At 42.4% G+C, this 288,358-nt stretch overlaps 1 protein-coding gene and 2 long non-coding RNA genes across 5 annotated transcripts; 2 read left to right on the top strand and 1 right to left on the bottom strand.

The window, feature by feature from the left end:
• The first annotated feature begins 3,494 nt into the window (after positions 1-3,494).
• Positions 3,495-11,411, top strand: KCNA4 (potassium voltage-gated channel subfamily A member 4). 2 transcript variants are annotated; one of them, XM_080981170.1, is made up of 2 exons: positions 3,495-4,117; positions 5,189-11,411. In XM_080981170.1, exon 2 carries the CDS (start codon positions 5,971-5,973, stop codon positions 7,954-7,956), a length of 1,986 nt encoding a protein of 661 aa, XP_080837296.1. In that variant the 5' UTR covers positions 3,495-4,117; positions 5,189-5,970; the 3' UTR covers positions 7,957-11,411. The 2 variants fall into 2 exon arrangements, with proteins under 2 accessions (XP_080837296.1, XP_080837297.1); XM_080981171.1 differs by lacking the exon at positions 3,495-4,117 and adding an exon at positions 4,305-4,475.
• Positions 11,412-71,732: 60,321 nt separating this feature from the next.
• Positions 71,733-263,924, top strand: LOC308464896. Of its 2 annotated transcripts, XR_013980177.1 has the most exons (5): positions 71,733-71,866; positions 105,992-106,050; positions 242,964-243,000; positions 244,692-244,839; positions 263,863-263,924. It is a non-coding gene; the product is annotated as an uncharacterized lncRNA (long non-coding RNA). The 2 variants fall into 2 exon arrangements; XR_013980178.1 differs by lacking the exons at positions 105,992-106,050; positions 242,964-243,000; positions 244,692-244,839; positions 263,863-263,924 and adding an exon at positions 81,398-81,869.
• LOC308464997 lies at positions 185,027-205,037 on the bottom strand. Its single transcript, XR_013980213.1, has 3 exons — positions 204,819-205,037; positions 202,087-202,183; positions 185,027-185,240 (listed from the first exon to the last, which is right to left on the bottom strand). It is a non-coding gene; the product is annotated as an uncharacterized lncRNA (long non-coding RNA).
• Positions 263,925-288,358: the final 24,434 nt, after the last annotated feature.

Genomic DNA, 288,358 nt, shown 5'->3' with positions numbered 1-288,358 from the left:
TTAACCTGAAACTGTTCTTAACCTGAGGTACCACTTTAGCTAATGGGGCCTCCTGCTGCTGCTGCGCCGCCAGAGCACAATTTCTGTTCTCATCCTGAAGCAAAGTTCTTAACCTGAAGCACTATTTCTGGGTTAGCAGAGTCTGTAACCTGAAGCGTATGTAACCTGAAGTGTATGTAACCCGAGGTACCACTGTATCTATATCTATCTCAGTGGGTGGTTTATAAATGTTCTTATAAATAAATGAATAAACATATCCATGGTACAAGCTGGCTATATGCAAAAGATTGATGAGAGGAACAGAGGAGTCTGCTGTACACTGAGTTGAAACTGCTTTATGCTCAGTCGGATCATTGGTCCCTTTAGCCCAGTATTGTCCACACTGGCTAGCAGTAGCTCTCCAGGGCTTCATGCAGAAGTATTTCTTAGCCTGGGATTGAGCCTGAGACAGAACAGATGATCTCGCATACGATCTTTCCCTGTTCCCGAGGAGCTAGCATGTGCAATGCTTAGAGGCTTTATTACAGCTGAGTGGTATATAAATGTTGTTACATAAAAACAAATCAATAAAAGATGGTGTAGGATCTGCCACTCCATCTCAGGCCCATGGAATTACCCTGTTGTTCACAGAACCACAAATAGTCAAAGAATGGTAAAAGACAAGATTCTGGGTTCAAGCTGCAAAGCAAGAAATCAGAGCTACATTCCTGATTCTTTCTTTGAAGCGGTCCCAACCAAGCTGCCAAAGGCAGGGGTGTTTTGGATCCAGTCTGCAGCTCAGATCCAGTTCTCCACTGATGCCTTTTAGTCAGTCACAGAATCTCAGAAGGAGCAAGTACTGGCAAGGCACACAACCTTTTCTTCACGTGAAAATATAGCAGTTGGTTTGGAGGCTACTGCTTGGATGCTTTCCTGCTACGTGAAGCCATGGTCATCTTCAACAACAATGGCCAATAAGGCAGATGATGGTGACAAATTTAGGGCACACTCAAAGCCAAATTTAAGTACATTAAAGTGCGACTGAGTTTCACTGCAGACATTTCAAGCCCAGGCTTAAGCACTTTCAATCAAATGCCCTCTTCTACTGAAATCAATGGGAGTTAAAAGTGAAGTATGGCTGGATCAGGCCCAGCATGACTAACCCTGTCTGGGATATTTCGGCACTCATCCACTTGGATGCATCAGGAGCACAAGGGTTTCCGAGAAGTAAAAACCGCTGTTTCCCCCCTGCCATTTGTAATGTAATTTGTGGATAGCAAAAGCCAAAAATGGAGAGTCCCGGCAATATTTGTATGCCATTCTTGGTTTTTACAGCTGCCATCAGTCAGGACTTGTCACAATCTCGATTATTTTTAAGGCACATTAGGCATGGTCAGGTATTCTGTCTTTTGGCATTGGACCTTGTTGGTGGGAGGCCAAGATTTAATGGAATGACTTTCTAATTATGGGCCTGCTTATAGAAATTCATCTCCAACACCTGTTTCCTGGGAAGCATCAAGGAAAGGATGATGCTGATAAATGGGCCAGGGGGGGCTTTTGTACAGCACCTAGAGCGATTGAGTATACACACTCCTTTGTGTAGTGTGCAGTATACACAACATATAGCCAATGGTGTGCGTGCACACACACACACACACACACAAAAAAACGTACACACAATGCACACACATATATCCATAGTAATATAAAGCATTCATATTGCTCTATATCTGTCATGATTCCCATTGATTTTAATGGGGCATCCATGTGCATAGCTGTGTATTCTGGTCATAGTATCTTATTCCTGCTCCCAGTAAAGCAAGAAGATAGAAGTCATATGGGAGGGGAAGGATCAGAAGGGAAGAACCATCCCAGCACCAGCCTCTAGGTGGCCGAAGGGGGAGCAGTATTAGATGCTTCTCCCCATGTGATCTTGTCCCTCCTGTATGGTCTCTATTCACTTATGTTCCCAGGAGCATTGTGGCGTGTACCCATGGGGGAGTGGCAGTCATCCTGCTCCCCCGACTTAAGGATCAGGACTTGGAACAAACGCTTCACTGGTTCATCTCTGAGGCTGGTTCAAGCTGCTTATTCTGACTTTTCAAGTCCTGCATGGCTTAAGGAATCCCTGCACCACACATCAGCCTGCCTGGATGGTGAGGCCACTCTGTTATATCGTGCTGTGTGGTGTAGTGGTTAAGAGCGGTAGTCTCGTAATCTGGGGAACCCGGTTCGCGTCTCCGCTCTTCCACATGCAGCTGCTGGGTGACCTTGGGCCAGTCACGCTTCTCTGAAGTCTCTCAGCCCCACTCACCTCACAGAGTGTTTGTTGTGGGGGAGGAAGGGAAAGGAGAATGTTAGCCACTTTGAGACTCCTTAGGGTAGTGATAAAGCGGGATATCAAATCCAAACTCTTCTTCTTCTTCTTCTTCTTCACTTATGACAAAATGTAGTAAGCCAATAGCCAACTCTACTGCTTGGGGTGGGGGGCATCCTGCTCATTCTGCTGAATGGGGCCATGCCCTAAAGTCCAGTGACTTTTCCTTGTCCAACTGTGCAGAGTGGGTGATACCCAGTTGTGGCCAGCCGCAACCACAACAGCCTTCTGCTTGCATAACAGAACTTCCCGTGTCTCGTCTTCTCCTTGGTGCCTTCCTCCTGCCCCCAGATCTGGAGAACTCCCTTTGCTTCCACCCACGCAACGTGGTCTCACCCACTAATCCAGTTTCACTTCGACCTTTTCCCCTTTGAAACTTTTTGTTTGTTTCCTTGCCCTTTCCTGAAACCCGGATACTGCAGCCACATCAGCTGCGCAGAGTTTATCATCACCATCACTATAAAGAAAACATGACCCTCTTGGGTTCCTCCCTTGAGTGGAAAGTTTGATTATTAGTTAAGATCATTGAATTTGAGGATATTTCTTTCCAAAGATTTAACACCGAAAGGGGACGCGAAAAAGAAAGGAGAGATGGGGGTGGGGGTGAGAAGGGGGGCCGGAGAAGGAAACAAATGGGGGAGAAGGTGTTAATGGGAGTATCGACCGCTAGGGGCCGATCGCGAGCTGGAAAACCTGGGGAACAAATCAGACCTAGCCCCGCCGTTTGTCCGTCAGTGGATAGATACGTAAACACAATTGAGAATTGGGCAGGCGACTTCTGCAACGGGGGACCGGGCAAGAGAGCGCAGCGCGCGCGCCGCAGCAGACTTGTTCCCAGAAGAATGTTGAACTAACTGATGCGCAGCGGGCGCTTGGATGGGGTCGGAGAATTCCGGGAGGGGATAAAAAAACACCACCCTCTATCGATTAGCATATAGATCGTTTTCTGTCGGGGTTAGGGAGAGGGGAGGAAACGGTGCCCAGGAAGAGCAACAACAACAACAAGTGGACGCCGCCAGCCGAGCGACTGACTTTGCACGCCGAAATTGGGAGGTGGTGGTGGGGAAAGGCGAAGGGGCTGCAGCTTGGAGCGCGCAAGCCGGGAGGAGGGGGGGGGAAAGCGCCCCCAGGCAGCAGCAGCAGCAGCGCATCTCCTTTGTCAATCCTTGCGAGAGCAACAGCCTGTCTGGGCGCGAGGAGGGATTGTTGGGAACGGGTGATTTACAACAATTGCTCAGCTCCAAAAGAGAGAAAAGCGGGGAGAGGCTGCGCTTGGAAAAGAACAGCGAGCTGTACACGCAACATCCATAATCCGAGACCATTGCAGACAAGCCCCGGCGCTCACCCCCCACCCCCGCCCCATTCTTCGTCCCCAAAGCGCCCCCCTCCTTTTTGTCAACTTCTGGGGTTTCTGCACATCCTCCTCGATTTGGTCAAGATCAAAGCTGAAAGGAGTGGCAGCCGGGTTTATTTTTTATTTTTTTTTGCGCCCGGAATTTGCAGCGCCCAAAGCCTCCAGGAGTCTTTTTGTTGTTGTTGTTGCCTCGGCTCGCCCAGAAGAGAGGAGAAGGCGATTCGCCGTCGCCCCTCCGCTTTATGCGACCCCCACCCCTCCCGCGCCGCGCACCTTCCTCCTTCGGAGCGCGGCACCTGCGAAAACAGGTTGCCCAGAAAAGCCTCCCCGCCCCCGCCGACCAAGATCTCTTGCTCTCTCTCTCTCGTTTTGCAGATCCTGAGTGCTGCTTTTCTCAGCCCGTCGCGGTAAGTAGACAGCAATGCCTCCCCACGGCCCCCTCCCCGCATGATGCTTAGGGGTTATATGCGCTATCTTTAAGAAGATTGTCTCGGGAGCATGTTTTTAAATGCTAAGTGTGTGCGCGCGCGCGTACGCGTGTTAGAGCTTCATTGCCCCTGCTGTTTGACTATTCCTCATGCAGTACAGCCACCCTCTTATAATATTTCCCAACGCTCGCCTTTTGGGTGACAATTGCCAGCATCCACTTCCAAGAACGAAATTTGATTTTTAGCGAGAGCTGGGATGTTCTTTATACCTAATGAGTTCCAAAGATGTAGCATGCAAGCTGGCGGACCTGGATTAATTATGTATTCTGCTATATAGGTATTGTTACAGAGGCTGGGTGGAATTTATGTGTGGTGCTCTCATGATCCAATTATTCATAATACGTCTGCATCCATGCATTTGTAGCCATGGTGGGTACCTGGAAATATTTCCTACCTAGATTTATGCAACCCACAATTTCTCTATTGCATGGACAATAGATGTGGGTGTATGAGAGAGAGTGAATACCTTTGTTATCCAGAGATAAAAAATGTCAGTCTAAATGCACATTGCAATATAGATTTGCAGTCAGATGTTCTGTGTGAAATAGTGTATGGAGACACAAACCATACATAGCTATGCACCTTGCTGTGTTGTGTGCAGGAATACCTAGTCTGCATTCATACCTATGCTATGCACAGGTATATTTCTACATATATATGCAATACAGAGCTACATCTCTGTTGCAATAGAGATTTGCATTTGAAATCCTCTCTCTGGAGATAAAAGAACACTGTGTGAGATGTGGGTGTGTATATGCCTTCATATTCCTCAACTATATCTATATATAGACAGATGTACACAGACACAGAAAAACTGTGCATGCAGTGTGGGTGGGTGTACAATGGTAGAGAACGATGAGGAGTGAAAGTAGGCAAATCTGAACCCTTTAATATGAAATACCGTCACTTGCATCTATAGAATATGACCCATCCTTTTCTTTTGTCCTCCCCACCTTTTTTTTTTGGTCTGTGTGCATGTATGTGTTTCAGGATAGACATTTCTACTGCATGAGAGTAACCAAAGGGTGATCCACTCCTTCCTCTCCGATGGGGAACTCAGAGGCAGCTTTTCAGCCTTCTTGTTGTTGTCCTTCTCTGGCCGCAGTCCCTCCTGCTGCTGACTTGGGCGATGCTTTCTCAAGCTTAAGACGTTGCTGACAGAATGGCGAAAGCAAGAGTGTGTTCAGACCTCCGCACTGTGTAAACAAAGTGAAGACTGGAAGTTCCTTCAACTTTCTAAACAGCTGTGTTCACCAGCAATTTCATTGCTAGGCCAAAGCATCATGTGGAGGCAATTCTGGGGATGTTGGCTATTTTGCACTTGATTGTCCCGAGGAACTCAAGACCAGTGTTTGTTCTTGAAGACTTCTTACTTTGCTTAGGTGCACTCCTCGCTTGATTCAAAGTGTCCACAGAAAATCATGAACTTGGACCTGTGGATTTTGTGTGACCCACTGAAGAATAGCAGTGGGATCTCAAGTGTAAAAGGACATGGTCCAGGATTATCTCTTGACGACACCAGAGGACTTTTACAAACACACCTCCATAATTTGTATCGCACCTTCTGGGCAGTAAGATGTGGAACACTTCTCCTTGAGAAGTAATGCAGAGTGAAAACCCAGGTTATGCTAACAAGGAGAGACAATGCTTCCGAGATACTGTTTTCCAAACCTCGGTGGTCACGCTCTTCTCACTCAAAACACCTAGTGATGACTATTGAGAAACGGGACATTTTCTTCCCCTCTTGAGTGTCCTAAACAAAGAAATCCAACATGGAGGTTGCAATGGTAAGTGCAGACAGCTCTGGGTGCAACAGCCACATGCCCTATGGATATGCAGCCCAAGCAAGAGCCAGAGAAAGAGAGCGACTGGCACAGTCCAGGGCGGCGGCGGCGGCAGCTGTAGCGGCTGCAACGGCTGCCGTAGAAACGGGGGTCTCTGGAGGAGGAGGACCTCAGCACCACTATCACCAGGAACAGAGTCGTGGGGCCTCCTCTTCCTCCTGTGGTGGGAACACATCACGTAGCAGTTATCGTCAGAGCAGGAGTAGGAAGCAAAGGAGGAAAAAAGCCTACTGTCTTGGCAGCAGGGAGTTTGGTGCCTCTTTCCCTTGCTCAGAGTTGCTGCCCCTGAGTGGCTCAGAGGAGAAGATCCTGAAGGACTTGAGCGAGGAGGACGAAGAGGAAGAAGAGGAGGAAGATGACGGGGAGGATGAAGAAGACGAGGAAAGGAAGATCTACTGCAGTGATGGAGAAGGTGAAGATGAGTATTCGTTTTCTGATCAGCTTCCTGATGACGGCGCTGGGCCCGGTGGCTACACTTCTGTCCGCTACAGCGAGTACGAATGCTGTGAACGAGTTGTCATCAATGTTTCTGGCCTGCGATTTGAGACTCAGCTGAAGACCTTGGCTCAGTTTCCCGAAACACTGCTTGGTGACCCGGCAAAGCGGGGTAGGTACTTTGACCCTCTCCGGAATGAGTATTTCTTTGACAGGAACCGCCCCAGCTTTGATGCAATTTTATATTACTATCAGTCTGGAGGGCGTCTGAAAAGGCCAGTCAATGTCCCCTTTGACATTTTCAGCGAGGAGGTGAAATTCTACGAACTCGGGGAGGAGGCCATGCTGAAGTTCAGAGAGGATGAAGGCTTCGTCAAGGAAGAAGATGACAAGGTACTGCCTGAAAACGAATTCAAGAAGCAGGTGTGGCTGCTCTTCGAGTACCCTGAGAGCTCCAGCCCTGCCCGAATTATTGCCATCGTCTCGGTTTTGGTCATTTTGATCTCCATCGTCATTTTCTGCCTGGAGACACTGCCAGAGTTCAGAGATGAGAAGGAGCTGATTTTGACCTACAACGTGGAGAATGTGAATGAGACGTTGCAGATGCCGGGCGGGGGACACACGATTTTCAACGACCCCTTCTTCATTGTTGAGACCGTTTGCATCATTTGGTTCTCGTTTGAGTTTACAGTGCGCTTCTTTGCTTGCCCCAGCAAAGCAGTCTTCTTCAAGAACATCATGAACATCATAGACATTGTTTCCATTTTGCCTTACTTCATCACCCTGGGTACAGACTTGGCGCAGCAGCAGGGCAGCAACGGCCAGCAGGCCATGTCTTTCGCCATCCTGAGGATCATCCGCCTCGTCCGGGTGTTTCGCATCTTCAAGCTCTCCAGACACTCCAAGGGTTTGCAGATCCTGGGCCACACTCTCAGGGCCAGCATGAGGGAACTGGGCCTCCTGATCTTCTTCCTTTTTATTGGCGTCATTTTGTTTTCCAGTGCTGTTTATTTTGCAGAAGCTGATGAATCTCTCACTCATTTTCACAGCATCCCAGATGCCTTTTGGTGGGCTGTTGTGACCATGACTACAGTTGGTTATGGGGACATGAAGCCCGTCACTGTTGGTGGGAAAATAGTCGGGTCCCTATGTGCCATTGCAGGTGTGTTAACCATTGCTTTACCAGTGCCAGTGATTGTCTCCAACTTTAACTATTTTTATCACAGAGAGACCGAAAATGAGGAAAATACCCAGCTGACACAAAACGCAGTCAGCTGTCCGTACCTTCCGACGATACTCAAGAAAATCAGAAGTTCGTCATCTTCGTCCATGGAGGAGAAATCAGAGTATTTGGAGATGGAGGAAGGGGTTAAAGAGTCTCTTTGTGTGAAGGAGAAAAAGTGTCAGGTCACAGGAAACGGCAGTGAGACAGCAAAACAGAACTGTGTTAATGCAAAATCTGTGGAAACGGATGTTTAACTTTGACTGTTTCCAAACCTATTTATGCATTAAAGTGCACATTGGTTTTTAAAAAAATGAAATATGCAAACAGGAGTTTAAACAAGCATATAGAAATATGCCATTTACTTGTTAAACATGAATTACAAAGCATTAGTAAACTTGTATTGCATATCAAGTCAATGATATACCTTGTGGAGGGGGTTTTACCTGAAATAGTTTCAAAGTTTATATTTTTACTAGAATGCAGGTGTTTTGCACATGAGGGAAACAATTTTACTTTTAAGGAGGATGTGTTTATCCACCTCACTCACTGCCCAGTGGTAAAAGTTAGCATTCCAAGGTATTTACTATGTAAGAAACAATGAGGTTCAGTAGCCATGCATTCATTTGTTAACGCTTTAAGAACAGCTACCATGATTCAGTGGATTCCATAATCTTTGATTTTAAAATGCTAAAGATGGTTGTGGGGAAAAAATTATTGTATCGAAACTTCAAATTTGATCCTAAAATATTTAAAGAAACATTGTTTTTTAAAAACAACAACAAACCAACCAACCTGGATATGTAATTGTTGAAGATACTACCAAACCCCCAGAAAATGTTTATTTTTATAATGCTTTTTTGGAGACCTTGTGGCATTTGTTGAGTAATACATGGAAGAATTGAAGTTAGAAAATGATTTAACATGGTCTGGATGCAGTGGAAAAGTGACTGGATTGCTTTTTTTGCACTACTTTATATGCTGGAGATATTCTGACAGAGACTTCATACTGTGAATGTTTACTAATGTTCAATGACAATCATTGGAAGGGTGAATCCTGCATATTTATTTTCTTGTATTATTTTTTTGCGCGATGCTGATTGGCTAAGCAGCTGACTTTACATGAATTCCATAGTCTTTTAATTATGAATATCTGTTATCTGAACAAAAAAGGATTGTGAAGTAAAATTTTATAATCATTCCCCCCCTAAATCAATCTTCTTCAAACCATCATACCAAGTAGTAATAACAAGCTCACTCATAAAAGTTGCTTAAAGGATAGAAAATGTATTCTGAATAGGGGTTGTGTGTGTGTGTGTGTGTGTGTGTGTGCGCGCGCGCACGTACATGCATGTATGTACATGTGTTTGAACTGGAGAAGCAGGGAATGGGAATCAAATATAGCAATAGCCATAGATAAGCAAACCCAGGGCAGAAAAGATTTCACAGGATCAGGTAAATGAGGTTGCAATGTGTTGTATGTTGTGTTTTTTTTTTTACTACAATCAAAGTCTATGAGTAACAGAATGCACTTTGATATTGGTTAAATATTTCTGTGGACCAGACATAGCAATATACCGTTGAACTGGCAAATTGGGATCAGCAATCTTTAACTTGCAAATGTGCTATTAGGGGGTCAGAATTTCTCCTCCCACCCACCTTTACGTGCAGCATGCACCCTTCTCCGCGTGTTTTGAAACAGCTTTAAAGATAAAAAAGTGTGAGACTTGTAATAAACATGGTTAAGCCTAGGTATTAAAACAGCTAAGTATATATTCACCCCATCTGGTTCCTGTTTGGGCCAATGCAACAACCTTTTCATACCCAAATGCCTCATATAGACAGTGGGAGCTGTGGTCTTGCTGTAGTTCCACCACGAGACTCACTCTGCTTTCAGGAGCTGAGAAGGTCTTCATAAACCTAACACATACTTGTAGAGGCAAAGAACAGGAGGGATGATGAATCCAGAGTTACTGATGATGGACTATATGAGTTGGGAGAAGTCTTGTGGCATTTCCACAGTTAATACAGTTGACTTCATGCTATTTATAAAAAGAATGTTGAGGCTAGGACTCGGAATTCTAAAAAGCAAAATCCATTTACAAAGCATGCATGTATATCAATGCAATTGTGGGGCAGAAAATAAATGTGTGCTTTAGGCAGAAGAAATGCTTGAAAATACTAGTAATGAAAGAAGATATTTCCTTGGGATCGAGAAAAAATATAGATTACCCAAACTGGTACTGTACATTCTCAGTCACACTTTGTCATAGTGGCTGATCTTTTTTCTATAATTGAGGTTTCAACCTGTAATTAATTAGTTAGTTAATTAATTGGTTTTTTTGATTCAAGCATTTACCATGGGTACAGGTGCCACCTTAGAAGTGAAATTATTTGGTTTTTTTCCTCATATAGGAGCGAATTGCATCTTTTAAGATGGTGCCTACTGTCATGGTCTAAAAGCATATGCTCCTCTCCATGGAACCACTGTCTTAGTTATATGTAAGTTATAAGTGATCACTTAAAACTCTGCAGTTAGTCAAGTAAAGTTTATTCAAGATGATGATGATAATGGATTTCATTCAGATCCTCTGCTTTGAATCTTTGCAGATTTGTTCATTAATCCTAAAAAGAACTGAAATAAAGATTTAGTGCATTTTCCCATATCCCATTCTGCATTATGCAAATCTGGAACAATTTTTAGTACTAGTGCATTGTGTCTAATGCTAAGACATGGTGGCATGAAGAACTAAAATAAATATTCATAAAATCTGAACTCATATTCTCATATTCTGAATATGAAATGTTACTGCAAAATTTAAAGTTTGAGTACTCTAGATATAGCATCTCTGGTCCAAGTATATTTTTGCCCATATCAAATGTGGAATGCCATAAGTTGCCACTCATCAGTTACTAAACATCATTGCATGTTATCTATCAAATCATATCTGATACTAATCACCACTTTATGTCATCTAACAGATACTGTCGAATACTAAATGCCACTGCATGTCAGCTATCACTTACTACAAACTACGAAATGCCATGTATATGCCAGCTATCAAATTCTGCCAGATACAAACTATTGCATGTCCACTGTTCAGTACTGTCAGATATCAAATGCAGAGATCAAATAGCAGTAGATGTTGAATATGAATATCAAATAATCAATGTTTGGCAAATATTAAAAGAATATCCAGGTAGGGTACAAACCTGTAGTCCTTAAGAGATGGTAGACTGGATCTATTCCTCTGATGTCAGAGACTGAGATCTGACATTGGAACTTATTTATTTGTTTAGAGGAGCTGTCCAATTGCTGTACAAATTAAATTGTTAATCAAACGCAGATAAAATTCACTATATACACATAAAACCACCATAATTAAAAATAAAGATTAAACATTCCAAACAAATATAGGTAACTAAATTATGTGTCTGCATAGCCTTGAAGGGGGGGGGAACCACCCCTTCTTTTTGCTGCCATCAGCTCCTCAGCCATTCTAGTCCAGCTGATCTTGAAGTTCTGACTTTGAGATGATAAAAAGGGGGAGTGCTGCAGTGGAGTACTAGGAAGCAGACTGGGCCCAATGGACTCAAAGCCACCCCAGTCCCCCGACAAGCCCCCAAACAAGGAAGAAATCTAGACAAGCTTCTGAGCTTGACTACACCTCTCCTTTCCTTTCCCCTCTGGAAAATCTGGAAAAGTTTTTTTTTTTTTTTTTTTTTAAATGACCAGGAAATGAATAGCATTCCTCTTACCTTCCAGCTTAGGAGGGTATAGGATATATCCATTTGTTTCATCCCCGCCTTAGAATTGCACTGTACATGCATTACTTCAACATTCACCAAGGAGAATTCTGAGGAGAAATTGTGGGAGCAAGTGGAGTGGCCAGTGCTCCCAAAATTAAAACACGAGAGTTCTGCTCATGCAGCAAAATCTGCTCCAGGGTTCCACAACCCTTCGGAGGAGATTGTTAGGGTGGGAGTCAGGCTACAGATAAGGAGGAAGTTCCATGATGCAAGCAGAAATCTGTCGCTTAAGCAGAAAGATAGCATTAGCTACGACCCATAGGTCTACTTCCTGTTTCAGCCACATGGATGCTGCCTGAAACATCTGAGTGTTGCATGTTGCCAACTGAATGTTCGTTCATCTCATAGACTGCCCTCTGCATCGTGTTGAGAATTTCTGTGTCACTGGCAACTACTGGGGACGGTGTGCAAACTCCCTTTGCAATGCAAAGCATCTCCACGGCAGGCTGCTCAACAGATTGTTCCTCTATCACGAAATATAAACTGTTTCAGCAAGCATCCAGTTAGCTGGTAGAACCTGTAGGTTGGCTTTGCAGCATGTGCTGGTGAAGCTAAGCTCTTTCTCCCAATGCAACGTTTTCACCATGTGAAACAAGTGTTAGAAAGAGCAGCAAGCATTTCCTGGGCACTCAGGTGGGACTCCTTTTTGAAGTTGCTTTAGTCCTTGCGGTCCTGATTTTGTGACATCTCATCCATGTCTTGAAGCAAGCAGAAAACAAGATTGCTCTTCTTTTTGATGGCTCATTTGCTTATACTATTTTGACCCCACCTTTCCTCGAAAGAGCTCATGCAGAGTGGTGTACTTAATAACATTTAGCAGTGGCTTGCTGAGTCAAGGCAACAGGTAGGTCAGTGTAGTGCAAATGCTCTGGCATAGCCAATTCGCCACTCCTGCCGACGCACTTGCACCTTTCTGACCTCCCTGTCACCTCCCTCTCCTTCCTAGTAAGGGACAGTGACCCACCTGCTGAGAAGGTAGTGTGATGTGTTGCCCCCCCCGGGTGAGGCACTTATGATAGCATTTAATTTTATCCTTACAAAGTCTCTTGGAGGCAGGTTAGCCTGGGAGATGGTGACTGGATCCAACTCTCTAGTTGAAGTCTTATACCCAATTCAGTTTCATCACCCTAGTTCAGAATCAGACAATTATTCCACAAAAGCGGCAGTCATAATTTTGAGCATTGTTGTATAGATAGGGAGGATAAAAGGTGTGTATGGATTGAGTTTTCTAGTAGCTTTCGGAAACAGAATTTTAAAACTACCCATGCCATGTTTTATATTGCTTTTATAGATAAATGCTGCATGATAGCTCCTTAATGTGCAGACTTTCTTGGGTTTCAGGGTTTACTGATTCCTGTCAACAATGCCCAACTGAGGGATTTGCAAGGCTGTCATGGATGATGTAGTACAAGTGAAGTACAGTCTGCTGCAGAATTGTTGTGGAAAATTCTATACAATCTTGTAACTTTTGTTTTCTTAAAAATGGTATTGCTTCTCATGCTTGCAGTTTTAGTGCTAAATCATGAAACAATGAATCAAGAAAGTGTCAATCTGGGCACAAGTAGTGCATGCTAGGTATATGGAAGATAACATACACAGTGAGACACTCTGGGAAGTGATCAGTAAAGATAGATTTAGCATTTGCAGGAAATTGAGAGAGTTTATTGGCCTCTGAAGTCAGTGGATGTTGTAGGTTGAATGTAGAGAGAGGTGGAAAATAAATGTCGAAAGAAATTATATCGTGAAAAGTAGGGTGTGAGATCTAATTGAAAGTTTGGATGTAAAACCCCAAAGGAGGAAATCAACAAAAATCCCCACTACCTTCATAATGTCCAAGGACAGAGTTGTAGTCAATTAATTTCCACACAGAGTAGACTTATTGAAGGTAAAGGAGGTGAGTTAGTAATGTCCATTAATTTCAGTGGGTCTGCTCTTGAGTATGAGTAACATTGAGATACAACTTGCAGTCAGAAATCTGTTAACCTTTCAGGATAAGGAAGCAGACAACTGAGAACTTATTTAAAAAGTTGGACTTGTCAATGAACGTGTGATAATTGGATTCATATAATTGTTGTGTGGCTAGAAGGGATGTGAAGCTTAACTATTCATCCATACCCCTTCCCTGAAAAAGAAAACTGAATGGTTATGGGGCATAAGAAGAGCAAGTGCAACGCACCATGCTGTGGGTACCTGTAGGACAAGTTCAGCTAAACACAGTCTTCAATTGGCGTGTTGCAACTGAAAATTCAGTGGAAAACAAAACAATATGCTTTTGGTGTGACAAATAATCAAGAACCATACATGTGTTTCCTGAACTAAGCATCCCTCACTGATGCAAACAGCACAGGAGCTGATTCATGCCTGCATGTGGTACCACTTGATAGCTCATCACTAGTTAACTTACTATAACTGAGAGCTGGCTACACATCCAGAAAAAAAATCAGGTAAAACCTTCCTGGGACAGCACTACTTCAGAACACAGGGGAGAGACTTCGTGTTTGAATACTCAGTTATGTTAAAAACCCCCTGAGTGCAGAGAACAGGCACATAAACTAAACTTTACCAAATTTGTGAGCTCTATCTGCATTCTGAAGAGGCATCGTCCCAAGGATGGCAGGACTGTTTCTGACTATGTACATCAGCTCTCACTGACTTGCAGCTGAAAGGTGTGGGTTGCTTTCTTTGAAAAGTATTGTGATTTGAGGTGATGTGAAGTGATATGAAAGCTGTGCCTACAGTGTTTGATCTGTGATAGCTGTTTCAAAGAGACAAATGTTGCAATCACCCGTATGAATCTGCTTGGGACCTAAGATTGTTCTCAGAGGCCCTGTTCTTTGGTCCACCACTTAGGCTGATCGATTTGCTAGGTAACAGGACAGGGCCTTTTCAGTGGTGATTCTACACCCGTGGAATTCTATTTCCTGAAAACTCTCCTTGGGGCCCCTCTCTTGTGGCCTTTAAGAAACCCATAAGCACCTCAATTCCACCAGTCTTTTTAATGATATTTTTACTGGACCCCTATATATAATTTTACTAAAAGGTTTTTTGTTTCAATTATAGGTGTGTTCAGCTGTTTTAACATCATTATTATAAGAGATTGCATTTTAAGTGTTGGCCTTGATAGGGATTGCCATACGCACACACATTTAGATGTTTGATCAGGACTCAGTTAACACTTGGGAGGGGGGGAATCAGCTGAGTATGCAGCTGAATGTGAGTCGCTCCCTGCAAACATTAGAATGAACATGCATAGAGAGTGAGAAGAGCCTGCTATTCTAATGCCACTCCTTCAAACCCACATTCACTGAGTCCTGTCTGAATGTCTGAAAAGGGCTGTTCAGTGATATACAAATCAGGGATGGGGAGCCTATGGCACTTCAGATGTAGTTGGGCTACTGTTCCCATCAGCCTTCAGCATTGGCTGTCTGGATGAAGCTGATAGGAATTGGAACCTAAACATCTGGGGGCCCATAGGTTCTCCATCCCTGGTGTAAACCACTCCTAAGTCACTCATTGGTATGGGGAGGAGTTCTGATGCTCAGCTGACCCAAGACTGTACAACAACTCTGATGACATGCTTCACTCATGATGTGTGACCAAAAATCAGTACGGGTGGGGCTATGATCTGGCCAACCACCTGATTGCTTTCTTTATCTCTCAAAAATAGTATACATTTAGCTGCTGAGTAGCAAGGTGTTTTTCCTATGACTATTTCCTGCATACAAATAAATGACTTTATGTGGAATTATTTTGGTTGTCAGGGTAACAGGGGATGAAGCCTCCCTTGCTTCCCTTGGCCCAAACTGTTCAGAAATACCAATTTAGGTCGTCTTCATTAAAACTGTTATGCTGTTATTAAAACATTCTTTCTCAATGTTATTTAACACGGGTGATGGCATGCATTCCTGCTATGGGGGACAGAAAGTGTCATGGTTTAATGAACGGGTGGTGTAAACTGAGAGTTGTTCCACTACAAAAGCACGATCCTCTGCCAATATAAAATGACATTTATTTATTTTTTGGTTAACATTCTAGTCAAAGTTAAGCACTTCTTAAAGACCTCATGAATGGATGACAATTCAGCACATGCTTAACTTGGACACTGATATCCCAGGGGTTGAAAAGTACTGAATTTTGGCTGGATTGTCTCATGTTCTGTAGCCAGGATAGCCAACATGGTGCCCTCCAGATATTGTTAGATTACAAATCCCACCAACCCTGACCACTGGCACCATGTTGGCCACCTGGTCCTACAGGGCTCGATTTATGGGGGAAAGATACAGGGAGCCTTAATGAAACCCACAAGCAATTTCCCCACTAAACTGCCCATCCCAGTAGCCTTATCACACAAAAGCAAAGGGGGCCATACAAAATGTACAACCAGAGTGTCCCACATCTGGATCCACATACGTTAATTTGAGCACCAATCTTTTGATTTCAACAGAAGTGCATTCAGTAAATAGTATCTTTGGAAGGCAATAGTTTCCTGTACGTTTGGTTACCAGTGTTTTACAAATGGGCTGAAAGGACAGGTTCTCCAGTTCCTTATCGAGAAAGTTCCCCCCTTTTCTTTGTAACAATTATGCTGGAATTCAACATTTGTTGGTTTATGGAAATAAATATCTAAGTTTCCTTCCCTCAACAACCCGCCCCATCCCAATTTTTTTATACTGAAATGAATGTTGTGTTTATGAGAGCTTGCATTTAGATCTGTTGCCTTTGAATGATTCAACACATAAAGCCTACTAGCTGCAGAAAAGCATTACTTGTGCTTTGCTTTTATTTGAAGTTTTAAAGAAAGAATGGGAAAAGGGTGCCTCCAATCTATATTCTTCTGTGGAGAAGAATGCCTATTACATTTTAGCCAGCAAACCTGTTAGCCATACCATTTTTTACCTCATTCTTGCTATTCTTGATGTATTGAAGTAACGGGTTGTTAATGTCGCACTCGAACTCACATTGGGAATGTAAACAAAGTCCAGAATCCTCTTCTCACTGGGGCCAACCAGATACCTATGGGGAGCATCACTAGAGCACAACTGCACTTTCCTCACCTGCAATTCCCAGCAACTAGCATTCAGAGGCCTACTTCCTCCAACAATGAAGGTGGAACATAGCCATCATGGTTAGTGGCCATTGATAGCCTTATCCTCCATCACAGGAAACATGTAGTTTCTAAGGATTATTGGATTAGAGAGCAGCTTTAATACTTTCCACTCTTGCGCAGCCGTTACTTGTGACTATATGCCTAAAATGACTACTTCTTCATGTACACAAATCAGCTGATAATGATACTACATTATTATTACTACAGGGAACGGTAATTAAAATGTTTGTAGTTCGGTCTTTGTGGTATCAGGAGCAAATACAAAGTCTTACATTTTCCTTGCTATGCTTACTGTGCTTTCTGATCAGACGTTCGTTGCTTTTTTATTTTTTTAAAGGTAATTAAAGCGCTGTTTATTTTGATGCTTGCATTAACTATTATTTGTAACTCTTTTCTTCTGAAATTAGAACACAGCCCGGGGGCTTTATCTGCAGATTCTTGGCTAGAAACTGCTACATAAAACTTACTGGAAAAGAAACCTGTTGAGTTTCTGTTTAGAATCTGGTAAAGCGTTCTGGTTGAAGAAAAGTAGGTAAGTATGATTTTTCTTTTGTCCCCCTTTCTCATTGTACTTATGCTTGAAAGTTGCAAAGGTACATTAGGGTTAAGAGCTCCAAGTGAAATGAATGGGAAGTTAAAAGTTTATACTTAGTGGGATAGTTCCTTTGGGCTATAGCCAATGTTAGTCATGCTGAGAGCATGACTAGCAGTGGAGATCACCCATAGATTTTAATTTAGTTATTTTATCTTGTACTAATTTATTGCAGATTAGGGTGTTGCTGAATGTTGAATGGGATTTGCTTTTAATGACTTTTTATCTACGGTATATCACAAGGCAAGAGAACAGCCCTATTAAAGTGAATGGAAATGCCCTGTATTTGTAAGTTACAATGCGAAATGAGCTGGAAAAGCCTTCCATTTAGCATTTTGGATTTTAAAAAAACATGTCCAATAGCTAATATTTTATCATTAATGAATCTATACAATATTTTGTATTTAAAGTGGCAAAATGAAGTTTGGGATGAAGATAAATCTGTGCATGTTGATTTTCCTGACCATGCTGTTTTTGGCGCTTGGATCCTGCCATTTGACTTATTAAAATGGATGCTATTCTATACTGATTAGAATTAGTTTGCTTTTTAATTGGATTTTTTAAATATACATTGTTTAGATTGTTTTTGTATATTCATTTTTATTTTGCTGTGACTGTGGTGCGTGTCTGTTTGCCCATAGTGGTGGGATACAATTTCAATAAATACATTGCCATGTGGCAGTCATAACTGCTTGTTGCCTTTATATTATGATGATATATCAGTGCCTAATAGAATGCTCTTAGTAATGTTTAGTGCAGAGTGTGCTCTAATAGCCAGCGAACAGCTGCAGCAAGAAATATGCAATCGCGTTATGGCTGGAAAGTTGTGAGTGATGTCTAGAGGAGATGAGGATGATGAGGGTGACATAGCAGCAACAATGGAAGAGCAGCACATATTTTGAAGAACTGAATAATTCTGTGACTGGATGTAATTGGGTTGCAATATTTTCAACCATTTAAACTGCATTATTTGCAGAACAAGCTATTCTGTAGCATTAAAAATAGAGAAAATGTTGCAACTATGACTTGCTTTCTTTTAGCTTTATGAGGTGGGTGCCTTGGGAATTTCTTCCATGTGTATTGTGAGGACTCATTTGACTTGGAGGATTAAAAATCTAGAAGAGTGTTCTCAGGTTGTGCATGTATTTTTAAAGGAAGGCGTGCTATAGTTTTGCTACTAAGCTTTATATACAGGAATGGTCTTCTGTTCACGGAAGCCTTTTTGATCCAGTGGAGGGAAAGAAGTGGTGTACTGCAGAAAAAATGGGGAATGTGCAAAAATGGCCTTTCCCCTCCTCCATTGGATCAAAGAGCTTACCGTTAATGGAGAAACAGCAGTGGGTGTTACCCTATAGCTTCACTATATTTTAGACACAGGTGGGTTTCTTAGGAATGAACTCTTGAATTTCAAATATAATGGTTTGTATTCAATGAAGTCATCCTGTTAGTGCCAGGACATATGCCTGTGCAGTGGTACGTCCTCTCCTTCTCCTCTTCCCATGTCCCCAACACCCCCAAAGTCTCTTTTGGGTCTCTTCCTCTCTTTCAAAGCAGATTTGGGTGGACAGGGTGCAGCCCCATGCACTTGTCCCTGATTGGCATTTTGGGCAAGACCAGCCCCAAATGAAAAGGTCATTACGGCCAGAGGTGGGTGGCAACAAGTGGCCATCTCTCCCACCACACAGGAAGATGATGGCCTCCCAGGACCAGCTGTGCCATGTGGCAAATGCCACCCCCAACTGGAGCTCCAGATGAATGGATTCCCCTCCTACCCTCCAAAGCAGATTTTGGGAAGGTGTGGGAGCAGGCGGGAAGAGGAGAGGGAGTCTCACTATGCAGGCGGAAGTCCTTGCATTAATTGCATTGGATAAAACCAGTATGAGAAGTCGCCCTTTATTTGGCCACAGTTTCTCTGGATCCAAGAGGAAGAAAGTGGATTGAACTGCCACACTCCTCATTAGCTTCAAAGAGGCTGAGATTCCACATTGCAGAATATGAGGAAGAAACTGTTTTGTTATGATTCATATTGGTAAGGATTCTGAAAACGCCACTGTTCTAAAACATCACTTCAAATTAAAGCTATATGGGAGCGAGCATGTGAAAGTGAGAGTGTAACTGCATTCATAGAGTTACACCAATATCAAAAGTGAGATGCGTATCACTTTGTGTTGTGCCTCCCATTGTTAGGCAGTTACCTGCTGTGATAAGCAAAAAACCAATAAACTGTGACATCTCTGTGAAAGCAGTGTAGCATGGTCAGATTATCAAAATGGCAGCTGTGAAGCCCGTTTGAAAGATGCTGTGTGTGCATTTACCATCGGTGCCAGAGGGATTCTTCCTTGGGATATAGCAGGACCAGCATGCATGAAGTTTAATCCCCTCCATTTGTTGTTTTCTTCATGTTAATACAGCTTCTAGTGAAATCAGAATGTCAACCAGTGGCAGTTCTCCACCAATATAGAGAAGCATGCATTAAAGATACCCACAAAGGACAAGTGATTTGAACGAGGTACTTTTCATTTTGCTGGTCAAAGAAAGGATATTCTTGTCAGAAGGAAAGGTTCCAGAAGGGTAGCGTGGTTCAGAGATGTGTAGCTGCAGATTAAATAATAAGCTCTAGAAATGAGATCTGAGTTTCTAGTGAGTTCAGTGAACCAGGGCTTCATTTTATGCTTTTTATGGTCTTCATCCTGAATGGTGCTGTGACATTTTGCTCCAAACTGAAAAGCAAAGGAGTTTAAGATTATAAGAATTTTGCAGCAGAAGATCTGGGCATTCTCTGAGATTACTGTATCTGTTCTGCATAAGAAGGCTGAATTTTGCATATTTTATAGCTAAGGGTTGAAATGAGCTGAAAAGTATAATCTATTTGTTCTTTTTGCATTCATGACATATGAACTGCACATCTCTATCGTCAGAAAATGTGCAGGATAACCTGGATTGATGCAAAAAAAGATGGCTGATAGCCTATTTAAGGAGTGTGTGCCATATTTTATTATGTCCCAAATAAGAAAAAATGATGCTTCTGACAAATATTATTATGGCAATAATCCTTCTGTCTCATTTCAAGTTGTATGGTTTAGGTATTATGGAGCAATTTAAGATTTAATTCTGCATCCATTTACTTCCATTAGCTGTTTCTAGGCATTATTATGATATATGGCTCAGAGGCCACTAAAGACTAAAAGCCACAAAAATTGCAACTAAATAGAGGCCATTCACGATTTAAGGCTGGGACACGGCATTCCTCTTCTGCATGTACAAACAGTTTCTGTATGTGGAATAGCTATTTCCCCCATGCAATCACCTCAGTCAAAGGAGGCTTTCCTGCGGAAAATCAAAACATGGAAGGCAGACAACACTGCTGATTGTGCACATAGCTAGGATCTTGGGCTTTGGTTCCCTGAGCAGAAATGGCAGGATCAGATTTTATTTCTCCTAATCGCAGCGCTCTAGGGTGGATTTCAACATTGCGCTGTGATGAATGTTCCGTCTGTGCCAGCATTCCAGGTTGCCAGAGTGAATGACGCCCCCGCCTCTTCCTACCGTGTGCTGTTCCAGAATTTCACCCACACACCCCAGAGCAATTTTGGGGTTCATTGGGGTGTGTGCAGGGAGAGGCGGGGAAGCCCTGTGGTGCAAATGGAAGTCTTTCCATGAATCCCACTCTTAATCTTTTAAATTCATAGGATCATTGTAGAATATTGAATGCCAGGCCCAATGAATGAATGAACATTGGAAGTGAAAGAATGCCACCCAGCAGAAGGTGAGCATTTTATGTTGGTCTTCATCCTAAGACCACAAGAATGCATCACAAGGGCCTGCTGGATCAGGCCAGTGGCCCATCTAGTCCAACATCCTGTTCTCACAGTGGTCAGCCAGATGCCTATGGGAATGCATTGAAAAAGTGCTCCACAAAAGCTTATGACACAAATAGAACAATGATTGGCCTTTAAGATGCCACAGGACTCTTGGTTGTTTTTCCTGTGGTGTGGCTAACACTATCGCATTTTGTAGGTCCGATTAATATCAAATGCAGCTGTGCTGCATTTGTTTCCCCCCAAAATAAACAAGTGAGCAAATATGTTGAAAAAAATGTAAGATGAGAAAACGAAACCAGTAAATAAAGACACTCACAGGACTGAAATAAAACTCATAACGTTTATTGTAAACATTTGGTTAGACCCCAAGATGTAATGCTGTGATATAATAAGGTATGCATGTCTAAAGTATAATACAAAAATTTATTACGGAATTATAGACATTTGTAGAATGTATATAGAGTAATCACGCTTAAGTAAGAGCAATGTAGAGAAGCCAGAAGAGGGGTGGAGGGAAGTTAACTCGGATAAGATATCGATTGAAAGGAGAATAATATTGTTAAGCTGTATTGTGTTTAAGATATTTGGAAAAAAATAATAAGACTTATCGGAAAAAAGAAAGAAAGAAAGAAAGAAAGAAAGAAAGAAAGAAAGAAAGAAAGAAAGAAAACGAAACCAGAAGTCTCCAAGCTGTTTTAACTGCAGAAGCTTACATAGGTGGAGGGAACCCTTGATTGAATGATAGAATCCTAGAGATGGAAGGCACCCCATGGATCATCTAGTCCACCTTCCTGCAATGCAGGGAAATGTACCCATACGAGGCTCAACCCGTGACCTTGGCGTTATCAGCACCATGCTCTAACCAACTGAGCCAACCTGCAATATATTACTGAACTACAGTAATATCCATTAGCCGTGCTTGCTGATTGAAAACCTTAAAGCTACAGAAATAGTCTTTAGGCCTTGGTGCCAGATTCAGAGACCTTGAAGAAGGCCGTCCAGTTCTTGGCCTCATGTCTGAGTTTTCAGCATTCTTGGAACTAACTTGGCAACTTTGGCTTTTGTCCTAATGTTCAAATAATGGGATTTAACAGTGTTGACTAGACGGCCCAAATAGAAACAAGGGAACAAAATTCATGCCAACACTGTATAATGTGTCCATTGTTCTCTAATGCCTGGCTTAAATAACTTTCATCTTGGGCCAGCTGAGAATTGCTTGGCCTTGTATGCGTTAGCCCTATTCACATATTATGCAACATGTACAGGGATATTTGCGCCAGCCCCGACTCCTGTGTCCTGTAAGGTCTCACTTCAGACCACATGAAGATCTGAAGTGGGTTCACCTATGGATGTGTAAGTGGAATACCACATGCTTTTGAAACTATTGCTACATTCTAATACTGTGGAATGCTAGACAGAGCCTTCCTTAGTAGTGCTTTGAAATTTCCGTGTACCCGTCCAAAGTTCTGATGAAAATTTTCACATGTATGAGGTTAAGTCTATCCTTGATTAACGTTTTAAAACTGCATTGATATTTTCTATCGATGCAGCTTTGGGGAGTCTAAAGGGTCACATTCACACTATACATTTGTGCTGTGATTCCACTTAAAACAAATTCTTCCAAACAATTCTGGGAGATGTCATTTGTTAAGGGTGCTGGGTGACCCCCTATTCCTCTCAGAGATCTACAGTTCCCTGTGAAGAGGAATTGATTTGGCAAATTGTAGCTCTGTGAGGGAAACAGGGGTATTCCAACAACTCTCAGCACGTTTAACAAGCTATGTTTTACAGGGGGGCGAGAAAGCCAATGACTGTTTCATAGTGCTTTAAATGTATGGTGGGATTGCAGCCAGTGTCTCCTGGATAATATTTTATTTGAGCCTTTCTTTGTTCCCCTGGTGGTACCCATTTATCTTTGGATAAGCCTGTTTGTGTCAAGGATTGTGTAGTCATGAAAGTTCTTCATGATTTGTTGCAGTTTGTTTGGAACACTGTAATGATATGCCACAAGGCAAAACAGGTTTCTGTTGCTTAGAGATTAAGATCATTGATTCACAAATGCTACAATTTGTACTTGGAAATCTTGCAAACAATGAATGACAAAAGGCTGGAAGAAGAGAGGTGGTTAGGAACGATATCTTGAACATCCCACCAAATTGCTCAAGGTTCAGTTCTCTCCCTGCTGGGTTATAGCAGTTGATCATGCAGTGTATTGCAGAACATATGGATATATATATTCACTACTTTCCCAGTCGTCTTCGTTCATCTAATGAAGTAGGCTGTTACTTATGAAATAAACCCATTATGCAGTTCAACCCTAATTATATTTACTCAGAGGTAATCTCATTGATTGCCATAGTAGTTTACCTCCAAATATTTTTTTCCTTACAGTAGTTGCCTTACAGAAAACGGGAATGCACATAATTGGCATCCACTCACTGTGTTTAGTCTAAATGTACCATCTTTTCTCTGAGACCAGGCTCAGAGAAACCAGTTCTGAATGTTGGCAGCAAAGCAGGCTATGCACAGATTTGCTTGGCTTGAACCCATCTGCCCCCTTCCCCAGAATAGTTTTTCAACTGTTTGAAACCTAATTGAGCTTTTTAAAAAATAAATTAAGTGGATGAATGAATGTAAGCATACATGCAGCAAATTAAAAAATAAAAAGGCAGACAGCCCACCTCAAGTGTGCTGGGGGGAGGGGAGGGAAGGAGAGGAAAGACAATCAGCTGAATTAGCATTTGATTTGCTCATTAATTCAGCTGTTATTTGCATGCAAAACACAGAAGGAGTAGAGGCTGCAGGGAGAAATGCAGTGTCACTCTTATAAATATAAATCTTCATGGTCTGCAGAGTGCCATTTTTTGAATGCTAGCAATTAACAAGGCTATTCTTTGAAAATGTGTGAATTAGTGTTGTGAGACAGTAACATGTGGTGCAAAGATAATTTTTATGAGCCAGGAATTCGTATGGCAATTGATATATATGAAATATAGGTTTCGAAGGCTGTTGCTGAGCTGTGTATTTGAAGGCCAGGCTAGCCTTGATGGCACCATCTCACCCGATGGTGAGAATTTCATGTGCCATGTATGGGGGATTTATAATACATTAGTGATAGTCTTCAACTGCTCTTGCTCCCTCACCCCAGAGACCACTTCTCCCTGCCTCCATTTATTCCCCACAAGAGGAAAGACAGTTGTGTGGTGGCCACCTCTCTCATTCTGGCGGATCTGGAGTTTGGACTGGACTGTCAGGCCCCTCTTCTTTTATAGGGATTTGGCTGAGATATGGTTCTGACCTTCAGGCCTGTGGCTATCATATCTTGTTTGGCCCTCTGTCAATGATTGGGATTTGGAAATGTGGAGCTGTTTCCATTGGAAGATTATTTTTTTGTTCTTTTGTCTAGGTGACATTTATCCTATAGAGGGGAAATGATTTTGTTTTAGAAAATTCATTGGGAAAACTTAATTTCAGAAGTGGTCTCTCACATTCTCTGACTGTGTGTCATTGACTTAGTTTAGTCCTAAATACTTAAGTTAAGAGGCCTAAGGTCTCATATATTAGCAAGTGTGCCCATGTCAAATCTAATAGCCAAAACGTGAAAGCAGATGGAGGTGGTAGAATTTTGAGGGGAAGAGCAATTAATCTGTGTTAGTGTCTGTCATAGTAGCAGGTTGGGCTAGGGGGCTGTCAGCAAAGGCATGGATCAGAACTTTCCCCTCCATTTTTTCAAGTTCAGCTTGTTTTCTTGTTCTCCTGAACTCCATGAAATGTGACAGCCTGGGACTTTACATTTTGAAGGGCTGATCTTTTATTTTGAAGGGCTGATCTTTTATAACGTAAAGAACTCAGACCTCTTTGTTTTGATTACATACACTCTTTCATCAAGGAGGTGGCTCAGCTCACGTGTTTGCTTGTCATTAATGCGACACTGCATGATGCATTGGTGCTCAAAAACACATGCCTGCAGTCCTATTTAAGAGTCAAAGGATGCAATACAGCAAAGGAGTATAGCTTGTTGATACTGTTCGCAGCTTGCAGCTTGTTTTTGCAGATGCCATTGCCTAGTTCAGACACATCACAGAGGGTTGTGGCTCTTGCATTGCTCAGCTCTATGCAACATCTGTTAGCTAGGAATTTCTGCCAGGTATTTTGTGAATGGCAGTTGAGAACACCTTGGGGTTGATTTCTGTAGCTGCACAAGATCAGGCCAAATGATAACCTGCCTGCTATTGCTGCTATGTTTTACACACCTGGGAGTTAAGGAAGGATTATGCTGGAACTCTTTTTTAATGACCAATTTCCATGGTGTTAAATAAGAGATCAAATATAGAGAACCAACTCTCTTTTTGTGATATTCTATACTTTACTTAGCAGAAATTGTTGTTGTTTACTAGATTGTTTACCTGTCCTTTACCATAAGATCCCAGGCAGGTTATAGCAATTTAAAAATGCAATATTAAAACAGCTAAAACAGATTACAATAAAAGAAGAGCAGGGTGGGTCCTAAAATACATATCTCAGGTGTCAAAGGCAAAGAGGTGCATCTTTGGCTTATGATAAAAATCACATAATGGAAGCACCGGATGCAGCTCTGTGAGAAGGGAATTCCACAACTTAGGGACTACCACAGAGAAGCCACCGCCCACTAAACTTCTGAAGGTGGTGGAACTGCCAAGAGGGGCTTCTCTGCTGATCTTAGCACCTGGGAAGGTCTGTAGGGAAGGATGCTGTCTCAGATATTTGAGGCATAAGCGCTTTAAACACTAATGTGAGCACCTTGAACTGGGCCTGGCAATATGCTGGCTAAAATTATTTAACAGAAAACAAATAACCCATATATCTGAGACAATGCTGCTCAGAGTGGGTGAGGTATAAATATCATCATCATCATCATCATCATCTAATGCATTGTGCTATTATGAAAACCAAACTGTTCCTAAGATATTACCCTCTGATTATTACCCTCTGATTATACTTTTCTACCTTTTAGACTTATCTATCTATCATCTATCTATCATCTATTTATCCATCAGCAACTTAATTCTTTTGGTAACTTGAGAGCTTTCTTACTGCACCTGCTGTGAAACTAGATTTGTGCCCCCACAAAAAACACATCCCTGAACTGCAACTTAATTCTTTTGGTAACTTGAGAGCTTTCTTACTGCACCTGCTGTGAAACTAGATTTGTGCCCCCACAAAAAACACATCCCTGAACTGAAGGGATTTTCAGTTGAGGAACAAAACTGAGCAAGGGGAGGAAGATTTTAGCAAGAGGAATACTGCATATATAATTGGGAAGACCACAGATTTGAATGGAGAGTGTGGTGACACTGTAGGCTAAAATTTGCAATGGTCTCAGAGAAGATACATTTATTTAGTCTTACTAGTATGGTTTCTTCGGCTGAAGTCGTGATGTTCACTAAACTGTGTCCCATTCCTCTGCTTTGAGACTGCCTTGTTCTCCTTGATAAGTATTTGTGCGAGAGTGAAAGATGTGACCTGCTTTAGCAATTTGGGTAGCTTTTAGGAATTAGTAAAAATGTAAGCTGTTCCCACCCTCAGGCCTCTTCTGCTTTTGCAAGCTTTGTAGCCACATCTGACCTGTAGCCAGAATGGCACCCACTACAACTGACCTTTGTGGCTTTTCCCCTAACCACAAACTCTGCAAACCAAGTCCTTACATCTCTGGTTGCGACAGCAGAAAAGGTAGGCAGACAGAATGCTGGCTATTAGCACCCATGCAGTGAGTTTTCCTGTGTTCTGGGTAGAGCTCAGTAGAGCTCAGTAGAGTGTGGATTAGATCTCTTTGCAGCTGTTTGCAGCCAGCAGGAGGTATTCTCTACAATATCTTTTAGCAGTCACAGCTATCTGAGCTGCTTTTCCCCTTAGAAAAACACACTTTGTGCCTGCCAGCTTCCTGTGTCTCTCTCTCTGTGGGTATGAGAGAGAGAGAGAGAGAGAGAGAGAGAGAGAGTGTGTGTGTGTGTGTGTGTGTGTGAAAGAATGGGGTGGCTGGACCTTTTTCTTTTGCTTGAGGGCTGCATTCACATTTGGCCACCCCCCCCTCCAAGGGGATGCATGCCAGTGGCTTGTGTGGCCTTGTGTGCCAGAATCTGGGGTGGCTACACTAACTTTTGGCCCCTGGCAAGCAGTTCAAGATTTTCCAAGGATGAATGGGACTAATAAAACATGTTAAGTCACAAAGTCTCCACACCTTCAGCTTGTCTATGCCAATCAGCCGAGAAGATGCGATATCATCCCTTCTTCACTCATCAAATGATTGAAGTGATGACTGGAGAAGGATCACTTTGCTTTTCCTCATCAGGGCTCTGGGCCTTGCCCATCCTGGCATTGTGTTTTTCTTTATACAGTCGTACCTCAGAAGTCGAATGGAATCCAAAGTGCAGCTTCTGATTGGCTGCAGGAAGCTTCTGCAGCCAATCGGAAGCCCCATTGGATGTTCGGGTTCCAAAGAACGTTCGCAAACCAGAATACTCACTTCCGGGTTGGGTGTGTTTGGGAGCCAAAATGTCTGAGTACCAAGGTGTTTAAGATCTAAGGTACGACTATACTGCTTTCTCTTTTTGCTGCTCCCATCAAAACCAGTGGGGGTCTTTGGGGGCCAGAAAAATTTGTTTGTGGGGGATGGGCCAGGCCCCTGAACTGGGGTGTAGCCACATTCACTCTCAGTTTTAGCATCTTGTATTTAAATTGTTTTTGAACTATTGGTGTGTTCCCCCCCCCCCCCAATTTAGTATAAGCTAAATTCATGAGGGTTCTTCATGAAAGTTGGGATATAAATATATTGTGACATCCCACCACAATCTCTGAGCTGTGTGAGATTCCAGGGGTCACAGGCAATCACCCAGAGTCCTATTTCCTTGGAATGAGGGACAGCAGAGACTGTGGTGTTTTTTTGATAAATGGTTTATTTACGCATATATACAACCTAAGTCTTAGATGGATGGGCACACAGCATTAACACCCCCACAAGGTCTTGCTTTTCCCATTGTCACAGCCTTTGATTCAAGTAGAAATCAAGCATGGCTGTCTTTCTAGTTTCAGCCTGTTTCCAGACCAGCTCACACACGCAACTCTACTCTAGCTATTGTCTTTCTCACTACCAACCAGATGAGGGAAGCCCCCTCCCCATTTGTTGTCTGGCACAAGACCACTTCCTTTGTTATAGTTATGACCCCATACTTAGTGCTGTTACAAATTAGCTGGCCTGGCAAGTTCAACAAGGTGAAGGATGTTTTATCAGAATGTTTCATATGCAAAACATCAAAAACAACTCCCTGAAAAACTCATTGCAAATAGAAAACTAATATGTCTCGAGGCAGCTTCTGGCACAGTGGTTGCTTGATGTTTTGGTTTTCAAATTCCACAGAGCTTTTAACAGAGGGAAGTGTTAAAAAGCTGTGTGGTCCATCTAGTGCCACAACATACTACTCTTTCATTCTAGGCCCTAGGACAGAAAGACATATGGATATGGAAGGTTAAGGGACCTGAATAGATCTTATCAGACTGAGCTGCTGACAAGTGGCAGTGGAGACAGTGAAACAGATGCTAAGGTGACCCTGTCACAGTGTGGAGGAGAACCAGGACTGATGCCTCCTTCTTGCTCAGACTGTGAAGCAAGACTAACCAAAATGGTTTTTTTAATATATAGTGGTATGCCCCATGGAGGACCTTACGGCCCGCAAATAATAACATATTGGGGGTCCCAGGCCTCAAGGAGATTAGACTGGCCTTGACCAGAGCCAAGGCCTTTTTGGCTGTGGCCCCTACCTGGTGGAACATTCTGCCACAAGAGACCCGGGCCCTGCGGGGTCGGACATCTTTCCGCAGGGCCTGCAAGATGGAGCTGTTCCACCAGGCCTTTGGCCGGCGTCCAGTATGACTCCCCCCCTCTCCTTATAAGAACTTGTATGGAAGTGGCTCCCCAACTTTTCTCACAGGCTCATATAAGATCAGTACAAACAGTTAGGCCGGTGAGCATTTAAGGTCCCCAGCCCTAATCTGTGGGTTGCCATCTGACTGGATTTCACTTTGATTCTAATTTGATTTTAGGATGTATTTTGATTGATTGCCTGATTTTATGTTAATATGTTATATATTTGATGTTAGCTGCTCTGAGCCTGGTTTTGGCTGGGGAAGGCGGGGTATAAATATAATTTATTTTTATCATCTTCATCATCTTCATCATCCTATTTACAACCCCAGGTTAGTATTGTGAAGAGTCTGCCTTTCTGAACTTGTTAGTCTCCCTGTATTTATTTTCTTGGGCTAGAACTTGATGGTGGTACACAAGATCATTTGCCGCTTAACATCTGTCACGTCACAGCTTCAGAAGTTGCTGAGGCCATCGGTCCTGACATTTAGGTGGCCGTGTGCATTGTGGGTGTGCTGTAAGTCTCCATGCCTGAGGAGCTGTGCACAAACCTTGAAAAGGGAAGGTTTTTTAGATGGACTGTTTCGTTTTTTCGCAGATATGATTTTATGCAACTGTCTCATTGCTTTCCCAGCAATATCGCCAGTGCACATTTTCAGGGTCATGGGGAGCCATCCCTCCTTTTGTCTGATAAAAGAAGTGGGGGCTATAGGCAGTAGCTCCATTGTAGGCTGAAGAAATGAGCTATCTGGCATGTTCTATTTGGTAAGCTAATGTAGGTGTCTGCAATTAGCACGAACAGTATAAGTGTTCTGCATCACCAGAGGAAAATACAAAGATTTCTGGTTTCATGAGTCTTTGCTGCGTGGAAGTGTTCTCTTTTGGAGGTAATTTTAGTCACGGAAAGGACTGTTCGTATGGCAAACACAACATTCTGTTAAAATGAGCCAAGCCTTTGGCAAGTGGGTCAGTGCTACATTTTCTTGCTCAAGGGAAAGTTTCTATACAAAACGGCTTTTACCTGCATTTAATGCTTGCTCCTGGCAAAGCAAGACGAAGGAACACATATCCTGCAGCTCACGGGGAATTTCTGTGCCTAATTGCACGCTTCTAAAGTTACTTGATATTGGTAGCATTGTGACATTTCTGCCTCCCCAGGGTTTTGTCGCAATCTTTTGTAGAATTTGGGGGGAAAGGACCCACCAAGAATCTTACTCTCTTGACATTTGTTTAATTCTACAAATATTGATGCGTGTTTTGTGCTAAACACGGTTTCTTCTCGCAGCTGCCGTGCAGAGAAGCCAGTTATGTGGGCAGAACCTCAGTAAGAGTAGCAGATTGCATGAGATCCCAGAAATATGAATTAATAATATTAATTGCTTCACTGTGGATGCTTCATTTAATTGAATAAACGTGGCAATTACCCTTTCCAAACCACATACAGCAATGTCAGCTTTGAGGTTTCGATGGTATATATTGCATTTTATATGTTAGATTTTATTTACGCTGCCTGGGTTGGGAAGCTTTGCAGCACTGGGTTTTTTATCCAGTGTTGCTGTTCCTCCTGCACAGCAGACCTCTGCTTGCACAAAGGGAACTCTTCCTCCTCAGTTCCCCCACACCCTAAAAACCAGGATTGGGGGACCCTCTGGAGCAGATTTGTGGGGTGGGCAGGGAGAGAAGTGGAAGATCCCAGTGCATAATCAGAACCCTGCTTGTGCATGGATGGAAGCAGCCCTTGGTTCCTTTTGCCTTCTAGGCTACTTTGTATTTTGAGGGAGGAAGGCCACAGCTCAGTGGTAGAGCATCTGCTTTGCATGAATACATATCCTGGCAAGACAGGGAAGCTTCGAAAATGCCAGTAGCATTTGCAAACTTTTTAAATAATTCCTATGAAATGATTCCTCTGGAGGAGCCACATGCATATTCATTCTCCCACTGTAGCTGTGGTTATTTGGGTTGGGATCATTGACAGGCAACACAATCCCATGCATGCTTACTTGGAAGTAAGTCTCATGGTGTTAAATGGGGCTTGCTACCTAATAAATGCCTAATTATTGCTTGATGTCCCATGATAGCTTTGTATGGTAAATATGATCTGATAGGTTTGCAAAATTCTGTCACCTAATTACAAATGCTGCTGCTGCTAGTTTCTTTTTTGGAAAACGTAAGAACCATTCATGAGAAATTGGTTTTCTAATGTTTGTTGGTAATTAACACCATGTGCCAGGCAGTGATGTGTGGGTTTTTTTTTGGGGGGGGGGTGTTGAGAGGGAACTGATTTGGAACATTTTTCTGGAAAATTTACCAAGGAGGAAAAAGTTCCATGCAAATTAATTCGCACTGGGAAATATATATATATGATGCCCTAGACAGAGATCTAATTTAGTGTGCTTATTTTACTTTTATTTAGTTAACAAAGGTAAAAACTAACCTTGCCTCATACTGCATCTGCAGTTGGCGTCTATTCAATGTTACTAATGAATTTACAAGAAGAACATTTCTCACAGAAAAATAAAGCATTGGAGAAAGTTCCAGAAAATTGTCTGTTTTGGAAAAAAATTGTCTGCTTCACTTCTCTGGTGCCAAATTCCTTCCTGCTTTTTTGAGATGCCTATGGAAAGACTTTAGGACAGTGTTTACCTCATTTTCAAGCCATTTCTCCTTGCATTGTTGGGCAAAGTATGAGCCAGATGGTCCAGCACTGAGAGAATTCTTGTTCAAGGACTTATTCAACAACAACCCCATGTGACTTAATTACAAATCTGAATGCTATTAACATTGGGATTTTATTCCCTTTTTAGATTTCTCATGCATAAGGCATACAATCTGAGTAAAGGTTGGTGTTGGGCCTATGCTTGTTTGAGTGTTTAATTATTACTGTTTCAAAACACATAAGCAAGCCCCATTCAGGCATTGTGTGAGATGCTAATCCTACCCCCACTGTTGGAAGAGTGAGGCCAACTTAATATGCATAGCCTGGATTCTTCCCTTCAGACATTTCCCCAACACATGGGCAGCATTGAGAAGGGGCTGGGAGGAACTGGGCAACAAGGGGGGGGGGGGGAGGAAACTAATGTTAAAACCTCACAGCCACTTTCAAGGTGCTTTGCCCTTAAAGGTGAGGAATGCATGAGGAGGGTTACAAATACTGCTTCAGTTCAAGACAACAAGGAGTGGAAAAGTAAAATCCATACAGCTCATAACAGGCTTTCAAATTATTTATTATGATTATTTATTCATATTCTGGCTTGATGCCTTGACTTCTTGTGGTTTGTACAAACCACCATTTCCCAAGTCTGGCCATAACAGGGGAACTGTGGTTTAGAACAAATCAGGAGTGGAAGCTTTAGATCTCACCTTCTTGTGTGTGAAAAGGAGAGGGGGGTACGGGAGCCCGAGGCTCATGTTTGTGAGAGTAAATAATGTTTTTTGTTAGTACATCTGACCCGAGCCTTTGTAATTTATAAGGGGGCTGTATTCAGCATCAGTCCTACTCAGAGTAGCCCACTGAAATAAGCGGACATGGCTCCCTTATTACTTTCATTGGGTCTGCTCTGAGTTGAGCTGAATTGGATGCAACCCAAAAACACTGCTTTACTTCACAAGCTTTAATTAAATTTGTACATATGATGTTTACTTGGATGCAGTCAGACTCTCGATCCATTTGGTCCAGCTCGGTTTACCCTGTCCGGGAGCAGTGCAGAATTTACCCATTCTTGCTACTTGAGAGCCTTCTCTCTTTGGGTGCCAAGTGACAAAGAATGAGCTCATCGGCTGAGCTGTGAATCCTCCCCATAGTATGTCAGTCATATAGCGTGCCAGAGTATTGAGATGACTAGTAAAGGTAAAGGGACCCCTGACCATTAGGTCCAGTCGTGGCCGACTCTGGGGTTGCGGCGCTCATCTCGCTTTATTGGCTGAGGGAGCCGGCATACAGCTTCCGGGTCATGTGGCCAGCATGACTAAGCCGCTTCTGGTGAACCAGAGCAGCACACAGAAACGCCGTTTACCTTCCTGCCAGAGTGCTACCTATATATCTACTTGAACTTTGATGTGCTTTCGAACTGCTAGGTTGGGGGGTTTCAAACTGCCAACCTTCTGATCAGCAAGCCCAAGGCTCAGTGGTTTAGACCACAGTGCCAGCCGCGTCCCTTTTGAGATGGCTACTTGGGTGCAAATTGTATTTCGACAATGTAAAGACAAAGATGGGTGGAATTCAACATCACACCGTGGAGCATTTAAGCACTGCAGCTTGCCAGACAGAAGAACCCCCCATTTCCTCCCTCACATGCTGTTCTGAGTGCTCTTCCAACCCCTTCACTGAATCAATTTTTGGGATGCCGGGGGATGCAGCGGGGAGGAGAAGCACAAGCAGAAGCCCTAGCACTGATGGGACTCTTTAGGTGAATCCTGCCCATCAAATCTACACTGGAGTCGATCACTTATAGAACTTATAGATCACTTAAGCCCACAATGCCTACAAATGCCACAGGGTCTGTGGATGACTCATATCCTTATATTAAATGGATTAAAATTTAAGCCCCCCCCCCCAGAAGGCGTTCTATTAATTTAACTCTGAGAAACAATGTTGAGTAGGGGTGGGGAAGGATGATGTGGGTTCTTCCTTTCAACATTATCTTTTCTTTCTCGGGCCCTATGTTTTCCTTGGCCTATCTTCTTTGAAATGAACAGACATTTCATACAGCTCAGATCCATTTGTGGAACTTTGGGAATTGCAAGTGACTTACACACCATGCATTTCAAAACACACCCCTTCCTGAATCCTGGAAACTGTAGTTCATAGCTCTGTGAGGAGTAAACTACAGCTCCCAGGATTCTCCAGGTGACAAATGTGCTTGAAATGTGCTTGAAATGAATGGTGTGTACATAGCCTTATTTAACTTTTTTTTTTAAAGTGTAAACTTGAAACATAGAACTGCATTTCTTTCACCACTGCACAACTGTATTTAAGATTATAACCTTTAAGGATGAGTAACATTTCCTTAATTTAGAAAACAAATTGCTACAGCACTTTAAAATGTAAGTACCTTTTATTCAGAATCATTCATTATGCAGATATCCTTTGTGTGTTAAGAGTCACAGCTGCTAGCTGTTACTGGAGGAGGGGAGGAACGATTCCCATGTGCCCCAAGGAAACTACAGCAGAGATTGTTTTAAGGAACTGATAAAGAAAGAGCAGGATAATCTGAGCTATAAGTAATCCAGTGATGCTGTTGGTATTATGAGGTACATACCATATATTTAAAACACAACTCCACCAAGAATCCTGGGGAATAGCCTAAGTTTTGGGGCAGGCTGTGGGTTAAACCACAGAGCCTAGGGCTTGCCAATCAGAAGGTTGGCGGTTCGAATCCCTGTGATGGGGTGAGCTCCCGTTGCTCGGTCCCTACTCCTGCCAACCTAGCAGTTCGAAAGCACATCAAAGTGCAAGTAGATAAATAGGTACCGCTCCGGCGGGAAGGTAAACGGCATTTCCGTGTGCTGCTCTGGTTCGCCAGAAATGTCTTAGCCATGCTGGCCACATGACCTGGAAGCTGCACGCCGGCTCCCTTGGCCAGTAAAGCGAGATGAGCGCCGCAACCCCAGAGTCGTCCGCAACTGGACTTAATGGTCAGGGGTCCCTTTACCTTTACCTTTACTACATTAATATCCTTCCTTTCCTTCAGGGAGCTCAAGGCTGTGTAGATGGTTCTTTCTTCCCAAGATGGTTCTTTCTTTTATTCTCACTAACCATATGATGTAGGGTAGGCTGCGACTGGTCCAGGGTTACCCAGTGAGCTTCATGGCTGAATGGGGATTTGAACACTCTAGTCCAACACTGTAACCACTGCAACACCATGAGTCCCATTACTCTTTGTCATCACATTCTTTCCCCACATTATGTCCCTAGGGCAACACCATTCTCAGCAACAAATCTGATATCTGATGAGTCCAACCCCCTGCATTACAGCGAGTTGGACTATATGACCCTGGGGGAACCTTCCAACTCTAAAATTCTGTAATTCTATGAACCGTCAACGCCTCTCCAACCTGCATGCATTTCCATGGCCAACCATTGGCTGCCTTCATCCTAGCAAGTGGCATCAGAATGCCAAGCATGATGCAAGAAGCTGAGTTCACCACAATAGGAAGCAGTACACAAGGCAAATGTCCAAGTGATGGAATGTGTATCAGGTCATTGCCCTTCTTTGTCATCAGAATCCATAGGCTGGTTGATGGAATTCTGTGTTGACTCTTAATACAGCCAATTTCTAGGAAAATTGGGAAAAACGTGTTTTAGCCTATTCTTAAAGCTCTCCATATTGCTTGTGTTTGGAGTTGCCCGTAGGTAATGATTTATTTACTACTGTGCTCAAATGTAGTTGCATGTTCCAATGCATAATGAAACTAGGCAAGGGAGATGTCTAATGAGCGATTTTCCATTTCCTTCAAATCACATTACAGCCAGCTAGCTGTAGGCTCCAGATTCTCAAAGGAGCCAATCTTAAGCCAACTGTGACTCATCTAGAATTAGAAGAATCATGAATTGGCTAGATTAGACTATCATTCTCATGTTCCATATTAGGTTTGCTACAACTCTCAACTTGTAGTGATGACATAGTTCTTTGACTGGTTACATCAATCACTGAAACTCTGGTCAGGGAGCATCATTTGGAATTGTAGCTACAGGTCTCTTTTCTTTAATGAATGCTAAGTAATACAATTTTTATTTTTTATTTTTTTAAAAAATGATATTTATTGAAAAAAATTTTAGAATTACAAAAAAAAACAAAGTAGAAAAAGAGAAAGAAAAAACAAAGAAAAAATAAACCACATCAAACAATACAAATTAATAAAAATCAAAATAAAAAAATATACCACAAACATTTAAAAACAAATCCAATATTCTTAAATCCTTAACTGTCATTACCTTCTTTCTTTGACCTCCTCCTCCTCCCTTTTTTTGTATCCTAGTTGTTAATTGTCGCAGCAAATCCTTTCCATATTTCATAATATTCTGTCATTACATTACCTTAATCTATTTTAATCTTATCTTACTATAAAAAAACCTTAAAACTTAAAACTTAAATCTTATTTTTACCAATTTCTCATAACCATAATATTCTTACATAATTCTTTAAATATTTTTGCTAAAGCCAAATAATTTCGTTCCAACATTTTTCTAACATTCATCAATTTTATAAAAGAATCCTAATAAAAAAACAAAAAAAATTCCAATCTTCATCCAGCGTCTCTTCCTCCTGGTCCCGGGTTTTGTCAGTCCTCTCTATCTCATCAGTCTAGCGCATTAACCTGGTAATCTTATATCCAAGGCCCTTAAGTCCCTTCCATGTCCCTTCCGCGGCTCTTCTTCATATTTATAGCTGTATTTTCCTTTGTCTCCTGCTCCTTTCACTCGTGGGAACTCCATCTTAACAATGTTTTTGACCCTTCTCGACAAATCAGCCCCTTTTCCATAGTCCACACTAAACTCCATGTGGTATTTAAGAACATGTTTCAAAGTCCCTCCAAAATTAAGAGCCCCCACAACCCCAAACATCTCACGGCCCATTACCAGACTTGAAAAGTCCAAACATCCCTGCGTAGGGGGGTCTATCCAACCCCCCATTTCCAAACCAAGCCAAACTTTATCTTTCCAAATCTGGCTTTTTCCAAGTTCATTTGTCAAATCCAAGAACTCATGTTCCTGCTGGGCCACAGCTCCCTCCATCTCTGGCGCCCGAGGTTCAGCAACATCCTCTTCCCTCATCTGTTCTGTCAGGGCACACTCCTGATTTGATTCCTGGGTGGGCTCCATATAATTTCCCACTGCCTGTTCAAAATTTCTGATCGCATCACTCATCAAGTCCGTCTTCTCATGTAGCTGCTCCAGTAGGGCACTTGTTTTACAGAGAGCACACAGCAGAGCTTCTGAATACATTGTCCTGCAAGGTCAGAAGTCTATTCCCACGATCGTAATCTGTAGCAGCTGCAAGCTCCCCGATTCAGAATTGGTTACAGTTTCACAGGCTCCCTCTAGGGAAAAAACTTCTATTTGTTCTTTTCTTTTAAAGACAGATCTAACAACAAAGTTTCCTTTTTCGGATATTTTGTCAATATTTGTTCCTTTAAAATGCGAAAGGGAGCAATGGAATCACTATGTTTCTCTTCTTTTAGCTATCTGTCAAAAACGTTTGTCTCTGGTCAATGAGCTTCAAAAAACGTCAGTCCTGACACCCCGCTCCAGGATCAAGACGGTGGAAAGTTACTTTGCTTTACACTCACTTCTGCAGGTTTAAACAGTCCGAAAAAAAAATCCCCCCTCTTCTCCTGCTTCCGAAGGGGGTTCAACAATTTTAAATGGTGAAAGTTAATCCTTTACAAGCGATTTTCTGAACTCTAGTTTGCCATGTCTTTGCTTTAATCTATCTACAAAGAAACGGAAGGCTGACTTCCTGTTTAGACCTTACCGTTCCAGTACCAAATTGAAATAAACTTTTAAGTCCAATTTTCCTTTCTACTCGCAATTCCTTATTTAGAGTCCAATTGTCCGAAATTTAAGTACTCACGGTGATTGTTTTAAAAGCCAAATTGTCCCAGGAAAAAGGCAGCGCTCTCTGGCAACGGCTGTGCGGCTTCGCTCCACGGAAGAAGCAGTTGACTCTCAGCACCGCGCCACTTCCCCCTCTTCGCTCTGGAGCCCGTTAGTGGGTTCCTTTGCGGGTTGGGGGGGCGCTAAAGGTGCCCGCCGAGTCCCATGGTCACAGGCTTCATCCGCCTGTGGTTTTTAAAAGGGTCCCCGCTTCGCTGTAGCGGAAAAGACCCGTTTCCCGTGGAGCTGGTCCCTCCAGATCAGAGGGAATCTGCCATTACCGATGGCGCCATCCCGGAAGTAGTCATACAATTTTTAAACACAGCTTATACTTTTCTATTGTCTTCTAAAACTTCATGTCTGTAAGACATAATCCACCTAGTTTATGGCCTGGTTTATATGTAATGGGAAACCTTAGCTTCCCAAAAAGTGAAACATGAGCTGAGGCTTATGGGTCCCCCTCTGTTTTCTTTTAGTGCCAGAGGAAGAGCTAAAAGGTGGAAGATTTCACTTTTAAACTAACCACAGTTCCTTGTGACAGATGAACTTGAAAAAACTGTGGTTTGTTTAAACTCTGGATAGCAAAAACAAACCAGGATCTATAAGGAAAAGAAATTTGCTTTAAAAATAATGGTGGCAACAACAAAGTGGTATCTGGATCTTGAAAGGATGTTGAATTTTGTGCTGGCGGCTTCTTCTTCTTCTTCTTCTTCTTCTTCTTCTTCTTCTTTACTTGTACCCCACCCATCTGACTGGGTTGGTTGCTCCAGTCACTCTGGGTATAGTTATAGTTTTGATTTTATGTCAGATGAGTTTGTTAACAGAGGACGTAACTCTCAGGAATACATATTGGGTAAGACCCATTGGAACGAAATGGTATTACCAAGAGCCATTGAGTGATGCCTGTTCACTTCATTGAGAATTGCACAGGAAATGTTTCATGACAGCAACAGGAACATGTACTAGCCGCCCAGTTATAAAGCTATTTGTTGAGAGGTAAGCCATAGTGAGATTCACTGAGTTCAGAAGAGATAAAAGCTTAAAACTGCATTGCCATGCACACTCACCAATGAACTCAGTGGATTTACTTTTGAGTAAACAGGCATAGGCTCAGGCTGGACATGTACTAAATAACATGAACCCTATTGGGGTGTAATTCTCTATAGCCATTAGCCCTGCCCTTGCCATTACATCCCCATCAGTTCTGCCTCCCCACTGACTGTGTGTTTGGTGTAGGGTGCAGCCTCTCTATGCATTTTGGCTCCCCCTGTGATTTAGAATATGTTGCACTCAGGTTCTCAATTTTTGACGAAACCTATGTGTACAGAGCAGGCTCCCCATTACAGGTATACCCCATTACTGTGGGCCCATGATAAGGACAGCCAGGGCCAGAGAGTGTAGCCCCACCCCTCCCACTTCACCTGGTAACTGGCAGTGCTTCTCAAGTTTTCTCTGGAGCAATACTAAACATGGCTTAGATATTATTATGGGTGGGTTGGATGGGTTGGGGTCTAAAGTTCAGTACAGTCATGCCTCAGGTTGAAGTAGCTTCGGGATAAGTATTTTCAGGTTGCGATCTGGAAGTAAGGGAACGTGTTACCAGTGGCATAGCGTGGGTTGTCAGCACCCGGGGCAAGGCAAGTAATTTGCGCCCCCTAACCCGTGGATTTGCGCCCCCTAACTCATGGATTTGCGCCCCCTAACCCGTGGATTTGCGCCCCCTAACCCTAACCCCCAGATGTTGCGCCCGCTGCGGCCGGCCCCCCTACACCCCCACGCTACGCCACTGCGTGTTACTTCCGGGTTTCGCCGCTTGTGCATGCGCAGATGGTCAAAATGACGTCGCGCATGTGCTGAAGTGGCAAATTGCGACTTGTGCATGTGCAGATGCATGGACATGGGTTGCGTTCGCTTCTGGATGCGAACGGGGCTCTGGAACGGATCCCGTTCACATCCAGAGGTACCACTGTAGTAATAAGGCTCCACCCACCAAGCCCATTTTCATTTTTCACCTGTACAGCTAGTCCATAAATCCCCTGCAGCACTTAACTGTCATAATGTAATAAGTGCTGAATTTTATATGATTTTTGGTAATGTTTAATAGTTTGTCCTTTGCTGAAAAATTGCTACAATAAATCAGTATGAGTTCCAGTCTAGATTTCAATCTTTTAAGCCATCGAGTTTTCATTATTTCTCTAGACACAGAAATGTGCAGTCTAATGGATGCATGTGACGGAGGTGGTCTGATCCTACATTCAATCAGCAATGGTTTATATACACAAAACCATTTTACATTAAAAGCACCCTTGTTCTGGTTAGATAAGACAGCAGAGTCACTACTGACTTCATCTTGAGTCTTAGGAACATTTCATGAAGCACTTTTTCATATATGAATAATTCTAGGATAATCCTGCCAGCCCCTGTTGAAATAATAACAACAACAACAACATACTAGAAAATGTGTCTCTCCTCCCCAAGAAGTAGTCCATAGTCTCAGGTTCTTTCCATGTTTCCCTCTTGCCATTCTGCATGACGTACTTCTAACAGCTGTCACTTAACCTTAACCTGTGGGAAGGGCTGTGGCTCAGTGTAAGAGCACATGCTTTAGATGCAAAGGTCCCAAATTCAATCTAATCCTCCACATCCCCAAGTAGGGCTGGGAAGGACCAAAACCCCGGACAGATACTGTCAGTCACTATAGACAATACTGAGCTAGATGACCCCTAAGCCTGACTTGGTATTGAGGTATCTTCCTATGACCATCTTCAGAATGGGATGAAACGAGATGTGTTGCCATATTTCACACATGACAGGATCCAAAACACACATATGCATCTATCTGTATGCTGGTTACTGCTTTTAATAAGAAAAAAACAATTGAGGGGGATGATTTTTCAATAGACAAGTATTGAGCGGGATGCTTAGCCCCTTCACCAATTTTCAAGTCCCCTCTCAAATTTCTTTCCTCTTTGGTGTTCTACATATGTATTTGGAAAGTTAAAAAGCGTGTCCGAAACCCTGTCGTGGGAAGGGAAATGCAATGGAAAAATGGCAAGCAGGGAAATGCTTAAGTACCTCCCTGCTTCCACTTCGCAACCGACAATCACTCTCCTGTGAAGTTACCTTTTCCAATGAAAGGAAGGTGTGGGGATATAAAGCATATGCATGTAACATCTATTTAAATCTAAACATAGTCTTAACTTCCTATGCATTGCGTTCATTACTCGGAAGCATTACCTGGATTTCAGTATAGCTTCCTTTCAACCCTTTGGAGTTAGCATCACATATAGTTTAAAAGTATTTTCCAGATTGCCAAGAGAAGCCTGGGCTTTGCTCAGGAGCTGAGATGAAGCGAATCAAACGGATGTTACTTATCTTTGAATTAATATGGAACATGAACTAAGAGTTAACCATGTTAGATTATTTCCATTTTCTCCATATTCAACCCTACCCCCTGATCAGAACATCCCAAAACAAATCCCATTCTTCTTTTTGCTAATGTGCATCTGTGTGGACCTCGCATTACAGGCAACAACAATTTTGCATGCGTTCAAAGCACGTGTGACTGTGCACACGTGCATCACTGCGAACCCAGAAGTAGCAGGAAAAGGGGGCAGGATGGGGCAGGACAAGCTTATACCTGCTTTACTATTGTTGCACGATTACCCCCCAGGAAATCAGGAGGTGCCCGTATAATGAAAATGCAGATTTTGTAGGGAGCCATTACTAGCCATAAATATTCTGCAAGAAACACTAATCCACATTTAAGACACAAAAGTTAACCTGGCAGACTGCTGATTGGCCATAGTCTAGGAGCATTGCTATCAATTTGTAATGCAAATAATAGCAATACCATCCTGGATCAAAAACACTTTGCAGACCACAACAGCAAGCATGCTTTGAAAGCGGAGAAATCTTATTCACTAACTGGTGTGTGTGTGTCTATATTGTTGTTAGTATATCAGCTGTTAATCAACTAGCTATAGATCACCCATCAGGAATATGCAATACAGTGGTACCTCGGGTTACATATACTTCAGGTTGCATATGTTTCAGGTTACAGACTCCGCTAACCCTTAAATAGTGCTTCAGGTTAAGAACTTTGCTTCAGGATGAGAACAGAAATTGTGCTCCGGCAGCGCGGCAGCAGCAGCAGGAGGCCCCATTAGCTAAAGTGGTGCTTCAGGTTAAGAACAGTTTCAGGTTAAGAACAGAGCTCCGGAACGAATTAAGTACTTAACCTGAGGTACCACTGTATAGCCAATTTTTTTGTTTGTGGCTGTTTTCCCTACCTGGTATTGTGAAAAATTGCCAAGCACCCTATAGGGCACAATAGGTGGCCGGTGAGTTGCGTTTGACAAGGCAAGCTGTGTAAGCTTAAACCAGTTGTACAGACCTGCACTGGATTTGGGCCTAGCTTTTGCAGTTATCAGAATTCCTTGAAGATGGCAGCAATTCATCTCTTCTAGGAGAAGTGGTATATGGTGGTTCCTCCTGTTCTTTGATTTACGTTTTCCTATTCTTCCTTTCTCGTCCAGCCTCAATTATCTCAGTTGCTGAGAGGCTAGGGGGTAGGTAGGGGCTGCACAAGCCTTCAAATCTGAATTGCAAACTGTGGACATTATTTGATTATGTCATTACATATGTATATTTTTAGATGATGGCTGCCAGGCTCTGCCACACCAGATATACTCCCCCCCCCATCCTCTAATCATGCAGAATACAGAATGACAGATACCCTGCTCAGAAAGCTTTCGGTCCCTGTTCAAAGAGTTTAAATATCAGAATGGCAGTTCTTTAGGAGAGATGCTCAATAATCAGATATGGCTACTAGCTCAGCTAACTCCAACCTGCCTCAGTTTTGTGAATGCACAGGGCTCAAATTCTGTTGCAGAAAGTGGAGTGCCCGAGTGCCTGGTTTTGGGACCTGTGCTTTTTAACTTGTTCATAAATGATCTAGAAACAGGGGTGCGCACTCTGGTGGCAAAGTTTGCCGACGAAGCCAATCAGCTCAGGGTCATTGAAACAAAAAGAGATTGTAATGAGCTCTGAAAGGACCCCTCCCAACTACATTTGCAATATGTGTACAGCTATGGTTTCCTTACCTCCAAAAGGATATTGTAAAATTGGAAAAAGTTCAGGAAAACATAAACAAAATGTTCAAGGGGGTGAAATGCCTCCCTCATAAGGAGAAGGGTACAGCATTTGGGCATTTTTAGTTTAGAGAAAAGGCAAGTAAGAGGCAACATGACCAACGTGTATAAAATTACAGAGGACAAGGAGTGAGTGGATGGGGAAAAGTTTTTCTCCCTCTCTCATAAACTGGAACTTGGGGAGATCCAGTGAAGCTGAATGTTGGAAGATTCGGGACAGATAAAAGAAAGTACTTCTTCCAACAGTGCTTAATTAAACAATGTCATTCTCTCCCACAAGAGGCAGTAATGGCCACCTTGAATGGCTTCAAAAGAGGATTGGCAGATTAATAGAGGATAAGTCTATCAATGGTTATATTTTGAAAGTTGCTGGAAACTGTAAGAGGGGAGCTTGCTGTTTCACGCAGTTCCTGCTTGCAGGCTTCCTACAGGTATCTGACCGGCCGCTGTGAGAAGAGGACGCTGGACTAGATGGGCCACTTTCCTGACCCAGTCAAGGTATTTTATGTTCTTATGACCAGATGCCTATGGAAAGCCAAAGTAAGACCTGAAAGCAACAGCCCTCTCCTTACCTGTGCTCTCTAGCAACCAGTATTCAAACATACTGCCTGTGGTGTTGGAGGTGGAACCTAGCCAGCCTCTTATTGGCTTATTGTCCCATTTAAAGTATCTTTCTGCAATGTAGCCAGTATTATTTATTTATTTCAACAATTCATTTACTGCTTAATCACCACCATGCCTAAGCAGTGGTAAAGCCAAATAGCATGTGACTGCACAGTCATGTGACCACCTCTACTTTTCTTCAATGCTGGGTCATGGTGGACTGTTTGATATGGCTGCGAGCAACATTTCAAATGCAAACTGGAGCAGGCTGAAAAGCTTTGTGGAACTCAGAGACAGGCATGTTTGCAAAGCATTTAGTGATTTTCTAAAAAAAATAAATTCATTACACAAAAGACATTATAGGTATTCATCGTACTGAATGTGTGTCTTTACATTTGTCTTGGGTAGCTTGTCTACCTTTGGTCCCCACTCTGCACGCACTTCTCATTTGTGGCTGCTAGAAGCTGTCAACAAGTGACAGCGGTCACATACTGGGAACAGCTTTGACTGGCCAGCTAGGGCCGGTAAGGGTAGCTGATGCATCTCAAACCATAGGTGAGTTAAGGGCTGCATACGAAGACAGGCTCCAGTGGATTGAGCAGTGGGTCCAGTGGTCAAGAAGGTGGTTTCTGCATGTGCTGTATAGGTAAGGGAGGGGCAGGTGGGGCTCATCGACCTGGGAAGGTAGCCCATCTAGGAGATGGAAAACTCTGATCCTAAATCTCCACTGCTTTGTGGGATATCTTTGGGAGAAGAAATGACTAAGCAATAAACCCCACAAAAATCTGGAGTAGAGTCCCTTTCAGAAACTCCTGCAGCCAAGCTGGTGCCAAATGCATTGCTCTGCTTTCCTTTGGACCACATCACTGCTCAGGCTTCCACCCTGGGGAGGTCACTTCAGTGCTGCTAAAGCAGTGGTTTGACTCTCCCCACCAGGGGGCACACTGCATTTTCTCTTGAGACAGACGCATGCCAACATATCTGTCTGAAGTCATGTTCCCATGGGCAGTTTCTTCAACTTAACACAGTCTTAATGCACAACTTCTGACAGTTCTGATTTTTCTGGCATAGTCCATCTTTTCTGGTATCCACCCAGTAAAATATGGGTGGCACTAGGTATATGGTATAGGCACTGAGCTTGTAGCAGGGCCACCAACTAATGGAATTAGTTGACCAGGGAGAGAAGGGAAGGGAAGAAACTGCTTCTGTATTCTCCTTCTCTGGGTTTGGCAGATTGTGTTTGTTTTCGAACCCATCCTCCTCTATGGGTGAGTGTGGTTGTTATCTCTGGATGTCTTGTTCTCTTTTCCTCCCCCTCTGGGGGTGATTGTGTTTGTTTTTCCCCTCCTCTTTGGTGGATGGTTGTTTCTTTTGCTTTCCCTCCTCTTCTCTCTCTGTGGAGTCTGTTTGTTCATTTTCTCCCTCCTCCAGGCCAGCCTCCCTCTCAGCACCCGAGAAATACATACACACAGGCTGTGTACACAGTCCTGTTTACTCTGCATCCAGTCTACCACTGGTTTGGGAAGCAGTATACGCACATGGTAGCCACAATCCATATCTGAGGATATGTACACAGCAGCTTAAAATGCCTTGAGGTCATTTCTCCCTTGCTATGTTTCAAGTTTATTATTATTATTATTATTATTATTATTATTACTTTGATCTGCACATCAGAGAGGGGGAGACAATGTCTTCACCTGATGCACATTACCAGATTTGTTTTCCTCTACCAAACTCCTATTCAGTGAATCTGTCATCTGCACAAGTTCCACGGCTGCCTGAACTGTACACACCTTAACTTAATTGTGACATTCTTTTTCAAATCAGGTGGAAGGTGGTTTCAGAGAAATCACATCAAACATCAGTATTACCCAAGGAACCACAAGTTGTGTATGAATTATGGCTAGTGTCATGTGCACTCACCTTCAAACCCCAGCAGTGTGTGTGTACTGGGTCTGGAGTAAATGGTAATGTGTACACAGACTATTATGTAACTTCCCTGTACAGTGGTACCTCGGGTTACTTACGCTTCAGGTTACATACGCTTCAGGTTACAGACTCTGCTAACCCATAAATAATACCTCGGGTTAAGAACTTTGCTTCAGGATGAGAACAGAAATCGTGCTCTGGTGGTGCGGCAGCAGCAGGAGGCCCCATTAGCTAAAGTGGTGCTTCAGGTTAAGAACAGTTTCAGGTTAAGTACAGACCTTAAGCACTTAACCCGAGGTACCACTGTAGTTTCATATGAAATACAGTATTCTGATGCTTTGCCCCCCAAACCAGCTTCAGTTGAGTAAAACAATGGCCAAGATGCGTTTTAAGCCAGTAATGTGTACACAGCCTTTGTGTGAGCATATAATTTGCAACAGGGCATGCTTCCTACAGTGCCCATCTTGTGACTGGTAGAGACTCCCTAGGGCAGCAATACTGTGGTCATGCACACAGCACTTTTTGAGAGTTCCAAATGTGCCCATAGTTCCAGAAACAATGAGGACTTCTGGTCCAGAGAGTATTAATCTAGATGGGTCCAAGCCAAGTCAATTAGTCCAAGCCAACTTCCAATGTGTCCAGCTTTTGTTGCACAAATATTAGTTTTACAACACTTAAATAGCAGTATACTGTAATGTCATTGATGTTTAAACTAGAAGTGACAGGGAGAGGTATGCATCCTTTCCTCATTTTCTTTAAACCAAAAAGCAGCCTTTGAACATAGGGGTGACTGAGAAGGGGCACTGCTTTAACTCTACTTTTTCTGGCCATTTTCCACCTCAAAATGCCCCATGCTCCTTTTCTTTCCATGGGGGAAAGGTAGGTATTGTCTCCTCCACAGGGACAAAAGGTGAGAGAGTTAGGTGTCCATGTGAGGGAGAAAGAGAACCTCACAGAGCTACAATTCCCAGCATTGTTAACAAACTACAGTTCCCAGGATACTATGTGGGGTGGGGAATATGCTTCAAATGTATGGCATCTACACAACCAGAGATAAATAATTATGAGTGGGAAAATGGCCAGAGGGAAAAAGACTCGGCTCTTCTGCTGCTCCCTCCAGTGCTCAAACTCCCAAGGCTGGTCTCTTAATTTAAAAAAATGTCAGGGGAAAGACTCACACAACTTCATGTCATGTCTAGTTTCTCCATATAAACTGTGATTCTTCCTCCAGCCACTGTGTCTATTCCAATTTGGAGTGCTGTGTGGAATGTAGCTTTGGTGGACCTAAGAGTGGACAGCATCTGTGATATCACTAAAGACAGGAAATGCCAGTGAGCACTTTTCAGTCGCTTGCCTCTTGTGAGCATTTAGTTATTAAGAGCTTCAAATTCAATGAATACAGATGAACAAGCCTCACATAAATCAGTATAAAGTGCTGGAATGCAAATTGGTACAGATAAATATTAACAGTGTACTGCTCATACCAAACGATGATATACAGGAACCTATTTTCTAAAAAGGGGTCATCATTGTCTCCTTTTGCATTCTGATACAGTTCGTGAGTTCGGACATATTTAAATTTATTATAAGAATTATTTATAAACCACCAACTTTCAACACCATAAAAGAAAAAAATAATAAAATATAGAACAACTGACCATTGAGGAATCAAATTAGTTCTTCAAAAATACATGACAAAACAAATACATTTTCAGCAGGCAACGAAATATCAACAATGTAGGCGACTGTTTGATTCCAATGGGAACAGTGCTGCAAATTATTGGTGCCACTATGCTAAAAACCTTGGATGATGTAGAAACTAAACAAATATGAGATAACTGTGGAACAGACAGGAGGACTTCTCTGGAAGATTGCAGTGATCTGTGTTTAAGTGACAAGACAGTCTATCAGGTAACCTGGTGCTAAGCCATTTAGGGCTTCATACACAAAACCTCAATACTTTGACCCTAGGCAGTCAATGCAGAGAATAATATGGAATAATATGCTCATGCAGAGCTGATCCAACTGAAAGCCAGGCCTCAGCAGTCTGTACTATCTGCAAATTTATGAACTTACCTCAAGGGCAGCCCCACCTAAAGCATGTTGCAGTAACCAGTGTAGAGGTTACCAAGGTCCGCACCACTGGGACCAAGCTACCCCTGTTGAGAAATGGCTGTAGGTGATGTACAAGCCAAAGCTGGGGATGGGGACTGTTAGCCACTGGGGACACCTGTGCCTCCAGTGACTGGGATGGTCTAAGGTTACTTCCAAGCTATGTACCTGCTTCTTCAGTTAGAGTGCAACCCCATTAAAACAGGCAACCTGCAAACTTGGAAACCACTCACGCATAGGGCTTCTGTCTTACCAAGATTCAGATTGAGTGCATTGGCCCTCATCCAGTCCATCACTGATTCCAGACTCTGGTCCAGGACTTTCACAGCCTCACTTGATTCAGGTGTTACAGAGAAGTAGAGCCGAGTGCTGTCAGCTTCCTGGCTATACCTTGTTCTAAGTCTTCTATGACTAAAAATGTCTGGAGACAAGATGGTACAAATGCCAGAAGGCCAGCAGATAGTCACCCAAAGCCAAAGTCTCTGAATGGTCCTGCAGGTAAGAAGTGAAGTACAGTGCCGCCATTTCCCATCCCACAGCGCTGGTCCAGGAGGATACAATGGTTGATGGTATCAAACACCATTGAGCAGTCAAGTAACAGCAGGGTTACACTCTCTGTCCTTTTCCTGATAAAGGACTACCAAGGCTCATTTGGTCCCAGAACCAGACTTAGACTGAACTGGGTCAAGTATCTTCCAAGGATGCCTGTAGTTGTGCTACAATTACTCCCTCAGTCACTTTGTTCAGCAAAGGTGTATTCGTAGGTGACTGATAATTGATAAGCAGTTTGATCCAAAACAGTCCTTTGGAGCAGTTGTATAATAGCTTCTTTGAAAGCCGGAAGCATAATTCTTCATAATAAGATATTCACTATGCCCTGAACCCATGGTCAAACCTCCCCAGCTAGCTTTAATCAGCCAAGATGGCCAGTGGCGAAGAGACTATGTGAATAGACAAATGCTAGCAAGCACCTTGTCAATGGGCCACATCAACCCAAACAAACTCTGTTAGACTACTGCCTGAATACTGACACCTTATCTGCACTTGCTAGAATAGCAGCACCAGGGTCATTACAAAGTTGAGCAATTTTACTCACAAAGTGCATTGCAAAGCTCTCACCGTGGGCAACCAAAAGATCTAGTGCTTCATTGACTGATCAGATGTCAAAAAACCTGAGACAATCTTAAAAAGCTAGGCTGGACAGCTACATGAGGATCCAAAGATGGCTGTACAGGCTCCACCATGTCAGGGTGCTCTGGAGCTATCAAGTCAGTAGTCTGCTTCATCTCACCATTCCATAACAAGACTAGAGCTTCAACAGGATCACCAGCTCTATCCACCAAAAATACCCCCCCCCCCCGAGCTTCAGGAATCCACCTGATTTCATCAGTGGCTGAGGGAGGGCCATCCAAATAGGCTCCCATTCTTCCAAGGGGTTGGGGATAGAGGGTTAAAATCTGTAATTCTAAGTTCCACATGAAATGGTTTGACCATGACAATCCCCATATTCAGATCACTTTCAGTACCTTGGACAGAGACCACATTGAGGGCATAACCTGCTCTGTGGGTGATATATAACTCCCTTGCCATGTTAGTGCAAGGATTTCCACCTGCGCAAGGGACTTCATGCTTCCTCTTCCTCTTTCTGCATCCTGTGTCCTCCCCAAATCTGCTCCAGAGGGTTGGGGGGGGACTCAGAACAAAAGGGGGGAAAAACCACCATGGAAGTGGAAATCCTTGCACTAACAGGAGGCTTACTTAGCACTACATTGGATACAATCCATTGATCCTGCTGCTGTTCTTGCAATGGACTGATTGACCCATTACCTTACCCTTCACTGGCACTGACCCACTGATCACTATTGGCAACAATAAGGCTTCTTACTTTTTCCATGCAATGCACTCACCATTTTATGGATGTTTTTTCCTCTCTCCACCTCAGTGACCCTTTGTTTATGTAATCCTTTCTAGGGCATGTCCTTCCTATATTAGCATTAGAGAGATTTTTTTTTTAAAGTAGATAAGATATTGTTTATCCTGTCTCCTCCTAAAGGTACCCCTTCATGCACTGGTGTGGGGATGGATTATTTCGTCACTGGTGGAAGAACAGAGCTGGTGCTAGTAAAACATCAAATACCAAATCCTTTTGTTTTTCATCATCTGGAAAGGCTCAAATATCTCTCACATTCCCTACCCCTAGGGCCTTGCGATGACTTTTAAAGTGTTTTAGTTAGCCATTTGAGAGATCTCTGCAGATTTGTGCCAAAAATAAATAAAAAGCAAAGCCTCAGGAATAAACATGACGAAGAAAAGTAGAACTATGTAGGCTGTCACAACACACAGCTCACTTCAATCTTCCACTCGCCAAGTTGTCACCCTCATCTGCCTTTAGGTTCTTTCCTTCTCAAGAGGGAATATTTCACTTATCCTGACAGCAGCCCCTGAAGTTTGGCATTCCGTTTCTCCACATGATGTTCGGACTGTGGCCTTTCACAGAGAAAGCTACCATACATTCGCCGATGTACATAGACTGCTTTCATCTAACTGTTTTGTTGTTATATAAATACCGATAACACTCAGGGTAAGAAGGTGGCCTACACGGGAATGAACTACTAAGTAGAACATTCCAGAATGTTTTAAGTCTGACCAGGAAGCAGCTCCAGATGCTCATGACCACAGAAGTGCAGGTGACATCACATGTACAGTGAACACTTTGAAAGGAGGAGTTTGGGACTGCAACCGCTGACACCATTCCTGAATTCCATTCCTGAAGAACTTTTGAACAGCATGGGACACTTCCACACACACACCAACACACAACAATTCTTGCTGTTACAACAAGTATAGAAGAGACTGAAAGAATGTGAAAGTTGTATTCATTCAGTAAAGAAGAAGAAGACGAAGACAAGATGGTAATGATGTGTGTGTGAAGAGATGATAAATAAATAAATAAATATTCAGAGTGGGCCAAACAACAAGTGCAATGGATTTTTGTTCTGTTCACTAACAATTCATAATGTTAAAGTATTCAAACATTGTGTGTTTATGACACAATGGTGGTATTCCATTCAAAAAGAAAAAGAAAAAAGACTCCTGTCATTGAGTCAGTCCTGTCCTGGGACTCACCTGTAGGGCAACCACTTATGCCAGTGATGGCCAAACTTGGCCCGCCAGCTGTTTTTGGACTACAACTCTCATCATCCCTAGCTAACAGGACCAGTGGTCAGGGAGGATGGGAATCGTAGTCCCAAAACACCTGGCAGGCGGGCTGAGTTTGGCCATCACTGACTTCTGCATCACCTTTCCCATGGGAAATCATACACACACACACACACACACACAGACACACACACACACACACACACACACACACACATTAAGTTTGATGGATGTACTCTGAATAAAACATAATTGAATACCACCTACTATGTATAGATGCAAATTAAGAAATAATTGTTACAATTAAAATAGAAATAGAATGTACATCTCACAAAAGTGGGGAAGTCTGTCACCAGGTGACCTGTGTGCCTTCTCAGTCTAGCCGGGTGTTAAAAGTATTGATGGGTAACCCAAGTGTCCTACTCTCCTTTCTTATCAGCCCAGATGTGGACCAGACGATCCTTAAAGAAAGGGCTCATTCAAATATAGAGCTATCATCAGTTGAAGGAATACAGCAGCATTCAGTGGGACCCGAAAAGTCTTTTTTGGAAGGTTTGGGGGGACCTCTAAAACAAATTTTCAGGGGTGCATGAAGGTCTGCAGGGACAAGAGAAAAATGATAAAAGACACCCCCCATCCCTGTTAGTGGACTCTTTCCACTATATCAAATGCCCTAGTGCTAATGTCAGGGAACTAACTAGATGCAACCTTAAGAGGCTTACATTGATCTTTTGAGCCAGTTCTTGCTCAAAAAGCTAGCTAGAGGTTGTGTTAGAGAGACATTTCTGGCCATAGGTCAGCCAGTTCTTGTGCAGATACCACATGTACACATAGGAAGCACAGAATTCAGAAGCCCTTTACCCTGTGAGCACATCCCAGAGCACACATCAGTTGCACTTCAATTCTGTTGCCAGCAGGTGCACACACAACTGGCATGCCAATGCTCTGATGCACAACAGTGCACACAGCACACACAATATTTAAAACATTAAGCTCCCCACATGTAGAATTGACATGAGTAAGGCCTTTCCCAAGTCCTGTGGCACATGGATTGAGGAATAACCAACTATCCCTGAAGTCACTCTGTGAGATCAGAGCAAAGCACTTTGCCACACATTGGTTTGCAAAGGAGCTGAGCTGTGTGGCAAAATGGTTTTTCATCTGACCTAGGAAATTCTGCACTTGGATAGTTTAATTGCTGAGGGTATTGTTTAGGGAAATCCAGCGGTGATCAAAACACAGGCAAAGTCAGAAGATCAGAGTATGTACATGTTTGCGTGCTTAGAGTAAAATACCTTGTTAATCCAGAGCCCTGGGGAGATGAGCAATTCAAATAGTTCAGAAATTGGCTAATGCTGCTTTAGTTTAGGGATTTATCTGCTGCTGTCTTTTGAAATAATTTGAAATGATTAGGGGCTTCACCCCTGGTTGTCTTGCTCACCAAACCCACTCACTTACCAGCCCTGCTAGCCCCACCAGCCTCTACTCCCTTGCCAACCCCCTTCCCTTTACAGCTTACATCCCAAAAAACCATTCCCCTCACAGCTTGTCCCAAATACCCCTCTCTTTACATCTCACCAGCCCCTCTCTTTCCCTTCACATCTTGCCACTTGGATGGGGAATAAATGGAAGAAAATATTTTCTCTTCTTCATCATCCCCCCACCCACAACTGCTGCTGTGGGAAGGAGAGAGAGAGAGAGAGAGAGAGAGAGAGAGAGAAATCTTACTTTTAAAAATACAGGCTTCCTTCTCTTTTCTGAGGTTGCAGCAGAGGCAGATTGAGGGTGGCACGGCTAGTTCCACCTCACAGAGACTTGGGGGTGCCACAAGACATTACAACTATGACATAGTGAAATGAGCAGAAAGGAAGGTGTGCGGGAGGCACCAAATTTTGGGCTTGAACAGGTGCCACTGAAATTTGAAAGTCCAAAGTCTATCCCTGGCTGCAGTAGCTATTCCAGATGGTGTGGATCACATTCCAGAAGAATACGGATAGTTCTAAACCCCAGAAGCAAACATTTTAGCCATGAAGGGCCGTAGCTCAGTGGCAGTACAGTTGTACCTTGGTTGTCGAACGCCTTGGTACTCGTATGTTTCAGCTCCTGATTGATCAAAACCCGGAGGTGAGTTTTCTGGTTCTCAAACTTTTTTTGGAAGCTGAACATCCAATGAGGCTTCTGCTATTGTTTCTGGCACGCCTGCACAATCAGAAGCTGCATCTTCGTTTCCGAACATTTCAGAAGTTGAACGGATTTCCGGAATACATTCTGTTCAAAAACCAAGGCACGACTATATCTGCTTTATATGTAGATTCAATCTCTGGCATCTCCAAGGAGGTCTGGAAAAGTCCCATCTGAAACCAGTTAGTGCAGCCCTTTTCTTTTTTTAAAAAAACAAACCATTCGATCGAGTTTGACTCTTATGATACCTCCTTGGTTGGTTGACAAAAGCAATTTTGTAACAGAAAACAAATTAGCGTCACTGTGTTTTATTTTATCCCATTGTCTTGTTCTCCAAGATTAAAACAAGACAGCCTCCTGCATTTGTGGAGAAAAGATAAGAAAAGAAATCTGGACTGGACTATTGGAGGTTAGTAATTGATAAAGAACTTGGAAGACAAAGCAATTCATGGGTCAGCAGTATTTATGGTTAGTGAAAATTTGGAGGCTGGGCACAGTTTTAAATGGATACAATGATACTGAATATTATGCTAATTTACACCAGCCCCATGACTTCAAAAATCAAGCGCCAAGTCTTTCATCAGTTGCCAGAGGTACTGATACCAAGACCCTGCTTTCAAATGATGAGTTGTCTGCTTTTATCATTTGGAAAGACTCGTGTAATGACTCATTTAATGAGCTCCCAGCTTCTTGATATTCAGGTGCTGGTTTATAAATCTGCAGATAGCCACCCTGTTGCTGGCCTATCACTTTTTACAATTCCTGGGATGTTACAGACGTTGCCGAAATAATTTGGCAAACTGTTTCTTCCCCAATGTTGAAGTCTGTCATTTTGAAGCATTTGCATTTCATGCAGATCTTTTGACAGTGTCACCCATGTCCATGTGCTCTACAAGCAACATTTCCAGCTTTTGAGAGGAGCAGGAAATAACTCTCCGGTTAGAGAATTTTTGGGGGGAACTGGATTCATAGAACAGATATGCCTTGTGGGGGTGTGAATGTCATGTGCCCCTTTTAAAAATGGTTCATCCCTTATTTTTAGGACATTGCAGCCTCATAAACATAAAGATTACATACTGTGTTATTTCACAGTCCTTAGCTTCTGCTAAACATTATGAAACAGCTACCAGTAGCTGTTATTATTATTATTTTTTACACTTCCCTTGCAATTTCTGCAGTGCCATATAAAGTACTTGCAAGAGCTGTCACATGGAGGATGGAGCAAGCTCCTTTTTTCATGCTCCACAGGCTAGAACCTGAACCAATGGATTCAGGTTACAAGAAAGAAAATCCCAACTAAACATAGCAAAAACCTTCTGAGAGTCAGAGCTGTTCAACAGTGGACCAGACTCCCACAAGAGGTGGTGGACTCTCCTTCATTGCAGGTTTTTAAGCAGAGGTTGGATGGCGACCTGTCATGTATGATCTAGTTGAGATTTCTGCATTGCAGAGGGTTGATTTGGATGACCCTCAAGGTCCCTTCCGATTCTACAATTCTATGATTATATATATGATGTGGGTGGCACTGTGGTCTAAACCGCTGAGCCTCTTGGGCTTGCCGATCAGAAGGTTGGCAGTTCGAATCCCCGTGATGGAGTGAGCTTCCGTTGCTGTGTCCCAGCTCCTGCCAACCTAGCAGTTTGAAAGCATGCCAGTGCAAGTAGATAAATAGGTACCACTGCAGAGGGAAGGTAAATGGCATTTCCATGCGCTCTGGCTTCCGTCACGGTGTCCCATTGCACCAGAAGTGGTTTAGTCATGCTGGCCACATGACCCAGAAAGCTGTCTGGGGACAAACACCGGCTCCCTCAGCCTAAAAGCAAGATGAGTGCCGCAACCCCATAGTCGCCTTTGACTGGACGTAACCATCCAGGGGTTCATTGACAGTCCAAGGGTATTTATTTAAAATAATTTCATACTCCTTCTGTTGGAAAAAACCTTCAGGTGGCTATCATTTATAATAAAAGCAAATTAATAATGCAGCATGCCTTAAAAAGAATTAAAATACAGAAAAAAATAGAAAAAACATAAAATTAAAAGATCTCTGAATATATTTTTGACTTGCACTTCATGGTCCAAATGCTATTAGCATGGTGTGCTAGGAGAAGCCAGCACAAGGGCTCCCACTAGTGCAATGGGGGTTTTCTTTCCTCTATTAAAACTAGCTGCTTCAGCTGAGTTACATTGAAATTCTTAAAGATGAGATGGTTTAAGAGAAGTTCATATTACGATTTTTGGAGACAGGTGCATTTAATTCATTTCTACACGAAAACTGCATTCCTCAACTAAGCGCATTCCTTATTTAAGCATATAATAGCACAGTCCAGGGGTCCTGAACAGTGGCATAGCAAGGGGTCCCAGTGCCCAGGGCAGGCAAGCTACTGTCACCACCGGAGCCCCCCCCCCGCCGAGCCAAGCAGGACCACACTGCACTGTCTGCCTGCCTGCCTGTCCACGCAGTGGGGAGCCCGCCTGACCAACATGGCCCTTGGTAGGTTAACCCTCCCTGAATGCCCACAGAGAGGAGTACTGGTTGCCCCTTGCCCAATTCCCTCCCTCTGCACCTGCTCACTGTGGGCCTGAGCTGCTCTGCCACCTTCACTAGGGTGGAGTGGGGATCCCCGTGGAAGCCGGGTGTTTTCCTCTTACCCTTCATTTTGGCCTTTGTGGCCTTTTAATTCACATATTGATTGCAATGGAGCCACATTACTGCATTACATTTTAAAAGGTAAAGGACCCCTGACAGTTAAGTCCAATCACGAACGACTCTGGGGTTGTGCACTTATCTCGCTTTATTGGTCGAGAGAGCCGGCGTACAGCTTCCGGGTCATGTGGCCAGTATGACTAAGCCGCTTCTGGTGAAACCAGAGCAGGGCACGGAAATGCTGTTTACCTTTCCACAGGAGCGGTACCTATTTATCTACAGTGGTACCTCTGGTTGTGAACGGGATCCGTTCTGGAGACCCATTCACAACATGAAAAGAGCGCAACCCGCAGTGGCATGTCTACGCATGCGTGGGTTGCGATTTGCCACTTCTGCGCATGTGTGTGACATCATTTTGTGCGTCTGCGCATGCGCGAGTGGCGAAACCCAGAAGTAACCCTTCCGGGTACTTCCGGGTCGCCGCAGGACGTATCCTGAAAGAACGTAACATGAAGCGGACGTAACATGAGGTATGACTGTACTTGCACTTTGACGTGCTTTCGAACGCTAGGTTGGCAGGAGCTGGGACCGAGCAACGGGAGCTCATCTGTCATGGGGATTCAAACCACCAACCTCCTGATCGGCAAGCCCAAGGCTCAGTGGTATACACCACAGCGCCACCTGCGCCCCTCCATTACATTTAAAAGGAGATAAATTAAGATACCGAGAGGTGAGACATTTTCCTGTGTCTTGGAATTGCTCAGAAAAATGTTCCCAAATCTTGTCATGGGACAGATTTTGGATCATTTCTGAATCAAGGTGATATGAACCTGGAGAGTTTACCCATCTTTACTTGAACGGAGCATCACTGACTTCTGCACCTTGAATCCGTTTCATAATCTGGTGCTTCTGAACTCGACTCCTCAGATTTCCAAGTTACCCTTTTGCTGCAATTTACAGATAACGGTAAGGTGAGGGAACTGTCTTTTTGAGCATATACAGTACCTATCCCATTACCACCAAGTCAGACTCAAGCTGTGCACAAGACTTTTAAAGCTCATTTGAAGGAATTTCTTTCACTCAAAGAATTCTGGGCACTGTACTTTACCCCTCACAGAGTTGTAATTCCCAGCAACCTTTAAGAAACTACAGTTCCCAGAGTGCTTTGAGGGAGAGAATCTGCTTCAAATGTGCTTTAAAGGTACAGTGAATACAGAGACTTATTGCCACCAGGACACTTAGGGCTTCAAGTGCTGTTTCCAAGCAGACTGCATACCCTGCCTCCTTTTCTGTTTCTGAATTAAGTATGGCCTTCGTGCTTGGATCTCAATAGCAGCCGGGTTTTTATTTCCTCCTTTTATACTGGCTGTTTGGGATTCTGCCAGAACAGCTTGCCTGCCTGCAGCTTTCCATTTGCTTTTTTGAATGGCTGCCTTTTAATGGCTGAGCCCTTCACACATGCTCAGTAGCACATCCAGGACATCCGCCTCTTAATTGTAAAGGAACATCTGCTTAATGCATTGGGAGAGGAAGCATGTGACTGGTTGTAAAGGCAGAAAATGTGCCGTTGAGGGGTCTGGATCCATTCCACACTCTCCCTAGCATATTAAACAGTTCCGGTTCTATTAATCTCACAACACAGCTTTAATAAATGGCATTATGCTTATGGTCATCAGCAACAAGGTCATCTGCCAAGTGCAAGGACTTCATGATGAACAATATATACCTTTTCCAATACCTGGCCCATTTAAGCACCATTATAATTTATCTAAATCCATTTTAAATGGAAAGGTTATAACGCCTGGAGGGTGTACGTTTTAACAACTGGCAGCTAACTCCAAAGTTTTAATATAGTTTGGGAAATTATATTAGTTCCATTATTTTATATAAAAATATATGCTCATTTCCAGGAGAGCCCTAAAGCATATTTATTATTTTCAACTGTTAACATTTAGGATAGATCTTGCTATGGGTTTTCATAGAAATAATTATTGCATTTACTGACTAAAAATGCCATCCGGTTTTGGTAGGTTTCATTACACTGTATTGATGATTACATTATTTTCTGTATTTACTGGCAGACCTCTGCAGAGGAGAGTTTTTGAACACAGAAAAAAAAATCAGATTCCTATTAAAAGTTTGGAAAGAAGGATTATTTTTGGGGGGAGACACTTTTCAGGCAAGGTGGGTCTTGTTCAGAATGGTATGTCTGCAGGGGAACTGTTACCAAAAAAAAGCGAAGTGGTCAGTTGGGGAAAGATCAACATATTTTGGGTGCAGTGGTACAGCTAAGTAATTTGGGACTCTGGACTTAATGGAGTAATGGAGGGCTCCTTTAGAGGACAGGTAATATTTCAGTTATTACAATTAACCATTTCTCTTCTGTCCCCCATGCTTTCCAATTGCTTCTACATTCCCGATATATTAAAATAAAGGAAATGCTCTGAGCGTGTGCAGTTGTTTAAAACTCCCTTAATTTTTAGCCCATTGAAACTACAGAAATAAGATGAGGTTTGCTAATGCAGTCCTGGTAATAAACAATAAACAACGAATAAGCAATGTTTTGCAGTAGAAAAAGATAATATATCTGTAAAAACAATAAAATAAAATGAACATCTGTAGTCATGAAAACGTACTGGTTGGCTACCCCCCAAATTTTCCCCCTTCAATGAAGAAGAAGAAGAAGAAGAAGAAGAAGAAGAAGAAGAAGAAGAATTATAAAAGTGACTAGCACCAGGGCTACTGGTCACTGTCCCCATCAGCTGCTACTCTGTGGGTAGTCATTTGGAAGCCCCCTGAGCTGCAGGGCCATGGACTTCTGCACTGAAACCTGGATGTTGTCATCACGCTTTACCGATGTCACACAGGGTTCAGAGAATTGGGGAGAGTGGGTTGAATAGCAGCTGAATCCGCTGTTGGCCAGTCTATGATGCTGCTTAAGTCTCCTTTGTCGTCCAGCAATGCTGAGATGCCAGCGTGGTATAGTGGTTAAGAGTGGTGGACTCGTAATCTGGTGAACTGGGATCACTTCCCCGCTCCCCCACATGCAGCTGCTGGGTAGTCACACTTCTCCAAAGTCTCTCAGTCTCACTCACCTCACAGAGTGTTTGTTGTGGGGAAGGAAGGGAAAGGAGATTGTTAGTCACTTTGAGACTCCTTAAAGGGAGTGAAAGGTGGGATATCAAGTCCAAACTCTTCTTCTTCTGAGGAAAATCAGCTAAACATTTTGTATGTGGGAGATCTGTGAATTTCAGCACCAAGGTGACACGTCAAGCAACTCCTGAAAAAGCCATATTCCCCATTGGACTTGTTCTTTAGAACATCCCAGGTGAGCATGGCAACCAGCGACCCCTGGGGAGCATGATAGGAGGGTGACTGAAGCCAAGAACAAGCCAGCTGGCAATGTCATCATAAGGTGGCACTGGCAAGAGGGGGAAACCAGTTTGCTGAGGGTTCTAAAAACAGCATTTGGAATGCTGAGAAGAAATCCATGGGTGAACGGAACCCTTTCTTGGCTGTTGTTGGGTGTGGTGGGCAATGGGACTCAGAATAGCCTGTCGCCATCCTGGAGGCTGATGGTGCTATTCTGGGAGCAGAGCCACCTGAGCTCATTTCGGATCGTTCTGGACTTTTCTTCTTACATAGAAAGACAGTAGAACAGCTCTGATGTTTTTGGTGGCATTCGTGGCCAAAGCTTCCGTCTCAAATCAATCATACTCAAAGTCCCACCTTCTTACAAGCAGAATCATAGGCCAAACCAACAATGCAATCAAATACTTAACTTTATATATCCTTCTGGCACTGAACACCAAGCATTAGCACATTCATCACTCTACTTGTGCTATCAAGTGTAATTAAAGAATCTCTAAGGTAACAACTCGTTGTTGCTCTCAGCTACAATAGGATTACTCAGTAGGATGACTATTTTTTAAACTCAATAGGATATAAACATTTTTCACTTGTTCTGTTCTCAGCATGGTTTTCTTGAAGCCCAAGAGATTTAAGGTTGATCAAATATTACTCAGAGTACTGACATTTCTTAGTTCCAATTTGCACGTACAGAAAATAACTGAAACATGCATTATGTGGGACCACTGCAGTGCTTTCTCCCACAACATAACCAATTTGGCACTGGCATGTACATGTCTTATTGAAATTGTCATAGATTATGTGTTTGTTGTAACTGCTGCAGATATTACACATTCAAACCCACAACTTTGCAAGATCACAACACAGTAGTCACTTTTTTAAAAAGTGTCTCTTCTCTCGGACTAGAGATGCATTATTAAAATATAGCCTGAAACATCTCAGAAGATATATGCTATAACTACAAACTTCCATTTTAACTGTTATATATGTTCTTCAAGGGGATTTTGCATTCAACGCAAGTAGTTGTTAATCTAACCAGAATAATCACATAAAACTGACAATTAATTTCCATGGTGAAGTTTCTCTGTCCAAAGCAGGTATGGTGTGGTAAATTTTCGATCTTTTAACTCTTAACCTAAAAGCCTCCAGGTGTTAGATAGAATTCCTTGGAATAAATTCAGGACTGCCACTCTCAATTGCTGAAATGTCACACTAAAGAATCTCTAGGATGGTAATCAAGCCAAAATGTTTCATTCTTAAAATACAGCATGCAACATTAGCCACAACTCTGTTTCAAACAGCTCAGGAAATTCAACTGCAACATACACTCAATTTAGTTACCTCAATACTCATCCTTGGTAAGAGGAGAGAGCTATCCCACCTTGTAAAATGGCAGGGTTTATGTGTTAGACAAGTCTTCTAATCAAATACCTGGTATTTGATTTTGTGGTTGTGTGGCTATTTCCATGGTTTGTCACTGGGGAGGTCTGTCTGAAACATCCCACCCCTAAGGTTCCTGTACTACAGAGGTGGAGAATCTGTGGCCCTCCAGATGTCATCATCATCATCAATTAATTTTGTATACCATCCTTCATCTGAGGATCACAGGACAGTTTACAATATAAAAACACATAAACACATAGCATAATAATAAATGAGGAAATACCCCACCTGGTTTAAAAGGATATGGATTGTTTAATTAGCCATTTAGACATGTTTAATTAGCCATTTAGACATGTTTAATGATGTTCAGCATTATGCAATAAGTATAGGTCCTTTGAGGGGAAGTGCAGGATACACATTTAATACATAAATTAATAAATCACACAAGTGAGACACATATGACACCTGGGGTCAACGGAGACTATGTGTCTGGAAGAGAAACTTGTGCCATAGAATCCTAGAATTGTAGAGCTGGAAGAGACCCTGGGGGCCATCTAGTCCAACCTCCTGCAGTCAACAAAAGCATCCATGACAGAGGGCAATCCAACTTCTGCTTGAAAACCTCCAAGGAAGGAGAGTCCACCACCTCTCGTGGGAGTTTGTTACACTGTGGAACAGCTCTTACTGTCAAAAAGTTCTTCCTGATGTTTAGTTGGAATCTCCTTTCTTGTGACTTGGTTCGGATCCCAGCTTCCAAAGCAGGAGAAAACAAGCTTGCTCCATCCTCCATGTGACAGCCCTTGAGATATATCATATCTCCTCTATCTCTCCTCTTTTCCAGGCCAAACATACCCTACTTCCTCATAAGGTTTGGTTTCCACACCCTTGACCATCTTGGTTGCCCTTCTCTGCACATCTTCCACCTTGTCAAGATCCTTCTTAAATTCAGGCACCCAGAACTGGGCACAGTATTCTAGCTGTGGTCTGACCAAGGCAGAATAGAGCCGGACAACATCCATTCTGTTCACTACTTGGGTGGCTGCAGATTAAGCCCATCATAGAAATATATAGATAAAATTACAAATAAAAACCATTGGCCACTATCCCTAAATTACTAAACTCAGGTCTTCAATATCCCTTCCCTTTGATGGGACATTATATAGCCAGTAATTTAAAAATGAATGGAAGACTAATAAAAATATCTATTTGTTAACAGCCTTTGTTTTCCACCCTTACATATCACATTTATTGCACTCATAAAACTTGATGGTGTTCGTGTGTGTGTGTGTGTGTGTGTGTGTGTGTCTGCATGTGTGCGTGTTTGGAAGTTTTTCAAGTAAACAATTTACTTGCACTTCAACTTGATTATGGGAGGAAAGGCATCTATTCAACAGGGCTTACCACATCTGTGGTCTGAAATCTCTTCCGAGATAGAGTGTCAGCTCTGTTAGGATAAATAAAATTCAGGATTCTGAGAAGCATTCTGGGCAAAGAGCCAAGGAGAAAATTTCTATGAATTAACAGAATAGACATCTCTCATTTCTGAGATAATAAATGAAACCCTTTGTTAAGGAAACTTTTATTCACTTCAAATAGATTGACTAATAATTCGTGGGCCAACAATTGCAAACAACATAAAAGACAAGGGAGAGAAGAAAAATCCTCCACTACGTTCTATGTTTTGGATCCAGTGTTCACCCACAAGCTGCGGGTTTCACAGAAATAACAATATACATCTCTTATGCATCTGGTTGTGGCAAAAGCAGAGGTCTTTCCTGGCAGTAATTTTCAACCAATTCAATTAGTGTTGCGCCAGAGTATTGGCTCAGGCTTTTTTTTTTTGGTGTGTGTGTGTATTTTGGGGGTGGGGCAAAAAGGCCCTGAAAGGTTGTTGTTTTATGATCTGAAGAGTTGGGAGAAATTCTCTTGTTTTTGGGGGTGGGGTGGCCTACCATCATAGAGCTAACCAATGCCACAGCATTGTATATATTAGCACTGTATATATTAGAAGAACTAATACCTATATTAGAGTATATCCCTGACCAATTGGCCATGGAATAGGGGCTGATGAGTATGTAGTCCAACAACACCTGGAGGCTACCCTTGTTTTATAGTATCATTTGTCACTGAACAATACTCAATAAGAAATGCTCTCAGGCTGCTCCTTATTATAACTTCACTACAGTTTACAACAGGGGTAAAGCTTTCTTTACAGGGGTAAGTGTGTAACCCTCTGCCTTGTGTCTTATCCTCAAAAAAAGAAAAGAAGAAGTTCTCTGAACGTTCCCTAAAGTTGAAGAAGGGCCTTCTCGGTTGTGAAGACTATCAGATGGAGTGATCTCCCTCAGGCAGGCACCAACTGTGGTGGGTTTCTGCCATCAAATATATATTTGTTTACCCACTGTTTGCTTATCCACTAGTTTTTATTGAGTCAGGTGTGCTAACTTGAATAAAATACTTGGGGTGTGGGGACAGGTTAGTGACAAGACACGACACACACACTCCATTTGAAAGGCAATGCCCATCAACTTTGGGGGAGCCCAGGCCCCCTCAAATATTTTATTTGGGGGATTATAGGCACCTTGATCCCTAGAGTTGGCTCCTATGTATTGAGTAAAGTTTCCTGTTTATGGTATGAAATGATTTGGTATTTTCTTTGCAAAGGATCAGTGGTAAAGAAATCTTTTAAATCAATCAATCAATCAGTCAATTGCTTCCAAAGTGCCCCCTCCTTTTGTGGGAGGTAAGCAGTCATGTGAAAGAGTGGGGGGGTGCAGGGAGGGGGAAAGGATCTGCAGACCAGCACTAATTTCAATACAAAATTTCTGCATAACCTCTTAATGGTGTTGATACAATGCCAGACCCAGGGGTAGTCCTGGTAACATTTTAGATGCAAGCAAAACCATATTTCTTCTAAATCACTTTGAAAATGGCCATACTGCATTACACATGTCTTAACATCTTTGAAAAGGAAGGACCAGGATATAAAATATTTGCAAAGTACCTAGGTTATGTATGGCAAGAAAGTGCCCTCATTTAGGATATGGACCCTGATTTAGCAAGGATGAGCTGTGCAGGGAAAGCTGCGAAGATTGCTGCCCTTCATCTGTGTGAATCTAACTCTGCTTCAGGGCAAAGCTATATGTTTGACAACAAATGCAGTGATAGCTTCTGACATGCAAATCAAGGGTATTTACAGGAGAGAAGAAGCAGATGGAATTAGCGATGGGGGAGAAATTTGCTTCAGTTTGCATTTAAAGGTGAACCTACCCAGTTCACACATTCTGAAACAAAGCACAGCCCTCCTGCAAAATTCACACTTCTCAAAATTTTACACTGCAGTTCTCCAGTCAAATGATGTATAGAAAAATACATGCACTAGGATGACGTGTGTATAAAGTCTCATATATATGTTTTTAAAAAACCAGCCAAGATGGGCAAAATTGCATACAAATATGTTTATATAAGGATACATTTGTACTAAAATATTGATGGATATTCATGAGGACTTAGAAATAATTCCAAACTGATATGGAAATGTAAGCTAAAATTAAACCCCATTGGATTCTTCTGGAGTAAGATGCCCGGAAGGTAACTTTAAGAACACAGAATTTGAGGTGATGCAAGTCTTGTGGTGCTCTATTTGTGATGGCCCATTTGCACATGCAAGTCATCACTTGATGGCACAGTGATCAAGTGATGAATCTACGTGCATTAATGTCAGGGGCTGGTCAGAGGAGGAGGAGGAGTGGAGACCATCTCCCCATCCTGACCCTTCCAGGGAGGGGAAAGAGGAAGACAGTACAGATTTACGAAAGTGGTTCATGGGAGGACAGCTCAGAGGCAGATGAGGGGGAAAGCTGGGAAATAATGGGAGAGGAGGAGCAGGTAGAACTGGAGCAGCAGCTGACTGACACATTGTCATTGGAAAGCATTCCAGACTCACCAACTTCCAGAACCCGGCGAACCTTAAAAGTGGGAGAGCAAAGAGCTTGAAGACAGAGGGCACTTAGTGGCACCCATAGAGGACGTGATGAGGACGAGAAATGAGGAAGTGGGAGAGAAGGAGGTGGTGGAGATTCACTAGGGGCAATGCCATTATCCAAGAGGCTGGGTTCTATGGCTTCTCTCTGTAAAGTTTGAAATAAAAAGGACTATAAGAATTTTTTTATTGTCTTTAGACTTCCCTGGGCAACCAACTGGGAGCCACTGACAGCACCCTGATAATTAACCATGGTCGGATGACACATGGGACAGCCACCTTGATGAAGCGAATAATCAGGACTCCGGGGCTGGTCATTCTCTGAGTAGGAGGCCACTTGGGTACCCTCATGTACCATGATGGAAGAAAGGGTGGGCTCTCAATGTACTAAATAACATGATAAATCATAAGAAACTAGCCTGAAGAGCAGCTATCAAACTGGGTAGCATCGCTTTATGAATTCTTCCTCTCAACTTGTGCATTGTGTTGATCAAGTTATCTTTTGTATTTCAAGCACTAACTCTCCTAGAAAATAACACTCCCTCTCCCCCCCCCCCATTTAATTTGTCTGGCAATAAGTGTCGGAGCTATTGTGGGAAGAAGATGTGCATTTAAATTGACAATGTGAATGATTTGCAAGAGAGCTATGCTTTAATAATGCCGAGATTGAAGAACATTATTAATTAGGAAACTAATCTGGAATGTTAAGTATAATTAAAATGAAGTGATTTGCTGCAGAGTTGTTTAGAAAATGGTGATTGATGTCTTTGCCGTGGTTCACGAAGCTAAATAACAAGAGTTTATGTTTTATCTAGAAAAAACGAAGAGGCCAGGTGGAAAACCCATCCCACCAGCTTTGTGTTCTGATGAATATTCGATTATGTCCTCCCATACTTCCCACTTCCAAGATTGTCCTTTCTAGTGCTGTTTGTTGTGTTGCAATTGAAAATGTTCCATAATCAAATTTTGTGGCAATCATATTTGTGGCTGCTTGGTTAAATACATGCCTAAATGCGACTGAAATAGGTTGTGTCTGTGTGTAAAGACACCCACCCACCCAACCAACCCCAAGTGGAATTGCTTTAACATTTGTTTTGCTTCCTAAGACTGTCAATAACTAGCTACATATGTTAAGATCTCCTATCATCTTTGCATCCCAGCGTTCACTTTCCAGGGATAGCACTTCATCTGTCCAATACAAAGGGCGTTGGGCGAAGGCGGCATTGCATTTGGCCCTAGAAAAAGGGTAGATATTCAGGCATTAGGATGCAGATGCAAATACAAATGCCAGCTTGGGGAACGAGACAGCAGTGGGCTGCTCTGCTGCACCTGGATTCACTCTTTTCTTTCCTCATTAATTGATGGGAAAGGGTTGAAAGAAATCAGGGGATAATTTTGGCACAGCGCTACTCTGAACGTTCAGTGTGTGGGGACTTTCAGTGGTGAAGGAAATGCACTTTACACTTGTTCAAGGATATACTTGTTTAATATGTCCCTGGGTAAGCCTTGGCACTTGAACATAGAAGCTGAGTCCCGGGGAACCCCAGTGCAAATTAAGCCTTGTATATTCTTCAGACAAGAGATACTTCTGGAGTGCTTCTTTTGGCAGGCAATTGACTCTTGCTTAGCTCCATAGTCACACACTTCAGAAATGGAAATAAAAGTGCAGAATGAGATGGTGCCTTATAACTCAACAGGACACTGCAAGTGCCATTTTTGGATCACAGGCACAGAAGGCAGGGGAAAAAAAAATACCAACAGGCCCAGTGGAATGATTAATAGTGTTATAAGTATTCTGCCCTTAAGTATAAACATAGTTTTATGAATGATGGTGTCTTCTCCTCTTTTAATCTTTTAATGACATTCCCAGCAGGGATATGAGATTCTGTAGCAGGACAATAGATCAAAATATTAATTCCCTTCCATGTGGTACCCGGCATTTGTCACTATACACTTTTCTCATAAGTCATACTAAGCAAGTCCTGAGCGCTGTTTAAAATACAGCTAGTCTGGAGGGTGGCTTTTTGTTTTTTTGTTTTTGGAGTGGGGAGTATTATAGAAGAACTTAACACCATAAGAAGAGCCTGCTGGATCAGGCCAATGGCCCACATCCTGTTCTCACAGTGGCTAACCACATGTCTAGGGGAAGCCTGGAAGAAGGACATGGGCACAGCAGCACTCTCCTCGCTTGTGATTCTTAGCAATTGCCATTCAGAAGCACAAGGCTTCAGGCAGTGGAGGCAGAACACAGCCATCGTGACACCGATAGCCTTATCCTCCAGGAATTGTAGCTTCTTCTGTCTGTCCTACCTCCCATTGTTTGGCTTCGTTGGATGCCCAGGCACTCTTGTGACAGTCTTGTAGCACTAGGGATAGTAGACCGGGGGGATTTGAGTTTAGGCAAAGCCAGAAGTTAAACGTCCTGCGCCAGATCTATAATTCTACCAAGGGGAGATTAGCCTCTAGGCATTTGGGACACAGGGTGGTACAGAAAAATTATGAAACGAAGAAATACATTCTGCCTTATGCACATCTTCCAATGACAATTTCTTTCTTTCTAAAAGCTTACAGAACTTCCTTGGCTCTCTCTTTATGTTGATACTCCTTTATCATCATCTGTTTAAGTAATGCCAGGCTCTTGTTGTGCCCTCCAAGAGCAACTGTGATGCTTTTGAACTTGGGAGAGGCATCTGTACTCTAAGCAAAGTTTGTTATCATGGGGGTTTCTTGCTTGCTGGATTTCAGACCTGTACAAAACAGCTTTCCTTTGTTAATGCTGTTCAAGCCATTTGGTAAAGCACATCTTCAGACTGTTCACACTGTAAAGCAATAATATGCAATATATTGTCAATTATCTGCATACAAGGAGTCATCCCCTGCTTTACTGCACAATTTGATTTCTTTCTGTTGCTTGGTAACTTTATTATATTATATTTTAGCTATTTTAAAAATGTATATCCTGAGTTGTGCAAATTGTTTACAACACACTTCTCTACGTGTTTCAGATTTCCCCCCCTTTCATGAAATTGGATGTAATATTCTCCCCTTTAGGTTTCATCTCTGATATTTAAATGTGTCAAATATAAATGACATGTTCTATCTTAGAGCAAATACAGATTGAGAGCTGTTAAATTTTGAGTCTCATGCATTATCACACCATTATGTTCCTTTTGGAGAAAAGGTGGGGTATAAATTTAATAAATAAATTCTGCTGAATGCCTGGGTTTAATGAGAATTTATAATCTGCAGGTTAGGCTCTGTAGAAATAAATAACACTCTGTATTTGTGTGGGGCGGGGGGGGGGGGGAACTGACTTTTTGACCTTGGTCGACCAACACATAATGGATGCTGGGGGCATTGCCAGTGGTTTAATATGGCCAAACATTTATCCTTCCTCCTACTTTATGCATGATCAAGTAGCCCTTTCAAGGACATTCATCTTTCTCTCTCTCCACAACATATATAGCCAAGCTGTGGAAAGCAAAACAGCTGAACGGATGTCTGTCAAATGTGAGTGCCATTTGTATCTCATGTTTGGAGTTATCCAATATGAATCTGTATGTAAAATTTAGCAGTTATGATGAATTTTTGCGTCCTTCCTCTGTTTGAAGCTGCTTTTGAAATTGGCCACAAATCACCATACAATTTGATAGCAGCTGAATCATCTATCTAAGCATTTGGGTTATCTTTTATCTCATTCTTTTAACCTCCACCCCACACAGCTAGATAAGAAGCTCACACTGCTGCCAATTACTTTTTCAATAGCCGTCACCCTCAGAACAAGACTAAGGGCACTTTTTATGGAACCAAGAGCTTTCGTGCATGATTATTATTTGTTACTTAGGATATTTATAGCTCTGTCCTGTCTTTGCTCCAGTTTTCCCACATGCGTGTCTGTCCTTGCAGAAGCACATCTGAATCCTGCACGAACATTTCGGACCAGGCATGTAAACTGTCTCCCTCTATATATTCCAACTACCCAAAGCTCCTCTCACTTAAAAAAGGGGGTGGGGGAGGGTTAAAGCATAGAGAGTAATTCAGAAAATGTGTGTTGGGAGGAAGGGACAGACATAGAGGGACAAACTGCCTCTCCCTGTGCCCTCCTGGGCTCATGTTAGCAATGTAAAATGGTGCTTGTTACTTTCTGATTTAGTTTTTCTTCTTCTTCTTCTGTATACAGTTTCTTTCCCAATGGAATCATTGACAGGGAAAGAAAGGGCACCATATCCATGGCCGGTATTGTTTCTTCCTCATGCCACCCCAGAGAGGGAGAGCTAATGGATCTTATGGCCCCTGGAATTGGACAGATCTGACAGATCATATGACCTTTGTTTTTGTGTCCCCCCCATGAACTATACTATACACCTAAAATGTGTTTTATTAGTTGCAATTCTTTAACTACTTCTACTTCACAGAAGTCAGTGAGACTACTCCAGATTTCATTTATTCATATTTTAAACATAAAAACCATTTCTCCATTTAAAACATGTTCACAGCATTTCATATGACCTTTCCAGGGACCACAGGATTGCAGCCAGAAGGCATTAATGGATACTGCATAAAGTGTTCAGTCTGTAATGACTATACATCTCCTCTCTCTCTCTCTCTCTCTCTCTCTCACACACACACACACACACACACACACACACGTGTGAGGAATGGAAATTCCCTTCATAGAGATAGGATGAGTATTACAAACAAGGGCTCTAGCTTAGTTTCCTCCCTGAAATGTGAGCCCATACCTCTTGGCCAAAGTAGTATAGCTGAGGCTGTAGTTCCGTCAGAAGTAGGTTTAAGACAGGGCTTCAAAGAAGCAGCCCCTTACTATGAAAATACAGGATCATAGGCCTCCCTGCACCTTTGACTCTGTCCTTCAAGCTAATATTGCATAGCTGATTACCTGCCTTGTTAACCAAATGGTAATTTGAACTTGTATAAACAAATCAATTGATTCAAAGCATGCTTACCCTCTCTTTCCTTGTTTTGTTTGCCTCTAGTTCTGATTTGGTTTGTTGGGTCTGTGAAACAGACAACTATGCTAAAAGTCCAAACCCACAATCACACATGGAGCTTTAAGTCTTTCCGTAAACTCTCTGGGGAGAAGTTGCCAGAACACTTCATTTGTTTGACCTGACAAAACTGCTTTCTAATCTTCCATGCAGGTTAAAAAATAGGATGCAAAAGCTCACTTCTGCGCATCTGGCATGAAAGATCACAGTGAAATCTGGGTACAGCATGCATGCATCAATCCTCCAAACCTGGAACTATTAATCTCCAAACCAATATGAAGAATGCCAAGTCCATTAGGAATATTCAAGGAATATTACTTTGTGGAGTTTAATAATATCCACATAATTACGCAATGATTAATAATACTTATTTTAGATTATTATTATTCATTAATAGTTAACATAAATATTCTTAATATACCCTTCTGGAAATTATGATGTGAGGTGCAAAATAGAGGAAAACAGCTGGAGGCGCAGGGTGACATTTTGTTGGTGAATTAATACCTGCTTACCTATATACATACCTATATAGAAAAAGAAGGCAGAAAAATAAAATCAGAAACTTCACTTTTAAAAAGATTTTTTAAAAATCCATGCCCAGGTGGTGGCTAAGTTCAACAGGCATCAATACATGTAGATTATTTAGGTGCATAAGGCATCGTTGCTTGGACTAAAAAATGTCCATAAGAGACTAGAGTTCCTAAAAATAATAATACTTGCATTAAATTAAGCAGAATCTCAGACTCTTTATTTTAAAAGAACAAGTTATATCCTGAGATACATTATGCCCATTTGACTTAAACAGTGAGCTATCAGCAGTTTCAGTTTTGCAAGACTTGTTTTGCCTAAATGGAAATAAATAAAAACTGTTGTAGTCACAGCCTTTCATATGTGGGCTGGACTTGGAAAGATAAAATTAAACTGTATTTTATTTCTTCTATATGACTGCCTGTAGGTGGAGGGTGGTGCTCATTTTATACCAGGATCATGACTGTCAGCTTTTCCTGCTTACAATTACTTAGGCTATTTATAATGCTGCTCCATAGGTTGGAATGAAATAGAAAATGAAGGCGTGTTCACTCTGCAGCTCCATCTTTGCTATGATTTCGTGACACAGTAGTGGAAATTACTGCAAATCAGCACCTCCTACAGCTCGAATTCTCCCCCAAACAAAAGTCACGGCTACCTCAAATGCCCCGCAGTTGGCTTTTCTTTTCTTTTCTTCATGCCCAGAAAGTCAACTTTTTCAACACTGGGACTGAATCAGCCTAGGTTGCTCTGATGGATGACCTGTATTGAGAGTGGGATGGGTGACTCTGCTCCCGAACTTCTCGGCAGCCTTTGGTCCATTGACTATGATATGCTCCTTGACCAACTCTGTGGGATGAGTATTGGGACCCCTCTAGGGGCATGGACAGAAAATAGCACTGGGAGATTTTGTTTTAGCCCATGGTCCTTGCACTATGGTCTTGACCCCAATAACGTTTAACATCTATATGCTGCCATTAGGCGCTAGAGGGCAAAATGTCATCAATACACTGATGACTTGCAACTCTTAATTCTCCATTAACATCTGAGAGGATGTGTAAGATCTGAACCATTGTCTGGACACAGTGGTAGATTGGATGAGGGCCATTAAACTGAGTTCAAACCCATGGAAAGATGGAGTCAGTGAGGGTGGGTGGTTCCTGTGCATGGGAGATTGGCTAGCTGCCTGTATAGGCAGAGGGTTCATCAACACTTCTGCTTGTGCCATACCTAGAAAGCATGGGTCAAAGCTGTTTCCCACTTGGCCCACACTTCCTAGGCACAGGTCTAAACGGCTTCCCCTTTGTCTCGCTCCTTTCCAAGGGAAAACCTGGTGAGAGCCAGTGTGGTGTAGTGGTTAAGAGCGGTAGGCCCGTAATCTGGTGAACCGGGTTCACGTCTTTGCTCCTCCACATGCAGCTGCTGGGTGACCTTGGGCCAGTCACACTTCTCTGAAGTCTCTCGGCCCCACTCACCTCACAGAGTGTTTGTTGTGGGGGAGGAAGGGAAAGGAGAATGTTAGCTGCTTTGAGACTCCTTCGGGTAGTGATAAAGCGGGATATCAAATCCAAACTCTTCTTCTTTAGTGACAGTACTAAGACCTGGGAGACCCTGGTTGAAATACCCACTCAGCCATGAAGTTCACTGGGTGACATTGGGCCAGTTGCTTGCTTTCAGCCTAACCTCTCCCCCACAGGGTTGTTGTGAGGATAAAATGGGAAGGAAGAGAGCTGTGAACACCACTTTGAGCTTCTTGGATAGGGATGTAAAAATAAAATAAATGCTAAAAATAAAACACGCCTTTAAGCATGACTGGAGACTACCTCACCATATTTGAGGTATATGCCCTTTCAGAACATGGATGGCAGGGCTCAAGTGTGCTAGGGCAACTGTTTCCCCATTGTGACCCAGGCTGTGTCCTGCCATGGCTGTTTGCCCAGTAGAGCTAGCATGCAAACAGGCACCCACACGGCAAGTGTTTAGCCAAGGTCGCAGAATGTCCTGTTGCTTCAGCAGCTGAGTTACAGGAGAGATATACGTACAGGGAGCAACAGAGACAAGAGCTCTTCCAGGAAATTGAGTTTTATTTAGAAAGCATAACGAAAGAGCAAATGAATAGTGGACCGTTGAAAGCTTTCCAGGAGAGAGGGGAAGCTGTGCTGTGCAACTTCAGCTTCAGAGGCGGCAGAGGGAAGAATGAGACTGCAGTGAGAAAAGAAAAGTTCTAAAAGACTGTGTTCTTTATGCTCTGTTCAAACACAGGCAAAGGAAACGGCAATCAAGGTCATCAAGGTAAATCTAATGGTGTAGAAAGCCAATAAGTTTCCTCAGTCACAGCAAGATTTTCCAGATACAGTGCTTGGAGTTCCAAAGGCTAATTAAGCAGACCGGTTCTGACAGCAAAACTAACAAAGGGTACTATCGGGAGATGGCTCTGGGCAATTCTGGTGTTCTACCAGGTGTTCCAGACCTGTGGCAACAACAACAACAACAACAACAACAACAACAACAACAATAATAATAATAATAATAGGCCTTTACAGACTCCAGAACTGGAAATATGTATCCCTATGCTGAAAAGCAGGAGACAGGACCATTATATGTGTCGATAATCAAGGGACGGGCACACTGTAGTAGAGCAGGATCTTGCACTAGCACTGTTCTCTGAATGTGCTTTCTGCAGGAGCCACATTACTACTGCTGCAATTTGATTGCTTTAGGTGTTTATAATTGTTTAATTTACTGATGATGTTCTCCAGTTTAATTACTGAGTGCAAGAGAGGTGGAATGTAAATGTTTTCAATATGTTGATACATTTGTTCTCATCAAATATCATGCTGGAGTACTGTCTGGATTCTCTAGGGAAGCTCAGCGATAGAGCACCAAAAAAATCAGATGATATGCAAACAATTCACAACTCAAGAACTAAAATGCAGTCCTTTAAAACAAAAAGTGAAAATATCCATGAGCAAGTCACAAAAAACAGTAAAAAGTAGATTGAAATAAAAACCACGAATGAAGACTCTAAATGGAGGGTTGTACTCTATAAATATTGGGGCATATTTAGAATAACAGTGATAACTAGGTATGGATGGCTTTAATCTTCTGCTCTGTTTTGAAATTTGTGTTATAATGTGCTGCACAGTACATTTTATTGCCTTCACATTCTGCTTTTATTGTGTGAATGATTTAGTAGTTTTGGTTTTAAGCTATTGTTAGACACCTTGAGTTTTGAGTATTATCTCTATTGGGGAACCTTCTTTAAGATATATCAACTGAAATGTGATAGACTATCTGTTACAAGAAAATGTTGGCATGTGGCAGTGCCCTTCTATTAGGCTGATGACCACGGTATCAACAAGTGCATGTAAAAGAAATGAGACACCAAAGATATAACACCATTGAACTTACATATCACTTTACACCATCTGTTGCATAATAATTTTCAGCAGAATCAGTTCACACCTTCAGTTGCCAGCAAACAAGTGCAAATAAATGAAGCCATGCGCAAGCACATGCAAATCACCCCTTAGTATGAATTACAGTGTAATATTTTCTATGTCTGCTCAACAAGTGAGTCCCATTGAGCTCAGCAAGAATACAGCCTGACACATACATGTGCTATGTGACTTCAAAATTGGCATGGCCCATATCCAATGGTTTGCAACCCAAGATTGCATTCCTACAGTGTTCTCGGATCCACAACAGGAAGAACCATTTAAGCTGTTGGATGGCATCAATGTAAATCCATAACTAGGGTGTGGGTAGGTGTTCTAATGTTTGCATTCATGCTTTTGAGTCTTTATGACTCTCATATTTTTTGGCACTTTTCAGTAAAAGCCACATTGAGAAAGGAGAGCAATAAATCTCAGGTGGGAGATTCTTTGAAGTTCCTGAACCAAGAAAGAAAAATAAAAAATAAAATAAAATAAATTGTCCAGTAGCAGCTTAGAGACCAACTAAGTTTGTTCTTGGTATAAGCTTTTGTGTGCATGCACACTTCTTCAGATACACTTATTTATTTATTTATTATTATTTTTTATTTTATATATGTTTTGACTGCATCAGACCAACATGGCTATCTACCTGAATCAAGAAAGAAAAAGATGCTCTGGATGGAATTCAGTGTCACACTTTCCCAATAGTTCCACTACTGCAAGTATTTTAGCTTGCCAAACAGAATGATACCCCTCCTCTCCTCCTGAGTGCTGTTCTGGGGGTTCTCCTGACCCCCCCCCCAGCCCATTTCAGAGTGCACAGGGGGAGGAGACAGGGGAAACCCCATTGCACAAGGGAAGTTCTTGCCCAGGGCTTCCACTGACAAGGCTAGTTAGGTGAATTCTGCCTCCTGCCTCTCAAGACTTTCTCAGTCTCAAGCAAGCAAGCAAGCAAGCAAACCTAGCAGGAACCATAAAGCAGGCATACCTTGCACACTGGAGCGTATGTATGCTTCACCAAAATATTTCATTTTCCAGCAAGCTGTTGCTTTATTCAGCAGTGTAATCTTCTGAAAGGATTTGAGATGTGAACCTGGGTGAAATGCACAGCGGTAGCTCGGTCTAGAAGTTGCAAGAGCATAAATCACAGTGGCAAAGTCAGCATTAGCGAACAAAGGTCGAAACCTCCTGGGAAAAAACACACCCTGGCATCAGAAACATATTTCTTGTCTGAAGAGATGTGATCTACAGCCAGGCTTTCAAAGAAATATGCTTCCAATAGTTTCTATGTAGGCAGCTATACAAAAAGAATGACTGGGCTCTTACAAAACCATCTTGCTGTTTGAGAAAAGGTGGGAAAGCAATGGGTGCTTATCTAAATAAGGACCTCCACTTGTCCTCGTATAAACTCTTGAGCTGCTTGTAATGAACTCTGAAGACACTCTGTGTGCAGCACCTATACATGAAGATCAACAGATCCACAAATGATATTTAATTGATGGTGTCCCCTCCCACCATCTGCATTCTGTTTGCTTTGAATTGAAATGAATGGGGTGGGATAACATAATGACAATGTAACTATGCAATTTACATCAAGGCAACATAGCGATGCTATTTATGTGATTTATTACATAAGTTACATAATTTTGCCACAGCAGACAGCAAAACGAATAAGGTAGGTTTCGGTGCAAGACAAACCACAGCAGAATGCAAACAATGCTGTATGGGATGAATACAGGGCAGAGTGGAAGACGATGCCTTCTTACCTCCTAAGTGATGGACCTCCTAAGTGATGGGTGGCCTTCGCAAATTCCCTGAGCTAGCCAACAAAAGAGGTGGCTGTTCTGGTATGATTCAACCACCAATCTGACCAGCTTCTGTATGTGGAATGGGGGAAGCACAATGTCACCTCATCCTTTGTATCAGACGGAAAAATGTTTAGGGCTGGCCCTGCAGAGATGTGAATAAAATGTAATGTCTGTCTAGTGCGCATTGTTGGGGTTGTGGGGAATAGAAGAGCAGGCTCCTTGAGATGACTTCTAATCTAATCACTGTTGTTTCATTGCCAGACTAAGCCCCTTTCTCTTTTTATTAGAAAGTCCAAATACAGAAATTAATAATAGTCATCTGCAATGAGATTAAGCAGCTCACAAACTTAGGCAAAAAATGTTTTACTTCCACCATGCAATGTTAATGAAAACAAACAAATATCAAAGATTGACAGCATGAAAGATTAATTTTTTCCACATTAATAAAGTGAAAGCAGTCTACTGACTCAAAGGCACTCCTGTCATAGATAATTGCTCATTACATTATTATTTTTAGAGTAAATTCACATTATGTCAATTAACAAAAGTGTCTAAATTTAAAACTAGAGTACTGCCAGGGTGCAAAACAAGTTTCGAAAGTGGATTGAAAATAGGACCTTTCACTTTTAAATCAACCAGCTATGAATACTCTTAATTTCAATGGGATTTAAATGCAATCATGGATTTGTTCACACAGCAATTTTTATTACTTGTTTTCTCCATACCTGATTACAGTATACTAGATGGCTAGCAGCTAAAATGTCTGAATTCAGTGTGTGAATTGAAAAGCTTTTCATCTGAATTGATGTGAATGGATATAAACGTCCAACAGCGAAATGACTGCGTTGCATTTGTGAATATGTGTACCTGAACCAACCTCATGTGACTCAATTGTGTGAAACAAAACTGCAACTTTCAGATTTGTGTGTCCCTATCCAGAACCCCACAACTGAGAATATTTGGATGTGAGATGTTGATATAGTCAAGAACCTGATTAAGACGAGCAGCTTTTGTTCTTTGAAGCTTTTGTGTTACACTATTTAATGGTTTAATTTAGCGTAACTTGAACTTTATACCCCAGTTTCTGTAAAAACTCATAGTAAAAACACAGTAGGACAAAATATAATAGGTCAAAAATTAAAAGCAAATTTTAAAACAACAAATCAAGAATAACAATCAAATAGCAGCCTTTGAAGTATTAATAAACAGCAGCACAAAACTAAAAACTCTAGCAGGTAGCATAAAGAGTTGAAAACAGCAAATTTTGGGTCACTGGAATAAAAAGGTAAACTGTTTTAAGTTGGGCAAAGTGTGGTACTCACCCAGTAGGGAATTTGATAATCTTGGCATCGCTACTATTATACCTGTCCTTCTGATATCACAATTGGATGGAGCAGAGAACAGGGTCTCCAGGGCTGATCATAGAGGACAGAAATGCTTATCAACATTTCCAGCTGATTCTCTGAACCCCCCTCAAAAAACAAAACAAAACCAAATCCACGTGTGCACATGCATCTTCCATCATTGTGCAGGCACTGACTTTGGTATCTTGATAGTCAAGACAAATTCCAGAGTCCAACACTCCACACTCCCCTCCAATGCCTATTCCTGGTACAGTCATACCTTGGATCCAGAACACCCTGGAACTCGGACATTTTGGCTCCCGAACGCCGCAAACCCAAAGTGATTGTTCTGGTTTGCAAACGTTCTTTTGGAACCGAATGTCCGACGGGGTTCTTGCGGCTTCTGATTGGCTGCAGGAGCTTCCTACAGCCAATGAGAAGCTACGATTTGGTTTTTGAATGTTTTGGAAGTTGAACGGACTTCCGGAATGCATTCCGTTTGACTTCCAAGGTACGACTGTATAGCTGGAGGGAGAGAGATAAAAGATTAGAGACACATGACAGTTCTATTGGGGTTGAATCAAGTTGTGAGAGAATGGTCCCACTTCCCCTGCAACAGCCATTTTATTATTTCCATGTTCCATCATGCTAGAACTCAAAACGTGAAAAAGAGGCAGAAGGGGAGAACTATAACGAGAGCATTGGGGCAGTGTTCAGGGGAGCTAGCTATACCTTTATTCATCATACTCCATCATACTTTATTCATTTTCCTCCCCCCCCCCGGTCTCTCTCTCTCTCTCTCTCTTTCTTACACCCCCCACAAGCAGACTCTCAACAATCTGTGACCACAGATCATTAGGCTATTTTGGGGTGGGTTTTTTTGAGAGGGCTCTTTAGGGTTTTTGCCTAAATATTCTTATTCTTTTGCAAACTCAGGTGTTCCCCTGTCTTGTTTCTACTATCCCCCTTTGCTGCAGAGCAGTCACAAACCCAGCACCTGAGTTCACAATTAGTATATATGGTGATAGTTTCTTACAACATGATTCCTTCTTTTTAAAAAAGCAGCACAGACCTGAATTTCTTTATGGTGGAATCTTCTCCCCAAGAACTCTGATTAATAACATTTTCTTTCCTGAGTCACGTAGCTGCTTGAAGCTTATAATGTAAGTGCCACCCACTAATTTATTTGTTGAGTCAAGTGAAATGATTTCATATTTCAGCAATCACAAAGGCCAAGGATGTGCAATCAGTTCTGAAGCAGAACACCCTACTGATTTTCGTTAAGTAGCTCTTCAAGACAAAAAGAGTAGAAATGACACATTCTATCCCTGTACTGGGAATACTAAGCTCAATGGTCTCTTCCTCATTTACTCTTACATTGGCTGCTGGCACTCTGTGGGCTGGATTGGGTAGGGAGGGGAAAGAGGTAGCCAAACAGGCAAGGTGATACTAACAGCAGAAATACAAAAAGTCTTTGGATTTGATTAATTTGGTTTGGATTTAATGACCTCTCTGTGCCTTGCCAACAAAGGTCCGTATAGTTAAAGCTATGGTTTTCCCAGTAGTGATGTATGGAAAGAAGGCTGATCGCTGAAGAATTGATGCTTTTGAATTATGGTGCTGGAGGAGACTCTTGAGAGTCCCATGGACTGCAAGAAGATCAAACCTATCCATTCTGAAGGAAATCAGCCCTGAGTGCTCACTGGAAGGACAGATCCTGAAGCTGAGGCTCCAGTACTTTGGCCACCTCATGAGAAGAGAAGACTCCCTGGAAAAGACCCTGATGTTGGGAAAGATGGAGGGCGCAAGGAGAAGGGGACGACAGAGGATGAGATGGTTGGATAGTGTTCTTGAAACTACCAGCATGAGTTTTGACTAAACTGCAGGAGGCAGTGGAAGACAGAAGTGCCTGGCGTGCTCTGGTCCATGGGGTCATGAAGAGTCGGACACGACTAAACAACTAAACAACAACAACAACAACTGTGCATTCCAGCCCCATTCTAGCTCTCCTCTGTGTCTCTCTCTCAGTCTCTGGTTTGTTTTGCTACAATATCATACAATGTCTGACTCTTCCAGGAGGAGGTAGTGTTAATTAACTTTCTGAGCTTTATACTGAACTTCTAAAGGGAAGTGGGGCTGCTTGTACACATGATCCGCCACTCAGGCTATGAAGAGAGTGCTGTGGTTGGGAAATGATTCTAACCAATGCTTTCATTTATAAAATACTTTGATAAACAGAAACCCTTAAAAATCAGGCCTGCACAAACTTGAGATCAACCAAGGCAAAAGCAGCCCACCACCAATATATTTGCAACTTCGCAAAGAGGAAGCAAAATCAAGAGCTTTGTTGACACCCTAGCAAGCCACCACATAGGGCTGGAAGTCTACAATCAGGTTAGGGGTTCATAAGTTGTATACATCTATTAAAGAGAATCATTTTATGCATAAAATGGCTATGAGCTAGTTCGCACATGAAGCCAAAGCTAACCATAGCTTAGTGTGAATGCATAAGAGTGAAGTTTCCTGCAGAGGAAATCACAGTCAGCCATGTTGTGTGAACCTGGGATCATGGTTTGTCTTGCTCCAGACAAACAATGAGTCATAAACCCAAGCATAAGCTTTGGTAGCAGCTTGCGGTTTGGAAAAATGTAAACCACAAGCTTAAGCTTGGACAGTATGCTAAACCAAACCATGTCTTAGCTCACAGCAATGCAGCAGCAGGACCAGAGTAGCCCTCACATTATGAGATCCACACACTCATTTTCACACTCACACTTTTTTAGGGGGTGATTTAGTGTTACATGCACTGTAACACTAAGGAAGATTTTGGACATTACATGGCAGGAAAGAGTTTCAAACAAAGATGGGCTCTCCCAAGCCCACATTCCCAGCATTCTTGCATTATTATTATTATTATTATTATTATTATTATTATTAGTTTCATATGGCCTGAAATAAGTTTCAGTTTGTCCTACCACATCCAGTTTCTTATTGCCATCAGACAATAAGAAACTTATTTCAGGAACTTGTAACTAGTTTCCTAGGATGAGTTGATAATGAGAACTAGAGCTGGGTTTCCTTAGCATTTTGATGCCTCTTCACCCAAAGCCTTTCACCCAGTACAGTGGTACCTCGGGTTAAGTACTTAATTCGTTCTGGAGGTCCGTTCTTAACCTGAAACTGTTCTTAACCTGAAGCACCACTTTAGCTAATGGGGCCTCCTGCTGCCGCTGCACCGCTACCGCACGATTTCTGTTCTCATCCTGAAGCAAAGTTCTTAACCCGAGGTAATATTTCTGGGTTAGCGGATTCTGTAACCTGAAGTGAATGTAACCTGAAGCGTATGTAACCTGAGGTACCACTGTAGTTTAATAGAGATGTTTAAAAGTATGGTGGGGGCAGGGGAATATGAAACTCTGCAGCACCCCATAGGCCAATTGCTGAGGAACTGAACATTATTTCCCCCAGTCATATCTTCTGAGACTTGCCCTCAGTGAACTCACAAGAGCTCCCCAAAACATGGCATGGCCCAGTTCTGCAAAGCAGTAGACCATGGCTTCTGCGAGGTCTATGATGCTCCAGCTTTTTTACTCTGCCCCCCCCTAATTTCTTTTTGAAATGTAAACTACATCTCAAACAGTTCCATTGAATGAACATTATTATTTTTCTGGGAAGCCAGAGAATGAGAATTAATTATGATAGGATTTCTTTGATTTTACAATTACTAACATAAACTAAAATTCATATTACCATTACATTTAAAAGGACACAGCTCTACCCGTTAATTTGGAAAACCCATTAAACCAGTGTTTAATAAATAAGAGGATGGAATCTTGAATGGGATTAGACAGTTTCTTTTAATGGGAGGCATTCAGATGTAACACATTGATAGGTAACAGATAAAGACTAATCCTCTGACATAAACTGACAGCGCTCTATTGGATTAAATTGTGCTACTTCAGTGGAGCTTTGCTAATATATAGCAGCTGGGAAATTAGACCATAATACATGTATTATCTTTGAAGCACAGGCTCTCAAACTTAGCCAAACTTATTACTACCATCCATTCTTGTAATTGTCCAGCCCCTACTAACCCTCCCAAAGGGGTTTTTGCATGTTTCCATACTTTGATATAAGGCTTGGGTTCACAGATATCTTATGTGAGTGGAAAGAAACTAATCCAGAATGCGGCAGCTAGACTGGTGACTGGAAGTGGCTGCCGAGACCATATAACACTGGTCCTGAAAGACCTACATTGGCTCCCAGTACATTTCTGAGCACAATTCAAAGTGATAGTCATTGTTTGTATGTGGGTCTTTTATCCATTTCCTCATCACACAATCAATCACTCACTCACTCAATCAATCAATCAATCAATCAATCAATCAATAGCTGAACTGGGTTCCACACAGCCAGAAAAACAAATTAACTGAAAAAGTCTCAAAAACAAAAATGCAAAATAAATAGCAAAAACAAAAATGCCAAACTTAATCCATTCCGGAAGTTCGTTTGACTCCTGAAATTTTCGAAAACCAAGGCTCAGCTTTTAATTGGTGCAGATGCCCCAGAAACAATAGCCAAAAGCCGCATCAGACATTAGAAAACTGGAACACTTACTTCCGGGTTTTTAGCGTTTGAGAACCAAGGTGTTTGAGAACATAGATACCACTGTATATTTATTATTTGTAATCCAATGTATGTTGATGCTTTAAAGCCTGGAGGGGTAGTCTATGGCCCTCCAGATGTTGCTGAGCTACAACACTCATTATCCCTTGGTGACTGGGGCTGATAGAAGTTGTGGTCCAACAACATCTGAAGGACCCCATTCCTGCTTTAGAATCAAATTCTGCATATCTTCATCAAAGCTGAACCAATGCATGGAGATCAGAAATATTTTATAATTTGTTTTCTTTGAAACTGTCTGACTTTTAAACATGATTAGGATTGTGCTATCTTGTGTGATTAAAATCAGTGGGACAATAGTTAATAATGACTAACATGCTGTTGATATTAATGGAATTTAAACTGAGCAGAGTTTTTCTGCGTTGTTGCCCAAGAATCTAGATTCTGGTGGCTTTATTTTGAGTATGTTCTCTGAGGCAAAGAAATGACTTTGCATTCCTGTTTGCATTACAAGTCAAAATTCAGGGTAAACTGTCATAAAGTAGAAGTCTCTTAATTATCTGATGAATGAGCTGATTCTTGAGAGTTTATTTTGTGTTTGCTGGTTTACAGAGCGATGGAATGATGCCTATCAGAATGCCATTTGATTTGGAATAAGAGGGTCTTATCCTCCTTGGATTGGTTGGAACTTGTCTCAGATATACGTGAACAACGCATTTCTCATTATAACAAAAACAAAAGACTTGACAATGAGATTATTGGAAATCCATTAATTACAACCATTATAAGAGTTAATACAGCGTCCTAGAAAACGTATCTTTGTACTTTTTGGCAGATTTTACCTTGTGTCCTGTAAAACCAATAAGAACAAAACAGCTAAGTTAATCAGTTTAATTAAGCTCTTTGCATCCCAATTTATTGTTTCCATGTGATTACAAGAAAGAATAGTAAAACTAATTATCCCATTGTTACACTCTGTTCAGCAGAATGTATCTAATCAAATATTTTTTTTATATAAAAAAACACACATGCTGCACAATTAATTTTAAATCAAACACAATTCTTACACAAAGTGCTGTATTTTTCACCCTCCCCCAGGAACACTGTTCTTCTAACATCATTTAATTATTAGGACACAATTAAAGTTTTTAAAATTATTTCACAGTTTGGCTCACTTGGGGGATGGAATGGAGGGAGGTGCTGACGTCGATGCGATGCAAAGTCCACCATTCTTACATGGGAATCTTGCTAAGAGCTTTGGCAAAATTATTCTCTGTGTACTTTGTGGTCTCATTCCAATTATAGCTAATCAAATGACTTGCTGCTGTGAGCTCCTGAATGCCAGCTTTCATGACATCAGATCAGCTAGAGTATACATTAAACAGTAATTTACAGCTGCTTGTGCAGGAAAGCACACACACAGAGTCCACCTCCCCAAATAAAACTCCATCCCAGAAGACACAATCTTATTAGGGAATATACAACAAATCTATTTGCTACTGGGCTGAAATGAAGGTCTCACTCTGGTGTATAAAGCTCTTCTTAGAATTCTTCCTGTCCTTGGAGATGAGGATCCTGAGTTTCCCAGGTGTCCTCTTCATTTCAGAGAGAACCTGCTGGGATCCTTACTCTGAGAACTTAGACACCTGTGTCATCAAAGAACCCACTATATTGTTGTGTTATTTGATTTCTTCCTTTCACTATCCTTCAGCCCCCCCCCCCCCCCCAGTTCTCTCTCATCACTAGGATATAAAATCCCAGATTCCTTATTAGGTCCTCTTTTTGTGTATCTCTTTCCTTGTTTTCTCTGAGGCAATACATTTATTTATTTATTGCATTTATATTCTAGCTTTTTATCTGAGGAGATCAAGGTGATGTACATGGTTCACACCTTCAAGAGTATGAAACTGCATTTAGCAGTGAAACGAAATGTCCCTCTTATCAAATTAACACATGCCTGTCTTCAGAAATTTGGTGGTGATAGCGGACTCTAGAAGTACTACGTATGTTGGGAGGACTGTGAAGTGAAAGTGAAGCATTTACATAGAAGTCGTGCAATGTTTTTGATGGTTTTTGAATGTCATAGATAATTTAAATAAGAGACAGTGTTACGAAAATTAGAAAATGAAAAGTTAAGCGGCTGCCAATCAGTTCACAAGCCAGGTTAATATTGAGATCAATGGAAGCATAACGATCGCTAGAACTGACGAGGGGAGGAAGTTCGGGGATGTTGCTCCCACCTTCTTTGGTCGGAACAAAGAACAGAAGAAACAAAACATGACATCAGTGCTTCCCTTCCTTATCAATCATCCCAGTGATGTTGCACTTAATTGCCAGAATACTGGAAGCACAGAGCAGCTTTACATTTTATGGAGCTCTTGAGCAGAATACTGCCACGACCCTGGTGTACAACAGTGACTTGGACACAGAGTCTGAGGCTGCAGAGCTACCTGCTGAGAGACTAGGCCTACCTGGTTCAGGGCTCTGAGCCAGCTGCTGGTCAGAAGACTACTTAGCCTGAGGTTGGCATACAGGGGCCACAGAAAACCTCCCATAGCACTGGGGTATACAGGATCAGGACCGTCTCCTGAGCCTGAGGAACCAAATGCCTTCCACATTTGGTGGTCCAGTGATGCAGAGAAACCACCAAACAGAAGGCCATAGATCAGAGGAGTACCTTTCTTCAGGCCAGAGACAAGCTAAGTTCTCCACAAGGGATGGAGCCTGGGAGAAGTGATCTGGGGACAGAGGGTTAAGGCTCAGCTTGCTTTTGACCTTTGTTGGAGCAAGCTATACACTTGGAGCTGTCCATGGTCCTGTAGCTATGGATCTCTCTTGCCCTGTGGGCTTTTCTGCAGAACCAGAGCAACACGAATGACCTTCCCCTATATATCTTAATTATAATGGTAACATTTACTTATAAAAAATGGGATAATTTGGAGGAGGGAGAGCCCTCTGCTCATACACCCCAGATTTTCCTTAGATTGATTTGTACATCTTATTGACTTTCTGTAGCTATATTCTAAAAAACTAATAAAAGGTAAAGGTAAAGGGACCCCTGACCATTAGGTCCAGTCGTGACCGATTCTGGGGTTGCGGTGCTCATCTTGCTTTATTGGCCGAGGGAGCCGGCGTACAGCTTCCGGGTCATGTGACCAGCATGACTAAGCCGCTTCTGGCGAACCAGAGCAGCCCACGGAAATGCCGTTTACCTTCCCGCTGGAGCGGTACCTATTTATCTACTTGCACTTTGACGTGCTTTCGAACTGCTAGGTTGGCAGGAGCAGGGACCGAGCAACTGGAGCTCACCCTGTCACGGGGATTTGAACCACCGACCTTCTGATCAGCAAGTCCTAGGCTCTGTGGTTTAACACACAGTGCCATAATCATATATTAAACATGCACACATCTCAAATGTCTATAGTCCTAATTGGGGCACTGTACTTTGAAATGCTTATGATTCTTTCCTCCAGAGGTTGATATAGGGCATCTATGTACTTTAAAGTGTGAAGAACCCCACTAACTGATCTGTAAACAATTTCTAAGCCCAAGACGTGATGTTACAGATATTACCACAGATGCTGTAAGTGTAGTTCCATCCTACACCATTATTAGAGATCTAGGGTGAATGTGTCCTGGAGTTGTCAGTATGAAGGAGAGAGAAAAAGAGACATAGTATGAGAAAAAGAAAAGAAAATGAAAACATGAAATTATGGGGGAAATTCTAGTCTCTTTAAAGTCATAAAGTCAAATTAGCATGTGATCAGGATTTTACATGCATTAGAAATGGCAATTTTAAATGTCCACCTCTCAGCAAAATAAGCTAAAATTTGATTGTACAAAGGTGATTAGTAATTTAAATGTTCTGTGGTAAAATACACCCACCTACTATTAATGGGGAACTATCAGGTGAATTGTCCTTCAGTGGGTATATGTATGATTTCCAGTATGGATTACGTATTTTAAAAAGTAACATTAGCATTTTTTACTTGATAATATATTTTATTTAATATATCAAGTGATGTTTTTTTAAAATAAAAATCAGAATTTTATGTAACTGCAAAAACTTTGGCGAGTTGAAACCATATTTTCAGAATTTGGTAAGTGAACGCTGAATTCTATTCTGTCCTTGGCTTTCACTGCTGCACACACGCTTGCTATTAGATATGCCATTTGCTCAGCCGTTTGGAGTGCTGAAATCAATAATTACGATCACACACAGGGCTGCTAGATGACTGCCTGACCCAAATAATAATTTTTGAGATAAAAATATACCCATCAGCTTGACCGATTTCCAATTGTGTAATTTCAGTACAGCTATATTTGGGGAAATTGTTGATGCAAACTGGTCATTTGAAAAACAACAACAAATTTTTGGCTTCTTGGTTACACATCAGCTTGCTAAAATAACTTGGTTTTCACAAAGGCAAAAGTTCAAAGGGGTAGCGGCAAATTTTGAAGTGCAGGAGTTTAGCATCACAGCTCCTCAGAATGCCCCCCCCCGAGAGTTCTGGTTACAAAGATGGCAATGAAACATTGGGAGAAGCTCCAAAAATGGCAGAGAAATGGGAGAGATCCTGTTTGTAAGGTTGTCCTGCATAGAACCTCTCCCCATGTTTACAAAATTAGCAGTTTTATAGAGAAAAGCAACCTTGTTTCTATCTTCGAGGTTCAAGTAAGTAGTATTGGGTTAGTGAAGGAGAATGAGCATGCATTTACAATGAGTGAATTATGTTCTACCATCTTGTACTCATTCATGCCCAAGATACCTAAGGGAGTCATCCAGACAGCGACATTCTTGGGATGGGGATAGAAATTTACTGGGTGGTAGCTGACTAAATTATACTCAGAGTAGACCGATTGACATGAACATACGCTGGACTAATTTAAGTCCATTTATGTCAGTGGGTCTACTCTGAATACAATTTAACCAGATACGACCCATTGCCACAACTATTGCTATTGAACATGTTTATTCTTAATGGCATACAAAAGAGTCATGCAGCTAGAATCAGGTGAAACAACAAGCTGTCTTTTGCAGCTAATGAGTGCAGGGATCACCATGGACTTTGGAAAGACTTCATCACAAACATAGAGCTTTGTCTGAGCTGCAAAACCTAGCTGGTTGAAAGCATAGTAGTGATGGGATGTATTACACATTAGAGACTTTCAGATAAATTGGTTCTATGAGAATCCCACTTCAGAATGACTGGCAAGCTACTCACCTACCCCTTGCTATTGTGGGGCTTCCCTTAACGTTGGTCCAGAAAGCACAGCTTGTGCAAGGCTGTTGAAGGGAGGCAACTTATTGACAGAGCATATCACAAATGTTGAAAGAGTAACACTGGTTGTCAGTATGCTACTGGGCCAAGGTCAAAGACATGCTATTGGAATAGCCCTGACCTACTTACCTTGGGGAACACTTTATGTTGTACATACTGTCCTGAACCCCTGGCTACAAGTCATTTTGTCAAGTCCCCAGTCCAGGGTCAATCCACATGTCCAAAGTCTCACAGAGATCCTGAAGTATTCAAGTTGAAGTCCTTCAACACGAGCAGTTGAGCAGACACAGCACCTCACCTCTGCTGCCCTTTTGTACTTTGAATGCTGACTGCAGCCTCTGGGCTTGATGAGGCATGTGACCCTCACCTGTCCTGAGCCTACTCCAGCTGAAGAATCACACACCTCCTTCCAGAGCTAGTGAGCCCCACCTGGCCAGCTAGGGAGCTGGGCGGTGAGCCCTTACCTGCCTCAGCCTCCTGGAGCACCCTGCCTGGTGCTCCCTATGCCTCAGAGCCCACTATGTTCATGGAGATAGGACACCTCTGGCTCTGGTGATGGGTCCTGCTGCTCTGGTTCCTGTGCACTGATCACCATCCCCTCATCATCCTCTGAGTACTTCTTACACCAATCTCTCCTTCCCCATCCCCAGCTTGCTCTGGTGTGTCCCAGTCCTGGTGACACCCTTTTCCAGGATCTTCTTCCTCCTCTTCCTCTTCCCTGTTGTCTTGCCAGTTCATGACATATATGCCTGCCTGGTCACTTTGATCCTAGGGAGAGACATATTTATCAGTGCCATATGCTCTCAAGATCTGTCCTATGTCCACTAAGAATAGGGATTTTGGAATGTTGCTTCCAATGAACATCAGGCAAGTATCAACATTTAGGCACCTGAGACTTTCTCTGTAGGGTGGGCCAGTTGTGTTGCTATACTACATTAATCTACTGATTTGTGGCACATTTTGTGGTTGTTTTATGAATGTAACTTTACCAGTGATTTTATGCTACTCATTGTCATGATATTTTTTCTTAATGTATAGAAAGTTGTGCCTTACAAACAATAAATAATATTGTGGGAGGGGAAAAATAATGGTCAAGGTGAAACAATGGTAACCCAAATCTGCTCTTCCTAAATCTGGAAGGAAAGAAACACCACCACATGTTCCTGATGAATGGAATTTTCTGTCTTTTGTGAAGCTACTGAGGCTTCTCTCAGAGGTGGGAAATTCCCTCACCCACCCCAAGTTTCACTTGTTTGGTTACAAGAATAATTTGACCTGTGTCATCAGAATTCTGGGGGAGGGGATGCATTAGCAAAATGTCTTTTGATCCTAATTAAAACATCAATGACAGCTATTTCTATTTCAGCTTTGTGGACTGTCAGCAACTCGTTGCAGTTCAAGGGGTCGTCATCCACTTATGTCACACTCTCTAATTAACTGTGATGCTCAGATGCCCTTCCAAAAGAAAATGATATGGCGATTTGAGGTCCCAATTTTCAGTTAAAGGATGCGTGCAGATCATCTAGTTAATCCTGGAGATTTTTTTTAAAAAAAATGCTGTTCTAAAACAGTATGTAGAAAAAACAGAAGCAACTAGGATGGCTTCTTCCCATCTCACACAAATCACAGCTGTATTTTCTTTCTCAAATTGCTATTTGATATACCCTGGAAGTCACACACCTTCCCAGATGGAAAACTAGTTTTAGATCTCGCTCTGACAGGTAGATGTGACTTGCATTCAAGATACTTTGAGGAGCAGATGGTCAGTTTAATAAGCTATCAATGACCATTATGAATGATCAAGCCATGTCCGAGTCTACTGGGAGAACTGCTTTGCATAAGACAGCATGCCTGCAAAAATATGATGATCAACCAGCAATGCAAGACCTTTCAGCTAGCATTTGGTTACTGGAATAAGCATGATCAGACAGTTTCAACCTAGTACATTTTTAAAATTTCAGTAAGAAGCTATTTTATATGCTTACATTTTATCTGATGCTAAACTTTAAAGTTTAAAACATTCCATTCCATTGTTTGGGGACATGTTTATGAAGGTTCATCTCTTCCCACGTGTACCAACTCCAAGCCTTAGAACTTTCCTGGAGGTTTTTTTCCGGGTCCCTCACCCAGGTGTGTCATGTTTTTTAGATGGGAAGCCTGCAGTTAGGGACTGTCTTGTTTTGTACGTAAGCTGTTCTGGAAGCTCTTTTGCCTGAAAAGCAGGGTACAAATGCTCCAAATAACCAAGCACTCTTCTCTGATGGCATCCCATTATCAAATGCCCTCCTTTGAATGGCTTGCCTAGTGCCTAATTTAATGTCCTTTCAGAGCCAATAGAAACCCTATTTATTTTCCAAGGGCTTTTAAATTTGGTGTTCTGTTCAACATTCTTTGATATTGATTTAGTTTTTTAAAGCTTGTTTCTATGCTGCATCACATTTATTGTATTGCTATGGCAGTGTTACTGATTTTTAACTTCCTGTAATTCTGACATGAGAAGTTTTGTAATCAGTTGACTTATAAATACCACAAATAAATGAATAAATGAAAATTGAGCATTTGGGAAGCACCGATTATAACACGCTTATATAACTACAATATCAGTCTGATGTTACGTTCTACTGTATAGTAGTAGCAGAGCTTAGGATTCTGTCCAGTGCTAGCCTTAATCAGCATAGACCCATTGAAATTAATAGACACAAGTAACTTAGGCCCATTAATTTCAGTGGGTCTGCTTTGAGTAGGGCTAGCATTGGCATTGGGATGCGGGTGGCGCTGTGGGTAAACCCTCAGTGCCTAGGACTTGCCGATCGTATGGTCAGCGGTTCGAATCCCCGTGGCGGGGTGAGCTCCCATCGTCCGGTCCCAGCTCCTGCCCACCTAGCAGTTCGAAAGCACTCTTAAGTGCAAGTAGATATATAGGTACCGCTTTATAGCGGGAAGGTAAACGGCGTTTCCGTGTGCTGCGCTGGTGCTGGCTCACCAGCTGCAGCTTCGTCACGCTGGCCATGTGACCCAGAAGTGTCTTCGGACGGCGCCGGCTCACGGCCTCTAGAGCGAGATGAGCACGCAACCCTAGATTCGGACACGACTGGCCCGTACGGGCAGGGGTACCTTTACCTTTACCTTTAGCATTGGCTACACCCACAGGGCCTGGTGATGGGTTTCAGTATATGCAGCAGCAAATAGGCTTGCCATGTCACACTCCTGCATAAGGGACAAAAAGCTCACACATACAGATAAGACTTTTGTCTGACAAAAGGCTTTTTCAGTGGAATCAGTTTACATGTTCAGCAAACTCCTAAACATGTTTAACCAGAAATAGATCTCATGGAGTTGGAGCTTACTCCCTTGTGGCAAGTGTGCTTAGGATTGCAGCCTAAATATCTCTGAACTTAATAGTTATTTTAAGGTGTGGTACATTTAAAATTGCTCATATACTGTTATACTACCTCCACTTGTAGTCTGAAATATCTGGATGTAATGGAGCAAAATCCAGGTGCTGATTTAAAACCAAGCTGTTCCTTCTGTAAAAGTTTTGTTTTAATCAAGACCGAGGAAAGTGTTGCTTACTACCTCCCCTAGCTCTGAAATACTTTATTGCTATTTTCTGGTACATTAAGGAAATCCCAAAATGAGGTGTTTGGAACAAATTGCAGCTCTCTCATTGAAGCCAAGCAAGTAATTCCAGATGGTAGTTTGGAACTCACTATACAACCATGAATTTATATGCTTGTGAATAGCTATTCATGACTGCAACTTAATTCCATGTTCTTTTTTTGGCACTGCTGTTCACCTTTAACTCCACCATGGTGTAAAACTTGGTTTTTTGTAAAGCACTGAATCATTCATTCTATTCCCCCCCCCCCTTAAATGAGCTCAGAGTTCCCATAAATGTAAATATTTCAGGAAGGCCCAATGCCAGCCTACTTTTGACAAAAGACTACTGTAGCAAGTACTCAATATAACTAACCAATCTACCGCTGGAAAAGTCCATAACAGATGCATTTGGAAATGCCCTTTTCTAGTATGACAGAATTTTCTCAGTATGACAGAATTTTCTCAGTTCTCTCACAAAACTGACTGCATGTTTTAAACAAATGGCTATCTTTCATCTGAGCCACATTGCAAGGATTCTTTAGATTGCAAAAGCAAAGGCAAGCAAAATGAATAGTACAGATATTTCAGCCCACAGTTACAATACTATCAATTCAGGGCTTTTTTCCCAGCCAGAACTTGCCAGAACTCAGTTCCAGCACCTTTCAGGTGGGCTCCATTGCCATTCAAAGAGAACGAGGGGGGCATTCATAGTGAGTTCTGGCACCTCATTTTCTAGAAAAATAGCACTATCATCATAAGAGATTTCGCAGTGTCACTATTTCCTATATTAACCAAGTAACCCATGAGAACATAGTCACTTGGGAACAAAAAAGACACTCTTCATCTCCTAGGAACTATCTTCTTGAGATTTGTCTGTTGGGAGTGCAGTTGCACATGTGTTTGATTATGACACACTGCTCTCATTCATATGTCATGTTAAACATTTTATGTTTTGAAAATCAGAAACAATTCATCTTGAACTCATATGTTCTCCCTTCCCCTTTTGATGCACCACGAGGAAAAGTTCAGAAATTCTCACTGCTATTTATATTAACTGCCATTTAATTTAAACTTAAATAAACCATGTTTGGCTGAAACAGCTCCCCCTTCCAACCATAATTGATGGAGTCAGATTGTTTTAACCAGGCATACTTAACATGAACCCTGTTTTGGTTTGGATGACACACTCAACTGCTGTTGATCTAAATGAGAAGCTTTAGATCCTTCTCATGGCCACATCATAGAAAGAAAGTGAGCCTTGCTGACTCTTGTTCTCCTAAAACTAAACAGTTGTTTAGCATTATGCCCAAACATAACGATTGTGCCAGTTGATCAGGGAGCAAAGGATTGCACTAGTATGATTTCACTAGCCATTGTGCATGCACAACATTTATGGTGAAGGCATTGTAACCAGTCCCATGTAGAGCAACAGGGCATCAGGGAGCAGGCCCGTGGCATGCAGCCCCTCATTGCAGATCGCAGACAGAACCAGTCTGCTCATGTGCCACAAACATCTGCATGGCGGTGCCCTGTGTGCAGCAGTGCATGTGAATGCCTGCAGGTGGGGTTAGTTGGCACATACAGTGTCAGGAGTGGGGCTACACATTGGGACATATGCACAAATAGGTTTACTCTTGAAAAGAAAAACCTCATGAGACAAACAACTGCATCTGCAATTGTTAAGCTATAACAAGCCTCAAAGCTGAATTCTGATGGATCAAACCATTATTTCTGACAATACAGTGATGTGTAGTGCAGTGTGACACCCTTTATAGAACAGATTTTCTGCTTTGGCTGCCAAACATCGGAATTTAAGCATGGGTATTATGTTAGCTAGACCTGACTGGTGACGACTGCTTTGTGTTGCAAGGCAGCACTGAACCAGTCCTAGCAGTGCAAACCTATGGGGATTAGAGAGGAATGTGCCAGGGGAGTTCCCTAGCAACAGCTCTTATTAAGACGAAATGTTAAAATGGGGATGGAACTGTTATGAATTAACCAATGTTTAGATTGTATGATCACACATTCCTTTTATTTTGGTTGCTTGTGATATTACAGTATCGCTGTTCAAGGGGGAGTGCGTAATGCAAAGCTTCTCTATGAATTAATTTTGGCTGACAGTGTTCTTAACAAGTGACAGTTCTAAATATAGCCTGATGAGCAAAACAGACATTGCCCTTAGGTTGGGCAAACCACATTGCAGTCACTTCCCCCACCCCTTTTGATATGGGAAACATAACAATAAAAGATCAGGAATGAAAATAGAGAACCAGTGCCCCTTCCCCCTTGCCCCGTGTATCTCCCCCTCTCTCAATGTTAAAAATGAATTTTAAAAGGCTTATGTGAGCATGACATAATTTTGCTCCAGATTATTTTTGTTCTCTTGCTCTGTTGAACAGTATGTGACAGTGTGCAAGTCAGTCACCATATGCTCTTTGGAAGAACTATGAACATCAATTGTGGGTGCATGGTTCGAGATATATGGATGCCCATGTCTTCCTTCCTTCCTTCCTTCCTTCCTTCCTTCCTTCCTTCCTTCCTTCCTTTCTTCTGGATCAGGTCAATGGCTCATCTCGCCCAGCATCTTGTTCTCACAGTGGCCAACCAGATGACCACGTGAAACCCACAAGCAGGACCTGAGCACAAAAGTACTCTCCATCCCTGTGGTTTCCAGCCAGTGCTGGATTTATGTATAAGCTAAACAAGCTATAGCTTAGGGCCCCACTCTCTTGGGGCCCCCAAGAAATTTAAAGGTAAAAAAACACCTGGATGTACATTTCCAAAATATAAGATAAAAAACAAATAAAATAAAACCTACATACAGCAACATTGTTTGTTAGGTCCATAAATTGCCACATAGCATATGTTCAACACAAAAACAGTGACAATTTGTTGTTGGCAAAGGACAACTGGACATATAAAGGGCCAGATTACCTTCACTAGCTTAGAGCCTCATCAAACTTAAATCCAGCCCTGTTTCCAGCAATTGGTATTTGGAAGCATTGCTGCCTGGGCAGGTAGTTCCAGAATCTGCAGACTATGGCTACTTTTCTCAAATTTAAATTTCCAAGGTAACTCCACACTTGCTGTGGCAAATGTGATTGCATGTTGCACACCTTCTTCCCAACAGCAAACATGCACATGTATTTTAAAATACCGTATTTTTTGCACCATAACACTCACTTTTTTCCTCCTAGAAAGTAAGGGGAAATGTCTGTGCGTGTTACGGAGCAAATGCCTACGGGTTGCAGGGGGGATCTGCTGCAGTTGTGAGCAGAGGATCCATGGTTCCCCTTCCTTCCCTCCTCCATGGCTCGCTTTGAAACAGCAAAGCAGGAGAAGAGCCACTGAGTGGGGAGGAGAGAGGGACAGAGAGCCTGCTTGCTTTAAAGGAGCAAAGCGGGAGAGGAGAGGAGCCGGTTTAAAGCAAGCAGGCTCTCTGTCCCTCTCTCCTCCCCACTCAGCTCGCTAAATAGCATGATTAGCAGCATCCTTCTCCACACACCCCACACGTGCTCCTTGTCCCTTGAGTGCTTTTCCTTCCCTCCCCACTTAAAACGTGGTTACAAAGCACGGATCCACATGGATCCTCAGGATTTTTGCACTGGGTCACCCCAAATTCACCATCAGATCACATAGCATGTCCATGGCTACATCTTGCACCAAAAAAATCATGCACCCACTGTTGCCTGGGGTCGCAGTGGTGCAAAAACGTGGTTACAAAGCATGGATCCACATGGATCCTCAGGATTTTTGCATTGAGCTACTCCAAACTCACTGTCAGATCACATGTCTGTGGCCACAGCATGAACCACAAAAAATCATACATCCACTGTTTCGTTTAGAATATTTGTTTTTCTTGTTTTCCTCCTCTAAAAACTACGTGCGTGTTATGGTCTGGTGCGTGTTATAGAGCGAAAAATACAGTACCTATGGGCATCCATTTGGGGACGCTAGAGGTTTGGTTCCATCATCAGACAGAATGAGATGGTAGTTCAGGTAGTGACCACAGAGGTGTTAGAGGACAGAGCAGTGTGGGTTGCATGGGCTGGCATACCCCAAGCTACTTGCTGCGCCAGGGGCAGTGACAGATATTGCCAAGGGCTCTCCCCTCCCGTCTGACAGAAATAGCAGCAGCAAATGCAGAGCAGGGAGACATGGCAAAGCTTGGGAGTTCTTCTGGCTGCTCACCCTTTCCTGTCACTGATGGGGTTCCAGAAAACAGCCCCACTTGCCTGAGAAGGCCAGCTGTTGAAAACCAGTGGGTAGTGAGTCCTCCCCCAGGAATGACCCAGTTACTCTCCCCTCTTGCAAAGATGGCAGAAAATGTGGCAGAAAATGTATGCTGTTGTTCAACAATCATGTGTGCCAGATAGAGCCTTCAGCCCAGTTAAAGGCTGGGAGCAAAGGAGGAACAAAGTCACCTCAACTAAAGCTGACATTTGTCCTATTGCTGAAGAAGATCACAGTCAATGGGAAGAATTACGGCACTACCAGCAACTCCAGAGATGGTGCAAGGAAAATTCAAGAGGTCTAATCAATCTACTGCAGTTCCGAATAAAAATTACCCTCCAGATTCAGCAGACTGGACAGTCCCAGAAGAAGAGGATTTGTTGAGTAGAAGAAGAAGAAGAAGAAGAGTTTGGATTTGATATCCCACCTTTCACTCCCTTTAAGGAGTCTCAAAGCAGCTAACATTCTCCTTTCCCTTCCTCCCCCACAACAAACACTCTGTGAGGTGAGTGGGGCTGAGAGACTTCAAAGAAGTGTGACTGGCCCAAGGTCACCCAGCAGCTGCATGTGGAGGAGCGGAGACACAAACCCGGTTCCCCAGATTACGAGACTACCGCTCTTAACCACTACACCACACTATTAACCTACCAGATAAAAAGCAAAGTGATAGTCTCACCAAACTAGCTAAGTTACAGTCCAGGTTGACCCAAATACAACAACATGGACAACAAAACGTTGGTGAAACAATTGACAATCAAGCCTTTCACCCACAAGCTGTTTCTCCTAAATGTATGGTTAAAAAGAAGGTGGCCAGAGGAACGTTTAAGTGCATAGATGCAGAGCTGCAAACTCAACCCCCCTTGGAATATGATATGGTGAGGGACAATCCTGATTGTGTGACTATGAATTCCTGGCTAAGCTGCTGGAAATTAGCTCCAAATGAAATACGCAGTCCTCTCCAGAGAATCAGAAAGGATACTAACACCATTGATCAGATGAAATTAGGGACCTGGACAAAGTGGAAATGACAAGCACAGAGCCTTAAAGGAATTGGGGCTAAAACTGATGTCGTGGAACATAGCAAGCTGGTGTTCAAAGCAAAATAATAAACAGCTGATGAACTATTTTGAGCAATGTGATATTATTCTGCTGTAAGAAACATGGCACAATGACTGTGTAATGCTTAACGGATACAAGTGTCACTCATTGACAGCCACTCCCTCAATGAAAGGTGGTAGGGCTGGGGGGGGGGGGTCCTAGCATGTTTCATCTCCAGAAAGTTAAATGCAAACTACAACAGCCATGATGCCATGGAAGCGGGAACAAGATCATTTCCCCACTCCTCTTTTTAAAGAAATTCAAAAATTGTGAGTCTCAGCTGAGGAAAGGATACATGGATGCTTTTCTATATTGATCTAGCATACAAGATGTGACACACATGAAGGCTAAAATTCAGACAAGAAGATGGAATTATTATTTTTATCACGTTGGTGGGAGGTGGATAGAGGAAATCTGGGAAAGGAAGTTGTCTGAACCAAATCACAGTGCAATCTGTTGCTGCTATGGTGGCATTCTCCTGACAGACCTGAAGTAGTATTGCTGTTGGTTTAGGAAGGCCCACCATCCTACAGACAGGTGACATGATGACAGTGAAGTAAAAGCCCCCCCCCCCCTTTGGTGCTTCTGTTTCAACACGAAAGAATATAGCTGACACAATGTCTTGACTGTAATGTGAACAAAAGAATGATCAAAGAGCAGTTAAACAGGATTCCACCGGCTTTGCTTTGCTGAAGCAGAGAGATCTGCGGCCTCATTTGCCACCACATACATGTACTCACGTCCACATCAAACATTTCCTTCTGGGAAATATACTGCAAGAGGATAATTAAGAAGGAATATAATTGCTGTTGGTTGGGAACTTAGAGTCTGTACGTTTTGCAAATGGGGTATATCATAATCTGTTCTAATTGCATTACTCTTCATTCATGCATGAGCCGAATGAAAACACATCCATTTCCCTTAGCATATGCACCGACTGCTGCAAGTTCAAGGAGAAATGCATTAAAACAAACAAATGCTACCCAATTCAGTCAAAACTTTCTTCTATCGAACAGGGACAATGTAAGGCAACAGGCATGCATACTATAGGTTCAGTTAACTATTCAGAAATTAACACCACTTTCTATTGCCAATATTATGCTCACCATGACGACCTTGAAATGTCCACTTCACAACACAGAGAATGCTTTTGGCACTGCTTAAGGGGAAATGGGCTAAAAGTCACTTTAATTGTATTCTACCTCCAGCATTAGAGGCAGGGCGCCTTCAAATATTAGTTATTGTTGCACTATGGTCCCACTTGTGGGGTCCCCTTGAGCATCTGGCTTAGAATTGTGAGAACAGCATAATGGACTGAATTGGCCTTTGGTCTGATCCAGCAGGGCCCTCCTTGTTAGCAATTCAAATCCATAATATTACCCATATTTTTGTTTCTAAATTCGTCATAGTTAAACTATCGGAGGAAAGCCCTGTTTTCACCATGTCCATTCTCTTATGTATATAAAAGCTGTGTCCATATATCCTAGCACACAACAAAATCCAAGATAGGACTATACCATTAGCAGCAGGCTTGATTCTCTCAATTTTTTGTGTTATACTTGTACATAAATCAAAGTGAGAATAATAGGCTTGGGAACATGGCAGAAGATACAGGGCACGTGGAAGTCTACAAAATGATGGCAACTAAAAGAGACAAATAGGGTGTGAAAAAATACGCCATATAGTAGCCTTCCAAACCAGTTGCCCTCTATATGTTTTGAACCAAAAACTAATAGACCTGGGAAAAAATGTTGGCTGGGGCTGAGGTGTTGTCATCCAAAAAAACTGGAGGACACCAGATTGGAGACTGCTTCAGCTTTTTTTTTCTTTTGGTGACAGAATAAGTTGTTAGTATGCAAGGGAGCCCTGAGTGCTCATTGGAAGGACAGATCCTGAAGCTGAGGCTCCAGTACTTTGGCCACCTCATGAGAAGAGAAGACTCCCTGGAAAAGACCCTGATGTTGGGAAAGATTGAGGGAACAAGGAGAAGGAGACGACAGAGGACGAGATGGTTGGACAGTGTTCTCGAAGCTACAAACATGAGTCTGACCAAACTGCAGGAGGCAGTGGAAGACAGGAGTGCCTGGCGTGCTCTGGTCCATGGGGTCATGAAGAGTCGGACATGACTAAACGACTAAACAACAAATGCAAGGGAGGAAATTCTTCCAGGAGTTTAAAAAAGAGAGAAAAGGGTATTGTTGCCTGTAATCAAATAGCCTGAGGATTTCTTTGTTCATTTATATATTTCAGATCAAACTAACAATCAAGATGTACAACCTTTCTTTTAGAATTCTAACTTGCCTAAATCAATTGAACAAGATAAAAATAATTCAGCATCCTGTTTTCAGGAGCCAATCAGGTGCCTGTGGGAATCCCAAAGCCAGCAAATGTGTGCAGTGCCTCTCATAATGGAGATAGTACCCAGCCTTCATGGCTAACAGCCATTGACATACACCAGTTTATGCACTGCTTGATTGTAAAACAAAACAAAACCTTAAAGCGGTCAACAAAAAGTTAAAAAATCACAGGCCCCAATATAGATGATTGGTTACATCTCTCCATTGTGAGCAGTGTCCATTTATTCCTACTCTCTCCTTCCTGTTGTTTAGCCAGTTACTGATCCATAAGAGAAACTTTCCTCTCATCTCCTGATTGCTAAACTTACTCGGAAGCTTCTGGTGAGCGACTGCATCCAAAGCTTTTTGAAAGTCTATGTACACAGCGTCAACTGGGTCACCTCTAGCTATATGCTTGTTGGCACTATAAAAAGGTTAGTGAAACAGGACTTGAGTTTTACAGAAGCCATGCTGGTTCTGCTTCAACAAGGGTTGCCATGAAGACTTTAAGTGGAGTAGCCTGGAATTTCCTGGATCCTCCCTGGATCCTTTCCCCTAAAATTGGTTTTAAACTGGCTACTTTCAAATCCTTATGTATAGAAGCTGATCCTTGGAACAAGTTACATATTTCTCTTAGCAGATAAGCAATTTCACATTTGAGTTCTTTAAGAACTCGAGAGTGGATGCCATGCAGATCTGATGAATTGCCAGTTTTTGATTTGTCAAAAAGGGAACTTTTTCTCTTGTCGCCTCTAAATGCCTCAGTTTCTCACACTCCCTTTCTCTGAAAGTTAGCTCAGGCAGAGTCTTGGATCTTCCACCATGGAGACAGATGCAAAGATTTCACTCAGCTGCACTGCAATCGTCTTTCCCTCCTTTAGTGCACCTTTGACTCCCTTGTTGTCCGAAAATTGAACTGCCTGCCTAGCCAGTTTCCCATTTCAAATATATTTAATGTTATTTTCACTGCTGTGGCGTTAATGTTTTAGTGATATGCTCCTCAATTATGATTATTTTTGCATCCTTTATTGCCCACCTGCATTTCTTTTGCCACAGTTTTTGTTCCGTTTCATTCTCATTTGGGCAGGAGTTGGAGGAAGCTTTCCAGGCTCTAATAATTTCCTGTACTCTTCTCGATGTTACCTGTCCTGGCCATAGCTGTCAACTTTTCCCTTTTCCTGCGAGGAATCCTATTCAGAATAAGGGAATTTCGCTTAAAAAATGGGAAACGTTGACAGCTATGGTCCTGACATTCTCTTCACCTCAGTGGTTTTTTTCCTGATCTGCAGTACGCGTTATAGCTTCTATTATTGTGATGTTGAATAACATCTGAACATTTTAGAGAGATTTGACCCATATGACTTCCCCTTTCAGTTTCCTTTTTTAAAAAAAAAACAAACCCCAAACCCTCCTTTTAAAAAAGATCCCTCTTTTGAAGTCAAAGAAAGTGGTGTGGTCGGATTTTATAATATTTTCTAATATGGACAAAGAGCATGGACGATCCTCATGAACAGTATATAGTAGGCTTTGGTTGATGTAGGTTCTCCTTTCCTTTTCACGTGATAAAAGGATTTTTATTTTTATGTATAAATTTTGTAATATATTTGCACTCAGTCAACTCTGAGAGAAATTAATACCTGCTTGATGTTTTGGATAAGGTATACAGTGCAGTAGTATTGTTTAATTGGTTTGGGTCCTTTCCCCTATAATTATTGTCAGTTTTGTTTCATGTCCCCACCCCACCTCCTGTGTGAGTGTCTGAGGGCCCTGCTCCTTCCTGCCACTTACCACCTGGCCCAGGGCGGGGCCTGAAGCCTCATAAGGACTGCTGTGCTCTGCTGCCCAGGAGGACTGTCCTGTGTGAGTGTCTGAGGGCCCTGCTCCTTCCTGCCACTCACCATCTGGCCCACGGCAGAGCCTGACAGGCCTCACAGGGACGGTTGCTGTCACTGCTGCTGCGGCCCAGGGGGATCCAGAGGGGCGCAGAGTTCTTTTTAAAATGTTTTTAAATTTTCCTTTTCCTTTTTATTTATTTATTATTATTTTTTGTATATGCGGGGATGGGGGTGGGATGGATGTTTAGTTGGGAATTTGTTTGATTTTGATGGATTTGTAATTTTTAGTTTTTTATTTGTATTGTTTTTTGTTTTCTGGGGTTTCTTTTCTTTTGTTTTGTTTTTATTGTTTTAAGGTCTTATTTTGTTCTTAAGGGGAGGGGTCAGGGCTGCCGGGGAGTGGGTCCCAGCCAACAAAATGGCTGGGGCATGTTCCACAGAGGTGGATGCCCCTGAATGGGACAACTGATCTCAGTGATCACGGGTAGGAGGAGGAGTTACGCTAAGACCAGATCATGTCATTACAGAGGAGGCAGGTTTAGTCGTTGTCTGAGGACTCTCCCTGCCTCCGGGTCTGGTCCTGACCGGACGGATACTAGAATCATCAAGGGATACCCACATGACCTGAAGGTGCTGCTGTGCAATGCCAGGTCAATGATTCATAAGACCACTGCCATCCATGATTTGATCATGGATGGAGGATTTGACCTGGCATGTGTAACAGAGACTTGGCTGGATGAAGCAGATGGGCCTGTCCTTGCCGCTGCTTGTCCACCAGGTTTCTCTTACGCACAGCAACCCAGGCCTTGTGGGCGGGGAGGGGGGTTACAGTGATTTTAGGTGCATTAGTTTGCACCAGGCGTCCTATTGGGAAGACAGTTCTCTGAGTGCATGTTCTGGAAGTTGGGCAATAGGGGCAGTACAGGATTCCTTTTGGTGTACCGACCTCCCCGCTGCACCAAGGATTCCCTGCCCGAGGTGCTTCAGGTCGTGGCGGATGTTGTCCTGGAGACACCTAGTTTGGTTGTCCTAGGGGATTTTAATATCCATGCCGACACGACCTTACAAGGGGCCGCTCGGGACTTCGTGGAAAGCATGGCCTCCATGGGGCTGTCCCTGAATAAGTTTGGCCCAACCCATAGCCGTGGACATGCCTTGGACCTGGTGTTTACCTCTATGGATGTTGGTGATCTGACACTAAGTAAAAGCAAAACGAAAGAAGTGCCATGGTCAGACCACTTCCTGGTGCAACTTGACTTCTCCGCAACCCTTCCCCTCTGCAGGGAGGTGGGACCGATTCGGATGGTCCGCCCCCGCCACTTAATGGATCCAAATGGTTTCCAGAGAGTGGTAGGGGATGCTTTATCCCATGTTGATGGCCTTTCAGCTGATTCCCTGGTGGCCCGCTGGAATGTGGAGTTAACCAGGGCTATTGACTGTTTGGCTCCGAAGCGCCCTCTCCAATTGCATGGAGCCCGGACAGCCCCGTGGTTTTCCACGGATCTGAGGGCAATGAAACAATCGTTGAGAAGGCTAGAGCGCCGGTGGCGGATGACCCATTCTGAAGCTGACCGGACACAGGTTAGAGTTCAGTGTCGAGCCTACCAAGTGGTGGTAGCGACAGCGAAGAAGACTTTCTTCACCGCCTCTATTGCATCTGCAGAAAACAGCAGCAGGAGACTTTTTCAGGTGGTTCGCAATTTAGCGGAACCACCTGCTACATCGGGGCCCAGTACGGGCCACATGATCTCCTGCAATGATTTTGCAAAGTTTTTTGCAGATAAAGTCGCTCAGATTCGGGAAGTGGTAGATGCCACCGTGGGAGCAGGGCCAGGGCGGGAGAGTGCTAGAGTCCTGTCTAGTCAAATTATGTGGGATCAATTCCAATCTGTTACCTCCGAGGATGTGGACAGGCTGCTTGGACGAGTGAAACCAAACACCTGTCTCCTTGATCCTTGCCCATCCTGGCTTATAAAAGCTAGCCGGGAAGGGCTGGGTGATGGGCTTCGTGAGGTGGTGAATGCTTCCCTCCGTGAGGGAGCCTTCCCAGACCCCCTGAAAGAGGCGGTTATTAAACCGCTTCTTAAAAAAAATCTTTAGATGCGGCCACGATGGCCAACTATCGCCCAGTCTCAAATCTTCCATTCTTGGGCAAGGTGATTGAGCGAGTGGTTGCTGAACAACTCCAGGCACGCCTGGAAAAAGCAGACGATTTGGATCCCTTCCAGTCGGGATTCAGGCCTCATCACGGGACTGAAACTGCCTTGGTTGCACTGGTTGATGATCTCCGGCGGGCTAGGGACAAAGGTGAGAGCTGTTTCCTAGTTCTGCTGGATCTCTCAGCGGCGTTTGATACCATCGACCATAAAATCCTTCTGGACCGTCTTGAGGGGCTGGGAGCTGGGGGCACTGTCATACAGTGGTTCCGCTCCTTCCTCCTGGGCCGTGTTCAGAAAGTGGTGGTGGGGGATGAGTGTTCAGACCCCTGGGCTCTCACTTGTGGGGTGCCTCAGGGTTCTGTCCTCTCCCCCATGCTTTTCAACATCTACATGCAGCCGCTGGGAGAGATCATCAGGGGGTTTGGGCTGGGTGTTCATCAGTATGCGGATGATACCCAGCTCTACCTCTCTTTCAAATCAGAACCAGTGAAGGTGGTGACGGTCCTGTGTGAGTGTCTGGAGGCGGTTGGAGGATGGATGGCGGCTAACAGATTGAGATTGAATCCTGACAAGACAGAAGTACTGTTTCTGGGGGACAGGAGGTGGGCAGGTGTGGAGGATTTCCTGGTCCTGAATGGGGTAACTGTGCCCCTGAAGGACCAGGTGCACAGCCTGGGAGTCATTTTGGACTCACAGCTGTCCATGGAGGCACAGGTTAAATCTGTGTCCAGGGCAGCTGTGTACCAGCTCCATCTGGTACGCAGGCTGAGACCCTATCTGCCTGCGGACTGCCTTGCCAGAGTGGTGCATGCTCTGGTTATCTCCAGCTTGGACTACTGCAATGCACTCTACGTGGGGCTACCTTTGAAGGTGACCCGGAAACTACAACTAATCCAGAACGCAGCAGCCAGACTGGTGACTGGGAGCAGCCGCCGAGACCATATAACACCGGTCTTGAAAGACCTACATTGGATCCCAGTACGTTTCTGAGCACAATTCAAAGTGTTGGTGCTGACCTTTAAAGCCCTAAACGGCCTCGGTCCAGTATACCTGAAGGAGCGTCTCCACCCCCATCGTTCTACCCGGACGCTGAGGTCCAGCACCGAGGGCCTTCTGGCGGTTCCCTCACTGCGAGAAGCCAAGTTACAGGGAACCAGGCAGAGGGCCTTCTCGGTAGTGGTGCCCTCCCTGTGGAACCCCCTCCCACCAGATGTCAAAGAGAACAACAACTACCAGACTTTTAGAAGACATCTGAAGGCAGCCCTGTTTAGGGAAGCTTTTAATGTTTGATGTATCACAGTATTTTAATATTCTTTTGGAAGCTGCCCAGAGTGGCTGGGGAAGCCCAGCCAGATGGGCGGGGTATAAATAATAAATTATTATTATTATTATTATTATTATTATTATTATTATTTCTTTTCATGGATGGCTGACAATCTGATATTGTTCTGTTTGTATGAAGATTGTTTTGACAGCTGTAATAATTTTTCTTGCTTATTAGAAATTTAATGAAGATTATTTAGAAAGCAAAAATATAACCAAAGTAGTCATTCTCATCCCTTAGGTATGATCAGTGCTTTTTCAGGGGGTACGCAGGGGTATGCATACCCCTAAACATTTTGTGAATCTAAGTTTGGTCTCATTGAGGGTCAGTATTTCAATATGAGTAGGAAAATGAGAGCACCCCGAAACATTTTTTTTAGAAAAAAAGAGCACTGTGTATGATTCATCCTGAATCACATGCTCCTCAACTCCCATCAGCTCTCCTCCAGCAATCAGTTTAAAAGCGGCGTTGCTACCTATTTGATTTTGAGCACCAACAGTCTGCTGATTAAGGCTTCCTCGGATTGAGTGTCAGCTATAATTTCATTATTGACATTGGTGTGCCTTGAGTTAAATGAGATTCCTTGTATACCCAATTGCTCACTTGCCCAAATGAGGATTCCAAATATGATCAATTGTACTATCTGAGAAAAATGTTAAATAACCGTTCCCATCAAAATGCCGCTCTTAAAGAACTTTTCACGCCATCTCTACTTGCCCCTCTTTCTCCCCAACGTGATGTTGCTAAAGGGCAAAACACATCTTCTCAAGAGCCTTAGATTTAAATGCATCTTGGCTGACAAGCCACATCTCTCCATGTCAGGTCCTGTTCTGTCAAACTGTCCTCCAGTTATCAAACGTACCGCAACATTATTCGTGCTGGCCAGCATGAATCACCTGTTGTGACTGCTTTACAATTTCAAAAGAAAGGTGGCTTTTACAATATATCCTGTCCTCTTTCCTAAAGTTCAACCTTTTTACTATTCAATCATTTTTTAAAAAAAACAACAAAGAGCAGTGGTGATTTTACAAGGAGCAATATTTAGGAATGGATTTTTTTTTTTAAAATCTCAATGTCAGTCTTATCCGGGTAGATTTCCCCCCTCTAATTCCTGTCCCTTTCCTTGTTCTCAATGAGAAGCGAGTAATTCCTTGGTTCCACCAAAACAATCCTTATATAATATATGCATTGGTTTAACATTTATAGAATCATCGAGTTGAAAGGGTCCAACCCCCTGCTATGCAGGAATCTTTTGCCTAACATGGGGCTTGAACCTACAACCATGAGATGAAGAATCTCATGCTCTAAGGAGTGAGCTATCTGCTAAAATCAACCCCTCTTCCCAGGGAACTCTGAGAATTGTAGCTCTGTGAAGGAAATAGGAGTCTCCTAACAATTCTCAGGGCCTTTAACAAAGTAAAGCCAACAGTTTAAAGAGGTATCACAGAGCTTTCAGTGTATGGCGTGAACGTGGCCATTGTTCCATGGAGAACAGGAGTGGGTAAGAGGTCTTACCAGTATAGACAGATGATGGCAGGGGAGGAGGAAAGCTACTCTACTTAGCACTTGTAGTTTCTGAGAATGCTCTGGGCTGACTTATTGTCACTACAAGATATTGTGAAGTCTTACAGCAGCAGCTGCCTGTAGCTTACTGGAATGCCAGAAGAAGCAGCCCAGGGCAGTGGTGTCAGTAGCAGAGGGTCTTCACCAGCTGCTACCTCCTGCCACCAGGCCTCAGTCCCAGCTGAAATTACCGTAAGTCCCACTGATATAACTCTAGACTTGAATTCTGTTGAATTCTGGTGCACTTTGGCCTTTAAAGTGCTTAACGTTTTGACTGAATTGCATCCAATGTTCTTCTAAAATAAAATGCCCTATGTGAACTTGAAGGAAAGTGCTTTCAAGAAAAAATCAGCTGAACATTAAAATGCGGCCAAATCCTATATTAAATAGGTAATAGCCACTCTCTGACTTGAGAAAAGTTCTTTACAAGCTGCAATAAAGAGCATGAAATCACTACAGGACTCCGAGTATATTTCAAAAATAAAAGTTCTTTCCTAGATTTTTCTCACTGAATCCAACAGAAATCAATTGTGTTTAGAGAATTTTCTGTAAGCCATTTGAAGGTATGTGTGGGTTGCAAATGCTGGGTATCTGCATATTCTCATTGACAGCTTTTGTGGTTTCACTGGGTATTTTGATGGGATGGATCTGATAGTTTGAATAGTTTAAAGGTATTTTATCATTTAACCTAAGTTTCTATGGGGATCCTAATGAATTCACTTGTGCAGTGGAAATTTGCCAAAGCACCGAAACACTGAAGGGCACATCAGTTAAGAATGAAAAGGTATGAAGGCACAAAATGGATTGCTGGCAATCTTAGCATATTTGTTTCTTCCACCAGTCACTGAAGTTCTGCTTCACCAAGTTCAATGAGTTTCAAACCTCTTGCCCTTCTAGAAAAAAAAGAGGTGGGATTTGGTTCAGTACTAATAGGAAAAAAAGGATGAGCATATTTCCAGTATGGCAAAGCAATATCCATTCAGAAAGGATGAGCAGAAAAAAGGAACAGCTGCTGCAGATGACACTGGCAGCTGGCTGCCCTGGATAATGGCAGAGGTCTCTGCCATTAAAAAAACAAACAGATCACAAAGTCTCAAGATTGAGAGACTCAATGAGCAGAGGATGCTTTATACTAGAATTGTGCAGTAGTGACCTAAAACATTCATAGCTGAAGAGAATGAATGGATTCATACACATATATGCATTTAACTGTGAAGATGAAAAACTGGTACATAAAGATATTATTTCAGGTCAGAATTAAAATAATATAATAAGAGAGGTTTGGAGGTGTCAGAACTGAAGGAATCATTTTTAGGCTGACCCAGAAATAGGGATTCAGAGACCATAGTAAGGTACATTTATTATTTTAAATTATATTCAATTACGTTTCCATCTTTAATTGTTTAAACAAAATGAAAACTGAAGTGATGGACCGTGCCATGGAACACGGAACCAACCAAAAATTCCCAAAAGATTCACACTAACATATAGCACCTCAGTAAGCATGCATCCCACAGCAAGGGTGTTCCCCTGTTCCAAAACAGATAACACAAAATCCAGCTGTAATTCAGATATCAGAGGGCACCAGGTTGAGGAAGGGTGCCTTTTCCTGGAGAGTCTAGGGACTGAGTTTGGGATTCTTTCTGGGCAAAGTCTGTGGATGATCACTGAGCTACGACCTTCTAACTGTAACTAGAATAAGATAAACTGATATTTATTTTTTGCAAGCAATTTTTAGTTATGAAATGTGCTTGACTATTCCCCCCTCTCCTTCAGATGTAACTGCATTCCTTCATCTGAATCTAAGTGATTCTGCCTTGAACGAAGACAGCTTGGTAAGTAGGTTTTTAAGACAGATGGTATCATTGATCTGTCTCAAGGAGGACCGTTAATGAAAAACATATTGCTAAAACAAACACTTGAGATGAAATTAAATGCAAATAGACACAAAATATTTGCATCACACTAAGTGTGTTTTGTTATATCATTAATTGTCTGTTGCGCAAATGTTTATAATGAACTTTCCAGTTCATTTACCCAAGACCAGCAATCTGTTGTGGATTGAGCAAATTAAAAATATATTGTTCTGCTTTGCTTCAGTTTGAGATCCAGAGGTTTTGATCTTAGTACCTCAGATGAAATCAGGCCAGGCCATTTTAAAATCTGCCTTGTTCAAGGTGAACCTACTTGAGACTTATAAGGAGGTGTCAACGTGGCACCTGTGGGTGGCAGTGGTCCCTCAAGTACCTCCTATGGCACTTGTGAGCAGTCTCAGTAAATATCCCCTCAAAAATCCACAATGTATGTAAGGATGCTTGCTCTTCCTGCTCAGCTCCTGTTTGAACCGGCTCAACCTCTGCTACATGGAACATACCCCCTTAAACATGTCCAAATTTCTTTGGAATTAATGACTGGACACCCCCCCCCCCCCCGCAAAGAATTTGTCTCTATAAGCAGGCAAGGCAGTTGTCAGCAAAGCTCAGATGGTGACAGGAGAAGAAGAAGCAGGCATAGAGAGAGAACAGTTAACAGTGGAAGGCAGAGAGGATGGGGAGAGCAGCTGTAATCTGAGCTCTGAACAAAGGGGAGACGAAAGACAGGGCCATAGTGACAGGCGGCTGTGTGAGAGCTCCAATAGTGAGTCAGATGTTGGAATGCAGGAAGCATTCTCTTCCAAATCTCGTAGGATCTCAAAAGTGGCCGAGGTGCATGAAAGATATCGGAAAAGAAGGTGGGGGCTTCCGTGCTGGGGAAGGGGGAGGAGCTCAGTCTGGGCAACTCCATCTTCTGGGGAGGATGATGAGTAGAGGAGGTCCATCCTAGTTTGTTATTTTAGCAGTAAATCTGAAATAAATAACAGCCAGAGGTGTCTCGTGTTTGTGGGAGAGACCAAGCCATAACAGCAGTGGCTGATGTAGTTAGTTCCCCTCCACATTGTTTGCAGGGGGGGGGGGGTGAGGAGTGATGGAAGGTGAAGTCTGCACCATTTTGTGGTCCTTCTCCTGTTCTTGTAAACATGGCAGCAATTTTGTGTTATGCCATCCACCCATAGCAGCTATTTCCTGTTATGCCAACCCATCATGGCAGTCATTATATAAATAGCACCGACAATACTTTCTCAAAATGGAAAATGTGCACCTTGTTTCCATGCCAATATTTTCCTGGCTTTCATGGGTAACAATGCTATGCTGGGGAAGAGTTACCTTGTGAGCATCCATTTATGCTATTTCTGTGGTTCAGGAAGGAGTTGCACTGCAGCAGTTCCCATGCTGTGGAGATAAGGAGGGACGCAAATTGTGATTGTGTAATGTGCAAAAAAGGAACTTATTACTCCCAATTCCTCTGTTAAAATGTATGTGCATGCATGTGTGCACCTCTGTCAGGGCACATGCATGCACACACATGCACTCTCTCTCTCTCACACACACGTTCGGCTTCTGGGAAGTCAATTTGTTTCAATATATATATCACAATAATAAAGCCTTTGTGTGTGTGTGTGTGTGTGTGTGTGTGTGTGTGTTGGGAGAAGGGTGTGTAGCTTTTCTGTGAACAGAAATAAAATGCTTGCTTAATGAATGACTTGCTATGAAACACTCAAGCGGTAAGGTACAAAGCCATGTAAATGAAGGAAGGATATATAAAAACTAAGTGTGATTGAAGATTTTGCTGAATAAAATGTTCAATGACTTAGCATCTTGTTTAGTTTTCCTAGGTATTCAGCAAAACCTAATTAGAAGGAAAGGTGTTAATGGGAAACAGGCAAGAAACAGAACTCGTGATCAGAAGTTATGCTTCCATTCTATGTTCTTTATCAGAAAACCGTTTTTTTTTACCTGCTTAAAAAAACCTCACCATCCCTTCCTAAAGCTGCCCTCTTCTTCCCAGAAGAAAAATAAATGCTACATTAATAGCATTCTTCCTTCTCATGCAGAAGCAGGACCATTTTATGCTATAGTATTTATAAATGCACATAATAACCTCTTTGCGTTAGCAGCTCCCCTTCACTTTTTTTATAGGTCATCTGAACAGTAAGAGGTTCTGAGCTTACACTTTCAAAATATAGATTAGAGGTAGAGAAGAGGTGACTGAAAAACTGAGGGCTTCTGAAGAGGACTTCAGATGACCCAATTTCCCAAGTTTGCAATCACTGCATGGTAGGAGCCCTGTAAAAGTGGAGAAGAAGGTTGCTCCAAAAGGGATAAGCACTTTGACAGGTATTCAATTCAAAATATAGCTCCTTTCACAGAACAAACCATGACTCAAAAGCAAGTCCCACTGAATTCCAGGTAAGTGAGTCTAGGTAAGTGAGTCATTTGGGTGTGTCAAATGAATACGTGCAGGCAAAGTCCTGGTGGCACTGCAGCGGAAGGCTCCTCACCCCCAACCTAGAAATTGGCTTCAGTGTAAATAGGCTTGTTTCAGACATTCACAATAATATGCGTAGGTTGGGAGGGTGGAGCCTGCTATGGTGCTGCTACCATCCCTGCCTACACACAGTTGTTCTTCATAGCTGAAGAACTGAAAAGGTCTTAGACTTTCCATAATCAGTGTTATGGGTTTTGCTTTAGAAAAGCACAGATTTCCCTCCTCCTTCTCTAAAGAGCATATGGGTAGGAGTGAAAAATAGCTGCGTTCAATTGCGAAGGTTTGTTGTAAAATGAAAAAGAGAGGTTGTTGAAGCAGCACAGCAGATTGCAAAATGAGAGCTGCCTGCATATTGCAGAACTGAAAAGTGTAAGTTGTACTTTCACTAGCTGGGTAAATGCTCTACATACAAACATATGCACACACACACACACACACACACACACACTTACTCCATGCCAAAGAAATGGAATCATTCTTAGATGCTCACTTGGGATCATAGGATATGAAACTCTGCTTCTGATGGGCAAGGGATGATCTGAGTGTTCAAAACCCCCAGAATTTAGGAAGTTTGGTAACAAGCCTGCAGAGACAATGGGAGACCTGTCAGGTAAGTCAAATGTATCATAGGAAGAGGCTCATGCAATGAAGATATACAGAGAAGGACAAATTATATATGCATTTGTATGATAATGCTAGAAGCATGTTGATTGGAAGGAGGCATGCTCAAGGCTATGACCCATAAACGTAAAACCTTATCTAAGGGTAAGTAATTTTGTTGGGTTTTGAGTACTAGGAGTGAATGAATAAGCCTATCCATTGGGGTATAGTCAACTTTGTGCCCTCCAGATGTTGGTAAAGTACAACTCCCATCAATCTCAGCCAGCATGGTCAATGGTCAATGATGATGGGAATTGTGATGCATCTGGAGGGGCGCTGTTGACTACCATACGTGATGAAGAGCCACAACCATGTTACTCCATCCCTCAAAGGGACGGATTGGCAGGAATCAAGCAGAAACACAGTAGCCAGTCGATGGATACTCTGAGTCCCCAGTTTTCTCTAATCTTGTGAATTTGTGTGGCATGCTAACAGACATACACTCTGGTATTTAGTGGGTTAAACATTACTGAGAATATCTTAACTAGAAGAACCATTTAGCAATGGAATGCACACTGCCTCATTTTAGAATACTGTGACCATCAGATGTTTATCTTTTTTTTCAAAAAGAAAATGCTGCTCTAGGCAATCCTTGCAGGATTTTTGTCTAAAAATTGAGACTGATTCACAAGTCACCACTTACATGCCCAGGAAATTGCCTGTGGGTATGTTTAAGCATTCTCCACAAAAAAGTATAATGTGAAGAATACGTACAGCTGCTTAAAAGTACTTTCCGCTTGCCAATAACAGCAACGCATCTTAGATGTAAAAGAGTTGTAATGAAATATAACGTATATGAAATATATACATTAATGTATGAATACAATGAATGAATGAAGTAGAAATTAAATCAGGAATTTGCTAGGGCAGAACCCTAAAATTCATGAATCTCTACTTATTCTTCATTGACAACTATGACTATTCTCTTTCTTCCTGGGGTTAAAATATAACCAGGAGCTGTGTTTCTAATTATGGTTCATGCTCCAATTTTACAGTTATCCATTGCTGATAAACAGTAGAGAAATTTATAACATGGAATGGATAGAGCATTCATGGGTTTTGTATTTACTGCTCTATTCACGTTTTAAAATATGCACCGCTTCTTTCAGCAGTAGAGAAAGGGAGAGAAAATATAATGAGCTATGAGCAGACACAGGAACAGTTGCCCATGCTTCTTTTAAAATATTAACACCTCCTTCCCTTCAGTAGGACTGAAAAGCTCTTTGAAGGGTGTTCTGGAAAGTGTGAATGTACTCTTTCACCACTTCATCAATGTCAACTGCATTCTTTCTCCCTTTTGAATTACCCCACAAGAGAGCTCTAGGATAACTTTCATTCTGTTCACACATTACTTTTTTCACTGTTTATCTTAGCTTCCCAATGCTTGGGGACCACAAGCCTGACCAAAATCTCACCTTTAGCTCTGCTCTTTCACTTCTCCGGGAGACTTCCACAATGCCCTTCTGCAGTCTGCATTGGTGGAAACAATCCAGCTTCCACATCAATGAATAAATGGGCATAAACTAGACACCCGAAAGGGCAATATTCATAAAACAGTAGAAGGGTGTTTTGGCCCTACACAACACACTCATTGGTCACCTTGAAATAGCCACTCTGGAATGAAGGAACTTCAAAGGGAAGCACAAGCATGAAGTTGCCCAATTATAATTGTTACAGAAATTCAATTGTATCACCTGGAGCTCAGATGACATGACAGGTTTTTATCCTGCTACATGTGTCAATAAGTTCACCAATGTCAGACGCTTTCTGCTATCACCAACAATACTTTGTTAACGGTCATTGCTAACTGTAACCATTTTCCATTTACATAATTGTTATTATGTGTTGAATGTGCATGTAATTTCTCTCTGACTCCTCTGCATCCTGCCTCCCCAGAACCTTATGTACGGTATATATAGTTGCCAGTTTAGGATTACACTTCATGAATCTGATGAAGTGGGCTCTACACTGCTAAATCTTATGCCATAATAATTGTGTTAGTCTTAAAGGTGCTACAAGACACGTTGTCTTTTTTGCTGCAACAGGTCAACTTATATGTCTTGTGGAAATTGCAATTCTTTCATTACTGGAACATTTTGAAAAGGGCTAACTATTTCGACCCAGCTGAGCAGGGTTTAAGGATTTTAAAAAAACAACACCTCTTTTAAATTAAATTGAAAGCCTGATTTTAGAAGACTTCTAAATATACCTACTCTAAACATGCCAGAGGGTACAAATGGCTGAATCTGCCAATTTCAGTCTCTTTAAGTTTTCCACTCTTATGTTCAGTTCTCCCCATCTCCACATCAGTTTGCAATAAAGAAAGAAAGAAAGAAAGAAAGAAAGAAAGAAAGAAAGAAAGAAAGAAAGAAACCATCAGGAAAAATTGCCAGCATTTTAATGCATATCTAATAGCTACATTTTTGTATGAAATCTAGCCCAATAGACACATATTGACAAGCAATTATTATTTGTTTGGGAACTACCTCAAAATTGGGGGAAGTATGACACAAACAAACTCGGAAACTCCTCTGTCCAAATCTAGCTAGTACACTTTTGGTATAGCAGTGGCCTGGCTTCAGAACCTAGCTTAGCTTTATCTAACTTGGTGACCTCCAGATGTTCTGCCTTCTTTCTTACAGTACTCAGGGATGATGGTGGTTGCAGTCCAAAAGCATTTCAAGGGCACCAGGCTGGGGAAGGCTGATGTAGCTCAACATTTCACAGCTTAGGGCTCACAGAAACGGTGATGTTTGCAATTTTGTAAGAGTGAGTTACTAGCACATGTCTTACAATTGTCTGGCTCCTTTATGGACTGAATATATTAATCTGCTTTAAGATCCGCTGCTGGAGTGAAATCCGGATGTCTTTCTTGCTAGTATATTTAGCTCCATTTGTGTTTTCTCTCAGGCATTTCCAATCTGAAGACTCCTGTTCTTTCCCTTTCTAACTTCCAACTGCCCGACTCAAGCTGCATTGCATTATGGAGCTGCCTGTCTTTCTTGCTTTATTAATCATTCCTTTTATTTTGTGAAAGCTTTTTGGGAGTACCACAAATGCCATCTGCTGAAGCAAGAGTGTGTAAGTGCGCCATCTTTTTCCAGTGCTGTGTGAAACCCTGGTATCTCTCTAGTGACTCCAGTGCATGTTTGACTGTGAAAGTGACACTAGAAGAGAAGGTAGCCTAATGACATGATCCTATACATGTACATTTCCAGTCAAGTGAACATAGTGCCATGTGGACTAGCTATGCTAGCTTGCAAAAGGAGATCACCGGACAATCCAGGAGATCCAGAATATGCTATGCATCCACAGGAAATTTCATGTGAGATTGTAAACCTGTGGTTGCTTACCTGGGAGTAAGCCCCAGTGGACTTGATGGGGCTTGCTTCTGGGTAGATACTTATAGAATTATACTGTTAAGCTGTGCACAGAAACCTTATTGAACAGAGTGACACTGACTTCTGAGTCAATGCTTTTAGGACTGTACTGCTAAGGATTTTCTTCTTCATTCCAGAGCTGATCAACTAGCAAAGAGTCATTGAAAAGGGAAATGATGTACAGGTGTGTCCTCTTTTTCTTCGTGGGTCTATAGAAACGGATATATCAGGGGTGGGGACACTGTGGTTCTCCAGGTATTGTTGGACTTCAACTCTGGTCAGTCCCAGCCAGCCTGAACGATGGTCAGGGATGGTGAGAGTTGGGGTCCAATAATACCTAGAGGAACACAGGTTGCCTACCTCAGCTGATATATCACCGCCAGATATTTCTATCTTTCATGGCCCTCCTTGAAAAACACTCTGTCTTGAAGCTCGATTTGATACATGTCACTGTTATTCATCTATAACTTTTGATCCATAGAACTGAGCAGTTGGGTCTGATCCTTGGTATTTCTTCTGTTTCTCAGTTTCAAGGATTTGGTATATATTCTTTTTTAATTTCTCCCACCCTCTCTTCAGAGTTGTGAACACGGATATTACATATTATCCAGTGGACACACTGCATATCACCAGGGAAAGATTGTTTGAAGCAGTGCTTTTTCCTGGGGAGACACAGGGGTATGCATACCCCTAAACATTTTGTGAATCTAAGTCTGGCCTCTTGGAGGGGCAGTATTTCAATATGAGTAGGAAAATGAGAGTACCCCCAAACATTTTTTTAAGAACAAAAGCACTGGTTTGAACATATTGCAGCAATCTTGGTCCGACTGCACTGGCTGCTAACTAGTTTCTGGCCCCAATTCAAAGTGCTGGGTTTGACTTAAAAATCCTTAAGTGGCTCAGGACCACAGTACCTAAAGGGCTGTCTCTCCCCATGTGAACTGACCTGGACCCAGCGATCATCATCTGAGGTCTTCCTTTATGTGCCCCATCCACAAGAGATCCAGAGGGTAGCAACACAAGAAGGGGCCTTTTCTGCAGTGGCTCCCCATTTGTGGAATGCTCTCCCCAGGAAAGAACACCTGGCACCCTCATTACATATCTTTAGGTGGCAGGTGAAAAATGTTCCTCTTCCACCAGGCCTTAGGCTGATTAATATCCTATACCCTTTTAAATGTGTCTGGGAGAGATGGGCTGGGGTAGGGTTATTAGTTTGTGCTTTTTTTGTTCTTGTTTTTATTATGTGGTTTGTATTTGTATCTCTTATTTTTATGTTGTGAACCACTCTGAGATCTATGAATGAAGGGTGGTATATAAATTCAATAAATAAAATAAATATCCAATTCAGATTTGTTTTTCTTTCAGCACATATCTTATCCTGCTTAATGTGTCACTCTTTTCAGTCATGTTTCTTAGGCTTTTTCAGGGATCTGTGCTCCTTTTTATATATTAAAAATATCATAGTTTTCTCTATAGAAAAATGGCAAGCTCAGTCTGCGCACAGAAACACACACAAACACACACACACACACACACACACACACCAGTTACTTCTCTCCTGCCTCCCAAATATATTGCTTGCATTAAATCAAATTGGATTTCTTTCTGAGTCTCTAGATCTCCTCTTAATGGGAAGGCTAGAGATATTAATTTTAAAACACAACAAATTGTGTAATTATTATATAACTAACACCTCCAGGCAATAGGTGGTGCTGTTCCAAAAGACTTTGTTTTTCTGTTAGAACTTAATGAGGCACACTTTTTCAGACAAGCAAGACAAAAATTCAGGAAAACAGACAAGGATCAAGCAAAAATGTAAAGAGACTGCATATTATAATAAAAAAGTGATAAGATGATGCAGAAAAAACTCACACCTTCTTCCTTTAAGCTATAAATGTGAGAACTCGCATACAAAGCTTGTGGAGAGATATGTGTAAGTTCCACATATATTTGAAACTTGCACAATATGATTATCTTTCCAGTTTTTCTTCTCTCTTACACCTTACCCCCTCAAAAAGGGGGGGCTGCTATCATATGTCTACTTACCTGGGAGTAAATCCCACCGAACTGCATGGAACTTAATTTTGCACTGTTGCAAAATTGCACTGCTGGCGAACAGAAGACTCATTTTCTCCTGAATCTGCACAATTCCCCTATCTTGTCTTTCTGATCAGGCATTTAAATCTGCAATCATGCAATCGCTTACCAAGGAGTTAGCCCCATTGAATTCAAGGGGAAATACTACTAAGTAGACTTGCGAAGACTTGCACTGTCTAGCAGCTTTCTCTACTTCCCTGCCCTGCCAATGCGCCCCTGTTGGCTTCCCTAGATGTTGGAGCCCTGAGCAACAAAGTTCCCCCCCTCAGATTTGCATGGTGAAGGCACGCCCCAGAGAAGCCTCATTCCCTTTTTACACACTTTACCTCCTTCACAGGAGCAACAAGTGAAGGAAACTTCTGTCTCAGCCAAAACTACCGTAATTTTCGCTCCAAAACACGCACTTTTTTGCTCCTAGAAAGTAAGGGAAAATGCCTGTGCGTGTTACGGAGCGAATGCACTCGACCAGAGCCATGGCTGCCGTCAGTCAAGCAAAGCGGGAGCTGCTTGCAGGGCTTTGCACAGCTCTAGCTTTGCTTGCTTTACAGCCAGGAGGAGGGGGAGGAGCCGAGGAGGAGGGAGGGAAGGAGAGCCATGGCAGCAAAGCGGGCAGCAGCCGCTTACACGGGAGAAGGGACATACGGGAGCCATAGCGAGCCGGAAAAAGTGCCGCGTAGCCAGCAACAGCTGCTGCAGCCTCAGCTAGCAAAGGTCCGTGCGCTCTCTAAACGGAGCAATGAGGCTGCAGAGGGACGGCAGGGCACAGGAGGGCTCTGAGCCACGAGCGCAGTGAAAACCAGTAAAAAAGTTTTTAAAAAGGCTGCTGGGGACAGGAGGGCACGGGATGAGGGAGAGGGGGAAATTACGATTCTCCCAGCGTCTCAGCTGATCCGCTGACCAGGACCTGGGTTGCAGGGGATTCGCCATTAGCTGCGTAAAGCAGCAAAGAGGGAGAGAAGGAGCAAAGCGGGAGAGGAAAGGAGCTGCTTACACTGGTGTAAGTGGCTGTTGTCCGGTTGGCTCCTTTAAAGCAACAGTGCTCTTTGCTCTTTCCCTCCTCCCTCCCCGCTCAGCTCGCTGAAAAGCTCCTTTTCCACACACCCCAAGCGAGCTCCTTCTCCCCTTAAACCCCTCTCCTGCATCATTAGCAGCATCCTTCTCCACACACCCCATGCATGTTCCTTCTCTCCATAGACCCGTTGCCTGCATTATTAGCCGCATCCTTCTCCACACACCCCACGTGTGTTCCTTCTCCCCCTTAAACCCCTCTCCTGCATCATTAGCAGCATCCTTCTCTACACACCCCATGCATGTTCCTTCTCCCCTTAGACCCCTCGCCTGTATTATTAGCAGCATTGTTCTCTACACACCCCACGTGTGTTCCTTCTCCCCTTAAACCCCTCTCCTACATTATTAGCAGCATCCTTCTCTGCACACCCCATGCGTGTTCCTTTTCCCCTTAGACCCCTTGCCTGCATTATTAGCCGCATCCTTCTCCACACACCCCACGCGTGTTCCTTCTCCCCTTAAACTCCTCTCCTGCATCATTAGCAGCATCCTTCTCCACACACCCCACGCGTGTTCCTTCTCCCCTTATACCCTCTTCTGCATCATAGGCAGCATCCTTCTCCACACACCCCACGCGTGTTCCTTCTCCCCTTAGACCCCTCGCCTGCATTATTAGCCGCATCCTTCTCCACACACCCCACGTGTGTTCCTTCTCCCCTTAAACCCCTCTCCTGCATTATTAGCAGCATCCTTCTCTACACACCCCATGCGTGTTCCTTTTCCCCTTAGACCCCTCGCCTGCATTATTAGCCGCATCCTTCTCCACACACCCCACGTGTGTTCCTTCTCCCCTTAAACCCCTTGCCTGCATTATTAGCCGCATCCTTCTCCACACACCCCACGCGTGTTCCTTCTTCCCTTAAACCCCTCTTCTGCATCATTAGCAGCATCCTTCTCCACACACCCCATGCATGTTCCTTCTCCCCTTAGACCCCTCGCCTGCATTATTAGCCGCATCCTTCTCCACACACCCCACGTGTGTTCCTTCTCCCCTTAAACCCCTTGCCTGCATTATTAGCCGCATCCTTCTCCACACACCCCACGTGTGTTCCTTCTCCCCTTAAACCCCTCTTCTGCATCATTAGCAGCATCCTTCTCCACACACCCCATGCATGTTCCTTCTCCCCTTAAACCCCTCGCCTGCATTATTAGCCGCATCCTTCTCCACACACCCCACGCGTGTTCCTTCTCTCCTTAAACCCCTCTTCTGCATCATTAGCAGCATCCTTCTCCACACACCCCACGCGTGTTCCTTCTCCCCTTAAACCCCTCGCCTGCATTATTAGCCGCATCCTTCTCCACACACCCCACGCGTGTTCCTTCTTCCCTTAAACCCCTCTTCTGCATTATTAGCAGCATCCTTCTCCACACACCCCATGCGTGTTCCTTGTCCCTTGAATGCTTTTCCTTCCCTCCGCACTTAAAACGTGGTTACAAAGCACGGATCCACATGGATCCTCAGGATTTTTGCACTGGGTCACCCCAAGTTCACCATCAGATCACATAGCATATCCATGGCTACAGCCTGCACCAAAAAAAACACACGCACCCACTGTTTCATGGGGCTGCAATGGCGCAAAAACGTGGTTACAAAGCATGGATCCACATGGATCCTCGGGATTTTTGCATTGGGCTACCCCAAACTCACCATCAGGTCACGTCTGTGGCCACAGCATGAACCACAAAAATCATACATCCACTGTTTCGTTTAGAATATTTTTTTCTTGTTTTCCTCCTCTAAAAACTACGTGCGTGTTATGGTCAGGTGCGTGTTATAGAGCGAAAAATACGTACCTCATAGCATTGTTTGAAAGAAAAAAATGGCACAGCAACTCCACCAATGGAACAATTTCCTCCCCGTGTAAATAGTATCTTCAGAAGAAGGGTTATCCTCAGGGCTGAAGTACATAAGTAGACTACAGGGTGCTCCTCACATAAATGTAGCCTGTACAATGTACCCAGATTTCAGTCAATTACTACAGTGTAGTTACCATTTTCCTCCTGGAAACAAATCTTTTTACCTTTGGCCTAAAATGTCCCAGAAAAGCATTGAGTTTTGCCATTGGGGTGCATTTGCTACCCCAGCCAATGTTAGTGAATTGGGATAGCAACAACACCCTATCGTTTTTTCATAGGAAAGTGGTCAGGGTACGGTTAAGAAAGGTTTGGGGTGTCAATAGGTTGGCACAAGCCATGTGATGTTGTCTTGGGACATTTCTCTAACCTTAGGACAGGTTTCTTAATGGGGTTAGAAAAACTTCCATTTGTTACTATGTTATTTTTTGTACACGCGCGCGCACACACACACACACACACACACATTGTAAACCTTCCTGTGATCCTCGATGAACAACAGTTTGGAAATTTAATAAATAATAATGATAAAGGAAAGAAAGGGTTACGTTCCCACTCCATGTCTGCTGTAAACTGGTAATTATAAGCCACCCCCACCCCCGATTATAACTGCATTGAAGCAATTTGTATGCTAAAATCAGACACATATTTCATATCACTGTTTAGTTCTGCCCTGGAGGAAGATTGCCACCATTTAGTTTCTTGGAGGAAGGATAAGATCAGAAAAGTGGTTAATAAAGCATCCATCATCCATACACATCTTTTTCACAAATGCCAAGTGACATGTGCCGGTGACTCTAAGAAATAGGCTACATTAATGTTTAAATAGTGGGCACTGGGAAACCACAGCTCAGGAGTGGATTATGCATAGAAGTAACACAGTAAGTCTGTCAAAAATGGCAGCCCTATGTCAAGTGTTGGACCGCTTACCTCAGCTCCTGACATCAGAAGGCTGAGCATTTCTATGCCTCCACCCACTAATAAAGTGGAAAGATATTGCATGTTTTTTTGCGGGATTTCCCCCCTCAGTCTTAGCAAAAGGCCTACATTTTCACCAGCAACCAATATTTCCTTTAACGTAGTTCTGCCCAAGAATTAACAGCTGAGGGCCAGAACTAAATATAGTAGTAAGAAAATGAAAAGAAGGCAGGCCTGGCCCGATACATTTTGCTGCCTGAAGTGAAGGACAATATTCTTTCTGCCGCCACACACACAAAATCCACATACAGAAGCTGACCAGACTGGCAACTGAATAAGACTTCATGCTAGCTGGCACTGGGGTAGACAGCTCTGTCCTCCAACGTTGTGCAAGTATTACTTGCTCTCACACTGCATTGGCTATCTGGGGTAGCTGCCTTACTCTGTCAAATGAAAGGGCTGGCCCTCTCTAAAGATGAAGGCAAGGAGGAGTGAAAAAGGAACATTGCAAGGGCAGAAAGCTAGGACTAGCAGAGATGCTGACAAGCCTGAGTGGGAAGATAACATCTGATTATATCTCATATCCTTACAGAGTGCATGAAGGACATTTTTCACACACAAACAATCTTGATAAGAGCTGTTTGTGCCATGTGTGAGTGCTGGCAATGTGAGATGGGAAGCAGGAGAGATCCCTTTAAAACACACACACACACACAACAAAACTGAATGTAGCTAAATTCCAGTCAATGCAGGCTTTGCATTTATAATACAAAGAGATTTCAACACAGACAGGTTTAAGCCTCACATGCAACAAATGTCCCTAAGCAGGCTCATCTCTTTGTCCTAAATGTCTGAGGCACACTTGGCTGTGAGAGATGGCTGTCTCTGTGGCTGTGGAACTTCCTATCAAGAGCAGGCCTGATTTGCCTCTTCCTAAATGGTTTTGCATCAAATAAATACCTTTATTTGCAGAAGCATTTGGCTTGTGTTCAGCTTAGTATAAATGATAGTTTACGCTAGAATGGTCACACTGTGTTCATTAGTGTTCCCTACCTTTTTTGGCATGAATCGTACAGAAAATTCCTACATTAGTTCCACGCTGGTTTTGGTCAAGAGACAAATCCATGGGCATGCCAGCTTTGGGTGCCGCACAGCTAAGGCTGACAGGGCCAGCTTGCCCATGAGGTGGACTGAAGCAGCAGGATCCTGCGGGCAGCAGGATCCTGCAGAGCAGCACCCCCAAGGGCACCTTGCCCACCCCTGACACTACCACACGACCCCAGTAAGCAAAGCTTTGGCGAGGGGCTGGTACAACCCCATTTCTCCTCAGGTGGCAAAATGGGACGGGCTGCTTTTGAAGACTCAGCACTCTGCTTTGGTTGCTAATGCCAGTGGGAACACTGATGGCAGTAGATCTCTACCTGTGGAGCTTTAGGGTGGCACTGGGGTGGATTGCTGTATCCAGCATTCAGTAGAGGTTCAAAGGCAGACAGGTTCTACCATTAAGTTGAGCGAGGCAACCTCAGGTAGCAGTTGATAGGGGCAGACTCCCCCTCTGTTGGAGAACACAGCATCCTCCTGAACTTTCTAAACTAGTATGTTGCCCTCAGGTGGCATGGAGAACCCTATCTCATTGCTAATGTGGAAATAAGATTCAACTGCCAATCTAGTTGGCTTCTGTATGCGGATGGATGGGGGAGACATCTTGCCCTTTGGCTCAGGCAGCAAAATGTCTTGGGCCAGCCCTGGCTACAATTACTCTGTAAGAAGCCATTCCACCCCCACCCACCCCCGCTTTCTGGCTAGGGTGTGGGGAGAGTGATGTGGAGGCTTTATTTCTGCATATGATTGGGAGGCTGAGCATCAGAAATTGCATCCTGCTAGAATTTTTGCAATAATGGCATAGTTAAATCTTATTAGTGAATTATTATTTGCATAGTTCACACCTATGTATATCAACATGGGTATTATATTCTCCTCCATAAATGGTCTCAAATACACCTGAGTGGTCAGTTTAATGGTTCGGCATTAGTGCCGCCATTGCTATTTCATTGCTAAGGAAATGGAGGGAGCAGAAGCTGGGGCAGATTTAGCATGATAAGCTATAAATGTAGTAACAAAAAATATGATTAACAAAACAATAATACATTTTTATCATGAGGTAAAGTAAGATCACTTTTAACTTAATAATAATCCAACCTTAAACATGTTTATTCCCATGAGATTGTATGCTTCAAATTGTAATTTGGTAGTCTACTTTGGTTTTGTGATTCTTTTGGAAGCTCTTTGACACAGGGATTAGAGAATCTCATTTATTGATGCAGTGTACATTGTTCTTTTGAAGCTTATGCAAGACCCTAATCTTTATCTTTTTAGTTCTCTGACATTTATACCGGCTTCTATCCAACAGTGTCTCTCAACTGACAGTATGGCTTCCATCGGCAGAATGAGAAGATAAATAATCTTCAGATAAGTAATTTCCAGAAACTACAGCCGTACAGGCCACCCCTAAATCTGCTCCAGAGCTTTGAGGGATCGCCAAGAGCAAATTTAGGGGTGCAGTGGGGCAGCAGAGTAGAGAGGGAAATAGCTGAAAATTGCTCCCATTCTGTTGACAGAAACCTTACTGTCTACTGAGCAAAACTGTTGGATATACAACCCACTGAATTTACAACCAGCTCCCAAGGCAACAGTCTGACTAGAGGTTAATAGACTAGCATTGTGACTGTCCTTGCTTCTGTTCTCCTGCTTTGAGCATAAGAGGGATGAATAAAAAATGGAATGATTGGAACATTGACCTAAAACACAATGAGGGGCTTTATTCTGATCTCCTTTACTTCATGTGACCCCTAAAATCAGAACCAATTCTAAAATAATGTTCTCCTTCTGCAGAAGCATACCTGTGGACTTCTGTCGATGCCTGATTGTGGAGCCTACTTACAAAACCCACGGGGATTCTGTACTTTGATTTAATGTTTCTCCCCACATGTTTTACTTCAAATAATACTCTGCCATTATGTAAAGGCTTAATGTGAACCACAGGCCAGTGAAACTGAAGTCACAACAAAGGGTGGTATCATAATAAAGGTGCAGAGTGTTATTTAGTTGGGAGATAAATCTGTAGTCCACGGGATATGTCCTTCACAGGCAAGCCTTAATCTCCATACCTTTATTTTGGGGCAATACTGATCATAGGGATGCCATGCCCTTCAACATTTCTTTGATAATAATTAGGGTGTCCCATTCCATAATGATAATTTTACTATTTATACCCCACACATCTTACTGGGTTGCCCCAGCCACTCTGAGCAGCTTCCGACATATATAAAAACATAAGAAAACGTTAAACATTTTTTAAAAAAGCTTCCCTATACAGGATTGTCTTCAGGTAGCTCAGGGATTGGTTAACTCCATACACTCCAACATTTCTCCAGTGAAAATAGGGACATCCTAAGGAAAAGCGGGAAATTCTGGGATCAAATCAGAAAGAAGGACAACTTCTCTGAATCAGGGACATTCCAGGAAAATAGGAACACTTGCAGGGTCTGGGATGTAAATTCAGAACACCTTTACTTACATGCACAATTACATCACTCACGAATGTCCTTATGAAGCTACAATCATAGCAACATTTTTTCCTACTATGACAACGATTATTCTTACATGACTACTATCGCTCTTCAACTTCCAGGCAGGTGCTTGCTTCTCTTAAATCAGCATTGAAAAAGCTTTCACAGCTATTCTAGCACACATTGTCAGTTTGGTCTCACTGATAACGGGAGGTGAGCAAATGTGACAAGGGAGAAGAAAGGACAAGATCAGTCATGACAGTTCCTCCCTCTGTGCAAAAGCAGGCCATCTTGCCATAATAACCCAAGGAAGGAAGGAAGAGGTGGCCAAAGATAGCTTGGTGATAGAACAAGGTTTCCCATGTCCGGCAGAGCCCTTAGTTAATACTAATTGGGGGCCACAGCGTTTTCCAGGTAAAACTGTTTCAGGAACAGTTGAGCAAAATTATGACAAATCAGTTTCTTTCTGTGAGATTCCATGTTGCTGCCTTTTCCTGGAGTAGCTGTGCAGCTGTCTTAAGGGATCAGCACAGCACTGTGTTTCTGAGGGCCAAATCTGACATGACATTAGTTGAATGAATGCAATTAAGGTGCGTTAAAAAAACCGTGAGTCTGACCAAACATGAGTCTGACCAAACTGCGGGAGACAGTGGAAGACAGAAGTGCCTGGCGTGCTCTGGTCCATGGGGTCACGAAGAGTCGGACACGACTAAACAACTAAACAACAACAACAAAAAAACGTAAATAGCAGCCACAGATAATCATCAGCAATCTCAGAACTTGGTGTGTGTGTGTGTGTGTGCGTGCGCGCACACACATATACGTGTGGGCAAGGGAAGCATAATTCTTTGGCTTCCGGCCAGGGTCTTATATGAACATGCTGTTCCCATTTTTAAGGAGTCCCCCATTTGCAACAATGGCATGCTAATAGCAACTAACAAGAGACAATTTTTGTCAGGACCGTGGCAGGGAAACAAAGAGTTGAACCTTCCTTCCCCACTCACATCCCCTACCTTACAGTCCAGCCCACTTCCCAGGCTTTCCTGTGGCTAGTACTTGCATACAAAAAAAGTGTACATTAATTGCATCCAGTCAATTAACATCATGTCTAGTTTGACCTTGAGAGGCAATCGCAGAGAGCTGCTCTCTGCAGTGAGAGATTGCAACCGTCAGTGATTTACTGTATCCCCCCCAAAAACCCCCCACCCCTAAACAACCCCTGGAAATCCCCCCCCAAAAGGTCAGAAACTTTGGGTCAGCCTCCCCCCCCAAAGCTCCACAACTCTGGGTCATTTTCTTAAACTGTAGTCCCTCCCAAATAGGGGGTGACTTATATACGGAAAAGTACGGTAATATCTGTCTCCATTTCTGGATACAATAATATTATGTAGACAAATATATGATTTGACAACTAAATAGTGGCCAGAGCATTGGATTGAAATATGTAAAATCTAGGTATGGATCCATGGACTGCCATGAAGTTCCTTGGGTGAACCTGAGCACGCCACTGTCTCTCAACTCAACCTACTTCGCAGTTTTGTCGTCAGGCTAAAATTTCACTCTGAGTTTTTTGGTGAAAGAATAGAAGACAAATTTAATAATTGATCCATGCACAAATAGACTTGCATTTTTTAAAAAAATTATGTGAACCTGAGTGCAAGTTTTGAAGAGGGAAGGATGTTTGAAGGGCAATCATATATATATATATATATATATATATATATATATATATATATATGCTACTTCACTATGGAGGAAAACAAAATCCAGTTTGCTAGCGGTAAGAATACTATTCTCTGACTTCTTGGATTGCAAGAGATTGTAGATACTAAAACTGTGTGCTGACTGTAAAGTAGAGATGGTGCATGTATAAAAGCACGCGGAGAAGCATCAAGGTTAACAATTAGCAATCTTCTATTTTTTAATGTGTAACACAATGCAATCTGTGCTAAAATTCTAAGGATGTGTTTTCGAGTCAAGATGTTGCTATCTTAGTATTTACTTACCAAACACCCAGATGAAAGGAAAGATGCCACTCAAATTCAGGGAACAGAAGTGTACCAGTAAAACTAGTTCATTTGCAAGTTGTTACTTAAGATGCAGGAAAGAAAATTGCTATGCCACAAGCAAGATACTTCAGAGCTGTTGCTGCTTTAAAAAAAATAAGGATTATGCAATTAGCCGCCAATTAATTCTACAGCAGAAAGAAATCGTTTTTGTTCCCAAGGCTTGTGTATTAAAATGCAGATACATTGGTTTGGTAAAAATGGGACCGCAATATGTCTCTCTTTTATCCACAGTTCTTCTTTGGAATCTAACAGTAGGAAGACATATCTATCTCCAGCCCCAGAACCTTAGGCCTATAGTGTGCTGCACATGATGTGCTTAAATCCAGTTGCACCTAAATCATATAGAAGGCAGGGGTTAGGGTTCACTTCAAAGGTGAACATGTGAAGAACACTGCAATCCTATGCACACTTCTGGTTCTGCAATCCTATGCACACTTCTGACACATCTGGTCCAGGGGGAAGTGTCAGTGAGACTTCTGGTTAAATAAGACAAAGACCGTGGACTTAGTTCAGTATGGAAGTACAAATTACAATTCCCAAAACATTCTTTATTGGTAGGAATGAGGGATACATTCAATTTGGTTAACATTTTAATGTCAACCTGCCCAATTTGCACTTTCTAAAACAATATATGAAATGAAATTCAGCCATCTTTTGGAAGCCACACACTTCTCTGAATTTCGCAATGCAGTTCTCCATTCAAAAGAAGTGTACAAAATGTGTATATTAGAGGAGAGTGCATAAAATGTATATATTCATGAAAATAACATACAAAATGTGTAGAATTAGGGGTCATTGCTTGCAAAAATGTGTATATTGGGCTACGTTTTATACAAATAGGAGAAATGTGAATTTTCGTGAGGACACTTGAAAAACAATGACAAGCTGATGTGGAAATGTGGCAGACTGAATTTAAGAATGAACAAATAATAAATCAAAATTTGGCCATCCCTGATAATGGCACACCATGGTTACAGATGTTCCTAATCTGCAGGGTACTTCAGATACAGTCTGGCTATAGTAAGGTTACCAGATTTTTTTCAGTGAATTCAGGGACACCTTTCAGCTTCAATGGATTTTGTATGGGGACTGATTTGTAAATCTGGGGACTGTCCCCGGGAAACAGGGACGTCTGGTAACCTTAGGCTATAGGGAGCAACACCTCAAATCTGCATCCATTTCTTCCCTTTCGTTATGTCTCTGCATACATTTCTCCTCTTCCAGATGCAGCCATGACATTGCTCTCAGCTCCTCCATCCTTTATCAATTTTAACTATAGCCTGTGTCAATAGGATCTTGGATAAAAGGAGTGAATGGCAGTTTGAGCATATCCCGATTTGTTAGTTGCAGTGCTTCCTTTTCAAGACTAGAGCAATGGATGGCAGAATGTGCTTCTCGTGAATACTTTTGTACACTCTGGTAGTGGCACATTCTAAGGTGAATCATCTGAGCAAGGCACATGGAAGTTAAATATGGAGGATCTGAGCTCACTGCAGTATCCTTGGCTAAAGGATATTCAGGTCCATGCAAAATTTTGTATGGGCATTCTACAATTTTCCACTGCAGGAAAGAACACCCTATGGTGTCAGTAGGTCAAATTTAAATGCTATAAATATTTGAAACTGGTGAGCTTGTAAGCAGCCTACCTTGTCATTAAGGCTAAGCCATGAAACCAACCTGTATTCCTGCTGAAGTCTTGATTCTTCAGATTGTTCAAAGCCCAGTGACATGTTCAACTCATGAACTGAACTCTCATAAGACTGGTTGTTTTGATAGTCATTAATAACACATGTTGCAAAAGTGTCATGTTCTTAACTCTAATCCAGCAAAAGGCCTGCTCTAAAAATACCTTTTTGACAAGTTTTAATTTCAGGTATGGCTTTAGCTCCCCCTGGAATCATCACACATTCTAAAACTGTTTTGAAGGAAATGGCAGTGACAGCCGAGTAAATGCAACAACATTAGTACATCATAAATGCACTGCAGACCTCTTTTTCATCCATGGTGAAATTGTAGAGTGCATGTGTGCACGTTAGCCTACTTGGCTTACCTTTGACTCTGTCTCCATGAATAGGTTTCATGTCTTATTATTGTAACTTAACACTATCATCAGGAGACAATATCCCAACTCCCATTTCACTTCAGACAGGTTGAACTGTTTGTACTGCCAATAAGGCTGGATATCCCACAACAATATCCCAGAGGGATCCTAGGGTATCTTGTTAATTTGCTGAATAAAGCTGTGAGAAGACAGGTGTAAGATGTCCCTGTGGAAATTATGAAATTCAAGAACACAACCCGTCCCCTGGGTTGCAGCCATTTTTAAATATGACACTCTTTTTACTGGCAACTCTGTTGGAGAGTAAACAGGATCTTAACACATTTTTCTTTGCCCTGTGTACTAAATTAATTGGGCAGTTTTAGAACGTTCAGTGATCTCATTTGATCTTGGCTCTATGTTTTTACAGCTCTCAGTTTTGTTTTGTTTTACGACCATTGATATTTATCCTGGCATTTATATTGCAATACATTATTTATTGTCAGAAAACTTGGAGGCTGATTTGGGCTGAAAGGCAGTGTACACTTTTTGTTTTTAAGATAAATAAACAATTACAAAATAAATATAATGAGCTTCTAAATACCTGTTCATAATATTTATGTGCTGCAAGGTCAAATGAATACTTTTTTGGGTGTGTGTGAGAGAATATATTTATAAAAAAAATTTTTTTTTAAATGTCAGAAGCATTTCAGAAAGGAAAACAAAGGATTGGAACCAGAGTTCCCATGTTGAAAAATCTGCTTATGGATGAAGGAGTGTCATTAGCGGACTTGGGTACTCTGGTCCCCTGTGCAAGGCCAAAATTTGGTACCCATTCCAGCCCTCACACTGCCTTCCCAAAGGCAAATGAGGAGACTCCCGGCCTTGGGAAGGAGGTGGGAGGACTCAAGGTACGGTGAGAGGCTCTTGCCTCCTTCACAAAGCCCAGACCTTGCTTACTGGTCTTTGAGCCAGCACCACCTCGACGCACCACTCACCGTGTACACAACACTCACACAGCCTTAAATCTGCCCCTGGAAGGGTAGGCAATTTTTTGCTGATTCGTCCTTTTCCCTGAAGTCTCCTGGGATCACTGAAAACCTGCTCTGGAAGGTAGTGGAACTCAAAAGAATTTTCAAAATAAACGTATAACATCTAAGGAGGAATTATTTTGGAACTACATTCCACAATAAGTAAATGAATCATAACTGCAAATATTAGTCAAGTTAAAATGTGATTGTTAATCTGCCTATTGCTTCACAGAAATATATAATAAATCACCACTCACTATAGCCATCAACGATATCAGAATTTCGAAGAGAAAAAGTAGCTGAATGAAATGCAAATTGTGCTGGTATTCTAATAGGATCTTGCAATTTTGCTATATAACCAAATGGAGTAAAATTTGCCATTTTGGATTGGTCCCCTAAATAATCTCACTTAGTGGTCAACTTTTTTGAAACTGCCCTTCAAATATTTCCAGTATCCAGAGATTAATTGCCTTGTAGACATCAACAAAGATCCAACTAACATTTTACTTCCCCCAACTTTGTTTTGGTTGTCCCAAATACTCAGCAGTGCCAGTGGCAACAAGTCCTGTGATGTTATTTTGTTAATTTCAATAAACACAGATTGACAAAAGGAAGCTGCCTTAGGACATTCCACCAAAGTGGAAATACATTCCTTTATGCTGCCCACATCACAACATTTTAGGAAAGAGATTCTGAATATATGAGCTAATTCACTGGGGATATAATGCCACCAAAATGCTATTTTGAGCATAGCTTCTTTAGATTGTGCTGAGAACTCTCTATAACAGTCTAGGAAGTGGTGCTACAGACAAGTGGTCCTCTCATGAATTTCAGAGGACAGTTGCTTTATCTTCTCTGGAATTGCTGGGAAGAGCTACTGAGGATGATGCTAATTTATCTCCAAAACAAGGAACATAGTATATCTTAGTGTGAAAAGAACACAGGAACATAAGAGGTCAGGCCATTGGTCTATCTAGCTCAGTATGATTTACTCTGTCTGGCAGTGGCTCTTCAGTGTTTCAGACAGGAGACATTCCCAGTCCTACCTGGAGATGCCAGGGATTGTTACTGGGTCTTCTGCATGTAACACTATGGCCCTTCCCCATCAGCAAGCCATCAGCAAGCCACTGTCCAAAGGGAATGGTTTGTGAGAAATAGTCAAGAATTTGGAAGTGTGAATAAGTAAAAAGTACTGATTGTACTAAGGGAAGAAATGCAGACATGAAGCAAGTTCAAAATGAATCCCTAGCAACTTATATACAGTGGTACCTTGGTTCTCAAACAGCTTGGCTCCCGAACAAATTAGCTCTGAAACAGTAAATGTTCCAGTTTGGGAATGTTTTTCGGAAGCCGAATGTCCGACGCAGCTTCCACTTGAGTGCAGGAAGCTCCTGCAGCCAATAGGAAGCTGCACCTTGGTTTTTGAATGGTTTCGGGAGTTGAACTGACTTCTGGAACAGATTAAGTTCGAGAACCAAGGTACCACTGTACATTTAATTCACAAGCTGGTCTAGATGATTTCTATAAACAATCAAAGAATGTTGAATTAAAACACTATCACTCAGGGTCAAACGCCTATTTGATGAATGTTGAGGTATAAAGTTTAAGGACAGAGCATCTGAAGTTAGTTGGATGGTCAGTCTATAACGCAAAGTCAAAGGTATGCTTAAAGGTTTGTTTTAATGGTGAATAAATAATGGCAAAAAGTTTTGAGCAAGGATGAAAAAGTTGATATATTCATGTATTCGTTTATATATATGTTATGTTTAAAAAGCTTGCATTAACCTTCATATCTATAATATGTTGATGATAATATTAGCTGTCTTGTAGGGCTATCACATAGATACTTAACTTACATGAACACTCTTTGAAATGCAAATTACTGCTACGACTACCATGTCTACCATGACTACTATACTACTATCGCTGGTTCTGTTGCAATCATTAGTTCTTTTTTGAGCTGCAAATAGATTCAAATTGAAAGTCCTCTGAAACAGGTTAAAAGGTAAAGGGGCCCCTGACCATTAGGTCCAGTCGTGACCGACTCTGGGGTTGTGGCGCTCATCTCACTTTATTGGCCGAGGGAGCCGGCGTACGGCTTCTGGGTCATGTGGCCAGCATGGCTAAGCCGCTTCTGGCGAACCAGAGCCGTTTACCTTCCCGCTGGAGCGGTACCTATTTATCTACTTGCACTTTGACGTGCTTTCGAACTGCTAGGTTGACAAGTCGGCAAGTCCTGGGCTCTGTGGTTTAACCCACAGCGCCACCCGCGTCCCTTCTGAAACAGGTTAGGCCTGGCCAAATCACACTTAGAAGAGCTTTGCAGGCAACACTGTGCGCACCGCCACCACTGAAAATTAGCATGTAAATGAATATGATAGCTAAAAGGCACACAAATCATGACACAAATCATGATACAACTAACAGAGGTAACAAGCTACTGTAATGCAAATTCAAGGCAGAAAAACCATTAGGGTTAAAAAGAATCTTGTTGACAGGATATAATGACAGTCCCTTGAGTTACGAGAGACACAAGCCATGGGAAGAATTCACATGACACTCAGCAGAAAGCCACCAGTTGGCAGTTGTAATCGTGCATTTCCATGTGCTGTGCTCATTTTTGGATGATAGTAAGGGCTGATAGTAAGGGATGATAGTAAGGACGCGGGTGGCGCTGTGGGTAAAACCTCAGTGCCTAGGACTTGCCGATCGTATGGTCGGCGGTTCGAATCCCCGCGGCGGGGTGAGCTCCCATCTTTCGGTCCCAGCTCCTGCCCACTTAGCAGTTCGAAAGCACCCCTAAGTGCAAGTAGATAAATAGGTACCGCTTTATAGCAGGAAGGTAAATGGCGTTTCCGTGTGCTGCGTTGGTGCTGGCTCGCCAGAGCAGCTTCGTCACGCTGGCCACGTGACCCGGAAGTGTCTCCGGACAGCGCTGGCTCCCGGCCTCTTAAGTGAGATGGGCGCACAACCCTAGAGTCGGACACGACTGGCCCACACGGGCAGGGGTACCTTTACCTTTAAGGGCACTCTGGGGAGGATCCCACTGCAGTCAATGTGAACACGTCTAAGAACCCATCTCCCATTCATAGGAAGAATACTGCAGTGGCTATGTGAGGTGTAAATGACATACATTAGCAACATTAGCAACAGCCAGGGGGTGGGAAGCAACATCGTGGAAATTAACACCATGTCAGCTGGCCAACCTATGTGTTTGCTTGGTGCAGATGTTACCAGAGCAGCATCAGTAACTGCCATGCAAAAGTGACTAAAGCAGTACTCAGGTGACATTGGAATTGGATAGTTTTCACCTTGCTTTGCCCATCTCCCTAGAAGGGCATGTCTTTCCACAGAGTACGTTAAGCCAAGGGTGGAGCCATCACTCTTTGTGTACATTATAAAGCTTTATAAATATGTACACTTGTGCTTGGTCTTTATAGAGTTGGACATGAGGCAGCTCCCTACACTTGTCCGTCTTTCATGATTTTGAGTGATGGAGCGCGTGGGGACAGACTCTCCCTATAGCCAATTGTCTGATTGGCTATCTGGCCGCTATGAAGGACAGGTCTAATGGTGTGTTTATCATTAGAATCTACCAGAGCTCTGGGGGACCTGGCTGTAAATGTCCTTGTTGTGCTCCCTCTGTATTTCATGTTGATATCCTTCTCCTATACATTGTTTTGTATGTTTTGTGGTATTTTATGCATTGTGATTTGCTTTTACTTTTATTGATTGTAGATTGGTAATTCTTTATTGTGGTTGAACTGTTTAATTATTATGTGCTGATGTTTAATTTTACTGTTTACTATTAGAGTCTGATGGATTGTTGAATGTTGCTTTGTTTGATATAAGTTGTTTATTTTTAAGTTATTGTGACTTTTATATTGGATCAGATTGTTACTATTAATGTTTGCTGTTTTATTATGTGTTTATGTCTTGGAAGCCACCCAGAGTGGCTTGGGCAACCCAGCCAGATGAGCAAGAGATAAATGAATTCTTCTTCTTCTTCTTCTTCTTCTTCTTCTTCTTCTTCTTCTTCTTCTTCCTTGAATCCTAGCTTCAGATGCCTGTATACTGTTCATTTCAAAATTATATTTCATTAATATTATAAACTTGTAAAACAATGCAAAGTTGTTTGAAACAGGTTTGTATACATAATCTTGTGAAGATTATCTGATGCTTTGGAAACATCAGGCAGCCGCGTTTAAGAACAAATAATTAGGCACCTGATTACTTATATTGCATATGAGTTTGGTCTCCTGAATTTGCAGACATGACACATATTTATTACTTAGTTTCCAGAGATAGAATACACGCCTCTTTAAATAATCTCCATTATCCTCTATAAAGTCAATTGCTACTTGCGTTGGCCTTGCACTTTTAAGACCCTTTTGCTGCTGCCTTGTCTTACTGACCTGGATTTCATACGGCTATTGTACTCTTGGGCTGCTGATGCTAATCCTCACCAGTTTTGAGCATGCTGTAGATTATATTCTCTTATGCCTGTGTCTGACCCAATTTAGATGCAAATCTGCCAGCAAATAACTTGTGCCCTTTATACCAAGAAAGACAGATTATTTTGTCTTACAGTGTTTGTTAAAAGCAAAAGGAGTGATATCTCTAGTTGACTTCTTAATTGAGCAGAGTGCCTAAAAATATCTAAATTGTTTTATGGGATGTCTGTCATGGAAGGTTTAGAGGAAGCTGGTATAATCTCTGACTGTGGGGTTAGCAGGAATAAAAACCTACAAAGATGTAAAGTGAACAACACCCCCCCCCCACTGGAATCACAATTACACAGAACATTACAGCAATTGCCCACATAGGGAGAAATGTATAAGGCAGTGGGTCTCATACAAATGTTTCACTTTAAACAAAACTTTGGTGGACCCTTACAGTCAAATTTTTAAAATTATTTTTCTGAAGAATTGGAGGGGGTTGATTATTGGAAGACTGTTCAAGAGAGAGATAAAAATGGTTGTTGATCTCCTGATCTCCTCTGATGGGAGAAATCTTTCTTTGTCATTCTTAAGCTTTTGGCTCTTACCAGAGAAAGTTATTATCCTTCCATCAGTGATAAAGGAGCAGCACATTTAACCCTTGCCATCAGGCTGTAGCTCAGTGGAATGTGCTAAGAGGGAAAACAAGTACTTGAACAGCACATTAAACCCAGTAGTGGTGCTGTGTGGGCAGAGTGGTCGTGTTGCTCATCTGGCTGCCCAAAACAGCATGTTACTGCTGGTTACTAACAGAGAAGGCCTGTGGGTGGCAGTGGCTAGTGGCAGGAATTACAGATTGCTTCTGCTTCTGTGCCGGCACTGCACACCAAACTTGTTACTGCCTTACCCCTCGCTGCCTTGGCAACTGATAGCAAGGCACAGAATTGGCAAGCCAGGCCCTTCCTGCAGCACTGCCCTTCCTGTGCCACCCCACAGCTGCTACTTATTTAACCCTTAGAAAGTGTGGGGAAGGAATGGGGGGAAAGGGAAAGGGATTCCCAGAACAATGGCCTGATGAGCGCATTGAATTTCCATGGTGGTGTCTTAATGCGCATCCCACATCGTGTGTGTGTGTCTGTCACTACAACTTTTTTCTTTGTGGAACCCCCTTGGACTGCTTTGCAGTTTCTGTGGCACGCACTTTGAGAAACACTAGTACAAGGAACCGGTTGAGCAAGAGCAATGCAACCAATTGGAAAGAGAAAATTAGACAATCCTCACATGCAAACTTTGTAGTCGGCCAATTTAAATGGTCCCTCGAGAACCATTGTCAAGAAGTTGGGCAATTCAGAGCTGCTTCTCAATAAGTGGCTTCAGCACCAACCGCATCAAATGTAAGGTTACAGTTTAAAGGGCATAGCTCTGCAAATGTAATGTAATTATATATAAAAATACTATACAGTGGTACCTTGGTTTAAGAACAGTCCTGCTTATGAACAATTCGGTTTACGAACTCCACAAAACCAGAAGTAGTGTCCTGGTTTGCAAACTTTACCTCGGTCTAAGAACAGAATCTGAATGGTGGAAGGGCACCGGCGGTGGGAGGCCTCATTAGGGAAAGCGCGCCTCAGTTTAAGAATGGTTTTGGTTTAAGAATGGACTTCCAGAACTGATTAAGTTCATAAACCAAGGTACCACTGTATATGTATTCCTCATCCCATTGCTAATTAACCATTAATATACATCAGCTCAATCTACTTTATTCAAGGTAGTAAAGCCTAGAAACCTTAAGCAGCTCTTGGAAACATCTGACTCTCCACAGAGTGACTCTGACCGCACAGGGCTAAACCAGCCCATTTATGGGCTTTACAATAGGCATGAACATATTGTCTTTTAAAAACAAAAGAGCAAGAGCAAACTCCCATGTCCCCTGAAATACACCTAAGCCCAGTGCCAACAAGTGACAAAGCACTAAATAACACCATCAATACAATATGTAAGGACAAAACTCCCAGTTTTTTTTACCATGAGCTTGTAAGTAGCAACTACTCAGTGAGGACTAGATTATCATCAGTGGTGGCACAATAATATTGGACTTTGGGGTCGCAGGACAAAAATTGTACAATTCCCAGGATCCAGTCATAGACCTGCTGTTGTGAGCAGCAATAGGTAAAAAATGCTGTTCTGCACTGCATGCTCAACTACTTGAAACAGTTTTCCTGGTGCAGTAGACAAATACTATGCTTTCGGCTGGGAGACGGGCAGAGTCAAGGATTGCCAATTACAGATAACACACTAAAAATTTTGGGTGTAAGAATGGGTCAGTGGAAAAGAACTAGATACTCTTTTCTCATTCAACTATGGATTGTTGTTTTCTTCAGAGTCAACAAGTGGATTTTTCTCTGGGACTTAAAACCTGCATGTTAACTATTTTTGGAAGAAATGGAAGAAAACAAAGGAAAGATCTTACAAAATGCATTATATCTATATCTATATCATCTATATCTATATCTATATCTATCTGCTTTTTTAAAAATGTTAGAGTGAACAATTAATTTAAAAGCAGTGTCTGGCATTCTCAAAAATCCAGACACTAAACAGCTTGAAAAATGTAAATTAACCTCAGTAGCCTACCAAAGAGCAGAATGTTCTCAGTGAAAGAAAAGCAGAAAAAGATACTTAGGTGAAAAATAAGATATGCATGCAGTAGCATTTACCTAAAGTACTTCAACCGTTTAACATTTTCTCTAGACAAAGCTATCTTGACAGGGAAGCAGGGACAACAGAGAAGGATGCCACCATATCTGAAAAGACAAAGACAAGACAAAAGACAATGCCAATACTTTGGAAAAATTGTGGGATCTAAATTTCACATGCAACTAAAAGTGGCTATCTTTATGAGAAATATATGTAAAATAAATGACAGCATGTGTAACAGTTTAGTGTTCTAATATTTACAAGACCCTGTCTTTCTCACTTCTGTCCCCTCTCCAAATCCCATACCAAGTGAAAAGAGATTCATTTGTACATAACATCTATGGCTCACCACTGCTCACCAGGTATTTAAAGGACACGAATTTCCCATTCACACTTTGCCCTAGGCCTAGCAGTAGTTCAACAAGCAAAGCTTTAATCTGATCACACTGAAACTGGGGAATTTGTATCTGCTGTTGGTTACTTGACTCAGGCTTAGCGTTACACTGGTCTGCGTTTGATTGTACCAACAGTTGTTGGAACAGTTTGAATTGCTCAAGGAGTATAGCTGCTACTCTTTTAATCCTAGTTCAATGGCATCAGCTCACAGTTTTTCTCCAAGAAAACAAGCCCACTAATGAAACCAATATAACACACACCTCATGTCTCCAAAAGGTCAGAAGTCCCAAGTGTAGCCCTCATCTGCATTTGGAGGAAAAGACTGCAGGGCATTGCATTACTGAAGCATTTGAGGTCTTTGTTTGTAGTCTATATCTCATGAGATGTATTTAATGTTTTGGGAATTGGAACAGAAGATATGGAACTGGGTGACAGTTGCTGAATACATAATAAGTAAAGGATTATGGAATATTATTTCAATATATATATGATCACAGAGGAGAGACTCTTGTGTGGACAAAGACAGAAATACTTATTATTGTTTAATATGGAGGAATGGTTGTTTAAGTTGTTGGAGACAAAGCTGATATGTTTGGTACAGAAAAGCTATTGCTGGCATTTATTATTAATATGCTTGTTTACAAAGCTATTGTACTACCAACCTTACTATATGCTTGTGAAACATGGACCACTTATAAATGCCATCTCCAACTCCATGAAAGATTCCATCAGTGGTGTCTCTGAAATTTTTTACACAACGCTTGGGAGGACAGGCGAACTAATACCAATGTACTAGAAGAAGCAAAGATCACCAGTGTTGAAGCAATGATTCTTCAACATCAACTTCGTTGGATTGGTCATGTTGTGTGAATGCCTGGTGATCGTCTTCCAAAGCAACTACTCTATTCCGAACTTAAAAATGGAAAGCATAATGCTGGTGGTCAACAAAAGAGGTTTAAAGACTGTCTCAAGGCAATTTTTAAAAAAATGTAGTATAAACACCAACTTTTGGGAAACACTTGCCTGCGAGTGCTGCAATTGGAGAACAGCCTTTACCAAAGGTGTCATGGGCTTTGAAGACACTTGAGCTCAGGATGCAAGGGAGAAACGTGCTAAGAGGAAGGCACGCTTGGCAAATCCACACTGTGATCAACTTCTGCCAGGAAACCAATGTCCCCACTGTGGAAGGATGTGTGGATCCAGAATTGGCCTCCACAGTCACTTACAGATTCATTGTTAAAACTGTGTTTATGGAAGACAATCTTACTTGGCTACGAGTGATCACCAAAGAAGAAGATTAATAATAATTAGAGAATCCCATTTGGACTGTATTTCCTTTTACTTCTCTTCTCTTCTCTTATTTGGTTTTCTTTTGGTGTTTTCCTTTCTCTTTCTTTCTCTATTTTTGTTTTTATTTTGTTTCATTTATTTTTTCTTATAGTATTATGAAAAAGCTTCAATCTTATTTTTAAAAAGGAAAATTTGTCATGGAATCTTTCATAATATACACACTTTTGCATACAATTTTGCCTTATATATGCAAAGCAATATCCCTATTATCCTTAAAGCATGCATTTTCATATGTTACTTTCACTAATACGTTGGCATTTTGTACAGATTACTTGGCCAGAGATCTGCATTGCGAAATTAAAAGAAGGGATAATGCTGAAGGATTCCTCTGTTTAAGTTGGGATATTCTTTTGGAACATGTATGTTTGTCTTTAAATGCAAGATGAACCGAATTTCTCCCTTATTCTGAGTCGTTCTGACCTTTTAGTCCTCTTTTGTCCAGTCTGCCACCACCCCACTCTTCCACAACTCAAAACAATACATTTCCTCATATTAAAATGCCAGCATATCTACAATGAAGCTGCTTTCAGAATCACTGGCCTGTAGCTGGCTCTAAAGCTGCTTCTTATTTGTTTACCCAGCCAGCTCCTCCTCTCTCGACATGCTGGCAACAGCAATGGAAAGCAACACCATGTGGACATGCCAAGGCTTTGTACAGAATAGAAGGTGGGTTTCCAACCATGGCAGTAAATTTGAAAGCGAGCCAGTTCACCTTTGGCAAAGCGGCTGAGAGCCAAAGGTCTTGACAGAAAAATATTGATGGGCACTCACTTCACGATTATGAACTTTTAAATGATCAGAGGGAACATGTAGCTTTTTAGTCCATCTACATTTTCTTTTTTCTTTTTTTAACTTTTTATTTTCATAGTTTCAAAAAGAAAAAGAAAGACAGTTTTACAAACACACACACACACAAATTTTCATAAAACCGTAGTCATAACAATACCTTGATGGGGTTCTCTGAACCCCTGGACTTCCCTTCGCCCCTCCCTTGTTTCATCTTTCTTTTTACCTGCATATAATTACATTTATCCAAATTGTTATATTTCATTTTTATCCTTTGTTGATTTTAAGTTACAAGTGTTATATAAGTCCTGCTAATGTTTTTAAACTTTTACAGTGTTCTTTCATAAAGTTATGCCTTTGTCTATTAAATTTGTTGTCTTCTTGGTGCCTGATCTTCCCGGTCAGCCTTGCCATCATCTTCATTTTCTTAATGTTTTGCGGAGCACAAAATATTGTTCTCATTTGTGTACTGTCATTTCAAACTCTTTCAAGGCTAAGGAGGTTCCAAAGCTTTTTCCATCTTTCCATTTCTGGAACCTGCAATGGGGATCCTTGTGCAGCTCGTACAGGCATAGGTTTGGATCCCAATGATGATACACACCTGCCCAGATGTGCCCGTCCAGGCCCCATTGCAATGCAAGGGTGTCATTCCACCTGGGTCAGTACTGGTATGAAATGCAGAAAGTTAAAATTGGATCTAGACCAACGATTAGCCGTGCACTGCTTTGAAATGCAGAAATTTAAGCCATATATAACTGTCTCAAATATATAAATTGTTTAAAAGTACTTTTGTTAAGAAACCAGAAGTCTTTTTATTGGGTATAGTGGGTGAAGAGATACAAAGAGAAGATAAAAGGCTGTTTATGTAGGCAACAACAGTAGTAAGAATTCTTTTAGCCCCGAAATGGAAACAACAAGAAGTACCAACGAAAGAAGAGTGGCAGATGAAAATGATGGACTTTACGGAATTGGCAAAGATGACGGGGAAATTTGAAACCAGCATGATCAAGTATTCCAAAAGGATTGGAGTAAATTTATACGATATTTGAAAGATTATTGTAAGCAATTGAAACCATCAGCAGGGTTGTCTGAAGACTTGTAAGGAGAATTTTTCTCCCTTTCTATATTTATTTAAGTTTTGAGGTATTTCGTAATGAGTATATTTAGAATTGGAAAATGTATAAAATGCTATGATATAAAGGTTAATTTTGAAAGTCATGAGGCGGGCGGGCGGGCGGGAAGTCGATAGGCTCTAATGAGCCAGAGAGGTAAAGTGGATAATAATGATGTAATTATATATTGTTAAATTAAAAAAGTAAAAATTATATATATATATATATATAAAACAAATATATAAATTGACTAATCAGTCCTTTCAGCCTACTCAATATATTTGCATTCAATAAATGCTTTTGGACTTCTCTTTGCACTTTAATGCATCACAGTTTTAGGTCACGCCACAGAGTCTGAAAATTGAATGGCTAGAGAGGTGTTTAAAAACCTCTTCTTGTGTATTTCCCAAATATGTTTCTATGGGGGCCATGGAATATCTGTGGAGCACCCCTCTTGACACCACCCTCACTACATGGATGGGATTGGGATAGGGCAGTGTACGGATAAATGTGACTACACCTTTAGAGTCACCTTCCATATCTAGTTTAGGAGGTTAGGCCCAAGCAGGAGGCAGATATAGCAGAGTGATAAAATAGAACTGGGTGAGCACCCAGAACCCCAGGAATTGTGGGCAGAGATTGGGGTGGCGTATGAGGCTCCTCCATGCAAAGGGGAACTATGGGCCAAAAAAAAGCCTTACATAAATATCTTTTCAAACCAGTGGCAAGCACATGACTGCTAGAAGGTGTGTCCAGTGCTCCTGCCAGGACAGGTGTTGGGTACCATTCTGTTCTCCTTTCAACATATGAGGGGTGTTTAAGTTTTGGATTTCAGCTGCACTTATTAATCAAGTTAATAGAAATAACTTTATTAAGCACTACTATTAGTGGTGAGAGCTGGACCAAAAAGAAGGCTGATTGCTGAAGAATTGATGCTTTTGAATGATGGTGCTGGAGGAGACTCTTGAGAGTCCCATGGACTACAAGAAGGTCAAACCTATCCATTCTTAAGGAAATCAGCCCTGAGTGCTCACTGGAAAGACAGATCCTGAAGCTGAGGCTCCAATACTTTGGCCACCTCATGAGAAGAGAAGACTCCCTGGAAAAGACCCTGATGTTGGGGAAGATGGAGGGCACAAGGAGAAGGGGACGACAGAGGATGAGATGGTTGGATGGTGTTCTCGAAGCTACCAGCATGAGTTTGACCAAACTGCGGGAGGCAGTGGAAGACAGGAGTGCCTGGCGTGCTCTGGTCCATGGGGTCACGAAGAGTCGGACACGATTAAACAACTAAACAACAACAACTATTGGTGGAGGGTTATTGTTTTTGCTTGTTATTATGGTATGTATTTTTGTATTTTTATGTTGTAAACCATGGTGGTGATGATGATGATGATGATGATGATGATGATATAGCATACAGCTATACTGTATTGTGTGATTAAGGCCAATTTGCTGAATGGGACTTTCCAGGGGGTTGGCTATGTTTGAGTAGCTTGATCCTCACTAGGGGCCTGTTCACATACCTTTGGATGCTCGAAGGCATCATGTGAGGATGTAATTATTGCATCTCCTCCTGTTGTTTCTCCTCCTCCTGCTGCTGCCTTGACCCTGTCATCCACACATCTCTCCTGCCTGCTATGCAGCAAAATTGGAGTCCTGCTGGCCGCAGCAGTCAGAGGAGGATGGCTGATGAAACAGGACAAGAAGTACAGCAGCTTCAACTTCACTTGTTATTTAAGAGCATTTTAAACTGTAGGCACTTTTTCTGGGTGAGGATTTAACAACCCTGGGGATTGTTGACACCCAGGATTAGGGTTCCACTGAATGTTCATCTCTGCACATTTTCAAGGTAAAGGGGTGGTTTTCAGGGCTATGTGAATACTTCCCAAAACCCTCATAAAAGTGATTTTTTTTTTTGGCAGCTGTTTACAGCTTCTGAAGCTCTGTTTCCGCCTTCCATTGCTACTTCAATGGCGTCTTTTTGTGTGTTTCCATGTTTCCCAAGTGTTCCCAACCTATTAGGGACCACTTGAGGATGCTATGATGTCAAGGCATCACATAGCCCATCGCAGGTGGAAGAGTGATGATATCTCCAAGGACAAATGAAGCCAAGGTTTTGCCCTCATTCTAATGGGACTTGACTGAGGAAGGGGGTGCATGCTGAATACCTTGGGAACTATGGAGAAAATGGAGAGCTTTGGCAATGATAGCACCCCTGCATTATTTTTGCTCACATAAAACTAAAAACTAAAAATCCCCTGCCTCTCTATTTTAAAATTTGGATTACCCTATAGAGTTAATTTAGCATAAGCATTTGGGCCAAAGTGTGACTGACATTGTATTTCATGCTTCCCTAGCCCCTGAACTGGACACAGAAACAGTTCTTTCTTTTTTATATACCCAGTCTCCAAAAGCATCTTTTCCTAAGGGGGTGCTAAATACAGCATCTCTAAGATGCTGCATGGCTATTTGCAGAAAAAGAAGTTTGCCAATAGTTTGTACGACCTCCTGAAACACTTGGATAACAGGGCAACCTGACCTGGACATGTGAAAAATTCACTCGAATTACCCCTATTCATCTCGTAATTCCTACTGTCCACATAGCCAGTGCGCCCCTCCACAAACATGACAAACCACAGTGCAGGTTTCTTTTGATTCCATTTTTAGGGGGTTTGCCCCATGCAGAACAATTCTTTATGCATGAGAAGCAGTCCACTGAAGTTTATATTTTCAGATAAATGATCCTTGCAGGATCAAGGGGTGTTACCTCAACCACTTACCCCTGCGCCTCCCATTTGTGTGTCCTTCTGATGCTACTGCATCTTTGTGGATGATTTATTATTATTATTATTATTGTGTGGAAATGTGACACAGGGCAAAGGCACTGCATCTGGACACAGATTTCCCCTGTAATTCAAGAGGTAGTCACCCCTGCTTTCCCTTGGTTTCATTATCAGACCATAATTTCTCTATTTGAGCAGGCATCCTTATTTCATTTGGAATACCCATCCACTCCAACCAGATCTATTTCAAATACATGTTGGTTTTTATTGCATTATTTTCAGTGTCACTCTTATTGTTCCCTCAAACCCCCACACATGCAGATGTTGGTTCTGCTTTTTCAGTTTAGCTGCCTGTGGTCGTGACACCTTCCCACAGTAGCATAAACTGCAAAAGCAAACTGCAAAACATTTCTGCCTACCCAGAGACATACTTAACTATAGGTGAGTAATATATACAATAATTACATAAAAAGTCACCAGTGATCCCTCTATCCTAGGGATCTACCTGCCTTTATAGGGGTTTTCTGTTTCAAGCCCAGTATTTTCTGCCCTCTAAGGGCCTAAATGCACATTACACTAGTTGAGTTACTTGTAAACTCATCAGAGTTTTACAGAAGTTAAACCTACGCGCCAATGGGAGCTTTTTTCTATTGCTAATTAAAGGGCTGTGTATGTGTATTTACATCATGACAGTAGTTGGTAATGAAGGGTTAAACTTTGTGTCCTGATGGAAATTGTATGGTGTCCTGATGGAAATTGCTCCCTTGCAGCATTATTATTATTATTTATTATTATTATTATTATTATTATTATTATTATTATTAATCTATTACCCCATCTTTCCCCCCTGACAGGGACTCAAGACAGATATAAACAAGAACAGTAACTCATTCAAAACAATTAAACATTGTTAGAATTATAACTATATACATATATAAAATCAATTAAACCATTCAGATAATTACAGCTCCATCTTCTGCGTGGCAGCCTTTTAGATATTTGAAGATGGCTATCATATTTCCTTTCAGTTTCCTCTTTCCAGGCTATATACCTAACTCTGTCAACAGTTCCTCATAAGGCTTGGTTTCCAGACTTCCTCTTCAGCTCTGAAGCTCACTGCATGACCTTGAGCCCTCTCTTTATCTCAACCAAACCTATCTTGCAAAGTACATGAAAAGGGAATAGATAAATAATCGTTTACACTTCTGAAAGCTTAAGCAAATGATGTAACATTTGCTCCTGTTATAGGGACAAGGAAATGTACAAGAATCCTCATATGCCAATTTTGTTTTAAATAAAAGCTTATGAATATTTTAATTACTGTCTTTTGGTTTCTGGTTTTAAATTTGTCTGTTTACTCCGATAGGAAAACACATAATACACACTGCCAGGGGTATTGTGGTTATTATGCTGATTCTTCTCCTTCTGCTGTAGTTTGTAAGCTTACATATTGAATTACCTTCTCACTTCAGGAAAATGTGCTATGAATTTTAAACACAGGATAATCTAAGATGTCTAATCCAGTCTTCATAATGCATAGTAAAGTGCACTGATGTAAGCTTTTATTTCAAGATCAGCATTTCCAAAATGGTTACCTCACATACGTTTTCCATCACAGATTGCTCACGAGATTCAGTTGCTCCTTATAAATGTCTACGTTCAGGGCAGCATGATTACTTTTGTCTTTGAAGAGGAAGAAGAAACTATTCCTCTTTGGTTGATCCTGGACCTTATCCTTTAATTCTGGTTGATGAAGGGTCACCTCAGGATAAGTTGTGTCTCTGTTGCCATGTTAGATGACTGCTTTGGGAAGATATATGCAGTATACTTGTGTTTGGTCCAGGGGAAGCTACCTGATACTCTCCAGGTGTGCTGGCCTACAGTTCCCCTCATCCCTGATCAATGGCCATGCCTGCTGGGGCTGAGTTGTGGTCCAAAAGTTCTGGAGGGCACCAGGTTGCATAATTCAAGGCCATTAACTCACTCTCTGGGAGACTTCTTGGCATAGTCAGAGATGCACAGTTCCCACTGAAAAGACCAACTTACTGGTTTTAAAATTCAAGCGGGTGAAAGCTTGTGGGGCAGGCTTGCTAGTTGTGTCATTCCTACCGGGCCACTGTGCCAAAAATGTGGGTCATTGAGGTGGCAAGCAGTCCTCAGGTTTATTTGTTCCTTTCACCTGATATTATCAGTTGTACATAATCTCCTTTGTGAAAGAGTCCCATAAGTGCATGAAAGAGGAGAATTTCCTATTATAGTTTCCATACCACACCATATTTTCCTACATGTACAATAAATGTTTTATGGCTTGGTCACCACCCACCAATAGTACAAAAAGAACTGGTGGCAAGATAAAATATTCAGGGTGGTTTTTGGCCTGGTCTATTTCCAGTTCTAAACTCCAACCATATGTAGGAGGGAAGGGAGAGCTCCATTGGTACCACAGTGTAAAAGCAACTGCCATATCTGGGTTGGCAACAAGAGGAAAGAGAGGATTAGCATATATTTAGAAGCTGACAGCTTATATGTATATAACACCAGCTATTCTGTAGAGGAAATCTTCCAGAACTTTAAGGAATCCACCAATTTCTATTAGCCTCTAGGGGCAGAACTTCTTAACTTGTCCCCCACCCCTACAGCGAGGCTCAGTAAGAGCAGGTCCAAATTTCACCAGAGAGAGATCTATCCATGATAATAGGGCAATAGTCACCCCCCCTGCCCTCCAAACCACCAGATCACTCACACTGATCTTTGTAATGAATACCTGCAATACATGGCTGTGTATGTGCTTTGATAGCCCCATGGCTGTCATATTGGCCGTGAAGGCCTGAGCAGGCCCAGACTGGGCAGAATCAATACAGACACTGAAGTCCTCTTGAGACTAATGTCCTGCAGTTCTCCAGTGCCATGTCAGTAAATTGCCTCCACCAGTTTAGTCTGTGAGGTTCTTGGGCAGCAAGGTGAATGATACACCACCGAGATCCCTGTCCTACATCTGCAGCCTATGTAAAATATACAGCAAATCTGTTGGATTTGTTTCCTGGTGAGAATGATGGGATTTCTGTAGACATCTGCCCTGCCTTCCTGCTAACTATTCAACCTGGACTGTTGCTGTACAAAACAGCCAGGCAAATATAAGAAATGTTAGGGACCCTCAGTTCATCTGCCCAGATCTAATGTACATCCAGTGAGCCACCTCATCTAATCATAGCTGTCAACTTTCCCCCTTTTTAAGGGAAATCCTATTCGGAATAATAGGATTTCCCTTAAAAAAAGGGAAAAGTTGACAGCTATGCATCTAATTGTTTTAATGTCGACTGATCAGGTGTTGAGTAACACCACCACCACCAGATGGAAGGGGAAATCAACATGACTGCCTAAGGTTTCACTAGGTAGCAGCTGATCAGGGGAGAGAGATGCAAAATGCCTCCTGTGATTACATTGCCTGCCTCCCATTCCATACCTTCCCCTCCCCAGGACCCTAGCAAGAGCATCCCCCTGAACCTTCCACTCCTGTCCTCTTTCACCCATACACATGATTTTAAATACCCTCTCCCCAAGCCAACCACTCATTTGCACACAGGAGAGCCCAAAATACACCCACCTATCCCATATTCATGGATAAATGTGAGAGAGTCCCACTTAGCAGGAGTATAAAGTGCTTGGAGAGCAAAACCCCAAGGGAAACGCCTCATTTAAAGTGCAAGGACTACAAATTAACAATAATGTTATTCATAATGCTTCATTAGTGAGCCTAATTAAGGACTGATTGCACTATCACGGCATATGCATTTATTTTGTGATTTCTGTCCTGCCACAGGTACAGGGGCTGATTCCCAGAACTGGGGTGCAGAACTGTCATCATTGAATGCTGCGATGGAATGCATCACAGTACCCACTGACATGCCCCTGCGAAAGAAGGATGGAAACAAGTCAGAGCTGGAATCTGCTGTGTCTGTTGCAGAAATTAGTTAAAGAACTCATGAAGCAATTTTCAGTCCTGACCTTTGAGGAGATGAAAAGGCTAGTGAATGTCACCAGCCATTCTCCATAAACATCAGTGATGATTCTCAGAAAGATCTTCATTGTGCTATTATCGCAACACCTGCTTGGCCATCCTTTCCAATCTAATTAATTGATTTGCTCCTTTATTTAAGCTAATAAACTAGCTGTCAGCCATTGGAACTGTGGATGAGGTAACTCTTCACAGGAAATATCAAGAGCTGTGGCATTATGTCATGTCTGCTTGATGTCCTTATGAAGGACATTTCAGGAGAGGGGTGCTGAGAACTGGAACAGTAATGGGAAGGCCAGCAATCTCAGAGGCCTAGGCGGTCACTCCTGGTCTCAGCAGTATTTCCAAGCACTGCACAGGGCTATTTGCAAGCCCTGTGGAGTATTCTGAAGTTCCCATGTGTTGCAGATCTATATTTTCCTGACGTAAATGTGACAGGTGGGTGACATTAGGCGTATTCCGGTGGAGTCTCGTGAGAGGGCTACACCACATCATATCAAGAATCTTTGAATTGGTACTTAGATATACATTTCACTGGATAAAACTTACTTGGTGGGAGAGTGATTAGGATCTGCATTCCAAAGAATCTTTCATGGAGCAGACTGGAATTAAAGTCAAGTACTTTGCAAACATTTTGCCCATTACTTAAGAGACTGTTTAGGCAAAAACCCCAGGTCACTCACTAGTATGGCCCACTGGTGGCTGAGAACAGCAATTCTGTGTTTTGGTTTGTAAATAAAATAAGTTGTTGGAAGAGTGCCTTGCTGCGGTGCCCAGATGAGAGTGAAGACAGCTTGTGGATGGTGCCACTTGACTAACTGATGCTGGTGCCCATTGGTGCAATATTTCGGTAACTCTCCCCTCGTGGTCTGTATCCTATATTGAAAAAGATAAGCAGAGAGTGACTGCTTATCTCAGAGCCAAGTTGGCTCCAGAGCTTCTCTTCAGCCCAACTCAGTGACTCAGAAGCAGTTGTTGCTCTCTTTGCCCCAAAGAGATGAAAGCATGCACTGAGATACCTGAAAAGATGCCATGCTATTGATCCAACAAACTGAAGAAAATGCCCTGTGGTGATTAGAGCGGCATGAATTTTTCATGATGGTGTCAGACTTCTTTGTTTGAAAGTGTCAGATTCAGCCCAAGGATTGCTCAGCTCTCCAGACACACCAGTATGCCTAAGGAAAATCAGTGGGTTAGCTTTTGAGTGAGAAAATAAACCCAGAGACTCAAAGAGTTCTCCAGACAGGGACTGGACTTCCTAACGAGGCACTAGCAAGATACAAGTTCCTCCCCAGTTATTCTCCCATCATAGTTTGTGTACATGTTGATTGGATACAAAGGTTGTTTGTCTTGTGCCGATGGATTGTACTGGAGTCAAATGGATGCCACCTCTCTCTTTTTTGCTTCCTTGGCTACCCTTTCTGGGTGTCAGAGAATGGTGCGAGCCCCAATGGACCTGACCTCTGCCTCACATTCAGGCAGCTTTCCTCCAGAGCTGGCATGTGATTGCAAGTCCTGCTGGCTTCCTCCATTATCTGTGTATGTATGAGTCTCTCCCACCTCTCACTGCTGCTGCCTACATCTGGATCAGAGAGGCTTCATATGATGAGTCCCTGAAACCGGGGAAAAGACGCCTGCTGGAGTTGCATCCCATATGAAAACAGAAAGCTGACTCATACTGAGTCATACCACTGGTCTATGTGGTTCAGCATTGTAAGATTGGCAGCAGCTCTGCAGTCTCTTGGGCATGTTTTTCCTATTGTATGCTATCTAATCTTTAAGTTCTGCCTTGGACTATGTGTATTGGTTCAACCAAGTATACTAGTCAGAATCTCTCCTAAGTATATGTTCACAGATCAGACCCGTTTCTTGCTGAGTGATGTATGAAATGGCCCACATAAAACCTTTGCCAGAATTGCATGGTTCTTCTGGGCGAAGATTCTTAACATTGCATGCATCATGAGCCCAAGTGCCTTGCAGTGTAAGCCAACATTTAAACGTGTGTGTGTGTTTTAATGATTTTATATGTTATGGATTGCATTGTATTCATGTTTGCAAGCTACTTGGCGAGGAATATTCTTGAAGAGCAGTTTATGCATCCATATTATTAACAAGAACCTTTAAAGGCCATGCAAACTGATGCTTTTCAAAGATCTCAATCCCCAGTGTCCCTGGCTGGCTTTGATGGGACAGTTTGAGGTCAGTAAAATTATGAATTTTATACAAGCTGCGAAACCAGACCACTTGGGACACTTCTACTCCCCTATCCAATTGTTTGAATAACTCATTCTGATACAATTTCACCGTGACACTGTTATCCTGGCCTTCAGAATTCTGAATTGACATCAGTTTGCCTCATCCCACCTTGACAGGCGTAATGGTGCTGCCACAGTATTGAATTAGCATCATTTTTGTTTTGACATTGTATTATGGTCTCCGCAGGCTGGAGTTGACAGCTTGAGAATGGTGCATAGAAATGTGATTATTTTTCTCCCTCCATGAGAGTGACACACAAAAAGTTCTGTGACAGAGGAGTGACTCAGGATGGAATGCACTTTGGGGTGTGTGTGTGTGTGTGTGTGTGTGATTTATGATTTTTACAGCATCATCCTAGATTTGTTTACTCTGATGCTGGTGCCTGCTCAGCTGCCTGTCTGTGTACTAACCTGGGCAAGTTCAAGTCACCTGGTCTCCCTTCATATGGCCCTTTATCCAGACTTGAACTAGATTTAAGCCAGATGGCCCTTCAAACAGAGGACTCATTCAGGAAAGAAGCAGACATGGTCACTCTAGGCAAGAGCAGAAGGCAAGGCACTTAGCACTTATAGACCAAGTTCATAGTAGTTCACTAAGTCCTGTGCAAGCTTCATGCTCAAACTGTATGGAAAGCTCAATTAAACCAGAGGGTTCAGACTTATTAATTGCAGGGACCCTGTTGCTGCTTTTATCCTCTTCCCCTTAAAGAGGGCTAGGATGCTGCAGCTCACAAAATCCAAGTTAGCTCGTTAGATTGGATCCAAGCCTTGGGCTCAAACTATATGAGGTGTTTCATTGCATAATTTCCAAACCCACCCCATGGTTTTTTAAAAAGTTGAAGTGGCCTCTGAGAGTAGGGACTCAGCTACATTAGTATAGATATAAATGTGTTATAACACTGACACCAGATGGTGCTATAGAGCTGAAATAAAAGCTCTATGAAATTTTCCATTGTGAGCTTTAAAATGGGGTTCCCCTCCCCCTGAGCATTTTCAGAGCATTTTTTAATAGCTGAGTAGATGCAGCCCAGGTGCAAATGGCTCCCACACCTGCCTTCTAGGCCTGACACCTACACAAATTTTCAATGTAGAGGCTGGGCCCCCTCAATATTTCACAGCCAGGCAAACTCTGTCAGGCCCTCCCCTGGCTGTGGCGGGCTCCGTTGGGCCCTCCCTATGCAACAGCGGACTCTGTCTGAGCTCATCACAGCAGTGGAAGGGCCCGTCAGAGCCCATGGCAGCTGCAGCAGGCCTCAGTGGGCCTTTCAGAGGGCATGCTGGGGGTCTTCCCACTATGTGATGTCACGTCCAGCATGCATGACATCATGCATGCATGCTGGGCACACACAATGTTGGGCAGAACTTTGCGCACATGCTGGTATGTGACTGAATGTCACCTGGAAATGGCAACAGTCTAGAACTGCCTTGAGTTCTGTGGGACTCTTTCTTTTTGACTGTAGGCACCCCCTTTAGTCCCATTCCCCAATCCCTCTTTGGAAGCCTCCGACCTGATCCCAGTCTAGATATAAGTTAAACACTCCCAGTTTTCTTATTCCTCTTTAAATCTCACTCACGCAAAGCAGCTACGTTTTGTCACTGTAGGTTGAGAGAACTTATTTTGCCCTCTGCTTATTCCTGTCATCTTTGCTGATCTCATAGGAGGAGAGTTTCATACCAATTTAATTGGTATGAAAACACTTGAAATATCATCCGTTGGGGTGCTCTCCCTTTGCAAAAGTGCACGGCACTTCCACAGATTCAAAAATAGAATGTTTACGTTGAAACAGTTAGTCGAAATAGCAGCATATGGAAGTGTGCATTTTATTTTTTGCTAAGAGTACAGTGAAGATCATTCATTTTCTGGTTGAGGAACTGGAGGGGTAGCGGAGCCACAAGAGCCTGACAGCCAGCATACGATTGCCAATATTGTTGTCAGGACTGGTGAGGCAGATCTAGGAGGGGATAATTAATCTTACTCTTGTTGTGGTGTCATCACAGACACAGATGAACCTGAAAGTGATCACAGAAGCACCCGTAGTGTATCTAAAAGTAAAGCTCTTGGACCTAGCCAAACCCCAAAATCTTTGTGACTGTTCTCACCTTTGAGATTGTGGTAATCACATATCTGTCTCTGTCTCATTGGATAGAGCCATGTGAAAGCGGGTCACACACACAGTTCTGTATTTGTGTGTGTTGGGGGCGGTAGAGGGGGAAAATGCAGGGGCACTTGTGGAATCATCCTTTCCAATAGTGAATGTGGCCAGTTTAGTCCCTATCAGTGAAAATAGGGGCGACCTAAAAACAAGACTGCGACGCGGGTGGCGCTGTGGGTTAAACCACAGAGCCTAGGACTTGCCGATCAGAAGGTCGGTGGTTCAAATCCCTGCGACGGGTTGAGTTCCCGTTGCTCAGTCCCTGCTCCTGCTAACCTAGCAGTTCGAAAGCACGTCAAAGTGCAAATAGATAAATAGGTACTGCTCCGACGGGAAGGTAAACAGCGTTTCTGTGAGCTGCTTAGTCATGCTGGCCACATGACCCGGAAGCTGTACGCCGGCTCCCTCGGCCAATAAAGCGAGATGAGTGCCGCAACCCCAGAGTCGGCCACAACTGGACCTAATGGTCAGGGGTCCCTTTACCTTTACCTTTAAAAACAAGACTGTGGTTTCTATACACTGTGGGGATTCTCTAAGCATGCAGAGGAATATAGGCTTAAGATAAGACCCTCAAACCTCCTCAAATGGACCTAGGAACTTCCAAGACTTACAGAATATTGATGGAAGATGAGCTTATCTATAGTAACTGTCAGGTGCTCCCAATTAAGGATTCCCCCCACTTCCCCTCCCCATGTCACTTCCGTGTCTTTCAACCTGACCTCCAACCACTGTGCTTTCTGTGCTGCCACCTTATCTGCTCTCCTTGACCTTGGGCTGAGCAGATCGACACTTTCCAGCGGCACTGAGTCTGTTAACTCTCTTTCTCTCCCAGCTCTTCTCCTAATGTTCACCCCCCCAGTTTTTCCCAACTTCTGTCTTCGGAACTATGTCCCTCTGCAAACCATTGTTCCTAATCTATACTGTCCCACTGCTCCTGGGAAGAGTCAGGATCCTGATTAGGAGCAGGGGGAGGCTCCCCCCCCATTCCTCTTCAGTGCCGCCCTCCTTTGCACGGTCCCTGACACCATCCCATTGCTTTCGGCATCACACTGATTGCAAAATACATGCTGTTAGCCAATCACAGCCATGATGAAATCCTGGATTTCTCAATTGTTTCCCATGGCCAGCTCAACACTGAGAACCCATGGTTGGGAGGATATGTTAACCTCTCCTCTCAACACTATACAGGGTTGTTTCAGGGAGGAAAAGAAAACTGACACTTTCCCTCTTGCCCACTCCCCTGACACTCTCCTCCCTTTATATAGCTGTATAGGAGATGTTCCCCTTGCTTCACAAAGCACTTCCTGCAAATTCCAGTTCAGAAGTCAAACAATGGAGAGGATGTGGGTAGAAGTCACACACAAAGGTGCCCTTGGAGTGGCTTCCCAAAAATCAATGAAGTAAAGGTTCATGTGTTTGCATGTTGCTCAATAGTTGCACTTCTCTGAAAGTTGTGATGACAATCTCCAACCACAAAAAGTGTCCATATTAAGGGAAAGTGTGCATAAAAATGCACATAGTAGTGAATATAATAGTCGTTATTGCACATGGTTGTGAAAATAATATTCAACCTTTTTGCAAAACATGTTAAACAAAATTGCTTAAAAATGTGTATAGATTAGAAGAAAGGTTCACAAAAATAAGACTGATGCAGAAATGTGGCAAACTGAATTTAAATTGATTTTAAATTGAATTTAAATTTGAATGATAAATTGAGAGAAACCAACATTGACAGATCAGTCCATCCCTAATGTGAACTCATCTGTAGCTCTTTGGAAGGAAGTCAGAAATCCCAGGCCTAAGCTGAAGTCCTTTGCACACTTCCCGGGACACTGTTAGATGAATTATTCAGAAAAATGCTGAAACTTGCACAGTAAGAGTTTCTGCAGTGTGTGGGTATGCTTTTTACACATTACAATATTAACTTTCGTTACAACCTTGCAAATGTGCACATTTTCACTTTGCAAATAAGAGAACTAATAAGAAGTGACACCAAAGACATTAATCAACTTAATATTTGAATGGATCATGAACCTAGGTCTTAGTCCAAAAGTCCTGTCCACTGAATACATTGGCTCTGAGCTTTTAACACTGCAAATCTTTCTACGGGTATTGATGTCTGGCTGGAAGACCATGCCGTTTCATAAATTTGTGACCTCTTTTTCATCTGCTATGTTCAGTTCACTGGAGAAATGGAACTGGGAGATGATTTCCCCAAAAATCCTTTTTGCAGGCAATCACATTGTCAGTTGGCTTTCTTTTCTGCTTTTCTTTTCTTCAGATGCATATACTGGAGAAACTGAAAGCTATTCAGGTTTATCAATGCTATCACCCAGCAGATGAGGTGTCCATCTTTATCCTCACTTGACCTACTGTCTCCTTCCTAAAAAGAAGAAAAGAAAGAAGTTAACCTTCTGAGGTATTAAAAGATTGTGTTGCTTTATTAAACTTTACAGATTTTTCTGTTGGTATCATGAGAACACCATATATATATATATATATATATATATATATATATATATAGTATTTCCCAAACTTTTTTCAGGGATATATCCCTGAAAAAAGTTTGGGAAACAGATTTAGAACAAGGCATAGACGAGACACAATGGAGAATAAAAGCCTACAAGCCCTGGAAAAACCTGCCTCTGCGTATATTAGAGAAAATACCTTTGGGTGGTACCAGATTCTGGTTCAGCTTGCCGATATATTGCCTACATTCCAACTATGGTGCTGGAGGCTATGTGGCATGAAGGGGACTTATCACTTATAGTGGAGTTGCCCACTAATGCAAGCATTTTGGGGACTAGTATCCTCGGAAACATCCAAAATAATTTAGAAGCCTATGGATTTCTCACCCCAGATTTGTTTATGCTACCATCTTTGAACACCCAAATGCTGTTGTTAAGACTAAGGATTTTTTGGCTATTAAAAAAAGTGACTTCTCAACTATCTACAGTTCAAATCTGGAAGGCTTTACAAGGACTAACCCTGGACTTATGGCTCAAAAAAGTTTGGCAATTGGCCACCACTGAGAAATTATTCACAAATCAAAAGTGATAAAAGAAACAGAAAAATCAGACAAATTGCACGTGCAATATGGTGGCCATTCATTCACTCTACAAATGAAAGATAAACTCTCCAAATCTTCTTTGCAGATGTGGCTACCCTGAACAGCATGATTTGAACTAGAGTTTTCCTTCGGAATGTTCCCTGGTGGTGTCCTTTGGGGGACTCCCATTGGGGGAGGTTCTACATTTGGCTATTTTGCTGGTGTGATATAAGCCCTAGTTCATGAATAGGAGCTTCAATGTTGAATGGTTTGGGGGTTCCCCTATTCCTGAGGACTGCAGGACGGACTTTAACAATTCCCATCTGGCTAAGCTAATGTAAAAGAAGAAGAAACCCATAGGACCCTAAGTATGACAGTTGATCAATAAAATGAAGATTCCCAGGAGCCCAAAATATCCATGCACAAAGAAGGCTGTCTTCAGTGTCCTTGGCGTGATTCATTTGCCCTGCCCCATTCTTATCAGTCTCTGTCAAGGGTAAGTATCTCCATCACATCCCTGCATCTGTGCATTTGGATCATTCAGGCAGTTGTAGAGATACAGCATAATAATGTTGGGAAAGTGGTGTGAGGGCACCTTCTCAGGAATTGGGATTCATGCACTGCTTCCACTATTTCCCAATAATCTGTGCTTGCAAATGATGGGAGTCCTCTTTGGGGCAATTTAAAGCTCATCTGAACACTTTAAAAACCTCAACATTTCTGAGCACTTAGTTGGAAAATCTGAATCAACCCAATTTGTTTGAGGGAAGGCAAAGTGTATTACTACCTTTGCGTTTCTGTGTAAATCACTGCTCCAAGCTATTTCTAATCAATAAAAGTACCCAGAACAGTAACTCACACAGAAACACAGGGGAAAGGTTTCACTGTGGTTGAGTACATCTTACTCTTATTTATTTATTGGAATCTATAGACCACTTAATTAAAAAAAACACCCCTGAAGTAATTTACGTAAAACAGTATAAAATATTTATAAGGAAATAGCAATAAAACCAGCAGACTTTAAAAACAAGTTGACAAAATAAAATTATCAAAATATAGATAAAATCAACAGAGTTTAAGAACAGATATATGCAATATATTTACAAGTCTCTTTAGGCTTACCTAAAATTTTTCAAAACTGCTAACAGAGTAGCCCGTTAAGCAAAAGGATTTTTGTTAATTCATTTCATTTACATGCCCAAAGGGCCAAGAAACCTCTTTGCATCAGGGCAAGACTGTAATCACAAAAGAAGATTTTTATTTTATTACAAAAAATGAATATTAAGTGTGAAGGTCTATAGCTTGGCCAGGAATAAGAAAATATTGATTGTACTTGTACCAGGTGCTACAGCAGTGGTCTTTGGCACAATGCAAAGCATTGGATTGGCAGTTGTTGCTTTCTCCAAACCTAATCAGAAGTGGGTGCGTTGGATTAAAAATCTACATTGCTAATTAATTCACATCTTATATTAAGAGAGGCAGAGTCAAAAGGAGGAAATTCAGTAACGGCAGAAGTAGGCTTAGCATTCACTGGTTACATGTGCACCCGTTTATGGAAAACAATGGAGCAGCTGTTTGGCAGCATACTCTGACTTGCCAACAGAACTGAAATGAATGAGACTTTTGAATGAGATTCTGCAATGCATGAATAAAAAGCTCACGTGAGTTTTTTTGGGGCATGTCTTGGTTCATATTTGTTCTCCATGGATCTCCTTTTTGTGATTGTTTAGACTGTTTAGGCAGCCTGTATTCATTCACCATAGTTCAGTACATAGTTATGCACACTTTGAAATTACCGTATTGCCCTGAATATAAGCCACACTTTCCCCTCAAATTCTGACCGTGTAAAGTTAAAGTGTGGCTTATACTTGTGACCTTACGGTATGCAGCCAGGAGCACAGGACAAACAGCGCCAGGAGCACAGCGAAGCGGCGCCCACCCTGTGCGTAGTCCCCCATCCTCTCCTCCAAGGCCAGGAAAGGAGAGAGCAAGGAAGGGGATAGGCCGCCGGCAACGCAGCGCGGCCCCCCCCCCCAGTATGCAGCCAGGAGCAGCGGAGAAGGGAGGGTCTTATATTCAGATATTTATTCATTTTTTTCTTTCCCCTCCTCCAATTTTAAAGGTGCGGCTTATTTTCGGGCCAATACGGTAATAGGATTTCATCACACCTAATGATGTGATGTGGGACACGGGTGGCACTGTGGGTTAAACCACAGAGCCTAGGACTTGCCGATCAGAAGGTCGCTGGTTCGAATCCTCACAACGGGGTGAGCTCCCGTTGCCCGGTCCCTGCTCCTGCCAACCTAGCAGTTCGAAAGCACGTCAAAGTGCAAGTAGATAAATAGGTACCACTCTGGCGGGAAGGTAAACAGCGGTTCCGTGTGCTGCTCTGGGTCGCCAGAAGTGGCTTAGTCATGCTGGTCACATGACCCGGAAGCTGTACGCCGGCTCCCTCGGCCAATAAAGCGAGATGAGCGCCGCAACCCCAGAGTCGTCCGCGACTGGACCTAACGGTCAGGGGTCCCTTTACCTTTAATGATGTGATACGTTGTGGTTTGTTGCTTATCCTTGAAAGCAAGATTACATTTTAGTGGTATCAGTATATAAAGAGAAGATGTACAGCAAAGAACATTTCCTTCATATCAAATAGGACTGAATTTCAGCAATTCTACATCTGCTTAGAAATTACTTATAACCCATTTCATGATCGTAATGTGGTAAAAAAAAACCACATTCATGCAAAAAAGAAAGACCCCTTCCAACTGCCAATTAACTTTTTCTTTTTAGTGATCTTACGTTTCTTTTGCTAGAAGCGTAATGTAAGCTTTTTAATCATAGTTACAAAACAAATCTTGGTGTGTGCCCTAAGAGATGTTTTGCATAGGGCCACCAGGGACTCATACCTGGATGAAGATTAGTCAACAAGAACTTTCATTCTTTTTAGCAAATCCTTTTCGGGCAGAGGGGGCACAGAGTGAAGGACATAGAGATCAAAATCAAAAGTAGCCGAGGATTATGGATGCCTGGAGCTAGCAAAAGGAGCAGGCAACGCTGGATAATTATTCTAATGAGATTTCAAAATTGTAATTTCCCTTCCTTGAGACAACCTCAGTGCTTAAGCCTTGTGGCTATTGTAACCGCAGCCTCCAAAAAGGGTAATTTGATCTTCAAAAGGAATTTTTGCTCTTGATTAGAAAAGGCTTCAGCTTAATAATTTAGGATTGGCCTTGGTTATTAGCCCTCTCCACCTGCTACTCATGTGTAGAGGAAAAGCATGTTGAAAGGACCCGGTGTTTTCCTTCACTCTCCAAAGTCAGGCTCCTGCTCACCACTGTTACACTGAGTATTATGTTTACCACGGGCAAGCTTCTTTATGAAAAGAGCTTCCGTGTATCATTCAATGTTTTTTATGCATTTAATGTAATACGTTGTTGGACTCTCAGTATTGCTAATGATGGCAAAACCAAATGCTGTGAAGCTAAGAGAATGGTTCTGGTTGTCAGCTGTTGCATCTTTGCCACATCAGACAGCCCTTCCCTGAGTTAAAACAAATTGTCTTCATTCTCACCTCTGCGATAGAAATTTAGGAGGCATTCATCATAAGATCCAGAGGGTGAGATCCATGTGGAGTGTGCCTTCCTTAGTTCAGTACACATTGTTCTCCCTTGCCACCACGTCCTTAGGAGCCAGATCTATGAGATTTGTTGGTCTCATTCACAAGATAAGATCACAGAAGTCACTTCACAGACAAGCCAAATATGTCTTTTTGAATAGGCATGAACACTCACAGCTGGCTCAGTTCTTGACTCACAGATGCTGCATTTTGTTCCTTCTGCTGTTTCTCTGTGACACATGTGTATACTCGTTCACACTAACACACCTTCACACCCATAAATGTCTGAGTTAAATGGCCAAAAAGCAAGGAATATATCACTACTGGTCATGTTACCAGATTTCACTTTGGAGCACCTCACAGCGTATGAAGAATGGGAGGGCAAAATCTCATTACAAATACACCTTAACAGCACAGATTAGCAGAAAACCAGAGAGATCTCAATTCCTTGAATTTTCCTTCTCTCGGCATACGGCTCAACGGCAATCAGATGCAACATGTGTCCCTACGATGTTTGTGATAAGTCTGGCAAGTTCCAGTGTATGATCCCAGGAAGAAAGGGCAGGCAGGGGATGCACTGAACAGAAATCATTGTACATCTACTTGTCCAAAAGGGTGTAGAAGTTCAGGAGTCACTGTATGTACTTTAAAACTTGTCTTGACTCCCATATGCATAATGTTGTGGATGTATAAGGTTACAAAACACATGACACAGGGCACAGAATGATTGGCAGGTATGAGACTTCCTGATTTTATTTTATCTTTAAAAAGCTGGCTTGAAAGGATATTCTGTTACTTGTGAATTAATGAAATGGGCTGCATTCTCAAAGGCACAGGCTCTTCTCTGCCTTGGGTTTCTATGCTGTTTGAGTTTACCTCTCCCTCTTTGTTTCTTTCCTCCCCCTCTTCCTTAATTTAATTGGTTCATGAATTGTGCCCAGGCCCCTGAGGCAAGAACAAATCTGCTAAATACAATGTTATGTGGCTGGAAATAATAATAAAAAGGAGTCTGTTTTCAAAACTGCCACAGAGGATACATTCACGTGATCAGGCACATTATCAAATTACTGCACAGTGAAGGAGCCTAGGAATCTGCCTTATACTGAATCAAACCAATGGTTCATCTAGCTCAGGACTGTCTACACTGACTGCCAGCAGCTCTCCAGGGTTTCAGACCTACCTAGAGTATTGGAGATTGAACCTCGCACCTTCTGCGTCCATAGCAGATGCTCCACCCTTAAGCTACAACCCTTTCCCTACATAAAACTATGGTTTTGGGAGTGTCAATACTCTATAATTTTATAGATGCTGTGGGATTCCAAAATCAAATTTGGTCAAAATTGACAGGGTTGCACCTCTTCACTCATCCCAACTTATTATGAGAACTGTGATACTGCTGTAAGCAGGGGCTAGGCTTTTCCCAGGACAGATCACCCCAGCTTTGACCTAACATGGTGATAGCCCCTGCCCTTGTTACTTATTTACTTCCAGTCTTACTACACTCTGAGTTGTGTAGGCAGGTAATTTCAGACTTTGGACTTAATGGCTTCACAGCCCTCCCTTGGGTGGAAATGTAGATTGCTTCACTTCCTTCAAAAGGAGGTAAGCCAGACCTGCTGCATTAGGGGGCTCTCATCCTGATGAGTAGGGCCCTAGACTTTTGCTCTAAATTCCTGCCCTGATAGCATCCGTAAGCCTGTCATACTGACAGGCAGCCTTCTGTAAAATGGGGGTAGGGAACCTTTATTCGTCCAATGGCGGCATTTCCTCCAGGGTCACATGCCCATGGTGGGCATGACCAGAGGCAAAAGTGGGAGGAGCAATGGTTGTTACTGATTTGTAGAGGGGGCTACATCATACCTCTCAACTGTCCCAATTAAAGTGGGGCATCCTGTTTTGGGGTGCATTGCTCTCACATGAGAGCACGGCACCCCAAAACACACGGTTTGGGTCTCTGTACTCTTGTGCGGGTCACGTGACTTACTTGGCAGCACGGCCTGGAATATGTGCAGCCTGGTTTTTGCTGTGATATGTTGGAGGGTGTGCAAGTCAGAAGTTTCTTTTGCCGCACACATCTTCTATGAAGGCTAGCAAGAGACGTTCATTATCACATTCCCAGGGTGTATTTTAACCCTATGCACCAGACTTAGTAATTTTTAAAAACATTAATAAGGACATTTGGAATTCCCAGACAGTACAATGACTGGGTGGGAGGAATTCATAGGCAAATACCTGCACCATAAAAGTTGCAAATATGATCAACTGCATTAGAGAATACAAGCATATATATTCTTAGACGTCTCATTTTTCTACAATGACTGCATATGATAGAAAATATGACTATGAAGCATCTTAAAGTCTTCTGAGGTGAAGTGCAAGCAGACAAGATTTAGGTCTTTTAATAACTCCTGATTTGGAGAGGAGTTGAATCATGACTTTTCAAAAAGGAATTAGCTTCTTGCATCAACACTATCTGGGCACTCAGTCACTCAGGTGCTCAGAATCATGTGAGGTGGACATCAGAGTTGTATTCAATGACCTCTCTTCATCTGTTGCACCCCCAGCAGCACTTTCCATGAATTAGAGGAAAGGGTCTGAAGTGGGGATACTCTCTGTCCATGAATTAAGACCCTGGATATGCAGGATTTGAACTCATTGCCCTGGGCCCCTCAGCTCCATCAGAATCTGGTGGACAAGGAACAGCAGAAGAAAGGAGGAGATGGAGGTTGGAAAGGCTGGCACTCAGGGATGGAGGAAAGAGGTCGTTCCCTGGTGAATCTAGATGTCAGATAGGGAGACTCTCTCTTCTACCCCTTAGGTAGAGCACAGAGCCTCATCAGGGATGGGGACTTCAACCAGCCAGAGGGAAAGAAAGGAGCTGGCAGAGGAGACAGAGGCAGAAGGGCAAGACACCACCTTGTTGACAGGACCAAGCACAACATTGTTGGTGAGATCAAACATACATGCATGCATAATTTCATTTGTATGCCGCCTTTCCATAGTTCAAATCATGCCCAAGGTGGCTTGCAACATGAAAAAAAATCACACAATTACAAACATAACGAAAGTAATCACAAAACAATAAATAAAGCATGGGAAAATACAGGACCAAATTGCACAATTTCCACATAAATCAGAAGATCTAAAATAAAGCTACAAAAGATTAATAACAACAAAAGCAACAACACCCTCCCCCAACAAAAAACCATAAACAAGACCCCAACCCAAGGGTCTGTTCAGCAGCCTCAGCTTTTGTAGCTAGAGACAGACAGGTGGAAAAGGCCTGCAAGTCAGGGAGCACATCTTCCAGGACTCACAGCCAAGATGGTCTCTACCCACATGCAGCAGATTCACAGGGCTAGAGAGTCCCATGATTGAGCTCATCCCATCTTACCTTTGAATGCTGGGTGAGAGGGGTGTGTCAACCATTGATACATCTTCATAGTTTCCATTTAGTGATGAACCCCTTGCCTTGCTTACGTACCTTGAAATCTTGACTTCTGGAGCTTGGTGCTTACTGCTGAGCTTGTACCGCTATTGCCGTGACTAAATGCCTCTTCCTTACTTTCTACATTTGCTGCTTGAAGGCCACATTCCCATGTGATAAGCGTCTGGGGTCATATGTCAGTCGGCAAGGCCAGAGGCAAATATGGGAAGAGTTGAATTTTACCTTTGTACTGCAGGCTGGTGTCTACACATCTTCTCCATCTTCTGTCCAGGCAACCAAGAGGTATTAACAGGTTCCCAAGGTCACATTCCAGCCAGGCACAAAACACTTAAGGAGGATGCATGGTAGATAAGGCAAGGGTGCGGCCTGATAAGAGATTATGACTTGGTGAGCTCCCAATGACCAGGTGTCTGAGATTCCCCATCGCTGGCTTATGTCCACCCTTAAATAGTTCTCAAGGCCACCCTGAGAATTTATTTCCTTTATTTGTCATCCTTAGGGTTCCTCAGGTACTTTTCTCATTTTGTTCAAATATCAGCCATCGTGTTTGCGACCTTCATTTCAGTTGGGGACTGAATTAATCACAATATTGTGGTTGATGCAATAGTGATGCTGTTGTCCTGTTAGCTCTGTTCTGGTGATTTGTTGCCTTCCCTCGTGTGTTATTTAGAACTCAGTTCAGCCTCTCCATATACCAGCACTAGTTTTTCTGAGAACCACAGTAAAAAAAAAAAAAGTGCCACTTGAAGTGTTGAGCAATTGCTTCTGTAAATCATCTCCTGCTGTGTTTCATGATCAGTTTACATGCGGAGAGTTAAGGTTTCCCATTACCAGTTTGTGACTAAGAGTGTTCAGGACTGTTCTGTTCCAGCAACGAAAAGTCTCTCTGACTTTTAAAGAAGTATTACAAACAGGGAAACAGGTTGCCTAAGGGGTGCAATGAGGCTCTCAAAGTTGCTGCATACAGTAATTTATTTAGTGCTAGTTATATGACCTCCAATATTGGAATAGCAGGGGTGTGGTTAATCCAGCCCAAAGCCTGAATTCAAGGCTGTTTTTTTTTAAAAAAACCAAATGGGAATGCTATGAATGTGGTTCAATGACTGTGCCATGTAGTTAAGGCATCATGCGCCTACTTCATGTTGCATGTAGCTTGTAACAGGATCCCACACTTGCTGCAACTGTTTCCCCCATACAGAGGTACTCTAAGATTTTTCTCTGTGTGGGAAACTTCTGATAGGAGAAGAAAAATTCCCAGCAAAATCCAAGATGGCCATTAGATATATACAACAAAGCTGCAAGCCTGTGCACTCTTATGTCAGGGAAAAACTAGAAACACCATCTTTCTCACAATTAGCAAATTCATGAATTGCCTATTAAAAGTAAATTGTAGGCTCAGAGAGCTTGATTCCAAGTGGGACCCTGGTGTGGGGGACACTGGTTATTGTCTGCCACCCAAGAAGCAGTGGTGGCAGGACTGAGTTCTGCCCTAGTGGTCCTGCTCTTGGGGGGGGGTTGTTGGGGGCATCATTGGCACCAGTGCCAAGTGCTGCCCTCTTCCAGAAGACTGGCACTGATCCTAAACATTGGGACTTTTACTTGCACACGTATTTCCTCCATACTTTGTTCTTTGTCTTTGGTGGTGGTGGGGAGCCATTAAAAACCTCGAGAGCATTTAGGTACCCAGTTTAGATCATCTGCTGCTAGGATGGGAATAAGCAAATGTTGAAACATGAGTAAATTTTAAGATGACAGCAATGAAACTGGTGATGTTACAAGAGCAAAGGAAATGAACTGAAAAAAAATGTCTTGCTCTGACAAGAGTGCTTGAAAGCCAAACGATTATTTGCACTCGGTTGTTCCAAACAAGAGCATTACCGTCACATTGTGATTTACAGTAATTTGGTACATCCCCTCCGCTCTCTAATTAAATCCATAGCCACACAAATCTAAAGCTAATTGAAGGCATTCTGACTGACAGATTTGTCTGTAACAGGTTTTCAAAGTGGGCCTTTGATATGCAAGCTGTCCACAATGGCCTTAACAAATAAGACTATTCTAAGAGTTGCCTCAATATCAGAGGAAATGTAATAACCACTAGTTCCTATTTCAATTACATGCTGCGGCTCCAATGTTTAAATCACTAAAATGGTTTGAGATCTTGTTCAGGTTACTACTTTATTCAATTCTTTTTCATTCTTTTCCTTTTTCTTTTTCTGCCGAGTAACACTCCATTTTCCCTCGATCCTCACAAACTTTAAAAAATATAAACACACAAAACCTTATAGAAACATATATTTGTCATTAGTCACATGAGCACTATGCAACTGTTACAAACTTTAGTTAGCAAGTATGTTTCTACATTTTACTATTTTTAATGCTTCTGTATTTTAAATACTGTATTATTGTAAATCACTTTGGGACTTTTGGTTACAAGAAGCAATCTCATAATCTCAGTGATATATGAAACCCTTTAATTTATAGTCCTTTTACTACTTAGCACCCTTTTACCTCCAACCCCCCACCCCTCAACATAGACTATCTTGTCATTTCACTTGACTCTTTTTAGGAAAACCAACATTTTTTTTTAATTTTACACTATGCTCAATATTTGCAGATGTTGTGTTGTTATGGGACTTGAAATTGGCTCTGTGCCACTTAGGCACAGTACCCTTGCAAGTTAATGCTGTTTACAACATGTTTCCATTTCAATTGCCTCATTCTTAATTCTGTTTCCTGTGGGAGTGAGTATGGGCTGCTCCTGTGAACTGTTAAATGTACGGCAGATGCTGTGATGTAAACTGTCTCACAGTATCATTTCATGAGGTGATGTGCTGGATGTAGGATTGGGTTTTTTGATTTGGAACCTGAGGACTTGGGTTTTTTAGGGATTCAAGTGAGGAAATGTTTTATCACTGCAATTTGAGTGTTTACAAAAAGCTCACAGCACACACTATCCCAGCTCCCTCTTTCTCTGCCCAATCCAGAAATCTTGCTTTAAACCCAGGGGAAGATTCAAGTAGAAATGGCTATGGGCATTTAGAAGGCCCTTGTCGCTCACTGGTGGTCCTTCTGCCTGAGAAATATTTGCATAAGCCCATAAAAGGGCACCCCCATATTATGCCACATGGCAAAGGACCATCTTCATGCTGGCCCCCCATTTATGGATCACCCCCCCCTTCTGAGTTATGGCTGACAGCCAAGACTCTTATTAGATTTTACCAGTGCTAGGAAAATTATTTTTGCAAAGGAATTACTTCAAGTTCAACCTGTCCAAAAAGGAATTAGTTCCAATTCCAGTTTGCCATTTTACAAAACAAACTCGTTCAATTAAAGTTTATCTTCAGCAGCAGTGCCCCCCCCCCATATTTCAGCAGCATAGGGTTCAAAAGTAAATCAAAGACCACACACTGGTAATATGATGTTAGGCAGAAGGTCAGCCGGTGAAGCTTTCCTCATATTTGTATTTCCATTATAGAAACGGCTTACTCTGTTTAGTTTGTGCCAGCCACAAAGCTGTTAAAGGCACAAGGCACCATCCCCACACCCTGCTTCTTGCTGCAAGTTGCTCCTGTTAGAAGACAGTGTTATTTCTTCAGCAGGGAAGATATAGGAAATGCCTCATTTTCTTCCTTCTGATTGCTTAGCAGCAGCAATTAAATGACTAAGCTTCTGTATCTGCCCAATAAACCTTAGACTCTTCCCTCCACATTTTGCTTCCTAACTCTCTCTCTCTCTCTCTGCAATTGACTTCCCCAACCCCCCAATGAAAGCTGAGTCCAGGGGCCTTGCTCAGGGCAGGGAGGAAATTAACATGAAGATGAAATAGAAATCATTAAAATTTTGACACCCCCCCCCCCCGCAAATGAACTTTATTTCCATTTAGTTCACCTAACAATTATGGAAACTACTTTCAGGTGCAGTTCAGAGATCTTTGACTTAGTTCAATGAACTTTGTTCAAATGAATAAGTTCATTCCAAGCACTTTTTTTTTTTTGCCACTATGTATTCATACATAGCGAATTCATTCATTCATTGGGAAAGGAGTACGACAAGGCTGTCTCCCTGCTTCTTTAACTTATATGCAGACTACATCATGTGAAAAGCTGGAATGGATGAATCCCAAGCTGGAATTAAGGTTGCCAGAAGAAATATCAACAAACTCAGATATGCAGATGACACAACTTTGATGGCAGAAAGTGAGGAGGAATTAAAGAACCTCTTAATGAGGGTGAAAGAGGAGAGTGTAAAATATGATCTGAAGCTCAACATAAAAAAAACAAAGATCATGGCCACTGGCCCCATCACCTCCTGGCAAATAGAAGGGGAAGAAATGGAGGCAGTGAGAGATTTTACTTTCTTGGGCTCCACGATCACTGCTGATGGTGACAACAGTGACAAAATTAAAAGACGCCTGCTTCTTGGGAGAAAAGCGATGATAAACCTAGATAGCGTCTTAAAAAGCGGAGACACCACCTTGCCGACAAAGGTCCGTATGGTCAAAGCTATGGTTTTCCCAGTAGTAATGTATGGAAGTGAGAGCTGGACCATAAAGAAGGCTGATCGCCGAAGAATTGATGCTTGAGAGTCCCATGGACTGCAAGAATACCAAACCTATCCATTCTGAAGGAACTCAGCCCTGAGTGCTCACTGGAAGGACAGATCGTGAAGCTGAGGCTCCAATACTTTGGCCACCTCATGAGAAGAGAAGACTCCCTGGAAAAGACCCTGATGTTGGGGAAAATGGAGGGCACAAGGAGAAAGGGACAACAGAGGACGAGATGGTTGGACAGTGTTCTCGAAGCTACCAGCATGAGTTTGACCAAACTGCGGGAGGCAGCGGAAGACAGGAGTGTCTGGCGTGCTCTGGTCCATGGGGTCACGAAGAGTTGGACACGACTAAACGACTAAACAACAACAACATTCATACAGATAATTTTTAATGTACTAGTTTTGGTACCTGGTTAATTGTTGCTGTTGTTGCTGTACTGGCTTGCTATTTTCATTTATTATATGCCCTTGTTTTATAGGATTATTAGATATTGCCCTGTTTGTTTGATTTTATGGTGTTTTATTGTACCCCATCCCAGATTCATCTGTGAAACATGAGTAAAACTATTTAAAACAAACATACAAACACTAGTTATTCAAATGTGAGGGTTTGTTTTGGGTTTTTGGCATATCTGTTATGAACAGGCAGTAGCAACTATTTTATTTCCAATGCTTTGCTGTTCTATAACATAATTAGCTTCTCTCTGCCATGCTCTGATATTCAAAATGCCACTGTGTTGAAGCTCAATATTTCATAGTTTCATAATTCCTAGCAGCCAAAATCAATTTCTACCCTAGTTTTGCTGGGAGTTAAAGAAACATCTAAATGTCTAAAATTTATAGCATGACTTTAGAAACAGCAGAAAATCTTGACACTTCGTTGCAGAAACATAAGGAGAAAATGCAAATTGTTTGATTAAATGCAAGAACACATCAAAACATGTTAGCCAAAATATGCATGGTGTGATATAATGTGATTTGTATATTTCAGATTTCAGGGCCTTACACCTTACCAAGATGTTGTTACTGCTTCTCAGTACTCACTGCAAGTAATTATTCCATGCATATTTTTCTGACTGGCTTCATACATTATTTGCATCAATTTCTACTGATATTTTCACAAGTGAGTTTTGTCTTCAGCAGTGTATGTTTGTGACAGTAAAATTATGTATGTGACTTTGCATCTCCTTTCTATCTCTTTGGCTCTGGAAATCGGGAGAGTAGGTAGAACCTTGATATTGCATTTTGGCAAATCCGCTCCACTTGCCAGTGGGGAGGAATTGCGGTGGACCACATGGCCACCCACTCTTTTCCTGAGGGCAGGGGACAGAGTCCCGCGTCACCTGGAGATCCCAGCCACGTCCTTGTTCCAGCCAGCCAATCCACTGGCTGGGGGGGGGGGCATGGCCGGGCCCCATTTAAACCAAGGCGTGAGCCTGGGAATGTCCTCTTGACTCGCTTCCTCGATCTCCTGCCCTCTCTCCCTATTTTCAGGATTTGACATTTGCCTTGCTATGGACCTCGGTTGGTCGCCATTGAGGGGCCTGGTAGGATTTTTTCCACTTGGAAAATTGGCATCGGCCATTTGGTTTTCGCCTACCTCATAGCAATTGACACAACTTTGTAAGGTTTGGCGGTTAGGCATTGGTTGATCTTGTGATGGGGGAGGGGTGGCCATCACCTGCCCCTCCATACTTAAGGGTATTCCGTTAAAGGAATCTGGGGGTGTGGATCTTGTCCGAAGCCCGGGGAGGGGCTAGGGCCATGCCATGACCCCATCAGGAACCAGTGGGAGCTCGAGTTGGTTTGCATCGATGTGGCTCCCCCTACTCAGCCACCCTGAGCCCGGCCTTGGCTGGGGAGGGCGGGGTATAAATAAAAATTATTATTATTATTATTACTGGTGGTTGACCCTTACCGGACTCCCTGCATGACGGGCAGGAGTCAGATATAGTCGGGTCAATTCCAATGCCTAAGCCAATACCGCTCACTTCTTGTAACCAATAAAGTTTGGCCTAAATTTGCCCAATAACCATTAACCTAATATCTATATCCTTGTGTCTTATTCATCAATGAGGGGGTGGCTTTGGGGTCTCAACACGCAATGCATTCTCTGTTATCTCTTATCATGGTGTCAGAGATGCTTGCAGATGTAAAATATCAAGGAGACCCTTCTCTCTTCATATATGGTTGGGGGTGCAGATCTACAGAGCTATGGTTGGAGCTTCTTTGTGTGAGTGCATTTGCTCACTTAAAAAATAAATAAATAATAATATTTATTGATTTTCCAACCATTTAAACACAATAAAACAGAAAAACAAAAAAGAGAAAGAGAAAACAAAGGAAAAAAACCATAAGATTAACAAAACAAGACGCAAACCATTTAAAACACAAAACAATTTCAATATCTTAACTTTCATTCCCTTATTTCCACGACCTCCTCACACCTCCCTTTTTGTATTCCACTTCTATTAATTTTTTCAGCAATTCCTTTCCATCTTCCTCTGTTTTCTATCCTATAATTATCTTAACATATTCTAACCTTATTTTTCCCTTTAATGCTCTATTAATCTATTTATACTTAATTCCTTATAGCATTTCTACTAAAGCCATATAACTTCATTCCAACATTTTTCTAACATTCATTATTTTTACAATATTTCTATAAATAGTCTTAAACTTTTTCCAGTCTTCTTCCACCGACTCTTCTCCCTGATCTCGGATTTCTGCCAGTCGTTTCCGCCAATTCCATATAGTCCATCAACTTCATCTGCCATTCTTCCCGGATAGATAAATCTTGTGTCTTCCAGTACTTCACAATGAGTATTCTTGCTGCTATTGTTGCATACGTGAAAAGAGTTCTATCCTTCTTTAACACCAATTGGCCGACCATGCCCAGGAGAAAGGCCTCTGGTTTCTTCAAAAGGGTATATTTAAATACCTTTTTCATTTCATTATGAATCATCTCCCAAAGTGTCTTAATCCTTGGGCATGTCCACCAAAGGTGAACTCTAATCCTCAAATTCGTCTGTTTTTCTTTAAGTTCAGTCATAGCAAGCGTCAACTTAAGTTCATCAAGTTGCCTCTGTAGGGCTGGGGCTCTCTTTCTCTTTCTCTCCAGTTGTGTTTCTTTACATTCAGCAACAACAGCTTTTTCCCTGGCCTCCTCCACAATTTGCCGTATCAAAATAGGTTCCTGTGTCAATTTCTGGGTGGTTTCTATATTGGTATAATTTATACTTTCTGTATTTAAGTTAATTTTAGTGATTGAAACATCCACTTTCGCATTTATCATGTCCATTTTCCTGTTAAGCTGATCCAATGAGTCATTTATCTTATATAATGCAGCCACTAAAGCCTCTTCTGTCTACATTTCTCTTGGTTTTACATATACTGGTACAAAGGCTGCAACAGAAGGAGCAGGGGGGCCTGATGATGGACCTCTCCTGGATTGTTGCCAAGTCCTCCCAGACCTTAATGTTTTGTCAGCAGTTGACTGGTCTGTTTTTCCTCTTCCATTTACCATAACACTTAAAAGATTCAAGGTCAGTCCCAGAGTCTCACGGTTTTTAACTTGCAGCTGGAAATTTCCCTAACCCAGCTCTTGTAAAGCAACCGGTTTCAAAGGCTTCCCCTAGGGGGAAACAGTTTCTATTTGTAATAGTCAATAGTATCCTCTTTTAAACAATCCAAAATTAGTTTCAAGTTAGTTTCAATTTTCAGTTACTTTAACTCCTTTTTTAAAGCAGCTGGAGACAGTAGAAACAATGTATTTCTCTTGTTTAACTAGCTGTCAATGAACGTTCTAAGCACTGTCAATGAACATTCCAAAATGCGTCAGTCCTACTAGCAGCCCGTTTCCAGGGTCAGAGTGGCCGTGTTTTAAATCTCTTCGCTCTCTCCTGCAGGCATACTCAGTCCACAACTCCCCCCCCCTTCTCCTGCCTCCAAAGGGGGGTTTTGTTCTTTACCGATGGAAATTTAATCTTTTACAAAAGACTTTCCAGGACTCCAGCTTGCAACTTCATTGCCTCAGTCTATTTACAAAAGGGGAAGGCGGACTTCCTGTTTTGAACCTCCCCGTTACGATGCCAAATTAAACATTTAGAAATCCAATTCTTCCGCTTGAGCTCTACTCACGGGTAGGTACTTTAAAATCAAATTGTCCACAGGAAAAGGTCAGCACTCTCCGGCAACGGCTATGCGGTTTCGCTCCGTGGAAGAAGCAGACGATTCGGTGCACCGCGCCGCTCACCCCACGTCGCTCCGGAGCCCCAAAAACCGGGGTTCCCCACGAGTGGGGGAGGCGCAAAAGGTGCCCGCCAAATCCCACGCTCACAGGCTTCTCCTGCCTGTGATTTTAACGGGTCTCCGCCTTCGCCGTGGCGGCCAGACCCAGATTCCCACGGAGCAGATTCCTCCCGGTCAGAGGAATTCCGCCATTACTGGAGGCACCTCCCCGGAAGTCTCGCATTTTGCTCACTTTTCTAGGTTCTGAGGCTCTCATCACAGGGCAGCCCCTGTTACTCTGAAAAGCTCCTCTGTAACCCTTTTTAACCTAAGAAGCTACATTCAGAGAGAAAACTGTGAGAGTCCTGGTTCATTCATTAAAACACTTGGGTACACAGATAAAAATGAACTCTACAGTATTCCTAGCCCACATTTTTAATCCTGCTTTGAATATAAAAATATTTTAAAAAATTACTCTTACCAGGAAGAAAGCACCATTCTATTTTGTGGTTCTTAACTCCAAGTAAACCTATTGAGGAACATGCTGCAATAATGCTTTTTTATGAAGGCATGTAAAGAACATCCCTTGAAAACAGACATTTTCATTTGAATGACCCAGCCAAAGCAAGTTTTCCTGTAAAATGAATCCCACGCACAGGCTCTCCTCCTTGGATTTATGGCCTTTCCCACAGTAGAAAATTAAGTATGTAGTATTGCAAGAAGTGCAAAAGATGAGTTTTCCAGAGGTGTGCCATCATGATGTTAACACACAGATGTCAGAAATAAGAGAGCAACCTCATTGTCTCTAGTAAAGTGGTCACATGCTCACTATCACAAGAAGATTCCCACTAAGCATCCCACATGCACTCCAGTGTGTGCATGAAGCTCCTTTGCATGCATGAAACTTTCATCTCATTTTGTAGTCGAGAACTTGCGTGCCAAGGCCCCCTGACCTGCAGTTCCCTAGTGCATAAACAAACACAGGGACAAGTGGATTTTGTATTATGGGTTCAGATAGGCCACAACTTCATTGGTTACAGGTGTGAGCAGCTTGGTTTAGGTATCGGGTGAAACCAGACTATATCTTGACTCCCGCCCGTTTGCAGGGAGTCCATCTAAGGGTAAACCACCAATAGGGGGAGCCCTATGACCTACATCAAATAGGGGCACCCTGAGGGGTAGTGGTATGGCCCTAGCCCATGCCCGGGCATCAGACAGAATCCACACCTCTGGATCCCTTTAACAGGATGCCCTTACTGAGGAGGGGCAGGTGGAGGCTGCAACCTCCCCTCCATCCAAACAAAGGCTTAACCAATGCCTAACCTCACAAAGTTGTGACGATTGCTACAAGGTAGGTGAAAACCAAATGGCTGGAGCCAATTTGTCAAGTGGAAAAAAAAATCCTGCCTGGCCCCAAAATATGGCAGCCAACATTTGTCCATAGCAAGGTCATATCACAGCAAAGCATAAAAAGAGGACGAGTGGGTGGGAGATCCAGCGAAGGGGCTGAGAGGATGGTTTCCTGGCTGCGTCACAGTTTAAATTTCCTGTGGCCATGCCCCCCGCTGGCGCCAATTGGACAGTGAGGGCTGCCCCGGGTGGCGACCTGCCTGGCGCCAGCAGTGCGATGAGAAGGGCATCGACCTCTGCCCCCAGCTGGATCCTGCGGGTCCTGATGCCCGGCCACAACACCGCCTACAAAGTAAGGTAAGTGGACTTGCAAGAGTCATGTTCATTCAGGGCCACTGCTATGGCTTTTCCAAACCCAGAGGTTCTTTTCCTTCCAGCCAGCATTGTCACTGGAGTAGACTGATGTAGAGCCACCCTCCTGACAATGGCATCACTGCTCCTTACAGGCATACAGGGTGGGTAGCGACATTGGCTCTGCCTGCACAGCCCCAATCTGAAACTCCTGCCAGTGTCTCTCTCTAGCTCTGACCTCACCTCCACACCACCTCAGTGAGCAACAACATTACTGCTGTCAGGAGGGCAGCTCCATGTCCCCTTCCCACTGCATCACCTGCTTTGGAGGAGATAGTTTGAGGTGAGTTAGTTAGTTAGTTAGTTAGTTAGTTAGTTAGTTAGTTTAATATACCATCTTTCATCATAAGATCTCAGAGTGGTTCACAGAATAAAATACGGGACGCGGGTGGCGCTGTGGGTTAAACCACAGAGCCTAGGACTTGCCGATCAGAAGGTCGGCGGTTCGAATCCCCGCAACGGGGTGAGCTCCCATTGTTCGGTCCCTGCTCCTGCCAACCTAGCAGTTCGAAAGCACATCAAAGTGCAAGTAGATAAATAGGTACCGCTCCGGCGGGAAGGTAAATGGCATTTCCGTGCACTGCTCTGGTTCACCAGAAGCGGCTTAGTCATGCTGGCCACATGACCTGGAAGCTGTACGCTGGCTCCCTCGGCCAATAAAGCGAGATGAGCGCCGCAACTCCAGAGTCGGCTATGACTGGACCTAATGGTCAGGGGTCTCTTTACCTTTACCTTTTTTAAAAAAGGAAATAATCAAAACAAAACAGCAAAACAATAACCCCCCTTCCCACAGACACATTTACAAGGCTGTAGAATATTAGTCAGCCCAAGGCCTGGTTGAACAGGAGTGATTTTGCCTAGCATCTAAAATATATATATAATGAAGGCACCAGGCGAACCTACCTGGGGAGACATTTCAGAAATGGGGAGCCACTGCAAAAAAAGGCCCGTTCTAGTGTTGCCACCCTCTGGACCTCACATGGAGGCACATGAAGAAGGCCTTCAAATGATGAACACAGAGTCCATGATGGTTTTTATGAGGAGAGGCAGTCCTTGAGTTGGTAGCACATCAAGCGGGGAGTGGTCCAGCACCCGCAGTCCTTGCACACCCTTGGAACTTGGAATCACCACGCTATCAACACACCCCATTCCAAAGATGGAATTGCAGCAGGCCTGCACTTGAAGGCATGGGTCTTGCCATCCTCACATGCAGCTTGGTTGGAATGCTGCAGTTGCTCCTATATAAATGTATATTTATATAGGAGCAACTCCTACTCAACTGAGTTCTGAATAAACATGCACAGAGGATTACATGAGTTAATGAAACTCATTTTTCCAACGGTCATACAAAATGAAAGGTTCATTCAATTTACAGATGTGAGAAATGCAAGAAAAGACTGACACATCGCTTATGAGACTGGCTCAGGTTTAACCCAAATTAGTGGCCTTTCAAATTCTGGCATTGATGGAAGAATTACAAGGTGAAAAATCAGACTTATTTGCATAAGTTACGTTTTGGCAAATGACTTAGGATCCAGACTTTGTTTGACAACAGCATTTGTATTGATTGGTTGGGAATTAATTGGCTGAGAATTGTGCTGGCAATAATATGGCATTTTGTGTTTGTGAACACCTTTTATGAATTATTCATTTAGCTGTAAGAATTATGATATTTGCCTCAGCTATTTTATGTAAATAGTAAAGCAGACAATGCTATTAATCTAGGAAAAGAAGGCCCTGGAAAAATTAGGCAATTTTATAGACTGGAACTCTTGGAGTTTTCTTGACTCATTCAAATTCAAACAGAAGAGTTAATGGAAATCAACCACAGTTTGCTTTATATTCTGAAGGAATGTTTTCTTTTCTTTTCACATACCATGGCCATTCTGATTCTTAATTCAAAAAACCTTCATGGTCTTTGGCTCTATTCTGGCTGAATTTTCATTCGTACTCCAACAGTTGATTGGAAATAATGACCGCCAAAAGCAATCTATATGATTTCAAGTTTCTGCCAATGGAGACTGACCTTGTTTATTTCTCTGGAAATAGCTACAGGGTATAATTGAATGTTTGCAGACCATCCAGTCAGAGTGCTAGAAAAACAGGCCAAAGGAAGTAAAGCAAGCTGGAAACAAAAGTATTCCCCAGTAAATTAAACCATGATACAAAGATAAGAAGAGCCTGCTGGATCAGGAACCTCTTGTCCAGCAACCTGCTCCCACAATGGCCAACCATATGCTCTCCCTGGCTGCAACTCTCAGCAACTGGTATTCAGGAGCATAATGCCTCTGACACTGAAGGTAGAACACAGCCATCATGGCTAGTAGCCATTGATAGCCTCATTCTCCATGAATTTGTCCAATCCTCTTTTAAAGCCATCCAAGTTGAAGTTGGTGGCCATACTGGCCTTTGGATACACCTCTATATGTAATGCCTTTAGCCTGTTGTTAGACAGACAGGAAGACTCTTCAAATGAACACCTACTATACATAGTACCTGGCATGGGACGGTTGGGCCATTTGTACTGTCTGCAATGAGAAATACGTCCCCACTGATCACTAGGGTAATAACCCAACCCAGAAGTAGCCAACATGTTACCAGATGTTGCTGGACTACAACTCCTATCATCCCTGATCATTGTCCGCATCAGCTGGGGCTGATGAGAGTTGTAGTCATAAAATCATAGAATTAGAGTTGGAAGGGACCCCAAGGCTCCCAACATCTGGAGGGTACCATGTTGGCAAAATTCAGCACTCTTCTTGATTTCAACAGGGCAGTTTAATGCACATGTAAGTTACAGCATGAGCTTAAGCTTATTTACTCAGAATCAAGATACAATGAATTTGAAAAAATTCATAAAGGGTGGAATTTTAGATCTATCGTGCTCTTACAGTAGCCCCATACTAAACCAGTGGAAACAAATCCAGTTTAAAGCTATGATTTGGGACAGACTCCAATTTATCTAAAATTGAGGGAGAAACTCCTTGGAGGAAATATGGGATATAAATCTAATAATAAATAGTAAAATCTGCATACAAATATGTGTATATTAGGAAAAATGTGCACTAAAATGCTGGTGAATTTTTGTGAGGACTTAAAAAAAATGCAAATGCAGAAATATGGGGAGCTGAAGATTGGGAAAATGAGATATTGAGAGAATCCAAAATTGACAGGTTTGTCCATCTCTAGTCATATCTTGATAAAGCTTCTTTAAGCCTGCGGAGGTTTTCATGAGTAAAAAGTGTAGTGACTTTTGATGATATCCCACTCCCTATGTGGCCCCTCTGTTCAAGAGGGTTGGAACAGTGAAGTTGGTGGGTGCTGCAGGAGAAAGAGATTTTGCCAAAAAAAATCACCTTCCCCTCACCTTTTCGGATTGGAGAAGCACCTGCTGGATCAAAGAGCCTGCTATCAATCGAGAGACATAATTGGATGCAATCCTTGAGTTCATTGAAGGTGCTATTGTGCCCAGGTTCTGCTTGAGGGTTCTCATGGGCATTCTGGGAACTGAGACCCAGACTAGCTGGGCCTTTGACTTGACCCAACAGGGCTCTTTTTGGCATTCTTATGAAAATGTACCAGTAACTGGTCACCACTACTTTTCTTCTCAAAAATACTGTACTTTTAATGTTGAGCGTATGAAGCTCCCTTTATTTTGGTCTATCTAGCCCAGAATTATCTCCTCTTACATGCATCAGATGGGACGTGGGTAACGCTGTGGGTTAAACCACAGAGCCTAGGACTTGCCGATCAGAAGGTCAGCGGTTCGAACCCTGCCACGGAGTGAGCTCCCGTTGCTCGGTTCCTGCTCCTGCCCACCTAGCAGTTCAAAAGCACGTCAAAGTGCAAGTAGATAAATAGGTACCGCTCCAGCGGGAAGGTAAACAGCATTTCCGTGCGCTGCTCTGGTTCGCCAGAAGTGGCTTAGTCATGCTGGCCACATGACACGGAAGCTGTACGCCGGCTCCCTTGGCCAGTAAAGCAAGACGAGCGCCGTAACCCCAGAGTCGGTCGCGACTGGACCCAATGGTCAGGGGTCCCTTTACCTTTTTACATGCATCAGATATCCAAGGTCACCTGTTATCTGAGATCGTTAAGAGATTGCAGTTGAACTTAGGACCTTCTGCATGCAAAGCATGGACATTATGATGGAGCCATGTTATGGAAGACAGGCTGTCCTGCTGGTAAGAAATCATCCTAGGCTAAACACTATTACACAACAAGGCTTAAAATAGAAACATTTTGAAGGCAAATAACTCCTTCCTATAACGCAAGGGTCACAACAGGACATATGATAAATATGTATCCACAGGGGCTATTTAAAATAACTGGCTTAAAAAAAATAAATCACTCTCACCATATGCAGCCTGTACAGTGTGTGCAGAAAGTCAATAAAGCCCTCTAAATTCAATACCAGGGGGACAAGAGAGCAAATGTAGTAAAAGAAGAAACTTTGAAGGTAGCATAACAGAAACCGATGAGACTTCAAAGCAACTTAAGAGCAGCTTTGTGACAATGCATGATAGGAGGAGTCAGGATTGTGCACTGCAACCCTGTCCCCAATATTCATCCTTTGTGCACTTTGGCTCTGCCTGTGCAATTTCATTTTTTCCCAGAGTATCAGCCTCCACTGTCACATCTCCATTCCACCTGGGTTGTGATCCAAAAAAGGGCTTGCTTTTCATCCTATCCTACCTTACTTGATTTTAGAAACGCTAAAATGCTTCCTGGGAGAAAGGTGATATACAAATGTAACTTACGGCTATTACAAATAATCTGTTTCGGCAACTGGAAAGGCGTATTTGAGAATTCAAACCTAAGAACAAGGAAGGGAATGTAAGAACTAGATGCTGACAGCTATAACACTGTCCTTTTAATGCTGGGATGCTTTAAGGGCCATAGCTCAAGGGGTTGAGCACATGCTTTGCATTCATAAGGTGGCATCTCCAGCTAGGTCTGGGAGCGGTTCCTGCTTGAAATCCTGGAGCTGCTGACAAGCAGTGTAGACAATACTGAGCTAGATGGCATTAGTAAAAGGTTGCTTCTTAAGTTTCAATGTCAGGTTCAGCAACACTAACTCTGGAATAGGCTGAATTCCTTTCATCCCATGAATATGGTATGGGAGGGACATCAGATGCCGCACAAACTTGTCTTGTCCTTTCCTTCTTATGGAATCCTTGACATCTGTCTATGTCACAAAATTAGCCCTGGGTTTTGTCCACTGGGCTGCAGTGTTCTTACCTGACAGAGAATAATAGACCAATCACTGTCCTAGCACCAAAGAGATAATAGTATTAAATCAAGAACGAATGAAGGATCTCTTGAGGAACAATACGTTTCTGCCATTTGAAGGATTAATGTTTGCCACTGTTCTGTGCCATCCAAGGAATGAAAACTGAGAAATGAAATCAGAAAGATTAATTAAGTGCCACACCAAATGTGTGTCTTGGTCCAGAAGAAAAGGAAAGAAGTAGCACAGCTATATTCCTTTCGTTCGTAAGTATGAGATGCACTACACCTTGGGAGAATATTCATTTATCATTGCAAACCTAATTCATTGTTTCGGACTCCCCAACCCAAAATATATAAGTTGTAAAATGCACCATTATCAATATTTAGACATGGATTAGCCTTTAATGATATTAGGGATGCCCAACTACAAAATGAAGGCTTCTAGAAAAAGAATATCCTTCTCTAAAAATGGAATGTGAGGCTCCTCAGATGAGTTGCGAATTCTTCAATGGGATATGGATTGAATGGGTGAATTGTTATCCAAATCCAACTTGCAACCTCCATGTACACAGCTCCCAGTGCCTAAGGGACTGTGTGTCAGGGAGATGAGGGAACACATCACATTCACCAGGAGTCAATGGTCCCTTCCCTAATGAAGTCATTTGCAACTGAATGGTTGTGGCAGAAAGTGGATGTGGATGTCATCTAAATGCCCTGCGTCTGAATGCAGATGATAGACATTTTCACTGCATCACCCATCAACATTCATAATCATGTACATCTACAGTTCGATCAGGGTAAAAGTCTTATCAGTATTGAAACTGTCGACACAACATGGAAAAATAGAGAATGCCACCTGGTTGCCAAGCAGTTGAACACACCCATTCCCTTCCTCCCACCATGTAGGGAAGGGGTGGCTATCTTGGTGCCCTACAGGTATTCAACTCCTATTCCCATCAGTCTGCAGACAGCAGAGCTAGTGGTCATGGATTATGGGAGTCCAGCAATGTCTGAAGAGCACTTTCATTGGTTATCCTTGAATGGTAGAGGGAGAGCTTTGTTGGGCTTCTATGATTTGTTCCATTACAAGATCTCATATAATAAGAATTTTATATCATATAAAATATAAAAAACATTATCAGAACGAAAACAGTAAAGTGCTTTAAGTCAATATGTTGTTATTATTTTGTTGTATTTATTGCTTACTCACCCAATGCAGGAAAAATTCCAGATGGCATTCAATCAAAATAAAATTATGTGAAAATTTAAAATATAATAAGTATTAAAAATTAACAATAAAATAACAACCACCTCAAAAATACCAAATGGCACCAAAACCTGTAAAATATTACCACTATATCCTGAGATAATTCATCACATTGCATCAGGTGCCTGTGGAAAGAGGAAGATCTTACTCTGGTGCTGGAAAGGTATAGGTAAAGGTAAAGGTACCCCTGCCCGAAGGCCAGTCGTGTCCGACTCTAGGGTTGTGCGCCCATCTCACTTAAGAGGCCGGGGGCCAGCGCTGTCCGGAGACACTTCCGGGTCACGTGGCTAGCGTGACAAAGCTGCTCTGGCGAGCCGGCACCAGAGCAGCACACGGAAACACCGTTTACCTTCCCACTATAAAGTAGTCCCTATTTATCTACTTGCACTTAGGGGTGCTTTTGAACTGCTAGGTGGGCAGCAGCTGGGACCGAACGAAGGGAGCTCACCCTGCTGCGGGGATTCGAACCGCCGACCATACGATCGGCAAGCCCTAGGCACTGTGGTTTTACCCACAGCGCCACCCGCGTCCTGGAAAGGTATAAATGATATTATTTTTGGCAGATTTCACTGGGGAGAGCATTCCACAGACAAGGAACAACCAAAATAGCCCTCTCTTGTGTCACTCCACTTCAAAATTCTCAAGGAGGGGATACCAAGTGAAGGCCTTAGCTGATGAACAAAAGGTTTATGTTGGGGGAGATGTACCATTAGGTCCTGAGTCATATAAGATCGTATAGGTCAAAAACTACACTTTGAATTGGACTTGGACATTTATAGGTGGCCAGTGCAGTTGTGCTACAGCTAGTGCTCTATGATCAAACTGCTCAGTTGCCACCTGCAGTTTAGCACCACATTCTGTACCTGCTGCAGTTTCTAAATCATATTCAAACCTTACATATAACGCATTGTGGTGATATGGCCTAAAGTTTACCAGAGCCTAGAACTATTGAAGCCAGGTTAACCCTGCCTAAGTCACCAGGCTAACTAGTAGAATTGATCCAATTCAATAAGAACAGTTAAATAGTTACAACATGCAGTGCTTTTTTTCCTGGGGGTACTCAATGGTACACACTACCAGCACCATTTTTTCCTAAAAGAAAAGCACTGGCAACATGCAATTAAGTAATGGTTCTTAAACCTTTGATAATGACCTTGTTGACGTAACTCTTTATATGATCAAATCTCCATAACTCCAGGTACTATATACTATCTGTACAGTTGATTCCCCTCCCCCACCATCCTACTAAAGTTATTTGACATATTTCCTCACGCAGCATGCCCTAAAACTGTCTTCCTAAATTTAGCTGCAGCAACAACTGTAAAAGTAAATGATAATTTTTATGTCACAACAGCAGACACATCAGCTTTCAAGTGCAAATTTTAGATGGGGCGTGTGATCAAAACATTAAACAAAATATGAAAATAAAGACTCATACAATGACAGAGTAGCTTTCTGTCAGGCACATCCCAAGCATGACCAAAAGATTGAAAAACTGGTGGTAGATGGAAGATAGATATCAAAATTACACCTTATATTAATGTGAACTCACACAGAGTATCAACCCTATGAATACAAAACAAAGTAAAAACAAAAAAAATGTGCTTTTATTTTAGAATATCTAGATCATCGTCCTATGTTTTATTAATGGGGAAATGTTCCCAGATTAGAAAAAGGACACTTCCGTAATGGGCATCATTATTTAGCAATCACTATATGTTTAGCAATCGTTATTTAGCAAAAGTAATTCATCGATCCAGTGGCGTAGCGTGGAGGGTGCAGGGGGGGTCGGCCGCACCGGGCGCAACATCTGGGGGTTAGGGTTAGGGGGCGCAAATCCACGGGTTAGGGGGCGCAAATTACTTGCCTTGCCCCGGGTGCTGACAACCCACGCTACGCCACTGCATCGATCAGTTGCTGGGTGTGTGAAAAGGCAGAGTGCCCAGAGGCACACTTGTAGAAGGCCCTCATCGATGAGATCACTGGGGATTAAATTAATAGGTGACGAAGTAGGTATGGGACCAGCTACACCTTAGGGACAGCCCCATCCTCCTTCCATGGTGTTCTGGGATAAATGACATGACCACAGCTGAGGACAACGTTTTAAATATACTTGTGAATAAATTATGAGAAGCAATTATGTTTTGTCAAACATCGCCTTTGTACAAAATGTCCACATCATCACAAATTATAATTCAGTATTCAGAACTCTGTGATTTGTAGTGTTTACACATAAGATAAACACTTAGCCATGCAGTTCTCTGCTGAGTACTTATTTAGTGTGCTTATGCATGTTGACTTGCACAACAGTGCAGGGAAAACTATTCGTGTCAGGCAGTGTAATACTACACTGGCAACCCCATTAAATAATGAAATATTTTAGTCCAACCTTTCCTCAAAGGCATCTGAAGGCAGCCCTGTTTAGGGAAGTTTTTAATGTCTGAAGTTTTCTTCTATTTCTAGTGTTCTGCTGGGAGCTGCCCAGAATGGCTGGTGAAACCCAGCCAGATGGGCGGGTTATAAATAATAAAATTGTTGTTGTTTGTTATCAAAGATCAATAACAAAGGATGGATTAAGATAAAACAACATAAAAATGACAAAGCAAAAATTAAAATCTAAGTGTACAAAGGGCAGTTCAAAGCACACTATTAAAACAAAATGTTTCAAGTGGAGTTAAAATGCTAAAATTAAAAAAAAAAAAATCCCTAAAAAGAAAGGTCTCTACCATGCATGGAAAGTACCTAAACAATGGAGTAAGGTGAGTCACCCCCCAATAAGTTCCAAAGTCTTGGTGCTGCTCCTGAAAAGACACTTTCCTTGGTCCCAACCAGATGTACTTCAGGAGTTACTGTGACATGCAGCAGGATCTCTCGTGATGATCTTAATAAGCAGGCAAGTTTGCATAGGAGAAGGAAAGTCCTTCAGATAGCTCAGTTGGTTAGGGCATGGCACTCATAATGCCAAGGTTGCAGGTTGGACTAGGTGACCCAACTCTATGATTCTATGACTATGATATCCTGACTATGATATCCTGGTTTCAAAATCCTTGGATATATTTCCTTCAGCTTTCCACATGTCTCACAGGCCAACGAATTTCTAAACCATCCACCAGTGATCAAAACATTTACCCAGAATGCCTCTCTATTTAGTAATTAGCAGACAGCATACTTCTGCACTATTTTTTTTTTATTATTTTTTTTTACTACAGAAAACGATGCTAGAATTCCTGCTCCATGATTGCAGGCATGGGATGTTTATGTTACTGTGTTCCGTGAAGTGGGTCTTTTGTCCTTTGTTTTTTCTCTTTGCTGTCTGATGCTAGAGAGAGAGGGAGCCATGTTGCAGTGCTCCGTGTGTGTTTATATGTAAATAAAGTAGATTAGCCAAAATGCTGAGTTGCTGAGGTCTGTCACGCAAACTGCAAACACTCTGCGGATCCCTAAGTGTGCCGATGTCTGTGGGCATCAGTAGCTATGATGTTCGGGCTGAAGACAGCTTTTGAAGCTCCCGAACGATCGACCAGGAGGGAGGGAACATGCCAGTTGGGCATATGTCTCTACCAGGGTCCTACTCAAGTGCAGGAAGAGCTCCTGACAAACACTCCCATTTCCACCTCAAGTTGGCCTGTTTCAGAGATAGTCAGACCTGAAGAGCCTATCATTTCCTCTCATACACACAGAGATGGCAAATACTGTATATAAATATATATTTATGATGATAATTTCTACAATTTCTTCAAATTGTCATAAGACACTCTGCACATCTACAGAGTTGACATATTTAAAGGAAAGCAGGGAGATATGTCATTCATACCATTTATATTGTTTTCTTCAGACTGTGATAAAAGACTTTCTTCACAGCTGTAGAGCTAGATGTGGCGAAACGTAGGGAGATTTTTCAATCAGGCATATGGAATTTTTCTCCCATGTTTACTGAGAATTGCTGTGAGACTATTTCATAGATCACCAGAGTAAAATGATTTTAGTCTGGCCAAAATATTAACTAAATGTCACATTGGACAAGGAGAGGCTCCAATTTAATTTCAGGTTTAATAAATTAGGTTTCATACTGCAGCTGCATCACGGTGGGGGGGGGGGGAGAATCATATTTTTGAAATAAATTTTCCAGGAATGGAAAACAGAAGCAAAGAAAGTTAGCAGGTGTTTATCTGGATTTTAAATTGCCACAAATAAGATACACAGGGAATGATTCACTTAAACTTTGCCTCGTGTTTATCCTTAAATGATTAATTAATTGCAAATGATAATTGTGGGCCTGATTCATAGCACCCTGTATTCAATTGCAGTTCCACCTGTTTTAACACTTTGCCCATCCCTAGATATACCTGAGCTCTTCCCAGCGCTATGCAGAGGGGAAAGCTCTTTCTGACTCCTTTTCATCACAGCTCATACTGAGATGTGAGGGCAGTGAGGATGCATCCTTGCCATAGATCCAGTAAGAAGAATCAGTCAAGGTTTCTTGACAAGAGGTATTCAATCTTCCTACGCCTTGGGTAGGAAAGCATCATCATTAAACTCACCCACTGAGGTCTGGGCCATCTTTGGCATACGCGTAGCTGGGGTGCAAAGATCTTCCCAGCGCCCCTCAAATTTAGTTAATTTGAGAATGACAAGCACCGTTGTTGAGTCTGACAAGCGCCGCCTTTGAGAATGACAAGTGCTGGCGAGGCGTGTCTTAAGTAAGTGAGTGCACAATGAGCGCACAAAGTCGAAAGTCCTTTAGTGATACAGTAGGTATACATTTCAGTAATACCTAGGTATATATGTATTTTGTTTTTCTAGCATGATCAAAATTAATTATTTAAATTTATTATTTCAAAACAGGTAGATAAGCGCTTAGGCGACTTCAGCGGCGGGCGCCCCCCAGAATTCAGCACCCTGGTGCCCCACACCCCTTGCACCTCCAGGTAAAGACGGCCCTGATTGAGGTGCCTCATAACTTCCTGTGGGGCACCCCACAGATTGAGGACAACTGTAATATAGTATATATGCTGCTTTGCTTCCACCATGACATGTCTCCTTTTAGTTACTGCATTTGAATTACAGTGGTACCTTGGTTGACAACCATAATCCGTTCCGGAGGTCCGTTTGTAAACCAAAACAGGTTGTAATCCAAGGCGCGCTTTCGCCAATGGGGCCTCCAAAAAAATAATTGTTTGTAATCCCCCCAAAATGGGTTGTAATCCAAAAAAATGTTGCAAACTGGGACACGCACTTCCAGGTTTGACGTGTTTGTAATCCAAAATGTATGCAAACCAAGACGTATGCAAACCAATGTACCACTGTACTGAAGGATACATTTCCCCCCAGATATCTGTGCAAGTACATAAAGCCCACGAAGAAAGCCTTTTGGCTGAAACACACTGTGCTACTAATACATATTTATAAGCATCCTGAAATTAGGTCTCTCTTTCAGGGATACCACATATGTTTGAAGTTGCATTATCTGTTTCATTAACATCATCTGCCAAAGCTTCCTTGTTTACTCCTGTACAAGCAGACCTAGCCTTGCTTTTCCCAGGATTTTGCCAGTAATGCTCTGGCAGCAGAGCAAGCAGTAAGCTTTCAGCCAGTTCCCCATGTTGCCACATTCAGTTTCTGACAATCCATCATGTTTTGAAATGCCACTGGGTTGCAGCAGCCAATGTATGGTACCCTACTGTTCTGATGACAACCCAGAGGGCCCTCCATCGAGGCAGTCGCACGGATCATTTTGGAAAAACCTCAAAATTCAGGTAAGATTAAATTTATGTTTCTCCCAGTGCTCCACTCCGTATCTTCAGCAGCTGTTGCTTTAATGTAACTGATCCTTCCTGATGAAAGATGTGCACAGGAGCAGCTGCTTAGCCATGGAGGAAATTAAAGCATCAACATTAATGCCAGGTGATTTGTTGTAGTAATAGGAATAAATTATGCAATCCAGTTCTCTATTGCTAGACACGATGATCACATGTAGTCTTATGCACAAAGTTTACAGCATGTTTGAAGACTGCTGGCTATTTTGTTCCATTAAACATTTGAACGTATTGGGTGGTGGTGGGGTCACTTTCCCCACAAAGTTTCTGTGAAGTTTTAACTCCCCTTGGCTGCTGACAGTTACTATATATTTATAGTGCTGAATTTATCATCGAATTTTCTCTCTCAGTATTTTACATAGATCTGGAATAATGGTTGTATAAGAAATATAATACTAAATAAAGAAAAAACAACAACAAAAAAACAAAACAACATTTACTGTCATTACCTCACAAAAGAATGCACATTCTCAAGAGACTACAGAATGAATTGTGTTTCTCACTTTAAAATTTTGACAGAGTTAATGTCAAACAGCATGTTCTGAAGGATAGCTGTATTGTACCCAATATTGTTATGTTAGTATCATTTAATTACATACTTGAATTTTTTTCTTTAACAAGGCTCATGAAGAAGACATCACTGTTTAATCAGAATAACACAATCCTGTGTATGTGTGTGTGTGTATTCCTGTGTAGTGATAGGTGATCCTCCCCTGGGCACCTCCTTCACCACCACCTTTTCTTTTGTGACTGTGGAATTTGACCCCCCCCCCATTTGTTTCTTTTCTGTACTGACAACAATGGAGAACCAATTTAATTTCTTTTTTAAATTCATGCATAAAATATAAACACAAATAAACAAATGTAAACATAGAAAAATAACAGAAATGACAAACAGAGCTACACATCCATTGTCTTAATTTGTCAACAAAATCAGAAGACATCTGTCAGTAGAAACATTAAGAGAGTAGAAATAAATTATTATTATTATTATTACTTTTATTATTATTATTATTATTATTATTAATAATAATAATAATAATAATTTATTATGGTATAAATGATAAAATCCCACCACACAGTATAAAAATCTTCTGGATCTTCTAAGCCTTTAGAAACCTTTATATTGTAGGTTATCTGTTTTATGATCGTCATCATTTTTATAACAGAAGGTTATTGGCAGGCCTTGCAAAGTCTTGTGTTTTTGTGTTACAGATAACCTAGCTGGTGATAGCAATCATGTTGCCAATTCTTTACGTTTTTTAAGTATGACAATCCCAAATATTTATAAAATCAAGATTAGATTAAAGATCAAGATTGAATTAAATAAGAAACCACTGTTTATTCAGAACAACTACTCATGTAGCTATTTTTTTTTTTAAGTAACAAATCAACTCTAATGTGGTGATGAGAGACACCCCCCACCCACTGTGGCTCTTTATTCCCTGTCCCCCTTAAACAGTGTTTTCAGAATCTTCTGAAGTTTGCTTTTCTTCAGCTCCTGGTGTCATCTGGAGAGTGACATTGTCTGGAGGCCCACATTAGAGATGTGAACTGAATTATTTTTCATTTTATTTCTGGCAGCCCCATTTGTTTTGTTCCCCATTCATTATTAGCTCATTTTTCTTTTGTTGCTGTTGAGCTTGTTTTTCATTTCTACATTGACTACAATGGAGAACTAGCTTAATTTCTGATGCCATTAAGCTGAATGTTGTTTTCCATTCAAACTGCATGGGAGGCGCAAAGCATTCATTTCATTACACATGAAACATGCCCCTTCTGAGACTCCCTGCCATCTGCAAGTCCACTACTAACCATTTCCCTTTCTTTCACATAGCATACATTATGGGTAGGCAAACTAAGGCACGGGGGCCGGATCCGGCCCAATCGCCTTCTACATTTGGCCCGTGGACGGTCCGGGAATCAGCGTGTTTTTACATGAGTAGAATGTGTCCTTTTATTTAAAATGCATCTCAGGGTTATTTGTGGGGCATAGGATTTGTTCATTTCTCCCCCAAAATATAGTCCGGCCCCCCACAAGGTCTGAGGGACAGTGGACTGGCCCCCTGCTGAAAAGGTATGCTGACCCCTGGCATACATGTTAGTAGCCAGAAAGCATCTACCCCCTGCTGCCCCCCCCCAAAAAAACACACTCACACATCATCCATGGCATCATGGTACATGAGAAATATAGCTCCTATGTTTCCTAATGAGACTAGTAAAATACAGAGACCATAGGAACTACATTTACTTTGGTTTCTGGAACTGGATGCTGCCTGGAGGACTTTCAGACTGATTTTTAAACCCTTGTGTCTGGTTTTCCAATGTCCATTTCCAAGCCTCAGCACTGTCTCTACCCCATTGTTGAACCATTAATACCACTAAAGCAAGGGGGCCTTGGTTGGCCTAATTTCAAAGGGTGAATTCCCAGTTTTTGCTTCATTGGCCAAAGCAATTCTTACCCCCCGATGTAGTGGCAGGAGCAGGTTAAAATTTGGTGGGAAAAAATTGTGAGAGCCAGTGTGGTGTAGTGGTTAAGAGCGGTAGTCTCCTAATCTGGGGAACCGGGTTCGCGTCTCCGCTCCTCCACATGCAGCTGCTGGGTGACCTTGGGCCAGTCACACTTCTTTGAAGTCTCTCAGCCCCACTCACCTCACAGAGTGATTGTTGTGGGGGAGGAAGGGAAAGGAGAATGTTAGCCGCTTTGAGACTCCTGAAGGGGAGTGAAAGGCGGGATATCAAATCCAAATTCTTCTTCTTCTTCTTCTTCTTCTTCTTCTTCTTCTTCTTCTTCTTCTTCTGGAAGTGCTGGTCTGCCTGCAGAGTGGAGCTCTATCAGCAGGGAGCTTGACACCCCCACCATACCTGTGGAAATCTTCATTGATGCAGTTCTACCACTGGTGATGTTCCTGCAGCTAGTAGGCCTCAAAATGGGGTGTTTCAGGAGCAGAGGAGAGACAGCATGGAGGCAACCTTGGAGGCAAGCACCATTCCTTCACTGGAGACCCCCAGAATCACACCTCGTCATCCAGAATTTAACCAATTATGCAGGAGTGGGTGGATATATGTAGGGGAACAATGAAGGGAGGGGCAGAGAAAGACAAGTACGTAGTTAGAAAATTGGAACGGATATGGCAGGCAATGAAACAACAAGGCTGAGGTCACAGTAGCCCAATTAAGAGGATTTGAAGTTTAACTTTGAATAACTTCAGCAATATTGTTTTTGGGGAAAACAACTTGTGTAAGCGAAAGCAGATGCCTTGATGACTAACTAACAAAATCTACCCAAAAACATATGGGCCCACCAAAATAAAAAGCGATTTCAAGGTGGCAGTTATCAAGCACGGCATAGTCACGCCAGTAATAGTAGCCAATTACTTTTTATTATTGAGAAATAACAAAGCCAGAGGCAAATGCCAAAGGCTCCAGATGGAGCGTAGAATTGTACGATCTGCTATACATAAAGGTGGCATAAAGGGTAATCAAGCCAGAAAGGCAACAGGAAGGACAAGCCGTGAATGCCAGCCAAAGCTCCAGCTGACCTCAAGGGCATTTTGTGACACACAGCAAAGCAAAGTGGTCGCCGAAACAGAGCTAGAAACTCAGGTAGGTAATTTCTTTATATATAGAATAATTTAGGATTTAAGCTAAAAAGTCACCGCTTAGTAAAATAAGGGCCACCTGCCACATATGTTAATCGAGATACCACTGTACTACTGAAGCCATTGACAGATGAACATACATCTGTGAACTGACTATACAGTGGTACCTCGGGTTACATACGCTTCAGGTTACATACTCCGCTAACCCAGAAATATTACCTCGGGATAAGAACTTTGCTTCAGGATGAGAACAGAAATCGTGCTCTGGCAGCGTGGTGGCAGCAGGAGGCCCCATTAGCTAAAGTGGTGCTTCAGGTTAAGAACAGTTTCAGGTTAAGAACGGACCTCTGGAACGAATTAAGTACTTAACTTGAAGTACCACTGTAAATGTGGTTACAATATATACATAGTAATATGTCTTGTCAGAACTCCCAAAAACCGAAGATCAAGCAAAAGACATCCAGTTAGAATGAAGGAATATCCTTCCACATGACAGTTAATGACTGGCAGAGCAGATTGGGGTGGCAATGCTCACCAGGCTTCCCAGTGCAGAAGTCACTCCACTCCACTGCTCATTACTGCTCCTGATGGAAAGGAATGATAACTGGCTCAACATAACTATTGGAAAGAATGATACTGTGATATTATAGATTCTCTATTGTCAGTAAGATGCATCCATCATCCCTGTGCCCAATCTAGAGAGAACCTTTTTTTTTACTCTCACTCTTCACTGCTTTGATTGACAAAAGATAAAGAACACCCCATTTTACCCCTTCTTTTGCACATGACAAACTATTTTGGCTCATTAAAATGGGACAAGCAGAAGGAAACGCAGAGATCATTGATAATTGCATGTGAAAACCATCAACATCATGCTCGAGATCAGTGTTTCCCAAACTCCAGCCACCCCATGGACCACTTAAAAATGCTGAGGGTATTGGCAAAGCACAATGATGCTTCTGCCTCTTGTAGGAATTGTAGTGCACTTCACTATATGCTGTATGGTTTCTAATTCTATTAAAATAATCTATGAGGTATTGTAAGGTAGGCCAGTACAGCATACTAAAGAGCTAATGATTCAGCTGAGATTTGAAGCATAGTTCATCCTAAGTATCTAATAAAGGAAGATCATTAATCTATTCTCAAGAGGATCTGATCATGTTTATAAAATTCAGCCTACTTATAAAATTGTTCTTGTTATGAGTTTGGGGTATGTGTGTGTTAGGCTGTCAGGCTGTACGTCAAGATCTTTCTCTTTGGATCCAGCAAGTGTTTAAATTTAACCAAGGCATCTAATTCTTTGAATAGCGAGGCTAGCCTCCTGGTGAAATGATAACCTGAGAGATAGGCCATTAAAGAGAACAAAGGAAGGGGCTCTGTGGCAGATGGAAAATTTGGGGCCCCTCCCTCAACTCTGTGTAGTTAGAAGGAATAAGGCAGAGTTGAGAGTAGAGAGCTGCGCTGAGCTTTAAGCAAAGCAGCAAGCAAGTAGTGAGAGAGACAGAGTGATGTTTGATTTCTGTTTGAATCGAAGGCTATGGCTATGGGGGAAGCAAGGCCCTCTTGAGTGTTAATGCCGTGAACCCATCCACTGTAGGCTCAGGTTGTATATATGTTTAAATAAACTATATATCCTAAAGACATCACAGTCTCCGCTGTGCCTTATTCCAAAAGCAAACATGAACCCTGGATAAGAGCCCAGAACCTCTGGAAAGAAAGAAAGAAAAAGAGAGAAAGAATGAGAGAGAGAGAGAGAGAGAGAGAGAGAGAGAGAGAATTTTGGCCCTATATGTTAAATCACTACAAAATATTCTGAAAGTCAAATGTATTGGAATATTCTGGAATATCACTTCAAATTACCTGAGAGGCATGTGTCTAGCAATAATTTCAAACAGAATGAAGAAAATGTATATGGTAGTGATGCATGAAATTGAAAGCACAAAGAATTATCTCCACTGCTAGCAACACAGTTACAAAGTGAGAGATATGGGGAAGCAAGAAAGGAAAATTTGTTGAAAACAAATCAATGGTACAGAAAATTTGCCATTTTGTGTTCTGTCTTCTCTTGCTGCTCTAGGTTTAACCTATTTAGGTGGGTCTCTGTATATGATGCCTAAAATCAAATCAAAAGTAATAACCAAATAACCCACACTCCCCAAAAAGCACCACATTCTAAAAGGGTGTTGGATGTCAATAAGATCAACCGAAGGCCTGGTTAAAAAAGGAACGTTTTTGCCTGGCACCTAAAGGTGTATAATGAAGGCGCCAGGCAATCTTCCCTGGGGAGAGCATTCCATAGATGGGGAGTCACTGCAGAGAAGGCCCGTTCTCATGTTGCCACTCTCCAGACCTCTCGAGTTATGCCAAGAAGAAGGCAGTCACAAGTGAAGAAGGCACCAAATCCTTTTTCCTTCTCTTGTCACAATGGGAGCACCCTCCGAAAGGCAAAAATACATTGCCCTTGCATCTGAGAACTGTAATCTCAGTGTACAGCACAGGACTTGCTTGTCCTCAGTGTACAGGAATTTCAATGATCTGATACTGTATATAGTTAACATAAAAGTATTCAGGAGTGCCAACTATGAAGAGTTTGGATTTAATATGCTGCTTTATCACTACCCGAAGGAGTCTCAAAGCGGCTAACATTCCCCTTTCCCTTCCTCCCGCACAACAAACACTCTGTGAGGTGGGTGGGGCTGAGAGACTTCAGAGAAGTGTGACTAACCCAATCTCACCCAGCAGCTGCATGCATGCAATAAAGCATTGGCGTGGGGGGACAGGTAAGTACATAATTTATCATATGATGTGGTGCATGCACACCGTTTGAATGGCAACACCCATCAACTTGGGTGGGGCCTGGCTGTCACAAATATTTTATTGGGGGGACAAAGGACCTTGGCCCCTAGGAGTTGGCTCTTATGAAAGTATTCCTATTACACAGTCTTAGGGAGAGTAAATATATAAACACCTTGTCTTAAACATTTTGCTCATTGTTGTAAAATAAATAAAAAATCATTTTCCCCCCAGGAAAAAAACACAAGGTTAGTAAAAATGGGGGGGGGAGGAGTTTATTCTGATTTTTTTCTGGGCCCCCACATCTCTAGGCAGCATAGAAATCCTAAGTAGTAAGTGTTAACAGCCTTATCTTCCATTAATTTGTCTAATCTCTTTTTAAAGTCATCCAAGTTGGTGGCTATCAAGGCACATTGTGGTAGTTAATTCTATAGTTTAACTATGCACTGTATGATGAAGTACTTTATCTTGTCTGTCCTAAATTTCCTACCATTCAGCTTTTATTGGATGGCCTCAAGTTCTAGTGCTATGAGAGAAAAAAAAACATCTCTTTCCTTGTTCTCCACATCATGCAGAATTTTATAAACCTCTATCATGCCCCTTTTTGTTTAAACTTAGGAATACTTCAGTGTTTAATATTATTAATTTATATATAGCATAATTGCCAAAATTGGTTCTAAGTAGTTTCCAGGTGTAAGACCAATCACAAAAATATATAAACACACAGGGAAGGGATTCATTGTTGTGCCAAGATGATCATTCCATCAGAGCAACCAATTTGGCTTGCTAGGCAGAACAATGCCCCTCTACCCCCAGTGTTGTTCTGGTGGTTCAACCAACACCCCCGGAGCCAAATTTAGGGGGTGCAGGGGAAGAGAGGAGGGAAAGCCTTCTTACACGCTGCTTCTGCTGATTGGACTTTAATCCAGCCCAGATAATTACCGTAGATTCCGGCGTATTAGGCGACTGGGTGTATTAGATGACCCCCCCCCCCAAATTGGCAGCTGAAATTTGGGGGTTCGTCTTATAAGCCCAGTCACCTAATACACTGGGCAGCTCTGCGCCGGGAGAAAGCCGTCTGGTGTGGAGCAGAGCCTGCCGCCCCTGCTGCTGCTTTGGAGCTGCCGCAGCAGCAGCAGCAGGGGGTGGGCTCTGCTCCGCGCCGCCCATACCCGGCATATAAGATGACCCCCGACTTTTTAACCTCTTTTCCGGGGTTAAAAAGTCGTCTTATATGCCGGAATATACGGTATAATATGATGAAAACGCTGGCAGCATTAAGATAAATTCAACAGTGTAAATAAGTTTTGATGGATGCAATAGTGGAATACTGAATGGTATAGTTTTTGTAAAATAAGCAGGGATTTATGATATGTAAAATGAACCATAGAAAGAGAAGAAAGGAAGTCATTGATATCTTAAGGATGTAAGAATGAGTACTTTAAATTGTAAAATTCAATAAATATATATATACGGAAAAGATAATTAAAATATGCAATAAAGCAATTCCATCAAAACATTGAAAGTGGCACGCATGATTAAAATGTGCAGTGAAACAATCCCATTGTGACTGCACAACAATTAAAACAGAGCACTCAAAATGGGAGATTCTGGTCCGTAGAGAAGGGGAATGCCTGCTGAAACAGGTGTGCATTCGAGAGTCAGCAGAATACCAATAGTACTGATGTGGCCGGTTGTAGTTCAGAATGGAAAGGACTCCACATCACCACAAGTGAAAAAGCTCAGCTCATTGTTGCTCCAGGCTAAAAATCATCAAGCTGTGGCAAAGCTAACTGGGTACCATTTGTTGGTTTTAATTCCTTTAGTAACCTTTCCTCATAATGTCCTTGTTCCAGTGTCTTAATCATTCTGGGTATAACCATATATCCAACAAGTAGATCCTTGTCTACAGCAACACAAAGACCACTGCTTCATGGAAAGGCTTCTGGACTGGGGGGTGGCTCATGGTTTTAATCCCATACCATTGAAATTAATTGGATTTTTAGTACTGAATTAAAGAACTAGAATTACATCTCACAGTAGTGCAAACAGACATTCACAGTTGGGCATGCCTAAACCTATTGAAATCAATGGGTATAAGGATGCCTAACTCTGAATGGAATTGCAACCTTAACATGAAAAGAAGTCTCTTGAAGTAACTGTGGTTCTTTTATATCAGAGTGATCCAATTAGCAGGCTGGGAGGGAGAGAAAAAGGGGGGAGCTATAGTTATGAATTAAAGAAATTGGGATGCAATGTGGTTAATTATAACATCACAAAGCATACTGTCATAGCACTGTGATCAAAACCACTACTGACTTGTTTTTAGACATGGAATTTTTCAAAGGGACCATAGGCAATTAGCCAATAAGCTCCAACAGGCTGAACACACTCCCTACTATGTTCACCACTCATGCTCAAGACATCAAAGCCATTATGTTCCATAATAAGAGCCTTATTAATTGCAAGCCTGGGCCCGGGCTGCAGGTAACACTCAGGCACAGCATAACTGATAGTTGGGTTTGAATTAATGTTGCCAGATCAAAACTTCAGAAATAAAGTTCATGTAGAGCTTCAAGACTTGTTACTTAGAGCCCTTGGAGTGATAACAGTTAGGATAGGACAGTCTACTCTGTATACAATTGCTCAGGTTACAGGGAATGTCTTTCCCTACCTCCTTGCAAGAGCTTGCTGTTTGTGGTGAATAGGTCACCTGGCTTATCATGAGCACCATTTGCCATTTTGCAATTATTATTTTTTTACTGATGAGCTATTTGGGTGGGGTGGCTGTTGTAGCTCCTTATACTAGCTATCATGGCACCGAGCAGAATCAGTATTATGGGCTTTTTCATTGCACGGACCAGTAATTTGGGAACTTTTAAGTCCAGAGGTGATTTACAGGACAGATAGATAGCCTCTGAGCAAGGGTTACATAATTAACAAACTTTTGACTTCTAGCAGTACGGACAACAGGGCAATGTGAAGCAGAAATATGACCCCTTGGCATTTTGATGTGGAGAAAAGAGGCTGATAATTTAGACATTATAGCTCTCTTGTGTGATAAGTTATAACAGCAGCGTCTATTAGCTTTCATCACTTTAACCTGAGTTCAATCCCTGAGCAGTAGGAGAAAGCCAAATTAGATTTAAAGGATTAAACAGATAGGTTAACTACAATACTCCCGCTCTGAATCTTCTTCAGAGCGCAGCCAAAGTGCACAATGAATTTGAAGGCAAATTATAGAGAGCAAGGTTCAGTTAAAGCTAAGCCCCTTTTTCGGTGCAATTGATTTCAGTGGGATAAGTAAGCATCTATTTCACTTTCTCCTACTGAATTCAGTAGTACTTAAAATTTCTGTAAATATTTTCAATATTTGAGGGGACCCCCCCCCAAAAAAAACACCCCAAACCCATGTTGTATCATTCACTTGAAACTACAAAACCCAATTTTTCACAGAACGTCAAGCATGAATTTGAATTATTGATTCATTTGATGATTACACTGGGCAACAATTTTTTACTTTTTGAATGTTGTCTAGATTTCTACAACTGATTTAGGTTATTTTTGCACTGCTGAATCAGGAAATGGCATCCATTTCTCTCCATCAGGTCAGGTTTTCTGTAAACTGAATGGTGGGCATTGATAAAGGTAAGTACACGCGGTCCTGGAGGTTCTGCTGAACATGATTAGAAGGGACCGGTTGGTTAAAGGTATACAGGTCGGAGCCAAACAGTACAAATTGAGAGCATTTGCAGATGACTTAGTATTGACGTTACAGGAGCCAGAATCTAGTACCAAAAGAGTTTTAGAACTGATTCAAGAATTTGGTCAAGTTGCAGGATTTAAGTTGAACAAGTTAAAGACCAAGGTTTTAGAGAAAAATTTAACACCAATGGAGAGAGAGAGGTTTCAGAATGAGACAAGTTTAACAGTGGTTAAGAAAGTTAAATACTTGGGGATTAACATGACAGCAAAAAATGGGAATTTATTTAAAGACAACTATGAAAAATGCTGGGCTGAAGTGAAAAAAGATTTAGAAATTTGGTCAAATTTGAAGCTTTCACTGCTGGGCCGTATTGCTGCAGTAAAAATGAATGTATTGCCTAGAATCTTGTTTTTGTTTCAAACACTGCAAATTGTGGACAAAATGGACTGTTTCAAAAGGTGGCAGAGAGATATTTCTAAATTTGTCTGGCAGGGCAAAAAGCCTAGTATAAAATTTAAAATATTAACAGATGCAAAGGAACGAGGTGGATTTGCCCTGCCAGACTTTAAACTTTATTATGAATCAGCAGCTTTTTGCTGGTTGAAAGAATGGTTGCTTCTTGAAAACACTGACATTTTGGATCTAGAAGGGTTCAACAATGTATTTGGATGGCATGCATATCTGTGGTATGATAAGGTCAAAGCACATAAAGCATTTAAAAATCATATTGTCAGGAAAGCATTGTTTAATGTCTGGATAAGATACAAGGACTTATTGGAAAAAAAAACTCCAAGGTGGCTGTCACCGATGGAAGCAAAAGCTCTGAAAAAGCTCAATATGGAGGCCAAATGGCCAAAATATTGGGAAATTTTGGAACAAGACGGAGATAGACTGAAATTGCAGAGTTTTGAGAAATTAAAAAACAAAGTGCGAGATTGGCTTCATTATTATCAGATAATGGAGGCATATAAGTTGGATAAGAAAATTGGTTTCCAGGTGGAAAAATCAAAATTAGAAACAGAACTATTAGAACCCAAAACTAAGATTTTGTCAAAGATGTATAACTTGCTGTTGAAATGGAATACTCAGGATGAAATGGTGAAATCTGCTATGATTAAATGGGCACAAGCTGTTGGACATAACATAATGATGGCTGACTGGGAACAGTTATGGACCACAGGTATGAAGTTTACGGCATGTAATGCCTTAAGAGAGAATATTATGAAAATGATATACAGGTGGTACATGACCCCAGTCAAGCTTGCAAAAATTTATCATTTGCCCGATAACAAATGTTGGAAATGTAAAGAAACTGAAGGTACATTCTTTCACCTTTGGTGGACGTGCCCAAGGATTAAGGCTTTCTGGGAAATGATATACAAGGAACTGAAAAAAGTATTTAAATATACCTTCTTGAAAAAACCAGAGGCCTTTCTCCTGGGCATAGTCGGTCAATTGGTGCCAAAGAAGGATAGAACTTTTTTCATGTATGCCACAACAGCAGCAAGAATACTTATTGCAAAGTATTGGAAGACACAAGATCTACCCACTCTGGAAGAATGGCAGATGAAGGTGATGGACTATATGGAACTGGCAGAAATGACTGGCAGAATCCGAGACCAGGGAGAAGAGTCGGTGGAAGAACACTGGAAGAAGTTCAAAGATTATCTACAGAAATATTGTAAAATTAATAAATGTTAGAACGATGTTGGATAGAAATTAAGTGGTTTCCAGCTGTAATGCTTTAAGGGAATATGAAAAATGGGTTGTTAAGAGGTAAAAATCTAACGTTACTATTTTAAGACCAAAGATTAGGACAAATAAAGAGGGTAAGGATCTGCTGAACCAACAAACTGAACTGGAATACAAAAAAGGGAGGTATGAGGAGGTCCGGGAAACAAGCTAAGGAAAAATAAGCAATGGAAAAATTGAGTGGTTTTTAATCATTTTTATTTTGTATTTTTTTTCCTTTTTCATTTGTTATTGTAATATTTAAAAAAATCTTAATAAATATCTTATAAAAAAAAAGATAAATGTAAGTACACGTAAATTGCATGTTGCTTCATCATTTTTCAAACTTCAGGGCTTGAACTTCTGTTTCTTGGAACTCCTGGAATGCTCAGCAGCACGGAGGTCTCTCTTCAGAGTCCAACAGTAGTCAGCCATCATGACTGCATCCCAGCGACCCTGATACCTGGTCTCCATCTCTTTCATGTCCTGATGGAATCTCTCCCCCTGCTCGTCACTCATTGAACCCAGGTTCTCAGGAAACCGGTCCATATGTGAAAATAAGTAGTGCATCTTGACGCTCATGTTGCAGCCCAGGTTTCTGAAAGCAGTCAGCATGTTGTTGACAAGTTCTGCGTAGTTTCTGGCCTTATTGTTGCCAAGAAAGTTCTTCACTACCAGAACAAATGCCTTCCACGCTTCCAGTTCCACTTCGTTCATTGAGTTTCCGAACTCTGGATCTCTGATGAGCTGACGGATCTAAGGACCGTCAAAGATGCCAGCTTTCAACTTCTCCATGGTCAATCCTGGAAAGGCCTGGCACAAGTAAATGAAGCAGTCAGCATCCTTGTCCAGAGCCTTGGTGAACTGCTTGATTAAGCCGAGCTTGATGTGCAGCGGTGGGAAGAGTATTCTGTCTCTGTCCACCAGAGGGTCGTTGATGATGTTCCTTTCTTTGCAAGGCACCAATTCCTCCCGCACAGGCCAGTCCTTCTTCGTGTAATGCTGAGCACAGTCCCTACTATCCCACATGCACAGAAAACATGGGTACTTGGTGAAGCCAGACTGTTGTCCCAACAAAAAGTTCACCATCTTCAGGTCAACACAAATAAACCACTTATGCTGATCATAACCAATTTTCTCCAGCACATACTTCACCGCTTCATAGTTCTCCTTCAGTGTAGTCGAGTGAGCCAGGGGTATAGAGGCAAACTGGTTGCCGTTGTGTAGCAGAACACATTTCAGTGATCGCTTGCTGCTGTCAATGAATAGTCTCCAATCTTTGGGTTCGTACTGTGGCACTCCAAGCTTGAGCAGAAGCCGCACAATATCTGCACAGTACACCAAGTCCTTCTCTTCCGAGAAAAAACGGAGGTACTCTTGATGCCTGTTGCGGAAGAAGCTGATGCGAGCACTGTCAGAGAGGAGGCTTTTTTCCTTCAATCTGGATGCCAACGGTTTGGCAGAGTCCTTTGACAAGCTGAGGTCGTGAACTAGATCATTCAACTCCTTTTGGGAAAATGGATGTGGAGCATCATCTTCAAGAACCACTTCTTCTTCTTCTTCATGTCCTTCAACACTGGAGGCATCTTTGTCACTAATGTCAGGAAGTTCTCTGAAGATAGGCACTGGAATTTCATCACAATGAGCTACAGGACGACATGCTGATTGAAGATCAGGATACTTCGTGGGGCGGCTGCCCCATTAACTTAGTTTTGATCCCCCAACTTTATGCTTTGCTGGACCAATTTATGGAAGATTTCGAGGTTTTATGACTTCCAACTGATCCCTTTTCGACATAATCACCCAGAACTATCGGACCTGAATACTTCTTGTCATTAAAATAATCATTTCCAATCAAAACAATTATTTGACAAGGCATTTTACCCCCACCAACTTCTTCTAAAATGCTCTACACAAGCGTACATGTGAACAAAAACGTAAAAAAGACATGTGGCCATAGCTCAAAAACTTGACCTGATTGAGCAAAACCAATGTGATTTTTGGATTCAGCGCATCAGATTCATCCTAAAGCAGCTGAAAAAACGCAGACAAATTTGTTGTTGACCAGTGTTATCAATACACCCATAGTTATTCAAGTCATCTGCTTCAGGAGAACTTTGACGTTTTTAAAGCTTCGGATTAAAGCCCACTCCTGGGGCACAGTGTTATATTTTCTGCGGTTTGAGGTTTGCTTGTTTGCGGTAGAAACCATCATTGACATTCCAGACACATGTTCTACCAGGTACTTACTAGCCTGGAAGTTCAAAGGGAATGCTCAGTAGCTCAGAAAACTATTTACACCACCCACCTAACCCCTAAACTGCAGAGGCTGCTTGAAGGTTATTTTTACTTTTCCTAGCATTGTCTAAATGTACATGTGAAGACATTAAGAAGAAATAGGAGATTGTTAGGGGGGGAGATTGGAATAATGCTAAGGGCTTTCTTTCTTTCTTTCTTTTTAAAAGAAAATGTATACCTTGTGAAATGCAGCAGACCAACAGTGTTGGAAACTAAAGACACTTATTTACACACAAAGGGGACACCACGGGCCCTGTGTCACTCTGGCGTTATGCAAGCAAATCTCCCTCACAAAAACCAGCATGAGTCAGGTGAACCACACACTGAATACAAGTGAGGAAATACGAGCCTTCCTACCTGTTGGTCTTAACCCTGTTGTGGTTACTATCCACTTCAAAATGGTGACTCAGTGCTTGAGTCAAATACTTGCTATGTCTGCTAAGGGCTTGTTGTAGGGAAACAGCACAAAAAGCAGACGTGTTGGTTCTCCTTATATCTTCTTCAATGAAACTTGAACTATTCCCCTAAAATAGAATGCCCTTGTCTACCTTCCTCCATTTTCTTCCCAGTAATCTCGTAAAAAAATGTCAGCTCTATGTGGCTTTGCCTGTCCTCATTATATAGACTTTAGGGACTTTAAAGTTTGGATTGGAAACATTCTTTGGCCCATCTTTAACCAAGTAGTTTCCAATTTTCCTAAAGACGATCACAAATAGAATTCTGAATTCACTTGGGATTAGAGTGGCCTGATAAAAAATATTCAAAATAAGAAAGTGATGAATATGCATGGCATTTTGGTTCGTTTGCGGGGCTCCACTTGTAAATATGGTTACTGGGAAATAACTTGCTGTCCACCTGCCCATGCTGTGCTTTAAATTATATTTGATCTTATAAGAAATAGGCATAACCTACGTTATGACACATGGAGCCTGTCACTGTAATGTCTAGTTTGCCCCTCAGCAACTTCCTATGTATTCTGTTGCAAAATATATAAGGGTGTGTTGGTGAGAATGGTAACACCCCAAAGTACTTACAGATTTTAATGGGAATTTCTGCTGAAACAGGTGGGGATACTTTCCAAGCAAATGCGCATGGATTGGGTGAAAGACTTCACTGATCGGGACTATTAGACCAGCAAACTTAATAAATGGTCTAAGAAAAAGTTTATTCTCTGTCACACTCCCATGCGTAGCAGCAAATCAAGTTAGAAAGCAGCTGGCAAGTACTTCAAGTGCCTTAATGGCTGTAATGATAAATCTGGCACAATGCACACTGGGAACTATTCCACCCAAGTACCAGCACTTTGAAGTCTCATTTGCTTCAGTGGGAAAGTTAAGTATATGCTGTAGGAAGTCTCTTTATTTGGAAGAAAGGGCCAAACTACTCATTATAAGTGGTTGTGTAATTCTTTTTTCTGATTTTTTTTTTTTTAAATGGGAAAAGAAAAGTGCCTCCAAGAACTGGAAATCGTGAGGAGGGGACCACAGTAGACAGTGGAGGTGGGGAGGATGCAGGCAGCTTTGGGGGCTATTGTACAGCTTTGAAAAAAAATATAAACAACAACAACAAATAGGGAAAATCTTTATATGCAAAAGAATTGTCTGAGCTGCTTAGTCAGCCTGATCTCTGTCTACACATGTGCCCAGTCTAATTTCGCAAGGGAATAACTTTGGGTAGGAGAAAAGATGCTCTATCCCTAATACTTCCAAGCACATTGGATGGGTTCATATCCTGAATCAGGGAATTATGGTGACTTCTCTATGAATTTAAAAATGCATTTCAGTACCCAAGGATCCTGCCCCTCCCCACCCCACCCAATTCAATAGCTCAAAATCCTAAACAAGCAAGCAAACAAACATTTACTTCTCAAGCACAAAGCTGACATATGGCACCGCTTGGAAATATTTCCCCAGCCAATGTTTTCCTTCCTATGCTATATCTCTAAGTGCCAGTTTATTTGGTGGTGTGGACCTAGATAAAAACCTCAACAGTTGCATATGTAGGTGGTGGGTAAGTATAATTTTGGTTGTGGGTAGCAAGGGAGAAAAATATCATAATCAAAGAGAGAAATGAATTTCAATCAAAGTCATATTAGGAATCAGATTGAAGTGTGGGCTGAAAATTGACCCCCATCCTTTAAAAAGAGAGCGTAATTTGTGTTATTTGATCAAGCAATTCTATATGTGCCACATCAGTTTTAACCAACCTCCTTTCACAAGGCCTTCTTTTCAAATGGTCTTCACAGTCCCAACCATCTGTTCTGCTGTCATTTTACTCTTGCATAGTCCCTGCAATGATCAAATCCATTGAGTTTATTTCAGTATTGGGTGCAACACTTTCAGTCTTGGTGAATGCAAGACAAGAGCCAGCAACATTCTGATCAGAGAATAAAGTATTAAATAAGGTTCACTTCATTTCCTTCCCGTGAAATTAAATCCATTTCACTCAAGGGAAAAGTGGATAATTCTGGTCACCATTTCCTCTGGAATCCAAAGACAGACTAGGTGTTATGTTGTTAACAGCCAGTGCTATAGTACTTTTTAAAAGGAATGGTCAGTGGTGGGGAATTAAACTCTGACTCTCGTGATCCAGTGAAATCTCTGAGTTAGAACTAACTGCTTGCAAAGTGAGGCAAAACTTATATGTAGGAAGCCAAGGAGTTACATACACACTGGACCGCTCTATAATCTATAGACTAGGAAAAGAGGGTTCAGAGATTGCATGAAATCTATGAACACACCTAGAGTAGATGAAAGCAAGCTAACTCTCTCCTGCTCTTTCTCTTGGCCTCCCAGGGCTTAAAAAAGGTAAAGGACCCCTGGACAGTTAAGTCCTGTCAAAGGCGACTATGGGGTTGTGGTATTCATCTTGCTTTCAGGCTGAGAGAGCTGCCATTTGTCCACAGACAGCTTTCTGGGTCATTTGGCCAGCACGACTAAACCGCTTCTGGTGCAAAGGAACACAATGACAGAAACCAGAGCGCACAGAAATGCTGTTTGCCTTCCCGCTGAAGCGGTACCTATTTATCTACTTGCACTGGCGTACTTTCAAACTGCTAAGTTGACAGGAGCTGGAACAAAGCAGTGGGAGCTCACCCCATTGCGGGGATTCGAACCCCTGACCTGCTGATCAGCAAGCCCAAGAGGCTCAGTGGATTAGACCACATCCCCTTCCAAGGGCTTTATACTTAGCCAGATAGGGTTAGATTATCTTCCTTCTCCCATCCAGTCTAGCACCAGGAACAATACAATAGCCTGAGTGTGAGAAACTTTCCCAGACCTTTCTGTCCATTTCCTACTCTAAGACAGAACATTACTCAATTTGATAGTTAATATCGGATCCAAGATTGTATGACAGCGACATTACTGGAGAGTAAGGTATCCCATTTTGTCCAAGTGGATGCTCTCCATGGGTGATCCTGTGAGTAGCTGGTGCAGAACAATGCTGGCTGTTCCTTCTATGCCATGTGCAATTTTTACACTAGGGTGTCAGAGCCTATCCGAGGGTGGCCCCAGTTCACTGCTGTGGATTGTACCAACAGCCAACCTGCTGCTCACAGTGCTGCACAGAAGACAGTGCCTGTAGTGCCCTGGTTGGGGGGGGGGGAACTGTGTAAGATTGTGCCCAGTACTGGGACAGTGAGTCCCACATCAAGAATGGTTGGGAGAATTGCTCAAAGTGGACCTGGAGAGGGCAAGGATTTGTTATGAGAGCAAGGAATATCACACTGTTAAGCACATGTAGAGCTGTAAGCTAGGCCAAGATTGGTGCAAATAGGGGTTTTGGAAGTATGGGTATGATGGGAGGACCACATCAGCTTTGACAGGGAGACCATCCCAGCAGCCAGGATGGAGACCCAAGTGAGCAAGTTCATGCTCAGTTGGCTGAGAACTAGGTGAGGAAGGCTTTCCTGAAGGAGATTTGCATTGAGATACCTGGACAATGGGAAGGAAGTTCTACTCAGGGGCAGAGCCCTCAGTGGGGAGGGTGACATAGCAGGCACTTCAGGAGGGCAAGGAATTCCTTTTTTTGCCAGGCCCACAGCTTCTACCCCAAAGAGAATGACACCACCTGGAGGAAGACAGGGAAGGTCATGGAGCACCTCACCTTCAGCAGGGATGCCGCTGCCAATTCTGATGGGACCTACCATTCCTGGATCAGCATTGACATTGACACCCAGAGAGGGACTGCTACTGATGTCATCTGGAGGATTCTGGCCTGCTAAAGCCTCTGGGAAACCTGGGCTGAATAAATTTCTGTACACACATAGACATTAATTGTTATTTTGTTGTTAGACATGCTTGCTCTTCACTTTCCTCCCTGGAATGTATATTTTGGAGTTCTTCCTAAGATCTACAACTTTCTGGTGGGGAAGCTCTTTCACTTTCACTTTCACTTTCACTGCCTGGGCAACATGAGGCATAGAGCATGTTGTGTGGGAAGTGCTGGGCCCCCTTTAGGAAAGTCTACATTTAAGACCCACAATAGCACACCGAACGCTAGTGCAAGAGGCAGAACCCATTGCGCTGGCAAATCAGCAATGCACAACTGACCAGTTGCAGTGTTTGTGTGTCATATATATCCTTTCAAAACAAGTCTTTGGCCTAACAGTGCATAAAATTAAATTATAACATCATGACATATTACATGAAACTTTTTTGCAGTTTTAAAAATGCTGAGAGGAGAAGGGGAAGTGAGGGAAAAAAGCTGCAGAAGAAGAAAAAGAGAGAAAAATTGGTAGGATTTTCTCTCTTTAGGTATTATGCTCCCTGTTTTGGTTTAAAAAATTGAAGTATGGTATGCTCCATCATTTAGAATCAAATTTGAGAGTACAGTGGTACCTCGGGTTACAAACACCTTGGGTTACAAACACTTCAGGTTACAGACTCTGCTAACCCGGAAGTAGTACCTCAGGTTAAGAACTTTACCTCAGGATGAGAACAGAAATCATGCGGTGGTGGCGCAGCGGCAGCAGGAGGCCCCATTAGCTAAAGTGGTACCTCAGGTTAAGAACGTTTTCAGGTTAAGAACGGACTTCCGGAACGAATGAAGTTCGTTACCTGAGGTACCACTGTACCTCAATTTATGAGGAACCACCACAGCCAGAGCTGTAAAGGTAAAGGTACCCCTGCCCGTACGGGCCAGTCGTGACCGACTCTAGGGTTGTGCGCTCATCTCGCTCAAGAGGCCGGGAGCCGGCGCCGTCCGAAGACACTTCCGGGTCACGTGGCCAGCGTGACGAAGCTGCAACTGGCGAGCCAGCACCAGTGCCGCACATGGAAACGCCGTTTACCTTCCTGCTATAAAGCAGTACCTATTTATCTACTTGCACTTAGGGGTACTTTCAAACTGCTAGGTGGGCAGGAGCTGGGACCGAACGACGGGAGCTCACCCCGCCGTGGGGATTCGAACCGCCGACCTTACGATCAGCAAGTCCTAGGCACTGAGGTTTTACCTACAGCGCCACCCGCGTCCCACTACAGCCAGAGCTGTAGACTAAGAGAAAGGCTGCTATTTTATTTTATGCCACCTTGATACTGTGACTGGAAGAGCTGGATATGAATAATAACAGCAACAACAATAGCATACAAAGCAGGTAAAATGATCCAAACTCCATGGAGAAATAGAGCTTTCTAGAATCGATAGAGCTGGGCCCATCCTATTTTATGTATCTAAAATATGTTTCCATTTCCCTGTAATTGTCCTCCCCCATAAGTAGGGCATTCTTATGTTTACCTGAGGGAGTGGCAACATATCAAGTGTTGTTGCTGGATCTTTACTGCATGATGGGGGCCTAGGCAGATGTCCAAGAATTCTGGTCCTTCATACCAGCCTTTACAGAGAAGGGACAAAAACAGGCACATCATTCTAAGTGCCTTCATTAGAACCACAAGATCGGGGAAGGGCTGTAGCTCAGTAGCAGAACATCTGCCTTGCATAAAGAAAGTTCCAGGTTCATTCCCTTGCATCTCAAACACTGGAATGCCGATGTTGGTCAGTGTAGATAATACTGAGCTAGATGGAACAACGGTCTGACTTTATATAAGGCTTCCTATGATTGTTGTGGTATTGAGCAAAATGGACACTATTGAAAATTCACATCATTGTAAATTCACATCTCTATTACATTGTATCTCTACTAAATTGTATCTCGTTTTGAAATACAGACAGAAAATGTACTGGCATTTTGTGTTTCAGTTGCCTTTACCTTTAAGTTATTTTTTAATTGTCTTTTTCCTAGAAAGGGGGGAAATTTGGGGAAGCGTAGGGTTTAGTGTTTGGAATTTAGGTATTTTGCTGCATGTCAGCCTCGACTGCCTTATCCAGTCCCCCAACTGATTTCTTTGATGGTTTGAACAAGTTTGGCAATCGATTACAGACAGGACATTTCTATCTGTAATCTGCATATGTATTACTAGTGAAGCACTGTGGTGCAACAGTTAGCAACAGACTCTAAGGTGTTGGTTTCTCTTTCACTGGAGGTTTTTAAGCAGCTGTTGGACGGCCATCTGCCATGAATGCTTTAATTGAGATTAGATGGTTGGACTAGATGAACCTCTGTATCCCTTTCAACTCTACAATTCTATGTTGGTGAGATGTGGGATCCATCCCCTGCTCAGCCATGAAGCCCACTGGGTGATTTTGGCTCAGTTACTCTTTCACAGCCTCAACACAACTGGTGTGAGAGTAGAATGGGGTAACCAATGTATAGCACACTGAACTCATTGGGAGAAGAAGACCCACCTCTGTGGCTATTAATCCCAAGTGAGCTATATTGTGCATGATGCCCCATGCTTAGAGAGGTTCATAAAAGGTGATAAAGACACACATTTTCTGAGTTGTCCCCCCACCATAAAATACAGTGTAGGGGAAATATTATGATACTGTTGTCTGAACTGATATTGCAATAGTTTAATTATTTAATGTGATTTCAATGATATTATACTGGGTTGAATGCTATTATTATTCCTATTTTATATTCATGGTGTCATTTGAGCTAGGCAGAAAAGCCAAGGTGGGTGCAAATCAGGGGTTTTGATAGGTGTGGCCTTGGGAGACAGGGTGTGGCCTGGAGGAAATCTCAAGGACCTGGATGGCTGTACTTGGCAGCCAGGACTATGGTCCCAACATTACTATTTTATATGTTTTGAGTAGACATTTTATGTTTTCATATGTTGGGGAATGATCTTGTGAGAGCTTGGTCCTAAAAGGCAGTCTAAAAATATCTTACATAAATAAATGATAGGTAGGATATAAATGTAATAATTAATTATTTCCATTGCTTTTGCCCTCCCTTTTCCTCATCGGCTTCCTACAGATTCACCATGCTAGGCAAAACCTTAATCATTTTCTTACAAGTGTTCAAACATTGCTATCTCAATCCTGATTTTTTTTAAAGAAATATGTTTTGTTAACATTTAAAACCACTTTGCATTGGTTTCATGGTATGCTAGTAATCTCCATATTTCAAGAACATTTTGAATGATTTTAATTTCCTTCATTCATAAAAATGACATTTGGGAATATGTTCAGTTGAGAGATAGAAGTGTGGTTTGAGGAAACAGATAAGCAGCAAATGTTTGTGTGTGTTCTCTTCTTCAAATAAAGACCTACATTTGTGCAATTTCTCATCTGCTCTGGTAGCTTCAATTCCACCATCTGTGGGGGAATCAAGCTGCTTTATCAACAAACATCAAGTTATATTTTTAGAAAACACAATGAATGGGTCTATGAATAGACGCTGAATTAACTATAATGGAATGCTTCTCTCTCTGTCTCTCATGCCCTGGTTAGTCTTCAACAAGAATGTTCAGTTTTATTCTGCATGATTGCTGTGATGCTATTCTAATTGTTTTATACCCTATAAAAGTCTGTCTGGAAAGGAATCCTATAAAGGTGTTTATCCCCTTGCTGAATTTATTAATGCATTGCACTGTGTGGCAGCGACTGTTTGCCTGCCAATCATGCACTGATCACAGTAATCACATTCACAGTGTGCCAAGTGTTGTGCCAATTCACATACAAATGTGGGGAGGAAGCAAGCAAGTGACTTCCATTCGAGATTATTGCATTTCCATTGTGTGCAATGATCCAAGGTCAAGCATCAAGAAGAAAAGTAGAGGCCACTGAATTAAAGGAAAGAAAGAAGGATTTAGAAGGATTTTCTTCCAAATTGCAGACTGAGTATGTTCTCGGGAAGTCCAAACATTATGTCAGCATGAATGCAAATCTATCCCTTTGTAGATATATTGATGTGATACATTGATAAATCCGAGAAGGTTTGAGTTGGCTGTGGTTTTGTCCATTTGAAGAGAATAAGGGGTACCTACCATTCTGATCTGGGAACATGGGACAAATACATTCTCCCCACCCTATATTTTGTTAGCTTTTCCTCCAAGTCTTTAACATCTTGGCTAGGGGTTCACTGTAATTTTAAATACCAGTTTCCTGTTTTTGTCCATACCTACCCTTGTCTGTTCACCTGGACTGCTCACAATTCAGGGCAGGAAGATTTGTGCACTCATTCTTTGGTGGTTTTTCTGTTACCTCCTTGGCTATTGCTTCCCGGCTGTCATTCTCATCACATTAAATGCTTCTTGCTTCAAATGGAAGAATCCTTTCAGAAGCAGCCCCCATTATCTCTGGCCTCACACCTATTCCTGCCCAACAGCCAATATCCACCCTAACAGTCAGACATCATTCTGAAATGCAAAAGTAATTGTAACTGCAATTGATTGTATCTCAAGCACTTATCTCCCCACCCCACCCCCCATGAATGAAAGGGGAATTTTTAATTGGGATAATTTAGCACCAAATTTACCATTTAGTCCTCTGGAGGAAAAATTTGTACATTTCCACTCAGCTGTCATTCTGTTCTTGGAGAATTACCATCTCAAAATTGATGACTGGTCATGCCTTTTCCAGTCCATTTCCTTTCTCTTTCTTTCGGTGTAACCTTTTGCATATACACATGTAACCGACCTGATGAAATAGCTTCTGTGGTAATAAGCAATCTCCCCACCTCACTGCCCCCCAAGCCAGTAATAAAGGAGTTAATAAACACTTCTGCTAAAGTCACCCCAAAGTGAAACACTGTCAAATTAATGCCAGCGTGAGCATGAAATACTAAGGAGAGCTAGCCTCCCCGGGCATGTGGCGATGCCATCAAAAATAACAGCAAATAGAAATCCATTTTAGCCACACAACTGTGTCTTGCTCTGACCCATCCGAAACCTGCTGTTTTGGTTGCACAGCTTGCCACATGACTGTCAGTCAGTAGATGAAGATGGTTTGTTGCTGGAGAGTTAAAAGCACTCAAAGAAAGCACCACAAAACAGAAAACAAACATGCCTCTCTACCCTCAACCCCCAAACCATTATGCCACCATACATTACAGAACGGAAAGAAAATACTGGCAATCAGAAGAGGGAAAAATGAAAATAAAGATGACAACCACTGAAAGTGGAGTGGATCGTGAGAGATATTTGTTTGATTTATTATTTAAAAGATTTCTACATCTCCCTTCAGAAGAGCTTCCAGGACAGTTTTGCAAGAACAAGATAGAAACACAAAGAATGTGATTCCATCTAGAATGATGAAGGGAATCATGCCTGGGGCTTCTGAGACCCAAAGGCATTGTGTTCTTCAACTGTGTTCTTGAAAGAACAGGTTCATGCAGCCCTACTGTCAGAGCTGCAGAGACGAATTCTGTATGAAACACTGTTTGTAAGGCAGAATCAAGTGATAACTGTGGCCTTTAAAAAACAAAACAACCCAGCTTCATTAAATTACGGGGCCCGTCAAGAGAGCAGGTTTCTGGAAATCATCATCTAAGCTCAAAGAAGCCTAACTTCATGAGCCTAAGCTTGAAGAGTGTTCTAAAATGTCAGCGTGTACAAATTTACCTATCGGTCACATCACAACAATCATATGCTGGGTAATGATAAAAAATAGATAAAAAACAGTATAAAGGTAAAAACCTGCAGCTTTCCACATAAACAAATTTATGTATGGCAGCAGCTCTAACCTTTTAAAACATGGCAAAGTTTAAAACTCACAATGAGCACCAATTAAAAATGTCCATGGAGTTAAGATCCCATGAAGATACAGCATAGTTAAGAGGAATAAATAGCATTTCAAAAGTATCTGAATATAAGAAGGCTCATCTAGTTCAGCATCCTGCTCCCACAGTAGCCAATCAGAAGCCTCTGAGGAGTCTTCTAGCAGGACATGACTCCAACAGCAGTTTCTCCCCAGTCATGTTCCCCAGTCACTGGTATTCTCTGATCTTGGAGGTACTTCACAACCATCATTATGTGTAGTCAATGACAGTCTTATCCTCCCAAAAAGTTATTTGGTGTGAAGCAAACATCTCTGGAGTGGGCATTCTAAAGCTCAAGGGCCACTGTGGAGAACTTTCTTTCTCTTGTGGTCATTCACCATATCTCAACTTTCAAGGGCACTTTGAAAAGGACCCCGCTTTGAACATGCATATGGAAAGAGGCAGTCCTTCAGACTATTGTCTCTGAAGTATTGTGGATTAAAAAAATTATAGGTTGGATTCAACTAAGTTGTTGCACTAGTAGATGCCCATACAAGTCCTAGCACAAAGGGACTTCTCCCCATCCCCACCACACCTCCATGGCCTCCCCAAATCTGTTTGGAAGAGTCAAGAGAAGCCCCAGGAAGAGGAAGGAGAGGGGAGATCAGTGCATGGCAAGCAAAAATGCCTGCACTGCCTGCACAATATCCATAGTGTGATGTTGAATTCCTCTCTATATGTCTCCATTAGAAATGTTATTTAGGCCTCATTGCTGGTCTAGCTCATAATGCAAGCCAAATGAGGTATTCTTGAGTCACACAGTTGACAAATTAACTGTAATCTAATTATATTTAATTTTGTCATTACACTGCTGGGCGCTGCCCCATTGGTGTTGACCCATGGCAGGACTTTATCAATGGTAGTTATTCAGAGGGAACTTAAACAGCATGTCTGCTTACCCGGGCATCTGATGGCTGAAAAATACTTTTCCTGGCAACCTTGATATTATTAGTTGTGAGGGTATGTAACTGTTTTATGTGTTTGTTGATATTCTGACTGTTTTGAGAACTTTTTAATGGATGTCTTTATTTTACTTTACCACTTTGGGCTCCATTGGGAGGAAAGGAGGGGTGGAAATTCAGTAAATGATAACAGATGCAGATTTAAGGTGAGACCAAGCAGGAAAAAAGGGCTCTATCCATATTCATTTAACTTGCTCCGAGCTGCTGAGTTTATCCAGCTTTCTCATGTGTATCTTCATTTACTCTACACAGACACTACAATCCAAACCCCAGCCAGGCAGTGGTGGAGCTTGAGGAAGTAGCAGATCCCCTGCCAAATCCACAGTCTGAAGCAGAAGGCAGCAGAGCAGGTCTATAGTTGCACCAGCCTATGGCTGGCAAAGTGATCATGTCTGGATCAGACCTGATTCCATCAGGTGATGGCTGTCGGGCTGACTTAGAGTCCAGTGGGCCCTAGATAGCACATATCCTCCCTGCCCAGAACACCTGATTTTAAGACTTGTCACAGGTTGACAGTGATCCTGCAGGTGGTAGAAGAGTTTGGATTTGATATCCCGCTTTATCACTACCCTAAGGAGTCTCAAAGCGGCTAACAATCTCTTTCTCCTTCCTCTCCCTCAACAAACACTCTGTGAGGTGAGTGGGGCTGAGAGACTTCAGAGAAGTGTGACTAGCCCAGGGTCACCCAGCAGCTGCATGTGGAGGAGCAGGGAATTGAACCTGGTTCACCAGATTATGTGTCCACTGCTCTTAACCACTACATCACACTGGTACTTCCATACTGTCCAACTTTTAATGACCCAAATCTGGGATGTGCTCCCAGGCAGTCATGTGACCAACGCCTTGCTCTCACCCCAAAGAAACTGCTTTTTTGGAGGGCAAGATCTCGCCTGGTGCCCCTAAACACACGTTTTTGGGTGCCATACAAGTTTGTGGGCCTGAAAAAGGCACTTTTTTGGCAGTGGAGAGCACAGTGCAAGAGCACACGAGATCACAACGCCCTAAATGGCTGAAATCTCATGCAAAAAAAGAGGGGCATCCCATTTTTTCTGGGGCATTTGGCAGGTATGTACTTCTGCTTGCTCACCTGTTCAGGCAGAACAGGGAGCTCTGTGCTGACAGAGGGACGCCAGTAGCATTCTGGTGGAGACCAGCAGGGCTGGAAGTAGGGGTACGTCCACCCAATCTAACCATCCACCTACACCCGGCATGGCGCAAAAGGTGTCATTTTATATGAAGGAAAGTATATACAAAAGGGTTTTTTAAATTACACTACCTGCCTCTGCTTTCTTTTGAAAAGACACCATTGCCATTGCCAAATGTGTCTGTGACCTGTTTGTACCTGATGACACCATGCAATGCGATATACAATGGGCTCTGCTCTAACCAAAGAAACTCTTTTCAAATGTGCAAGCAAAGCTCTTTTTCTTACTTATGCTGAAGCGGTGCACAAGACAATATAAACATTTGAGCTAACACGGATTATCCACCCCAGCCAAACTCAGTTGCCCTCAGGGACTTTTGTAATCCCCCCCCACCGCCGCCCTTTTCAGTTGAGCTATTGGAATTGACCCACAACGGTTAGCCGACAATCCTAAAAATAGAAACAGCTTCTGTTTTGTCTCATGAGCTACCATGATGCCTTTAGGGGGGGTTGTGAAATCTACAAGAGAACATTGGCAAGCTAAAGCCAACTCCTGCTTCCTGGAAGCAAAGAGAACTGGAGCTGCAGTAAAGTGCCCTATATTCCAGCAAGCACAGGCAAACCATATCCTTAAGGCTCACTGACTTTCAGCTGCTCCCTGTTCTATGTATGGCTTTGGCAACGCTGAAGTGGAAGGTAACATATTTTGGAAATGCTCTTCTGCAGAAAATCGACAGCCGCAGAGGTGGATTCTATAGCAAATGCTAATTGTTTACAAGGCAGAAATAATTTACAGGATCCTGTGATAGCCCTTGTCACATGACCAAACAGAAGGAGGAGGAGGGGCAGCACTACAGGGAGCCCCCCATTCAATATGGACATGAGCGTGTATACACGCAGCACACCAAACCCGGAAGTGACCAGGAAACGTCATAAAGATGTCACTGAAACATAACTAAAAGGGTGGGACAGGTGGAGCAGGGACAGGATAGGGTGTCTGCAGGCTTTTTCAATGGGTTTCAATTACAGGTGTACCTCGTTTTGCGGCCGGATCCGTTCTGGAGCCCCAGCCGCTAGCCGAAAAGGACGCAGGGTAAAGTGCTGTGTCTGTGCACGTGCACGGAGCGGTTTGCGCTTCTGTGCATGTGCTAGTGGCAAACCCAGAAGTAACCCATTCTGGTACTTCCAAGTTTGCCATGGACGTTCACCGGAATGGACGCTAGACAAGGCGGACGTTCGCAGAGGTATTACTGTATGTGATTTCACCAGCACACATAATGCTTTGGAACATAACTCCCACGTACACGGGGGGGGGGGGGGGCTGTCTGTATAGTAGTGGCAGGGCCCACCCCAGTCCCCAATCTCCATGCATCTATTCATTCTTCTGAACACAGCCCAAGAACCTATGGCAGGTCCATCAGACCAAATACGTTCTGCTCCTCAGGGGGAGGCTACATAATCCAGCCCACCACTCTCCAGCAATTCCTTTACCATCCTTCATATCAAAGGGTGGCTTCTCCTTTTCATAGGTCCCTCTGAGACTTATAAGCCATGAAAGGGAGACTTGAAGCTTACAGCCTTTAAGTACCTGTGGCTTATTTGGACACATTACTGCTTGGGCTACATTGCAAACCAGCAGCTTCTACCCTAAAGGCACCTCGGCATGTACAGCCATATCTATGTAGGCATCTGTTTTCAGACCTTCAATTTTATGTGTGGAAATTTGTTTTTTTTTTTTTTTTTTAAAGCAATTTATTAAGTTTTACAATAAAAATAAACATGATAAACAATGTAACATTGATCTTAACATATTTTCACATTTTCTTTGGACTTCCTCACATCTCCCGCTCCCATTTTCATCGTTAAAACATTTTGTCAGCAATTTATCATCTTATTTAAATTCTTATATCCCTTCTATATTTCCTAATCTTATAATTCTCAGAAGAAGCTAAATTTCACAGTCTTACTTATTTTCTTAAAAACTTCTAAATTTAGTGGTGCTCAGTTATTTTGATCTAGCATCTTATTTAACATTCACTCAAATTGCAATACTTTTGTAAATAGTTCTTAAATTTCTTCCAGTCCTCCTCAATCCTCTCTTCTCCCAGGTCACGGATTCTGCCGGTCATTTCAGCCAGTTCCATGTAGTCTATCAGTTGTATCTGCCATTCTTCCAGTGTGGGTAGATCTTGAGTTTTCCAATGTTTTGCGAGAAGTATCCTTGCTGCTGTTGTTGCATACATAAAAAATGTCTGGTCCTTCTTTGCCACCCCTTGGCCGACAATACCCAAAAGGAAAGCCTCTGGTTTCTTAGTGAAGGTATATTTAAATACCTTTTTCAGTTCATTATAAATCATTTCCCAGAACGCCTTCACTTTAGGGCAAGTCCACCAGAGGTGGAAGAACGTTCCCTCGCACTCTTTGCATTTCCAACTATGTGTGGAAATTTGAAGGCAGGACCAGTGGGACACAGTGGGGTCCAGGGTGAGGCCAGCAGTGAATCCTGCTGCCTTCCTCCATGCATGGAAAAGGTCTGAAAGAGACTGTAGTAGCCCATCAATGTTGGCATGGGAAATCATTTGGGTCTGCAATCCTCCTATCTACACTTGCCCAGTAAAAAGCTCCAGCAAACTCAGCGGGACTTATTTCTGTGTAGATAGATGTAGAATTGCACTTCTTATTTGCCACAAAGGAGTTAGTTACCTGTGAGTTAAGTGCTATAAAATCCAATTATTTTGATAAGAGAGTTGAACATAGCCTTGGCTGCGTCTGTCATTAAAATCAATGGGATGTAAATGTACTTTTGATGGATCAGGCCGAACAGAACTAAACTTGTTAATTGAATGTTGCAATAGATGATTTGTAGGAAAGTAAAACTTATTTATCACCTTGTTTAACTGCTTAATGAGGTGGTGAACAAATCAAACTAACAAAGAGCGAACTTTCACTAATTGAACTGGGACTTCATTAAAAATCAAACAGGTCTAATTTCACAAAGCTGAAGCCTGTAAATATTCTCAAGCATTTGATTTATACGTGAAGGGTTTGTAATGAGCAGGCGGGGGGGAATGGATTTCCAATTCTAGTCATCAAATTGAATAAATCATTTTTCATTAAGCTTTACAGGTGATCCTACTGTCTAAACCAAGGGTGTACAACTCGATCACTTTGGCAGTCGCTTTTATATTTTTATTAATTCAAAAAAGATACATCATTATGGTAGGGGTGGGAAAGTGTTTTTTGATACAGTTTTAACTTTCATTTAAATGTAGAATTCCCTCTCTTTCCAATGTTCAGGCATTTTATATAGCCAAAATGGCACCAGCTGCACACAACAGTGAAGCATCAGTAGGCTTTGGAAAGTCTCAAGGTTTGCAAGGATGAAAAAATAAAATAAAATCTGTTATGTAGTGTAGTTTCACCCTGGGCCAACAGGGGGATACTGTATATAGTTTTCACTCAGGTCTGTAGATAGTTTTCACTCAGGTCCGCGTCTGTTATTTTAGGCGGGAACTCTGGGCTGTTGTGGTTACAATGTTGACAGCCGGCTGCCTATAAATACAGGCCGGCTGAGCTGTTCGCAGTCAGTTCTATTCCAGCTTACCATAATAAAGAGCTACTTGAAGAAATCGCTGTGCCGGCTGCTATGTCAACCCACCACCTAACTCTGGCGACGAAGGTGGGATAATGGACATCAGAGCACAGCCAGATGCGGCCAGCCTCTGAACTGAGCTGAATCACTGAGCTGAATCACAGAGCGAAATCACTGAGCGAAATCACTGGGCAGAACCAATTCAGAGCTGACTGTTCTGGCTAGAGCACTGTGTTCCATCCATCGCCCTTCACGCCGGCATCGGAATCATGGCTTCACTTGTGCCTCTACCGCCGTTTGCGCCAGCCTCTGAATCATGGGACTCCTACCTCGCTCGGTTCGACTGCTACCTCCAAGCCAACGAGCTGACAGAAGTATCACAGGAGCGGAAGCGGGGCCTATTCCTCAGCCTCTGTGGGCCTGAGGTGTTTGAGACGGCCCGAGCGTTGGTTGCGCCTGAAGCAGTCCAGGCAACACCATGGGACACGATCCAAGAGAAGCTCCGCAACCACTACGCACCAAAGCCGTCCAAGATTGCTGCCCGCCATGCGTTCTACCACCGGAACCAGGCAGAGGGGGAGTCAATCAACAACTACACCACCGCCCTGCGACAGGCTGCAATGCACTGTGAGTTCCGAGACTTAGACGATGCCCTGATGGATCGAATCGTCTGCGGGGTCCGGGACATCCATCTGCAACGGCGCCTCCTAGCCAAGCCAGACCTCACGCTACAGAAAGCCATTGAGGAGGCTGTGGCCTCAGAAGCTGCTGAACGCTCCGCCCAGGAGATCCGCAAGTCCAGCAGCCCGCGTCTTGCTAGGGAGCCAGTTCCGGTGCATCATGAAAAGGCCAGCAGTGAGGAGGCATCCTCCAGTGAAGACGATGACGTGCACCAGACAAAGCGGGAGCGCAGGAAGTTCCAACAGAAGTCCAAGGGCCAACCGGAATGTGCTGGCTGCGGAGGCAACCATTCCCGTGCCAAGTGTCGATTCAGAGACGCCATCTGTAGGAAGTGTTCCAGAAGGGGCCACATCGCTAAGGTCTGCCGATCGGCTCCGTCTGACACCCCCCCTTCATCGATTCGCAAGTCCAAGTCTTCACTCCAGTCTGCCAAGGAAAGTTGTTTCGCTCTCACCAACTGCCGCTGCCCGTCTGGAACCACGATTGGCCAAACCGACTCGCCTACGCGACGCAAGCTGAACGTCACGGTGCTCATTGAAGGAGCTCCATGTGACATGGAGATCGACACCGGGTCTGCCCTGTCCATCGTGTCATGGAGCACCATCAAAAGACTGGTACCCAGAGTGTCCAAAAGGCAACTCGACTCTCACCGCGTACACCTGAGAGACTACCAGGGAAACGACATTCCCGTGGTAGGCGTTGGCCGGTTCCGGATCGCCTTCAAGGATTTTTCGGGCCTGCTCCGGTTGGTGGTGGTCGAAGGTCAGCGGCCAAGCCTCCTAGGGCTAGACTGGTTTGATGCCCTCGGCCTGGAAGTCACCGGCATCAACTGCATCTCTAACGCAGAGACTGAGGGTCTGGTCAAAGACTTTGCCGAGGTTTTTGACGGCACCTTGGGCCAATATACAGGTACGCCCATCTCCTTTAGCCTTGATCCACAAGTCGCCCCCATCAAGCTAAAGCCACGCCGGGTTCCCTTTGCTCTCAAGGCTAAGGTGGATGAACAACTGGACAAACTGATCGCCCAAGGAGTTTTGGAGCCGGTTGACCACGCAAAGTGGGAAACCCCCATCGTCACGCCTGTCAAGCCAGATGGGTCGGTGAGAATCTGCGCTGACTACAAGTGCACGATCAACAAGGCACTTCAGCAGCACGCTTACCCGGTTCCTGTTGTCCAACACCTGCTGCATTCCCTGGGTGAGGGTAAGGTCTTCGCTAAGCTGGACCTTGCCCAAGCCTATCAACAACTGCCAGTCGATGATGCCACTGCTGAAGCCCAGACGATCGTCACCCACCGGGGGGCTTTCCGTTGCCGCCGGTTGCAGTTCGGGGTGAGTGTGGCTCCTGGCATCTTCCAAAGCCTTATGGAGCGTCTCCTGCAAGGGCTTCCGGGCGTGGTACCATATTTTGATGACGTCTTGGTGTCTGCAGACTCACACCAGCAGCTGTTCGAGCGCCTCCGTGCCGTGCTGACCAGGTTCCAGGAGGCCGGGCTCAAGGTAAAGAGGGAGAAGTGCCAGATCGCCGTTCCACAGGTAGAGTTCCTGGGCTATCTTATCGATGCCTCCGGTCTTCATCCAACCACATCCAAGATCCGCGCTATCCAGCAGGCCCCCACCCCAAAGAACAAAACGGAGTTGCAGGCATTCCTGGGGCTGCTGAACTTTTATAACATGTTCCTGCCCCACAAAGCCACAGTGGCTGAGCCTCTTCACCGACTCCTTAGCACTAAGACGCCTTGGGCCTGGGGTCATCGGGAGACGGCGGCCTTCAACGCGGTCAAGGCTCTCCTTTCTTCAGACAGTGTGCTGGTACAGTACAGTGAATCCAGGCCGCTGGTCCTTGCCTGCGACGCCTCACCTTTTGGCATCGGTGCTGTCCTTAGTCACCGTTTTCCAGATGGAAGAGAAGCACCGCTCGCCTACTTTTCCAGGACACTATCTCCGACGGAACGGAATTACAGCCAGCTCGACAAGGAGGCATTGGCACTTGTGGCTGGAGTGAAGAGGTTCCATGAATACCTCTATGGCAGGACTTTTGACCTCATCACTGACCACAAGCCACTCCTGGGCCTCCTCGCCGGTGATCGTCCAACTCCACCGGTCCTCTCACCACGCATGCTGCGATGGACTGTTTTCCTGGCTGCCTACCACTACCGGCTCATCCATCGCCCGGGGAAATCGATGGGCCATGCCGACGCCCTCAGCCGTTGCCCTCTTCCAGCATTTGTGGAAGACCCGGCTCCAGCTTCATCGCTCCTTCTGATTGAGGATCTTCCGGCAGCGCCTGTATCGGCTGCCACTGTGGCCTCCGCATCTGCCCAGGATCGCACCATCAGCCGGGTGCTCAACTGGGTGTGGAGGGGGTGGCCACAAGGGCCTTTTGCATCGGAGTTCAGCATTTTATATAGCCAAAATGGCACCAGCTGCACACAACAGTGAAGCATCAGTAGGCTTTGGAAAGTCTCAAGGTTTGCAAGGATGAAAAAATAAAATAAAATCCTTAATTGTTGGGAGAAAGAAATGGAATAGAGTACCGAGGAAGAGACTATGGCTGACTGACTGGAACAGGACCAGCCCCTGCTACATTTCTCTCTCCATTGTTCCCCTTCCTTCCCCTCTGCACCCTAAAGTACAATTTATTTCATCTTCCTGCAACACAGGTTTTGCTGGGCCCCACCTTCTGTCAGTCCACCTTCTTTTACATTCTCCGCTGCATAGCTCACACTCCTCTGCTCTTTCTCTTTCTCTCTCTACAACTACAACTCCAGTGAGCGTAGTTAATGAAAAAGGATGTTTTATTGTCAAAACAAACAGATTGCTCTGGATGGCTCTAACACAGCCTCCACCATCATCAATCAAGATGACCCTTCTGAAGACTGCTTCTGGCGTGACAAGAAGCAACTGAACTTTCACTTCATACTTCTTTTGTTTTGCTTCCTATCTTGCAGCCCTCCCATTCGCCAAGACCTCAGACTGAATGGGTCAGCTCCCTCCCCTTCCCCATTCTCTGAGAGACTGTCTCTTAACTCTTTCCCACCTGTTTGTGCTTCCGGCAAGCTTTGACTGCTCTCAGCCATTCCCTTATCAACTGGCATTCCAAGGGGCGGGGGAGTTGGCATTAGCCGATGCTCATCCTGCATGGCAGTTAGCCCTCTCTGTTCCTGGCTGCTTTCTTCAGTTGGCTGCAACCCTTCCCTGGGAGCTGGCTCATTCCTGACAAGACATGAACCCTTGTATAGCACCCTCTTTTGTGCATCCATGCTATCTCTTATTTTCATGAGTGGCAACTTAAGTTTAGAAAATTGTAAGTCAGTTAATAGTTACGAGAAACTCTCTCCCCCCCCACTTCAGAATTCACAAACAGGCACATTCATTGTGGGGTTGCAGTATCTATATTGAATTGCATATGTGGTGATGAAGCCCCTGCCCCTGAATAGCTGGTATGTTGTGATGTCATGGGATGTTCATGGATCAGCAATTTTATATATATATCAAGGGGTGGGGGTGGGGGTTGACTGTCTGACAGCTAAGAACATGACGGCACTCAAGCATAGGGATTTGAACAAAATTCACATTTCTCAAAATTGCTTACAAAATACGAAATTCACTGTTTTCATGCCTTCACTGAAGTGAGTGCACATTGAGTGAAATTCTGCAGGCATTCGTGGGATTATGATGCCCTGGACGATGTTATTTTCAAAATGTTTTTTTTAAAAAACCATTTCCATAATAATCCATCCTGCTACATTAGCTGCACTTTATGCTAGTAATCTTTCCACATACAGATGTCTGTAATAAAATTATGTTACGCATTATCTGTTTCATGGCTGGAATTCATGTTCCGAAACATACATCAAAGTTTTCAAAAGCAGTTATGGAATCTTGAGAAAGAGCATCAAAATCACAAGGGAGAATGAGCCATGAAACAGGATGGGCTCAACAATTTGTGAAAAACGAACAAAGTGAGATGGCATCATGAAATACATAAATCAAACTATTTTGCGATCTCTGATAGTTAGTTTGATATGCATTTGCCTGAATTTTGCAATTTTTCCTGGCATCAGACAACCTGCTATTAAAACAATGCTGTTTGAGAAACTTGTTGAGCTGGAAAAGATATGGAAAAAGGTGAACCAAAATGATCAGGGGACTGGAGATATAAAATGAGCATAGTGTAGAGTAGATCAATATAGATAAGTTGTCTCCCCTCTTTCAAAACACTGAAAGGCTTTGGTCTTTCAGTCTCAATCAACAGGACTCTTCTTGTGTCCACATGGTCTTTGTTCTTTCATTCTCATGCAACCATCGTTCATAATCTCTTGTTCGAAATGAAATATATATTTTTGAAGTTCTTGCTTTTGTATACTTGACATTTGTTTTGCTCAAATAAAAAACACTCATAAACCATTGGCATGCCTTCTTGGCATAGCTTGCCAAAGCTCGTTCTCCTGGAACTGGGCACATCCAGCATCATATTTTTGCATATCTCTGGATGGAACTAGGCTCCAGAGAGCACACCTGTATGTTTCTAAGTAAAATAAAAAGTGGCTAAGTAAGCCTATTTTCATTTGTAAAATGTTGTAGGCATCCTGTCAATAGTTGTTCAGTGATTTATAGCCCCATTTTGATTCTCCATAGATCAACCACTCTGTATAGGACAACTCCATATATCAATCTTTATAGAGCTTGTTAGGCACATAAATCTGAGGTCTTATTGTCACATTAACACACATTTCAAGTCATACACAAAGGAATATTGATCCTCTTCCTTTCCATCTAAGTCTACCTCCCAACGTTGTTATTGGTACTTGTGTAACAGTTAAATTAGAGATCAGGATTAATTCAAACTGACAGAGCATTAAAAAGACAGATGTTTCTGGTCAGGCTGAAAAAGTAACATGATAATCAGGAATGCAGCACACAATAATTGCAATGTACTTTGTGTGCAGCCAGAATCTGAAAATTACTTTTTCAAATACTATACTAAAAAATGTTACGGTTGGAAGCCACAAGCTACTTACATATGGTAGGTGAAGAATCATAGAAGTTAGATTATTCTACATGGATCACAACTATAGTGAGTAATATGAGACAACAAGAAGCTATATTACTTCATCTGGGTGGGTGGGTGGGTGGGTGGAGCTATTTGCATCTTTCTTCAATGCCAATGCCCTCATTTTAACAACAAACATGAATTCAAGGATCGTATTCTACAACATTAACTTTCCAGTTCTCAATTTGGGGTGTGTGTGTATATGTTATAGCATGGAGTTTGTGACATTAACAGTGCTTGTCTACTCATCAGTAAGTCTAACCAGCTAAGTGGATATAGGATTGTAATCCATCACCCTCTCCCTTTACTTAGGTTCATATTTACAAGTGACTTGAAACTTAGTTTTCTCTATGGCGTGTTATTACCCTTAATCTAAGGTTCCCAGAATTTGTAGAAATAGTGCAAGTACTTCACCTTAAAACATTACTTTGCATATATGTTTTACTTCATTTCATTTCTGTGATGTGCAGTGTGCAGTAAAATGAAAGGAAAAAAGGAAGCCACATTTCTGTAGCTGGGAATACCCACAATTTCTGTTTTGGTAACTGCTCACATGAAACCCTCCATTCACTGAAAGAACACATGGAGGGGTCTTCAGGTCCACATGTTCCACTGGTGTCTACCACTGCCACTGAGACAAGTAACTGCTACCATGGTCTCTGATAACTCTATGTTCAGTAGACACTGGAAGGAGTTCTATGCAGTGGGTGGAGCTTCTCCATGCAGGAAGCATCCCAGTTGTGCAGGGTCCTCCTCATATGGCAGAGCTCTGCTCATATAAACTGTGCATACACAAAACTGCTTCCAATATTCAGTGTGTGGACATTGGGGGCAGCATGACAACATGTAGTGTCAGTTGTAGGCAGGGCTAGCCTGTGTGAGCCTATGGGAGTGTGCTGGGCCTGGGGGTAACCCATGAAACGCGGTCCAGGACCTGTCCAGAATCCAAAGGTTTCACTAGGTGTCAGTCCGACAGGGCCAAGGCAGGACACCAGGCAGGACAGGTACAGGATCTCAGGCAGGATCTAGCATACAGCAATGTTGCTCCCACAGCCTGGGGCGGGGTCCGACATCCTTTTATCTTTGTCAGGGTAATGGCTGGTCCTGATCCCCTGGTGACTCACCTCCCTGTTTCACCCGAAGGTGAGCACTCCTCCTGCGAGTACTCAGGTCTCTCCTTCTTTCAGACCTTAGTCTCTGCAGCTCGGGAGATGTCAGTGGGTTACTAGACCCAGGGGCCGCCTCAGCCTCCCCTGACCCAACTGGTAGTGGAGCAGCTGTAAGTGATGGCTCAGCTGAAGGCAATGAGGTAATCCCCGCATGTGGAGCCAGGGCAGGCTCAGGCCCCTGACTCAGCCCAGCTGGTGTTTGTTGCAGGGGAACCTGTGCAGACTGGGACTCTTCAGGATCAGGCCCCAGACTTGGTTCAGATGATGCCTGAGGCAAAGGATCTGGTGCAGACTGAGACTCCTCTGGTTCTGTATCTGAGCCCGAGTCCCAGGCCACCACAGGGAGGAACTCAACAGCACACCAAGACGATAATCCTGTCAGGCTTGCCAGATGGAAAGATCTTCCCTCACTCCTACAAGCTGCTGTGGGATTTTTCCTGGACACCCCCCCCCCGCCTTCACAGTTATATGCCTTTATATATATAACTGTTATATATATGCATTTTTAAGTGCACTTATCTGTAATATATATGTTTTCTGCACACTTTCTTTTTCTTTTTTGCCTGGAGAATTGTGAATTTTGAAGGGTAGTGGCTGGTGTATTGTTTGGGAGAGTGTGAATTAATTATATTTGTGTTAAAATGCAAACCAAGCCAAATTTCTCCCCATCCCTAGCAGAGAGCACAAGGTAACCTTAATATGGCGACCACATTGCCTGAATTGATTTCATCAACTAGCATCACAGTGCTGAGAGGAATATTCTTGCTTATTTGATTTTGTAATGCAATTTGTATTTGAATATGTAGAGTGAGTAAGCATACCGAAAGCAGTTGCATTATACTCAGCTGTAAATAGAAAACTGATGCAGCTATAAATCTTCCAAAACCGCATGCTAGCAGCTAACATAATTTATCTTAACCTACAGTAAAAATGCAGTGTTTTCATACCCATTGCTTATCTCAATAAACATAATCTTACACATAATTTATGTAGCGTAACTTTAAATCTAGAAAGATATATTAAACATCAGGGGTCACATAATTAACTTGGGAAATTTGGGTACTGATGTGTTTGGGAAATTTGGGTACTGATGTGCTTACATAGTTTAGGCTTTGGTGTTGCCCTCCTTGCTTCAAGCACAGAGAGAACAGAAGCTCCGCCTTGCAGATTTTATGCACACCGCAAATCTCCCAAACCATGTAATACAGCAGGCGGCCCCCAACCCACCAAGATACAGAGTGCCTCTGATGTTCTTTTTAGGACCTCCAGTTTCCAAGGCTGCCTATGCCTGGGATAGCTCAGTTGGCAGAGCATGAGACACTTGATCTCAGGGTCGTGGGTTCAAGCCCCACACTGGGCAAAAGATTCTTGCATTGCAGGGGGCTGGACTAGATGATCCTTGGGGTTGTGTCCAACTCTACAATTCTGTGATTTCAGACGGTGTTTCTGTGAAACAGGGAGGTGCATGGAGACTTGGGGCTTATCCACACGTACCCTTTGCCCTGCTCTTTCCAGATAGAGTGGTGTGCTAAGCAGGGAGGAGGAATTCATGCATATACCAAGCAGCTGTAACAGGCCTGGTTAAGTATTTTGTGATCATTTGGCAAGCCTACTGAGGAGTGAATTAGTTTTAATTGTCTAATTTGTTTATTATATTTCTGGTAAGCAATCCAGTGGTGCCTCGGGTTACAGATGCTTCAGGTTACAGACTCCACTAACCCAGAAATAGTATCTCCTGTGTGAGTGCCTAAGATTCCCCTGTGTGAGTGCCTAAGGGCCCCGCTCCTGCCACTCACCACCTGGCCCAGGGCGGGGCCTGAAGCCCCATTAGGACAGTTGCTGCTACTGCTGCTGCTGTCCAGGAAGACTCGGAGGGGCACAGAGTTCTTTTTAAAATGTTTTAAAATTTTCTTTTTCCCTTTTGAATTTTTTGTATGTGGGGGTGGGATGGATGTTTGGTTGGGCTTGGGAATTTGTTTGATTTTGATGTATTTGTAATTTTTACAGTTTTTTGTTTGTATTGTTTTATTGTGGGGTTTTTTAAAAAGGTTTTATTTTTTTCTTAAGCGGAGGGGTCAGGGCTGCCGGGGAGTGGGTCCTAGCCAACAAAATGGCTGGGGCATGTTCCACAGGGGGCGATGCACTGGGACAACCGATCTCAGTGATCACGGGTAGGAGGAGGAGTTACGCTAAGAGGAGACCATGTCATTACAGAGGAGGCAGGTTTAGTCGTTGTCTGAAGACTATCCCTGCCTCCGGGTCTGGTCCTAACCGGATGGATACTAGATACTAGATTCTCGCTGCATTATGGGACTGAAACTGCCTTGGTTGCACTGGTTGATGATCTCCGGCGGGCTAGGGACAAAGGTGAGAGCTGTTTCCTAGTTCTGCTGGATCTCTCAGCGGCTTTTGACATCAACAACCATAACATCCTTCTGGACCGTCTAGAGTGGCTGGGAGCTGGGGGCACTGTTATACAGTGGTTCCACTCCTTCCTCCTGGGCCGTGTTCAGAAAGTGGTGGTGGGGGATGAGTGTTCAGACCCCTGGGCTCCCACTTGTGGTGTGCCTCAGGGTTCTGTCCTCTCCCCCATGCTTTTCAACATCTACATGCAGCTGCTGGGAGAGATCACCAGGGGGTTTGGGCTGGGTGTTCATCAGTATGCGGATGATACCCAGCTCTACCTCTCTTTCAAATCGGAACTAGTGAAAGCAGTGAAGGTCCTGTGTGAGTGTCTGGAGGTGGTTGGAGGATGGATGGCGGCTAACTGATTGAGGTTGAATCCTGACAAGACCGAAGTACTGTTTTGGGGGACAGGAGGTGGGTGGGTGTGGAGTATTCCCTGGTCCTGAATGGGGTAACTGTGCCCCTGAAGGACCAGGTGCGCAGTCTGGGAGTCATTCTGGACTCACAGCTGTCCATGGAGGCACAGGTCAATTCTGTGTCCAGGGCAGCTGTTTATCAGCTCCATCTGGTACGCAAGCTGAGACCCTACCTGCCCGTGGACTGTCTCACCAGAGTGGTGCATGCTCTAGTTATCTCCTGCTTGGACTACTGCAATGCGCTCTATGTGGGGCTACTTTTGAAGGTGACCCAGAAACTACAACTAATCCAGAATGCGGCAGCTAGACTGGTGACTGGGAGCGGCTGCCGAGACCATATAACACCAGTCTTGAGAGACCTACACTGGCTCCCAGTACGTTTCCGAGCACAATTCAAAGTGTTGGTGCTGACCTTTAAAGCCCTAAATGGCCTCGGTCCAGTATACCTGAAGGAGCATCTCCACCCCCATCGTTCTGCCCAGACACTGAGGTCCAGCGCCGAGGGCCTTCTGGCGGTTCCCTCACTGCGAGAAGCCAAGTTACAGGGAACCAGGCAGAGGGCCTTCTTGGTAGTGGCGCCTGCCCTGTAGAACGCCCTCCCGCCAGATGTCAAAGAGAAAAATAACTACCAAACTTTTAGAAGACATCTAAAGGCAGCCCTGTTTAGGGAAGCTTTTAATGTTTAATAGGTTATTGTATTTTAGTGTTTTGTTGGAAGCCACCCAGAGTGGCTGGGGAAACCCAACCAGATAGGCGGGGTATAAATAATATATTATTATTATTATTATTGTTGTTGTTGTTGTTGTTGTTGTTGTTGTTGTTATTATCATCATCTTGGGTTAAGAACTTTGCTTCAGGATGAGAACAGAAATTGGGTGGTGGCTGCAGTGAGAGGCCCCATTAGCTAAAGTGGTACCTCAGGTTAAGAACAGTTTCAGGTTAAGAACGGATGTCCAGAATGAATTAAGTTCTTAACCCGAGGTACCACTGTACATTGGAATTAAAGTGGTTCTAAAATGGTTTCCACTGCTCTGTTCTAAGCTGATTTGTCTTAGAGCATTAGCAGTTTTATATGCTTTAACAAAAGCATCACAAAAATATCCTTAAACATATTTGTGAGACAAAAGAAGGGTTGTTCTTTATAAAAGACAGATTCTTGGCCTGGTATCATTCTATGCAAGCAAATTAATTTAGAGTTAACTGTTTCAGGTATAAGCCAAAAATAGTTTTTCATCATTTTGAAATGACTTTGAAAAAGGAGGTAATACTTGTGTTAAAAATGATCACTAGATTTTCATAAAACTTTTCTGTGACTATTTTCAATTACTGTTTGGACTAATTGGTTCAAAAAAGTGAGAAAATTTTAATTGTCCCCTTTTTATAATAGGCTATTAAGTTTCCATTTTAAGTATTCCAATTAAGGTTCAATGTGTATTTAAAGGATTTTCCAGAGCCAAAATATCTCTCACTACTAATTGTTGCTATGAATGCATTTCACTTGAACACTATGACACGTTGCCAAAATATTTAAGGTCTTTGGTGCAGCTCTCTAGAAACTTGAATATCTCACATAATTAAGAGTGACTTTGGCCAAGTGGATAGAACAAGTTAGTCTTGGGTTTCTGTATATTTAAACTTTGGCTACTACCACACCGATGGTTGGACAGTGTTCTCGAAGCTTCCAGCATGAGTTTGACCAAACTGTAGGAGGCAGTGGTAGACAGGAGTGCCTGGCGTGCTCTGGTCCATGGGGTCACGAAGAGTTGGACACGACTAAATGACTAAACAACAACAACAACTACCACACCATTGACTGAATTCACCAAATCTAGAAAACAAAAGCACCACAAGACCTACAATGTCTCTACATGACCCTGTATTCCAATAGGAACCAGGGTGGAATTGGAGGCTAGAGTGTTATCAACTGAGGAGCTGTACAAGGTTTCTAGTCTGAGTCTGGTCAACCCTGAATGGCTACCTTTAATCAATTATGATGGACAGCAAGTAGTAGGCTGTATCATGACAGCATCATGTGCACATCCTGAGGCCTCAAAAATGGAAACTAAACCCATAAAAAACCCAGAATAATTGATGACCATGCCCCCCCCCCCGTCATGGGCTTTGACTTTCATTGATGACCATTTTTTTTCTTAACATGGCTTTACATTCAAGATGATGGCTTGAGAAGTGGGCAAACATGGTACCAAATCTGCACAATCAGCTCTTGATTCCCCAAAGAGGAAATGAGGAAACAACTGTGCTTTGGTTGAACCTACACTCCTTAATTCCTAACGGGCTTCCAAGACGTATGAGGTTCTTGATTAGATAGTACAAAATACAGGAGTGTATATTTTTGAAGCTGTTTGTAAGTCTCTGGAGGTATTTGAGTAGAATCCCTCTTTAAAGGCCCTCTCTGACCTCTCTGTCTCCTCAGATGACTTGACTAAGTGAATCTTTAGTTCTTTCTGTTTCAATGTTTTATTAATTGATTAAATACAGGAAGCATAAATCATTCATGTTATTAACAGCATTCAAATATTCATGAGACAAAATGTTTGCTATTATGTACCAGAGGTTAGATTTCCCCTCCCCCTTTGAATTTTAAAGCTAGGGAGGAAATAAAAGTGCAATAGCATACAGTAGATGTATTTATTTGCTCTATGAGTTTATGTATTCATCAACTCCTTCCATTCTTACTTGGGCAAACGATCATGAAGTAGATTTACCTCTCCCCACCCCCCAATCTGTAAATAGCAATCCATTTCTTTTCTTAGCATTTTCCATTACTTTCCAATTCACTGCTCATAATTTCAGTCGATAAATACAACAATTTTAAGTTGGTGCACACCAGTACAGTTATGCTGGTAGCAAAGGAACTTGGATGGTTTTTTACATAAAAAAAAATACTGAAACAGATTGAAAATCACAAATGTTGATATATTTTAACACTTATTATATTATTTTAGTGTCTAAATTTGTCTTAGCATTTCTGACTGAAGTTGTGTGAACAGAGAGCCAATATGGAGGAGGCTGCCATGCGGTCAATATGTAAAGCAACTAAAACATGTTGCTCGATAGCATTACCTGTCACAGAAGCAGCAACTGCTACAATTATATTTTTTAAGGCAATTTACTAAAAAGTTGTTTTGACATAAAATCCAATTAATAGAGGCTAGGCACAGATGGGCTAAGCAGCTGTCCATGCTTCAAAAAACCATTTGTTTCCAACTTGCCAAAGGTACAATGTCTAACTGTGCTCTTTGCTACATTGCTTTTCATTTTACAGCTAAAAGATAACCTTGAGGACTGTTAAAGCATCCCTAATTGATATGAGGCAATTTTAAAAATTGGGACTCAAACTCTATCAGTTGTCCATTGATTTTTCATAAAATTCTTCAACAAAGCATTAGAATGTGGCCCTATATTCATGGCATCATCATCAACTGTGCCAGCTTTGTTTATTGGGGCTGAAGGAAACACGGTGTTCAATATGCATTTGTAATCACCCCACAGGGTTTTGTTTTTTTTAAAGCAAACAACATCAGCTGATGGGGAGGAAGAATTTGATATATTAAGGGATCAAATATGTCTGCTGTTAGTTAGTAAATGGAGGAGATAGCTAAATGCTTGAAGTTTTCAACCAGGTGTGAGACAGCTTAGCAGTGTAAAAAATGAAGGCTGAATCAGCTTCCTGGCCAGGAATTGGAGATGGAGGAGAAGAACCATCATGTAGTACAAAGGAAATTAATGGGCAGTTGACAAAAACAGTCCCCTTGTGCTGGGCAGCAGAGGAGCGCGAACCCCTTCTCCCATGAGGGGATGGTGAGCAGAGACAACTTCAGATTCAAGATTTGATGATGCAAGCTGTGAGGGGGAGGTTGCCAGGGTAACAGAGGGTGTGATGTCGCACAGGAAAAAATGCATCCTTTTAAAAAACAGAGGGCTGGAGGAAGTGGGAGTGGGGAGGGAATAACTCCATGTGTTGCCAGCTGCACCAAGCTTTCTGAAACTATGAGGGAAGCAACAAGAGAGTCTCTTGTGGTGTAATGTTCTGCACTCCCTCCGTCAATACTCAGTGGTAAATATGTGTAGAATAAACCATACTAGTCTCCACAGTGCCTCATTCAAAAGGAACATAAACTCTGGTTAAGTGCCAAGCCTCCTGGAGTCTTGCTACTGCTTGGTAGAGATTGGGGTGGCCTGTAACAATATGCTTGTTGACACTCTCAAAGAATTGTCTAATAGGTTCATGAGATAGGACTTACCTTTGCAGAAGCCATGCTGGTTATGCTTCAACAAAGCTTGTTCTTCTATATGCTTGATTATTTCATCTTCAACTATACTTTTCACTAGTTTTTCTGGGACAGGCAATAAGCTAATTGGTCTGTAAGTTCCAAGACACCCCCCCCCCAGATTCCCCCCCCCCTTTAAAATGGTATTACAGTGGCCATTTTCCATTTCTCACGTATGGAGGTGGGCCTTAAGGACAAGTTATACATTTTTGTTAGAGAATGAGCAATTCCACATTTGAGTTCTCAAAGAATTCTCTGGTGGATGCCAGCTGGACTCATCAATTTGTGGGTTTTTATTGTGTCTATTAGGCCTAGAACACCAGATGACATATTTGACTTCCTAGTTATCCAATGGTCCAATTGCCTCTCTAGCTGGCCTCCTACTAATGTATTTCAGTAGCATAGTTTCAAATCACATCAGCAGTAAAAGTAAATTGAAATATCTGCATCAAATGAAATTGTCGGTAGGGATACATAGATTGCAAAAGCTAGAGTACCATATCATGCTTTTTACATTTAGTACTGTAACTTAATCATTCACAGTGCACAGAAACGTTTCACAGAAAGTAGAGGAAAGCAGACTGCTATGACTAGATTAGTGCCTGCCATTATGAGAGCAATTGCCCTTTTCTTCAGTAGACGATTTAGTATTTATATAATGCATATATCAAATATTCCAGAGCTTCACGAATATTATCATAGTCACACAGTCCTGAAAGGTAGGACATACTATTAGCATGTTGCAAATGAGCTAAGAATAAGAGAACAGGAGTGTGCCAAAGGCCACCTAGTAAGTAGTTTAATTTCTTGAGGTGAGATTTGAAATGGAGACTTAGCTGCTATATTACATCGGTTCTCCATTGCCACCTCTTAAATCAGCACTATATCTACCTAGTTCACTTTTCCTAAATGGCTTTACTGATTGAATTTTATCCTTGTTCAATATAATGAATATGTCCTATATTTTCTAGGACTTTTAGGATTTGAAGTTTCATTTTGATACAGTGAAAGGCCTGCATTTTGGGGGAGAGGGCTGCACTAGTCCTATGTAACTAAAACAACAATGCGTGCAGACCAAACAACAACAGCTACACATAAGAGAGGATTCAGGAAACTTGGGCTAATCTTGACGTTTGCAGAAGTAAAAAAAGTCTGGGGGGGATTAGGAGGTACCCCCCCATAAACACAGCCCAATAATGATCAAACATGCCCAGTGCCCACATAATGCTGACTGGGGGTGGGGCGGTGGGGAAATGAAAACAGCCAGAGGGATAATGGAATGGAGTGACTGGGGGAAAAGAACAGATGATGAGACATATACATTTTAAAAAGGATCTAGGGAAGGGCTTCATTGCCTGGATAGTTCATTTCCTGCTTCACGTTAACCCACTATTTTTAAAAAAAGCCTCCAGAGGTGGAAGGTAATTATTAAAGCATTATCTATCCGCATTTCTTCAAACTAGCATAGGTTTCCCTTTCAGACCTTCTACCCAATACAAGAACCCCAAATGGGGTTGTTTAGGGTCCATGTGTGTGGCCTGCTCCCCTCTCTTCCACATGTCCTTGGAAGATGATGATTTCTGACGTATTTGAGTGTTTCCATGTGAAGTCTCATTACTCATAAGGGAATGGATTAAAAATCTGTGGCTTAAATACAACCAAATCAGTAGCTTGTACTCAAAAGATTTCTAAGGTTTTCTCTTTCTTGTAACACAATAACATTCAACGAGCTATTTAATTACAATTTAGACTGATACATTGTATTATCATGTGCTGTGTAAAATCACTTGCTGGTATAGTATCAGGATAACAATGCAATATGAACGCTGTGAGCTTCAGAGAGCAACTTTGAGAAGAAATTGTGTTAAACCATTTGCTGGACCCAGATGTCCATAAGTAACTCCCTTTAATCCCTTTAAATTGTACAAGGAGATGTTCCCAGATAATGCTTTGAAAAGGGGAAACTTGGAGTAGAGAAATAACAAGCAATAGAGGATGTGCTCGAACCATCTACCACATCTCCAAATTACTCTAAATTACTCCTTGCCACTGAGGGAAGGCATGCTTGCTGAGGGTAAAATCACTAGGGAAGAATTTGCAGTAGAGATATGGTGGTGAGGAAAGGACTGTGCATACCTTCACTCCTCTGCTGCTTCTGCACTCCAAACCACCCTCTCCTGCAGTAGCTTTTCAGTAAGTCATGATAAATAACTAAATGCATAACTAATTCAAGGTTACGTCATACAATTTTATGTGTAACATGTAGTCAGCCCATTAGTTTACTTCTAACTATTGGCAGACTATAGCTGAGTCAAACTAAAGCGAGTAGAAACTAGACTAAAATAATAATGTTTCTGAGGTCCCATGGCCTAGAAATAATTAAGAGCTGTGATTGTTTCTGGGATTCGGCCTTGTATGAACATACAGAGTTCCAGCTTTGGGATGAGCATCCATGATACAATGACCTCCTTGAGAAATCCACATTGGTCAACACAGGCAATAGGATTAAACAGGGGTACTGAGGTATTGTTTGTTGTTGTGGAGGGTTGTTACTGTTACTGCTATTGATATTAATTTTTGTATCTCTATTTTAGATATGATTTATGTGGAAATTGTTCAATTTGGTTGTGTATTTATTACATTTTATCTATTGTTTACAGCTACTTTTGTTATGCTGCAATTACGCATTTTTCATGTTGTAAGCCACCTTGAGCATGGTTTGAACTATGGAAAGGCGGCATGCAAATAAAATGATGCACGTATGTACGTAAATAGCATGGTGGACAAATGAAGCTGAAGACTGCATAGACAAACGAAGCGGGAAATAGCACTGAGACAAAGGGCATGGGGTGCATCTGTGTTTGCTTGTAACAAATGTGAAAAATCATTGGAAATGGGAGGCACTCTTTCACAGTCACAAAAAAAAAAAAAAAGAACACAAAACAGATTAAGCAATTTAACTTTTGGCACAGCCCTGGTTTCCAAGACCCTTTGAATCTTCAAGCTGATACATGCAAGCAGACTTCAGTATAGGGCAGTTGCTGCTGATCCAGAAAGAAAGGATCTGTGCTGCTTTGCAGGGAATTTGATAGGATTCAAACCATTAAACCACTCGCTCTGTATTCAGGTCCTGTTCAGTGCAAAGAATGACTGATGCAGTTGCCATTTTACTACGATGTCACCCTATTTAATTTCCAGTCAGACTGTCTGGGTAACTACAATGCCTTGAGAATAGCTTAAGACAAGGTAGTTAATTAGAGCATGTCTTCTTTAGGGTAAGGGGAATAAAGAATGTTCATTAATGAGACTAGTTCTTCATTCGCCCAGCTTTAGAGACACTATATTATAGTGAGTTAGACTGAATTAACCATGGTGTGAAAAAGGCTTTTTAGCACCGTGAACTCTTGAGCTTCTGGGAAGTCTTAAAGTAGGGTACATTTTATATTAACAAGCAAGCATGAGCATGAGCATAAAATACTAGCAGCCATCCTGGGATATTAAGGTAAAAGAAGAGTCAGCTCAATACAGGTTATTTATTTGTCTGTGTAGTGGATCCGCCACTTAATACCACCAACGCTAACTGCCCCCAATTAAATATAGTGCACCCACCTCATGGTACACCAATTACACAAATTTCTACAATTTACCATGGATTATCTAATGGGGGACTTGGGTAAGGGAAAACTTAATGATTTAGAATCTCAGGCAGGAGCTGATCAAACAAACAAATAAAGTTTTATTAAACAACAAGAAGTTTGTGAAACAAAGTGGGTCAGGAAATGTGCTCTTTCAGATTGACGTTAACTTATTTACTTTAACTAACTACAAGATGTCCCAGGCTTAAACACAATACTATAGGCACAATTCTTCTTAAACTTCAGTTACTAAAAATCAGGTGTTACACTTCAGGTGGTAAATATTCAGGTTTCCAGAATAGAGGGTAAAATGCTTGACTCACTTTCTGTCACTTAGATATTACAATTAAATACTTTCAACACTATACCGCTTCCTTCACAGCTTAATACTTTGGTTCATGCTGTGAGTGAGGGGTGCTTCTCCTCAGTTGCCCACTCCCTTAACCATCCCACACCTGAGGTTTTCTAAATGGTATAACAGACCCGAGAGATCACCCCCCCTTGTCACTGGTTTGAGAGTCTTCAGTACCTAGAAGAACTCTACCTTCCTGGCTATACTGAGACCCAGGTAGCTTGTATTCCCACAAGATCCGCCTCTCCCGGTTCAGTCACAGCCCTCCCAGGACACCCCTGTCTGCATACCTTTCCCAGACCCTCAACCCGGTCTCCCTATCCAAGCTGCGAGGCTCTGTCCTCTCACTATGGATAGTGTGTATGTTTAACTTAACTTAGAACCAGTTCTCCCTATCTCACTCCCTATCTCCCAACCTGAAACCTGCCTAACATCTCAAATCAAATCATATCACTCTTCTCAAATCCAGCCCTATCTAACTCCCTCCCTCAGAAATTGCTCCTTTTATTCTCCCCCCACCCAAGTGTTGTTCCTCCTCTCTCTGTGGCTAGCTGACTCTGTAGCCAATCAGAGAGAGGCTACAGCACTCTGGTGGAGTTTCAGAGGAGCTGCATCACCAGTCTGGCTCCGCTGTCCATCACAGTCTAACAACAGATCTCTGGGCAAGGGCCAATGAAAAGTTTAAAACAAATTTTAAAATGTATACATCACAAATGCATGAAATAAGGCACATCATTTTCTTACATGACATTTTCATTTTCACAGTTGCAATTCACCTTGGATGCACCCTTCAAGCACATTATCCAACAGATTCTGCTTAGGTTGACATACATTTCTATGTTACACAGTTTTATTTCAGCATTCTAGGCCCTTTGGGAGCTCCCTGCTATCTTGCCCCTTCCTGTCTTGGTAACCAGCCGTGACACATGATGTTGGGAAACCAGCTCAGCCATGCTACCCTGCCTGCCCCACCAATTGCTGCTGCCCTCTGCCTCTTGTGAACCGGCAGCAATACACAGTGTCAGGACGCCAGGTAAGCAAGGTTTCCCTACCACCCACTATTGTGCCTGCTAACTTGAAAGGAAGTCCCAGTGAGATTATTTCTACTAAGAATGCATGCTAGCCTCATCTTTATTGTGGTTTTAATATTTTGTTGGGAGCTGCCCAGAGTGGCTAGGGCAACCAAGTCAGATGGGTGGTATATTATTATTATTATTATTATTATTATTATTATTATTATTTAGTGCTTTTTTCTGGGGGGACACAGGGGTATGCCCTGGCTGATATGACAGAATATGTGATGATCCACGGCTATCTCAACCTGATACAGCTGAAGCCCAGAACTACCTGAATCAGCTTGATTGAGTTCAGGTGCACAGTCCTAGTAAGCATTTTGGGTGGAATTCATTATCACATTATTAAACAAAACAAACCCCACATCACATTATTGCAAACATTTCATCTGCACGAGCATATCAGCTTGTCCATCAGAATGATCCCCTCTGCTGTTCTGGGGTGTTTTCCTGACCTTTCAAGCCAATTTCATGAGCATGAGGCAGGGGGAACTCTTTGCACAAGCAGAAGGGGTTCATTAGCTGACTCTTGCCCTTTAAAATTTTTATATGACTTTTAAAATCTTCTATAATTTCCTGAAGTTCAAATATTGTCTTGATTATATGTCTTTAATAAAGTATTTGCAAGCAAGCAAGCAAGCAAGCAAGCAAGCAGTTTAATACCAAAAGCAATGATGAATTCAGGCAGAGGGCCTTCTCGGTAGTGGTGCCTGCCCTGTGGAATGCCCTCCCAGCAGATGTCAAGGCAATAAGCAACTATCTTACTTTTAAAAGACATCTGAAGGCGGGAAGTTTTTAATGTTTCATGCTGTATTGTGTTTTTAATATTTGGTTGGAAGTGGCCAAGAGTGGCTGGGGAAACCACAATGATGATGATGATGATGATGATGATGATAGGACCAGCAATTATTTTGTTAAAGCAGTGGGGAGAACGAAAAATGGAGAAGAGTTTCATAGCTGCAGAATGATCATTTGGAGAAAGGGTGAAAGAAAGGAGTAAGAGGAGAGGTTACACTTGGCTATACTGTATATAGCATAGCTAACTTGCTTGAAGATTAGAGAGAAGAAAAGACTAGTAGGGGAAAATAGGAGCATAAATATTTCCCCTCCCAAGCAGAGGGGAAACCTTTTTGTGCTTGGCAGCAGATCATCAGAGTTGCTTAAGATGTCTTTGGTGAATCTGTGTACTTGCATCTTTTGGGGGTTTCCTAGTATTTCAGACATGGAGTCCTCTGTTAGGGCTTTGAGGTGGCAAAATTAATGAACATGCCTTAGATGCATTGATTAGGTTATAGACTCAGCGAGAAAGAAGATGTTTGCCTTTCCCAGAGCTCTCTCACCTCTTTGCATTCCTGTTGAGAGATAATCCCACTGAATGTGCTAAAAAACTATACGCACTTGGAATAAAACTGGGCCATGATAGACTGAGTACAATTTGATAATGAACCACTCGAAAATATGATTGTTTTCCAAACAAATCCCTCCTGATTTCCTTTAACAAAATACCTCATAACATAGTGGTATCTAGGCATGGTAGTGGCTGTACCTTGAAAATGAAGAGAGAAGTCCTTAGTCATTAACATTCTTCTGAGCGGTATATCATTTGATTCCATGACCTACGTGTTGCACCTCTTTCCTTGAAGAGGAACAATTTGAGATGTTCCCAAGAGTGAAAGATTAGACTTCTGCCATGACAGTGAATTATGAACCTAATGTATGAACAGCAGTAAGTATTTGGGCCTCCTACTGGTCTAGAAGGAAGATTATCTTATCTTGTTTCCTGCTGAGCCTGCCATTTGTTTCCCAGAGAACTTGAGGAATATTGCCGATAATGTGCAAGCTGAGAGTGCAAATGTGAGAGTGGAAAAGGTTAAGAGGAGAGCTTTACATTTTTAATAATAAATAAAAAAGAGCATTTCCTCATAAGCAGATATTTCAAAATATATTGCCTAGTTTAGTGTCATTAGCAAGAGCATGTGAAATCTTATTAAACTTTGTTTCAGATTATTGTTCTAGTGAAGCGAGTGCTTTGGGTTAATGAGTCTGTTCAGCATTCTGTTTGTTTATAAACAATGCAACAAGAAAGACACACACACAGAGACAGTGCTTTCTTGGGGGGTACTTGAGGGCACACAGTACTGGCACACCTCTCTCTCTCTCTCTCTCTCTCTGTGTGTGTGTGTGTGTGTGTGTGTAACCGTGTTTAATTCTGCAGTTACTGAATGGTGCCCTTTGGGTAATGAGCTGCATTTTATCTATATTATTATTTTATTCCTTTAACATGTACACTGCCTTGAGAGAGATTGTGATAGGCAGTATAGAAATACTTGTGTAAATAAATAAGAGAAATACATGACCTACTGCCATGCAATAACTCCCTTGTAGATTTAGATATGAGATTTGTAAATTGTTTGCCACATTCAATACATTAGTCTCTGCTTCAGGTTCAAAATCCCATCCCTGCCTACTGCATGCCTATTTTGAAGGGATTCATGAAAATTGTAAAATGCACTGCAATGAGAGAGGTGGCTTGAAGATTGAGGTATCACTGTGAAATATAGAGTCAAAGGAATAAACTACACAATATAGCTGATGATCCATAATCAGAACTCCCCCCTCTGAGGGTTTTTTTAAGTTTAAAAAGAGCTTGGAGAGGGCAGGCCTACTTTTTTAATTCCTCAGTTTCTCCAGCCTTGAGTTCTGAGCAGTTTTGAAACCAGTGTTGTAGTGCACATTTCTTCTCACTGACACATTTTTTCAAGCAATTGTCCTTAATAATGCACTTTTAATGTTATTTTCATCAATACATTTATCCTGGGACCTGCGGGTATCAGACAGTATATAAATTCTAATGATGATGGTGGTGGTGGTGGTGATAATTCAGTGTTGTGTACACTTTCCCCTAAATATATACAAATAATGCTACACATTATTTGACTGGAGAACTGCATTACAAAATTCACGGAAGTGAAAATTTCAAAGGCTAGGTAGCTTGGCATTAAACTGTAAACTGAATCAATTTTACCCCCTTCTTTCCATCAGGTCAGTGCTTCCAACACTGGGAGAGAGGTTATTTATTAATCCTTCAAACAGAATCCAAAACAATACGTCCTCTAGATGGTTCACCAAAAGATCATAAAACATTTAAGGAGAAAGTGGTATGTCAACAGAAATGTGCTTAAAACAAAGCAAACACTAAAAGAGCTTTGCCCTTTGAGTTTGCATTAGCTGCTTCTCTCAGCTGCAATTTCCTAGGTTTCCTTTTTAGGATGATGACATTGACTATCTGAAATTATACTGGAACCCATCAAGGGGCCACCAGCTTTAGAACGTCACAACAACCCTCTTTGTGAATGAGAGCATTGCATTTCTATTTCTTTTTAACTGTTACCTTCCAAGCAAACTGCCAGAGCTTGGAAAATGATAGTAAGCCGAGGAGCATTCTTTGGGTGCTTCCAGATGGCACTTTCCCCAGTTGACTGCTGATTGAATCTGCAATGGCCCTGGGGATGTGTGAGTGTTTTGAGGTGGGAGGAGAGGTATCATCATTGGTTCCAGGCGAAGCCAAAGAAAGAAAGCTAAACTTGGAGTTTGATGTGATGCCTCATTGGATCTTGCAGCTGCTGCATTTGCTGGGGACAAGTAGCGCTGGTCTGGTGTAGGTGCGGACAAATCTGTCAAATTATTATTCTGATTTTTCCAATCTTAAATTCAGTTTAAGAGAGAGGTCGGGGAAGACCCAGTGGTTTCAGTGGGTCTGCTCTGAGTATGCATAGGGATGTGGCGGGGGAAGGGGAGAGAAAGTATGATTATGTTTTCATTTTAAGGTTGAACCTATCTAACTCACACTTTCCAAAGTAATATGTGAATCAAAGCACAGCCCTGCTTCAAAATTCACACATTAGTGAAAATAACATACAGAAATGGATACATTGGTGAAAATTGCTGTGGGAAAACATATAGATTAGGGGAAAATCACACTAAAATGTGAACCGAATTTAAGATTGGGAAAATGAGAAATGGGAAGAAACTGAAATCAACATATTTGCCCATCCCTAAGTGTGAATTAGTTGGACAGCACCCATTATGTATAAATTGGTGTCTATACATATGCATCAGCTTATGTAGACTATATGCAGAGCTGTGTCCTCTTTTTCTGTGTGATGCATCCCCCCCCCTTTTGACAATGTATCAGATGTCTACATCAAAATCATATATCTTAACATTTTTTTCCTGCAAAGGTGTGACTGTAACTTCTTTTGTCTTTTTTATATAAAAACCCCTCTCATTCTCTGAACAAGAAGCAGACCAGTGAAGAAATCGTCATCCCAATTATGAAGGCTGCATCAGCCTTCTCAAGGCAAAAAAGCAAATGAAAGCTGCAGGACAACACAGTCAGAATACAAAATGTAACACTACATATTTTTAAATCATCTTTTACTGATGGACGATTATTTCTTGTAAGCAAGCAGAACACTCCCTGCAGCATAATGTGCACAGCCAACTGAAAGAGAAAAAGCTGACAGGGAAATGCATCACTTTTTACTAAAATTATCTCATGCTCTTTCTCTGTTTTTTGCCAGTTTCTTCTAAGTGATTCATGAAGTAAAGTTGGGGGTTCATAAATCTAGGATAAAGAAGAAGTCAATAAATGACAGATTTGTTGTGAAGTGCTTGGTCAGCTAACACAAAGTACCATCGGTGTCCAATTTGCCTTTGAGATCAGCTTGGTACAATGTTGTCGTTTGGTTTCCTTCAGACAGTTTTTTTAAAACTCTGCATATTTAATTGAACCACATGGCTGTAGGTAGGACTTCAGTGTGTGCGTTGTATTGACATGAAAAGTGAACGCATTCTTAACTTTGTCGCGTGATAAATGCTTCTTAATACTAAGGTACTCACTATTTAATGAGGCAAGTTCTGCTACCCATCATGCATTCTAAGGACAACCAATTTAAGCCTTAAAAAATGGATGGGAAGAGTGTGAGATTGATTGGGCTCCAAATGTAGGTTCTGTTTTCAAAATGTTAGACTTCCAGAGAACTCAGTCCTCCATAACAGCATATGAAGGATCAGTCCAAAAGCCCACAAAGAGAACCTGAGCAAAAGAGTTCTCCCCAAACTGTTCCAAACAGTTAATGAAGATGAGATTGAAATAGATATTGCCAGAACTGTATGTTTTTCTTCCCCATTCCAACTTCATAGGATTCAGTTTGAAAATGAAGCCATGAGCAGGGCGAAGGTTAAGTATCCCGCACCACTCCTCTGATTCAAATTCCCTCTTCCTAAAACTACATTTCTTTTCTTTTTTCCACAGCATTGGTGCTCTGTTACATTTATTTATTTATTATTACATACATACCCCCCCAAGGGTTCTCCGCCTCCCCCTTTTATTCTCACAACAATCCTGTTGGTAGGTTAGGCTAGGAGGCAGTGTCTGATCCAAGGTCAGCCCCTGAGCTTCCATAGCTGAGTGGGGACTTGAACTCTGGTCTCCCCAATCCTAGTCCAACTTTCTAACCACTATACTGCACTGACTCCCAACAAGTATTCATGGGATTTGCAGCTATCCCCTAAGGACCCCTTGCACACATTTGTACTTCCCCATTCACTGTTAGGATGAACTTGTTTTCACTCTCATGGCAAAAAGATAGCACATGGCTATCTTTCATCAAAAGGATTCACAAATAATTATTTCTACCCCGCCCATCTGGTTGGGTTTCCCCAGCCACTCTTGGCAGCTTCCAACAAAAGATTAAAAATACATTAAAAACACCAGTCATTAAAAACTTCCCTAAACAGGGCTGCCTTCAGATGTCTTCTAAATGTCAGATAGTTGTTTATTTCTTTGACATCTGATGGGAGGGCATTCCACAGGGCAGGTGCCACTACCGAAAAAGCCCTCTACAAGGTTCCCTGTAACTTCACTTCTCGCAGTGAGGGATCCGCCAGAAGGCCCTCAGAGCTGAACTTCAGTGTCCAGGTTGAACAATGGGAGTGGAGACGTTCTTTCAGGTATACTGGGCCGAGGCTGCTTAGGGCTTTAAAGGTCAGCACCAACGCTTTGAATTGTGCTCAGAAACGTACAATAAGATTGTGTATGTTTATTTAAATCCTGCTATTGAGTTAATATTCTTTCTTTGTTTCTGCAAATATAATATAAAAGGTTCCCACTCTTTTTCAAAGTCACTACAGTGGTACCTCAGATTAAGAACTTAATTTGTTCTGGAGGTCCGTTCTTAACCTGAAGCACCACTTTAGCTAATGGGGCCTCCCGCTGCTGCCACGCCACCGGAGCACAATTTCTGTTCTCATCCTGAAGCAAAGTTCTTAACCTGAGGTACTATTTCTGGGTTAGCAGAGTCTGTAACCTGAAGCGTCTGTAACCTGAAGCGTCTGTAACCCGAGGTACCACTGTAATGTCATTTCCTCTTTTGGCAGGTCTTGGCGTATAATGCCCAACAGGAAGGCTTCTGGCTGCTTAACAAATGTTATTTTAAACATTTTTTTTCAATTCATTATATATCATTTCCCAACAAGTTTTAACAATTTTGCAATCCCACCACATATGGTAAAACGTACTTTCAACTTCTTTGCACCTCCAACATTCCCCCTGTTCATTTTTATATATTTTTGCCAATTTAACTGGTGAAATATACCATCTATACATCATTTTCATGTAATTCTCTTTTAGCAATATACAATCTGTAAATTTCAAATTTACTTTCCAAAGTTTTATCCAATCTTCAAATTGTATACTGTGGCCTATATCTTGTGCCCATTTAATCATAACTGACTTTACTTCCTCATCCTTCATTGACTGGACTCTCTTTACGTTACATCAGAATGACAAATCCAAGTGAACGAGTGTTCAAGAGGCTTGTTCACTGTGATCTAGATTTTTTAAAAATCTGTTTATGTATGGATTATTGATTGGATATGATCCTCCCTCCCATTCTGGATTAACATTCTATGTTTTTCCCTTCTTCTATTTACATATTATGATATCTTTTACTTTTCTTAACGATGATTTTAATTTTATATAGAAAAAATGGATACACTGACATGAAATACAAAACCTTCAGTTAAAACAGCGCATAGCCAGAGAAATGGACAAATGTGGCCCTGCTCTCTCAGATATAGATTGGGGATTACAGTTTTCAAGGCTGATGAGGTATCTACAATGTAGTTGCTCAAATGAATAATGAATAATATGCTGAACAAAAGAAATACGAGAGAGACAAAAGCTTTGCTCTCTCCTATTTCTGCAGGACATGAGAAAACCTGTTGCTTAGGCAACAGAGAAATTGCCATAAAATGTTGTGAAACTGAAATGGACTAATTAGACTATAAAGTGATCCATTACTTGAGATTCCTATGTGGGTTTCAAATGCTATTTGACTATCATATTAAGAGAGGTCTTTTGTGAAGGGTGTATGGGCCAGCATGGCTCAGTTAATTGTCTGAGACACTGTTTTGACACGCTTGCTGCTAAGAGCTTATAAAGTGTTTATACCTAACGGTTGTGTTGAATCAGTTTAATTAACAATGAAATGCTACTTCTAAGACAAGTGTTTAGAAAGTGGAGTTCTCAGGGCATAAGCCAGATGCCTGCGTGCAAGCAAATAAACTTGATGTTATGCATCTGGGCTTTCCGATAAGGAGAGAACAACCAAATACCGGCCTTGTGTAACTGCAGATTAGCATGGAAGAGTGTGACTTTCCATCTTATGATCAGGGATCTGAGATTGCTATGGGAATATGGCTAATTTTCTTCATGCAAGATACCTTGCTAAAAGCTTTTTTTAGCATGCAAATTTTATCTGCACTCCTTACCAATTGCTTGCAATAGTGCTTTTTTTAAACACACACACACACACACACACACACTTTCAAAGAAGCACTTTAATTTTTGTGAAAGCTACCAGTTTGACAGCTATAAAAAGCAGTGGACTTTATTTAGGCTGAACTCATCACTGGAGCAATGCCAGCTATAGGAGCACACAACAGAATATTGAGGCCACTGTACACAATATTCTAATACAAGACAACCATTCACATGCAGCTGGATAGCTCAGTTGCTTAGAGCATGGTGCTGATAACGCCCGGGTTGCAGATTTGATCCCCATATGGGAGAGCTGCAAATTCCTGAACTGAAGGGAGTTGGAGGCTCGAGATGATCCTCAGGGTCCTTTCCAGCCCTACAGTTCTATCATTCTATGACCTGCAGCTCAAAACGAGTGTGAACTGTAATAAAATGTTGCAGTGTGGAGTATTCCTGATCAGTATCCATCCAATCATGCATTCTATTACACTACTCTGTTCCATTCCATTTCCCCTTCATCTCAGTTTTCCATTACCCCACCAACCAATAGAAACTCTGTTCTCTCTGCATTCTGTGGCTACAGGGCATCCCCTGTCCTCATTGTGGTACCTCGGGTTAAGAACTTAATTCGTTCTGGAGGTCTGTTCTTAACCTGAAACTGTTCTTAACCTGAAGCACCACTTTAGCTAATGGGGCCTCCTGCTGCCGCCACTGCGTGATTTCTGTTCTTATCCTGAAGCTAAGTTCTTAACCTGAGGTAATATTTCTGGGTTAGCGGAGTCTGTAACCTGAAGCGTATGTAACCTGAAGTGTATGTAACCCGAGGTACCACTGTATTTTGAGCCTCATTCATCAAGTTTTATTCTACCTGTTTTGCATGTCTTGGGCTCCCCCTGAGCATGCTGTTGTGCATTTCCTTCTCAGCAGCTCCTCTTCGGCTATAAAGCCAATGTAGATTGGCACTTGAATTGATAATTGGTATATTCAAGGGGGAGCCCTCCTGTCGGATATTCCATCACCGTATATTGGGATAGTGGATGCCATAGTTTACTATGTAAAGAAATGATACGTCCTTCCTTTCTGTTCTCTTTCCCAATACATCTATAGAAGCTTGGTACACTAGTCAAAGAGAAAATATCCTCAGCAAAACATTTGTACATACTTTGTGTCATTGAATCATATCTGGCATAGAGTTTTGGCAATGCCTTATGGTCCAGTCCATTACAGTGGTACCTCTAGATACGAACGGGATCCGTTCCGGAGCCCCGTTCGCATCTAGAGGTAAATGTAACTAGTGATGGCATGTCTGCGCACACGCGCGTCGCTTTTCACCGCTTCTGTGCATGCGTGTGACGTCATTTTGAGCGTCTGCACAAGTGGTGAAACCCGGAAGTAACGCGCTCCGAATGCGCTCAATTCGAAACGTATTCAACCCAAGGTATGACTGTCTTTTTCTTGTAGTAAGCAGCTTTTATTAGGACTGGTAACTGTGTGTGCCAAACCTCAAAACAAAGTATCTGTGTATTCTTAAGCTGAAAATTGTCATAGACAATCCGCCAATGAACAGGATTTTTCAGCATTCTCCAGTGTTCTCAGGACCTGTGCTCAGAATGTAATCCGGCCTTTTAAGTTTTGTTATTTCAGCATATGATAAATTCCTCTCTGCTTTAAAAATTGATTCCGCTCATGAATAGCACCTATCAGGGTGGTTTATATAAGGAAGCCTCAAGTGTGTGAAATGCATGGAAATCTTATTCATAATGAGTGGGTTTGTTTTGTTTTGGCATTCATGCACTAGTCCTTCAGTGTGAATTGTTTTCTTTTTTTCCTGATAGAGGGAATATTTCCAAAAATAATGCTGCCATAGGATTGTTTTGCTAGTTGCTGTGTGGTGTGTTTTATTTATTTATTTTGAACCACCTTCCTAAATCATTACTTTACTCAAGGTTGCAAATGAAAGAAACTCAAAAGCCAATTGCTAAAATACACTCAAAATCAACTATTAATTAAAATAACCGAAGATTACAAAGAAAGCATTTTTCAAAAATAAAAATAAAAAAATTCCAAACCAATGCCTAGGAATATGGGGTATTTAAAATGCAATCAAACCAACAATTCATGTTTTGCAAGATAGGCACATGATAGGAGCTGAAGATCACAAAGTTTTCCTCTAAACTTGCTAGAGAGAACTCTGTGAGAGACACTCCCACTGTGCCCTGATGGGGGCTGGGAGTGGGCATAGCTATATATTCTCTGACTTGCCTGGGCACACCCTCTCCCGTTCTTTCCATCTCTTTCCACTCTGCCAACAACGTAACATCTGCATGTCTGACCACCATTTTACGTATGTCTTTGTAACGGAATTACCATTTTAAGCCTGCCTGAACAAAGCTGCTATTTTTGTTATTCTTCAACAAGTTTTCTGAGTGAGTAAAATGTTATTTTTACCTTTTACAAGACTATTTTTTTGTGTGATTGTTACCGGTATTTTAAGGGTGGGGGGAGATACTGGGGAAATCTAGTCTGCCTTAAAGCATCCTGAATTGCTTAAAACTAAAAGGCTAAAAGCATCCTTTGTTTGTGAATTTCTCCCCCATCCATAGTGTCTAGTATTTCTGTTTTATTCAAGGTAGCTTGTTAATTTTAAACCATATTAGAGGGGGGGGGGGAAATCAAACAAAATTAAAAGAAGAGATCATGGCAGTTAAACACAGTCCTTAGATAGAGTTTTGCCTTCCTGGCAAGACAATAAATGAAACTTTTTCAGTGGTCAGAAGAAGATGAGCAGAGAGGACTTTGACCCATTCTGTTTCCTCATAGAAAATATTGATAGACATTCTATGGCAGCATAATTCTGAATGTCATATTTATATTCAGAAGTATTAAATATTGTTTGTGCTATATTGGTTGAAGCTGCAGCTTGATCCTGGCAAATGGGGAAGAAGTGTTGTGCTCTGTTCCACTCTTCTAACCTTACTGATGGATAGTACAGTGGTGCCTCGCAAGACGAAATTAATCCGTTCCGTGAGTCTCTTCATCTTGCGGTTTTTTCGTCTTGCGAAGCACGGCTATTAGCGGCTTAGTGGCTTAGCGGCTATTAGCGGCTTAGCGGCTATTAACGGCTTAGCGACTTAGCGGCTATTAACGGCTTAGCGGCTTTAAGAAAAAGGAAACAAACTTGCAAGAACTTGCAAGACGTTTCGTCTTGCGAAGCAAGCCCATAGGGAAATTCGTCTTGCGGAACGACTCAAAAAACGGAAAACCCTTTCGTCTAGCGAGTTTTTCGTCTTGCGAGGCATTCGTCTTGCGGGGCACCACTGTAACTCCTTTCTTCCATTCTTCCGTTCATCTACTAACATAACATGAGGAAAACCTCATATATTTCTTATATCATAGATTATATATTGATTACATGCTTAATGAAAAGAATGTAGGGTTTGTTTAATATATTTTTTAAAAAATTCTAATACCTATGTTAATTATCATGTTGCACATTTTCTAGGCAACTACTGCAATAATTCTGAAACACATGTTATAAGAAAAGCCATGAATTAACATATTATTTTACTTGTTCAAATCAACAAGATGCAACAAGTTATCATTCCCAGTGACTAGTTAGGGCAACCCAAAAGAAAGTGGTTGTACAGGATGTGGTCAGGATAATGAGAATGTATATCTGTGGCTGAGGCTCTCCAGCTTTCTGTCAGCATTGCTTAAGATGAACCTGTGAGCCATTTGATTTCTTCTAAAAATAGAAACTGAAGGAGATCCAATTTATATTCCTTTCTGTCATGCAAGGGAAAACAAATTGGAAAGCTTTATAGAAATCCAGTTTTTGCTGGGAAGGTTTGACAGTTAATAGTAACAGATGTGTATAATGAATTTCTTGCCATTTTTGTGTCAACACAGGGAAGTCCACAGGCCGCCCAACCACCAGACTCACCAGGTAGTAAAATATTTGTATGTGGTTCACATCTTGCTTTTAGATATGAATTTAGTAACACCCATACTGTACCACACTGATGGTACGTATAGTTCACTTCTTTGTACCCAGATTCAGGTAGGTAGCCATGCTGGTCTGACACAGTCTATATATATATATATATATATATATATATATATATATATATATATAATAATTGTCCAGTAGCACCTTAGAGACCAGCTAAGTTTGTTCTTGGTATAAGCTTTGTACCAAAAAATAGATGTAAATACCCCCCCCCCCCGGGATAGATTTGATCAAGAAAACCAATTTCTGACCCAGGAGACAGACACTTCTCCCATCTAGGATATAGCTGGCTGCCCCAGACAGTGGCGTAGCATGGGTTGTCAGCACCCGGGGCAAGGCAAGTAATTTGCGCCCCCTAACCCGTGGATTTGCGCCCCCTAACCCTAACCCCCAGAAGTTGCGCCCGGTGCGGCCGGCTCCCCCTGCACCCCCCATGCTATGGCACTGGCCCCAGATGAGGAAGCTGGGCTTCTACCTTCAGAGTGGTATCTAAAATTTCAGTTGCACCCAATGCAATGCCAAAATCTGGTGCCCCCACCTCTTCCTTCAATGTCATAGTTGTGGCGCTTGCTGCTGCACCCCTGAAGCTTCGTGCTACCAAACCAGTTGTGTTCCCCCAGAGCTGCCTTTGTCAACCTCCCATCTCCCCATGTTGAGCACCAGCCAACCACTGGGGTAGAGGTAGCAGAGTCAGAAGGGCAGGGCAGAACCTGGTCATCTAAAACCTGGTGGTGCTCCTATCACTGGGAAGAAACACATCATCCCCACTGCTGTGGGTGTTTGCACACTCAATAGGCTCACGAGTAATCTCAACCTGCCCCATCCTTAAAAGATTGGCACATGGGGGTGTCAACCCATTGATAATTCTGCTGCTTCCCTGCAGTTCTAAACTCCTTGCCCTGATAATTGAGTTCTTAAACTTGGACAGCTTCTTCTAGTATCACTAGCCTTGCCTTACCTGTCACCTTGCCTGAGAGTAGCTGCTGCTATGACTCAGTACCCTTTTATTTTTTATTTTTTTGCAGAGGGGGAGGAAGTGGCATTTGAAGGGTTCTCTACAGTTAAATGCTATAAGTTCCTCAACCTGAACTTCCCTCCTCCTTGACTTTACTAGATACACTTTTCACCCTTCAGGAGGACAAGACAGACAAAGACTGAGGGCTTGTTCAGACTTCTGCTTGTCACACAACTTCCCCCAGTGGAAACCCAATCTTTACCACTGAATCGGAGCAAACGTCTATTGGGTTTTCCGTGGGCTGGTGCTTGCTCCGATTCTGCACCACTTTGAGGGGAAAGTGGTGGGGCAAACAGAAAACCGCTCAGACCCATGCATTCTAGGCATGGGAGTAGCAGAAGTGTGTCCGAACCCTTAGAATGGGTTGAGATGGTACTGAAGCTGTATCCCAGCATAAATAGAAGATTGGAAGCTGCCATATTGATCTATCTAGATCAGCATAGTTTAGACTGGCAACAACTCTCCAAAGTTTCAAACACGAGCCTTTTCCAACCCTAACTGGGAATGCCAGGGGTTGAGTTTGGGACTACTTGCATTAAACTCATGTTCTCTACCACTGAGCTATGGCTCTTCCGCTTTTGTTTTTCTTGACAACAATTCTCTTTTTAAATTGACATGCAAAGAGTACAACTTCCACAGCTGCTCAGCCAACATTATACTCTGGTGAATGCAGGGGCACAAAAGAGTATCTGAGAAGATTTAAAAGAAGAGCTTAACATTTGGCTTACATTTGCTGACAGTCTCTGACAATGGCTTACACGGTAAGGTACATCTTTATCAGTTGATTATATTTTACAACATGATAGGAAATGTTCATAAACCTCATCAAATGCTCACAACCTGTGCTCTCTTATCTACATTAATACACTTCCATACCACTGGAATGTGCCAGGACAGCTCTTTTAGGGGACCTAGGTTATGCCTATGTACTAGATAATTGATTATTGCTTCTTTGAGCTAGATAAATTATGGAAGTGGAAGGAGATAGGAATTGCAAGTAGCTGGTATTCCCCATGCGATGAGATGGGTACATAGAGTGCAATTTAAAAAGCTTTTAAGTGATGCCTTTATCTGTATTGGCATTGCTGTTTACGGTCCCCAAAGGTGTCTATATAACTTCCCTTCTGATCTAGCCATATTTCTCCACAGCATTATTTAAATCCTTGCAAAGTGCAGTCTCACTCTGTAATGTAGAAATCTGCCAAGAACAGACAGAGAAATGATTTTTGAAAGTTTCTTAAATGATGCAGTTTTGAAATCAGGAGAAAATTCACTGTCATCTAAGGGCAGACATAGTTGCATCAGCACATATCACCATCCTAATGATATGCGAATGCCTGCAACTTCACATCGCTTAGGGTTGCCATATTTCAAAAAGTAAAAACCAGGACACCCCAAAAGTTGAACTTTCTTTAGGAAGACTCCAAAAATTGTAGAGCTTATTTTTTTAGGAAATCCCCCCAATTTTTTTTAGACAAACTTTTTTTAGACAAACTGGAAAGTTGCAATTTTTCGATTGACTTGCCTAAGATCCAGGACAAAGTGCCACATTTCGGAAATTTCCCCGGGACGTCAATTCCGCCTTTGAAATCCTGGTAATGACATATGGCAGCCCTAACATTGCTGTTTCCTATGTTTATGCGGCCTTTAGCAAGTCACTAGCTAAGAACATAGCAATTGCCATACTGGATCAAACAGAAGATCCATGTGGCCTCCTCATCAGAGTCTAAAAGTGGGCAGCCAAATTGTATGTTCACAGAGAAGCAAATCAACAGACCATTCTTATATAGTCCATCTATGAACCCAGAAGGTCATTCCTAGCTGTTTTGGGGGTTATTCATTGATCATCTAGAGTCACCTGTGTGCTACTGTGATGTGATCATGTGCAACTAAGTGCTGAATAGTGCTCTCCCTGCAGAGCACACTGCACCTAGAACAACTATTTTCTGTGTCATTGGTCTTCAGCTGGTGGGTTAAGACCAGGCATAGGCAACCTTCGGCCCTCCAGATGTTTTGGACTACAATTCCCATCATCCCTGACCACTGGTCCTGTTAGTTAGGGATCATGGGAGTTGTAGGCCAAAATATCTGGAGGGCTGAAGGTTGCCTATGCCTGGTTAAGACCCTCTGCCATGTCATGATTTGATCTAATGTGGGTTGCAACAGCAGCAGCACCAACATGCAAATGTAGGGTAAAAAGAAATGGCTCCCCAAATGAAAGTGGGTCTAGGTTGAACGATTAATGTTCTCAATGGCCCGTTGACTTCTGCAAAAGTAGTTCAGAATCAATGGCTTGGAAATCATCACCATTGGTTATTTGTGACAGGAACAGTGCTCTCAATTATCGTATTTCACCCACAAACCATTTTCACATAATGTTCTGATTATTTATTACAGTGTATAACTCTCAAATGACAAAGTCAGTCAATTAAAAATTCTAAAAGTGGGATTTGAACATTAGAGAGAAGAGGGGAGAGATCAGTCAGACTGTTCAAATTGTAAGCCTGATTAGAGTATGTTTTTTCTGTTTCCCAGGTAATCACAACAATAATCCTGGGCTTCTTGTTTTATCTAGCAATCACAGGAAGTTCCAGCCATCATTCATAATAACAGTAACATTTGTCAATTTAATCTCAACTGTGTAAACAAAGAGGCTGAAAGCAATTTCTTCTGTGGCCTCTTTTGGGTAGGCTGCAGATTGATTACTACTCCGCAACATGTAGTTTAGATGTATTTAATGTAATTATTTAGCAAGGAAATGGTTGTACATTTTAAAACATTTTCAAGGTAGTGATTGCCACTTCATTTCCTCACTTGTTTTCATGTACACAGAAATGCAAGCAATTGGGCAGGTTTTCAGCAACTGGGACCGCATGTTTTCTGCTCTTGCAGTCAAAGAGGGAGGGGGTCTTCACACACACAGGAAGAATATTCTTCATTTAAGTATTTCAAATGGCAAATTATCCTCCTCACCTCTGTTGCCTTGGCAATGTTCCTGCATGATGTTAACCTAATGCATCTCAGTGTGTGTGTGTGTGTGTGTGTGTGTGTGTGTGTTACTTATATTCTGCCTTTTTGTCTCATTACTGTGATGTCCAAGGCAGCTCAGAACAATGGAAGAAACCAAAACACCCAGGACATAAATTTTTAAAAGCACCTGAACTCAGCTCACCCTCATTGGTGGGTGTTGTGGCCAGCCCCCAGACCCACAAGTGATCTGACAAATGGCAGGTTGAATTGCTCAGCTGCCAGCTATTGGCTAATGCCGGCAGCCCTTGGATGGGCGTTTGCCTAGCAGCAGGCCCAACCAGCCAATGGGGATGCTTGGGCCCGTCCCCAAGGGTCATTAAATTGTGGCTTGCCCTGCAGTCTTTCCTGCCTGAACAGATAAAGCAGACAAAACACATGTTTAAAACTAGGGCATAAGAAACTTAACACAGACTTTACTGGGCATTTAAATGCCATCACAGAGTAGGCCAGAAATATCTTACAGGGCAGGGAGTTCCATAACTTGATGGAAGACCCACTCTTACTCTTATGTATTGACCCAGTCACATCTCTGCTAATGATGAAATGTTGTGTAGGGCCTTCCCTGATGCCCTGTGTGGATTGGCATGATCATGTGGAAGAAGATGGTGCTTTAACTATACAGCCTCCCCAAGATTCTAGGTGCTCCATTTCCCACTAGATGAAGTTTGTGAACACTTCTTGCTCTTGCTCACAACCATCACTTGACCACCCAGGAGCAAAGCTGGATCCAGGAGCCTACCAAAAATGCAAACCTGATTCTTTAAGGTAAATGCGCTTCTATTACAAACAGGCTGTATCCCTAGTCATACACCATCAGTCATACCACAAGAGTATTTCTTTTTTTAACAAGAGTAAGTGTCCATTGATAACCCACACCCAGGCCACCACAGGTCTCGGGAACCGAATTAATACCTTCCTGGGGTGTAATGAAAAGAAGAGATAGAGTCGTCATCGAGCTGTTTGCCAGAAAAACCTGAACCTTACTGGGGGGAAACTAGGAAAGGAATCAATCTTAAAGACAGAACAGCTTATACCAGGTGTTGTAACTAATTGCCTGGAATAATGATATACTGCCTAGCAAGAAAGTTATAGTAGAATGGCTCAAATTAAAAGCAAGTAATGATGACAAAGGGAACTTAGTTACAATGACTTCAAGGAATTTCCAGGAGTTTCCTACTTGTAAACCTATCCAGAAAGTTGATAAATGGATTCTTTTGAACTTGATTGGTCAGTTGCCAGGAGTTGAAAAATGTATTGAGTTGTACTTCTTCTTTCCAATGTAAAGTGTATAAAAAGAGAATGTTAGTTTCATTGCATACCCAGGCGCATGTTGCCTGCTGCTCAGTGCACAGTCCTAGCATGGAATACGACACAGGGCATTGGTGTTGAGTTGAAATATGCCACAACTTTTATTGATTGCAGATGGAAGAAGGCTGTGACCAAGCATTTTGTATATATATATCCAGTATCAAGCACCCTGACTGTTGGTTGATAAGTAGGTGTCGATCAACCCTGACTGGCAGTGACCCCTTGACTTGTATCAGGTGCTACAAACCCACCAAGGCTGCCACTGGGAAGAGTGCAGTGGCCCCTTGGTTCCTGTGTGGGCTCCTGAACAGAGACAGTCCTTCCTAGATTCCTTTATCAGGGTACCTTTCCTGCTGGGTAAAGCTAAGGATACAACCCTGTGCCTTAATCCCCAAAGTTGTGACGTTTGATATGAGGTAGGCAAAAACCTGCAGACCAGTCAATTTGTCTGCAGGAAAAAAATCCTTCCTGGCCCCAAATATGGCAACTGAGTATACCGTGGTACCTCTGGTTATGGATTTAATTCGTTTCAGGGTGCTGTGCACACCCCAAAAAACCGCAACTAGAGGTGCCACTTCTGCGCATGCGCACGGCATGATAGAGTGCTTCATGCATGCACACAGCGCACAGGGCGCTTCTGCGCATGCGCAAGGCGCACAGAGAGCTGCTGCGCATGGCAAACCCCAGAAGTATACACCTCCAGGTTTGCTGTGGCTGTAAACTGAAGATTCCATAACCAGGAGGTTACACAACACAACGTACCACTGTACTATAGTAAGGTCTGTCTACACTGTCCTGCCCACTCAACCTCAGGCAGGATGGCTGGATGCAGAGGAGGGGTGGGAGGCACCAGCTAGGAAAACCCCAAGGGAAGAAGGTTCAGAGCCAATAGATTGGTGGGATGACAATGAATGGTGAGAGGAAAGAGAGGTGGCAGACTGGGAGGAGAAGGTGCCAGAAGCTGAAGAAGCAACAAGGTTTCGTGGGCAGGAAGAGCTTGTGGCAGAGAGCAGTCCAAAATCAGAGGCAGAAGAGGAGGCTGGAGAGGAGAGAGGCCAAGAGGCAGAGCCCCCCCCCCCAAGTGTAAAAGCAAGTGTCACATAAAAGAAAGGAGTGGGGAGGGAGAACATACACAAACAGATGTCCTCTTCAGCCAGGGAAATCTTTCCACTGTGAGCAGCCCCCTACCTAAGAAAGGTGAACTCTCAAGGTGTGGACTGAGCTGACAGACAGCTGGCATGAGCCACGCCATCTAAGGCACCAAGCTGAGAAACAGTAAGTAGAGAAACAGTAAGTGGACAGAAACACTGTGCACTCACACACACACGCACATGCACACACACCACATTCTTTTGTAGGACATCACTTGTTTAATTCAAAAATGCATTCTCAGTGCAGCTGCCTTTTCTATAACCTGATGTGTAAGAAGCCCAAGCAGTCAGTAAGCCTCTAACAGAGATAATCTGCTCTTTGACATCCCAGTTGCTACCCTAAATGCATTTACTCATGATTATGTTCCATAGATTTCAGTGGGATTTATTCATTCATAAATGCAGGGCCTGAATCCTTTTAAAAATTAAAGGCAGACTGGTGCCCAATTGATGTATTCTGCAGTGGTTTGGGAGAAACTGTAATGAGGCGCTGGGGAAATGTTTGAATGCATATTATTTGTTTCTACAGTTGTAAGATTCAGTGGGAATAAATGGGAGAGTCTCTGTATATAAATAAAATAATAAGTAAATAAATAAAAGAGTTTCTTCTATGTCATGACATGATGATGATGCATAAATTGATTTTAGCAGCAGCATCATATAGTTGGGACACTTATTAAGAATATGCCATTTTTGTGAGGGCAGGATTTTCCAGGTTGCTTTTCTTTATATGTGATTCCCATGTTAGCACACTAGTTAATACACAACAGACTGACCAGAATTTCAAATATTGATGTTGAATTATCACCATTCTCCTTTCAAATTCCTAACTGGCTGAATGTTGCAGTAAGAGGTACTGTCAACTTTCTGTGCTTCTGTCCCATGACTGGGATGATTAGTGAGGAAAATGCCTTCTCTGAGTTGGAAAATCGTTAAAATGCAGCTAAACAGAGGAAACGGATTGGGACCTAGTGCCTAAAATAATAAATAATAAACCTTTATTGTCACTACACCACCTGTGTGCAGTGAAATTAAACAAGCCCCCCCCCCATACACTCAGTCTTGTTCACACTCTGTGTGCTTGTTGGAAGTCAATTGCACCACTATTTCTTTCCAGTCAGCAGCCCAACAGCCCACAGATAAAAACTGTTCTTTAACCTGTTGGTGCGGCTGACTATACTTCTGTATCTCCTGCCTGAAGGTAGGAGATTAAAGAGGTGCTGGCCAGGGTGTGAGTCATCCTTGAGAATTTTCCTCGCTCTCTTGAGGCAGCGGTCTCCTGCGATGTCATCTAGCGAACTCAGGGGACAGCCCATGATGTTATGTCCTGTATTCACCACCCTCTGTAGGGACTTCCTGTCCGTTGCTGTCAAACCAGCATACCACACTGTAATACAGTATGAAAGGACACTTTCTATTGTGGACCAGTAGAAAGAGAAGATCAATTTTTGTTTGACATTGTTCTTACGCAAGACCCTAAGGAAATGGAGTCTCTGTTGGGCCTTCCTAACCACCTGGGTTGTATTGATTTTCCAAGTGAGGTCTTCACTAAGGTAAACTCCCAGGAATTTGAAGGAAGAGACTCTCTCCACACAGCCCTCCCTGATATACAACGGGGCTAGTTCCCCTCTCTTCCTCCGAAAGTCCAGTACCATCTCCTTTGTCTTACTGATATTTAGGTGCAAGTTCTCTAGGCACCATGTCAAGACTTTTTGAACCTCATCCCGATATGCTGATTCATCTCCACCAAATAGATAAAGACAGCATCAAGCATGCCTCCCTAGTGAGAAGATTCTTGAAATGGTGCCCACCACTGAAAAGACCTGGCAGAGAAGATGGCTGCCCAAATGGCTCACACACTGTGACCAGGGCTCGCCCACCAATGAAGTGAACTGAAGTACCTGTCTCAGGCAGCAAAAGTGCAAGAGGCGGTGCCCCACCTGCCTGTTAAGTATAGTTGTTTCATTGGATCTACTTGTATCTTCGTCGTTTAATAAGTATATTATTTGGGCTTCCTGAGGACTGTCCGCTATTCTCGATAAATATGGGGCCAGAAACTTGGACCGTGAAGCCGAATGTAATGGACAACAGAAGATTATATGATATAACGATTCTATAGATCCGCTTTTACAGTCACAGAGGAGTGAGATCTGTCCGTTGGAGAGTCTGTTACCCAACACGTTTGATGGGAAAGCATTGAATCTAGCCATTATAAAGGCATACCTGTGCGTCACCACAGATAAGGTAGTTAAGTAAGATGGAAGTTTCGTTGGTGGTGTTAAGCCAAGGTTTATCGGCGAACAGGTGCCACCACCTGTCGCAATATTAAATTGTAAATCCATCTCCTCTAATTTGTGGGTTATAATTCTTTTGGCCAAAGTTAAATCCAATTTTAATAGTTCAGATGGAGATAGTCCTAGGGACACAAGTTTCCCATGTATTATTTTTGCCCAGGGGCTAGGGAAGTCATCTCTCCAGAGGCATTGTATCAAGTGGAGATTTGGAAGTTTATGCCATAAAGCCAACCAGTAACAGAGGATGCATTTCCATAATGTGGTTTCTAGAGATGTAACATTTAGTTCCAGTCGTATAGCAGTATTGCTTACACACCTGGGTAATTTTTAACAACCTTCTTAAAAACTGGTTTTGGATTACCTCCAAATGGGTTAGATTAGCAAAGGACCCCCATAATGGGACTGCATATGCTATTGTTGCAATCACCTTTGCCTTGAAAACTTTTAACACTGATGGAATATGGAAAGCCCCATCTGAAAAGAAAAAACGCAATAGCGCATAGGAAAGGGCTTTAGCTCTGTTTAATACATATGCAACATGGACCTTCCAGCCCATGTTGTGTTGGAGAAAGACTCCTTGTTTCATTGGAAAATAACTCTGTATGTAGACTGCTGAAGACACAGCAATGTAAAATTTAATTGAATCTAGGCAAGAGCAGCAGAGTGCCTAACAATCAAACAATTAACTGAGACTGTATCTCTGCTACTCTGACATGAGGTGTTTAACTCAGGTCACATGAAAAAGATGGAATTTCAGCCCTATGCATATGTTAATTTGTGGATATCCCTTTTGTGTGAGTTAGTCTTTGTTCTCTCAAGCCACCTGAAGAGTGTGGGGTGCTAATGATTCTCTCCAGGAGGAAACAACCTCCAGGCTAACGCAGTCTGTTTGCAGGAGAGGCAATGCTATGTTCTCAGCTCTGCTTAGAAGAAATTAACATTTCTAAGATGCCCAGCCGATGCTAGGATCAGCACATGATTTTATGCAACTATCTGGATGTAACATGATTGTTGTTAGCCTGTTTTGGAGCAAGCTCTGTTAGTAAAGCTTTTGAACCATATTTTTGGACTGGACAGTTTTTCTTTCAGGAAGAGTCCATTTGTATGCATCCTCATGCTTCCAAATGCACAATATTAATAACCACAGTACAGCCCCACTGCTTCTGCTTCTGCCAGATCAACACCACCACCACCCCGCCTGATTTCACCATTTAGAGGCAGACTTACTCTGCATCACGGTGTGGTACGCTGGTTTGACATCAACTGATGAGAAGTGCCTACCGAGGGTGGTGAATACAGCACAAGATATTATGGGCTGTCCCTTGAATCCGCTGGATGACATCGTGGAAGAACGTTGCCTCAGGAGAGTGAGCAAAATTCTTAGGGATGATTCACACCCTGGCGGGCACTTTCTTAATCTCCTGCCCTCGGGCAGAAGATATAGAAGCATGATTAGTCGCACCAATAGGGTAAAGAACAGCTTCTATCCATGGGCTGTTAGGCTGCTGAATGAAAAGATAACAACAGGGCAGCTGACTTTCGGTTTTGGTGGGTGTGCATCAGTAAACGAGAGGAATTAAGACTAAGAGAGCTGAGTGGGGGGTGCTCATGTAATCTCACTGTATACAAGTTGTACAAATGACAATAAAGTATTTCAATCAATTCAATTCCAGTGTGTGGCATTGCCACTTGTCTTCCCCACCCTGGGGCAGAGAAGGTGAGTGGCAAGACTTGTGGAACGCTCCAGCTCTCACTGAGTTCAGCAGCAGGGGGGCTTTCCAGCAGCAGCAGCAGCGGTGGTAGTGGGACATGGCATGGCAGTGGGTAACACATCCCTGTTTTGCCTCAAGTGGCAAAACAGAACAGGCTTTCCCTGACTGTGACTATATAAGTCTGTGGACAGGAACTGCCATTTTAAAATATTTCTGCAAAGCTTAAAGAAGATGTTAGCTGCATGCTCTATATAACTAACAAACAACACTCTTGTTTGTCTGGTGAGAAAGTGATGTTCTGCCTCGCAGCAGTGTTCTGAAGAGAATGAAAAAATATTAGGCAGAGGTCACCAAGAAACAGCCACAAAATTAACTGAGATATTAGAAACAGGGCCTGTGAATGGTGCAGACTTAACAAGCAAGAGCAGATCATTTCCACAGAGAGAAGGTTGAGATGTGATTAGACCCATCTGTAGATAGATTTGCACATGAAAATGTCACCCGATAAGAGCTGGCTCTTTAATTTTATTGACTAATGTATAATAAAATCCAAAGGCTGAATATGATAATTGGAATAATTCCAGTCTGAATGGATGGTGCTTCACACTCAAGGTCTTTTAAAATGCAACCCTATGAATTGCTACTCAGAAGTAAATCCCAAGTAAACTGCAAACAAATAAACTACGGTAAGTTCAATGAAGCTTACTCCCAAGTATGTGGGTGTAGGTTTACAGCCTGAAAAGTGTGCAGTTACAGAAATAATTGAAGGCTGCTTCACACAAGATTAAATTTCTTACAAAGAAGCCACTTTCATTGTTCAGATTTGCATAACTCCTTCAATTTGAGTTAATTCCATGTGAAATTCATCTTGCATGCAGAAACTCATAGAGACTGTGGAAGAAAATATTATTTTCCCTTGATGATTGCCGCAGTGGGATGGACCCAGAGAGGAAGGGGCATGTGAGAGACATTAAATTAAACCTGGGATACTCGCCTTTATAAAACTCATTCTTCAATGAGGTCAGCATTGAAGGCATAAATGTCTGAATGTGGATTGGCTGGTGCTTGGAGAATATTACATTGTAGAGAGTGTGATTATATATTTTTCCATTAGTACATCAAAATTGTTTTTGATCAGATTATGTGTGGCTTTCTTCTATTTTATTACTGTACGCTACAACACGTCAAATTGACACAATTGCTCTTTCAGATCATGCACCAGTCTCTCTTGCTATGCAGCTATCTAATGCGGTGGAAACCTTTGGCTTATGGTAATTAATTTTCTTTACACTTTTGAATTTTGAAAACTTATAACACAACTTTGGGGATATTTTTAAAACAAGGAGGACACATCTTGGGCAACTGAAATGGAAGCATACAAGGCTTACATACAAGGTAGGATTATAGCATATGTTTTTCATAAGAATGTTGCAGGAGGAAAATTTGGAGAAAACATTAAAGTCAGTCTGTGGCATCCCTTTCCTTCAAGCTCTACACTGAATGTTGCAAGGTGCTAAATATGAACTGAATAATCTACATTCTATTTGAGCGGAATCTGCATTGACATGTGTGCCTCAGAGCAATGGGAAAGTGGAGCGAGACTGTGTAAAAAAGAACTCAGAATTTTAATCTGCTGATTAATGGTGAGCACAGTATGGTATATAGAACCCGAAAGAAATACATTTAGAGTTTCAAAGTACTATTCTAAATTATACAGGAAAGGTAAGAATCCTAGGGGTTGAGAATTTCTTCCCTCGCCCCACCTCACAGTTGGTTCTCCTACAGCTAGATATGCAACAGAAGGAAATTCTCACAAAGCCATTAGAGGTAGAAAAAAATAAGATGCTATTGATAATACAAAGGCTGGGAAAGCTCCAGCAGTTTTCCTGCTGAATTGAATCAAGCATATTTTGATTGATTGGTCCCTACACTTCCAGGGGCTTATAAAGAGACTTTGGAATTATGACCCTTGTTAAGTTCAATGTATGGTGCTCATCTTTCTGCTATCCTTAAGCCTGGTAAAGACCATGTTAACTGTTTAAAGAAATGCCAATTTCTTTGGCATTAAAATACTGGCAGCATTCTTTGCCAGTCGTCTGGGCAGTAATAGCAACAATGGTCCACCCAGATGTCATTGATCAATAGATGACAACTGGTATTTCTGAGGCAACTGGTATTTCTGAGGCAACGGGAACTGGTATATCTGAGGTGAAGTTCTCATCTAACTCCCAATCATGGTTGGATCTACACTGATCTGGAAAACACTATTAGAAAAAGCTATAAAAAAATTAGTTCCCAATGCAATTCCCTTTGGAGTCAGATCGCGAGGTGTAATGGTTAAGAGCAGTAGCCTTTTAATCTGGTGAAATGGGTTTGCTTCCCCGCTCCTCCACCTGCAGCTGCTGGGTGACCTTGGGCTAGTCACACTTCTCTGAAGTTCTCGGCCTCTCTCACCTCACAGAGTGTTTGTTGTGGGGGAGGAAGGGAAAGGAGATTGTTAGCCGCTTTGAGACTCCTTAAGGGGAGTGAAAGGCGAGATATCAAGTCCAAACTCCTCCTCCTCCTCCTCTTCTTCTCTACAGTGCCTTCTGATGTGACATTTTTATAACTCATTTAAAATGTTATAGCTCACGAGTTTAGATTAGTCCCATATCATTTAGGTTTTGGATCAACATGAATGGTATCCCGCCACCTCTCATCCCTTACACCCATACCAAGACCATAACATATCCCAATCATCTAGGTTTTAATCCTTGCAGGGTGGGAGGCAGCAGCTATGGGGTTTTTTTGGGGGGGGGGGTTGGGGAGAATAGCCAAGACCACAGAATCACTCAGAATCTTAAGAAGTCCCTGGTTCAACTCAAGATACCTTATTAATGGCACAATCCAACTGAAAAAATGTAAGAACCTTCCATGGATCGCCTTCATTTACCTTGTAATTTGGGATTCACACTTAGCAATGTACAACCCCTAGCATTTTGTACTATTTTTGAAAGCGTCCAAAGCTCCAATATCTGCCTTCTGTAGATAACTGATATTCATTTCATTGGCTTTCAGGCTACAGTATCCCAGAAGAATGTTAGACCTTGGTTGTTCTTGTACAAGCTAGACTCCTTGAGCTTATCTTCATTCCCCTCACCAAGGCAGAGAATACAATTGGGTTTAGATATTCATTTTCAAGCTATTTGTAAATCCATCTGTCATGTTGATTGAGTCACTGAATTATTTGTAACATTCCTGTGGGAAAATAGATTCCCCCCAACCCCCCCCCAAAGGCTTGATTACTTTGATATCAATATTAGCCCCAAGTAGAGATATACAGAAGAGTGAGGTTTATAATGCAGTTGTTTGCTTTGAGGAGAATTCCACACACGCTGCTGGCAGAGGACTTAGAGTGCATGGGAAATAGACCAAGAATGAAAACAAGAACAAGATTATGAGGTTTAGAAAAGCAATCCACAGCTGCACAAAGATAAGTTAGAGGTGGAAGACGCCAGCTACGGCTGTACCATGTCGATTCTCAAAGACATGGTGAGCTTGTTGTTGAAAGATTAAGCAGGCTTGAAGCATTTGAAGTTCTGCAAACAGCCACACTGAAATTTTTTTAAAAAGAAAAACAACACAGACAGTAAGGGGCTCCTCAGTGCCTCTGAGTATAAGGTCCAGCCAAGGGCAACAACTTGTAAATATTGCTGTTTCTAGTGAGGGCTCTTGTGGGTTCTGAAGGCTGCATTCTTTAACTGGAGGCTGAGTGGGTTTTGCTTTTCATGCAGCTCACGGATTCCGGCATATACTTATGCCTCAAAACAAGTAAAGAAATTGAATCGTGTCTGAGGAGCTGAGCCTAGCACATTGATAAGCACAATAATCAACAGTGCTTTCTACTACTTCAGGGGTAAAGGGGGATGCAAAGGATCGAAACAAAAAATATTGAGTAAATATGTGGAATTGCATTATGCTGAATCCAGTTTTCAAGGTAGCAAGTCACTGATAATCAAACAAGCAGAGCAAATAGATGGGGGGAACTCCTAAAATATGTGTAGAGCAACCCATAGCATGGAATTCACTGACAGCATCTCTTGTGAGGTGATTTATTAAGAGATGGTTTCTTATCTATGACACAATGTTATTAGCACCACATATTAGGCAGTTAGGCTTGTCCCTGTCATCCAGAGGAGGAGGGAAAAACGTAATCACGTTGCAGAGTTCCCCAAAAATAGACCAGAGGCAATTGTACTTCATCCAGCAGAGCTTCACTGCTACTGAAGGCAAATGAGCATAATGGTCACAAATCCAATACATTCAGGATTGGATGTGGATAGTGTGGATGAGAAGATTTGCACTATTTCATTTCTTTATTCTTCCATGAGTCACCGTGCCTTATGTTGCACTACTTCAGACACCTTGTTTATCTATGTGATTGCCTAAGATTAATGTGTGAAAGTTCATTTTTGAGAATTAATTTCTAGAAATGAATCTTTGAGAATTAATTTCCAGAATTAATGTCCTGCTTCTTTATGTTTCTTCAGTTAATTTGCATTTCTTTTTCTACATGACCAGTTTGAATGTGAATATTAATAATACTAACAATACAACCTTACTCAGGTGCAAGTCCCATTGAATTCAGGCAGGTGGCTTACTCCCAGGTAATTGGGGATAGGACTGCAGCCTGAAGAAATCATGGTCAAACTCCTGGATACGATTGGCATCTTAGATTATTCAAAAACATTTCAACTTCTCAGAACATAAAGCTGTCAGCAACAGGATGCTTGTAGGCCAGATTCTGTGAGGGAAAGCATCTAAGCAAGCTAAGGATGGGAATACTGCACTGGAAGCATTTAACAAGGTGCAAGAGGCCAGTTGGTGTGTATGTGCACATGCATATGTGTGTATGTGGGAGCAGGAAGTGTGAAATTTCATAAATATAGAAGGAGCTTACTGCTTCCTGAAGCATCCTTGCTGGCTAGGGATGATGGGATTTGTAGTCCAACAACAGCAGGGGACCAAAGTTTCCTAAAAGCATTTCTTAATAAGATTTCTTACTGTGACTCTACAGAAACATTATGGAGGTCTTTTCCCTTTGTGGTCTTTTCATTCATTCTGCAACAATTGTTCTTCAGGTTCTTGATGTTATTTGTTTCTGCAGCATCTTCTGACCGACCAGCATAAGAAAAACAGAAGTCTATTAATTCAGAAAGAAGGTTTCTGTGTATTTCTCTCCCTCTCTTTCTCCTGCTCTCTGTCATGTTCATAACAGAGGAAAGAGCCTGATCAGCTTTGCGAATTTCTGGGTAGTGATTTTTACAGCCAGTCATTCAAGCTTTTCACTTCAACAGATGTAGTGTCTATTTTTAGTTCAGGCACCTCAGATGAGCTAATTCATCAGATGGACGCTGAAAGCAGGATGAATTGTGGAAATAACAAACAGATGTACTGAACCATGAAAGACAATATTAACGTATTTTAAAGGTGTGGCCATGAAGTAAGCCTCCCCATGTGCTAAATTCCTTGTATTTAGAAGTGTGTGTGTGTGTTGTAGTGTCTCTTTGTGTGTTATCTTGCCCCATATTGCACAATTCTGTCACACACAAAAATGGAATTTATGTAATCACACTCTCCTTCATATTGTTCAAATAATATCATGGCTGTATTCAACAGATTGCTGACTCCCACTGTAGTTGCAAGTGGGCTCCATGGTGGTTTTTCAATGAAAGGCATGTTCCAGCCATTCTGTATTGTATAGGGAGGCAAAACAAGAATGAAACGTGAATAAAATGTGAGACACCAGTTTCTGAAAAATATTAGGAATGTCAAGATGATAACATGTGTGATCTTATATTCAGTACCATGCGTGTCCCACATGAACACCTTTTCTACCATACCTCATGAACCTCCCTGGGAAAATATTTTCTTAGCTGGGGCCAGCCTACAAGTCAGATAAATAAAGGCACAGATCTAATCACAGTATCTCCGGATACCATACCCTCCAACATTTCTCCAGTGAAAATAGGGACGTCCCATTCCATAACGATAATTTTACTATTTATACCCCACACATCTTATTGGTTTGCCACAGCACTCTGGGCAGCTTCCAACATATACATATATATAACATAATAAAACATTAAACCAGAGGTCAGCAAACTTTTTCAGCAGGGGGCCGGTTCACTGTCCCTCAGACCTTGTGGGGGGCTGGAGTATATTTTGAAAAAAATAATAATGAATGAATTCCTATGTCTCACAAATAACCCAGAGGTGCATTTTAAATAAAAGCACACATTCTACTCATGTAAAAACACCAGGCAGGCCCCACAAATAACCCAGAGATGCATTTTAAATCAAAGGACATATTCTACTCAAGCAAAAACACGCTGATTCCTGGACCGTCCATGGGCCAGATTTAGAAGGCGATTGGGCCAGATCCATCCCCTGGGCCTTAGTTTGCATACCCATGCATTAAACATTTAAAAAACTTCCCCATACAGGATTGCCTTCCGACGACTCGGGGGTCGGATAACTCCATACCTTCCAACATTTCTCCAATGAAAATAAGGACATCCTGAGGAAAAGCAGGACATGCCGGGATCAAATCAGAAATGGGGACAACTTCTCTAAATCAGGGACATCCCTGGAAAATAGGGACCCTTGGAGGGTCTGCGACACAGCGCAGGCCAAAACAGCCTTCTGCTAGAACATGTCGGTCCAGCCTGCATGGCGTTGGAAAAGATGTGTGACATCATGTGATGCATATCATGCGTATGACATCACACACATGCAACACGCACTGGACCCCCCCCCCAATCTTGGGCCCTACCCATTGCCGGTGAAGACGAGCATTTATCCATTGCTAATAACACTGCAAATCACCACAACCATCTTAAAATATACTGTTTTGAGGGAAATGAAGGCCATTGGGCTTTGCTGAATCTTTGGTCCCATACACTAAAATTTCTTTACTTTCCCATTTGAAATATAAAATGTCTTGCTGATGCTGTGTGACCTGACAGCAGGGGCTCTTTTGTTGAACGTTAGTGACAAATGGCTCCTGCGTGCTGTGTATATTGAAGCATGAAAAGCAGAAGCATTTATTAGCAAATAACTGTTAAGAAGAGTGATTGATTATGACAGCCACGGAGAGAATGGTAAACAACAGCGTTTTAATGAACCATGAATTCTGACTGTTGCTGTTCCTTCTCCTGCCTAGCTGCGAACGCTCGTCCTATCCCAATTACACTCAGCACCAGCTTGAATTAAGTTCCTTGAAGAAAGAGTGCCAAGTGGTCCATTTTTGCCAGGATGCTCTACTTGTAAATGGTGTCAGATTCTAAAAGCTTACATCTTCCCAGGATAAAACCATTAAAATAGCTGTTGACTTGTTGTTTTTTTTGCTATCCTGTTTATATCAGCAAACCACAAAAGCACTACCTTCATTCATAAGAGCATTGAGGGTGTTGCAGGGGGAAGGGCGCAGCATATAAGAAGCACTTCACAATATAGTTCTGTCAATGCGCAATATTTCTTTCCAGGGGAAAAGAGTACCTTGCACAGGGGAAACAAGTTAATGAGTTCTATATCTTTCTGCTGCATAAATACAACCTCTGAGATTGAACTGGGCACCATCCTGTGCTGAGGTGTGCAGCAGTCTGCCAGTTCCTCTGGTTTACACTAATAAGCCGGCAAGGTAGTTTGTGCAATGACCTGACCTACAAAAATAGCGTGTTCAATCACCATGACACTCTTAGTTATAGAAATAAACCTGTTGGTTCCGTCCCTTCATCTTAAAAATGCTCCACAGACAGTGGGGTGGATATTAAACAGTGCATTCCTTTTCCAAACTGTAGAACTCACAATATGGGTTCTCAGAAGCACAGCACACTGTGGCTTGGATCCTGATTTGCTCATCTATGAATGAGCTCCTTCAAGGAGTTCTGATCTAGCAGGAGATGCCACCAGCAGAAGAGGGGGAGGTGATTTTCTCCCATTTCCACTTTTTCTCTGTACTCCCCCCCAACCCCTGGGCCACCTCTTGCAGTGTTGTGGAAGATTTCCCATCCTCTAGAGCAAATTTTCAGAGGACAGAAAGGGGCTGCACAGAAAGAAGGGATTTCTGGCCTCCTTCCACGAGTGGCAGCATTTCAGATGCAGAGTTCCTGGGGACATACCTGTAGGTTCCAAGGCAATGTAATTCTTAACAGGGCAGGATTGACTATTGTGCTAAGTACTGTACAGCAGTGGCGTAGCGTGGGGGTGCAAGGGGGCCGGCCACACCGGGCGCAACATCTGGGGGGGGGGCACGCTCGCACTCGCAGCTCTCTGCCCCTACCTGGCTCATTCACTCTCTCTCACTGCAGTGCTGGCTGTGCGAATCCGATCCGAGCCGCCGGGTTGCCGCCCACTGTGGAGGGGGGGGGTGCCAGGCGTGCGGTGCAGTGTGGAGGTTAGGGGGCGCAAATTACTTGCCTTGCCCCGGGTGCTGACAACCCACGCTACGCCACTGCTGTACAGCATGGGAAAATAAGGTACAAATTCCAACTCAGCTCTGAAGTCTATTGGACAAATTACTGTACTGTTTTCCAGCACAACCTACATCACAGCATTGCTGAGAAAATACGTGGAATTGGAATGGTAAAGTAATGCATGCTACAGCAACCATTCCATTAAACCCACAGATTACTTGTGGCCCACCATGGTGTGTTTTCAAATGGTTTGTAAGAACAGGCATTCCAACCTTTTCAACTGCCTTCCATGCAGTAGCTATCTTGAAGTAGTACAACAGAATCTGGAGTTGTCGTACAGTGCAGGTTTCAAATTATGTAATCGTTTGTGATGCACATCCCACTTCAACACTCGTCACATTAAACGGACCTATGAAGCACACTTTTCTTGTTCATGTAAATATTTGTTAGTCTTTAGCAGGTACTGAATCGTGTCTCAAAACTAAGACTGCTGCAAAAGTGATAAACATTGATGACAAGATGTCCTTGATGTTTGCTTGTATCAGATGTATGCAATCTATCATTTTACATAATGCCATACTTTCTGTAGCTGAACGTCAACTTTCATAGTAGATGAAATAGCACACTTCCATCTTTCAAAGCCTGTCAGAGGTCTGAATCTTTCTCTTTTGAAATCCAGAAGACAGCAACGCTGGTTCTTCACAAGTTTGGTTTGCCAGAGGGCAAAGGTCAATTCACATGATTCTGAAACAATGCTGAAAAATGGAGATGTGCTGTTTGTGTGCTTGATGTGTTGTGTGACAGCTCCACCACATGCCCCAAGTCTTAATTCTTTATATATGTGGATATAATGCTTCTGAGAAATGTAACAAAGGACATATCATATCCTTTCTATTGTTTCATATAATTTTTGCAATAACTGTAGGAGAGATCATTTGAGGAAAATTGAGCATGGGCTTCACAACTCACTTTGGCGGGATCAACAGCAGACACTTAACTTGTTGATGTGACAGAGGTAGGGGTGGGAAATTTTACTATCCCTGTAGAAGGAGTGGAAAGCGATGCTAGGGATCTAGCTAGCTGCAACAGAAACCTATACAAACTGTGGAACTGCTGTGCAAAAGCAGAGATATTATGAAAGTTGGGAAATGGAAGAGGCAGGGCTGGTCCAAGGAATTTTGGCACTTGAGGTGAACCACAAAATAGTGTCCCTGCTCCCTGCCAGGAAAAAAGGGGTGAGTGAAGGTCTATATCAGGAATGAGTGGGGCGGAAAGATCTACATTGGGATCTGCTACCCCTGTGGATCCTGCCACCTGGGATGGTCATTTCACCTTGCCTCATGTGTGGGCCAACTCTGAGAGGAGGCAGAGAGAAGCGGAAAGAAAGAAATGCAGAAAATTATCTGTTCCGAAAAAAGGATAAGAGGAAGGAATGGGTTTCTGGAGTTTCACCAGGACCTGAGAGTTTGGGGGTCAGAACATTCCACCAAGTACCTCAGAGCAGCAGGGTGTGTATTTCTGGGTGGCCAGCCTGTCTCACAGTCTAAGATGCTTACTGCTATCTATGAACATCCAGGAAACAGGATGTGGTAGGAGATGGAAAGTAGACAAGTCTCCATAGGTTGCCTTGAACCCCACCCAGGGTGGTTTCCTTCTGTGGTGGCCAACAAGGAGACAGAACATAAATGCTTTGGCTAGTAGCCACAGGCAGCCTTATCCACCACAAATTTGTCTAATCTTTTAAAGCCATCCAATATGGTAGCCATCATTGCGCACCCCATAGTTTAACAATGTGCTCTGTGACATACATTTCTATCTTCCTTTTCCACCCAGGAGCTTACGGCTGCGTATGTTTTACTCCCACCCCCTTTTAATATTTGCAGCAGCCCCGTGAGGTAAGCTAGGCTAAGTTAATATATGTACACAAGCAGCGATTCTTGTTGGGGGAGGGAGGAGAGATGCAGGGGCCCCAATCCAGACACAATGTACCAGTACTGGCATCCCTGCTGGCTTTTACACCTGTTTGTGTGATCCTGTTCAATCAGTTGCTCTGCATGGCTTTGTAACAGAGGTTAACTGATGAGGCAGAAGACAGGGCCTTCTTTCCTTGTAATGTCCTTGTTGATATCATCAGCTCTTTTTCTCCATAAGGGGTACGTTCTGTTGTCTACCCTTGAGGACATGTTTCTCTTCCCCCAACCCCTACCCCATCTTACTTCACCAATCAAGTAATTCAATTTGCTGGCTCTTTCGCTGAAGATACCATTCCATCCTGCTTTCACATAGAGCGCTCGCACAGAATCCCTGCTGTTGCTGCTGTAGCAGCATAAATGGCTGTAAGGCTACATTCCCTGCAGCGAAGGAATGCAGAAAGGAAACAAAGAGGACTGGAATTAACTCTTTCAATGTGTTTTCTTACTCAGTGCTAGCAATCTCCCATGAGGCAATGCTGCCTCAGGGGGAGCTAGGAAAGACAAATTAGGGGGAGCAGCCAGAAGTTAAATGATGCCATCAAAAAGATGCATGCAAAAAAACCCAACCAGACCACCAGAATTTATAAGAAAAACACAAAACACTATCTTATTTCTGCTTCTTTCACTCGTCTGCTTTGCTCATGTAACATAAAGGACATGGTTCCTGCATTGCAGGGGATTGGACTAAATGACTCTTTGGGACCCTTCCAGCTCTATAATTTTAGGAGTGACTCAAGATTTCTCTCTGCTTTTCCAGCAGGGCCAATTCTGCCTCGATGCTTTAGAAGATGCCATGACAAGTGGAAGTGGTAGATGAAATAAGGAACTGGTGCAACATGACTTGGACTGTGGAACGGTCTCTCTTGGGAGGTTGTGAACGCTCCTTGGAGGTTTTAAAGCAGAGGCTGGATGACCATCTGTCATGGATGCTTTAGCTGAGTTTTCTGCATTGCAGGGCTACAATTCTATGGCTTGGACTCTAGTAAGTGTGTGTGTGTGTGTGTGTGAGAGAGAGAGAGAGAGAGAGAGAGAGAGAGAGAGAGAGAGAACACTGATGTACGTATCCATGCCAAATGATTTATGCTGAGCCGTTTTCCCCATAACCAGAACATTAGTGAGCAGTAGCTCTGCCTCCTGAAATGGAAAAATACATTTGTAACAGGTTTGCTTTCCCATTTACATGTGGGTGGTGAGTTTGAGATGGATTCAAAGGCTTTCTTGGGGACGGGAAGGAGGCAAGAGCAGGTGAGTGCTGTGGAAGTGCAAGAATGCAGAATGCAGAACCAAGAAGAAGCCAGAATGCAGGAACCAAGAAGAAGGAAGTAGAAGCAGCAAGCCTTGTTTGGCAAGTGGGGAAGCAACGGCCATGCAATAATTCAGTAAGGTGTAAAATAACTGCACAGGCTGCAGCTGAAAATGGCAGCTTGGTGTTGATTTTCTCTCTCCCTTTCCTGCAATCCCAGTTCAATTTATCCTGGGCCATGGCATCCTTGGAAGGTATGTTTTCTTCCTCTCACATCACATAACTGCTAGTGTGGTGGGAGGGACACACATTTCTGTTAGGGGATCATTCTGCCAGAAACAAGTAGAAAGCTTCTAGAAGGTTCCAGAGTTTTTTCTTTATATATGGGAGTGGCACTCTGAGTTTAATTAGCATCAGCTGGAAGTGCCAATAAGAAGAAGACCACTTGGCTTCCTTTTTGCAGATGCTTGATAGCAGACGTTTGTCCAAAGAGTGTTGCCTGTAAAACCTGCTGAAGGACTGTTCCTGTAATTTACGATGTGTGGGAGATAAGAGAGACTTATGTTTGAAAGTGCACTGTTAACTGCTGTTTATTTTAACAGTTGAAAATATCTTTGCTACCTAATGCTTGTACCTGGACTGGGAATAAAATCTCTCGACTGAGACTTCACGGAGTTTCTGAGTCATCTTTACAACAATTTTGTCCTTGTTCACCACTTCCGCGAGAGAAAGTACATAAACTCTGCTGAACAGTTTAGAACGAGGTTTTACCTAACCACCAGTTTCTGTGCAGCGAAAAGGGTGTGGACGGTAACCTCTAATAATTTCAGAATGTGGGGCAAGTTGCACTTGATTTGAGAAGATTGAGGAAAACAGGGGGTCGTCATTTTCACCAGTGGCACTGTGTATCTTGTAATATGCATGTCCCCCCCTTCTAGTGTAGACTGAGGCCAGATTCACACATTCTCACCAACAGTAGTGGGCTATGGGGAAAAGTGCGCAGGGCAAGGGGTGTGATTTCTGCCATTGTCCAGTAAGCTGCATTCCAGCCATGTAAAAGGTTTCTCTACACGCAGGCCGGCAAGAGACATCATTACACTTCCGAGGACACATTTCAGTCACACACAAATACTCAAGGCCAGCAGAGAACAAGCCAGGGAGAGGTGCTGCCTAGGGAGGGTAGCCTACAGAGAGTCGCAAAGGCAAGATAGAGAGATAAGTGGGGGGATTGATTTGCCCCTAGGGCTGGAGCTATCTACCCCACACCAACTACAATGCCCTGGATAATATTATGGCATTTAAAATAGATAGGTGCAGCAGAGTATTTTCTGCAAATGCTTAGAGCAGAGATCTCTCAGTGAGCTACTTGACCAAATTTATATTGTATATTTTGAACTTGTTTTGTAAAGGATGCCTGTGCAAGGAGAAGATGATAACGCCTTTCAGACATTAATGGAGTTTTTTTCTCCAGAGACCATCTGGGTTCTGATACAAAACGTTCTTTCCAGTCTAGCCATTCTTTTCTCCCTCTTGGTTTGCTGACTATATATTAATGGAAGAGGGAATAGAAATTACACTTCTGGATCACTCTGCAGCCGTTTATTGGAGTGCCATAATGAAAGTGCTGCATGGCAAAAAAACACACCAATACAAAATAAAATGTACCTATGGCAAATTGCAATACATTGCAGAATTCAACTTTTGCTACTTTTTATTTATTAATCATGAGAAAAACAACTTTCTGTCAAATTTAGACATGGAGATGTGTGGTCTGGTGACTAGCGTTGTTTATGTTTGGTAGCCTATAGGGTCTGCTCCAAGACTAATATATTATGTATGTTTTCCCCCAGAGACTTCAATGGGCATTAAATCGGATGTCAAAATTAAAACAACATTTGCAGGGGCTAAAACATCTCTTTACCTTTTCTACTAGCTCATCTCAGGGTTTTTTTTTATGTTCAGAGTAGAAGAATCTGATCTATTCAGGTCTTAGGAGCAGAAAGGAATCTGGCAGGTTTGGATGAGTCTAGCAACATTTCTAGTACCGTAATACTTATATAATCCCGGTGGCCAGTAATTGCTTGAATGTAAGAAAAGACCTACTGCATCAGATTGAAGACCTATCTCGTCCAGCAGCCTTTTCTCATGGTGACCAAACAGCCCCCGGCAGCACGATCCCAGTGGGGTGCCATCACGGCTGTCCCCCCAGCCCATGCTGGGCACCATGCCCACGCAGGCGGTGTGTCACGCCCCCAAGATGAGCACCACCCCCGCCCCCACCTGTTCTCCGCCCCCCGGTGCCAGAGCATGAAGCTCCATCACTGCCAAACAGATGCCTATGAGAAGCCAGAAGCAGAATCTTAGCATAAGGCCGTTCTCCCCATTTGTATTCCCCAGCAACTGATATTCAGAGGCATACCAGCTCTGATATTGGAGACAGCACACTGATATCATGTCTAGTAGCCATGGATAGCTTCATTCTCCATATATTTGTCTAATCCCATTTTAAAGCTACCCAAACTGGTGGTCATAATTGCATCTTTTGGTAGTGAACAGCATAGTTTAACTGCAATGTGTGAAGAAGTACTTTGTTTATTGTCCTGAATCTTCAAAGGTTTAGTTTCATTGCATGACCCTGGGTTCTAGTATTATGAGGGGGGGGGGATATCTCTCGATCCATTTTCTTCACACCATGCCAAATTTATATATCATGTCGCCTCTTACATTTTGTCCATGCTGAAAGGCTCCCAATGTTGTAATCTTTCCTTATAGGGAAATTGGTTCAGTCACTTGGTCATCCTGGTGGCTCTTTTCTGCACCTTTTACAGATCTAAAATACCTTTTTAAAGATTGTAACCTATCCTGGGATCTTAGGGCGAATGGTGGGTGATAAATAGCAAAACAAAAACCCTATACAATACATGGACAGTTGTTTGTGAGCAGGTCTTTGAGAGCAGCCATTATCAAACAAGTAGCCATGTAACTGAGAGGATATTTCACCATAATATTAAGTAAAATATTTCCTGCCCTAACGTGTGGCTCAAATGGCTCATGAGGCAGCAGTAACAGCAGAATAAAGGTCCTTGATGTAGGATTCATGCCATGTGATTTTTAAAAAAAGGCAAGTCCATTATTTTTAATAACTCTATGATTCATTTATAGGAAGGAATTAAAAATAAAGCATTAGCACACTGCCTTCTTATGAACCTTCTTAAAAGCAAAGGATTCCTATGGATTAGTAAGCAACCTAAAAATAGGAACCATTTATCTTAGCTGTATCACCATAAATATAGGGACAAAGACAAGATGCATAACTTTGAACTCACAATGTTTTTCATGCATGCCAGCTTCCAGTCAGCATAATTGTTTAATCCAAAATTTAAAAAGAGAGAGAGAAGAATTTGGGAAAGGAAAATTCAAGTTAAAGAGAGCAGCCAGGCTGACTTTTCCTTAAAGGAAAGTCTCATGGCAGTACAAATGTAGCACACACACACCCCGCCCCCGAAACAAACAAAAGGGTTGGAATATGATTACAATGTATTTTGAAAGAGACTCATGTTCAATTTTTTTGGATGTCTGAGAATTATTTTTCATGAGAAACTTGAGAGTCTTCAGAAATGTAAAGCCGAAAGCAGAGGCTTATCCACCTATGGTGTGCTACACAAATCCCTGGGCATGCAGACTTCGGCATCCATTATAGGGTCATAGAATCATAGAATCATAGAATCATAGAGTTGGAAGAGACCACAAGGGCCATCGAGTCCAACCCCCTGCCAAGCAGGAAACACCATCAGAGCACTCCTGACATATGGTTGTCAAGCCTCTGCTTAAAGACCTCCAAAGAAGGAGACTCCACCACACTCCTTGGCAGCAAATTCCACTGTCGAACAGCTCTTACTGTCTGGAAGTTCTTCCTAATGTTTAGGTGGAATCTTCTTTCTTGTAGTTTGGATCCATTGCTCCATGTCCGCTTCTCTGGAGCAGCAAAAAAACAACCTTTCTCCCTCCTCTATGTGACATCCTTTTATATATTTGAACATGGCTATCATATCACCCCTTAACCTCCTCTTCTCCAGGCTAAACATGCCCAGCTCCCTTAGCCGTTCCTCATAAGGCATCGTTTCCAGGCCTTTGACCATTTTGGTTGCCCTCCTCTGGACACGTTCCAGTTTGTCAGCGTCCTTCTTGAACTGTGGTGCCCAGAACTGGACACAGTACTCCAGGTGAGGTCTGACCAGAGCAGAATACAGTGGCACTATTTCTTCCCTTGATCTAGATGCTATACTCCTATTGATGCAGCCCAGAATTACATTGGCTTTTTTAGCTGCCGCGTCACACTGTTGGCTCATGTCAAGTTTGTGGTCAACCAAGACTCCTAGATCCTTTTCACATGTACTGCTCTCAAGCCAGGTGTCACCCATCTTGTATTTGTGCCTCTCATTTTTTTTTTCCCCAAGTGCAATACTTTACATTTCTCCCTGTTAAAATTCATCTTGTTCAAACTAGGTGTTAAATGTTCATGTTGGACCAATGAGGGGTTTCAACAGAGCTTCAAAGGAAAGGCTATATGATATACCCTGATTTACCTGCTATCGATAGTGGGTAGCTGTCCCTTTTCTTGATCGCACAATTCAAATAATTTATGTGCCAAGGTTCCTAAGCCAGTGCTTGATAACAGGTCCAGAATCAGAACCCAGCATGGTGGGGTAATTGCGTGCAATTTTGCCTAATGTACACATGTCTGCAAAGCAATCTTATCTGTATCAGCAAGTCTTTGATGTTTGATTAAGTAATTATATGTGTTTGTATGTTGTTTTCAGAAATATACACATTCCTATGCACACTTCACCCTAGCTTATGCATTCAAATTGCTGGGCTGGAGAACTGCATCGCAAAATTCAAAGAAGCGTCCATTTCAAAGTCATGTTTGGGATTGTGTCTTGTTTCAGAAATTTCTCCTTCATCCTTACTGGTGTGCTTATTAGGGCAAGGGCAGAAGAGACAACCTGTTCTGGGTGTTCTGGGGTTTCTGCCAATCCTCTGGAGCAAATTTGGAGGACAGAATAAGGCACCTGCAGGAAGGCAAGAGGGGGGAAATCCCATTGCACTAGTGCTAATCCATGAATTTAGTTGAATACCATCCCATAGGTGGAAATGTATGCACAGACATATATTTTCTGCTCTTTTACAGTCTGTTGGAAGCAAGCAATGTGTAGAACTAGCATGCTTTGTGGCTACAAGTGGAATTGCATGCTCAGGAATCCCTTAAAAACCTGGTTTCCCAGATTGAGAGCTATATACACTAATACGGAGCTTTATTTAAACTGAAATGCTATTAATTTTTTTTATTACATATAAAGTGACAACTGTTCATGTTCATTTTCTCGCTAGGAAGGATAAGGATCTTCTCTGGAAGACTTCCCATTGGGAACAGTATAATCTGTTCATGAAATGCCGTGCTCTGTAATCTTTTTTAAACATTTTGCAGATTATTGCCACAATCCAGCGTTGAGTCATGTGCATTTAAGGCCAACTGATTTCAGTGGGACTTACAAATGCTTAACGGTGCACTGGAATGTGGCCTGCAGATATATGTCTGTGCAATGTACAATAAGTTAAGTACTTGGCATTTAACATTTAAACACAGAAGCCAACATGACAAACCTTGTTCTCATGATAATTGTGGAATTCTTTTGGAAGGGAGAGAGAGTCTGAAGACCCTTGAGGTGAATTTTAAGAAGGAAAAAAAAGAGAGAGGTTGTTTATTGTGAGGAAAGTTAATCTGTTCTATTTGTTTTATTCCAGAAAGGTGGGGGTCTTGCTTGGCATTTGCTGTCAACACTATAGCTGTGAATCTTTGGGGGAAATCTTCAGAATTTGACAAAATGAATAATCAATATAATTGAGAAGCAAAATCATCATAAGGCCGTGGGCGGCAAAGTACAAGACCCAGGAAAATTGCAACATTAGAAACTAGAGGGGGGATATTTTTTGCACTACAGCTTCTCTGTTACAAACACATATCATAGATTTCTATAATTTTAGAAGCTACATTTTTTTTTTTAATATTTGATGTCTTCCAGTATGACCTTCTTTTTATATTATGAAATATATTATATGATTGCATAAGCACTAGCTATGGTCAAAATCATCAATGCTTTGTGTCAACCAGTTTTGAAAGGCTAATAAGCCCTCATTAGTAGGCCCATGATTTTATGTAGCTTAAGTGGAGTGCATTCTATTCAATGCTCATGCCTGACCGACTGGGTAAAGGTAAAGTCCAGTCAAAGGCAACTATGGGGTTGCGGCGATCATCTTGCTTCAGGCCAAGGAGGCCAGTGTTTCTCCACAGACAACTTTCCGGGTCATGTGGCCAGCATGACTAAACCGCTTCTGGTGCAATGGGACACCATGACGAGTGCCATGAAACACCGTTTACCTTCCTGCCACAGCAGTATCTATTTATCTACTTGCACTGGTGTGCTTTCAAACTGCTTGGTTGGCAGAAGCTTGGACAGCAATGGAAGCTCACCACCATTGCGTGGATTCAAACTGCCAACCTTCCGATCGGCAAGCCCAAGAGGCTCAGTGGTTTAGCCCACAGCACCACCTGTGTCCCACAGACTGGATACCTAAATATGTACCATTTTAAACCACTGACTGGATACCTATATATTTACCATTTTTTATTAATCTGCACAAGTGAGGTATATAATGGTTCCAGTTAGCTACGTAGGACATCACTTTGATAATGTTGAAATAATGAAACATAACAATAGCACGCATGACCCAAAGTGTTATTCATGTTGATGTACCACTGGGAAATTTGAAGTGTTTGGATAAAATTTCTGCATTTGAAACAATGAGATCTTTAAATGAATTGGAAATACTTTATGGGGAATATTTAGAACTATGGTATTATAAAATATGGAACACTGCTTTACAGTGGTACCTCAGGTTAAGTACTTAATTCGTTCCACAGGTCCGTACTTAACCTGAAACTGTTCTTAACCTGAAGCACCACTTTAGCTAATGGGGCCTCCAGCTGCCGCCATGCCGCCAGAGCACGATTTCTGTTCTCATTCTGAAGCAAAGTTCTTAACCTGAAGCACTATTTCTGGGTTAGCGGAGTCTGTAACCTGAAGCGTATGTAACCTGAAGCATATGTAACCCAAGGTACCACTGCATTAGAAAAAATAGCACCCCAAATTCAAGTACAAAAGGAACATGACACTTCTGAGTCTGTTTTGTCTGATTTTATTTGCTTTGTAAACAATGCAGATTATGGCCTTTCACTGCCCATCTATGAACAAGGCAATATTAAGACACTATATAATCTGATAAGGTAAATCTGTCTTTTGATCAGCTTGTGAAAAAGAGAAGCATTTAATATGAACCCACCCTAGAAGAGGAAAGAAAGCTATATATTAGTTACCTCAATTATGTCATCTTTTTAGGAAAACCAATTCAGGTCACTTTCCCTTTTTATCATCCCCATTTTAGACTGATCTCAATTCACAGAAAGATGCCAGCTTTGTTTCTGATTTGGGAAGAGCACAACGAATATGAAGTTGCCCATCTGTCAGGAATTGTTTTATCCATCTGCACACACACAGAGAGAGACACACAATAGTGTCGAATGGATGGTGAAATGAAGTCCTTGCTTACTATGCCTTTTCCGAGGGTGTGGCAGGGGAAGGAAGAGATGCTATTATCTTTGCCCTGAAATACTTGTTGTGCCCAAAGGTGTCTGCTTCTAAGAACAAGTTGCTGGCATGGAGTATGCAAAGGCTTAGAGGAAAGCCACACTTTATGAAGCCGGTTCTATTTGCAGTGCTCCAGGAAACTAGGCAGGGCTTTTGTGGGAAGCAGTTACCATGACTACATAGTAGAAACAAACATTTGGAAGGTTTGTTTCAATTGTGCACCAATAGCAGTGGAATTATGCCTAAGCAGGGCAAGGTCTTAGAAGTTACAGCTGTAGACACGCACAGTTTATCCAAGTTCTTCTCGTGCATCACTGATTTATTGCTAATAAGCAGTAAAGTCCCCTCAATTAATATGTAATGCTTGCTGTCCCACTGTTATTCTCATCATAATATTTATTTAGGGATTATGTGTGACAATAAGGCCACATTCACAGTGTACATTTAAAGCACTATGACACCACTTTAAACTGTCAGACCCCCTTTCCTGTCACAGAACTATCTATTCCTCTTCCTGGGATCTCCTAACAACCATCAGCACTCTCAACAAACGGCAGCTCCCAGAATTCTTTGAGGAGAAGCCATGACAGTTTAAAGTGGTATCGCACTGCTTTAAATGTATGGTGTGAATGTGGTCTAAGAATGGACAAAACTGGGCTAATATTGACCTTGCCATAATAATAATAATAATAATAATAATTTTTATATCCCGCCCTCCCCAGCCGAAGCCAGGCTCAGGGCGGCTAACAACAATAAAATAGTACAACATACCAAAATCATTCATTATAAAATGACACAAGGCAATTTCCAATGTTCTTAAACAATTCCAGAGCAAATCCTGTGCATGCAACACAGAAGTAAATGCCACTGAGTTCAATGGAAATTACTTCCAGTCAAGCTGATGGAGGATTGGAGCTTGAAACATTGTACTTGCTTCTTATTTAAAGAGTGGGACAGGAATTATAGCAATCTCAATGCTGAAAAAGTTCTGCATACTGTGAAGACTGGGCATATTATTCATTGGTTGCACCCACTTGCCATATTCCGCAATCTACTTCTGGAATTCTGCTTATGCTACAAATGCATAGGGAATACTCATGTAAAAATAAGTATGGGAAAATAGTATTTGTATTTTTATTTATGAATTTATAAGAGTACAAAATACAAAACTGAAGAATAAAAGAAAAAAGTGGGGGGAAAGGAAGGAAAAAAGAGGAAAAAAGAAAAATAGATACATTCCAACGATTCATAATTCTATTCTATCAACTTCCCATCCATCTTTCCATGGCTCCCTAAAGTTTCCCATTCCTGCTGCATATTCTATTTTGTCTAACTATTTAAATTCTTCTCATTATAAGCTATAACTGCCGAGCTTACTCAAAACCAACTAAAGTTCTAACATTTTTACAATTGTTTTTAGGTAGTCTACAAATGGCTTCTATTTTTCTTTAAAACTTTTCTCTTCTGGCTCTCTAATTTTGCTGGTTAAGCTTGCTAACTCTGTGTCTTCCATTAATTTCATCTGCCACTCCTCCTTTGTAGGTACTATCTCCTCTCTCCTTCTTTGTGGATATAGGATCCTCACTGCTATAGTGGCATACATAAACAAATGTATTTTAATTACTTGGTACTTCGGACCTCATTATTCCTAACATAAAGGCCTCTGGCCTCTTAGGAGTTTTCTTAAATAATTTTTTTTCAGTTCATTATATATCATTTCCCAATATTTTTAACCTGCTCTGCAGGTCCACCACATATGGTAAAAGGTTCCATCTGTGGCATTACTCCTGCAACATTTACCTGATTCTGACATACATTTTTGCTATGTGTGTGTGTGTGTGTGTGTGTGTGTGTGTGTCAGGTACCATCTGTAAATCATTTTCCAAAAATTTTCCTTAAGAGCATAGCAGGCTGCGAATTTTAATTCTGTTTTTCACAGATTTCCCCACAAATCTAATCTATATTGTGGCCCATATCTCTAGCCCAATTGATCATTGCCGTTTTCACCATTTTATCCTTTGTCTCCTATTCTAATAATAACTTATACATTTTAGAAATTAACTTCTCATTATTATCTATCAACTCTTTCTCAAATTCTGAGGTCTGTTCTATAAAACCACATTGCTTATCAACTTTAAATATTTCATTCAATTGACGGTATTGCCAAAATAGTGTTTATGGCCTGTGATCAGTGGGGAACAGCTAAGCAAAGCAATATAATTTATACTAGTTGAAGCCAGTAGGAAAAGAATTATGAAAATGTTTTGAGAGTGCTGGATTATAGATTAAGGGGGCAATAATATCTAGCTTGCAAGTGCAGCCCCTGTAAAAGTTCAAAATAGCACCCAAATTAGATTTGTACCCTGAACTTGAGAGTTAAGAAACATGCTAATGGCACCAGTTTCCAGTTGCAAATGCAAGGAAGAGGCAAACACAGCAACAAATTTATTAATACTAATCATGTGCAAAAATTTATCATTTGCTAAAACTGCAAATAACCAAATCAGGGCACTGATGGAGGCCAATGTTTTCCCTATGTTCCTGGGGTCCAGCCTGGCTGTCCAGTCAATTGACCCACAGGGGTTAGCACAGATCTAAGCTGCACCTGCTTGGTAAGCCTGCCAATTTAGCTGAAGGAAGATGTCAGCTACGCAGCTGTTGCCTGACTATGCCACCCACCCAGACCTCTGTCAGTCCACAACACATAAAAAAATAATAAGAGCCCTAATGCATCAGGCCTGATGTCCATCAGAGTTCAGCATCCTGAGAATATAGGTTTAAGTCCAGTTAAAGGCGACTTTGGGGTTGCGGCACTCATCCAGGAGGACTCCCCTGCTCAGTGCCTGAGGGCCCCAGTCCTGCCACTCACCACCTGGCCTAGGGCGGGGCCTGATGGGCTCTATAAAGGACTGCTGCCTTCTGTTGCTGCTGGGCAGAGAGGGCTCCATTTTGTTTTTTTATTAAATTCCTGTTATTTTTTTACCTATGTCATTTTAAACTGTGATATTAATGCTGTATTCTTAGTTTTAGATTTTGATTTATGTGGAAATTGTTTTCCATTTGGTTGTGTATTTTTTTTGATGTGGTTTATTTATTGTTTATGACTGCTATAATTATGTAAATCTTGTCATGCTGTAAGCCGCCTTGAGCATTGTTTTTTTAACTGTGGAAAGGTGGCATACAAATAAAAAATGATGATGATGATCTTGTTTTCAGGCTGAGGGAGCCGGTGTTTGTCCACAGACAGCTTTCTGGGTCATGTGGCTAGCATGACTAAACCACTCCTGGCACAACAGAACACTGTGATGGAAGCCAGAGCACACAAAAATGCCACAGCGGTACCTAATTATCTACTTGCACTGGCATGCTTTCGAACTGCTAGGTTGGCAGGAGCTGGGACAGAGCAACACTCCGTTGTGGAGATTCGAACCACCGACCTTCGGATTGGCAAGCCCAAGCGACTCAGTGGTTTAGACCACAGCGCCACCCACATCCCATGAGAATATAACAACCCTTTAAGTAGGAGCCACCCCCCTCTTTGCTGTGAAGTCCAACTATGCTGATCAGTTGACTAATCAGGTGGCATTCTTGGTATTTCACACCAAAATGGAAACAGCTGGGGGCATGCCCAACCTCTGGTGTTAGCTGGGGAGAAAGGTGATGGTGGAGTTGAATTCAAGCATGTATGGAATTAATCCAGAGCCAGCACAGAGAGTAGCAGGAGGATCAGCAGACAGGAGGCTGAAGGAGAGAAGGCTGGAGAGGAAAGAATGGAGACTGAAAGGGAAGGGGAAGAAAAAAGTCAAGAAGGTGAGAATGTAATAAAGAAGAGCCTTCTGAATCAGGGCAATGGCCCATCTAGTCCAACATCCTGTTCTCACAGTGCCCAACCAGGTACCCGTGAGAAGCCTGCAAGCAGGACCGGAGCACAAAGGGAGAGGAGAGGAGCCTGGTAGGGTGGAAGGTAGCAGAGGTAGCTGAAAAGAGGCTGGAGAGGAGAGGGAAAATGTCTATGGAGCTGAGTGGGGAACAGAGAGGGAAATACTCAGTCAATGTGAGTACAGAGCCAAAAGAACCAGAGAGGAGAGACAGCAAAGCATGAGAAGACTTTTGCCCAATCTGAGTCCCCTCCAGGCCTGACATATCACTTCCTCCCAGCAACAAGTTGCTGGAGCAAAGGACTCTTCCCTGTCCACCAAAGGAAATTTATTATGTGAAAAGCTTCTTTAGACTTTCAACTGCCCGGGGGAGGGAGGAGCATGAATCAAGAGTGGAATGGGTACATTTGGTTCACAATGGTAATGTTTACTTTGCAACTTGGGGAGCTGAAATGTTAAATAGAAATGAGAGCCAAGAACCACAGTCTGACTATATAATGTGGGCTACATAAATACATCAAGCTGGCTGCATCTGGCTTTCGGAGTGGGTGTTTGCTGTGGAGTCATTATGAGATCTGCTAAACAACAGTTACCAAAAGCAGCAAGCAACAGTATTTATTACACTCCTGATCAAGGGAGTGATTTCAGCTTTTGAAATTTGCCTGTGTGCATTACAACCTTTGTCAAAATAATGAGACAGTAGTTTTGATCTCACGCACAGACTGAGAAACCCCAAAACAATAAGGCTATGCACGAATCCATTTTAGTGTTCTGTGGCTAATTTTATGTGCTAGTCATATTGGTTCATGCCTCTCTTTCTATTATAGCCTCGGCACATTATAAAACAGCTTGTTTCCAAGAGGAGGGTGAAGCAAACAAGCTTCTTGAGACATATCCTGGGGCTCACAAGTTCAATCAAGTATGAGACAATGTGTGCAGAACTGGCTATACACACGATGGAACATTGGGTGTGGGCTAGCACTATAAAATACTAGTTGCATTGCCATTTTCGTTGCCAACCTTTGAGTCTCCTCTTGGACTTACTTAAGGACTCATAAATCCAGATGGTTCCAACTCTTACATGGCAAAATCAGATCTATTGGTATTGACTTGGAACCCTTGTACAATTCAAGTGAGCAATTCATTTTTCACAATATTCAAACCAGATTAAGGGACACTGAAAAACAAAACATCAAGTCAGCTGTAAATAAAATTTGCTTCTCCAAGTTCTATGATTTAAATGAAACAGATAACAGGGTCACTTATATCTCAAAATTAATAATTCCAGTCCAACTCAGGGACTTTATGTTAGCCCGACTGAATGTTTTCTCCTCAGCTTTTGTCAAGAGCAAATATTTAAACATTCCCAGAAATGATAGACATTGCAGATGTTCTTTGAATGTGCCAAACACTGTAGAACATTTCCTTTTCTCCTGTCTATTGTACAACCAACTACACAAACTACTCCTTTTTGGAGTAGTCTAATATCATGGCACAATCAAAATATCAGATTCTATCAGTCTGACATTAACCCGGAAGTAACTGGAAGGGTGACTGAGTTTTTGTCAATAGTATCTCTTAGAGTGGTAAATGGCACTATTTAGCAGGAAGAAATCCCAATGAAAATCCTCGACATTATATATTTTACATTTCTGTTTATTTGTATGTATTTTAACATTTTACATATGAATGTTTTATGACATTTTATAATGACCTATACTTGCAATGCCTAATAGAGTTTTGGCAAAGTAGGTAATGCTTGTTTGTTGTTGCTGTTGTTTATTACATTTTCTGGTCACTTTATCCGAATGAACAAGTCTTGGCATGGAATCATAAGCTATACAACAGAAGATCCAATAGAATGTGGAATCCATAGATTATTGGCTAGGCTGATTAAAAGGAACCGCCCCAACAAAAAGAAAAACTTCAGGAAATCAAGACTTGGCTGATTATTTTTTTAAAAAATCTAAGAAACTAAATGAAACAGAAAAATAAAGTACCTGACAGCCCCACAAATTCCAATGGAAGCAAGCTGTTCCTCAATACTAGGATCGTGGTGTCTTCCAGCTGTGCTTGAATTTGTCACATTCAAGCAGCACCAGCACATCACATCCAGCAGGGTTGGGAAACATTTTTTCAGCCCAAGAGACACAAGCCCTTGCAGGCAACATTCCTGGGGCCGTAGAGGAGCAGCTTTAAAGCTGATCACTGGGAGAGACGATGAGTGTCTACTTTGGGATGAATCATTCCTGACAGAAGAGAGCTACGATGTTTATGATTGCCAGAATGGAGGTGGGCAGTAAAAGTGCAGGGGGAGATGCTAGCCATCCAAGGAAACCAAAGTGTTGTAAGAGAAAACACACCAGCCAGAGTCATTGCCAGGCACACTGCAGGCACCATCCCCACCTTCCTATGCTTATGGGGGAAAATTCAGATAGGGATGTTATGGGGGTTTTTTCAAAGGAAACTTAGGCACCCAAAAAGGCTGCCGAGTGTTGAGCCCTGGAGAGATGATTTGTAGAACGAAAGGGCACAATCCTTGGCCACATTGACATTAAGGTAAGTACAACCAAAGCCCTGCACCCTGCCCACAATTATTTCACAGAAATGTTCTCTCTCCTTTGATCATTTCCCAACACAATTTCTTTCTCATTGATTGCTTTAAAAAGTGCAGTAGAAATCTGGGGCTGTATTCAATATAACACAAAGGAGAACAATGATTTTTCCTTGTGCAGTGGAACAGCATCCCCTCTGTCCCTGTGCACCCCCTAAATCTGTTCCGGGATTTTCCCCCAACCCCCAAGAGCAGATTTGGGGACAGTGCTTGATGCACATGGGAGGAGAAGAGGAGGGCAAAGTGTCATGGTGCCAATACGAATCCCTGTGCTAGGACAAATATTTAGTACAGTGGGACCTTGGGTTACAAACGCTTCGGGTTACAAACGCTTCAGGTTACAGACTCCGCTAACCTGGAAGTAGTACCTCGGGTTAAGAACTTTACCTCAGGAGGAGAACAGAAATCGTGTGGCGGCGGCGCAGTGGCAGTGGGAGGCCCCATTAGCTAAAGTGGTACCTCAGGTTAAGAACAGTTTCAGGTTAAGAACAGACCTCCGGAACGAATTAAGTTCTTAACCCAAGGTACCACTGAATCCAAAACCCAAGGTATTGCCCCTTAAGCTCAGCACTTGTGCAAAAAAACAACTCCTGATGAGTAAAGATCATGGAACTTCAATGTAAAACCGGCCCTTTCTGATATATCATTTTATTGTGAAATCTCCTAATTATGAATTACCCCACTTTGGGAAGCTTTTTCTAATGAAAATGCAAATCCTCCAGTAGCAATAGCTTTTCCTTTGCTGTGCAGATCACAGTACTTTTTGCCTGTCATAGCAGCTGAGAGCCTTCTGTCAGAGATGTATCTATCAGCTCTCTGAAAATGAAAATGCTGGCAAACATGTAAACTATTATTACCAGCCCCCTACATTTGTAGCTTAATAACACAACTTGATTACATGATGAAATGCTTCATCCCACAGCTGAAGCTTAAAGCCGCGCTTATTTTCAGCTCACAAAGCCCCTGCCGATTCAAGCACCACCTTTGTCAGCTTGTTTTAAAGGGAGCGATGGAATCAGTGCAAGAGCATTTGCTGAATGCGGATCCTGCACAGGACATGTGGCAGAACATCCCTTTGCTTCGCACCGTTGTACCAGAAGGCAGAACAGAATCAGTGTGGTACCCCGATGCTTTGCTTTGTTTGGTGAAAAGAGAAATCTAAGCAGCATCTATACAGTTTTGCAGAAAGTGGCTGAACAGCACAGATTTATAGCCTGCAGGGATCTGACCCAAGGATTTTATGGTCCACTTGACGTGAGAGACACATGGACAGAGGGACAAAGGCAGGGAGTTTTCTAAGGATTTCACCTTTAGAACTTGCCTGTTGGAACAAGTTGCCTGTGGTTCTTTTTGGTGTGCAGGCTGTGGGGTTTTTCCTTCCTCACTCATCCGTTTACATACCTACCCAAGGCCAAGACCAATACACAGCTGGAACGTAAAGGGGATAAGAAATAGCCGCTGCAGCATTTTTAGCAACAAACCTGGAAAAGTAATATGGTTGGTAGTGGAAGTTTCAGAATAGTCATCAGTGTGTTCATTTGTGTGATGCTATGTGGGTGAAGGGTGGTCCCTGGGCATCACCAAAAGAAAAGAAAAAAGAAAAGCAGAATCCATCACCCCAAGGGGGCAAAATAATATACATATGCCAATGAAATTTGTGTATACTGACTGATATGTATAGATACAAATAAAAATTCATTAAATGTAATTAATGTAATTAAAATGCATGTACAGCACATCTCATGCTGTGCTGAATGTGTGTACATGCACACACAGCAAACAAACCTGATTTAAAATCATGAAAAGGACCTTATTCAAAAGTTGATGTTTGTGAGCAGCACACTTCTGATTCTCTTCTGCAATATATTTATAGCTTATTTTTGAAATCACAAAATGTCCCCCTATTCCCTTTTCTAGATTTCTCCTTTGAGGGAAAAAAGACAGTGGGTGCCATTACATCAGATAACAGCAGTACGCACGAAACATTGACCACTGTGCGGTCATCTCTGTACCCTCTCAGCATTTTCTGCATTCGTGATTCGTAATACTGAATTAATTTTAACTCATGGGCAACCTTCATCTGCTGTCACTGCCAACTAAAAAGCCACACTGCTGACAACCACTGTCACTTCTCAAGGGATGTAAATTCTCAAGCCATTGCCTGCAGCACTGGAAATTCCCAAAGCTCTGGTTTGCAGCATGTATCAGGGAGCAACAACAAAACAATTCCACACACAGAGCAAATACTTCATTCTCTTGCAACTTATTTGCCCTGTGCGTCAGCTGAAGGAGACCAACAAATATTAAATCTGCCACATAGATCCAGCTGATCATAGCAACATTTTTCAGGGGATGGATGAACAAAAAGGGAGAGTCGCTGTTTTGATTCAATGTTTCTGTCACATATTCAAATGAGTGGCAATGGTTTTTATTTTAATGCCCAAAGCTAACTTCTTGTATGTGAGGGATGGAGGAAGCCAGTGTGATATAGCAGTGTGATGGAGGAAGCCAGTGTGATATAGCGGTTACTGTGTTTGCCCAGGACTGACATGCTCCAGGTTGAATTCCCCCTAAGCTCACTGGAGTGGAATCTACACACATAAAAAATGCTGTGAAAATGCTTAAAAAAAAAAAAAGTTTTGAAAAATACATTGAATTTTGCATAGTGCATTTTTGTCATCTAGTGTTTCATTTGTATATTGCACTTTACAACACATTTAAAACCTTTAATTTGAAGCTATGTAGTTGAGTCCTGGGTGACCTTGGGCCACTTACTGTTTCTAATACGAAGTAACCCATCAGAATACAACTGGGGAGAGTTGAAATAGACATGCTGTCTTGATCTCCTTGTAGCAAAGGAGGTATATAAATACATATTGTAACTTTACGATAGACTGGGAAAAATTGTGATCCAACACGCCTAGTCTAGTTCTCCATCCATGTTTTGTGGATTGGCAGGGGCTAAGCAAACATTCTATAGTTGCAGTTCTGGCCTACCAGCAAAACTGAGAGATTTACTGAGCCTTGCTGGTCTCCCTTCCGTAGTTCAAAGGCTGCCTCTGACAGGATCACACAAATTGTGCAGGGCTGAATTTAATGACCACTTGGCAACAAGAAACTGAAAATAGTTTCATAGCACTTTTCTTTGACTTGTGCAGTACTACAGAGGAAGCAGTTCCCCCAAAAGAGCATCAAGCAGAAGAGCAACTAGCAATGCATAATTTCTTGCCTGCAATTTCTCCATCTTAATTAAAACAGTTAAGAACAAAGAATCATATTTTTATTCGGTCTTCTCCAAAAACATTTCCAAGAGATGATAAATGAAGGCCTAAATAATTAGACCATTTTGTCATGTTATTAAATTACCCTAGTGATTATGTTACAAAAGCATCTATGGGAATGCTTAGATTGAATCTGTAGTAAATACATGCACAGGGGCTGAAATGACGACGCATTAGTCTTATTAAGTGCTAGATGATGTTTCAGATGCTTTGCAGTTAGTATCTCATTTATCTTCAGGCCAGAGTTGTCCGTAAATTAAGCTGAGAGGCAGCCGCCCAGTAAAAGTGTCCATGGAAATGGGGATTTTAGCTGCTCTCTGGGATCCTGACCTTCATGCCTTTGAAGGTCTGAACAGGGCTGATGTGTGAACAGCAATGGGCATAGGCTCGATATGTACCATCTGGCAACCTCTGGTTCCTGATCAGATGAAAAGAGCCTACACATGTACATTTTTACATGCATAGACATGAGAACAGGGGAAATAGACATAGTCCTACTTCCCCATCTATTCACTGAATGCCTGCACAGTGCGAGTGACTTGCTCCCAAATTGCCCAGTTGCCATTATGCAAGAGTAGGCACTGGGACTGAGTTTCCCCATGTCCAAACCCGGCATATCAATTACGGTGCCAAATTACAGACCCTCCAAGTGTCCCTATTTTCCAGGGACATCCCTGATTTAGAGAAGCTGTCCCAGTTTCTGATTTGATCCCGGAATGTCCCACTTTACCTTAGGATGTCCCTATTTTCACTGGAGAAATGCTGGAGGCTATGGGAGGATGTTCCTGTTTTCATTGGAGAAATGTTGAAGGCTGTCTGAAGGCAATCCTGTATAGGGAAGTTTTTTAAAAAAATGTTTAATGTTGGAAGCTGCCCAAAACCGTTGCTTTGTATTCAGCACAGAAAGCAAGCCAATTCATTATTTATTCAATTTATCCATCACTTTTTACAGAAAAAAGGTCCAAGGTAAAGGTAAAGGTAAAGGGAAGCCTGACCATTAGGTCCAGTCGTGGACGACTCTGGAGTTGCGGCGCTCATCTCGCTTTACTGGCCGAGGGAGCCGGCGTACAGCTTCTGGGTCATGTGGCCAGCATGACTAAGCCACTTCTGGTGAAATCAGAGCAGCGCACGGAAACACCGTTTACCTTCCCACCGGAGTGGTACCTATTTATCTACTTGCACTTTGACAAGCTTTCGAACTACTAGGTTGGCAAGAGCAGGGACCGAGCAACCGGAACTCACGCCGTCGCGGGGATTTGAACTGCCGACCTTGTGATCAACAAGCCCTAGGCTATAGCTAATATGTGGAGCCAGTGTGGTGTGGGCACTGCCTGGGAAGCAGCACAGGTCTTCTCAACCCTGGCCACTGCCTGCGTGCCTGCCTGCATTGCTAGGGTTCAATGTTCAAGGCAGGAATTTGCCTCACCCCTAAATTGCCCTGTAGGGATGCCCCATGTTTTCCCAAGCAAAGCACGTCACCAGGCGGTGTTGCATCATCCATTATTCACTGGTTTCAAAGTAACAGCATAGAAGGCTACTTTCTTACTGAATGGAATCAATGGTCCAAACAAGGAAAGTAGTTCTCCATTACATGAGAACATACCCAGTGGCGTAGCGTGGGGGGTGCAGGGGGGGCCGGCCGCACCGGGCGCAACATCTGGGGGGGGGCGCTCGCACTCGCAGCTCTCTGCCCCTACCTTGCTCACTCACTCTCTCTCACTGCAGTGCTGGCTGTGCGAATCCGATCTGAGCCGCTGGGTCGCCGCCCACTGTGGAGGGGGTGGGTGCCAGGCGTGCAGTGCAGAGAGAGAGCAAGGGACTATCTGGGGGAGGGACAGTGCAGCGGCTGCCCAGCACAGCGCTGAGCGTGGGAGAGAACCACACCAGACCAGCCCAGGCAGCAGCAAGAAGAAGCTGGCAGCAGCGGCAGGTTAGGGGTTAGGGGGCGCAAATTACTTGCCTTGCCCCGGGTTAGGGGGCGCAAATTACTTGCCTTGCCCCGGGTGCTGACAACCCACACTACGCCGCTGAACATACCCAAACACTTCTGAGCCACCTCCAGAAGTTCAGGCAAGAACACTATCACCAGCACTGAATGCACACTATTTATTTATTTAGGCCAAGTTTTGTGGTAGAAACCCATGCCCAGTGCAATGTCAAACATGGTGCATGCCAAGTCAAACATTTTCTGTTCAAAGATGATACAGAGGATGTTACAGGAAAACATTGTGTCCCTCCTTTGGAAAGCCGATGGGAATGACAGCTTCTTGCAAAGTGGCTTTGTCATTGTGGATAATAGCACCATGTCAAATAGAGGGGATATAATTTTTCCTTGCCAAATGACATTGCAAAAATGTAAGATTTGAGTACTTTGGACAGGTAGTTCATCTTAATGGTTTCTAACTCTATCCTATGGATTTGAGACAAAAAACCCTAACCCAATTATGAAACTGGACACTGAATATACACATTTTTAACCCATAGTTTCAATTTTTTTAAAAAAAAAATGTATGTGGTGTGCTTGTGGCAATGCAGTCAGCTATTAACAAAAGTCAGTGAAATTATAATAATGTTAATTATTTAACTGTTTTGAATATATTTCTTCATGGGAGATTGCAACACGTTTCATGAAAACATTCTCTACAAATATATTGGTCAGAAGTTTAATGCAATGCTGTTTAAGAAAACACAACTGACTTCCACAGCAAGTCAACAGAAAGCTTTAGGAATATAACTCAGAAATCCCAGTGTTTATAATAAATATTGAGAAAGCATGTTTTAAGTGCCCTTCAGGTCTTCCAAAAAGTGGGAACATTCACTTAAAATGCTGTTTAGAGTGCTTACAGTCCTGAGTGCAATATGATACCATAACATCAAGATAAAAAGTTCAAATATACATAAGCATTGATTCACTCTTCTGATTTGGTATAGCAATGCTATAACTACAGTGCTGCCAGGCAATAATCAAATTTAGGATACTTGTTATCATCTATTTGTATATTTACCATGCATTTCAAACTTTCAATAGTCTGTTTAGATTGCCATCTGAATGCACTGAAACATCTGAGACTGAAATTATGGTTTCAGGTTGGAAGAGAATGAAACTTGGGTGCCTAAGATTTCTGCAGTGAATCTGCAACACCAAATCCATCCAATCCAGAACTGAAGTAAGGCCTGCAAGATGGTTCTCCATTACTGGAAAGTGGATACTTCAACTGAAATCCTGATTGCACTTAGTTTGGTGTAATTGCAGCTCTGGAAACCATTCAGTAAAAAGCAGTTTCAGAATTGGAGAAGGCAGTCTCAAAAGCACTATGCTAGGTGAAGCACCACTGAAGTTTAAATTCAGGAGCCTCTGAACAATGTTAAAATAGGGAACAGAACAGAACTGCCCCGAGTTCTCTGCAGGGGTTGCACTTTTTAAAAAATCAACTTCCTGCAGATAATACTTCTGCCACTGCAGTGTTTTAAATGGGGGAGCAGAAAAGAGAGGGAATCGAATTTGCTGACAAGTCTTACATAACATAGAAAACTGTCTTATATCGAGCCATGCCACTGATGCATCTAGCTCAGTATTGCCTATGTTGACTGCCAGCGGCTTTCTAGGGTTTCAGGCAGGAGTCCCTCCCCATCCCTACCAGAAGATGCCTGGGATTGAACCAGGGACCTTCCGCTTATAAGACAGATGCTCTACCATTGAGCTATGGCCCTTGTGCAAATGGCTGTGAATTCAGCAGCCCTCACATTCATTGGTCCCAGTAAGCTATAGTTTGGCTCACTGTGACAAGCGATCCAGGCCTGTTAACTGCCTATGTTTTGCTGTGTTTTTATACATGTTGTAAGCTGCCCAGAGTGGCTGGGGAAACCCAGCCAGATGGGCAGGATATACATTTTAAAAATATTATTATTATTATTAAGATAATTCAGTGAGCTTTGTGGCTTAGGGGAGAACCTGAGTAGTCCTAGTCCAAAACTAACCACTGCACCATACTGTCTCTCAGTTGCCTAAGGTTAGTAAGGCCTGATACTAGCTCAAGAGACTTGACAGTGTGTTTGGTCATTACTACAATTCTGTGATGTAATACTTCTATATCCTTTGTTCTTCTTTTCTCTGGTGCCTCAACATGAGTGAAATGTCACCAAGGAGACTTCCTGGTAGGAAAACCACCCAGTCACAGCACCTGTTCTGTCAGGATTCAGAAACAAGTTATGGGCCCTCATCCAAGCCCGAGTCCAGGCCTTGCACAGCCTCTCCTGATTCAGATGTTACAGAGAAGTAGAGTTGGGTATCACCAGCATATCAACGACGCCTCATCTCAAATCTCCTCATGACCACTTCCAATGGCTTCATATAGATGTTAAAAGCACTGGAGGGCTCACAGGAGTTTGGATACGCAGGGATCCCAACAAAAATTGCCCAAACCACCAAAGTGATCAGGTCCAACAATTTATTAAAGAATGGTACAAACCTACAGCAAAGGTCCAATGGCTCCCTCCTTGCCCCTGCTCACAGCAAAGAGATGGCTTGTCCACACCCAAGTGAAGCTACACAGTCTTTATAGGCCCAGGCAGGCTACTTCACATGGCAACATGGTAATGGTATTGACCTTTACCTTCCCCTCTATCTATGCCTGGGGCCTGGGCCTACATCAAAGCATGTGAAACACATATGAGCTCAGTGCTACAGCTGCTACCAGTTAGGTGGGGATCAACTTGACCAACAATATGCTGCAAGCTGGGCTTCCAAACCAGCCTGCCTTTTCAGGTTAACACTGGGACAAGATGGTCCCCTGAGGTGCTGCAGATCACCTAATGCTATTCTCTGAACCTGACCCTGGAAATAGGACCCAAACCACTATAAATAGTACCTAAGTCAGCTCATAAGGATGGTCAAAGGTATTAAAAGCTGCTGAGACATCAAGTAAGAATAAACAGGGCCACACTCCCCTTGTCCTTCTCCCCAAAATGTCATCCATCTGGATGAACAAGGCCAATTCAGTCTCAAACCAGGCCTGAACCCAGGCTGAAATGGGTCAAGATAGTCTGCTTCAACCAAAAGTATTTGTGCCACAACCTGATCGATCAACTTCTGTAAATAGCTTCATCCTCATCTTCCAAGATGACCTATCAGCTTCCTGTAGCTATATCACCCTCTACCCACGATCACTGAAATTGGGGTGGCATCACCCATGTCCCTTCCCAACACATTATGCAATGAGGGCACAGGAGTGGCAAGGGGTGTGCCGAGCCCCTCAGTCTGCGCCCTTGCAACTCCAGCATTTTCATTGGCCCAGCAACCCCAAAGGTGACATCCGATTGGTTCAGCTGACTACCACTTTCATTGCTATGGGAGAAATAATCAAAAGGAAAATATTGGCATTCAATTGTAGCTTTGGCAGATGTTGGTGCAGCACTTTACCTTCTGGGGGCAGGATTAGCAAGTAGTATATATATATATATGAAAATCAAAATTTAAATAAAAAAAATTCCCATTACCACATGCTCCTTTCTCTGGCCAAGTGCATAGGCACAAAGGCACAGCAGCCACCAAGCAGACAAAAGAAAACCAGAGGAGGACCAGCAAGTGAGAAGAAAAGTGTCAGCTAATGGGAAAAGAGCATCAACAACAGTAAA

Source organism: Podarcis pityusensis (genome assembly GCF_964106645.2).
Source record: "Podarcis pityusensis genome assembly, chromosome: 1".
NCBI lineage: Eukaryota > Metazoa > Chordata > Lepidosauria > Squamata > Lacertidae > Podarcis > Podarcis pityusensis.
This window is presented reverse-complemented; position numbering and strand designations above follow the sequence as displayed.

Coding starts and splice junctions, on each gene's coding strand:
- KCNA4 (XM_080981170.1), top strand. CDS start 5,971: ATGGAGGTTGCAATGGTAAGTGCAGACAGCTCTGGGTGCAACAGCCAC.